Source organism: Myotis myotis, unplaced genomic scaffold (assembly GCF_014108235.1).
Source record: "Myotis myotis isolate mMyoMyo1 unplaced genomic scaffold, mMyoMyo1.p scaffold_m19_p_5, whole genome shotgun sequence".
NCBI lineage: Eukaryota > Metazoa > Chordata > Mammalia > Chiroptera > Vespertilionidae > Myotis > Myotis myotis.
This window is the reverse complement of record NW_023416357.1, coordinates 107,484,557-107,717,261: the sequence shown is the minus strand read 5'-3', so window position 1 is coordinate 107,717,261 and position 232,705 is coordinate 107,484,557. Positions and strand designations below refer to the sequence as shown.

Genomic DNA, 232,705 nt, shown 5'->3' with positions numbered 1-232,705 from the left:
ATATAAATGTCTAATCATGTTGTATACCTGAAAATAGTATTGTATGTCAACTGGAACTTTAAAAAATAAAAACTTACTTAAAAACAGATATTCACTCTGGCTGGGTAGCTCAGTTGGTTAGAGCGGCATCCTGATATGCCAAGGTTGTGGGTTTGATCCTCAGTTATGACACGTAACTTTTTAAAAATGATATTTAAGAAGCAGAAAAAAATATTTACCTAACTCAAAATCAAGAATTTCTCCTAAATTTTCTTCTAGAAGTCTTAAAGTTTTAGCTTTTACATTTAGGTCTGTGGTCTGGATTGAGTTCATTTTTTTTGTGTGTATGGTGTGAGGGAAAGGTCTGAGTTCATTTATGTGTGTGCATGCAGACATACAATTAACCTGGGACCCTTTGTTGAAAACACTTTCCTTTCTCCACTAAAATGCATTTAAGATTTTTATCAAAAATCAAATAACAAATGTTAGGGTTTCTGGACTCATTTCTGTTCTATTATCTGTCCCTATAATACTACTAAGCTATTTTGATTATTGTCATCTATAGTAATTTTTGAAATCCGGTAGTGTAAGTCCTCCCACTTTATTTTTTTTTTTTTTTAATATATTTCTTTATTGCCGAAACCGGTTTGGCTCAGTGGATAGAGCGTCGGCCTGCAGACTGAAAGGTCCCAGGTTCGATTCCGGTCAAGGGCATGTACCTGGGTTGCGGGCATATCCCCAGTGGGAGATGTGCAGGAGGCAGCTGATCGATGTTTCTCTCTCATCGATGTTTCTAACTATCTCTCTCCCTTCCTCTCTGTAAAAAATCAATAAAATATATTTAAATTAAAAAATATATATATTTCTTTATTGATTTCAGAGAGGAAGGAAGAGGGAGAGATAGAAACATCAATGAAGAGAGAGAATCATTGATCGGCTGCCTCCTGCACGCCCCCTACTGGGGATTGAGCCTGCAACCCAGCTATGTGCCCTTGGCCGGAATGGAACCTGGGACCCTTCAGTCTGCAGGCCGATGCTCTATCCACTGAGCCAAACTGGCTAGGGCCTCCCACTTTTTTTAAAAAATTATTTTGCTACTTGAAACCCTTTGAATTTCCACATACATCGTGTGACCAGCTTATCAATTTCTACAAAAACTGCTGCTGGAATAGGGATTATATTGAATCTATATATCGCTTTGCAAATCGTCATCTTGACAATATTGTCTTCCAGTCCGTGATGCCTCTCCACTTATTAAGATCAGGATTTTCAACCTTGGTGCTATTGACATCTGGGGCCAGATAATTCTTTGTTGTGGGGGCTGTCCTATGCATTTTACGATGTTTAGCCACATCCCTGGCCTAACCCTCTCCTAAACTGTGACAATCAAAGATGTCTCCACACATTGCCGAGTGTCCCTAGCGAGCAGTTCCCCAAGGACCTCTAGTTTAGATTTTCTTTCTCTCAGCAATATCTTGTAGTTGCACGTTGTAAATGTCTTGTATCTTTGCTAAATTTCTTCCAGTGTTATATTCATTTTAATGCTCTTAAAATGATTTAACTTTGTTATATAAATACAATTTTATACATTTACACTATACCTTTGGCATTTACTGTGTCTCAGTATTAATTTGCACCTCACCAAACTTTTATAAGGTGAACTTTAAATAACTATGGGCAAGGCAAGTCTGCTCCTCTACTGGAAGCCAGTTGGACAGGCTAAGAGCAAATCGCTAGGTGCCATGTGGTGTTATAGTCACTTTACATATATTAACTCATTTAATTTTCAAAATATAAACAATCCTACTATCCACTTTACAGGGGAGGACTCTGAAAAGGATAAGCTATTTTCCCTATGTCACATGGTCACTTAGAGGCAGTAGTGACGGTAAACAGAATTACAACTAAGGTTTGATTTCATTATTTCAAACTGTTAGGGCTTTCGACCTCCAGCTTTTTTTTTTTTAAATATGGAACACTTCATGAATTTGCATGTCATCCTTGCGCAGGGGCCACGCTAACCTTCTCTGTATCGTTCCAATTTTGGTATATGTGCTGCCGAAGCGGGAACAAGGCCTGTCTTTAAAAGCAGATGCACCGAAGTGTTTCTTCAGCTTTAAAAACTACCTCTGAAAACTACTTTTTAAGTGCAAGTTTTCTTTGAGTGAACATGGTAGACTTGGGATTGCATTGGACGAGGGTACAAAAGGCTGAGTTAACTTCATTCTGGGTGACATTGAGTGTGCCTTGCCCTAGCTGGCTTGGCTCAGAGGATAGATCCGGGTTCGATTCTGGTCAAGGGCACATACCTCAGTTAGAGGCTCCTCCCCGGCCCAGGCTGGTTAGGGCTTCTGCGGAGGCAACCAATCAAAGTGTTTCCTTCACATTGAAGTTTCTGTCTTCCCCTCTCTCCTCACTCTAAAAATCAATGGAAAAATATTCTTGGGTGAGGATTAAAAAATAAATAAAATTTAAAAAAAATAAGTGTGCCTTAACTGTATAATCTTATCTGAGGACACTCCCTGCTTTGTCCTTGTTTGGCTCCAACTCTTTCCAGATGGGAGTGTCAAACCGCACCTTTAAAAACAACAAAAAACCATAGCTAGTATTCCAGGGCACATTGCTACTATTTTCTTAGTTAACCTAGTTGACAGATTTTTATGGTTTGGGGCTGGTGTCTTCTATAGTGGAATGTACTGAAAGAATGTGTAACTCGTAAACACTGTAGTAGTCCAGCACTGTGCATTTTAGAATATCGCTTTCTCCCTTGTATATTCTCGCTCTACATTCTTTTTAATGGTAATACTCATGTTCTTTTGGTTCTTAAGTCTTTTATCCTTTCACCACCTACGATCTCCATAGCCCTGATGCTCAGTGACGCAGGTAAAGCGGCATTTTCCACTCATTGAAGAGATGAGGGGAGGAGCTATCTGCAGGGGCCAGAGAGACAGGAGAAAACATCAAAACCTGACAAACTACCTGTGGCTGTGGGAAGTCTGTTCTGTTTTTGGCAGATGCCAGTGAGCAGGGCACACAGTGGCGGGGGGCACTGAATGCTAGTGTAAGCAACTTGAATTTGATTGCATAGGCTTTTCAGGCATTAAGAACCACTCGGAATTTTCCAGAAAGGGATCAAGTACCCAGATTTGTTAGAAAATTCTGGTGGTAGCAAGTACCATGGCTCAGAGAAGTGAGAGGCAGGCAACTAGTGTGATGCAGGGAGAGCAAGATGTGGTGGTATTTAGAAATAAAGACTCGAGACAAGGGTACCAAGTGGAATGGATGGAGCAGGAATGAAGGGTCCATGAGGCTCAGATAGGTGCTTTCAAATAGAAAATTTAGTCCTGGCCAGTGGGTCTCAGTGGTTAGCGTCAGCCCACTCACCAAGGGTCACAGTTCCATTCCTGGTCAAGGGCTCATACATGGGTTGCAGGTTCATTCCCCAGTCCCATTTGGGGTGCGTGGGAGAGGCAACCAACTGATGTGTCTCTCTCACACTGATGTTTCTCTCGCCCCCGCCCCTTTCACTCTATCTAAAAACAATGGAAAAATATCTTCCAGTAAGGATTTAAAAACAAATAGTAAAAAGAAAATATAGGTGGAAACAGGGAGGAGGTTGGATTCCATTCAAAACATTTGGAGTTTGAGGCAATAGTGGAACCTCCAGGTAGAGAGATCCACTGCTGGCTTGAAACATGGGTCTGATGTCAGCAAGAAGGTGGAAGTTTGAGACAGAGGTCTAGGACCCTCTAGAGGTGAACTGCCCACAGTGCTTAGAAAAGAACTGAGGACTGAACCCTGGGGAAACACCACTTCAGGGACAGAATAGAACAGTCAGAGGTAGGTCAACAACTGGAGTGAGCAGGATCCCGGAGTTCAGGACAGGGAAAGTACTGGCCCCTCCACCAGGGAATATGGGCTTTTCTCCCCCCACTAGAACAGAAGATGCAGAAGGGTAGGGACTCTGATGCTGCCGTATCTGCAGGGCCTACAACAGTGTCTGCCTCATAGTAGCTGGTCAAATACTTGAGTGAATAAGAGGATAAGGATTGAGCTTTAAGTGGTCACTAAACTTGGTTAACTAGAAGGCACTGATAACATAAATCAGGGCCATAGTCAGGACCGCCAACACCCCCCACCCCTTATTCTGTCCACCACCACCTAAGCAGATCACCACTGCAGAAGACAGAGAAGGTCAGACACACAAGTTCAACTCAGAACGATGTAAGTCTCATTCACACATTTTGGTGGCAGTTCTTCCTAGGCTGACATTATCACTATAAACTGTGAAATAGCTAGAGTCTATAAAAGCTATACCGAGCATGTGAGCATGAAGTAACGTTAGATTAAAATGAACCTTATGTGCATTATGCCAAATAAAGAAATCACCCAATCATTTATGTTTTATGAGTTTTCTCATATGTTTAAAAATTAGCATGCCTTGATCTTTTATAGCACTTTTCCCCACCAATCAGTGTTGGCAGATTTCCAACTAGATGTAGACGGTGAAAGATCAGGCTGTGGAGTGCCGCATTTTGTGATAAAAAGCCCCAAACAGAGCCTTGCAGTTTCTGAGGTAGAATCCTGCCCACACCGGTGAGCTGCTGGGACTTCAGTCCTTCTTCAGGCCATCAGCCGGGTCAGCTTTCTTCACCCACCAACCAGACCACGCAGGACTTGTAAATCAAGCACAGAGTGGGTGCTCAGTATTCATTGTACACCTGGATTTTCCTTTGAACTGTGACTGTAACAAAAATCCACATCTCTTTCCAGCACAGTTCAGACCCAGGGGCTTGTGTCTTCACTGAACGACTGAGGTCCTGATCCCTCATGAAGTCTTCCTTCCGTCCTCAATAGAGGCCAGTTCCCTTTGGGCCGATCTTCTCTGAATGCAATGGGCTTTGCACCTCCTACTTACTCAAAACTCCACAAAGTATATTTGCTACACAGGTATTTATTCAATGACTTTCTGTATTTAGTCACCACTTAAATCACTGCTAAGCTCTTTTCATATCTATTTGCTCACAGTTCATCTTGGGTTGTGAAGGCAACAGACGAGGGGAGCCTGCTAGCTACAACTGACAATGACTGGCACTGTGTCACACAGGGTTCTGAGTACACGCCTGTGAAGACAGAGGATGGAGATGAGGGTCCTGAGTAAGGGCCGACAGGCTGCACAACCCATGGAACCTACGGCCGGAATAAGGCCTGGGTTCTGCGTTCCCCTCTGCCGTGAGGCCCAGCTGTGGGTGATTCTAAGGCACAATGGTGAAGAACATGATTGGCCCACCAGTGTGGTCCTCTGGTCAGTGCAGCCTCTTGCCTGGAAAACAATGTGACAAGCATTCCATTTAGAAGATCTTCCGGAACACGTGCCAGCAGCATTCTCTAGTGGAAATGGAGGCAGGTCTCTCTTGAAAGAGTGCCCCAGAAGACACTCTCTGCCCCAAGACCCACTAGGTCCCTTTTAAAGTCCCAGAGAGCAGCAACCTGGGAGCAACAAGACTTTCAAAGGCTGACAAGGCACAGAGTGGATGAGTGAAAAGGTAATTCATGAGAACAATAGCTTTGGCTATAAAACATCCCACCTGAGGCTGGGAGATCAGTGTCCAAACACAGAAACAGATATGCTCGTAGCAGGTGTGAATGTAACAAAAATCCACACATACCCACACACACACACACTACAAAACAAGCCAGAAACTGGCATGTGGAGCCTGCATCAGGGCAGCACTCCTGGCACTCTGCACTCAGTCACTGTGATCAGTCCCATCCAGACAGCACGAGGAACACTGCCTACACTTGAATGGCAGGGTGTGTCTTGAGAAAAGTTAGGCTGCACCCAAGACTGCCAGGTCTGGAAAGTCTTTCACTTCTCCAACTTCGCTGAAAGGCTGTCCGCCCTGGTTGAATGTCAGCTTATACCGTAACCGGATTGGCTCCTGGGCAAAGATAGAAGATAAATGAGTGAGGAGCAGCAGAGAGAACAGCACGAAGTAAAAGCCTTTCCCATGCAGTAGTCACCAAGCAACAGGGCATGCCTGTTAACTCGGCCACGTGAGGCTTCACACCGTGACAGCAACACCCTGGCCTAGACCCCTGGGGACTACAAACGAGGGGAGCCAGGTCCACAGCCTGGGATTCAAGTCCTTCGTCCCACACTTGTGCATTCCTGAGCTGAACCACTGCTGAGAGACCAGCTGAGGACGACAGACAGGTCTCACCCTTTCAGAGGACTCCCTGTAATAGGAGAGTTTGTCACTCCCTCGGTTCCCAGCCATGACAATCTGGTCACGGGGCTTCTTTCAGTAAGCCCCAAAGGAAAACACACTCTAGCAGGGACAGCCCGCCACCACTGCCCACCACCCAGAGGCCTCTCTCCACCCACCACGCTGCCACCCTACTGTTCAGGGCCCACCTCCCTGCTGTTAAGGACACCGGAGCATACTTTGTGTGGATTGTCAAGCAGCAGCATCTGAGAGATCACGGCTGGAGGCATCAGAGGACTGAACGCTGGGAGCTGGGAGCTGGATGCCGGCTGCAGTTTCACTCTCATTGACTATGAGGATGGGGGAGAGCCAACATGCAACTCATTTCTAGTAAATGACAGCTTTAATAAGGCGATCGGGTGAACAGGAGAGCCTGACCTGCACCCCACCAACTAATGACAGGATTCAAAAGACGGTTCCTCCCACACACAGAATGTGTCTGACGTGTGTGTCAGTCCTTGGCTTCTGAGAGGCACATGCAGAGCCAGGGCACATCTGGAGTTGAACTCCAACTCCGGCTCTCACTAGCTCTATCACCTTGGGTAAATATTTAACCTTAGAATGATAATTTATAAAACAGAAGTAACAATAACACGTGCCCCACATGATCACCATGAGGATTAGAAAGTGGATCTTGGGCTCTAGCTGGTTTGACTCAGTGGACAGAGCATCGACCTGTGGACTGAAGGCTCCTGGGTTTGATTCCAGTCAAGGGCATGTACCTTGGTTGCAGGCTCGATCCCCAGCTCTGGTGGGGGCCTCTGCAGGAGGCAACCTATCGATGTGTCTCTCACATCGATGTTTTTCTTTCTCCTTTCCTCCCCCCGCCGCCCCCTCCATTCCATTCTCTGTAAAAATCAATGGAAAAATATCCTCTGGTGAGGACAGACCAAATAAATAAATAAATAAATAAATAAATAAATAAATAAATAAATAAATAAATACATACATAAATAAATGTTCCGATTACAGTTCACATTCAATATTGTTTTGTGTTAGTGTCAGGTGCACAGCATAGGAGAGTGTCTTTCTGAGATACAGGAGATAAGGACCAGGTGATTCTGGAGCTGCTGGCACCATTCTCCTGCTTCATGGGGAGTCTGTCTGAGAACAGGCTCCAAAGAGGAAAGCAGTCAGGACAGGGAAGAGGCAGGTTCTTAAGGAATCCTCTAAGCACCTACCTGCACCCAGACATCAGGAATCACCAGTAGAATGAGCCAATAAAGCCCCCATTTTACCTTCAACTACTTTTTTAAAAAAATATATTTTTATTGATTTCAATGATGAGAGAATCACTGATCAGCTGCCTCCTGCACACCCAACACTGGGGATTGAGCCTGCAACCTGGGCATGTGCCCTGACCAGGAATTGAACCGTGACCTCCTGGTTCCTAGGTCAATGCTCAACCACCGAGCCACGCTGGCCGGGTACCTTCAACTACTCTGAGTGAAGATTCTATCCTTCCACCCAACTGACAGGTAATGGATCTGGTGCTCAGAAATGATAAATTCAAAGGATCTGCCCAGTGAATGGCTCACCTTCGGCACGGCCACCTGAAACATGATGTCCCAGACAGGCTGGGTGGCAGTGCTCATCATGGTCAACAGGAGCACCTGCACCTCAGGGTGGCCAGGGGCCCCCGTCTGGGAAAAGTGGAGCAGAATTCGGAATCCGTTCCGGTCGTACACAATGATCGGAGGCAGGCTGCCTGGTAGAGAAGGGCCCGACCGAGAAATGTTAGTGCTGCTGTAATATCCAGACAGCCAAGCCTGGAGGAGACGTGCACATTCCCACTGAATACTGGTGCTCCTCCAGTGAGAGCAGCTCTGGAATTAGCCTCGGCACTGCCGAAAGCCAAGTCCTATGGCTTCTAGTTGGATGCCTATGACCATCCAACCGACCTAAGCACATTACCAGGTGTTTTTTAAAAATAAGAACTTTTTAAAAGGGAGATATGATTATGATTAAAATAATGTATGAACATGGAAAATACAGGATATCAAAGAGCGTTTTTTTAAAAAACACCCTTAGATGGAAAAAATAAAATAAACATCCCAATTCTACCCAGAAATAAGCACTGCTAACATCAGGACCTGTTTTCTTCTGGTCTCTTATATATGACTACACCCCCGCCCCCCATATTTAACTTGGAAAAATTATACAGATAGCAAATCTCTTCCAATTAACAGGTTTAATGGCATTCCAACAGAAATCCTAAAAGGAATGTTTTAATATCCCTAGGAAATGATTCTACATCTCATTTGGAGGAAAAACAAAAACATGAGACTAACCATAGGAAAACAAAAAGAGAGAGGGAGGTATAGCTACTTGCATTAACAAATACTCAGATAGTACAAACTAGTATTTAATAATGAAACTGCCAAAGATTCAAAAGAATGAGAATACCTATAAGGGATTGTGGTTGATATGGAGTTAAGGCAACCTTTCTAGAAGTGAGCTTTGGCAATGCAGATTAAAAATGTTTAAATATCTACACCCAGGTTTCTACATTTATTTATTCATTCATTCATTTATTTATTTATTTATCAATCCTCACCCAAGGATATTTTTCCATTGATTTTTAGGGAGAGAGGGAGACAGAAAGACAGAGAGAAACATTGATGTGAAAGAGACACATGGATTGGATGCCTCCTACATGAGACCAACCAGGGCCTGGGCTGGGGAGGAGCCTGCAACCAAGGTATGTGCCCTTGACCAGGACCCATTGAGCCAAACCAGCTAGGGCCAGCATTTCTACTTTTAAGAATATATCCAGCATGGAGGGACCTGGAGAATATTATGCTAAGTCAGTCAGAGAAAGACAAGTACCACATGATCTCACTCACATGTGGAATCTAATTAACAAAATAAACTGATGAACAGAGAGGATCCAGAGACATGGAAGCATAGAACAGAGTGTGGAATCTCAGAGGAAAGATGGGAGGGTGGGTGGATGGGAGGTCATCAACCAAAGACCTGGTAGGTATATACAGCCTGGGGCAGGGGAAGAGGGGCAGTGGCGGGCTGTAGGGGGTAATTGGGGGGAAAAGGGGGACATATGCAATACTTTGAAAAATGAAGATTTAAAAAATAATAAATAAAAATAAAAAAATAAATGCAATGAAATTTAAAATAAATAAAAACACACACAAATAAAAAAATTTTTTTTAAAAAAGAATATATCCAATTGAGCCCTAGCCAGTATTCTCAGTTGTTAGAGTATCAGCTCACACACCCAAGGGTGGTGGATTTGAGTACCAGTCAAGAGCATGAACCTAGTTGGGGTGCATATGGGAGGCAACCAATTGATGTTTCTCACATCAATGTTTCTCTCTCTCTCCTTCCCACTCTCAAAAAATAAAAAATAAAAATCAATGGAAAAAACATGCTGAGGTAAGGATTAACAACAAAAAAGAATATATCCAATTGAAATAACCAGGGAAGTTTTTTAAAAAAATAGGTGCCCAGGCTCCTAGGCACTGGCCAGGTAGCTCAGTTGGTTAGAGCATCATCTCAATATGCCAAGGTCAGGGCACATCCAAGAATCAACCAATGAATGCATAAATAAGTGGACAGTAAGTTGATGTCTCTCCCTCTCTCTCAAGTCAATTAATTTTTTAAAAATTTAAAAAATAAAATTATGCCCTGACCGGTTTGGCTCAGTGGATAGAGCGTGAGCCTGCGGACTCAAGGATCCCAGGTTCGATTCCGGTCAAGGGCATGTACCTTGGTTGCAGGCATATCCCCAGTGGGGGTTGTGCAGGAGGCAGCTGATCAATGTTTCTCTCTTATCGATGTTTCTGACTCTCTATCCCTCTCCCTTCCTCTCTGTAAAAAAAATCAATAAAATATATTTAAAAATAAAAATAAATAAAATTGTAACATAGGTGTCCAAAGATGTTCACTCTAGCACTGTTTTAAACTGGAAACACATTATCCTTTAGAAAGGAATAGAATAGGCCCAGCCTATGTGGTTTAGCATCCACCTATGAGTCAGGAGGTTATGGCTCAATCCCCAGTCAGGGCACACACCCGAGTTGCAGGCTTGAGCCCCAGCAGGCAGCGCGCAAGGAGGCAGCCTAGTGATGAATCTCTCTCATCACTGATGCTTGTATCTCCTCTCCCTTTCCCTTCTTCTCTAAAATCAATAAAATATTTTTTTAAAAAGGAATTAAATAAATGAGTTATGGTACATCTGTGTAGTGATATTATGTATGAATTCATTTTTAAAAAGCCAGGTTCTGGAGAACAATTAAGGGCATGAAAAAAAATGCTATTGCTTATAATAATAAATAAAGCAGGATTAAAACACTATATATATTATGGTGCTAATTTAAAAAAAAAAATATATATATATATATATATACACACACACACACACATACATACATACATACATACATACATGGATAAAACAAGAAAATACATTAAGATCTTAACAAAACTTCCATTTCTGGGTGATAATGGTACAAATGATTTTAATTTTCTGATTTATTCTATCTTTTCTAAAACTTCTATATTGAAAATATATGTTTTTGCTTTTAATTTTATTATTTTTTTTGTAATAATTTGAGTTTTTTAATGGAGTTTTTTAGAGAGGGAGGGAGAGGGAGAGAAGGGGAGAAAGAAAGAAACATCGCTTTTTTGTTTCACTTATTTATGCATTCAGTGGTTGATTCTTGTACCTGCCCTGACTGGTGGTTCGAACCCACAACCTTGGCAGATCAGGACTATGTTCTAACCAACTGAGCTACCTGGTCAGGACATAATAATTTCAGATTTATAAAAAGTGGTAAAGCTAACTAAAATTTCCCATATACCTTTCACTCAGCTTGCTCAAATGTTAACGTTTTATAAAACCATAGTACAATTATCAAAACCAGGCAACTAACATTGAAGATAGATTGTTTTTAAATCAAAATTTAACAAAGTAACTGTGCAAAGGGCCCCCACTGCTCACTGACTGTTTAACTCCTCTGCCTGGTTCCAGGGCTCTCTGCAGTCTGACCTCGCCACAGCCACAGCAGGGCCTACGCCAGAGAAGAGGGCCAGGCCTCAGATCTAAAGCTCAGCGGTTTCCTGCTCACATACTAGTGCTGCCCACAGGCAGTCACCTTACTTAGTGGGCCTGCAGTTTCCTTTGTAAGTGGGTAAAGATATTAATCTACTTCCCTGCCTTATAGAGCAGCGGTTGCCAACCTTTCGGACCTCACCGGTTGGCGACCGCTGTTAGAGGATCCCTAGAGGAAGAAAATCACCAACCAATTCCTTCATTTCCTTCTCATTCCAACTCTTCCGAATTATTTCAAGCCACAGTGAACATTCCCTTCTTGATTCCAAATGAATGAACATCAAGTCCCTAAGCAGACTCAATCCCCCTAGTTTTGTTTTTTTTTTTCAATCCCCCTAGTTTTTAAATTCCACCTGCCAATCCACCCCAAGACAGAGAAATCATTAAGGAAAATATTAGCTAAGAGATGTGAAACCACCTCCTTATCCACCTCCTCTGCCCTGAGGCAAAACCTCTACCACTCACTTCTCAGGGAATAAAGCTGGGCATCTAATAGAAGGAAAAAAAGAAGAAAAAAGGTGAAACTGCACTTACTGGGCTTAACAGACTCCAAAGGGACAAACACTTGAGCCAGAGGTGTATTCTGAGAAGAGGAAGACGAAGCCAATGGGCCAGCCTCCCAGGACCAACCTGGAGAGGACTTAGTCCCTGGTGGAACTTCCTTGGGGATATTTTTCTGTGGAATATAATTCCTGCAAAGAAATAAAAAAAAAATATATCAAGGACAAGCAAGAATTCCAGGAATCTGTGGTTAGGCTTTCTGAAGAACAAGATAAGAGAGGGGAAAAAAGAAAAAAAATACATGTATGTATATGTGAGCATGTGTGTGTGTTTTAGAGGTATGTGACTATTTTTTTACACTTTATTGATTTCAGAGAGGAATAAAGAGGGAGAGATAGCAACATCAATGATGAGAGAGAATCATGGATTGGCTGCCTCCTGCATACCCCCTACTGGGGATCGCAACCCCGGACATGTGCCCTGACCAGGAATCCAACAGTGACCTCCTGGTTCATAGGTGGATGCTCAACCTCTGAGCCACACCAGCTGGGGCAGAGGTATGTGACTTTAGATAAGTAAGTTAACCTAGGCCTCAGTTCTCTGAGGGTGGTTAAAATTAAATGAGCAAATGTCTGAAGAGCACTCAGTGGAATGTGTGACATAATGAGGATCCAATAAACTATTAATAAAGTAACCAATGTGGCTCTCAGGCAGCCTGACCACAGGCAGCTCAGCCAGGCTGTTTCCCATATGTGATACCCAGCGGGACGGAAGCCAGGAAGATGGTCACAGATTCAGGCACCACTTCATTCACACTTCTTTAGGATTTTGTCCATTTGCAACACAAACTGAAAACATTTTTGGAAAACTGAAGCCTGTTGGAGACCAGGTATAAGCTGACACGGTCCTTGTACCTGAAGGGGCTAGCAAGGCTGGGACCCTTACCCACAGTTTTCCCAGACTTGTTTGGATGGTGGTTATCAGTAGAATGAGAGCAACCTTTGTAGAATGAGAACAGCCTTTCATGGCTTACCAAGAAGTCTGTCACTATTTACTGAGATTTGCTGTACCGAGAATTTGTCCTTCTGCTCTATCTCTCCCTTAGAAATTAAGAGGAACAAAGAATACATTCCTCTTGACAGACCTCCTATTCAGTGTCTTGTGTATAAAAAGTATTGTGTGGTTAATAAACTTGCTGCATTTCCTTGATTGAGCTGTAGTCCTCCTGATCCCACTCTCCTGTCTTTCTTTCTTTTCTCAATTCCCACCTCCCTACCTCAGCCCGGTTCAACCTGTCAGGCTGACCCTGACAGAAGCCCAGACAGAAGTAACCTATCAAAATAAGAATGACTGGCCCCTGTGGAGTGATGAGAGAACTGGAAAGAAGCCCCGCCACACATCCCTGCCACCAGAGCCCAATGGTCTCTCTCCACCAGGGTCATGGCACTCAGGCTGCTGAGAGAAGGCAAACTGCTAATATTTCCAGAGGCAAAGGGGCAGGATCTCAGGAAATGTGTTCACATTCATAGCTCGGAGCGCCTCTGCTTGAGGAAACATGGACTATAACCACTGCCCCAAGTGCCTCCAAACTGGAAGCAATGGAAAGATCCACAAGAGGGAAATTATTAAATGCACGTATATGAGCATATATGAATCATATAACTATTTATATAAACTGACATGCACTCATATCAAAGATATGTGATATGGCCCTGACCGGTTTGGCTCAGTAGATAGAGCGTCGGCCTGCGGACTGAAAGGTCCCAGGTTCGATTCCGGTCAAGGGCATGTACCTGGGTTGCGGGCACATCCCCAGTAGGGAATGTGCAGGAGGCAGCTGATCGATGTTTCTCTCTCATCGATGTTTCTAACTCTCTATCCCTCTCCCTTCCTCTCTGTAAAAAATCAATAAAATATATTTTAAAAAAAAAAAGATATGTGATATGAAAAAATCCACATTGGAGTACAGTTTATAAATTATGATCCCATTTGTGTAAAAATAAGTGACAAGAACACATTACTGCATGTATAGAAAGAAAGCAAAGAAGGAGCATTCAACATTGTCTTTAGGAGTTGACATTTGGGACTTTCTATATTAACTATTTCTCTAGTGATCAAATTTTACTTAACTTCAAATCTATAATAATAAAAGCATAATATGTAATTAGACTGGACATCCTTCCGGATGACCTTCCAGACAAAGCTGGGGCTGTGAGGGAAGCCTGGGTCCGGGGTACCTGCTGGCAGCCAGAGGGAAGCCCAGGTCGCGGTGCAGAGGGAAGCCAGTGTTGGCAGCCGGGGGAAGGAAGGCCTACTCTTGCACAAATTTCATGCATCAGGCCTCTAGTTGAATAATAATCAGAAAAAAACAACCCTCAACCTACACACAACAAAAACATTGTTAACACTGCTGTTGCTGCTTAAACAAACCCTCTCCAGAGGCCTTGGCCAAGGGTGTCCCCTCCTCACTTGGGATGGAGTAAAAGGAGGAGGAGGGAAGCAAAGAAGCCTCCGCAGAGCGATGTCTCTGCCTGTCTTCAAGGGTCACCCCAGCCCTCATGCAAGGAGCCCTCGTCTCCCTCCCCTGCCCACACGACTCACAGGGCGCCCGAAGGTGGCTGTGGGGAGAGGAGGTCCAGCACACTCCTCTCTGCTGATGGGCTCTGAACACCGCCACCCGGCAGTGTGCCTGCAGGATTCCTCTTTTCCTTACAGCAACTCTGCCCGGCAACCTGCCAAACCAGGAAGAGCTAAGATGAGGCCAGGGTAGGAATGACCACTAGCCACGGTGACACGCGGCACAGCTCTCCTGAACCACCAAAGCTAGTGCGCACCGGGCTGATTATACTGCCTGAGGCAGGAGGGCAAGAGCAGAGCCCAGGCACTACCGAAGAGGATCAGCATGAGGAGACGAGGACGTGTGCCCTGTGGGGCTGCCAAATACAGCAGACCGAGGAAGAGGCTTTGGCCTCCAAGTCTACAGCACCCCAAGCTACAGTAGCCCCTCCCCTAAGCAGCTTTGTCCCTCCACTCCCCTGCGGGCCCTGGGAAGAGCTTCCTTACCTTGCTGGTAACTGGAGCATCACTGATTCCTACAAGAGAGGAACAGAGGGAGATGCACACCATCACTCACCCCGACAGGAGGGAGAGCGGCACCATGTCCACCCTTTCCAGGGCACTTAGCAAGCCCAAAGCAAAGAACCCACAGGCATTCACCGCACCCACGGTGAACCTGAGACTAAGTGCCAAGAGGACCGCTCTGAGCTTCCCAGTATACCCACTTCCCTCTAAAAACAGGCACATTCCCCCCAAGGGGACCCAGCCTACTCACTCCCTAGGGAGCCGGGACCATTCTTGCCTGCTCCCCAAACCACCCCCTCACCTAAGGCTGCCAGGTCCTGATGAAGCAGAGACGGTGCCCCAGGCCCAGCCTGCTCAGACTCACTGTCCAGCTCCAAGTCGATCAGGCAGCTCCTCGGGCAGGCTGCTGGACTCTGCAAGACTAGAGAACGGATTGAGAGGCTCTTCAGTCAGAGCGAGAGCAAGGTCTCCACTTAAAGCCACCAGCTTCCCTCGGGCCTCCTCCCAGTCAAGACATCACAGCATCCCACCCTCAATACCCCCAGCACCTTCCACCTCAAGTGGAGGGCTTGGCAGAGAGCCTGCGTGGGGCCTGGAATGAGGAGCCAGAGGACTGCCTTCCCGCCAGCAGCCAGTCCTCCTCTGGTGGTCCATTCAGCTTGGACACAGCCAGCAGGCTTCGCCAGCTCAGAACCCCTCCGAGGTGCCTGACCACAGCCAACCAGAAACACCTGCAGGGCTTGATAAACATGCACACCCCTCGCCTAGCCCTAAGCAACCCTGACTCAGAAAGCCAAGGCCAGGGACCTAAGAATTTGCATTTTAACCAGAGTCCAGATGACTCTGATGCAGCGAGCTGGCATTGGGAACCACTCAAGATCATTTTTTGGTCTCCAGTTCCCATAAGCAAGCACACATGAGAAAAGGAGTCTACACCTGGGCGCAATCAGCCATCTGCTTCTGTGTCTAGCCAAAGCTGGGGTCCAGCCTGCCAGCCAGTCCATCACGGCACATGCGACAGTTCTCATAGGAAAGGGAGAGGGAGAGTTTTCTCATTTCCACATCATAGCCCAGGATATTCTGAGGATCATCTCTTTCCGGGGATTTGAGGCTGCTCCAAGCAGCAGGTACAGAGAGGCTCTCTGCACATTACCTCTGGAGTCAGGTGTGTCTCCTGCTGTGCTGGTCACTGTGTTCCCAAAGATGACACGGCCCTCCATCACCTGTTTGTACAGCAGAACCCCCTGGGTGAGGAGGTCATTTGCCTGGAGAATCTCCGCTGGAGAATGAGAGAAAAATCAGAGTCTCCAGGTTTGGCTACCAATAACCACAGTCTTTTTTTCCCCAAAATATATTTCTTTATTGATTACAGAGACAAAGAGGAGAGGGAGAGAGAGATAGCCATATCAGTGATGAGCCTAGCCAGTTTGACTCAATGGGTACAGCATTGGCCTATGAACTGAAGGGTTCCAAGTTCAATTCTGGTCAAGGGCACATGCCCAGGTTGCAGGCTCCATCCCCAGGAGGGGGCGTGCAGGAGGCAGCTGATCAATGATTCTCTTTCATCATTGATGTTTCAATCTCTCTTCCTCCCTGAAATCAATCCTATATAATAAAAGGCTACTATGCAAATCAAATGAACGGTGGAATGACCGGCCACTATGACATGCACTGACGGCCAGGGGCAGACACTCAACACAGGAGCTGCCCCCTGGTGGTTAGTGTGCTCCCCTAGGGGAGCGCTGCTCAGCCAGAAGCCCTGAGCCGGGCTCAAGGCTGGCGAGCGTAGCAGTGTGGCGGGAGCCTCTCCTAAGGATGTCTCCGTGGGGAGCAGGCCTAAGCCGGCAGTTGGACATCCCCCAAGGGCTCCCGGACTGCGAGAGGGCACAGGCTGGGCTGAGGGGACCCTGCCCCCGCCAATGCACAAATTTCGTGCACCGGGCCTCTAGTAAAAATATATAGTTTTTTAAAAAAGAAACATCAGTGATGAGAGAGAATCATTGATCAGCTGCCTCCTGCACACCCCACACTGAGGATGTGTAGGATCAAGCCTGCAACCCAGGCATGTGCCCTAACCAGGAATCAAACCGTGATCTCCTGGTTCATAGGTCCACACTCAACCACTGAGCTATGCCGGCCAGGCTGTAGTCCTTTTTAAGACATTCGACAAGGCAGATGTCCCATGGCTCTGCCAGATGGGGTGTTATCCCTGTCTCTCCTGATCATGTGACCAGGCCCCTCTATCAGATCCAGTCACTTAATCCCTGAACCCCTACATTTCCATTCTCATGACAGAGGAGGAACCAAATTTTTTCACTTTTCTATGCCTGTTCTGTCCAACATGATAGCCAACTGCTGAAATATGACTCCATCAACTAAGGAACTAAAACTTTATTTTAATTAATCTAAAATTAAAACAGAAAGCTGTTTTATCAATGTGAATGCGAATACTAAAAGAATTTTTTGGTACTTTATTCAGTTAGCAAAAAGCTTTTAGGTATGTAGGGAACCAACTGTTACATGAATCTCCCCTTTTAAATCTAAATATAGATCAAGCATTCCTGATGAAAACTTAATGTCCAAATTAAAATGTCCTGAAAGTGTAAAATACACCCAGATTTCAAAAACTACATGAGCCTCTCATGGTCTGGTTTACGTGTAAAAAATCGCTCCCAGGAGAGACAGACAGGAGAGCACAGGGCAAGGGGCCATGGAGGCTAAAGTGCCAGAAGGTTACCTCCCAGAAGGGACCCCCCATTGCTTCCTGCCAACAACCAGACACTGCGGGCCTCTTGAACACCACCTATGAAGTATTCTTGCTCCCCCTGGCCCGACCCAATTGAACCTCAATCTGATGAAACCCCCTGATCCCACTGATAAGGCATCTTAGGAATAGAGACTCATGCTAAACACCAGGAGGGATGCCATCAGAAAACTGAGACCAAAAGAAATTCTGCAAATCAAAGGACAAATTTTTCACGCAAAAAAATAAGGACAGCCCTACTGGTTTGGCTCAGTGGATAGAGCACTGGCCTGCAGAAGACTGAAGGGTCCCGGGTTTGATTCCGGTCAAGGCCACATGCCTGGGTTGTGGGCTCGATCGTCAGTAGGGGTCCAATCAATGATTCTCTCTCATCACTGATGTTTCTATCTCTCTCTCCCTCTCCCTTGATCTCTGAAATCAATAAAAAAAAAAAAATATTTTTAAAAAGGACAGAATGGAGGCTATCCATTAAAAGACAAGAAATATCAACTACCCAGCCAGTGGGGCTCAGTAGACTGAGTGTCATTCCATGCACCAAGAGTCGCCGGATCAATTCCAGGTTGCAGGCTTGATCCCCAGTAGGGAATGTGCAGGAGGCAGCCAACCCATGCTTCTCTCTCACCAATGTCTTTATCTCTTTCTCCCTCTCCCTTCCTCTCTCTCTGAAAACAACATATTTAAAATATATATGTATATATATAGCCCTAACCCAGTGGTTCTCAATCTTCTGGCCCTTTAAATACAGTTCCTCGTGTTGTGACCCAACCATAAAATTATTTTTGTTGCTACTTCATAACTGTAATGTTGCTACTGTTATGAATCGTAATGTAAATATCTGATATGCAGGATGGTCTTAGGCAACCCCTGTGAAAGGGTCGTTCGACCGCCAAAGGGGTCGCGACCCACAGATTGAGAACCGCTGCCCTAACCGGTTTGGCTCGGTGGATAGAGCATCGGCCTGCGGACTGAAAGGTCCCAGGTTTGATTCCGGTCAAGGGCATGTACCTTGGTTGTGGGCACATCCCCAGTTGGGAGTGTGCAGAAGGCAGCTGATCGATGTTTCTCTCTAATTGATGTTTCTGTCTATCCCTCTCCCTTCCTCTCTGTAAAAAATCAATAAAATATATTTTTTAAAAGTAATATATATATATATCTCAACCAATTTCAAAGTATGGTTTTTCTTTTGAGTCTGGTTTAGAACAAACTATTCAAGTACTTAAAGAGGGAAACACTAGAGAACTCTGAACACTGACTGGATATTTAATTACTCTGAAATGTTTGGAATTTGCTTCAAAATAGAATGGGGGGTGAAGAGAAAGAGTGCTACAGAAGAAACAAAATGGAAAGACTGGTCACAAGTTGGTCATTGTCAGTAGAAGAGTACATAGGATTTATTCTACTATTCCCCTTTCTGATGTGTTTGGAGAGTTTCAATAAAAAAAAAAAATTTAAATATGGGTTTGTTTTTTTTATTGATTTTAGAGAGGAAGGGAGTCAGGGATAGAAACATTAATGATGAGAGAAAATCATTGACTGGCTGCCTCCTGCATGCCTCCTACTGAGGACTGAGTCCACAACCCAGACATGTGCTCTTGACCGGAATCTAACCCAGGACCTTTCAGTCTGTAGGCCAATGCTCTATCCACTGAGCCAAACCAGCCAGGGCTAAAATGTTTTGGATTTTTTATTGATTTCAGAGAGGAAGGGAGAGGGAGAGAGAGATAGAAACATCAATGATAAGAGAAAATCACTGATCAGCTACCTCCTACGCACACACCCCCTCCCCCCATGGGATCAAGCCTGCAACCTGGACATGTGCCCTGACCAGGAATCGAACCGTGACCTCCTGGTTCATGAATCGACACTCAAACACTGAGCCACACTGGCAGGGCAAACAAAATGTTGTGGGTTTTTTTTTATTTTCCAGAATGGATTGATTTTTTTTCTTTCTTTCTTTATTCATTAAGGTATTATATATGTGTCCTTATCCCCCTATTGCCCCGCCCCCCCAAAATGTTTTAATACCCATGTTCAGGTACTAAAATTCTCCATTCTCCTGCCCTAGCCCATGTGGCTCAGTTGTTCGGAGCACCATCCTGTACATCAAAAGGTTGCACAGTTCAATTCCTGGTCAGAGCACATACCTAGGTTGCAGGTCCGATCCCCAGTCGGGGGGAGTACATGTAGGAAGGCAATGGAGTGATGTTTCTCACTCATATTGATGTTTCTCCCCCCGCCCCAACACACACACACACTTTCCCTCTCTCTAAAATCAATAAGCATGTCCTTGGGTGAGGATTAAAAAAATTGCTCCACTCTCCCTACAACTAACTCCTTAGATTACCTGTCCAGCCCCTGAAGGCACCCAGTTTGGGGGAACCTCCAACATGACCACTGGCAGCCACTGCTGGGCCTCTGTGGGACGTCCAGTCTTTCTTCAGGCCACCAGCACTATCTACTCTTTCTTCTCTCACCCTCACACCCAATCTACATGGTAAATTTCCTCTTTCCATGCTTTCAGACCAGATGCTGATTTCTTGCTCAAGACTAGATTCTTCTAGAAATCAGTTCTAAGTCAAAACAGGTCATGCCCTTCCTGAGCCCATCACCATAAACCCGAAAGTCCGTTCTGCCTGTTCCTGGCACCCCAGAGGCACAACAGGAGGGCGCACGCCTGCCTGCACCTGGGCTGCTGCCTGTGCCGAGAGAAAGAGAGCCGTTACCTAGTGCGTCGTCATCGTCCACAGTGTCACTCGCCAGCCGGAACAGGGTGGGCCGCAGCTTCTCACACCTCTCATACACAACCTGGGGAACAGAGCTCCACTCACCACACACCCAGGACCCACAGGAAGGCCGGGGTGTGCGTAAGCATGTGCAGAGCCGGGCCCCAGGAGCTCTCCTCCATCAGCCCCAAATTCATGACTGCAGGTTTGAAGTGACAGGGCAGTTAGAGTTTCAGAAACAATCTGAACTACAATTGTATAAGAATTTTTTTAAATAATAATTAAAAAGGTGATAAGACCTTAGGTCAACCCTGGCCGGGCAGCTCAGTTGGTTAGTGTCATCCGAATACACCAAGGTTGCAGGTTCACCACCACCGGTCAGGACACATACAAGAATCAACCAGTGAATATGTAAATAAGTGGAATAACAAATCGGTGTTTCTCACTCTCTCCTCCTTCCTCTCTCCCAAATCCATCAATAATGTTTTTTTAAAGACTTTAGCTCAGAAAGAAACTACAATGTCAGTGTACAACATACTCTTCTTTAAGCTCCCTTCCCCTGCTCCCCCAAGAACAGCTTGCAATGAATGACCCTCCATGGAAGCCCGTGGAGACTTCCCATCCAACTGCTGTCGGGGCCAGTATTCTCTTTAGAGCAACATTCCCATGATTCCCACCACAGGTTCTCCAGAACTAAACCTCACCCCCTCACCCTACACCCAACACCATGTGGGAAAGCTCACCTCCGTCATCGCAGGGAGAGTGCTCCAGACCAGCGGTCGCCAACCTTTTGTACCTCATGGACCACCAGTTGGCAACCGCTGCTCCAGACCACTTCACCGTCCACACACTGCTGAGGAGCACACAGCTTCTGCACACCTCAAGCTCCCTCCCTGCACGGGAGCTCCACTAACACTCCAGCCCTCTCTGGGCGCTGAGGAAATAGCCCATCCAACAGGCGAGTCCGGAAGAGGAAGCAGAAGGAGCCCTTCCTTCAGCTGTGCTCTGGAGTGTGACCTGCCTCCATGGAAGCCCACAATTGCATCTGCTCCTACCTGCTCTAAGTGTTACAGAAGGAACCCCCGGTGGGAAGCACAGTGGTGTGCCAGCAACATCTTAGGTGGCAGGTAAACCTGCCTGGTTCTAGGGTTCAGTATCAGCAAGCCACTGGCCAGTACTTACTTGCTACATTTTCCAACATCAGCTTTATCCATTATCAAGATGAACTTTTGTTTCCAGCTGCGTTTCTCCTACCCCGTAGCTGGTTATTATCTTGGCTGGGGGGAAATTGCGCTATTTTTTTAAAGCATTTTTTAAAAGTATGTTTTTATTGATTTGAGAGCAAGAGGGGAAGGAAGAGGGAGAAATAGAGAAACATCAATTTGGCTGATACCTGCACACCCCAACTGGGGATCGAACCCAAAACCCGGGCATGTGCCTGACGGGGAATAAAATCTCTGACCTTTTGGTACATGGGATGATGGACATCCCACCAAGCCACACCAGCCAGGGCAAAACTGTTCTACTTCAAAGCCCAACATGCCAACCCTCCTGGGGGATTCTGGTACAGCTGAGGCAGGTTAGTAAATACTAGGAAAATTCCCTGGCGTGCGATGAGGAAACTGAGACAAATGGCTGAACAAACGGCCAGCGGGACTGCACAATTAACAGCCAGCTGATAAATGACAAAACCCTGTCCTCCCACACAGAGCCCTAAGAGCAGGTGGTTTAAATCACCACAGTCAGGGATCCAGTTAGATCCAGACTAAAGCAAGATGGAGGAAAAATGGACCAGGAAAGTGGCCCCAGACTCCATGATACGCTCATTTTAATACATCAGCATACTAACTGTCACACCTGGAAATCCAATGACCATTCTGTTGGCCCTCTCCTGGGCCCTCCCCTGTAACTCCCACCTGTAGAAAACAGACACAACCTCCAGACAAAGAACACCAGCTTGCGCTCTTGTTTGAGCACCCCCACACCTCCTTCCTCAGGCACCTCTTTCCTTAGGCGTGTGCTTCTGCTTTCTTTATCCTAAGATCTAAGGGTCCCCACAAGACTTGCAACCAGGAAGCAGTGGGCAGCAGCAGCTCATCCCAGGCTAATCCCTGAACCTGTCTCTAAGGGCCCTTCCTTTGCCTCACTGTCCTAATCTTTAATAAACTTTTGCTTCACCTGCACAAGTCAAGAACCTGGAGGTCGCCTGACACGTGAAAGGGACAGGGCCAGCTCCAGTCACACAACCTCACCATGGGAGATCGGCTTTGGAGTGTCTGCCTGGCTCAAGCCCCCAACCCTTCTGAGTCCAGTCCCCTCCCGCCACAGCCTAAGACCAGCACATTTTCCTCTATAACTCTGCCCAATCCCAGTCACAGCTGATTGACCCAGGCAGAAACATGAGCCACACTGGCCAAGTAGATTTTTCTCTCAGGAATTTGGTGTTGGGAAAGACTAGTTTGCTTCTGCTAGCTTTGTGAAATGGAAGGGCGGGTAGACTATGTGAAGGGTCTGCCCTATGCAGAGAAGTATAAAAAGCCAGAATGCAGAAAGTGATGGAGGGAGCCTGTGAGGGAAGCAGAAAGCAGTGCTCCAGAGAGATTGAGAATGGCTGACTCAGACATTCCCACCATCCCCTGCCTGGCTACACCAAGTGGTGGTGTGTCTTAGGTATGACACCAGAGCATCATCAACAAAAGAAAAACAGAGACAAACTGAACTTCCAAATTAAAAGCTTTTGCCCTGGCCAGCGTGGCTCCGTTGGTTGGGTGTTGTCCTGTGCACTGAAAGGTTGCTGACAGTTCGATTCCCGGTCAGGGCACATGTCTGGGTTGTGGGCTCCATCCCTGATAGGAGGCGTGCAGGAGGCAGTCGATCAATGTCTCACTCTCATATTGATCAATGTTTCTCTTTCCCTTCCTCTCTCTAAAAAGCAGTTTTTTTAAATCTTTAAAAAAAAATTAAAAACTTTTTGCTTCAAACGACAGTCAAGACAGTTAAAAGACAACCCGCAGAGTATATCCAGAATCTATAAAGAATTCTTCATTGTGCCCTAGCTGGGTGGCTCAAGTAGTTGGAGTGTTGCCCTATGTATCAAACGGTTGTGGGTTCGATTCCCAGTCAGGGCACAAGCCTAGTTTATGGGTTTGATCCCTGGTAAGGGTGCGTGCAGGAGGCAATCGACTGATGTTTCTCTCTCTCTAAAAAAATCAATAAAAACATATCCTCTGGTGAGAATAAAATAAAAAAGAATTGTTGATCTTAACGATGGCTGCACAGATGGACACATCAACACTCAGCAAATACACTGTAAAGAGGTGCAATTTCTAGTATGTCAGTTACATTTAGCTACTCCTGAACTGTTCCCTTCCTTTATTTCTTTGCGATCAGAGAAGAGTACCTGCAGGGCCTCCTGGTCTGGCGGAGCCTGTCCCGGCCTGCGATACCTGCTCAGCATTTCCTGCAGCACCTTCACGTGGCTCCGCACTTCCTCCACGGCACTGACTCTCTTGGACACCTTCTCTGACTTCTCTTGCTCCTGTGGGAGAGGGGATGGCAGTGAGGAAGCAGAAGGCCTGGATAAAGCCTGAACAGGGGTGGGAAGGGGCAGTGCACGGGGGAGAGCTCAGGCAAGTCCTGAAATGGACAAAGGGAGTGCTTGCTCGGCGGTGAGGAAAGGCCTCCAAGCCCAGGATTCCTGGGGAAGACAATGCAGCGGGGGCCTGGCGAGCCACTACTTTGTACCACCAGCCTTAACTCTCTGAAAAACAGATTCCCAAACTGGATCTTTCCACACAATACCTGCCACTGGGACAAAACTGGTGTCTGTGAAACACTTTGCGCTCCTGGACAGAAGTAATTAGAAAGCATATAGCATGACCCCTGCTTCCAGTCACCACCTGCAACCTCAGGGAGCCCATGGCTGTTCCCCAGCTCAGAGTAGGGTAATCCCTGCCCCAGAGAGCTGCGCACACACACACACTGTGCAGCCCTGTCCAAGGCTGGTTCTGCAGAATGCGGTAGGAAAACGCCTACCTCCTTGACCAAACTCTTGATCAGCCGATTCGCAGCCTGCAGATCCTCAGGGTGGCTGCTCTTCAGAAGCCTTGTCAGAAGCTGCAGGTGAACAAGAAGCGTAGGCTGAACTACTCCCCGTGGTGTCAAATGGCCAGTGTGTGGCATCAGCAATAGAAGAGCTAACACTGATAGGAGCTTTACATTTCACATGCATTATCTGAGCAAATCTGCGCGATCATGCAGCCATGTAAGTACTACCTCTATCTCCACAGACCACTGGTTTCAGGGCGGTAGGGTGGAGGATGCTAGCCCCCAGAAGACACTTGGCAAAGTCGGGAGACACGCTGGTTGTCACAATTGGGGATGCTACTGGATCTAGTGGGGGAGGCCAGGGATGCTGTAAACATCCTACAGTGCACAGGCAGCCCCAACAAGAAAACTAGCTTGCCCAAAGGTCAATAGTGTCGAGTTGTCCTGGACCATGGACTCTACGATGCGGCAGCCCTTGGCGATCTTGTTTGCTTTATTCCCAATGCCCAGCAGAACACCTGGCACACAGGAGTCACTCAATCTTTGGTGGATGGAGGGCAGAAATGATGAGGCTACTGAGCCCAGAGAGTGTAAGCAGCTCTCTCGGGTTTCTTTCTCAGAAGTCCAAGCCCTAACTCCTCCCTTGCTCCTTCCCCGCTCTGCAGTGTTAGACACCAGCAGAGAGGAGCCAGGGAGCACAGAGCAGCCCTGCTCGTCTGCCTCCAGGATGCCATGCCCCTGAGGATCTGGTCCAGGGAAGGAAGGCACAGCTGGAAGGCCATGGGTACCAGAGAGACACACATATGGCCTGGCGCTCTCCTGGTACTGCACTTACGGGCCTGTGAGGGACCAAGACCAGGAACGACCCAAAGCACCAACACCACTGATGCGCTGGGCAGTGGTTCCCAACCTTCTTTTGGCCACACCCCACCTAAGCATCCCTTAAATCCTGATACTCCCCCGTGGTATATAATTCTAAGTGCACTCCTATTCACGTGGAGGAAGCCTAAACGGCCATTATCTTGGTCTAAACAAGCTTCCAAAGAACATGGCACCCAAGAAAGAGAAAAATAAAAGAACGAAAGGACAGTTGAAATACTGAGGAAGAGATCACTAAGAAATTGTTTAAAAAAAAATGAAGTAATATGAAAAAATAGCAAATAAAGTTTCAAAACATGTAATAGAGAACTGATGCATAAATGTCACAATATGTATTTATATACTGCATATGAGGACCCTAGAACCATAAGAAGTGCACAATTTCACTGTTAATAACTCATTCTCGAATTGCCCCCTTAAAAATCAAATTACCCCCCTGTGCGGCATGTGCCACCACTGGGAACCACTGCTCTAGGGTAACCCAGGGTCCTGGCCTGGGTTTTGACCACCTCCTTCCCCTTACTGATGTCTGAAGATTCTTGGAGGCAGTAGAAGGAAAATGGGTAGGTCTTTTGCGTCTTGGCCACCGACATGCCATCCAGACTGAAGAAGACCCGGAAACTTCGGGGCCACATGAGCCACGGCCACGGCCGCATTGGCAAGCACAGGAAGCACAGGGGGGCCGAGGTAATGCTGGCAGCTTGCATCGTCACAGGATCAACTTCGACAAATATCACCCAGGCTACTTTGGGAAAGTGGGTATGAGACATTACAACTTAAAGGGGAACCAGAGCTTCTGCCCAACTGTCAGCCTCGATAAACTGTGGGCCCTGGTCAGTGAGCAGACACAGGGAAATGCTGTCAAGAGCAAGACTGGAGCTGCTCCTTCACTGATGTGGTGCGATCGGCTACTACAAAGTTCTGGGGAAGGGAAAGCTCCAAAGCAGCCTGTCATCGTGAAGGCCCAGTTCTTCAGCAGAAGAGCTGAGGAGAAGATGAAGGGTGTTGGTGGGGCCTGTGTCCTGGTGGCTTGAAGCTACATGGAAGGAAGTTCATTAAAATGTCCACAAGTTTAAAAAAAAGGGGGGGGGGGGCAGGGGAGGAAAATGGCAGGCTTACTGGCACTAAAAAGACCTAAGTCAACATACGACGGGTTATTTCCATATGACTGACCATCTGCACCACAGAAAACACCCAACCCTTATGCTACCTCACTCGTAAAAACCTGCTCCAGAGAGAACTCACATCAGGGCCGACCAAGTCAGAGCAGAACCTTGCCATGTTCTCCCACACTTTGGTTCAGGGCTCAGAAGACATTTCAGGGGACATTTGAAGGGAGCCACTACAAGAAGGGGTCTAATCAGATTCCAGGTAGGCCACCAAGGTCAGAGAAGAGCTCCTTACCTTTGACTTTTCTTCATCAGCATCAAAGATGGAGCTCCTGGGCCAGGGAGAAGGTGGGGGCAAGATTTTATCCACTGGTAGTTTAGGGTCTTGCTTTATGATTCCTGAAACATGCAATTCATGAAGTGAAGATACTGATACGGGTACCCACTGACTTCATCAGGATCCCATATAAACCCCGGTTCCTGATGCCCAGACAGGCAACATCGTCAACGGCCTTCAAAGATACATCCAGGGTATAATCTGCATCCTCCCTCCAGAGAACCGAAGGAACCAGCACCAAGACATCAGGGCCAACCAAGTCAGAGCAGAACCAGAGCCTATGGTTAGCAGCTTACAGAGTCTATGCTATAAAAATACTGATCATTTTATTCAGGTACATACCTCCCAGGGCCCAAAAGCTACAGCAGGATCCCTGACACTCCTAAAGTCATTGAGTGCATGTGACGGGAAAATAGTCCATCCCAAACCCAGGTCCTTCCTCTGCAGAGCCCAGGGTACGGGAGGATGGATTCCCAGTGCCACACAGGACACAGCATACAAACTCACAGAGAATACAGAAGCTCGGGGTAACAGGCTGTCCTCCTCCCCGGGTGTCAGTGTCGGGGTCTCTATCTCCGAGACCAGGGACACAATGCCTGTCTCAGACTGAGGCCTAGTCAGAGCAGAGATGACGACACTAACAAGCAACAATGGTCTACCTCCTGCCAGGAAAGGCAAGGGCGCAAGACCGTCTCTGAGGCACTGAGGACGACCTCAGCTAAGAGCAGCAGACACTGAGAAAAGCTCTAGCAAACCAGCCCATACCCTCACCACAAGCTAACCCTGGAGGAAGCTGAAGTCTGCTACAGTGAGGACAACCCCAGCAACAACAATCTCAAACCAGCTAGCTCCTGCCACCAGCAGGAGAGGTTTGCCCACTGCTAGACAGTGAAAATTACTGGTCTCGGTTTCCACTGTCCAGCTTTCACCCACAAAGCACAAAGCACTCAAAACAGCAAAAAGGAACAAGTGCTGTGAAAAAGGGAACACAGCGCAAATAATGGAAATCAGACCTTGTTTCTTCAGCATCTGATAAGCATCTCGGATCTTAATGTCTTCTGGAAACCAGACTGTCCAGCTGAAGAGGATTTCAATGACTCTTCCTTTAACCTTTTCTGTGGTCCAGGACCCTAGGTACTGAAAGCAATCAGGAAGGAGAATTACAGAGCTGGCGGAGATGCTGCTAATGCCGGAGCAGATAACTGCCCCAGGTTGAGAGCTGAAGCTCAGCCAGAAGTCAAATCACCTGGGACAAGGAGCTAAAATTAAAACCCACCATATATTGGCCTGGGTTAGAGCCACTGGAGACACGCATTGTTTGACTGGGGCAGGTGAGGAATAATAAAGAATATGTTTGGTCTTTGTCTCCAGTTCTGGCACAGAGTTTCAAAAACCCTTGGAAGTTTTTGAGTGATAGGAATCTTTGTTACTCACAACGAGCCCCCTTGGACCAGACCTGAGTTTACGCTAACCTCAGGGTGGGAATTCATTTCAAGGGAGGGGCTGACTATGCCACAAGGCCAACCATGTGACCAGAGGGTTGGAACTTTCAGCCTCATTTGACCCCAAGAGGGGAGAGGGGCTGGAGAGTGAGTCCAATCACCCAGCCAATAATTTAATCCATTGTGCCTTCATACGAGAACTCTGGGTAAAGCTGAAACAAGGCCCACCAAGCTCCCTGACTGAACACATTGATGTGCTGAAGGGTGGTGGGCTGGGCGCCATAAGAAAAGGCACACAAGCTCTTGCTCCTCCCCCCCCCAAGACCCTGGCCATGTATCCCCTCCATTTGTCTCCTTTATAACCACAGTAAGTACAGTGCTTTCCTGTAGTGAATATGGAACCTTGTGGAGGTGGTCTGGGAAGTCCAACTCTGTAGTTGGTCAGGCAGAAGAACAGACTCATGGCTGGTGTCTAAATTAGGCATCATCTAAGTATCATGAAGTCCTGATCACGTAGGTTCTGCACTAACTCTGGGTAGTGTCAGAACTGAACTGAATTAAACTGCAGGACACACAGTTGGTATCAGAGAAGTGTTGCTGGAAAGCAGCAAAGAAAGGCTCCATCTGTGTCAGTTACCTGAGAATGCAGAGCTGAGACAGGTGCCAGGGGGAAAGGTGCAGAGGACAAGGCAAGAAGTGGTATGAAACTTAAAGCCACATCTAGCATCCCTTGCTGTCTACCAGGAAACCTGTGCTCCCCATCTAGGCCACCCATCCACAAGGCCATTGGGCAACACACACACACACACACACACACACACACACACACACTCTCTCTAGAGGCCCAGTGCATGAAATTTATGCACTTGGGGGGGGTACAGTCTGGGAGCCCACGGGGAGCGGGCCTAAGCTGGTAGTCAGACATTGTCAGCGCTGCCGCAGAGGCGCGAGAGGCTCCCACCACCGCAGCTGCGCTCGCCAGCCATGAGCCCAGCTTCTGGCTGAGTGGTGCTCCCCCTGTGGGAGTGAATTGACCACCAGGGAGGCAGTTCCTGCGTTAAGCGTCTGCCCCCTGGTGGTCAGTGTGCATCATAGCGACCGGTCGTTCCGCTGTTCGGCTGATTTGCATATTAGCCTTTTATTACATAGGATTTTTATTGATTTTAGAAAGAGAAGAAGGAAGAGGAAGAGAGAGAAACATTAATTGGTTGCCTTCCCCAATCTAGACCAAACCTGCAACCTATGTGTCCTGACCAAGAATCAGACTGGCAACCTTTCAGTGCACATGATAACACTCAACCAACTGAGCCCCTCAGGCTGGGCCAAAAGGCCATTTTTAAAGGGAGAATAATTTAAAGATGCTAACAATGGAGGGCAGGGATCAGCAAAGTCATCCTAGTCCTTGGAGAAGAGAGCTTTGCCATCTAGGGCCTCCTCTCTCAGCTCCTTCACAAACCTGAGACAGGCCGTACACAGGAGGGGGCAAGAGTTTGAAGGCTGGGCCAGGTGCAGTACAGTAAGCAGGGCCAAGACCATGGCACTCACCTTTGGGGACAGCACTTTGATCAGCTCATTCAGGAAGCGGAACTTGGCCACCTCGTTGTGGAACTTCTCTCCACAGTGGTTCACACACGTCTCCAGCACCTGCACAGACACGGGATTCCCATGAGAATGGGAAAACCTCTGGCTCCAGGCTCGCCTGAAATCTGATGAGCACTTGCTGGAACCAGAGCTAGTTTTAACTCGGGACAATGAGGACACTGAAGTTTGGGGGAAAGGGTAACATTTTCAAATTTTTTTAAAAAAGCACCTATTTGATCTTGCTATATCTAACATGTTTGTGCCCAGAAAACAGCTCAGTGGTGTGTGTACTCTGAAGTCACCCCACCTTTAAGGAGATCCTTTGGGCAGGTGACTCCCTCCAGCTCAGAGGCCACATCCAGTATGTAAGGCCCATGAATTGCTGAGCCACATGTCCCCTGCTGGCATGCAAGTGGGGCCTACACACATTTTCTTTGGTCCACACTACAGTTAAACATGTCAGGTTAGTCACCAACATAAAAAAAATTCAGAGAATTCACGCCTGGCTGGCATAGCTCAGCAGTTGAACATCAAACCAGGAACCAAGAGGCCACCAGTCAGGGCACATGCCCAGGCTCAATCCCCACAGGTGTGCAGGCGGCAGCTGACTGATGATGTTTCTCTCATCAATGATTCTATCTCTATCCCTCTCCCTTCCTCTCTCTCTAAAAAAATCAATGAAATATATATTTTTTAATTCAGAGAATTCATACAAAAATCTGGACTTCCGGTTTCTCTTTAAAGACAAGAAATTCTAACAACAACGGGCCCAAACTCATGGCTGGCAATACCAGCTGGTGCCACACTGCAGCCATCCTTCCCTGGCTGGACAAGCGCTCTCCAGGATTTTGGTCCTCACCCAGTGGCTCACTCACTACGTCACCAGTCTGGCCCTGTGGGCACTTAACTTACCAGCCCTGGTCTATGAAGAGCTAAGGAAATAAAACCTTTCTTTCCTTCTCCCAAAGCAAGCTCGGCGCTGCTCTCTAGAAGCAGACGTAGGACGGGCGACCAGAGCCCAGCCTCCGTGGCCAGCGAAGGTGAACCTCTCAGGCTCCCCACCACTCCAAAATGGGGCTGGGGCCCAGCTCCCTCTGGCTCAGGACAGGAGAACGGAGGCTAAGGGCCAAGCTTACCGTTAAGGCATAAAGAGCTTCTTTCTCTTGTGGAGACTGGATCTTATGAGCCAGCAGCCAGGGCGCATGGGTTGGGCTACGGGAAAACAAAGACACCTGGGCTCTGGGCGGACAGTCTGGCAAGTGCGCTCCATGAAGTCTCCTCCCTCCAGGAGTTTGGTCCCACAACAGAGGTGGAATGTGACTGGCACACGGCCCATGCACAAGCCTCTGAAGGAGGCCAACCCCACCTTCCCTTCCCACAACTACTGCTGTCCAGACACACCACCCTCCCCAACTCATGCACCCCAAAGCTCCGAGCAGAGCAGTCAGGACCAGGCCTACGGGTAGCCAGGTCATGAGCAACATAGACCCTGTTTGTTGTCTGATAAACACTAGAGTAGACATTGCGATCAAACTTTTAGCCCATTTCCAAATTCTGCATAGTCAGCAATATGCAGAATAAACATCTGATTCTTCAGTTCCTGTCCAGATGCTTTGGAAAAAAAATTCAACACAATCTTGCCCTTTTCTTGCCTCTTCTAAAGAAAGGTTACATTTAAATTATGGAGAGCACATGAGCTCTTTCACGCTGCTACCTTCTACCCGTATGTAGCATCCAGTTCTCCTGAGTATGACTACTTCATAATGCTATTTTAAAAATAATTGCCAGTTACAAACTGACTATTCGTTTGTTTGTTTTTAAAAAACCACATGAATTTGCTATCTCTAAAAAAAAATGATGTTCTCAGTAGACTGTGGAGGGGAAAAAGAAAGAAAGGCTATTAAAATAGCCCCAAGACCAACGGCATGCACTTAATCCAAGGACCCCGTGGTCCAGCGTGAAGGTCACCTTACCCATTGGGATCAGTGTTCACCTGGTCACAGAAGTTCTGGATAGCTGACCAATCCTGTTCTGGCATGCTGGGGTCTGTGGCTTTATCTGTCAAGTAAATAAAAGATAAAATTACAGAAAGCATAATAAAAAGAAACGTACACCTCTTCCCCTAAAATAAATATGACAGCCAAGAGCTATGACATCACACCTCTAGGGGATCAGACCTCTAGGCGACAGCCGAGACAGGCCCATCCCTGTGCTGTCCCCACCACAAGCAGTGGCTGGCACATGACACGGCCTCAGTGAACATTTGCTGACTGAATGAACAAGCACATTAGTTGTCAAGCTATAGCCCTGAAAGGGGCTCCATTGCCAGTGCAGGGAGCAGGACTCCCTTGCCATGAGGGTGGCAGGGGCCAGCACCTGGAGGCTATTTGTAAGTTTCTTAGCTTTGTGACAGGAGGACAGAATACACTGAGGCTCTAGGTGGCTCCACTTGGTCATCTCACCATCTCCTCAAAAGCTAAGCCTCGGCTTATTGAAGTCCTCCCTGACCATCCTATGTAAGAAGCTTCTCCGTGTGTTGGCAGCTTGTCAATCTGACCTGAAGATATCTCCTCGCCTTCCCTCCTCATAATGCTGTCCCTTTTCACTATCACACACATTCCCAGGGACCCAGATCCAATCATACCAGGGTTCCCCACCTGAATACTCATACTTGGGTGAAATCTGAGGACACTGAACAGTGAAGGCATCAGGGCAGAGCCAGAGGCAGGAGCTACGTGGAGCGGGGCATTATCAGAAGCCTGACATGAGACCACAGTCCACTGAGGGAGGGGTAATTCCCGACCTCCCTGGAACACCCGTTTGTATGCATCCTTCCTGGTGCTGATGGTAGCAGCTTCTTCCTCTCCTCCCTCGAGAAAACCTGTGCTGCAGCCCAAGGACACCCACCCACGTGTCCCCATCCCCAGACTGAGCCAGGTCACATTCTCTCACAAAAGGAGTCGCTGAGACTAGCTTCCCAACACCCCCCTCTCCCCACTGTCTGGCCCATCAAGGCCAACCAGCCTCTCCAATGCATAGCTTACTGGTCCTGACAGAGAAGCTCTTTCAAACCCTGCAAACAGACTAATTCTCAGGGTCAGATTTCTGATGTATTCGGATGTTCTAAAACCATCTGAATTTCCATCTCCTCCCTGAAACCTCCTCCCCTACTATTCCAGCCCCTACTAATTCTCCTCCCTCCTGATTACTCAAGACTCAGCGGCTGACTAGAGTTTACCTCTGCCTGACTGCAGGCACATTCATGTCATGTGGAAGTCATGTGTCTACCCAGCTCAACGGTGAGACTCAAAGGACAGGTAATCACCTATCTTCCCACCCACGGCTTCCACTCTAAGTGAAAAAGGTGACCAAGGAAAGCGAAGGAATCGATTACCAATATCCATATACTCCTCACCTTTTTCCTCGTCAAAGCTCTGAGGTTCCACCTCTCAAAATCCTATCCACTTTTCTGGTCCCAATTCAAATGCCCCTTCTTCATAAACATGCCCTTGATCTATATGAAAGCCCAGCCGGTGTGGCTGAATGGTTGAGTGTTGACTATGAACCAGGTCACAGTTCAACTCCCGGCAAGGACACATGCCTGGGTTGCGGACTCAATCCCTAGCAGGGGGCATGCAGGAGGCAGCCTATCAATGATTCTCTCTCATCATGGATGTTTCTGTCTCTCTCTTACTCTCCCTTCCTCTCTGAAATCAATAAAAAAAATATTTAAAAATTTTAAAAGATGCCCTTGATCTTTTACTCCCACCACAGAAAACAGAAACTGTCTCTTCCTCTCTGAAGGTCCACATTCCACTGCCCCGTTAACTCCATCCCTTATTACATACATGTCCTTGGGCTCTCTGGGAAGTTAGAAAAATAGTACCTTTCTCACGGGATAGTCATGGAATTTAAAGAAAATAGTATCTAGCCCTAGCTGGTTTGGCTCAGTGGATAGAGTGTTGGCCTGCAGACCAGGTCAAGGGCATGTACCTCAGTTGCAGGCTCGAACACTGGCCCTGGTTTGGGCTCATGTGGGAGGCAACCAATTAATGTCTCTCTCACACATCAATGTTTCTCTCTGTGTGTTTCTCCCTCTCCCTTCCACTCTCTATAAAAATCAATGGAAAAATATTCTCAGGTGAGGATTAATAAAAAATAAAAATAAGATAGTGTCTGAAGTGATCAGTGCAGTAGCAAATATTAAGTAATCAATAAAGAATAGCTAATCTTATCATTATTGTAATACACAGCCTCAGCCTTTCCTCTTAAAAATATGTACAACTGCCTTATTACACCTATAGGGAATAAAATTCTTAAAACCAGAAGCCATATATTCCCCACAGAGCTTAGCACAATGCCTTAGCCATAAGTACAAAATAAATTACTCATGAAACAAATTATTTAAAGCAGTTGAGAGGGTTAAGTTGAAACGCAGGCGGATAGGGCAGGGTCCAGGGGAAAACAAAGGCAGGTGGAACATAGGCAGAGGCAGACATGGCAGTTTGAGCAGGCTAATCATAGGAACCAACCAAGCAGAAATAATAAAATGTTTCTGGACTCAAAGTGGGAGGCATGGGAAACCAAGGGAGGGCCTGCATCAAGGTGTACAAACCGGAGAAAGTACAGCATAGGAACAGAGAAAGAACACACAGACACAGGGAGAGTCCAGCACAGGGACAGAGAGGGAACAGAGACACAGGGACAGTCCAGCACAGGGACAGAGAGGGAACAGAGACACAGGGACAGTCCAGCACAGGGACAGAGAGCACATAGACACAGGGACAGTTCAGGTCTGTTGCTGGGCTAGAAGAATTGAGGAATCAATCAGGTGACAACACAGATAGACTAGAGCAGGCTTTTAACAAATATACTAGTGTACCCCTGGACTACAAGGCTTTAGGGGGGAAGCCCATTATTGAGACCCCTCCCTTTCGAGGAGTCTGAATCTGCTTGTAATAAATTTTCCACACTTTAGCTTAAATCTTCTGGTCCATGGAAGACAACCCCAGGAAAAACACCTCAGCTCACCTTTCCAGTCATCACAGTGATTCTCAGAAAACCTGATTAAGGGGGTGTGAAGCATCTAACAAAACCCTACACCATTTAAGCTTCCTGAGGTTTCGGTTCACTACAAGGTCAAGGCTGACACCTCAAAGGCATTCGGCACTCAACACATGAGAACAGCAGGCAGGCCCCAGCCCCTCACTGGCCTCCCAGAGGAGGTCAAAGGACAAGACAGGCACCAGCTTTTCCAGAGAAAGGAGAAGCTTCTGTGAGGCTAAGTCACGTTCCAAACCCTTTCCCAAGGCCAGGCAGCGGGAAGACCTATGAAGTGTGAGTGTTTCTTATTTTATCATGAGATCTCACTCAAGGTTCGTTATAGCCCCAGTAACTGCAACAACAGTCACAGCTGCCGCTTAAAGAGCTGCCTGTGGCCCGGACACCATGCTGAGTGTTTTCCAATCAGGCCTTCCTGCCCTTGTAGCCTCAGAACAGGTGAAATTGGTCCTATTATCTCGCCATTTTAAAGGGTGTCCCAAAATTCACGCAAGAAGTAATTTTGATAGAAAACACAGGTTTATAATTAAAAATTGTAAATGTTTTATTGATTCATAAAGTATACAGTATAGGGTTATGTACGGAATAGCATATCGGGTAAATGGCCTCCACGGCTTTGCTGGCACATACGCACTCTTTTGTTGAAATTTTCCATGACCGTTTTGCATAAACGTGGCTGAATTTCGATGAGGCTCATTTTCATCTTGATGGCTTGGTTAGTTGACAAAATTGTCGCATTTGGGGTTCAGAAAATCCACAAGTGATTGTTGAGAAACAAATGCATCCACAGCGTGTCACTGTTTGGTGTGGATTTTGGGCTGGAGGCATCATCGGACCATTCTTCTTCGAAAATGCGGCTACTGAGGCAATAACAAGAGTGCGTATGTGCCAGCACAGCCGTGGAGGCCATTTACCCGATATGCTATTCCATACATACTGTATACTTTATGAAATATAAAAAATTTACAATTTTTAATTATAAACCTGTGTTTTCTACCAAAATTACTTCTTGCGTGAATTTTGGGACACCCTTTACTAGTGGAGAGGCCCGCCCGTCCACAAAGCTATGAGAGGAGAGACAATAACTGTCCCAGGTCGGCCTGACTCCTGGCACGTTCTTCACAGTAAAGGCTTCAGTTCCTGGATAAAGGCAGGACATCTCTGAGAACTCGTTTCCTTGCCTTTCTTGCCACTAAGTCACCAGCTCCCTAGGCAAGAAGGTCCACATCATTCACCTTCCAGCACTAAAACAGTCACTGGCACAGGTATTTACTACGCGAATGAATGAGTCATCTTTTGCTATGCAGTTTGGCCAGGTGGCTGGACAGACTGCTGACTCCAGGAGACGGCTATTCCAGTTCTGAAATAACTGCGTCTCCCAACACATAACCCCAGCTATTTCAGAAGCCTAGAGCAGCTCCAAAGAACATGACCCCCACAGCACAGAAACTGGGTCCAACTGGGCCAAAGCAACTGCCCAGACCTGCTGATGCCAATCCCCTAATGAGTGGCTCGCTGACGCCAATCCCCGAGAGGGCATAGCTAGTGAGAAACTCACAGAACCCCTTTCCTGTGTCTCAGGACCATCACTGCCCCATCAGGGCACTGAGAACGGCTACCCCTGGCACCAAGGCGGTTTATTTAACTGGCACTTGGGCGGACAAATAATACTACTGTCACAGATTAGCTTAATAAAAGCAAGGTGTGTAGGCATTTCAAGTAGACTACTTGGTAAGAGATATTAAGAAAACTGTTGAGCCCTAGCCAGTTTTGCTCAGTGGATAGAGCGAAGGCCTACGGACTGAAGGGTCCCAGATTCGATTCCGGTCAAGGGCACATGCCTGGGTTGCACACTCGATCGATCGTTAGGGGCATGCAGGAGGCAGCCAATCAAGGATTCTCTCTCATCATTGATGTTTCTCTCTCTCTCTCCCACTCCCTTGCTCTCTGAAATCAATAAAAATATTTTTTAAAAAAAGAAAGAAAGAAAACTGTTGAGGCCTGGCTTGGTGAGGCTCAGTTGGATGAGCATCATCCTGTGTAGTGGGGGCCTCCAGTTTGGCTCCTGGCCAGGGTGCGTGCAGGGATTGGCTGATTAGTATTTCTCTCTCACATCGATGTTTTTCTCTCTCCCCTCCTCTCCCTTCCTCTCTCTCTAAAATAAAAAAAAATAAAAAAGTTAAAATAAAAGAGGAAAGAAAACTGCTTACACTTCTGATTGTGAGTGAAATGACTCATCCTAGAGTGACTAATCCAGAAGAAATACCACCTCCCACCCCCTGCACCCAAACGCCAGGGACATGTCTCTGGCCCTCTGGCCGGCTGGAGCAGCCTGTGTTATACGATAGGGGAGCCCTAAGGAGCATCGGATTCAACCCATCCACAGCAGACACTGCACTGCAAGGGGAGCCATCTGCAGGAGGTGCACTGGCTGCTCCGGCCCAGCAGCCATTCAACAAGCATATGCTAAAGGGTATCCTGTGCTGGGCTCCTCGATAGAGATTGAACTCAGCCCTGGAGAAGCTCCGAGACATAAATAGATTGTAACCCAGACACTCCTAATCCCAAGGGAGGCATACAAGTAGGGCTGGAAAAGACAGGACACACCCCCTGGGAGGAGGTCCAGCTGGAAGGGGCTCACTGAGCACCCGGCTTTAAGCTACTGCCTGCTGGCGGCACGACCAGCTACACGAATCCCAGAGACCCAGAGGGCCTGGTCTGCTTTCAATAGCAGGAGACTGGCAACCACCTAAGATGTCCGCTACTGGGGACTGGTTAGCCAAGCCACAGTACACCCATACATCGGGGTGTCTGGGGCTTTCATTAACAGGAATCCAGAAGTTACACAGTCATGTGAAACACTGACCAAAATCATCCACGCGGGGAAACTCCTGCATGACACAAGTTGCTGTGTGTATTTTTAAAGTGTGAAACTTCTGGTAACAGCTTCCTGATGACCCTTTGGGGAACTACTCCTTCCCTATTCTAGGTGTAATGGTTTGCCTTTCTCCTGTTTTTGGGAATCCTATATGAGCTAGTTTTCTGTCACTCACAACTAGAAAGACTAATGATAACAGTAGCTAACATTGCTATGTGCCAGGCACTACTCCAAGTGTTCACAGGTATTGATTCCTTTGATGCCTATGACCCTAAAAGGCACCTGTTTTGACTCTAGTCCCCTCTTGGAAACTCAGCTGCCCTGCTTGATGAGGAAGGTCTGTCAATGAGCCGAGCTCAGCAGTCCTCAGCAACCTAAGTGACTTCCTTCTCCGTCCAGCCTGCTGCCCTGGCCTTTGCAACCTCCCCACCCTCATCCTCCCACTGCACCCCCTCAGTGCCCCAGCCCAGCCTCCCACAACTCTGGTTTAACTCTAGTTCACCTTCTCTGCTCCTACTGGGTGGAGGTCGGGAGGCAACAGGTGATCCTGCCTCTCCCCGCCAAGGGACATCGGGCAATGTCTGGAGACATTTTTGATCAACTGGGAAAAGGGTGTGTGCTATTGGTATCTAGTGGGTAGAGGCCAGGGATTCCACTAACCAGCTATATGCACAGGACAGGACCGCACAACACAGAATTATAAGGTCCAAAATGTCAACAGCACTGAAATTGAGAAACCGTGTCCCCAAGTGTCCAGGTGGGCTCCCTTCTGTTTCTCTTACCAGCCATTCCCAGACATCCCCACCTTCCTCACACCCCATCAGCGCCTAACACTTTTTTGGGGGGGTGGGAGTGTGGGTTACGGGGTGTTACTGACAAACTTACTTGCATGTGCAATCATCTTTATCTCCTTCCCAGACATTCAGAAAAACAAAAGGTGCCCGTGCTCTGTGTCCCCCTTTCTGCTCTAGCTCTGACCTTTAGCACCTTTAAGCCCCTCTGCAATGGCTTGAATGTGGGACCTTGAATTCAGGAGGGAGAGTTCCCCCAAAGCAGCATCAAGTAGAGAGGGGCTCAGTGATGCCCACCTCCTTTTCAGACCTCCTTTACATCCGAATTCCCTCTGGCTACTGTCTCTCCTCCATTTCACATTCAAACACCATTTAGCCCGGCTGGGTATGGCTCAGTGGTTGAGCGTCCATCCAGGAACCAAAAGGTCACTGGTTTGATTCCCAGTCAGGGCACATACCCGGGGTTATGGGCTTGATCCCCAGAAGGGGGTGTGCAGGAGGCAGCCTATTAATGATGTTTCTCTCACATGATTGATGTTTCTATCTCTCTGCCTCTCCCTTCCTCTCTCTCTAAAAATCAATAAAAACATTTTTTAAAGGGGGGCGGGGGGTGCTGATAGCCAGAGACTACATCTCCCCACAGATTAATTCTGCCTGGCCTGGACTAGATGAACTTCATTTTCGAAGTAGTTGTCAGCTTTTACTATTTATTTATTTAATGTTTTAGTTATTGACTTGAGAGGAAGGGAGGGAGAGGGAGGGTAGGAAAGTGAGAGAGTGCGCAAGGAAGAAAGGAAGAGAGGGAGCGATGGAGAGAAACACTGACTTGTTCCACTTATTTATTCATTCATTGTTGATTCTTATATGTGCCCTGACCAGGGATAAAACCCACAACTTTGGCACAATCGGACGAGGTTCCAACCAACTTAGCAACCTGGCCAGGGTATAGTTATCGGCTTTTAAAAACTCAAAAGATTTCACGTAAAAATGCAGGTTCCAGCCCTATGTGAAAAACTGAAAGCTCTACAACTCTGGGACTAGTCTGCCTAAAACAGCTGGAGCTGAGGAACCACCTTGGGCACTTTCCCTCTCATCTCTTCCACCTGGTCATCGAGATGGTCAACGGGTCCGGTCAGTGGGCCAGCACTTGCTGTCCTCTCACCCAGCCCACTCGAGCTTTCTGCAACTCCAGCCTAAGTCTACTGTTCACCTTTTACTTCCCAGCTCCCACCTGCCCACCCTATGTCTGCTTCTCCTTCTGTCTTCAGGCAGCTTTTCCTATCTGCTTCTCTTTTTTTTCTTTCTTTCTTTTTAGAATATATTTTTATTGATTTCAGAGAGGAAGGGAGAGATAGAAACATCGATGATTAGAGAGAATCACTGACGGGCTGCCTCCTGCACGCCCCGCACTGGGGATGGAGCCTGCATCCCAAGCATGTGCCCTGACTGGGAATTGAACCATGACCTCCTGGTTCATAGGTCAACGCTCAACCACTGAGCCACACTGGCCGGGTCCTATCTGCTTCTTAAATGTTGAGGTTCCCCATGCTCCCTCTGCAAGTCTCTGCCCTTCTTCATGTTCACAGCCTCCCTGGACAAGCTCATGCCAATGAACTGAAGAGTCCCAAGCTGACCTGCAGCTCTGACCTGACCTGGGGCGGACCAACTAACCTAGAGAGGAACTCTCTCACTGCGCCAACATCACAACCCACTGTCTCCTCCTTCCTACACCAGCTCCTCCCGACAGGTGACGGTCTGGAACCAACCAGCTACGGATCCAGAAACCTGGGACCCAGCCCGGATTCCTCCCCGTCTCTGGCCTCCACTCGAATGCCTCCAGGCTGGTTTGTGCCTGCTAACTGTTTCCACTCGAATGCCTCCAGGCTGGTTTGTGCCTGCTAACTGTTTCTACTCTCCGTCCTAAAGCCTCTGTCCCACCTGAGCCCCAAAACACCACCAAAAGAGCCTTAAACACCTCCCCCCCCCCCCCCCAAGTCTCAGGCCATATGGCGGCAGGTGATACTTTGAAGAGGTGTCCTTGATCTCAAACCCTCTGGCCGAAGTCCAACGTCTGCCCCTCAACCCCACATCTCGGGATACATGATAAACTCCCTTCTGCAGCAACAAGCCCCTGGGACAGCTTGTCCCAACGCCCTGCAGCCTGGGCCTCTGGCCGTGCACCCGGCAGTGCCCAGAATGCTCCGGCCGCCTCCTGCCCCAGCTGTGCACTTGTGGTTCCGTCTGAAATGTCGCCTCCATTACCCACTCAAATGCTATATCCACGGAAACAGTCCCGGGGGGGGGGGGAAACAAAAATTCCTACTACCGCACGTCAAACCAACGCGTCCCTCTGCCCATTATAAACAAGGTGATGTTAGAGGCTTGGATCAACCGAAAACTGTCTTTGTGAGCGAGGACCGGTGCGAGGCATCCGTGCGCCGCCCCTAAGAGCCCGATCCCGGCGCACACTCTCCCGGGGGGACGGTCACCCCGGCCCACCCTGGGGTCAAGCTCACGGGAGGCGACACTACCCGCCCGCCGTCCGGCCCCTGCGAACCCCACGCACAGGAGGAGGACCTGGTGACAGGAGAGACGGCAGCAGGACCCCCCTCCCCCAGCCCCCGAAGCGCAGGGGGCCGCGCAGGGGCACGTCCCCGCCTCCAAACGGGGTGAGCGAGGGAGCCGCCGCTCGGGAACCCCCTGCGGGTTCACCACGGCTGAAACCGGCTTCCGTGTCGGCACGGAAGACAGGCCGGACGTCAGGGGCCCGCGAAGGCCTGCCCGGGGCTGGAGACGGGGCTCCGCCCGCAGCCCCGCGGACCCCGCCCGGCAGGCCCCGGAGGAAAGGCCGGGGAGCGGGAGCCAGGCCTCACGTGCGGCGCTGGGCCGCGTCCAGGGCGCCGGCTACTCACTGAGCCACAGCTCCAGCGCCGCCGCCGGCCCCGGGGGCCCCTCGGCCGCCTGGGCGCCCGCCGTCCCCGCCGTCCCCGCCGCCGCCGCCGCCGCCGCCGCCGCCATGGGCCCCGCACCGCGGCTGCGCCCGCGGCCACCCCGCGTCCGGCCGCCGCCGCCTGGCTGGCTGCTCACCCCGACGGGCAGGCGCGGGCCTTACGTCACGGGGCGGGGCGGGGCCTGGGCGGACACGCCCACCGCGGGCCCCGCCTGGCGCGGCCTCGCCGAGGCCCCCACCGCTGGCCCGGGTGGCCCGTCCAGCCCGCCCTGCCGGCCGGCGCCCTCGCATCCCTCAGAGGCTGTCCGGCCAGGCCAGCCCGGACGCACCCGGCACCTCTGGAGGGCAGATAAGGAGTCACTGGCAGCACTTTTATCCAGGAGGGCTTCCCGGAGCGCCTTCTCCAGAGCGGCATGCCCGTTCCCCTCCTTGTTCTGCTTTATTTCCTCCATAACATCTTACCCTAGCAACGTGCTAGTTGTTTACTTGCTTATTTTGTTAAAGGATAACTACCGCCCCCCCAGAAAAGTCATGGTTCTTATACATTAGGACATGAGCACATGTTAAATATTTTTTTAACTTTAATGAACTGCAGGAACCAAGATGTTATAATCCATTCAAAAGAGAAGTCAGACAAAGGGGCAGATTTTTTAAAAAATATGTTTTATTGATTTTTACAGAGAGGAAGGGAGAGAGATAGAGAGTTAGAAACACCGATCATTTGCCTCCAGCACAACCCCCACTGGGGACTGGTCCCGCAACCAAGGTACATGCCCTTGACCGGAATTGAACCCAGGATCCTTCAGTCCGCAGGCCAACACTCTATCCACTGAGCCACCCGGTTAGGGCCAAAGGGGCAGATTTATACTGAGGAAAGGAATGCTGCACCAGATGCTCAGGTGGGCACAAAACAGCTTTTCTACCAGCTGTGAGAGTTGTTCATCCTGCAGACAGAATTAATTTGTGTGTCTCTAGGCAAGAATTGTTTGCCTGGTTGACAGTTACTACAACTGAGAAGTTGTAGGACATCTCTCTGAGGTGGGGAAAGGTGGGGAGTGGAATGGCATGCTGTCTAGACCAGGGATGGCAAACCTAAGACACGCGTGTCAGAGGTGACACTCGAACTCATTTTGGGTGACACGCATCGACAGAGACAAAAAATTGCGTAATTCAAATATTTGTCTCTCGCAAAGGCCAGAATTGGGCATCACTCAAGTAATATTATTACTCACGTTACTCATGATCAATAATGCAATTCTAAAACCGGATGTAAACATGTACAGCGGTGTTGCGTAGCAAAGATACATAGTGAAAACACCCAAGATACATTGTTCCAATATTGACATTAATATAAAAAAGTTAAGAATTGCACTATAAAGAGATTAATCTTTACTCATGACATTTTATTTTTACTCGAGTGACAAAATGCCCAGTTCTGGAAATGGCCTCGTTATTGTCAACATGTGCCTCAGGTGAGCTTCCCGTGCGTTCGGGTGCACTCGGCAAACGGACGCACTTGATCGCCATGTTCGTTAGGAGACAGGAGTGGGAGGGTTAGAAGAAAAAGATATACAGTGCAACAGGGCTCGACGAGACATTCTGCGTGTGGGATAATTGATTGCAGCACCATATATTTGTTGGTTATACATACTACCTTTGAATTGTTTTGCACCAGGAGTCAGTGCAACAACACTGCAAAAAGTTAATAGGTAAGAAACCTATCAACCTTTTATAAAAAACGCCGTGATTTATATTTATTTATTTTTGCAGGCTTGTGTTGGAGAATCAAAAAAATAAAAAAGCAAGATTGAATGATAAAGGAAGTGGAAGTAGCAGTAGCCGACCCTTTCAAGACATATGGACCGAGATGTACAGGATTGTCGACAAAAACAACAGATCATTGTGCATACTGTGTAATGAAACGGCAGTAAGCAGAACATGGAATGTAAAGACACATTTTGAAACTAATCACTGTCAGCTCTTGAAAAAAAGTATCGATGAAAGGAAGGAATATATTTCCAGGCAGCTACACCTCTATAAAAGTCAATCAAATTACATCATTAAATTTGTAAGATGCTCTACAAATTTAACATCAGCAAGTTACTGTATTGCTCACTCCATAGCTCAGCATGGAAAAGCCCTCAGTGACGGAGAATTTATTAAGGAAACATTTCTAAGATGTGCACCAGCTCTATTTCACAATATGAAAAATAAAGATGATATTATTAAAAGAATTTCTGAGTTACCACTCAGTAGAAATACTATCAAAGACAGAATAATAGATCTTAACAAAAACGTACAACATCAATTTAAAAAAGACTTAAATAGTTGTAAATATTTTTCGATTTCTCTTGATGAAACTACTGATGTCACATCAAATGCTCGGTTGGCCATTATTGCTAGATATTCTGATGGTCTCACAAGGAGAGAAGAGTTGATAAAGTTAGAATCAGTGCCAATAAGTACATCAGAAAACGAAATATGTAAGGTTGTTATAAAAACATTCAGTGACCTAAACATTGATATCTCTAAAATTGTGTCAGTCACGACAGATGGGGCACCAAATATGGTGGGAAAAAATGTGGGATTCCTGAAGTTGTTTATGGAAGCTATTAGACATCCACTTGTACCTTTTCATTGCATTACCCATCAGGAGGTGTTGTGTGCCAAATCGGGATTCTCAGGATTGAATGATTTCATGTCAGTTGTAACAAAAATTGTGAATTTTATAGCTTCTCGACCCCTTCACAAGCGAGAATTTTCTGCACTTTTACAGGAAGTTGATTCAACCTCCAGTGGACTTCTGATGTTCAATAATGTGAGATGGCTGAGTCGAGGTAAAGTACTTGAGTGATTTGCGGAGTGCTTTGAAGAAATTACGGTATTTATTGAGAAGAAGGATCTGGCAAACGTTCCTCAGATCAATGATCATAAGTGGGTCAGCAATTTGATGTTTTTTACAGATCACTCTGTTCATATGAATGAAATGAACTTAAAATTACAAGGTTTTGGCAAAAGTATTGATGTTATATTTGGATACATCAAATCTTTTGAAAGTAAACTTAAAATTTTCAAGCGAGATATTGAAACTAAAACTTATAAGTATTTTCCTCAGATAAAAAAGTATTTTGAGAAGGCCACTACAACAAGTGTAATGGAGTCCGTACTTATGTACCAGAATATAGTAAACTCGTTATTTGAACAGTTCAGCGAAAGATTTGACCAATTTAGAAGCCTAGAACATACCATTAAAATAATTAAGTATCCGGATGTAGTTGTTTACAGTACTTTGGAATTAAAGCATTTCCAATGGATGCAAATTGATGATGTAGATATGCAACTTGCAGATTTTCAAGGTAGCATTTGGACTCATGTGTTTGTCGACTTAAGGTCGAAAAAGGTCGAAACTTGAAAATCTGGAATGAAATCGTTTGAATAATGAAGAAGAGTGCAACTACGAACAAGAAATTTGAGTGCTTGGAACAGAGTACCTGACACTTTTAGCGACATAAAAAATCTAGCGATGGCTTTGCTAACAATTTTTTCATCAACATATTTTTGTGAGACTTTGTTCTCAGCATTAAATAATATTAAAACGAACAAAAGAAACCGGCTAACAGATGAAGTTAGTGGCGCTTGCTTGGCCTTGAAGTGCACCAAGTATAAACCTCCATCGAAGAATTAGCAGACAAACTTCAGCACCAAAAAAGTCACTAATTTCTAGTTTTCATACCATTTGATGATCATTGTTTTTATTATTTTTTTCCTAAATGTACATTGTTTTTCTGTTTTTGTTCATTTTATACATATTTTTTGGTTGATTTTTCTTTGTTAAATGGCATTTAAATATATAAAATAAATATCAAAAATATAAATCTTTTTTTACTATGGTTGCAAATATCAAAAAAAAATTATGAATATTTCTATATGTGACACGGCACCAGAGTTAAGTTAGGGTTTTTCAAAATTTTGACATGCTGAGCTCAAAAGGTTCGCCATCACTGCTCTAGTCACATCTAACTAGATGTGTGTCTGTTCTGCCACCCCGGACTTACTGAGCACCTATTATGTGAACCACCGCCATTCTCAGCACTGGGGACACAGCGGTGACCAAGACAGAGGAGGTCCCTGCTCTTGTGGATTTTACAATCTGATATTAATGAGAAACTGCAGAACTAATTACTAACACAATTATTTACACAATCTATTCCAATTGTGTGCTAGGGAAAAGCGTAGGGGGCTGGTGATTAATGACAGTAAGGAGACCTTCTGGGGAGGTGGCGGTGGAGCTGAGATCTAAAGGCTGAGAAGGAGGTGACCAGGAAGGGGAGAAGAGCAGGTGGACTAGAGTATTCCAGGCAGGATGGCAGCATAAAGGCAGGAGCCTAAGGAAGGCTTATGGGGCTGGAGGCCAGTGTAGCGGGCTTGTGCGCGGCAAGAATGGGTGAGTGCAGCTGGAAGACAGACCCGGTCGGGCTGTGCTGAGGAAACATGGCTTCCCCAGGACGACAGCCCTCCTCCCGGCGCATTTCCAGCCCTCTCCTGCCAGGGCTCCTGCTTCTGGGCTGACCCTGCTGAAATCTTTCTGGCATAGCTGCCAGGATGACCCTGCTTACACTTATGTCTTCAGTGATGGAACCACACTTTGTTCAGGTATCCACAGCTTCCCAAACTGGCTGTGTACCCAGCCTGGGTCTGACTGATCTGCGGGGGGCCCTCCCACCTCCCCATCAGTGATAGGTTCAAGAATGGGGAAGTCAAGTGGCAGAGGGTGTTTGGGAAAACGTCTTGCTTAGGGGGAAAGCTGCAGGAAGGCACTCAGCTCTGACCAGCCACGAAGGAGGTGCAGAGAGGCGCGGAGCACTTCAGCAGCATGTGAGCAGAGCGGACCCTGCAAGGCCCTTGCTGATGCTGGGCCAGGTGAGCAGAGATGGATAGGCCCTGGCTCCACAATGAATGCTCAGATAACCAACCCTAGGGCCTGCCTGAGCTGAACTTCCTGTCATGTGGGTACTAAATCTTGTTTAAGCTGGCTTGAATCTGGGTCTTGTTGTTTGCATCAGCTGGCTCCTTGATACCTTTAAGGACTGCAAAGAAGGACTGTTTGGATTGCTCCTCTGCCTGGTTTCTCAGCCACTTTCTCTACCACTCCTTCAGCTCCTACCATGGCTCCAATCATGTCTGACTTTGTGAAGTTCTCTTTTTAATCTCTTTGCTTGGAATACCCTGCCAACCCCAATAGAATTGGGAAACTCCTACTCATCCCCCAGAACCCATTTCAAGGGTCACTTCATCTGTAAAGCCCTCTGACACCCCTGAACAGATTAAAAGCTTCCCTCTCTGGATGTGGCTATCACCCGGAGGGTCCTCATTTTCTGAGTATTTACAGTCAAACCTCAGTTCGCAAACATATCCATCTTGAACATTTTGGTTCTTGACCAAGTTGTTCACAGGAAAAAATGTCTCTGTTGGGGAACAGAACTTCAGTTCTCAACCCAACAACCCTTTTATGCTGATACCTGTATGACTAGTCACTCATCCCTCAGGCAACAAAGGAGAGAATGCGTGAGTATGAGTCAATTTACACTAAACCTCAAGTTGTTAACATCTCAGGAAATTGTGCTGTGAATATTTTCATGGTTTTTTTTGCTTTTTTTGCTGCTTATTATTATTAAACTAGAGGCCCAGTGCACAGATTCGTGCACTGGTGGGTCCCTCAGCCTGGCCTTCTCCCTCTCGCAATCCCGAACCCCTCAATGGATGTTGGAAAGCTGGTTTTGGCCTGATCCCCGCAGGGCAGGCTGAGGGACCCCACCAGTGCACAAACCCATGCACCGGGCCACTAGCATGCATATAAGATCTTTGGTTAATCTCTTCCTGTCCTCCCCCCACCTCCTTCCCTCTGAGATTCATCAGTCTGTTGCATGTTTCCATGCCTGTGCATTGAGCGCCTGCCCCCTGGTGGTTATTGCGTGTCATAGCTACTGGCTGGTCAGCTGGTTGGCTGGTTGGCTGGTTGGCTGGTTGGCCGGTTGCTTAGGTTTTTATATTGAGAGATATGTATAGTAAGTCACCATGGGTCCTGAGAAGGTTAGTGATAGCAGCAAAGTGGAAAGTTGTGAGAACAATGATTGAGCTTTAAAAAGAAATAATTGAGGCCCTAACCAGTTTGGCTCAGCGGGTAGAGCATCAGCCTACAGACTGAAGGGTCCTGGGTTTGATTCTGATCAAGGTCACATGCCCAGGTTGCAGGCTCGATCCCCAGTGGAGGTTGTGCAGGAGGCAGCCAATCAATGATTCTCTCTCATTATGGATGTTTCTATCTCTGTCTCCCTCTCCCTTCCTCTCTGAAATCAATAAAAATATATTTTTTAAAAAAGAAAGAATTGCAAAGTATGATAGAGGTGTTCTCGTGTCTGATCTGACTACTGAGTATGGCATGACAAAAATCAATGATGAGCACAATTTTAAAACACAAATAGGCCATCAAGAGGGCTGATGTTGCTCGGCCAGCATGGCTCAGTGGTTGAGCGTTGACCTATGAACCAGGAGGTCACAGTTCCATTCCTGGTCAGGGCATATGTCTGGTTGCAGGCTCAGTCCCCAGTAGGGGGCGTGCAGAAGGCAGTCAATCCATGATTCTATCTCATCATTGGTGTTTCTATCTCTCTCTCCCTCTCCCTTCCTCTCTGAAATCAATAAAAATATATTTTTTTAAAAAGTGCTGATGTTGCTAAGGGTGTGAAGTGCTCACAAAACAACCATCATAGGCAACTGAAGAGGTAAGAAAAATTGTTGACTTGGCTAAACAAAAGGCATTCAGCCAGTGATAGCATTTTGGGGGCAATGATATGTGAAAAAGGGAACGTGCTGCACACTGACCTCCGGAGAGACCCTGGCCTGAGGGTGAGAGTGGCGCGTTCAGGCCGAGGGGCCGGTTGGATACATTAGGGAAGTGGCCTCCTGGTGTGGGGGCCATGGGAGGCCGTGGTATCCGCGAAGGAGCTGTGAGGATTCCGTGACCGAATGTCAAGAATATCTCGAGGCCGAGGGTCTGCTCCCCACAGCGTTCGGTTGTGATGAGACAGGCCCCTCCTGGGGGACAGGCCCAAGAGGACCCCCTCCCAGGAGAAGGCCTTGCCCGGCCACAAGGCAGGGAATGTGGGTGGGGACTTTAAATGGAAGCCTCTACTCGGCCACTCTGAAAACCCATGAGTTTAAAAATAATAATAATGTCATGAAAACAAGGGAATGTGACGTGGAGGGCTAACAGCAAAGCTTGGGGAACTGGCAATTTTCAATTGAATGGATTCATGAAGTGTTTGCCCCAAGTGTGAAGAAATACCTCCGGGAAACGCAACTGCCACTCAGGGCACTTCTTGTCCTGGCAAGGCTCCTGCCCGCCCTCCAGGCTTGGAGCGGAGCTGGCGGAGCACGCCACTGCCCGGTCCTCGGCACCCAACAACTCCACCCAGCCATGCGCCGGCAGGTCATTTCTAACTTTAAGGAGCTCTACACCAAGGCCCTGTTTCAGAGGTGCTTTGAGGTGACCTCTGACACAGACTTAACCCTCAGGGGGTTCTGGAGGGAACATTTTAATATCCTCACTCGCTCGAGGCTCACAGACAGCATGGGGGAGTGTGTTCCAGGACCCGCAACCAGCCTGGGAGACACTGTGGCCCGTCTGTTGCTGACAGAGCCTGTGAGGGCTGAGAGGGGAGCCTGTGTCTCTGGGCAAGTCCATGGCTTGGAGGTGGATGGTGATGGGGAGGACTTGGTGAGGACACAGCACCGAGCTGACCTCCCAGGAGCTCCGGGACCTTCAGAGGAGCAGCTGCGGGGTCTCTGCAGAGGAGGAGGGGAGGGAGGGTGTTCGTACTCCACTCATCGGGAAATGCTGGGGAACCGGAGAAGCGCAGTTTTATCACCCCGACAAAGAAGCAGCAAACTGGGCGGTAGATAAACTTGTTCGATGACAATGGAGCGCTTCACTTCAGGCAAGTGTTAAAATGAGCATCACTGGACAGGTTTTCCGTGGGACAGAGGCCCACTGAGCCTGAAGCAAGTTGTCGAGGAGCAAAGAGAGGGAGAGGAGAAAGAACCCCAGGGAAACAGCCACCTGCGGTCTCCATGGAAGGAGACTGCCCTCCCAAACAATGACATCCTCCCTCCTTCCTATCATCAGTCATCAGCATTAAAGGGGAGTGCTACTGTGTACGTAAAATGTCATTTTTTATGCATGTTTCATTTCCTTTTTGTTTAATATTAATTTACATTTCATGTCCTTCTTAAAGTATTTATAGATTAAACAGTAAATTAGACGTGTACTGTATGCAAGAAAGGTTAAAACATGAATTTGGGGGTCTGGAATAGATTAGTTCAATTTACATTCTTTCTAGTGGAAACAAAAGATTCGGATTTTGAACAAATCACTTCTTGAACAGCCTTCCAGAACAAATTAAGTTCGAGAATTGAGATTCCACTGTACTATCATGGTCCCTGGGAAGACAGGAATTTTATCATAGACAATAATATTAGCTATTGAATACTGGTAGACTTCTAATTTTAGTCCCCACTAACCATGCCTCCATATTGAACCATTCCGTTTCTCCCCATCCTTCACTTCAAAGTCGTGGCTTCAATGTCTATGACAGGCAACGGACCAGACTGCTAACTACAATCGCAAACCTTGCAACAGACGCAGTATTTCCCAGTCAGCAAAAGACACTGGGAAGCGGCTGGAATCTGGTAGAGTTGGACCCCTGCTCATCATGAGATTTTTTTTAAAAAATATATTTTATTGATTTTTTACAGAGAGGAAGGGAGAGGGATAGAGAGTTAGAAACATCGATGAGAGAGAAACATCGATCAGCTGCCTCCTGCACACTCCCCACTGGGGATGTGCCTGCAACCAAGGTACATGCCCTTGACCGGAATCGAACCCGGGACCCTTGAGTCCGCAGGCCGATGCTCTATCCCAGCCGTGGGCAAACTACGCCCGCGGGCCGGATCCGGCCCGTTTGAAATGAATAAAACTAAAAAAAAAAAAAAGACCGTACCCTTTTATGTAATGATGTTTACTTTGAATTTATATTAGTTCACACAAACACTCCATCCATGCTTTTGTTCCGGCCCTCCGGTCCAGTTTAAGAACCCATTGTGGCCCTCGAGTCAAAAAGTTTTCCCACCCCTGGTCTATCCACTGAGCCAAACCGGTTATGGCGAGGGTTTTTTTTTGTTTGTTTGTTTTTATCTTCACCTGAGGATATGTGTTTTTGTTGATTTTAGAGAGGAAGGGAGAGGGAGAGGGAGAAAGAGAAACACTGACATGAGAAACATGAATCAGTTGCCTACAGAACCCGTGACCCTTTGTCGTATGCTCCAACAGAGCCACACTGGCCAGGCCGTCATGAGATTTTTGACTCTGCTATGTGTGAAGGTCAAGTGTTAGGTGCCAGGGTGCAAACCAAGACTAGGAAAACTTTCCTGCCAGTCTTAACCTTAGTCTTTAGAGTACGATAGACAAGTGTACAAACACACTATATAATTCATATAGTAATGAGTACCAGGAAGAACACAATAAAGTAGTAAAAGGCACTATGAGTGAGATTCCAAATTTGGATATAGAACAGTGACCATCTTCTGGGAAGGGTACTTTCTGGGAGAGAATACAGGACACCCTTGATTTTGTGGACCTTGATTTAATGTGTTTCACATTTAATGGACAAAAGCTCAGGTCCGTATGTCATATGTGAAAATAAAAACCCTGTTAATTTAAAAACGCTTTTAACCAAGATTTGCTTATAATTAAATTAAAAGGTTATTTTTGTGTTATTACTTCAGTGTTTGGGTTTTTTTGGTTAATCCTCACCTGAGGTTTAATCTTTCCATTGATTTTTAGAGTAGAAGGGAGAGGGAGAAACAGAGAGAGAGAGAGATATCAATATGAGAGAGACATGATTGATTGGTTGCCTCCCACACGCAGGGATGGAGCCTGCAACTGAGGCATGTCCCCTTGAACGGAATCAAACCCAGAACCCTCAGTCTGCGGGCTGACACTAACCACTGAGAAAACCGGCTAGCGTTCACTGTTACTTTTTTTGTTTTGTTTCTCCTTTGGGGCTGGCAGCACATGCCAACCATTACTGTTACTTTTAACAAATTTTATTTTATTTTATTTATTTTTTTAAATATATTTTATTGATTTTTTACAGAGAGGAAGGGAGATAGAGAGTTAGAAACATCACTGAGAGAGAAACATCGATCAGCTGCCTCCTGCACACCGCCTACTGGGGATGAGTCCGCAACCCAGGTACATGCCCTTGACTGGAATTGAACCTGGGACCCTTCAGTCCGCAGGCCGACGCTCTATCCACTGAGCCAAACCGGTTAGGGCTACTTTTAACAAATTTTAGCGAATAGGCCACATGTTGGAAAAAACACTATCGTAATTTCACTGACATAAATATTACATATCTACAACTATGGTCTACATATTTAAACCCAAAAGTCACCTCCTGTAAACAATGTTCAGTGAATGATTAGCATGTGACCACACTGCATCACTAGCCCCATGGAAAAAACCTCCCACCGACAAGCTCCTCCGTCTGAACAGAGAGGTTCGACCTGAGGCCCTAAAGAAGAACTGCACGATCGGAAATTGTAACCCCGTCCTCCTCATGCCTCTCACCTGGTGGACTGACCAATGGGAAGGGGGAAAGACGTGGGGACTAAGACTCTATGTAAGCGGCCGAGACCCTGGCCAGCTCTTCACCATTCAACGCCGAACTCTTCCCCGGTGGTTCAACCCGATTGGCCCCTTGCGTCCCCTAGACAAGCCAGAGAGGCCGAGCCAGCCACAGCACCCAGCCCCAGCTAAACCTCCTGGTTCCCCTGGGTCACAAAGCTCTGGGAGCCCCAGCCCTACTCCACCTGCAGCCATGACCTCGCCAGCCCTTGGGGACCGACAACAGCTTTTGGCTACGGGCGCAGGAAATCCAAACCGGAAGCTGCTGGGAACCTTGGACTTAATGTTTTCTTTCCTAAATCCCACCTCCCCAAACCTGACTGCGGATTGCTGGCTGTGCCTCAACCCTGAACCCCCTTATTATGTTGGGATAGGGGCAGGGGCCCAGCTCGGGAAGGACGCTTCTGCCATCAGGAACCTTTCGGCAGAAAGTCTGCCAGACGGACTGTGTATGTGGGGACACAAACACCAAGGACTTACTCTTGGGGACATCTTAAACCCCGGGACTTGTGTGTACCCTATGAACTACCCCCTTAGCAGTTCCACCTATACAGATCTATGTAATTCATCTATCATACTTCCAAAGAATTACACAGGAGAGACCCCCACCTACTTAGTAGCTCCGAAAGGGACTTGGTGGGCATGTACAACTGGTGTAACCCCTGCATCTTCTCTCCAGTCCTCCAGCATCCGACGGACCCTGGACTATGCATTCTAACTCATATCCTCCCACAGGTATATTACTATTCGGCAGAAGGGGGCCGAGAACATTTAAACCTCGAACCTAGAAGCCCCCATCCTAGTCCCCCTCCTTATGGGAATAGGACCTGCAGGGTCCACGGCCGTCAGAACAGCCGCCCTAGCAACCGGCCACCAGAATTATAAAGAGTTAAGTAGGCAGATATCAAGATTTAAGCTCTCTCGAAAATCTGTTAGCCAACTGGAGGACTCCCTTGGTTCACTCGCAGAGGTAGTATTACAAAACAGACGAGGCCTAGATCTGCTTTTCCTGAAGCAGGGAGGCCTCTGTCTGGCTCTAGGGGAGTCTTGCTGTTTCTACACCAACCACTCGGGGGTGATCAGGGAAAGCCTTAGCCAGCTGCGAAAACGGCTGGCTGACCGAGAAGAGGCTAGAAGGGCTGAAGGCAATTGGTACGAGAATTTATTTTCCTGGTCCCCCTGGCTAACTACCCTGCTCTCCTCCTTGGCAGGACCAGTCGTTCTGCTCCTCCTAGGGCTCATATTTGGCCCCTGCATTGCCAGATGCCTCCTCAATTTCATACAAAATCAAATACAGGCTGTAAAGTTAATGGTTTTATACACCCAATACTCCAGAATCTTAGAGGAGGACGCTGAATCAAAGATTTGATTCCCACTAAGACCAGTAGGGAATGTACTGGGCTGCATATCGGAGCGTACTGTACTGTCTGTTCCTGGAACAGACAGATAGGAAGGTACTGACATCAGGTCAGGCCTTGAGATATGGGTCTCATGGTCCCTCCTCAATATACTGTGCTCTCTGTTCCCGGAAAACTTAGATAGGAAGGTGATAATGCTATACTGTGTCAGGAACAAATTGTGTAAACAAGGCTTTGTAACTTTGTAGTTTTTGCAAATAAATATGCTGTAACTCTTGCAGTCAGGGCTGCAGTTCAGCCTTTGCTTTGGCGGGGTGCTGGGACTGCAGACAGCTGGCCAGCTTAATAAAGGTTCCTAAATTTAAATTCTGAGTCGGTGGTCTATCTCGCTGAGTCAACCGATAACAGTACCATTGTTATTCCCACTTACAGGTGAGGAAACTGAGGCACAGAAGTCACAGTGAATAATTGGTAGGACTGGGCTTTTTTATAAAAACAGATCTTTTTTAAAAAGATGATTCATTTTTAGAGAGGAAGGGAGAGAAACATCAACGTGAGAGTGAAACATCCATCAGCTGCCTCCCGCTTGCCCCCTACAGGGGATCAAACCCACAACCCAGGCATGTGACCTGACTTGGAATCAAACCAGCAACCTTTTGGTGAACAGGATGACACTGGCCTGGCCAGGACTTTGTCCAGGTGTTTGTCTAGGCAGTGGGCCTCCAGGGCCCTCGCTGTTTTACTACACTCTAAAAACACTGAGGTTATTTTAAACATGTGAAGTCCCACTGGTCCTGAGCAAAACCCTTCGTCCAAAAGGCATATGCTGCTTTACACAACTCACGCCAGCTGGGAAACTGGCAGCACTTTACCAGCTCGGCGTTTTCATCATTCCCTGTGTCAGACATTCGCACCCCAGGACCACGAGCCAGGGCATGAGGCAGCTCCTCCTAATTGCCCTTCACGTCCGAGAAGCAGAGACTCTGATGATGCCCAGTAGTTAAGAGCTGAGCTCAGACTCGGGGTTGTCATAAGCTTGAGCTTAAATCCTCACTTTGCCTCAGAAGAGTTAATTACCTTTCCCTGACTTAGTTCCCCTATTACCGAAATAAAAATGCCTCTCGTGGGATTGTGAAGACTGGATGAAATAATGGACTGAAGCATTTCAGCAAATGCTGAAACGCACACACGGTTGCACCTCAGGCAAGTGCACAACAAATCACATTTTGTTACTGTGTCCCTTTTGGAAAAACACTTTCCCTTGGGAACAGCTTTTTACCGCCCACTGGACACATCCCGCAGGGACACCTCTTCCCAGCTAAGGAACAGCAACTCTCTTCCCAGCATCCGAACCTTTCGCTGCCTCATCCAAAACTGAAGGGGAAAATGCAAACAGAGACAAACCACAGAGTTGCAGTCCCCACATCCCCACTGCAGCGAGCCTGGCGTGGCGCCTGCTCCTACACAGCCAGACCCGGTCTCTGGCTTTCCCACAGACTGCGACTCTCCCACAACCGAAACCCCATGCACGCAGTCGCCAATAAAGCTGTTAGGCGGATCTGGTGGCCATTGCTTGCACAGAGCTTCATGATCTACTTTCCAAGAAAAGACTAGGTCTCTGTGAAGCTCAACAAATTCGTTTTTTTTTTTAAAAATATATTAATTTTTTACAGAGAGGGATAGTTAGAAACATCGATGAGAAACATCGATCAGCTGCCTCCTGCACACCCCCTAGTGGGGATGTGCCTGCAACCAAGGTACATGCCCTTGACCGAAATCGAAGCCGGGACCCCTTAGTCCGCAGGCCGACGCTCTATCCACTGAGCCACGCTGGTTAGGGCCCAATTCGTTTTTTAAAAACCTATTTTTATTGATTTCAGAGAGGGAGAGGGAGAGACAGAAACATCAACGATGAGAGAATCGATTGGCTGCCTCCTGCACGACCCCTACCAAGAATGGAGCCCGCAACCCAGGCATGTGCCCTGACTGGGAATGAACCGTGACCTCCTGGTTCTTAGGTCGATGCTTAGCCACTGAGCCACACCAGCCAGGCTCACCAAACTCTTTATCCCCTTTCCCTTTTCCCGTGGACAAGGAGAGGGTAAGAGGTAATACTTGCTGGGCAACAAATTATCCCAAAACCTAGTAGCTTTATTATTGACTTATTTCAGAGGGAGAAGGAGAGGGAGAGAAACATCAATGTGTTACTCCACCCACGCACCCACTGTTGCTCCCTGCATGTGTCCTGACCAGAGACTGAACCTGCAGCCTCGGTGCATCAGGATGGTGCTCCGATCAACCGGGCCACCCGGCAGGGCAAAACCCAGTGGCTGTAGACAATGAACGCCGATTATCTCGTTATTTCTGTGTCTGGAATCTGAGAGCAGCCGTGCTTCGTGGTCGTGGCTAAGGCTCTTTCGTGAAGGTTGCAGTCGAGACGTCAGTCAGAACGTGGTCACCCGAAGGCGTGGCTGGGGCTGGAAGACCGACCTCCGAGATGGGCACGCACCTGGCTGCGGGCGGGCGGCCTCGGTTCCTGCCACATGAGCCTCGCCACAGGGCTGCTGGGAGCCTTCCCGTGGAAGTGGTTTCCCGCAGAGTAAGGGATCCAAGAGAACAAGGAAGCCATGATGCATCTCAACTCAGCCCTATTCGGGGTGAACACCAAGAGGGAGCAATGACTGGGGCCTCTCAGAGGCTGGCTGCCACCAGACACCTAGAAGCCCTGTGGGTCTCTGTTCCCAGCCACTGTCTTCCTTCTATTTAACTATTTCTCTTCACCCCAAGAACATCTCACTTCAGACAGTCATGGATATAAGGAGGCAGATGTGAATGAGATGCGGATAGGCAGGGTGAAGGCCTCAGTTCAAGGTCCAGGTCTGAAGAACTGGGAGAGCAGCAGACAGCCTGTAGGGAAGGGAGGCAGGCTGCCCCAAGTGCAGGACAAAAACAAGTGTAAGACATAAGTGCTCCCTCAGCCCACCCTGACAGATGAGTCTTGTCCCCTGATGAGCCCCAGAGAAAGTGACTTTCAGCTCAGCCCTGCCACTCAGAGTCCAAGCTGGGCAGAGAAGTGAGTCCAGGCTGCTGCCAAGCTGTCATGCACTGAACTGTGTTCCCCTCAAAAGTCGTACGCTGAAGCCCTAACACCGAGACCTCAGCATGTAACTGTATGTGCAGCCTTTAAAGAAGTGATTAAGGTAAAACCGGGCCATCAGGGTGGGTGCTAATCCCGTCTGACTGGTGTCCTAAGAAGATGACATTTGGACACCCAGAGACACCACGGGCACACCCAGGGCGATGACCAGTACGGACAGCAGAAAGCAGGCATCAGCAAGCCAAGGAGCAAAGAAACCTGCCAACACCTGCCTTTTAGACTTCCAGCCTCCTGAACAGGGAGATAGTGACTGTCCTTGTTTAAGCCCCAACTCTGTGGCTTTTTGTCACGCAGCTCGGGCGGCCTCAACACGAGCCCTCTGGACTGTTCTAGGAACCAGCTTGAAACCTCTGCCATGCAGTGTGGTATCGGAGCCAGACATGAGCCTTCCTTTCCAGACTCAGGGAGCTGAGAAGATGCTGGGCTTCCCCGCCAGCGGGCGAGGACGGGGCTGTGTGGAGCCATGTGTACACTGTGTGCACCCAGACTCTGGTTCCTGCTACAAGTTCCCGATGGGTCCCAGGACCCACTCCTCCTCTGAAGGCCGTCTCCACACGCACAGGTTCCTAGCCACCTGCACTGCCAGGCACATCTCCCGTCAGCTGGACAGCACCTTCTGTATGCGTTCCCGCACTTCTTTTGGTCCCAAGGACACCATCATCTCAGCTACAGGCGGTCCTTGCTGAGGACAGAAAGAGAAAACATCGCCTATGAGCCCAGCCTTGGTCTGCAGAGTCATACCCCAGCCAACCCCACACCGCTGCCTGTACCCCAGGGCAGAGACTGCACTTCACTGTCTTTGATTTCTGAGGCCGAGGCTGCATCCCCGGAGCCTCTTCTTCCTGTATTGACATGTCTGTTACCTCCAATCAACTGCCAGCTCTATGAAGGATGACGGGAGGGAGTGTGCGTGTTTGATTCACTACTGTATCCTCTTTACATAGCGGCACTGGCACAGTAGGCACTCAACAGGTGCTGTTGAATGAATGGGTGAGGGGAGTGCTCATGTTTCACTCATCGTTGTATGAAAGATGAGCTCAGTGCTGCTGGTGAATGTTAGCTGAATGCGAGAATAGTCCAGCCCATCTGCCCGCCTCACCGGCTGTCCACTGAGGGCCACTCGGAGGAGTTTCATCACGTTACTGTGCTTGGTGCCGGGCAGACCTTCGGACAGCTTCTTCAGTTCTGCGTTCAGCACGTCCTGAGTTAAGCTGGCGCCAGGTCCTTCTAAAAGCCTAGAAGTGGGCCAGTCTATGAGGGGCCCACAGGGGCCAATGCAAGTGAGCGGGAGGGAGGACTTCGGAAGACTATCAATTAGTGACAATATAAAGGGTACAATATTCAGGCCAGCCTGGGGGGGGGGGGGTTTCAGTGCCCACATGCGACCCACCCAAGCTGGGGAAGAAAAAACCACCAGGGTACCGCATAGCAGAGTCCCAGCATGTGGGCATCACATAGGGAAACAAAGCGGGTACCAAAATAAGAGGATTTACTAACTGCTGTAACTGCTGCCTCTGTGCAGTCATCTCTATGCCTCGTTTTCTCACCTGTGGGTCTGCACCTCACAGAACTATGCTGTGCCTACATTAAAACAAGCAAAGCACTAAGTACATTGCTTGAATGGGAAGTACTCAAAAGTATTAGGTCTCATCCTCCTATCTAATAAAAGAGAAACATGGTAATTGGCGTACGACCGCTACCCTTCCTGTTGGCGAATCAGGGCAATATGCAAATTAACTGTCAGCCAAGATGGCAGCCGGCAGCCAGGCAGCTTGAAACTAACATGAGGTTTGCTTGCTTCAGTGACGGAGGACTCCAACGTTCCCCACCTGCAGCTGCAGGCCTCTGAGCTGCAAGCAACTATGTAACAAACATAGAAGCTAAACAAAACCCCAGAAACCTGCCAGGCTTCAGCCAGCAGGATCGCAACATTGTAAGCAAAGGCCAGAAACCTACTTTCAGCAGCAGAGGCCTAAGAGCTGGAGCCAAGCCTCAAAGCTAAAGCTGGCCCAGAATGAAAAAAGAAAAAGAAAAAAAGGAGCGGTTGGGAGCTTCAGTCACCCCCAGCCTGAAAACAGCCCTCAGCCCCTCACCCAGACTGGCCAGGCACCCCAGTGGGGACCCCCACCCTGAAGGGTGTGTGACCAGCTGCAAACAGCCATCATCCCCTCACCCAGGCTGGCCAGGCACCCCAGTGGGGACCCCCACCCTGATCCAGGACACCCTTCAGGGCAAACCAGCTGGCACCCACCCATGCACCAGGCCTCTACCCTATATAGTAAAAGGGTAATATGCCTCCCAGCACCGGGATCAGCGGAGCCATGAGGCCTCCCAGCACAGGGATCAGCGTGACAGGGGGCAGCGCCCAAACCCCCCGATCGCCCTGCGGCTCTGTGTGTGACAGGGTGCGGCGCCCCAACCTCCCCCCCCCCCCCCACGGGCCCTGCTCTGTGTGTGACGGGGTAGAGCCATAATCTCCCCATCAGCCCTGCCCTGAGTGTGAGAGTGGCGGCACCCCAACCCCCTGATCGGCCCTGCTCTGTGGGTGATAGAGGGCGGCGCCCCAACCCCCTGATTGGCCCTGCTCTGTGAATGACAGGGTACAGAGCCCCAACCCCCCTGATGGGCCCTGCTCTGTGAGTGACAGGGGGCAGTATCCCAACCCCCTGATTGGCCCTGCTCTGAGCCCGACCAGGGGCTGCACCTAGGGATTGGGCCTGCCCTCTGCCACCCGGGAGCAGGCCTAAGCCAGCAGGTCGTTATCTCCCGAGGGGTCCCAGACTGCGAGAGGGCACAGGCCGGGCTGAGGGACCCTCCTCCCGCCCGAGTGCACAAATTTTTGTGCACCGGGCCTCTAGTTCTATCTAATAATAGAGAAACATGGTAATTAACCATAACTTCGCCACCCTTCCCATTGGCTAATCAGCAAGATGGCGGCCGGCAGTCAGGCAGCTGAAGTGAACAGGAGGCTTGCTTGCACCAGTGATGGAGGAAGCCAAGGTTCCCCACCTGCCACTGCTGGGCTCTGAGCTTGCACTCTAAGAAACAATGTTGCAATTATAGAAGCTAAACAAACCCCAGAAACCTGCTTTCAGCCGCCTCGGAGCTGGAGCTGAAACAGTGTTACAATTATAAAACCCAAACAAACCCAGATCAGCAGCCGAGGTCTCAGAGCTGGAGCCGAGCCTCAGAGCTAAAGCCGGCTCTCAGTTCCAGTGACAGCCATAGAAGGTAAATAAATCCCAGAATAAAAAAAAAAAAAAGAAAAAAAGGAGAGGTTGGGAGCTTCAGTCGCCCGCCAGCCTGAAAACAGCCCTCAGCCCCTCACCCAGACTGGCCAGGCACCCCAGTGGGGACCCCCACCCTGAAGGGGGTGTGACCAGCTGCAAACAGCCATCCCATCCCCTCATCCAGGCTGGCCAGGCACTCCAGTGGAGACCCCCACCCTGAAGGGGGTGTGACCAGCTGCAAACAGCCATCATCCCCTCATCCAGGCTGGCCAGGCATCCAAGCGGGACCCCCACCCTGATCCGGGACACGCTTCAGGGCAAACCGGCCAGCCCCCACCCATGCACCAGGCCTCTATCCTATATAGTAAAAGGGTAATATGCCTCCCAGCACTGGGATCAGCAGAGCCGTGAAGCCTCCTGAACCCAGGATCAGCGGAGCTGCGAGGCCTCACGCCCCGAGATCAGTGGAGCCACGAGACCTCCCGGCCTGGGATCAGTGGAGCCTCCCAGCACCGGGATCAGCGGAGTCGCGAGGCCTCCAGGCACTGGGATCAGTGGAGCCGCGAGGCCTCCCAGCACCGGGATCAGCGGAGCAGCGAGGCCTCCCAGCACCGGGATCAGCTGAGCAGTGAGGCCTCACTGCCCCGGTGTCAAGTGGAGCCGCAAGGCCTCCCAACACTGGGATCAGTGGAGTCGTGAGGCCTCCTGGCCCCTGGAGCAGTGTGACAGGGGGCAGCGCCCAAACCCCCTGATCGCCCTGTGGCTGTGTGACAAGGGGCGGGGCCACAACCCCCTGATCCGCCCTACTCTGTGTGTAACAGGGGGCGGTGCCCCAACTCCCCTATCTGCCCTACTCTGTGCGTGACAGGGGGCAGTGCCCCAACCCCCTGATCGGCCCTGCTCTGTGCATGACGGGGTGGCGCCGCAACCTCCCCATCGACCCTGCCTTAAGTGTGACATGAGGCGGTGCCCTAACCCCCCAATCGGCCCTACCCTGAGCGTGACTGGGGGTGGCATCGCAACCTCCTGATCTGCCCTGCTCTGTGCATGACAGGGGGTGGCGCCCCAACTCCCCAATCGGCCCTGCTCTGAGCCCGACCAGGGGCTGCACCTAGGGATTGGGCCTGCCCTCTGCCACCCGGGAGCAGGCCTAAGCCAGCAGGTCGTTATCTCCCGAGGGGTCCCAGACTATGAGAGGGCACAAGTGGGGCTAAGGGACATCTCCCCCCGCCCCACCAGTGCACAAATTTTTGTGCACCGGGCCTCTAGTCTATAATATATAAAAGCGTAAGCAACTGTTTGACCAGTAGCTATGATGCACACTGACCACTAGGGGGCAGATGCTCAACACACAGGCATGGAAACATGGAACAGACTGATGAATCTCAGAGGGAAGGGGGGCGGGGGGAGGGTGGGAAGAGATTAACCAAAGATCTTATATGCATACTAGAGGCCCAGTGCATGGATTTGTGCACCAGTGGGGTCGCTCGGCCTGGCCTGCGGTGATCGGGCAGAAACTGGCAGTCCGACATCCCCAAGGGGTCCCAGATTGTGAGATCCTGGTGGTCAGTGTGTGTCATAGCTACCGGTGAAAAGGTCACTCAGAGCAAGAGAAAAATCCATGCACCAGGCCTCTAGTATTTCAATAAAAAGCTAGTTATTAGCCAGTATTATTACACCCAAGAGCTCTGAGACTTTGCAAAAGTATCTACAAAGAAACTCAGGACTGGGTTAGATGTAGGCTGGAAGTACGGAGCCCTCTAGGAATGATCTGAAACAGCTCCAAGACCGGGCATGGGGAGACTGTTGGATGTAACACAGAAGAGCAGAGAGGAGGCAATCAGGAGACCACAGCCCCAGCGAGGACCCTGCCACCGACTTGTCACCACCATCCTCTGCCCACAGATGGAAGGATGTAAGCACTTAAGCTCTAGGGACCAGCAATCATTGCCCTTTCCTGGCAGTCCGGCCAAGATCTCCCAAAAGTATGTTTGAGCTCAAGAGGAATTCCCTATTGTTAGAGCTGGACTTGCAAAAACTTCCCCCCAGTCCTGCTTTGAAGTTAGAGCAAGAGACAGAGGCAGGGTGGGGAGTCTGTCCCACACTGAACAGGGACTAAGGCAGATGGTCCACGATGCCCACTCCGACACCACCTGCTCACAACGGGGAACGGACAGCTCTACCCCAGAGGTTGCTCAGTGTGCAGTGCTGCTGGTGCAGGGTACGGGTTCATAAGATATCTGAACAAATAGCCTTTCAGCACAGACATCTCCTACTAACTCCAAAACTTGAGCAACTGAGTTCCAACCGGAGACAGAAGTAATCATTCTTATTGCATCATTAACTGGATTACATGATTGCTGTTATTTATGAAATGGAGGAGACAAAATATTGAAAATATAAAATGTGGGGAAAAATAGACAATCTCCTCAATGTCACTGCAGGGAGCAACCTGCCAAGGAGCAGGTGAAAGGAACAGGTCCTGGGCAGCTCAGGACACGTGAGAGCTGGCTTGCAGCTTGGCGTGGGCACAGGACTTTGAGAGATCTGGCAGCTTCCGATCATTTGTGTATCAGCTTTCCTGACTCAAGTGGGAGCACCAGAGTGCCTCTAAAAACAATGCCTGTGTCAGGATGGGAGTTATGACATTACTTCCAGTGAATAACAACCAATGGCCCCTAGAGTGGAATGCCCAAAATTAAGGGAGCATTATTACTAATAATAGCTCTTGGGAACTTATCTTGGCGCTATACTTGCAAACATGTTAATGGTGTCTAGGTAAGGTTACTCATTGTGGCATTGTTTGTAACAGCAAAATCTGGAAGCAATCAAATGTCCATCAGCAGGAGGGTGTTAAATAAATCGTGGCAAAGTGGTATAGTGATGGGGTAGATGTAGCTGTAGGAAAGAATGAGGATGCTCTCTAAGTACTGGATAGGTCAAAATATATATTAAGTAAAAGGAAAAAAAGACACAGAATGGTGTTCTTGTATTGTACCTTTTGTGTAAAAAAAGGGGAAGATAAGGATTATTTAGACATAATTAAGACTAGTCGTAACATACAGAGGGTTTTGGAACTGGGCTAAGAGGGGACAAGAATTAAAAACAGGACTCCCTAAACACATACCTTATCATTTCTAGGTTTTAAATCCAGGCTTAAGAGGTTTGAATGTATTAATAACCAAAATGTTAAATTTCAAAATTAAAAAATGATAGGACTAGAGTTGTATATACATATCCTTGAATATAGACAACTCACAAAGGAAACTGCTAAGTGTGGCTGCCTTTCTGTTGGGGGCTGGAGTAGGAGGGAAGACTTAATTTTTAGTATATGTGCTGCCGAAGCGAGCACTGACTTAGTTTTTGCTATAAACCCTTTTGTACCATTTGTATTTCTTTTTTTAAAATTTTTACAAAATGTATTGATGTGAGAGATTGACTGATTGATTTAGTTGTTCCACTTATTTTTGCATTCATTGGTTGATTCCTATATATACATTGACCAGGGATGGAACCCTCAACCTTGGGGCACTGGGACGATGAACCAACTGAGCTACCCGGCCAGGGATGTACCATTTGTATTTCTTGTCACATGCTTGTATTCCTTTTGTTGTTGTTAATACTCACCTGAGGATATTTTTCCATTATTTTTTAGAGTGGGAAGGGGAAGAGAGAGAGAAACATTGATGTGAGAGGGACTCATCGATTAGCTGTTTCTTGCCCACAAACAATCAGGACCGGAGAACCTGCAACCCAGGTACGTGCCCCTCACTGGGAACTGAGCCCATGGCCCTTGGTGTGCATGCCGACACTCTAACCACTGAGCACACTGGCCGGGCTAGATGGATCATTTTAGACAAGTTACTTTTTCGCTTTTGTATGCAGTAACAAAATTTTTAGCTAGGCACATGGTTGCCAAGTAAATAAAGTACATTTTCCAGGCTTCCTTAGGCCTGGCATGGCCTTAAGATAGAGTTCCAGCTAGCGGGATAGCTTTTAAGTCCCTAAGGGGGAGAAATGTCCTGTCTGCCTCCTCTTTCCTTTTTCCTTCTCTGGCTGAATCCTGGATGGTCCGTGAGCCACCGTGGCCCACAGGGACAGGAACAAACTCTAGGGATGGCAGGACACTGGAACAGGGAGGAAAGCTGTTCGCCCCTGGACTGTTAGGTGAAGAGAAGTACACTCGGTAGCGGGAGAGAAACCCGTCCTCCATCCACCAGAGCAGCTGGCATGGAGGAGTGTGGGCAGAGTAAAAAAGATAGAGAAATTGGGCTTTGGTGATGTATTTTTGGGCCATGCATTAGCCTCAAGTCAGCCCTTGTTCTGACCACACAATTACACAGACCAGTCCTTCTTCTCCACGGCTGTTTTCCGCCCTTGTCATTGGAAGTGTTCTGGTACTGTTACAGTAAGCAATAGTTTCACCTGCACCTTTCAGATGAGGAAACGATGCTCAAACAGGTGCAGTAACTTGGCGGAAGTGAAGCCATCTGGGCAGGTGAACTAACTGGGTGAGTAACAGGTGGAGCCAGAACGGAACCCAGGTGGATCCAACCCATTAACCTGAATGCATCATCTCTTCCGGGGAGAGCCTGGGCTCCTCCAGGCTCCCCACCTACCAAGAGTGTTGGTGAGTGGTTAGCTCCCCCAAACCTCTCACTGGCCAAGGGTTGTGCTGCGAGCCCAACTGCCCAGCCCTGGGGTAAAGGGGGACCCAGGCAGGGGAGGAGGAAAGAGGGTACAGAACCTTGAGCTTGGCCTGTGCAAACTCACCTCAGCACGCGCTTGGCAATCACATCCACCTGCTCTGAGATGGCACCCAGCTGCGTGCGGCCCACAGCAGGACGAGTCCACAGGAAGGAGTGTGCTGGGGAGACCAAATCCTGCAAGCGGCAAATGTGACCCTGGAGAAAGAGGCAGCCATTCAGTGCACTGGGGACAGGGCTGATGCATTGGAAGGGGAGAAATGGGGGGCTCCGCTCCCTCGGTCTCCCGGAGCTCCCAGCCCCACCTGTCTCAGCAAGATGATCCTCTCCACATAGGCTGGGTCCAGGACAGCCCTGTCTGGCAGCTGGCTCCCAAATGCCTCCTCCACGAGCAGCTGCAGCTTTTCCACCAGCTGGCGCCTCTGGGTCTCATTGCTCACCAGCCGACGAAGGTGCAGCCTGGAGGAAAAGCCAAAGGAGTTCTCTACACTTACAGAAGGAAAGAGACCTGGCCAACGTCTGAAACAGGTAGCCTGAGGGCCCCAAGCCACCCAGATACATGCTGCTTTTAAAATAGTAGCTAACATGCCCTAGCCAGTTTGGCCTGTGGACTGAAGGGTCCCGGGTTTGATTCTGGTCAAGGGCACATACCTTGGTTGCAGGCTCGATCCCCAGCCCTGGTCAGGGTGTGTGTGGGAGGCAATCAATGTGTCTTTCTCTATCTCTCCCCGTCCCTCCCACTCTCCACTCAAAAAAAAAAAAATATCGGAACCAAGATGGCGGCATAGGTTAACGCCGGAGTTTGCTGCTTTGAACAACTACTTCAAAAGTGAAACCAAAAAACGGAAGGGACATCACCCAGAACCACAGGAACACTGGCTGAGTGGAAGTCCTACAACTAGGAGGAAAGAGAAACGCATACGGACACCCAGAGGAGGCGCAGTGCTGAAGTCAAAATCTGAGGTGCGGAGTGCGCAGAGCGGGCTGGCGGCGGAGGGCGCGGTTGGCGTTTTCAATCGCGAGGGAGTCGCAGACTCTGAGCTCCAGATCCGGGCGAGTCTTTAGGGACCCAGACTCAAACCGGAGAAGCGGGACTGTCTGGCTTCGGTCAGAGCGAGTGCAGCTTTCTCTCTTGAGCTTTGCAGCGGGTGCTGGGACTCAGAGAGGCAGAGCCCCTGGGGACAGGACTGAGAGCCGCCATAACTGCTCTCTCCGGCCCACCCTGTTGATCCTGTGCGACCCGCCCCGCCCAAGCCCTGCACAGAGGCTTTTGGCGGATAGCCTCAGGCAAAGGCTAGATTAGCACCTCCCTAGAGGACAGAAGTTCTCTCACTGCTGACACAGCTGATTCGCATAGCCACTTGGCCTGGAGGTCAAACCCTCCCTGGAATTAGCTACAACAATCAAGATTTAACTATAAGACTTCGAACAAAGACCACTAGGGGGTGCACCAAGGAAGCATAACAAAATGCGGAGACAAAGAAACAGGACAAAATTGTCAATGGAAGATAGAGAGTTCAGAACCACACTTTTAAGGTCTCTCAAAAACTGTTTAGAAGCCGCCGATAAACTTAATGAGATCTACAAGAAAACTAATGAGACCCTTGATCTTATATTGGGGAACCAACTAGAAATTAAGCATACACGGACTGAAATAACGAATATTATACAGACTCCCGACAGCAGACCAGAGGAGCGCAAGAATCAAGTCAATGATTTGAAATGCGAGGAAGCAAAAAACACCCAACCGGAAAAGCAAAATGAAAAAAGAATCCAAAAATGCGAGGATAGTGTAAGGAGCCTCTGGGACAGCTTCAAGCGTACCAACATCAGAATTATAGGGGTGCCAGAAGATGAGAGAGAGCAAGATATTGAAAACCTATTTGAAGAAATAATGACAGAAAACTTCCCCCACCTGGTGAAAGAAATGGACTTACAGGTCCAAGAAGCGCGGAGAACCCCAAACAAAAGGAATCCAAAGAGGACCACACCAAGACACATCATAATTAAAATGCCAAGAGCAAAAGATAAAGAGAGAATCTTAAAAACAGCAAGAGAAAGAAACTCAGTTACCTACAAGGGAATACCCATACGACTGTCAGCTGATTTCTCAACAGAAACTTTGCAGGCCAGAAGGGAGTGGCAAGAAATATTCAAAGTGATGAATACCAAGAACCTACAACCAAGATTACTTTATCCAGCAAAGCTATCATTCAGAATTGAAGGTCAGATAAAGAGCTTCACAGATAAGGAAAAGCTAAAGGAGTTCATCACCACCAAACCAGGATTATATGAAATGCTGAAAGGTGTCCTTTAAGAAGAGGAAGAGGAAGAAAAAGGTAAAGATACAAATTATGAACAACAAATATGCATCTATCAACAAGTGAATCTAAGAATCAAGTGAATAAATAATCTGATGAACAGAATGAACTGGTGATTGTAATAGAATCAGGGACATAGAAAGGGAATGGACTGACTATTCTTGGGGGGGAAAGGGGTGTGGGAGATGCGGGAAGAGACTGGACAAAAATCATGCACCTATGGATGAGGACAGTGGGTGGGGAGTGAGGGCGGAGGGTGGGGCGGGAACTGGGAGGAGGGGAGTTATGGGGGGAAAAAAAAGAGGAACAAATGTAATAATCTGAACAATAAAGATTTAATTAAAAAATTAAAAAAAAAATATCAAAGGGAAAATATCCTCGGGTGAGGATCAATAGCAATCTATACATATAAGCTTAAGTGACAGAAGGACTGATAGCTATGACATGCACTGACCACCAGACAGCAGATGCTCAATGCAGGAGCTGCCCCCTGGTGGTCAGTGTGCTCCCACAGCCAACCTCCCGCAGTCCCTACACCTGGCTCGTCGGCCCAATGCGCTTGATCAGGACTGGGTGAGATGGGCCGAGATGGGACCTGATCGGCCCAATTGCAAGCCAGGCCAAGATACCCCACCTGTACACGAATTCGTGCACTAGCCTCTAGTAAAAAAATAATAGCTAACATTTTTAAACTAGAAAGAGATCACACAAAAATAAGATATTTCTGGCCTTGGCTGGTTATAGCTTTATCCCAATACACCAGCCAAGGTTTCAGGTTCAATCTCTGGTCAGGGCACATAAAAGAATCAACCAATGAATGCATAAATAAGTGGAAAAACAAATTGATGTTTCTCTCTCTCCCCCTCTAAAAAAAAAAAATCAATCACTCAATAAAAGAAGAAAAGATTTCTGACTTCTCTTGGCTGCAAAGGGCCCTGGTTCCCCATACCTCAGTTGGACTGAGCAGAGTAGACCCAGTTAACAAAGATTTCCGGTTTGCAGTCCTGGGCACTGACGCAAGGAGGGCACCAAGAGAGCCGGTCCCCCAGTGCTTCAGGGAAGGCGCAAGGAGTTGCTGCAACCGTGACTGCAAAGCTGCCTGCTGTGTGCCACCCAGTCCCTTAGACTGGGACATGTCAGCAGTGATGGGAAGGGTAACTGTGTCTGAAGGTTTCTGAGTGAAGGACCCTTGACACATGGAGGTGGTGACAGGAGACAGTGCTCCTCAGTGTTGGCGGGTGACATGAGAGACAGTGCTCCTCCGTGTTGGCGGGTGACATGAGACAGTGCTCCTCCGTGTTGGCGGGTGACATGAGACAGTGCTCCTCCGTGTTGGCGGGTGAGATGAGAGACAGTGCTCCTCCGTGTTAGCGGGTGACATGAGAGACAGTGCTCCTCAGTGTTAGCGGGTGACATGAGAGACAGTGCTCCTCCGTGTTGGCGGGTGACATGAGACAGTGCTCCTCCGTGTTGGCGGGTGACATGAGAGACAGTGCTCCTCTGTGTTGGCGGGTGACATGAGACAGTGCTCCTCCGTGTTGGCAGGTGACATGACAGACAGTGCTCCTCCGTGTTGGCGGGTGACATGAGACAGTGCTCCTCCATGTTGGCGGGTGACATGAGACAGTGCTCCTCCGTGTTGGCGGTGACATGAGACAGTGCTCCTCCGTGTTGGCGGGTGACATGAGACAGTGCTCCTCAGTGTTGGCGGGTGACATGAGACAGTGCTCCTCCGTGTTGGCGGGTGACATGAGACAGTGCTCCTCTGTGTTGGCGGGTGACATGAGAGACAGTGCTCCTCAGTGTTGGCGGGTGACATGAGAGACAGTGCTCCTCTGTGTTGGCGGGTGACATGAGACAGTGCTCCTCAGTGTTGGCGGGTGACATGAGAGACAGTGCTCCTCCGTGTTGGCGGGTGACATGAGAGACAGTGCTCCTCTGTGTTGGCGGGTGACATGAGACAGTGCTCCTCTGTGTTGGAGGGTGACATGAGACAGTGCTCCTCTGTGTTGGCAGGTGACATGAGAGACAGTGCTCCTCTGTGTTGGCGGGTGACATGAGACAGTGCTCCTCAGTGTTGGCGGGTGACATGAGACAGTGCTCCTCCGTGTTGGCGGTGACATGAGACAGTGCTCCTCTGTGTTGGTGGGTGACATGAGAGACAGTGCTCCTCAGTGTTGGCGGGTGACATGAGAGACAGTGCTCCTCCGTGTTGGCGGGTGACATGAGAGACAGTGCTCCTCTGTGTTGGCGGGTGACATGAGACAGTGCTCCTCTGTGTTGGAGGGTGACATGAGACAGTGCTCCTCTGTGTTGGCAGGTGACATGAGAGACAGTGCTCTGCCGTGTTGGCGGGTGACATGAGACAATGCTCCTCCATGTTGGTGGGTGACATGAGAGACAGTGCTCCTCTGTGTTGGTAGGTGACATGACAGTGCTCCTCCATGTTAGCGGGTGACATGAGACAGTGCTCCTCCATGTTGGTGGGTGACATGACAGTGCTCCTCCGTGTTGGCGGGTGACATGAGACAGTGCTTCTCAGTGTTGGCTGGGGGATCGGGGGTTAGGGGGCAGGGAGATGTTCTAAAATGAAGACGCCACCCAGGCTTTAGTAGTCAACAGAACCCATACAAGGGGTATACAGGAATAATGGTAATGATAAAAGGATACCTACCATTGGTTGAGCACTTTCTATGTGCTGGGGGCTGCGCAGATACTTTGATGCAACGTTGAATTTAACTCTTAAAACAATTGCACAGAGTGGGAACTCTTACTAGCTCCGTTTTAGAGAAGAGGAAACAGGTCTGAAGAGGCGAGGTGACTGCCTGTGGTCACACAGCACTGAACACTTGAGCTCAGTCACAATCAGGTATATGCGACTCCGGAGCCCACAGGACCTGTGGGGGCCCATCGTCAGCAAGAAAGCCCTTTCCAGCAGGGCGCTCTAGTCCCCACTCACCTGTTGAATTCTGGGAGCTTCTCCAGGTCTAGCAGGGCCGAGTGGCAGGTGATCCGGGTCAGGTCAAACTGTGCTACCAGCTCTGGCAAGGTCCTGCCCATCTGGTTCTCTGCAAGTGAGGGAAGCCCAGCGCTCAACTCCCTCCGACGTTCAACTCCAAGGGAGGCTGAGTGAACACTGGGCTCCCCATCCCATTTCCACCAAAGGGACTCAACCTCTAGCTGTTTTTACACCAAGGGCCCAAATGAGCTTTCACTTGCAGAAAGGCTTCTGTCATTAAGGAAAAAAAAAAATGATGTGAAAAATGGTTTAACCACTCCGCCCTCAGAGACATGAGCTGCAGGGACGGCACCCACTGTCTGGCCATCCTGAGTCCCTGACCCCACCGGTCCGGTGGGGTCTGGCACCAGTGCTCTAGGAACTTCCCATGAGTCCAAGCACAGCCAGAGTAGAGCGGGCTGTGCGGGGCTGCTTCTCTGAGCAGCAGCTGTCCCACTGGGCATCGTGGGGACTTCAGCCGACAATAACCTGTCACATCCCCTACTAGCTGGGACACTGGCAAATTCCCTAACCTCTCTGAGACTCCCAATCCTCTTACAAACTGTGGAGACTGTACCTCCCAAGGATATGTTAAGGATTAAGTAAGAGCAGAATAAACAATAAGCAGACTATTATTGCCTCATTATCAGAAATCTCCCCACAAAGAGGTCATCCTAGCCTATTTGGTGCTTCTTTAAGATTTGGGCTCTAAGTCTTGGGCCAAGGATAAAGGCTTAACTTGGAATAAACTATGGTCCCAGTAATACTAGTGATACTGTTAGAGTAGTACTATAATTGTAAAAATCACAGCAGCTGTCATTTTTGCACCTCCTGTGGGAGATACTGTGCTGGGGGCCTTACACTCATGAGCTCAGTGAATCTTAACTTATGCCTATGAGGTAGACACTTAGCCCCGTTTTATAGATGAGGCAACCAACACTGAGATCGCAAGCTCCTTGACGGCAGGGATTATGCCTGTCTTTTCACAGTTGGAGCCCCAGTACTGGACAGTGTCTGATCAGTAAACATTTGTGGAATGAAAGCATGAACCCATGCAAGTTGATGCAGCTGGTAGGTGGCACAGCCGGACTGCAGACCAGGTGGGCCTGCACCCAAGTCCTGGCGCCTCACTGCTGTGGTCCCACCGGGAACTCTCAGGTGAGTGGATACCTGGAAACCCTGAGCCACAGTTAGTGATGATGTCGAGCAAGGCATCTGGTAGGAAGCCGGCAGCAGCAAAACTCTCCAGGAAAATGTCCCCTTGCCTCTTGGACAGCTTACTGCCGTCCCTGTTGAGGAGCAGGGGCAGGTGGGCAAAGCGAGGCGGCGGCCAGCCCAGGGCCTGGTAGAGCAGCAGGTGCTTGGCAGTGGAGACCAGCCACTCCGAGCCACGCAGCACGTGGCTGATGCCCATGTGGTGGTCATCCACCACGCAGGCCAGGTGGTAGGTGGGGAAGCCATCGCTCTTCAGGATGACCGGGTCCCCCTCCACGCTGGCCACTTCATGCCGATTCCAGCCGTATACCAAGTCCTGGAAGGCTGGTGCCTCCTCCTCCAGGCGAAAGCGGATAGCAGGCTTGGGGTCCTTGGCCAACTTCTCAGCTACCTGCCTCTGGCTCAGGTTCCGGCACCGATTGTCATACCTGTTGGGAAGCAGAGCGGCATAGTTGCTAACAACACTGATGATGGGCATGAGCCCTATCTGTGTCTCTGAAGACCATATGATCTTGGGCAAAAAAAAGCCATCTTCTGTGGGTGGGTAAGTACAGTGTTTATAACGAAGAGGCAGTGCTGCAGTGGATGTCGTGAACTTATCCAAACATCCGAGCCCTGGTGCAAACGGTTCACTGAAACTGGAGCTTAAGTTATGAGGCCGCCGCTGATGGGAGTGCAGCTAGTGCGGGGCCACCAGGCAGCACGTCCTGGAAGGTCTCTAACAAAACACACGTGTGCGAAAGGATGCCTGTCAACATCCTTTGTCACAGCTCTTTCTTTTAAAAACACACACACATATTTTTATTGATTTCAGAGAGGAAGGGAGAAGGAGAAAGAGAAACATCAATGATGAGAGAGAATCATTGGCCAGCTGCCTCCTGCATGCCCCACACTGGGGATCGAGCCCACAACCCAGGCATGTGCCCTGACCGGGAATCGAGCCGGGACCTCCTGGTTCATAGGTCGATGATCAACCACTGAGCCACACTGCCAGGCACAGCTCTCTTTTGTTTAACCCTCACTCAAGGATATGTTTTTATTGATTTTCAGAGAGAGAGGGAGAGAGGAAGAGAGAGAAAAACATCAATGTAAGAGAGAAACACTGCTGAACCGGTTTGGCTCAGTGGATAGAGTGTCGGCCTACGGACTGAAGGGTCCCGGGTTCGATTCCGGTCAAGGGCATGTACCTTAGTTGCGGGCACATTCCCAGTGGGGGGCGTGCAGGAGGCAGCTGATCAATCTCTCTCGTCGATGTTTCTAGCTCTCCATCCCTCTCCGTTCTTCTCTGTGGAAAATCAATAAAATATATTAAAAAAAAAGAGAGAGAGAGAGAAACATTGATTGACTGACTGCCTCCCACACTGTCCAGATTGGGATTGAACCCACAACCTAGGTATGTGCCCTGACCAGGAATTGAACCCACAACCTTTTGGTGTATGCAACCAACTGGGCTAGGGCACAGCTCTCTTTTTTTATAACAAATACTACAAATGACATACCAGTAAAGGTTCATTATTAAGGGACTGATTAAGTAAATGATGGTATATCCATACAATGGAATACCATGTAAGCATAAAAAAACTGTGGACTGAAAAAACAAACAAAAAAACTCACAAAACAAAAAGACTGTGGACTGATACAGACTGATCCTTGAGACAAGAAGTCGCACAGTGCTCACTGCGCTGCCATTTGAAGGGGGAAGAGAAAGAACAGGCACGTGTCAGTGCGCGTACTGGTGCCTCTGCAGGACACGAGGAGCAAGTTCTAGCGCCAGCTGCGTCTGGAGAGGGCCTGAGCAGGTAGGGTCAGTGTGGGGAGGGAGCTTTGTGCATCTATCTTCCTGAACATGAGAAAACCCTGCTTAATAACAAGCCAACAAATCACAAATCACTAAAGCTACTTGATGTGTTACTGCCTGGACCGAAGGCGGTTGGCAGCTCAGACCTGGCCCCCGTGACCCCCGCCTGCTGGTTTCTGTCCTGGTGCCATCCCCTTCCTGTGAGTACGGGCTGGACCTGGGGACTGCCTCCTAAGGAAAGTGTACAACCAGTGATGAGCTGTCACTTCCTCGAAAGACTCTGGCCTCTGTCTCACTCGCTTGCTTTCTCCCTGGTCTCTCAGAGGAAAGCCCGGGCTATGCTGTGAGCTGCCGTAGGGAGAGGCCCACGTGGCAAGGAGCAGATGTCTCCAGGCAACAGCCAGGACACTCTGAGGCCTGCCGACAGTCTCGAGGGAAACGGAAGCAGACCCTCCGCGAGCTGAGCCTTGGGAGAGCCTTGGGAGCGACCCTGAGCTAAAGGTCCAGGTGAGCATGCCCAGCGTCCTGACCCATAGAAACTGTGAGACCATAAAAGTTTGGGGGTAACTTGTTCTGCAGCAACAGCTAACAAACACACCCGACTCTGAGGAGGCAGCAAGACAGGCTGGGGCTCTCACCGGGGTATCTGGCGGCTCCTCAGGGCCTCCTTCTTCAGCAGCTCCAGCCGCTGTGAAGAGCAGAAGCAGGGGTAAGCAGCCCCGGTCTTCAGCAGAGCTTCTGTGGCCTGGGCGTACAGCTCGAGCCGCTGGGACTGCAGGTAGGGCCCCCTGGGGCCTCCCCGGTGTGGGCTCTCATCAGGGGGGATGCCTGGAGCATGGAGAGAGCAATCACCAAGTAATAAGATGCACGCGACACTGGCTCTCAGGCACTGCTCTAAGGGCTTGGCCAACAGAGTAAAGCTTTTAGTCCTCCCGACAACATGCGAGTCCAGTACTATCATGACTTCCCTTTCGCAGATGAAAATTCAGGCACAGAGGTCCCATGCTCAAGGCCACGCAGCCTGGTGGATGAGGGGTCGGGCGGAGGCGTGCTGGCTCCACGTCCACACTCCCAACTGCACTTCCTCTCCATCCACCTTTTCCCTGGGGAGGGGAAACCCGCCCAGGCCTGGACCAGCCGACTCAGGAGGAAGAGTGTGGTTCAGGGCACAGCCCATCAGGCCTGGCTGGACTCCGGGCTTCGTCTGTGACAGGGACCCAGGTGCCAGACCACCAGAGTGCTAAGCACCTGCCAGCTGCTTTTCTATTTTGTGATCTTCACTAAGCCTCAGAACCACCACCCCAGGAAGATGTCATTATTCTCCCCATTCACTAACGAGGACACGGAGGCACAGAGGGACTTTGTCAGATAACTTGGCCAAGGATAAGGGGCACAACTGGATTCACACCCAGGTGAACTGGCCCAGAGTCCATGCTCTTAACCACTCCCTGTACTGCCTCTTTGCATTCCCTTTTCTGAAAAGTGCAGCCGACAGCTTACTGTGCAGAGTGACTGAGAACTAAAAGCATCAGTGGGGCCTGGGCGGTATGGCTGATGGTTGGGCATTCCATGCACTGAAAGGTTGCTGGTTCGAGTCCCAGTCAGGGCACTCTTGGGCTGTGGGCTTGATGCCTGGTGGGGTGTGCAGGAGGCAGCAGAGTCAATGTTTCTCTCTCTCCCTCTCCCTTCCTCTCTCTAAAAATCAATAGAAATATTGTTTTAAAAAGCATCAGTGCTCACAAAGCACATAGCCCTCTAGCAGCTGCACTATAAGCCCTGGGAGGAAATGTGGTCTATTTTCAGCCAAACCCCCAGCCCACGGTCCAGGTGCCTCAGGTCAGAGGACGTGCTGAACTGTGCACGCTTCCAGGAGGGGGCAGAGGGGACACAGAAGAGTTGAATGATAGCCATTCTGCCCTCAAAAAGCTTTCAAATGAATCAGGAGCAATCCCGCACCCCCGACGTTCACACAAACTTGGAAGGAGACAGGCCGGGTTCAGACACACTGGCCAGCACTGAGACCCTGGGCGAGTCGCCGTTCAGAGCCTCCGTGTTCTCGTTTGTAAAAGCACACAAATGGTGCCTTCTCCTGAGGCTGTCACGCGGCTTCGTGCGCTGCCTGGTATGTGCCAGGCACTCAGCCAGCTTTGGCGGTGTTAGGATTGCGCAGCTCCCTCTCCCACTGGGCCTCCCTTTCTTCATCTGTCAGAAGAGGAGGCTGGGTTAGGTCCACCGGGGCCCCTTCCTGATCTACCTGAATGTGTTCAGCGTGTGGAACGCCCAGGGCTTCAGAGTAACTCCACTAGAGGAATTGAAAACGTATGTTCACATAAAGACTAGGACATAAATGCTCACAGCAGTGACTCATAATAGCCAAAAAGTGGAAAAAAAGCCAAACGCCCCCCTTCAGGTGAATGGATAAGCAAAATGTGGTATTTCTGCACAATGACCGTCCTAAAGAGGAATGAAGTGCTGACATATGCGACCACACAGATGAACTTACACTAAGTAAAAGCCAGTCATCACAGCCACTTACTGTGTAACTCCTCTTATATGAAATGTCCAGAATAGGCAAACCCAGGGACAGGAGCAGATGGAAGGAAGGAATAGGTCCAGGGAGGAATAGGTCCTGGGTTTCGTGTTGGAGTGATGGAAATGTCTTGGAATTAGAGAGTGGCGATGGCTGCACAACACGGTGACTATATTAAATCACTGAATAGTACATTTTGAAATGGTGAATTTCATATTATGTGAATTACATGTCAACGCTCCCCCCCCCCTCCCAAAAAATACCCCCACACAAACCCAAAAGAGTGACTTCCTGAAGCAAGCAGTTCCAGGTCAGCCACCCTGGGGTGCCTGGGCAGCTGCCCTCTGCCTCACCAAAACGCCAGGGTGGGCGTCGTTCATACATGCGTGCTGCACCAGGGGCTCCGCAAGAGCAGGACCTGTTCGTCAGCACCCCCTCGTGCCCAGTGCAGAGCCATAGGCGGTGAGCGTTCTCTCCTGGCCCGCATGGCATTCCATCTCCCGCACTCCTCATTACTCTGCCCGCTCACTGTGCTCGGGCCACGACGGCTCCTCTAACGCCCCGGGCACTTAGCTTCTGTGGGGCCTTCGCATCTGCTATTCACTCTGCTTCGAACACTCTTCCCCTAGGTAACCTCAGGGCTGGCCCGCCCTCTGTGCAAGTCTCTGCTCCAGTGTTCCCTCCACAGCGAAGACCACCACGTCTAAACGAGCACCCCTCCCCACGGGTTCCCTCCCCTGCACCCTTTCTCCATAGCACTCATCACCACTTAATATCACAGGAAAGACTTAATCTGTTTGCCTGTCTCCCCTACTTAGTGAGCACAGAGTCTCTGCTCACTGCTGGGACACTTCCTGGTCACAGTATGTGATCTTGTTGAATGAATACCCTTTTATTCAGCTAATCTCGACCTAGTATCTGCTACAGCCCTCAATGGCAAAAGACAGAAATGAAATTGGCTTCTGCCCTTTAGGAATCCAGAGTCCAGTTAATTTACCTGAGATTAAAATACACATCTCAAAACAGTCTTGGTATTTTCGTTATTTTTTCTTGGGGAGCTAACTGGTCATACCTCTCCCAGCAGGTCGGCAACTGCTGACCCAGGGAACTCCAGCACACGCCCCCTGATCCTCCCTGAGTTTGGCTGTGCTCAGGATTAACGTTCCCACAAGAAAATCGACTTCAGCGGCCAACACATTTTCTTTCACTCATACAATGTGGTTAAAAGCCCTCAAAAGCCTGAGCTCAGATTCAACTGTGGGAAACAGTCACTGAAAAACAACAAAACCCTGGAGTTGTGGCTCCTCTTGGAAGGCAGAAGATTTGACAAGCTGGGCCGCATCCCCACTGGGGAACTTGGGCTGGAACTTTCTCCCACTGAGCACAGGTCCAGCTCCCCAGGCCCATCCCACACTCGGCCTATGCCTGCCTGCTCTTAGGAGGACTTGAGATTCCGGGATAAGAACAGGAATCTCAAAACAGCCTGGAGCTTTTCTTCAGGGAGCTTAAGTCTCTGTTCAGGTGGCCCTTGCCACCCCAGGTAGCACAAACGCCCCCTCTCTCCAGGAATCCCTGTTCTCCCTCCTGGGAGCGGGGGGAAGACTGCAGTCCTTTCCCAGCCAGCCTCACCTGCCCACTCCAGCATGTGCTCAATGTTGTCCGCTGCCCCGGGCACCAGGCGGGTCTGGTCCGTGTCCTCCAGCCGCAGAATGAAGCTCCCTCCGTGCTTCTTGGCAAAGAGGTAGTTGTACAAGGCAGTGCGGAGGCCACCCAGGTGCAAGAAGCCTGGTAGAAGAGAACAGCTCAGAAGACAGGGAATGTGAGCTGACGAGCCTCAGTCGAGGGGCAAGCAAGGTCTGTTTGTAACAGAATGTCTCAAAGAACATCAAAGCCCAAGAAACCACTACCTCCATCCCATCTCTCCAGCTAGCACCTGGACAGTCAGACTGCACAGAGGACGGGGTGATGACTCAGTTAGCCCCTCTTTCTGGAACAGGGAGACCACCCAAGTTTGGTAGGTCATTTTGTAAAAAGGCTCCAACTCCCTCCAAATGCAACCATCACCCTACTCTGAGATTTGCCTCAAGGCCAAGTTTCACCCAAAGAAGAGGCAGAGGCTGAGCCACTGAAGCCGCTGTCACATGTGCATTTAACTTATGCAAATTCAATGATGCGCTTGGAAAAAATTAATTACAAATTTAAAATGATATCTTACATACACCCTCTACGCACTGTCATGACTATCCTCATTATACATTTTGAATTTTGTTTACTTGAGATTTTTACATTAAGTGCTGGCTTTAAACTCGAACCAAAAGTAACCTTTGATTCCACATTTCTCTTCACCTGAATTTAAACTCCTAAGATTTTTTTTTAATTGATTTTTTTACAGAGAGGAAGGGAGAGGGATAGAGAGAAACATCGATCAGCTGCCTCCTGCACACTCCCTACTGGGTATGTGCCCGCAACCAAGGTACATGCCCTTGACCAGAATCGAACCTGGGACCTTTCAGTCCGCAGGCCAACGCTCTATCCACTGAGCCAAACCGGTTAAGGCAACACTCCTAAGATTTTACTTTTCCATCATTCTTGACTGACAGCTTACAAGGAACAATTTCCCCAGGGCTGTCATTTCCCCTTATCCTACCTGCTTAGGTTTAGCCCACGGCCCTGTTTGCACAATGAGCTCACCTGCACCTCCAAGTACAGGAGACAGCACAGCTCCCTTAGGGTCAGGCAGACCCATTTCAACAGATATGTGTGTGACCTCCAGCTAATTACTGCGAGGCCACCACAAAACCATCGGTCCCCAAGACAGAAGACAGGGGTCTAGCAGTTAAAGGCAAGACCTCCTTTTTTTTTTTTTTTTTTTTTTTACAGAGAGGAAGGGAGAGGGAGGGAGAGTTAGAAACATCGATGAGAGAGAAACATCGATGAGCTGCCTCCTGTACACTCCCTACTGGGGATGTGCCCGCAACCAAGGTACATGCCCTTGACCGGAATCAAACCTGGGACCCTTGAGTCCGCAGGCCGACGCTCTATCCACTGAGCCAAACTGGTTAGGGCAAAAGCAAGACCTCTTACAGGTACACAGACCTGGATTCAAATCCTGCATTCACCATTTACTAGCTGGTACCCCTTCGACTTAATTTGGATGAGATCCATTTCCTCATCTATGAGAGGGATTAAAAACAAAAAATAGACACCTTCCGGATAGGGTTGCTGTGAGGCCTAAATGCTGACCAAAGAACACCCCACCCTTTAGTGAAGTTTAGCTATTGTAATGACCTATGTTGCTTGGTAATCCTTTTATCTGCCTGGAGTCCACAGCCTTTGCCATATGGGCTGCTCCTGCAAATCAGCAAGAAAACACTAATAATAACAATCAAAATAGAGGCTACTGTTTACGAAGTGCTTTCTATAAGTTCCAGACCTTGCTAAGTGCCTCGGCTACATTATCTCAAACCCAGGGGCTGGGTACTATCACTAGCCCTGCCTGACAGATAAACTCAGAGCCTCTGGGTAATTTCTCCAAGTCACACAGCTCGGAAGAAGTGGCAAAGCCACAAATCTCAGGCTTTGGCTCCCAAACCAGTGCTGGTCTGTAAACTGTTGCAAGGAAGCACAGAAATTGAGAGCAAAATGCTGAGAGCAGCAGTTTGACAGGACAATTTCCTTTTTAATTAAACATAAAGTAGGCTCATATTTTGTATGCTTTTTAGGTTTTCATTTTTCTAGCAATCCACTTCTACTAATTTTATAAAAGTACCGATCCATAATCCTGTTGCTCTGTGCAGCTGGGATCTTGCCACACAGGCAGCCCTATATACTGACCCTGGGTTTCAGGAGAGGCAGGTTCATTGTGAAGGCAGAGGCAGCCTCGTGAGAAAAGAATTTTGGGAACTGGTGGGTGAAAGGGTTAATCAAGAAACAGGGCTCTAACTCAGCAGGGGCTAACAAAAGAGAGCTCAGTTCTGGGGACCGGTGGGGAAGCCCTGACACGATCTCCACTGGGGTATACAGTGGGCCCCGAACTCCCGTTGGCTTGCTTAGCTCCAACCCTAGCTACTGGGCCTGTGTACCTGCAATTTCCTCTGCTCAGGTTCCTCCTATACACTGCATTCTTGTCATTGGGTTCCCAGCTCAAATGTCACCTCCTCAAGATGTGCTTGAGCGTCCTACCTAAACTAACCCGTCCCCTCGCCCGCTTCATTTCCCATGTGGCACACGTGACTGCCGCGGCCACCAGAGTAGGGGCCCTACTTTCTAGATGGTCATTGTATCGCAGAGGAACAGTACCTCGCAGTGTGTACTTAGCACACATTTACTGAATACGTGAAAAAAAGACCGAAAGAGAGGTGCAACCCAAGAAACAACGAAATTCCTGGCCGCGGGAACAATTTCCGCTCCTGGACCTGTTTCTGCCCCTGCAAAATGGGGTCGCGCTGCCCTCCCAGGCTAATCCACCGGAAGGGGTTCGTTGGAAACATTCTGGGGGCGGGCACCGGACGATGGGCTTCGGCCTGCAGCGTCACGTCGCCTAAGATTACCTGTAGGGCTGGGGGCGAACCGCACTCGCACCGCAGCCCCAGAACCAGTGCCCAGGCTGGCCTCACGCCGTCCCAGGGAGCGCCCCAAGACTCCCGGGGGCCTCCCTGGCTGCAGCAGCGTCCTCAAGAGCACCGCCATGTGGGTTCGACTCATCCACGTGGGCTTCTCCGAGAACCACTTCCGGGACGCCTCCCAGCCAATCCGCTTCCGCCACACTGGGCCCCACCCCGCCCCTTAAAGGCGCAGGCCACTCAGCCGGCGAGCCCACGCCCCCTGCACGGCTGCGGCCCAGCTCGGCCGCTAGAGGGCAGAGCCCATCGAGCGGGCGATTTCCCGGGCCCTGCCCCCTCGGCCGCGGAAAGTTAAAGCGTGGCAGGGGCCGAGCCCGGGAAGCGGAGGAGGCGGGTCTCCATAGAAACCTCCACCTGTTTCCGGTTAGCCTGGGCGAGATTTTAGGGGCTGCTGCGGGGGCCAATCTCCGCCAGCTCGCCTTTTCCCGGCGGCCCCTGCGGGCGCGGTGGGTGTTGTACACAATCATCATGGCGGCGGCCGGGGCCCCGGATGGTGAGTGTGGCGGGGTGGAGGGCGCCGGGCTGGGCGCGGGTGAAGCGGTCGCTCCTCGGGGACGCGGCCCGGCCCGGGGGCTGGTGGGGGGGAGAGCCCGGACTCGGGAGCCAGGGTGCGGCGGCGCACGCGTGGGTCCGGCCGCAGGCCCAGCCCGCGGCGAGCGCCCACCCCCTGCCCCCCTTGCAGGCATGGAGGAGCCTGGCATGGACACGGAGGCCGAGACCGTGGCGGCCGAGGCGCCCGCGCGGTCCCTCAACTGCGTGGAGGCCGAAGCCGCGGCGGGGGCGGCGGCCGAGGACGCCTGTGCCGCGCGAGGCAGCCTGCAGCCGGCCCCGGCCCAGCCCCCCGGAGACCCCGCGGCGCAGGCCTCGGTCAGCAATGGCGAGGACGCGGGCGGCGGCGGCGCGGCGCGGGAGCTGGTGGACCTGAAGATCATCTGGAACAAGACGAAGCACGACGTGAAGTTCCCCCTGGACAGCACGGGCTCCGAGCTGAAACAGAAGATTCACTCGATTACAGGTAACCCCGCGCGCGGCACGGAGCCCCGCCGCCCTCCCCGCCTCGCCCCGGTTCCCGGAGCGCACGCCGCCTGGGCACCGCGCTGACCGCTCGCCCAGCAGCCGTGCTCACAGCGGCCCTGGGAGTGGGTTCCAGGATGCCCATTACCCAGATGGGCAAGACGAGGCCTGGCATTGCAGAGCACTAAGTGGCCGGCTGAGCTGGGATTGCAGCCCCGCCCGGAGTCCCAGGCCCAAGCCTGTAATTAGTGCTGCCCGGACACCTGATAAAAACCACCTGAAGCACTTGCAAGGTTTAGACTCCAGGCTGCTCCGCCTGAGATTTTGAGTCCGTGGGGCTGGAATGTGGCCTCGGATTTGTTTTTCGCGAATATCAGGTGATTCTCATAAGGGAAGTCTAGGAAACGCTGCTGGTGACCGGCCCGCTGGCCCCTTCCCAGGTGCTCCTGCTACTTAATTTCATCTGGTGGACAGCACTTGGCCACCTGAAATGATTCTTTTCCCCTCTAGGCCAGCGGTTCTCAACCTGTGGGTCGAGACCTCGTTGGGGGTCGAACGACCCTTTCATAGGTGTTGCCTAAGACCATCAGAAAACACAGATATAATTACAGATTGTTTTTGTGATTAATCGCTATGCTTTAATTATGTTCACTTTGTAACAACGAAGTTGGGGGTCACCACAACATGAGGAACTGTATTAAAGGGTCGCGGCATTAGGGAGGTTGAGAACCACTGGTCTAGGCTTTCTCCGTGTAGCTTGTAGGCTCCGTAAAAACAAGAACTTGGTCCTTATGGGTTTTTGTATCCCTGAGGCCTGTGGACTCTCACTTAATATTGGAGTGATTGGAAGATTGAGGGACAACTTGGAATGAATGACAGCTAATTTTTATCGGTTACTGAATTTCCAGGAGCTGCACTAAATACTGTTTGTCCTGTCTTGTGGTCTTTAAGACAGTTCCATACAGAAGGAACGACTGTCGTCACTATTACAAAGTTTGGGAACTGAGGCTGAGGCAGGTGGTGAATTGCCCAAGTGTGCAAAAGTAGTAGGCGGTTGAGCAGCACTCACTTTGGGATCTGTTGTCAAGTACTCTGGTCCAAGTAAGTTTTCCGATTTTCCTTTCACTGTCTGCCTCCTTTTCCCAAGGTCTCCCGCCAGCCATGCAGAAAGTCATGTATAAGGGACTTGTCCCCGAGGATAAGACGTTGAGGGAAATAAAGGTGACCAGCGGAGCCAAGATCATGGTGGTTGGTTCCACGATAAATGATGTTTTAGCAGTAAACACGCCCAAAGACTCTGCGCAGCAGGATGCCAAGGCCGAAGAGAACAAGAAGGAGCCGCTGTGCAGGCAGAAAGTGAGTCCGTCGTGTGACTGCTCGTTCTGGGAAGTGTGAGGCTTCTGGAGCCGCGGTTGGTTATATTCTCCCTAGAATAAGCTCCTTTTTGGACAGGGCCCATGATGGAAATTTATGGCAGCAGTTGGGTGCCGCTGGCTGTTGAGTGGAGGTGACAACTACCTGAGATTTGCAACTTTGTCTCATCTGGCGGGTCAGTGTGTCTCAAGTCTATCTCCTTTAGGATAAGGCCTCTGTAGGGGCAGGCTTCAAATCGGACGTGGGTTTCTCCTGTTCAGTGCCAGAGAACAGTGCATTGCTAGAACTGATTCCCCAGTCAGTGCAAGTGCTTACGTTTGCCTTTTGGTGTGTGGCTTCCCACAAGTCAACAAGCCCATTTCTGGAAAGACATGAGCATCAGTAGCTTTCAGAGGTTCCTCTAAAACTGACACCTCGGGAAGCCGAGTGAAGCACTAGGAAGAGAACTATGCTGATTTCCCCTGCTGGTCCCTGAAATAGGGGCCAGGTTTTTCCTCTTCTGTGGCTCATTTTGGAGGTCAGTGTATTGCAGTGTCAAAGGATGCTAGTGGAAGAACCATCACTTGTGATCTTGTCACCCAGCAAGCCCGCTCTTGGTAGTGTTCCAGGAAAATAGGCGTTCTCATCCTAACCTGTGTCCTGGGGGAGCGTCCAGCTGGCGAACGCTGGCTTTAGTGACCAGGCACCAGGGCACAGGACCAACAGTGGGAAGGACAGTTTTCTGTCACAGTCCATATTCCCTTGTGTGTGCGTTTCCAAACCCCCAAAACGTGCTTTTGTAAATGTGGCAGCAAAACCTGACCAGGATTAACGTGAATAGTCATTTTTTTTTAAAAAATATATTTTATTGATTTTTCACAGAGAGGAAGGGAGAGAGATAGAGTTAGAAACATCGATGAGAGAGAAACATCGATCAGCTGCCTCCTGCACATCCCCTACTGGGGATGTGCCCACAACCCAGGTACATGCCCTTGACCGGAATCGAACCCGGGACCTCTCAGTCCGCAGGCTGACGCTCTATCCACTGAGCCAAACCGGTTTTGGCTGAATAGTCATGTTTTACCATAAAAATTTTAGTGTAGCTGGTGGCAGTGTGCGTCCCCCAACCCTGTGGAGGATATATAACGTATTTTAAAAATATTACAGTGTACGGCCATACCATCCTGAACACGCCCGATCTCGTCTGATCTCGGAAGCTAAGCAGGGTCAGGCCTGGTTAGTACTTGGATGGGAGACCACCTGGGAATACTGGGTGCTGTAGGCTTAAAAAAAAAAAACACCACACACACAAATACCCTAAAACCTTTGGCCTTCATAAAAGTTCAAAACATCTGTTTATGGGGTTTAAAATAAGGAGTTATACACCTATGTTACCATCTAAAAGGTGTTTATTTGGACACGTCCACCCCCAATTGTGGGGTCAAAATGTCTTATAACCAGTTGAGCTTATTTCCGTATTCCCGTCTTGCTCTACCACATGTGTGAGACGTCAGATACGAGAATGCAGATGTGAGAGCATTCCCACTGGCCACACCTGGGAGCATACATGTCTCTTGAATACAGGTTTTGAGTTACAAATGATCGCTTAACAGGCTTAGAATTGTTCCACAGTGCAGGGAAAATTCTTCCAAAGATACTTGTGAGAGATGAGTCAAATTCAGACTGTAATCCATGCTGCAGTGTTTAACGCCAGTTATGAGGCATAACACCGCCTAATGACAGGACCCCATCTTTGTGACTTTATCAGTGGCTCAGAAATCTGGGACTGTTGTATAGGGGATCCTTTGTTAGCAGTCTGGCAGCGGTGGGTCTATTCCCATTGGAGGGTTTCTGCCATGCCAGTGAGCCTTATGGCCACCTGGTGCTTAAATTAGGTTAATTTTTCACCCTCTGCCCACTCATTGCTCTGTAGTTCTAGCTTTGCTAAACAGTGTCTGTGTCTATACAGCCACAAATGGGAGGGAAATCGGGTTCAGGCACGTGGGCCGGTCAGGAGCTGTTTCAGGGGAGCCTTGTTAGAACTCATAAGGATCTGCCTCAAACTGGGGTGGGCTGGGTTAGAGACTTGCTAATAGGGTCAGGCTCTTGAGTAATCAGCATTTGTCTTGGGAAATTCGGTTCTTCAGGCTTTGTGTCTAGCTGGGGTTGAGGGTGGGCAGCAGGAAGACTTCTGCAGCAGACAAGTCCCCGTTTATGGTGGCAGTGCCCCTTCAGGCAGTTGAGCTGCATCCCAGCATCAGGCCAGGTGTCTTTGGGAGTGTAAGTTGGCAGAATTGCTGCCAATTTGAACCTGTCAGGAGCTGTTAGCTTGGTATTGAATCCTTTCAGTGAGGACTGTGGGAGGAAATAGGTTTTCTTTGAACTAGTCTGTAAGGTCCTGCTTTCTAGAACTTTGATGTTAAGTGTGGCAGCCAGGTGTGATTGATTAAAATTCAGTAAAATTGGGGGTGCATTTCCTCAGTCCTAGCCCCATATCGAGCGCTTAGTCGCCAAGCTTCCAGCCACAAGTGTTTGCTGCCCGGGCTGCTCTGTCGTGTCGGAGGCCCTGTCTGTAGGCAGTACAAGCTTTTGAACAGAACATTAGGCTTTCTTCGTCCTGCTTTTCAGAGGTGGGAATGTAACGAAATGCAGTCTACTTTCATTTAATGAGCTCTTTTGACTTGCGTTGCAGCAACACAGGAAAGTGTTGGATAAAGGGAAACCTGAAGACGTGATGCCATCTGTGAAGGGGGCCCAGGTAAGCCATGCTCTGTCGTGCACACTCTCAAAACCAGGCCCATTGGGCTGCCTGGGCTGCCGTCTCGTCCCGTCTGTTCTCCTGTATTTGTCCTCCTTTGATGGTGGTCCCTCCCTCTCACCACAGGAGCGCCTGCCCACAGTCCCCTTGTCTGGCATGTACAATAAGTCCGGAGGAAAAGTGAGACTCACCTTTAAGCTAGAACAAGACCAGCTGTGGATCGGCACGAAAGGTACGTGGCCACTCCCGCGCTGGCCGGCTGGCTGCCTCTGGCTTCCGGGCGCACTTCCTCCCAAGTGCCGGTCTGCTCCTCATTCTCAAATCTCTGCACTGTGCTGTGCGTGTTCCTGGCTTTGGTTTTGCTTTAGATGCTTCTCTTTGGACCCTTTGCCCCCTCATTTTTAGTCTGATCTGAAGACCAATCCATCCAACATTGGCTGTCCAGAGGTCCCAGATGTGTGGCCTGAGGGCCAGGTCTGGCCCTTAGATGAGGGTTTTGTTTGTTTACACACAATCTGTAAAAAAATCTGGAGCTTTCGCTTGATCCGATTTTTGGCTTCATTTGAAAAAAATCACCAGGTTTAGCCAGTCTGGACTTGGATTCTCACGGATAGCCAGCAGCTGGACTGAGTAGTAGTTTCACGTGGCCTGCTACCGTTCTCACTGTCCCATCTAACCTGCCTGTGGCCAGCATCCTTCGTTTATGTCGCCCGCCTGGCCCCTGTACATCGGTTTTCTTAGTGCTGGGGACCAGCCCTCCCGCCCTGGCTGCCCTCTGCCTGCCCCACCGACCCCTGTGCACGGTGGGCCAGGCTTGCTGTTTGCTGGGAGGTAACTCTGACTGCTCTCTCTCTCTTCCCCCGAAGGATCAAAATCTTGTCAGCAGCGCTCCAAAGTCATCTCTTTGCCACTCCACTGTGCTGCTTAAGACTCCTAGCATCTCTACACTTGGTCTTTGAAAGGAGTTAACCTGTTTCCTGCCCATCTCTGATTTCTTCTGCCCAGCCCACCTTCTGGACTGTTTTTTTCCCCCCTCACTGGTTTTTGTGCTCATAAACCTTTGGCTCTTTAAAGCCAACTTTAAATGCTTAACCATAGTGTTCAGTGTTCTCAAGAATGGGACCCCTTTAAATTTTTAAAAAATATATTTTATTGATTTTTTACAGAGAGGAAGGGAGAGGGATAGTTAGAAACATTGATGAGAGAGAAACATCAATCAGCTGCCTCCTGCACGCCCCCCACTGGGGATGTGCCCGCAACCAAGGTACATGCCCTTGACCGGAATCGAACCCGGGACCCTTCAGTCCGCAGGCTGCCACTCCATCCACTGAGCCAAACCGGTTAGGGCCCCTTTAAATTTTTGATTTAGTTTCCTGCCCCGCTTACCTTGTCATACCCTATGTGTCCAGCACTGCTTGCTGAATGTTCCCACGCGCTCCGCACAGCTCCGTGCCTTTGTTCATGCTCTGTCCTTCCCTGCAAGCCTTCTTCCCATCCTTGTGAGTAATAAACTCTTCCAAGGCCCTACTTAAATGTCCTCCTATGAAGCCCTCCTGACACCCACCCCCCCAAATAGAGCACTCATTTATGTCCCCAGAGCACTCATTACTCTCCGACTTGTCTGTCCCCTGTTAGATTCCGGAGGGGACCGAGCATGCCTAAGTCACCTGTTTCTGCCAGCACTGTAGATGGTCAGTGTTCGAGGTAAACGCTAAAGAGAAGACCAGGGGGCCCTATCCTCTGAGGCTGATGAGTTTCAGGGACAGGCCATTAGATGATTCTGCTTCAGATGGGACCAAAATTTCATGGAAAATAATCAGGGCTGGGGTAATGGGGAGTGAGATTTTTATCATCCAAAATACGGAAGTAAGTTTCTTGTTTTCACCCCTATCCTGGTTCTTAAAGTGAACAAAGAATGACATGCCAAAAGCGCTTGAGTTTTCTAACAATTGTTTGGTAACCTGCCATGTCCTTTCTTTCACATTTGATTCTAACTGCATGATCAGAGCAAGTTTTGCAAACTGTTGAAGGGCTCCCGCATTCTTCAAGGGCTTTGGGCCCCTTTAATAGGTCACTGTCTTGTGCAGAGCCGGTCCCGTCACCCCTGTTGTTTCTTCAGTTGTGAGCTGCCCGCCTGTCAGCTCCTCACTTCTCCATGCTCGCAGGTGGTTTGGCGTAGCCCTCCATCAGTGCGCGGTGCGCTAAAGCCCTGCCTCTTCCACTTGGGCAGCCTAAGGAGGCAGTGGCTGAGGCCGCCCAGGAAAGACCAGTGGCCCAGCGGGTAGGTGCAGCCAGGCTGGCCCCTGAGGGAGTACTTGTGCGACAGGAAAGTGTGCAGGGGCTGCCGAGGACCCACGGTGCCTGTGCGGGGCTCCCACTTCCGCTTGTGGGAGCGGCCACCCTTGGGCGCGAAGGAGAGCTCCACAGAACCTGTGGGTGGCAGAGCTGTTGAGCCTCCTGGTCGCCAGCCTTGCTAAGGGGCGTGGCCATGAATTCATGTCCTGGGTTCTCATTCCCTCCCAGAGCCCTGCCTCCTGGCACCCGCCCTCTCACGCGCCCATGAGTGCCGTCCCCTGGGTGTCGCCCACACCCTCAGAGGACAGCGCGTTCCGGGAGTGGGCCCCCAGCACTGGCTTCATCTTCCTGTTGGCCTCCTTCTCCAGGGGACGCTCACGGGCTCCTCATTGTGGCGGGAACTCTGGCTGTGGGAGGCAGGACTCAGCCTCTGGCTAGTGCAGCGAGAACAGGCAGGGAATGAGAAAGGGGAGCACAGGTGAGGCCGTGGGGAGCCTGTGCCCTGTTGGTAGGGCATTCGCACCTGGAATCCAGCTGATGGCCACTTGGAAGTGTGGGCCCAGGATTCTTACATCCGAATTTTCAAAAGAAGCCAGAAATCCATATTTTCCTGTGAAAACTGCTGACGTTTCAAGGTGGTTGGTGTTTTAAGAAGATTCTATCTTGCCCTAGCCGGTTTGGCTCAGTAGATAGAATGTTGGCCTGTGGACCCAGAGACCCGGATTCGCTTCTGATCAAGAGCATGTACCTGGGTTGCAGGCTCCTCCCCAGCCTGGGCCCTGGTCAGGGCTCGTGCAGGAGGCAACAATCGATGTGTTTCTCTCACATCAGTACTTCTCTCTGTCTTTCCCTCTCTCTCCCACTTTCTCTAAGAAATCAGTGGAGAAATATCCTTGGGTGAAGATTAAAAAATAAATAAAAATAAAAAAGAAGTTTCTATCTTAAATACACCAGCTGGTCAGGTCCTGGCTGGGGGCACTGCTTTAGAGCCGCTAAAAGTCCTAGCCTGCGTGACCCTCCGGGTCTCTTCTCCCCACCCCCGGTTTTCACAGGCCGAGGCCCACAGGACAGAAATAAAATGTCTCAGTTCATCCCCTCGACTAGAACCCGGCCTCGAAGTTCCTGCTGTCTTGTCAGTTACCTGTTTTCAGATTTCACCTTTTCCAGATTTTTGTCTACCAAGGCTTTAGTGTGGTTTAATCTTGACTTAACTGCTTAGAGCTGCTCCAGTCCCTGCGGTGTTTGCTGCTTCCGGGGTGGTTTCCTGTCGGCAGACGCCCCACCTCTCCTGCCCCGCCCCCTTCTGCGGCGCTTGCCCTTTCCAGCAGCCACCCCCCCCCCCCCACTGCCTCCTTCACACCTGCTGCCCTTAAACTTGCTGCAGACTGTCTTCTGACCCGTGTGCTCTTGATTATTGATCATAGAGGTAATAAATGTTCTAAGAGGACTTCCGTGTGTGTATATGGGGGTGTGCAGGCCAGGGGAGGGGCTGGGGGGGCAAGTGAGCAGGGTCTTGGGTCAGAGCCTGGTCGTTCACAGCCAACAGTCTCCCTTCCTATCTGTGGGAACCCCGGGGCACGCTGGTGCCTCTGTTCTTGGCTCTCGACTGTCTCAGGCACCAAAGCCCTGAGCCAGTGCTGGGCTTGGGCAGTAAGGGTACAGTGGGATTTCTTGGGTGTTATTCATTGTTAAGAGTTTTGAAAAGAACACCAGGAAAGAGATACTCTGCTGTGGCATTGCCACATCCTGGTCCCCATTCGCTCCTAAGAAGTCCCAGCTCCCACGCAGGGCTCTCGGGCCATTGTCAGAAGGGCTGGTTCCTTACCCCTGGAGGGCAGGAGGATGTGCGCCTCCAGGAGGCTCCAGAGCCACCACCCTGATGAGGGACTGCTGCGTCCCAGGAGTAGAACAGGAGGGCCTGTGAATAACGGCTGTCATTCCTCTCAACTCAGAGCGGACCGAGAAGCTACCCATGGGCTCCATTAAAAACGTGGTCAGCGAACCCATCGAGGGGCACGAGGACTACCACATGATGGTAAGTAGCCCGCGCTGCTCCAGCAGGGACTGCGTGACCGAGGAGACACTCCAGGAGACGCCCGTCTAAGGCCCCGGGCTTTCTTCTAGAACTCGCCCTTGACTTAGTCCTAGTTCTCTCGACTCCCGTCCACCCCCACCCCGGTTTTTCCAGCGGTTTAAGGGGGTATGTTGGGTGTCTTTGCCTCCCTTTTACTATAATGCTTTGTCCTTAGACCAGGAAAATAACTGTAATGAGGAGGGCTTGCGGGCTTTCATCTAACTTTTTTCTTGTGCATAGAATTAAACCTCCCCCTAGTCCTGGTGTTTGGACCCCCAGGCCTCCTCCTGGGGCGCTGTCGCCCTTCCTAGGCTGCAACGGTCACATGGCAAGGGGACCCTGTGGGGAGATGGATCTGTGGACACTGTTCTTGGGGAGGTCTGCTCTGACCGGCAGACTGTGCTCTCCCGAGACAGGATGTGCGCAGGCACTGGCCTGTCTGTGCAGATCAGAGAGAGCTCAGGCAGCGGAGCAGCTCAGGCACGTCCTCATGCTTCCCAGCGCTGTCTGCAGGGGCCACTTTAAAAACGCTGGGACAGGGACCTGCCTGAGCAGTGAAAGGGGAGGGCGGCCGCCTGCCTTTGTCAGAAGAGGCAGTTTTCAGTGTCCGACCAGCAGGGATGTAGCTGGGTTGGCCTGTCCCATGGAGAAGGAACAGTAGTGTGCTGACCATGGGTGTGGCACAACGTCCACAGCAGAGGGACGTGTTGGGAGGTCCCAGCAGAAGGGGAGCTAGCATCCTGGCAGTGCTCTGTAGACAGATGGCAGACCCGGGCTCTGGGAGGGTCTGCCAGCCCTGCCCCTCTCCTGTCCTGTCGGTGTCTGTCAGCCTCTGGCTCCGAGCTCCTGGGTGCCCCTCTGAGAGGTGACCACATCATGGGCCTTGTGGCAGCCCGCCACCTGGTCTCTGGAGTCTTTAAAGGTCTGCACGTGGATTGTTTGCTTACTCAGTTATTTTTTTGCTTTAAAAGTTGGGTTTTATTTTATTATCTTTTATTTACTTTTAAATATTTTTATTAATTTCAGAGAGGGAGAGGGAGAGAGAGATAGAAACATCAATGATGAGATTCATTAATCAGCTGCCTCCCGTACACCCTGCACTGAGGATCAAGCGTGCAACCTGGGCATATGCCCTGACTGGGAATCGAACCATGACCTCCTGGTTCATAGGTTGATGCTCAACCACTGAGCCACGCCGGCTGGGCTCAAATTGGATTTTGGTATTTTCATCCGGCTCCTGCACTGCCCTCTGAAGCGTGTGCCTTCCCAGTTTGGCCCTGTAGTGTGTGCAGTCCTGGTGATTGGCAGCCTGGTGAGAGGGTTTTATACAAGTTGAGGGGACAGCTCCTAAGTGATTGGTGTGGCTGGGCAATGCCTTAGATTTCATTTAAATGCTCATTTTTTCCAGTCATTTCTGGCAGCAGTGGCTCTGATCGCCCCTCTTTACGCACCGTTACTCAGCACCTTCCCTCTGTCCCGATGAAAGGATTTGTTTCCCTCTTTGCAGACGCCATATCACTAGCTTAACATGCCAGAGTTCACGTTAGAAGGGGGTGGCTGTGCTTTGTCGTTTTTAGAGAAACCTTAAAAAATACAGGAAAGGACAGACGATTAAGCAAACCCATATACCCATCACCAAGAAGTGACCATTGCAAATATTTTGTAACTTGTTTTGAATCATTTTCAAATAAAAGATAATTTACCAGCAGTGAGTTCGTCCCCATTGTCTCCCCTCCCCACTGCCCTCTTCACGATCTCCCACTTGGCCTGCCCCGCTCTGCTTCCGTTTTCATGTATGTCCATGAACAGGCTTCAACACTGTGTTTGTGTTTTATCGGTTTTCCTAAGTCATATCGTGGTACGTGTCATTCTGCTGCTTGCTCTTCTGGGTTGACATTAGGATCTGTCTGTACTTACCATAGATCCAGTTCATTCCTTTTAAAGTGACCCAATGTTCACATGACCAGGCCACATCACTTTAGCTGTGCATCCCTCACAGTGGACGGCAGGCGGTTTCCAAGTGCTCGTCTTGCTGGCAGTGCTGCTTCGAGCGCTCACCTGTTTGCTGTGCATGTGTGACTGCTTCTAGGGCAGTGGTTCCCAGCAGGGTCTGGATCAGCAGTGCCACTCACCTGGGAGCTCCTAGGAATTGCAGATGCTCAGGCCCCACCAGCCCTCCAAGTCCCAGACTAAGAGGGGAGCCACCAATCTGCTGTGACACGCCCTCTCTCCAGAGGGCTCTGATGTGCACCCGAGTTGGGGAACCACTGCTTTAGGGTTCGCTCTGCTTGCTTCCTCCTGCTGCTGCTCCTCTTTTGGACAAGACAAGAGAATGCTCCCCTCCCCACATGAGGTCTCCCCCTTCCCCGTTGATGAAGCCACCTCTCAGCCCTCCCCTGTGCGTGCTGTGCTGCCGCTCAGCCTCCCGACCTCTGAAGTGTCGCTTGGTTTTCCTTTTCCCTTCCAGGCGTTTCAGTTGGGCCCCACGGAAGCCTCTTACTACTGGGTGTACTGGGTTCCAACTCAATATGTGGATGCAATCAAAGACACTGTGCTGGGGAAGTGGCAGTATTTTTGAAAGCACTTTCACCTCTGGCCCAGGAGACTGACCCACAGTGAAGGACATTGCTGGGAGAGGCCTGCAGCACCCCCGGATTTCAGAGTTCTGGAACTTTGTTCACACACAATCTATACCCAATCTAAGGTGATGTGGTGACCGAAGCCAGAGGTGATGTTCTTTCACCCTTAGCTTAATCCTAACTTAAATCACCGGTTCCCTTTCTTGCAGTCAGCTTCATACCATTTTTAAAGTCAGTACAGTGGAAACCAATAAATCTGAACTCGGAAAGTGTTGTGTGGAATACTCTTAAGTGTATTTGAGAGTAGATCTGCCAAGGTTTTGTTTAGAAAGGAATGGTCAAAAGCTTTCTGCTTTTTTTAAAAAGTGATTTCAACAAATATTTTCATAAACCTTTGGTTGCAAACATTTGGACTGTGTTTTGATGAGTTGGGGTGTTTTATTTCTTTTTCATAAAAATTTTTATGCAAAGTGGGAGGGTTGGTAAGCCATATTTTTCTGTCCATTGACTCAGACTTAATTCTTTCCCTTTGTATTTTCTCACTTCCTAGATAGGAGTTTTTGTTTTGAAAACCCAAAGATGTCAGTTCCTCCTTTTGTACCTCATCACTGCTTCCTGTCCTGGCCTTCCTCCCGCTGTGCTGCTGCTCGCGAATGCACGTGGGAGGGGGCGCAGCAGGTCTCGGTCAGGAGCTCTCCCGCGTGCTGGTGTCTGGTGAGCAGCAGAGTATCTCAGACTCTTGTCTAAACACCTTGGCCTTGGGGCACCGATCTCTGGGGCGGTCATTGCCTCCTTGATGGTTGCCTGCAGCCCTCACTGATTGGTTCTGACGCCCAGCCTGGCGTGAGTGTGCCTAGCTGTGCTGCTCCAAGATCCACAGTTCCCAGTGGGCACAGGCCTCTTCAGGTGGTGCCGTGGGAGACCGTGTGTGCATCTGTGTAGCCACAGGCCCACTTGGAAAGTTTCAAGAAGCAGCCCAGTGGTCATTTCAGTTGTGCTTCTCCATTTGTCCCTTCGCTCATGCATTGTGTTCAAGTTCTGCCTCCCTCGTTCAAAGATGCTGCCTTTCTCAGCAAGAGGACATCTGACCTCGTGGGTTGGCGATGTGTTGCAACAGCAACTATGGGATAAATTGCTTTTGTGATGAGCTCGCCCTTGTCTGGTTTAGCCCCTACGTTCCTTGTCCATGTGAACCCTGGTGTCCCTTGTGGCTTGGTTGACCGAATGAGGAAAGGCTCCTGTGAGGGGCATCCCTGTGCTGTGCTGATCCCTGCCGCCCTGGCAGTCCTCCCCTCGCTGCTGCAGGCTCTCAGCAGGGCTTGGCTGGAGAGTTTCCAAACCTGCAGTCGATTCCAGGCTGTTCTCCTTGTTCTGTGAAATGTGTTAGCTTGTGTGAGCCAGTGAACGGTGATCTTCTACACTCTTCCCTCCAAACTGTAGTTGAGGAATCCAGCCGGCAAAGACAGGCTCGTGCTTCTCACGGTGTAGTCCCTTCCCAGTTCGCATTTGGGGCAGAAGTACATCGGTGAAGGGTAGTGTCCCAGAAGCTGCTGTTCCATCCCTGGAAACAGGAGCAGTGACTGACTGCAGCCTCTGTCCTGCTGCCTGCATTCCTGCAGGGCCCAGCACGTGGCAGGCGGCCTCGGCTCGGCTTGTTGGCCAGTGCCCCTGTCCTGGAGGCTTGTCGCGGCAGGGCCACACGCCTTCTCTCCTCTGGAAGCAGCGTCCTCCTCCCCAGACTGGCCTCACCCTGCTGCTCTCCAGGGCCTTCCCGCCAGGTCTGCATTTACCCTGTTTGTTTGGCTACGTGCCAGCTGCCCTCCCTTCGTCCCAGGGACAACTTGTCCCATCTCTCCCTGCTCCCCACGAGCCAAACCGCTTTGCACTCAGGCTGGCGTCATTTCCAGACAGGACCGCAGCCTGCGTGAGCCTTTTTATGTTAAGTAAAATGGTGCTTTTCCCCTTACTTTGAAATGCTGTATATTCACAATAATGTACTGACGTCTCTCGTCGGTGTGTTTGATGGGCTCACTGACTGCCGGAACAATCATGGAGATCTTGTGGGAAGCCCTCGGAGAGCAGAGGTGACGGGCCAGAACCCCTGGGGAGGTGTTGGATTTAGGTCCGAGTCTGGGTCCCAGCAGTATTGCAGTCTTGTCACTTGGTCCCGGGAGCAGTCTCTGCATTTGTTTTCTTATGGCCCAGCATGTGCCGAGACGGAGTCTGTCCGCAAGCTGCCTGCTCTCCCTCCAGAGGCCTCACAGTGTTAGTGTTTTGTCAGGATGGTTTCTGTGCAGTTCTTCCCTGTCCGATGGACCAGCTCTTTCTCTGGGGTCCTGACTGCCCCTCACAGTGGCGCAAGGCGTGCGGGGGGACCGAGGAAGAGCTGGCTCCGAGAAGGGCTCCCGGTGTGGGAGCAGGCGGGCATGGCCTGTGGTCCATGCGGCGCGTCCCTCAGCCTCCCGGCTGCTCTCTCCTGGAATTCGTGCTGGACCTCCTCTCCTGCAGGTCCTGGCTCACTGGTGCCACGCCTTTCTTTCCCTCCTGGAGGCCACTTGGCAACCAATGACAGTAATGCCTGCTGGGGGCAGGCCGCTCAGTCAGCCTGAGCAGAGAACTAGACTTGTGAATCCTGAACTCTGATGTTAAGTTTTTGTGCTTTTGTGTGTGTGTGTTTTAATTGCTGATGGGCCTTCTGCAAGTAGTAGTAACGCGTCCTTAATGAGGCTGAACTGAGCTAAGGATGTCCTTTCCTATAACTCGTGGATGCAGGAGGCCAGCGAGGCCTCAGGAGTCTCCTTAGTTGCTGCTTTGCCTTCCCAGAGCCAGAGAGAGGAACTGCCGCGTTCCCAGGGCTCTGGAAACTTGTCGTATTTCAGCCAGGAGGGGCTTGCTCTCCCCTTCCCTCAGTGCCCATGTGCCTGGGAGAGCTCCCGGGCTCGCTCTCTGGCTCCCCCAGTCTTCGCCGGAGCAGGAAGGGACGGGATGGACCCTGTGCCACAGTCTCCTTGCCTCTGTTCTGCCTGTTGCCTTGGGAAAGGTTGGCCCTTTGTTTTAAGGCTTTGTGACAATGTCATCTCTACTTAGGATTGGCACCTGCTTCCTTCTTAGTAGGGCCCAGTGGCTTCTCTGAAGTTAACGGTGGTCAGGGCCTCCGGTGCAGAACATCTGGCCCATCTCCCTGCAGGCCGAGTGGCCTGCTGCTTTCCAAATGTCAAGAACCGCTTTCTTTTTTCTTAACGAGTTCTCCAGAATGAATTGACAATATACGTAAGTACCATGTTTCTTGTGTCTGCTCTGGTCTGGTTTGTTTTTAATCCAATGCCTGTTTGGGAGGAGAGGAACGTATCTAGTCTGTTAGATTTGCGCTGCTGGATTTTTTAAAAAGTGTAACCTTGACTAGCTGTCTTATTGTTTATCCTGTAAGATTAGCCTATCAATTAAAGTTTGATAATTAATTGCGTCTCCTTTTTCCTTCCACTTCTTCATGCGCCTAATCCATACTGGGGATTGACCAATATTTGGAACTGGGCCTGGAGCCTTTTTTTTTTTTTTTAACCAGCTATGGTCAACCATTTTCCTGTCTTCTTCATTTGACTTTGAGTATATCCAAATTTGAGTATATCCAGCAAAAAAGAGTTGATAAAGAGATTTGATTTGATGGACTTCTGTATGAGTCAAAGTCACTGCCAGGCCATGCTCCTGGTGGGACAACCCTCCTCCCGCTCCGGCCTCCAGGTGTTGGAGGCGATGCCACCTCCCTGTCTGTACACCTGGCTTTGCCTCTGTGACTTCACCCAGCCAGGTAGCCTCGGAGGACATGGCTGGTGACACACTGAGGTGGAGCTCCAGTTCCCGCCACAGCCACAAAGACCCAGGAACAAACATGACACCAGCACCACTTCCACTGGACACTCTCGCCTTCCCTCTGCTTTGTAAATGTTCCCAGAGACTCTGGTCCCATGGCCCCTCCTGACTCTCTCCGTTATTTCGGTACCTCATACCCCGAAGCGGTGCTGTCGGGCCGTAGGGTCTGGCACTGCCACAGGCTGCTCACGGCAGTGGGCTCCTCCGGGTTTGATCCCAGTTCTGAATGGTTGCTTCAGGCTCCTTCAGATGATAGGGAGGAGGAGGTAACCTGTCGCCTGAATAGCACATCACACCTGCAGCTTCACAGCTGACACCCCTTTCTCATCTGGGATCCACAAGCCAGACGCCATTAGGGCAAGTAGCAGTGACCTCTTCCTCCTGCGCCCAGAGGCTGTCAGGTCGGGACAGCCGGTGCACATGCAAGTGGGGGTGCTTCTCCCCAGGAGCCCTGGCCTGCACCACGAGGCTGCACTCAGCCGGGCTGACCTTCATAGTTATCAAGGCTGTTCTGTTCGAAGCCTTGCTAGCCTGTCTTACCCTCTTGATACAACTCTTCCTGCTGTCCACCCATGTTGTACCTCCTGGTACAACCCTTCCTGCTGCCCACCCCATGTTATATAACTCCTGGTACAACCCTTCCTGCTGCCCACCCCATATTGTAGCTCCTGGTACAACACTTCCTGCTGTCCACTCCATATTGTAGCTCCTGGTACAACCCTTCCTGCTGTCCACCCCATGTTGTAGCTCCTGGTACAACTTTTCCTACTGTCCACCCCATGTTGTAACTCCTGGTACAACTCTTCCTGCTGTCTATCCCATGTCATGTAACTCCTGGTACAACCCTTCCTGCTGCCCGCCCCATGTTGTAGCTCCTGGTACAACTCTTCCTACTGTCCACCCCATGTTGTAACTCCTGGTACAACTCTTCCTGCTGTCTATCCCATGTTATGTAACTCCTGGTACAACCCTTCCTGCTGCCCGCCCCATGTTGTAGCTCCTGGTACAACTCTTCCTACTGTCCACCCCATGTTGTAACTCCTGGTACAACCCTTCCTGCTGTCCACCCCATGTTATATAACTCCTGGGTGTTTTTGTTTTTTTTAAAATATAGTTTTATTGGTTTCAGAGAGGAAGGGAGAGGGGGAGATAGAAACATCAATGATGAGAATCATTGATAGGCTGCCTCCTGCATGGAGATCTAACCCACAATCCTGGCATGTGCCCTGACCAGGAATCGAACCTTGACCTCCTGGTTCATAGATAGATGCTCAACCACTGTGCCATGCCGGCCGGGCACTCCTGGTTTATAAGTTTTATGTTTTTATTGATTTTGAGAGAGAGGAAGTGAGAGGGATGAGAGAAAAATCGATCGGCTGCCTCCTGCATGCCCTCTACTGGGGATTAAGCCCACAACCTGGGCAAGTGCCCTGACCGGAATTAACTAGCAACCTTTCAGTGCATGGGACTACACTCAACTAATTAAGCCACACTGCCCAGGGCAAAATATGACTTTTATGTGTCATTTATTACACAATACATGGTATTTATAATTTACAAAATACTGAACAAAATAAGCTCTGTGCCTACCATGTCATAATCATTAACATTTCGGTGTGCTTTCCAGAAATGGGGTCATGCTGGTTAAAATCTGTCTGCACTTACCAGTCTTTCCACACGATCGCATAACTTCCTATGTAACCAGTCTCATCGCTGGAGTATCCAGTTGTATGGCGTGTGTACTTTCCGTTGCATGTATCCTGTTGCATTGCCTCCCTTATATGGACAACTTTCAAACAAGTTGAAAGAATAGCATAGTGTGCACGCACATACACGCCTACCTTATACATGCTTACAGCCGCCACCCAGTCACTGGTTACCCTTTTGCTATTTTTTCCTGACCCATTTGGAAGCTAACTGCAGCCCTGATGCTACACCTCTGAGTACTCAGTGCGAACCTCATGAGAAGAGGTTAGTCTGACCACAACAGCACTGTGTTCCTAATGGGCTGTCTCATCCCCAGCACCCAGCCCCACACTCCCCTGAAGTTGATGTCTCTGGTCTCCTTTTATAATAGTTATCTATCCTCCCCCATGACATTGATTTTATAATATATTTTTATTGATTTCAGAGAGGAAGAGGGTGAGAGAAACATCAGTGATGAGAGAGAATCATTAATCAGCTACCTCCTGCATGCCCCCTACTGGGGATTGAGCCTGCAGCCTGGGCATGTGCCCTTGACTGGAATTGAACCTGGGACCCTTCAGTCCACAGGCCAACACTCTCTCCACTGAGCCAAACCAGGTAGGGCTATTTTAGAGCCCTACCTTCTGGATGTTTCCACATGATCAGATTCAGGTTCAACAATTCTAGCAGTGTTTCTTCCTGTTCATGGACCGTGCAGTGCTTGCACTGTTGGTGATCTGAATGCGACATGTCACATGGATGCTAACTGTCCCCCTCCCGGATGGTGAGCTCCCAGGAGTGGAGGCACACAGGACTCACCTGTGCGGGCTCAGCCCAGTGGCAGTGCTGCACGTGGCGGGCATGTGATGTTTGAGTGAGTGCCCTTGCACCACGTCGGCCGGAAACGGGCCTCACAGCCGCTCACAGGGCACTAAGGCAGGCGCACAGGCGCTCGGGGCCGTCAGAGCTGTGCCCACCGTCCCGTCTCTGCACGCTCGCTCACACTCTTCTGGTAGGGTATGTCAATTAGACATTGCCTCATGATAGACCACCCAAAACTCTGACTTAACCCAGTGAGCAGCCCTGGCCGGTTCGGCTCAGGCCTGTGGACGGAAGGGTCCTGGATTTTATTCTAGTCAGGGGCAAGTACCTCAGTTGTAGGCTCCTGGCCCTAGTGGGGTGCATGCAGGAGGGAACCAATTGATGTGTCTCTCCCTCTCACTCTAAAAAATCAATGGAAAAAGTCCTATCCTCGGGTGAGGATTGAAAAATAAATTTAAAAATAAAACGTCTTACTTGGGTATGTATGAGTCAGATGGTGGATCTGTTGCTCTAGGCCAGGCTTCTATGAGCTTCCCTATGTTTGTTTCATAAATTCGTGATCAGCTGGCAGGTCTAGGACAGCCTCAGTGCTTCATTCCTATGTCTGGTGATAAAACTTGTGCATTTCCACCACGTGCCATTGTCCACAGGTCATCGCAGGTTCAAAGGACAGGTCACACATTCCACTACTGAGGAGCTGCACATCGGTCTCGGTGGTCTGTCTTCACTCCTCTAGTTGTGGGACTTCCATTCAGCCAGCTTTCAAGCGGTTCTGAATGATGGTTCTGTGTTTTAGTTGTAATTTTGATGTGGTTGTGGAAGGCAGCGCGTGCAAGCCTTTATGCTGCCGTCTTGGTTCTCTGCTCGCACGCTTATTAAAAATTGACTTTAGAGGGAGGGAAAGAGAAACATCGATTGGTTGCCTTCAGTACGGACCCCAATCTGGGATCGGACCTACAATCTGGGTATGCACCCTGTCTGGGAATCAAACCTGCCACCTTTTGCTGTACCGGACAACGTTCCCACCAACTGAGCCACAGGGCCAGGGCCACCCACACTGGAAAGCCCCATGTGGCCAGTGGCTGCCTACTGAGGGTGGCACACAACATTCCAGTACTTAGAGCAAAGGGCCTTTGCTATTATTTGAACACTCAGACCCTAATTGCCAAGGAATTATCTGTGATTCAGTGAATTTTCCTTCTTGTTCTGGCTCCTGTGGGACGTAGAACAGTTACTGAATGATGCGAACTGGCCCCTCTGTGCAGCAGAGCCATGACTGAGGTGGCAATACCACAGGCCTCATCTCTTAGGGAGAAGCAACCACAGACTTTTGTCAAAATGTGCAGCTGCCACGGGGGTTAGAATACTCAGAACAAATTGCCCCAGGTGTTAAAATTAGGACGTCCCAGGTAAGCATGTTTCATTCTAAGTACACTGCTTGAAAAGTCATGCATTTTTGAGCTGCATGAATACAATGTCAGCAGACAGATCTTTAAAACTATTAAGCACAGTCCTGGCCAGTTTGGCTCAGAGGATAGAGTGTTGGCCTGTGGACTGAAGGGTTTGATTCCGGTCAAGGGCACATATCTCGGTTGCAGGCTTGATCCCTGGCCCTGGTTGGGGCACATGCAGGAGGCACCCAATCGATGTCTCTCTCACACTGGTGTTTTTCTGTCTCTCCCTCTCCCACTCTCTCTAAAAATCAATGGGAAAATATCCTTGGGTGAGGATTAACAACAACAAAAACAAAAAAACCCTATTAAGCATAGTCAATACAAAAATGTACTTTATAGACATCACTGAAAAACTAAAGACTGACAAAAATATTGTTTTATAGATTTATTTTCAAAGGGCACAAAAACTTAGACAATTTAAATACAAGTTTAAACAGAATTGCTCTGTTGATGTCAGCAATGATGCCAAAACTGGTTTTCTCGGCCAGACACTCGCCTCTATCTTCTTGGTGAAGAAAGGGGTCTGGAAAAGACACAGTAAGTGCCACAATAAGTGCAGTATTTCTTCTGGTGTATTGTTACCAACTTTACACGAAGATCTTTGAGGTGTTACATCCAGAGTACCTGAAGTTACAGGCACCAATGCTAGGCGTTATTTAACAAGTCTCACCACTTGATTATCCTAGAGCCCAGATAACAGCTACATTTATTTATTGACTGGCTTCTTTACCATCAAGCTTTGTATTAAATGATTTGCATACACCACTGAATTTTACCTTCACAAAAATCCCAGGTAGGTCCTACCTTTATCCCCATTGGACATATGGGAAACTGGAGGCTCACACAGGCTAGATAGCCTGCATACAACCACCAGACTTCAGAGCGTGACAGAACTGACAACAAACAGGGGTGTGACTCCAGAGCCTGTCTTCTTGCCCATGAGGTCTCTTAACAGCCAACAGCTAAGGCCATCCCAACTTCTGGACAGCTAGGCCCGGCCTAGGCTGCCGTGGGAGGTAGCGGTCTCTGCTTCTTGGTTAATTTGTGTAGTATTTTCTACGAGACCGTGCTAGGAGGGCTTACTGCCCTAGGGAGTCTGTCCAGGAATTAAGTGCTCTCAACCCCCCTCGAGGATAAAGATCAGATCACTAAGGCTGGTGCCTTGCAGTGGCAGATAACCACAGGGCCTGCATTTTATAACCAGTAAAACCTGTCCCGCATTTCCATTCTCCTTTTCTTCCTGAGTCTTACTTTATTGAAGAACCCCACAGAGATTAATCCTATTGGAGAACATCATTCTATGTAAAATTATTTACCTGATACTTTATTCATATACATCCTTCTTATCTGCAATGTAATCTACAATTTCTTGTGGACACATCAATTTCTCCGCATCTATATCAGGAATTTCAAACCCTAAAAGTAAAATGTACAACATGCATGAGAGTAGAAAGAGCAAATCCTTTATTTATTTAATATATTTTTATTGATTTCAGAGAGGGAGAGAGAGAAACACCAATGATGAGAATCATTGATTGGCTGCCTCCTCGAATGCCCCCCACTGGGGATCAAGCCTGCAACCCAGGCATGTGCCCCCACAGGGAATTGAACCGTGACTTCCTGGTTCACAGGCTGACATTCAACCACTGAGCCATGGCTGCTGGGCCAAAAGCAAATCCTTTACACATGAAAGCACCAATACCTCCATAACACCCTCAAGTATATCAAGTTGCCAGCAACCCTGAGTCCATTCAAGTTCTGACTCAGTTATATCTAGACAGTGTTTATATTGTATTGGGTAAAATGGTTGGTTCTTTTTAAAAAGATATAATTCACATAATAGAAAAGTCACCCATTGAAAAGTGTAAAATTCAACGGTTTTTAGCATCGTCACAAGGCTGTGTAACCATCACCATTATCCAATTTTAGAATATGTCATTACCCCCTAAGAAATTCCATCCTACTCTCCCTCAACAGACACCATGCCTCTCGTTAGCAGAATCTGTGAGGAGCCCACTGAGCTCTGCTCTGTGGGAGGCACACAAGTCCTGTGGCTTCTATTCAGGCAGTTCATCCCCCAGATTAGTTGTGGAACCTTGAATGGTCTCATTGCACAACTAACTGTCCCAAACAGAATAACCTGGAGCATGCACAGGCGACATCGCAGGAAACCATGGCACATGCGTGCGTGTGAAGGGGGGCCTACTGTTTCTACTTACGTATCGATTCAAATCCCAATTCAGACTCCTCACATTCTTTCACTTTAACCCACCCAAATCAAGAATCACTCTATGGGCTCTGGTCGGGTGCTCAGTGGTTAAGAGTGTCATCCCGAGCCCTGGCCCGTTTGGCTCAGTGGATAGAGTGTTGGCCTGTGGACTCAAGGGTCCCAGGTTCAATTCTGGTCAAGGGTACATGCCCAGGTTGCGGGCTCGATCCCCAGCAGGGGACGTGAAGGAGGCAGCCAATCAATGATTCTCATCACTGTTTCTCTTCCTCTCCCTCTCTAAAAAATCAGTAAAAATCTAAAAAACAAACAAACAAACAAAACTTTTTAAAAAAGTGTCATTCCGCTACATCAAGGTTTAGGGTTACATCCCGTCAGGGCGCATACTAGAATCAAACAATAAATGAATAAATAAGTGGAACATCAAATTGATGTTTCTCTCCCTCTAAAATCATACACACACGTCACAATATGGAGACCCACGATTCAGCCAGTGAGCGTTACCGAATTCGTCCTCCATGGCCATGATAATCTCCACTTGGTCCAAACTGTCTAAGCCCAGGTCTTTCATGAAATGGGAATTTACTGAGAGCTGCAAGAAGGGGACACCAAACACAAAATTCAGTCTGAGAGCTTATGCTTCACTAGATACCTGAGTGGTACAGTGCTAATCATGACACAGGTTATTTTTAACAGGGAGGAACCATAACTAACATACCTCTGTGTGCCGACATACACTTGGTGTGCTTTACATGTCAACTTTCTCAACCTGTTTTAAATTGGTTAACAATATATAAAAAGCTAATGATGAATTTCACTTTACATATTAAGATCTTTGTTCATTGCTCTGCACGACATTCGAGATTTGGTTTTTCTTGCTGCCTGATGAACAACTAAGACACTACACCTTAGAAGTGACCTTCTAAGATGGTGTGTGTCACCACCTGCCCTTATTCAGACCTCCAGATCACCGGGAGGAGTTCTTCAACACCCACATCCAACCGCTGGCCTGGGTCATGTACAGCGTGGTGACCCGAGGGAGGAGTACTGTCCTGCACATTTGAAAGTTAAGAGACTAGGTCTTAAAAGTCCTCGTCACAAGAAAAAACTTTCTGCAACTGCGTGATGATGAACGTTAACTAGACTTATTGTGGTGATTAATTCATAAAATATATATAACAAATAACTGAAACTAATATGTGTCAGCTGTACCTCAAAAAACAAAAAAACCCTCCAAAACCACACTATCCTCACACAACAGATTCAATCATTAAAGAGGAAATTTCGTGTCGCTATGAGAAAAACTCCAAAGGTTCAGAAAGGTGCATAACCGTGTTTACAGTACACTTACCACTGTGTTCTTTTAAAAGGGTGGGAGATACAGACCACGCAGCACATACAACATACATGTGCGTGTGTTACTGCCCTGCACACACGCTCAGTATCTTTGGGAATCACTGCTGCCTCCCAGAGGTGAACGGGACTGAGCAGGGAGACTTTTTACTGCATGTCCGTCTGGATGCCTGCATTTTGTATCACGTGATTAAGTACGCATGTAAAGAAAAGAACATGTAAACCACACCCATTACCTTTTCTGGGTCAATCTTGTCATAGAGTTTCAAGACATAAAGAACGCGGTCCTTGATCCCCTCTAACGTCAGCGGGGGCGCGTCACTATACTGGCGGCACAGCTGTGTGACTCTGCCTGGCACCTAGGGCAAGGGCAGGAAGGAAACATTGAACCTAAAATGCCTCAAGTGCCCCGCTGGCGTGGCTCAATGGTTGAACGGTGACTTAGGAACCAGGAGGTCACGGTTCAATTCCTGATCAGGGCACAGGCCTGGGTTGCAGGCTCAGTCCCCAATGTGGGGCATGCAGGAAGCAGCCGATGAATGATTCTCTCACAATTGATGTTTCTCTCTCTCTCCTCCTCCCTTCCTCCCTGAAATCAATAAAAGTAGATTACAAAATAAAATGCCTCCCAGAAAACGCACTGGCCTGTACTGGGTATCTTCCACAAAGCACTTAGGGCTCTAGAGAACCCACCCTCTGATTCTAAGTGTGGCCCCCAGGCCGCACTGGGTCCCTGCTGGGTACTCTGATGCCCTGGGCCAGTGGTCGGCAAACTGGGGCTTGCGAGCCACATGCGGCTCTTTGGCCCCTTGAGTGTGGCTCTTCCACAAAGTACCGACTTCTGCGCATGGGCCACGAAGTTTCAATCGCACTGTACGTGCGCGCCCGCACATGGTATTTTGTGGAAGAGCCACACTCAAGGGGCCAAAGAGCCACATGTGGCTCGCGAGCCGCAGTTTGCCAACCACTGCCCTAGGCGGTCAGCAGCAGCAGCAGCAGGCCTACCTTCCCCTCAGAGCCAGGACTGGCTTTGGACATTGGTCCTGTTCAGGGAGGCTGAAATGGTCCAAGGTCTGCAGAAGAGCCCAAGTCTTGTGCATCTACAGCAGCCGCTGCCAGGGAGCCCCTGCACCTCTAATGGGCACACCCGTCACAATAGCCCGCAGGGAAAGGAGCTGCCACGCTGACCGGCGGCCTGGCTCCCAAGCTGACGGAGAGGAAGAGCCTGCCCGTCCTCACAGTCCGGTCTGTGCCCCTGCAGCCCCGCCACGAGCCTTTGTGATCGCTGACAGGGTGGAGGACCACCCCCATCTCTCTGCCGGTCACCTGTTCATGGTCACCTGGGTGCTAGGTCCGGACGGGACTCCTGCGTGTGCGAAGAGCGCCAGCTCCCCCGTCGGCGGGTGTGAGGCTGTGGCAGGCACAGTGCAGAGCAAAACAAAACAGGCGGGTAGTTCTGCTGGCTATGGAAGTCCCTAATCTGAACTGGTTTGTTCACCTTCTAAAACTGATCTTCATACTATGGTTTGGAGTTCTTAGGGCGTTTCCCATAGGAAATAGGTTTTGCTTGTTGGGGCTCAGGTGCCTGCGACAAAGGCCCATGAAAAATTGTGATAAAAAACACCACCAAGTGAACCAAACCAGCACACACTCTGTATGAGCACTTATCAGTCAATCAAACAGAAGAACCCAGGCACTAGAATGAGGTCTAATCGGTGAGCCGTTTTATAAGGATCCTAGAGTACTTCCGGGTGCTGTCGGAGCCCTGCTCTTTTTGTCTGAATCCAGCCTCCCTCCCTTTCCAATGACAGCACGGGTTAAGGAGGTGTCTGATGTGGGAATGTCACTAGGCCTTAACGACGAAAAGAGGTTTCCGCAGCAGAAAGGAGTAAAGAAAGAGGGAGGAGGAATGAGCGAACGGAGGTAATGACAGACAAGACCTTGAGGAAGGACTAGTGGAGGCTTTGTCCGTGCAGATCAAGGCGTGGTGGGAGGTGGGATTACTGCTGAGTTAAGGGACAGAGAAAGGGGTGTTTGTACACAGCTCCCCATGTGGCCCACTAGGGGTCAGCACTGTCCTGACAGCAGGGCAAGTGCCTGCAGAGGCCAGCAGGGCACTATGTGATTAAAGGAAGTTAAAGTGGCCTCATGCCAATGTCAAGTGGGCTCAGCAGAGGCAGGTGGGCAAGAGCTCAGGCCCTGGCATGAGACTGCACTAGCTCGCTCTTACTAACCTTTTTTTTAAAAAATGTTTTTATTGATTTTTTTAGAGAGAAAAAGGAGAGAGAGATGAAAACATCGATGAGAGAGAAACAACATCAATTAGCTGCTTCTTGTATGCCTCCTACTGGGGATTCAGCCTGCAACTCCAGGCATGTGCCCTGACCGGGAATCGAACCAGTGACCTCTTGGTTCATGGGTTGATGTTCAACCACTGAGGCACACTGGCCGGGCATTACTAATCTTTCTATGCCTCAGTTTCCTTACCTGTAAGATGGGATAAACAACATGCCAAGCTCACAGGACTGTTGGGAGGCATCAGTGAGATGATGCCGGGCACGCACACAGGGAGTGTGCTCTGCAGGGCGCCCCACAGGACCGGGTGATGCCGCTGCCCTGCCAGTGTGAGGCTCTGGGTAGTAGCCCTACAGCACCGCTCCTGCTTCCTCCCATGCCTCCCCTTAGGTTATTTCTTATCAGGTCGGACTATAGTGCTGCCACAAGCACTGCCCTCCCTCACATCAATTCTTTTAGTTCTCACACACTAGGAGATACACAGTACTATCACCCACCTCCTGGAGGGCTTACTGCTCCTGCTTGCTGGGTCTCCACTGTTTAAAACAGAAGAGACAGGTGTTGTTTCTGATGTTAACTGTTCTTCCTCAAGATGCACTCCTAACAGTTCTATTTAACAGGAACTTTCTCCCACAGCCATCAGAGAAGGCGCTGTTTGCAGGAATGAGGGACTACCCTCTGGAACAGTAGAAATTATCGAGCCTGGTTAGTTCCCATCAGAACCCATCTTCTCTCCACTGGGGCCCAGCTCTGAGGGAAACTCCAAAGGAGCCGAAGGAGGCGGCTTTGAAGGCCATCTGCCACTGCCCGCACAATTCCGGCCGGCAGCACACATCCCAGAGCCCAGTTCGGAAACGAACTCCTCACCCTCTGTCTGCAAAATGCCTGCTCACAGACCAGACCAGTTCCACTCTTCCCACCGAGCACTGTATTTACTCACTTGGTCACCCCACATGGCTGGCTGGGGGGGTCTCACTCATCCCTGCAACAAACCTTGTTTAATGTTCACTCCCTGACCTAGACAGAGAACATCCACACTCCTCAGGGCCCTACGGCGCCTTCACAACATGCCTGCTGTCTTCCACCTCAGCTGAGGCCTCTCCCTGCACAGGCATCCTGGGGCAGCCTTAAGGGTGCAATAGGCTCTTCCTCAGCCCCACATGCCCTGCATCCTGCCTTGGAGACCATGCTGTGGGGTTTAGTCGTCCTGGCGTCTGCACTGTACACACACCCGTCCTCACATGTGGCAATGCTTTCCCTTTATTTACATGACTCAGCCGCCTGCAAGCTACCTTGTGTGCTGTGTGTGCGCTGTGCTATGGGCTGGAATGACCACGATAAAGACATGACCTCGATTTTCAGAGAAGCATCCACACAGATCTCAGCTGTAATAAAAATGAGACGAGCTCTGGCCGGTGTGGCTCAGTTGGCTGAGTGTCATCCTGTGCACCAAAAAGTTGCTGGTTCGATGCCCGGTCAGGGCACATGCTCAGGTGTGGGTTCCACCCCAGGTCGGGGTTCATGTGGGAGGCGCCGAGTGTTTCTCACATCAATGATTCTCTCTCCCTCTCGAAAAATCAATAAAAAACATTAAAAACAAAGAGACAAGAGCCATAGCAAAGGTACTGATAGGCTGCTTCAGTAACCAAAGTTGTCATTCACTGAGAGGAAGGGAAGGGACTTGGAGTTAAAAGGACAGGAGATTATTCAAGGAGGGAAGGGCAGGCCAAGGAAAGGAAAGGAGGCATGAAAGCGTAGTGTGCCTGTGAGAGGAAGTGGTTCAAACTGCTGGCGACCTAGGGGAGGGGGCAGACCAGCGCAGGCTCTGGTGTGAGGCAGGGGCCAGGGCCGCAGAGCCTCGAGTGAGACAGAATAGGTTTGTCTCACTGGGGGATGAAAATGCGGCCAGACCACAGTCCTGAGCCCATCACTGTCACCCATGTCATGTGGCTCTGGTACTAAGAACGGTCAGGCTGTCCCTGCACCAGGCTTTGTCTTCGTGTGGGTACCGCAGCCCACAGAAGTCCCTGGAAATGCTCTGTGCTCTGGCTGCGAGTGTGGATCCAGAGCCTGCCGGGGTCAAATGTCGGACTTGTGGGCTCCATTTTAGACTACCACCCTTGTTCTCCGACCTTCTACTTCTAAGTCTTATCTTTTTACACCCGGGAAAGCGGCTTTAGCGCCTTTTTTTTTTTTTTTTTTTTTAGGGAAAAAGGATATTGTGAGTAGCTGGTTGCTCTGAGATCAGCAGTGGATGAATTTTGAGGAGGGAAAACCAACAGCAGGGCATGGGTGGAAGGAGCAGCCATCCAGATGGGATGAACACAGAATGGAGGTGGGGACTTGGGGTGACTGGTCATAACAGAACCAAGAGACAGTCCAGGGAGAGCGTGCGGTAAGAGCGCTGGAGTTCACCAACATGTAAGGTTTAGGCGAGGCAGAGTGTCCGCTGGGAGAAGAGAACAGCCTGGGGCGATGGGGAGAGGGATGAGCTGGCAGGTTTACATAGGGCTGCCAAGTATCCAGTGAGGACCTGAACGAATGTCTTTCTTAGGAGCCATCTCACATCCCTGACCGGCTGGCACAGGCCTGCAGGCACACAGCTGTCCCTCAGCACCTTTGCATGAACATGAACCCTTACTTACTCTCCACCTCAACCCACAAAGAATAAGGTGCTTGAATGGGAGCACGTAGTCAAAACCACTTGTACATATAAACAAAACAGTTCCTCTGCGTACATGTAAACCAAGCACAGGTAACCCAGCATCTTAAAGGCCCGGCCGCCGTGCTCAGTGGTTAGAGCACCAGCCTGCGCCTCGGAGGGTCAAGGGTTTGATCCCGGTCAAGGGCACATACATGGGTTGCAGGTTTGATCCCTGGTCCTGGTTGGGGTGCATGTGGGAGGCAACCAATCAACGTGTCCCTCTCACACTGATATTTCTCTGTCTCTCCCTCCTTTCTGCTTCTCAGCCCTTTCCCAGAATCCATATGTAGGCGACCTACACGCACCATCACGCGAGTGTCAGCGCTCTAAGGACAGGGGCAATCGCTTTGCTCTGGGCAGACTGAAGTCAGCTCAGGAACACACTCAGCCCCTCCACATTCCGCTCTCACCCCTTAATTTAACTTCCAGTTCAGGCAACGGGACAATGTCCTGTGAATAATCTGCTAGTGTCAGTAAATCTCAACCCTGGCTGCACAGAATAATCCCTTGCCTCAGGCGCCCAAGCCTATGAATTCGGACTGATTTGGCCCCGGGCAGCCTTAGGTGTTATCCTGACATCTTGGTCAAGGTTGGAAGCACCGTTACGGCGAGGTCCGGAAGCTCGACACGGGGCTTCCAGCCTGACCTTGGGAGTCTATCCACCGTCAGACAATGGTTTTGAACCTTGTGCGCTTCAGGCACCGGGGAGCTCGAGCAAAAACCCGTGCTGGGCCGCCTCCCAAAGGGAAGTCAGACCTGGGGGTGGAGGGCGCGAGGGATCTCACCCTAGAGGTTCCATCACATAAACGCTAGATGCTCCCTGCTCCCCACCCTTGTTTCCAGAGGGGCAATCGGGGAGAACGGCCCTGGGCGGCTGTCGGGCATCGTGGCTCCCCTCCGCTCCCGCGCCTTAGACCCCCCCCCTCCCCCGAGAAGCTGCCGCCAGCGCCGCCCCCGCTCCGCCGGCCGGTCCTCCCTACGCTCAGGCCGCTCCACAGGCAGCGGCGGCGAGGACCCCCGTCCCACGTCCTCCTAAGGGCGGCGACATTCGAACCCAGGGCTGCCACGAGGTCGCACGGCCTCCCGCAGGGTCACCCGAGCACCGTCCGCCAGGGGCGCTGGGAGCAGGGAGCTAGCCAGATGCCCGGCCCCGCTAGGCCAGCGCGGCCCCGCCGCCCGGGCCCCAACCCCACCCCCGCCCCAGGCCCGGTCCCTGACCCCTGCCGAGCCCGGCAAAGTCACCGCGAGTCACCTGCGCGAGCGCCGAGCCCGGAGCCCTGGGCCTCGACTGGGTCTCCGCGGGGCGCAGCGTGGTGCTGAGCGGCCGGGCGGCGGCCAGCGTGGGAAGCCGGGGCAGCGACGCCAAGGCCGCGGGCAGGCGGCGGACACAGGAGGAAAGGACACGAGCCGCCATGGCTACGCCGACCCAGCGTGCACTGCGCTGCGCCCGCGGGTCTAGTTCCCCCTCCGGTTGGGCGCGGGCGACGCACAGAGCGGCGCTGCAGAGCCCCACCCGGCGGTGGCGGCCCCTGGCGGCCCCTGGCGGCACTGCACCCTGGGGCGCCGGCCCAGACATTCCAGCCCGAGGCAGGGCCAGGACTACAACCAGGGTCCCTGAGCACAATCATTGACCCAGGAAGGAACTTACTTCCACCTACTCTCTGGAAGTTCCGAAACACATTTATTTAAAAGTTTTGATGCCGCGATTCTTCCATAGAAATTAAAACTATTTAATATCTCAAAACAGTATAAAATAAGAATGTGAAAATGAGTCGATTTAAATATGTAAGACTAATAAGTGTGGGAATTACAATAAAAATCATATACATGTTAAACAATGGATAAATAATATAGTTCATAAAAGTGGGTTCATGGAGGAAGTTTATGCTAATTTGCTCACATTTCTTAGCAGGGATTTCAAAGATACTGAAATCCAAACATAAAACTCCGAACTGTGGATCCTGCCTGGACGAACAATCTAACAATGCTTTCAATTTTACATGTTTCTTTTATTTGTATTAAATTTAAGTAAAATAGCCTTGGCCAGGGTGGCTCAGTTGGATGGAGTGTGGTCCCAGACACCAGAAAATGGTGGGTTGATTCCCATCAGGGCACATACCAGGGTTTGGGGTTGGATCCCTGGTCAGGGCACCTGTGGGAGGCAACTGATTGATGTTTCTCTCTCTCTCTCTCTCTCTCTCTCTCTCTCTCTCTCTCTCTCTTCCTCTCTCTAAGTATGTCCTTGGCTAAGGATTTAAAAATAAAACCGGGAATCCTGGCCAGGTGGCTCCGTTGGTTGGGAACTGTCCCATGGACCAAATTCCTGTCAGGGCACATGCCCAGGTTGAAGACTCAATCCCTGATAGGGGTGTACAGGAGGCAGCTGATCATTTTTTTAAAATATATGTTTACTGATTATATATAGAGAGAGGAAGCAAGAGGAATAGAGAGAGAGAAACATCAATGACAGAGATACATTGGTCAGCTGCCTCCTGCACATCCCCTACTGGGGGTTAAACCTGAAACCTGGGCATGTGCCCTAACCAGCAATTGAACCAGTGAACTTTTGGTTCATAGGTTGACACTCAATTGCTGAGCTACACTGGCCAGGCTGATCAATGATACACTCCCACATCGATGTTTCTCTCTCTCCCTTCCTCTCTTCCTAAAAATCAGTAAAAATATATTAAAGAATGCATAATATGATCCCACTGTTGTAAAACATTTCTACTTATGTGTTCACTAAAAAACTGAGTAGCTGCGATGTGCTAGTTGTGGAGGTTACAGCACTGAGCAAGCCAGACGGGCAGTCTATTCCCATAGAGTTTACATTCCAGTGGGAAGATGGACAATAAACAAATAACAATACCCCCCCCCCCCGCGCGCAAACAAACAACTCCAGGAAGCTGTGATGAACACAAGGAAGAACAGTAAATGGGGAGGGAATAGTGAGGGCGTACAGGAGGTGTGTGACTTTAGGTAGGGTGGTCCCTGAAGGCCTTTCTTAGGAGGTATATTTGATTTAACCAACCAGGAGGAAAACAACCTCAGGAACCATCATGCTGTTGGTGATGCCAATCAGAGTTCTATGGCAGTGCTAGCAATCGATGCCAGGCTTCTCCTGCGCCCTGACTCAATCACCTCCATCCACTGCTTATTATGCAATTGGAAGAGCAACTGTAACACCCCTTTGGAATGGTCAGTGACTAAATGGCAAGCTCCATTTTGAGTGGCAGCCTCCCATTTCTGCAGAAAACTGATTGGCACCAAAAACCAGAATGGAGACCAAGGACCAGGGCCCATAAGGTCTGTGCAAATCACCAGCGACGCACCAGCCTCGGATCATGCCTTCCAGGCCACACTTTGGGCAGACCCATGGGCCAGACCCGTGATGGTGACGTGTAGCATTAACATGAGGAAAACTCAGGGAGAGCCTGATGGCTTACTCAGTTGAGACCCTCTCTTCCCATGACCCATTTATATTTGTGTTCCATCGAGTCCTTCAGTTAAACAATAAATCACCTCTTATTTAAATGATGTATTTTGGGCCGTAACCGGTTTGGCTCAGTGGATAGAGCATCGGCCTGCGGACCGAAAGGTCCCAGGTTGGATTCCGGTCAAGGGCATGTACCTTGGTTGTGGGCACATCCCCAGTGGGAGGTGTGCAGGAGGCGGCTGACCGATGTTTCTAACTCTCTCTCTCTCTCTCTCCCTTCCTCTCTGTAAAAAATCAATAAAATATATATTTAAAAAAAAGAATGATGTATTTTGGGAGAGCTACTCCCCCTTCAGCAAAGAGAAAATGTCAGCCTACATGATCTGTGGGTAAAAGGTTCAATATTAAGATGGAGATCAAGTCCTTACAGTTGGGAAGATTTAAGAGAGGACACTGGTGCTTCTCGCTGGCGCTCCCATCAGAGGATATATAAGCATAAACTGTCAACTTCCTGCACACGTCACCCACCACCCAGCAGTTATGCCTCCCTCCTTCCAGCCCATTTGCATATTGTCTCAGCCCCTTCTGTTCCCTTGGGACCATGTACCTCAGTTATCTCTTCTCCCTGACATCTTCTTTCTCACTTTCGTTCTTCTCTCCTCTGAGCCCATAAACATGCCAGTTTCTCCTGGCCTAAAAACAAGGCCACAGGTACCACACCAAAGGAGAGTACATTTTAAGCCAATTAGCTGCAGGATGCGCACCTAACAGACCTCACTAAAAACAGGGCATTAGGTAGGGAAAGAAACTTAAAGATCAGCACACTGCCAGCCCAGACTGTAGCGAGCTCTCACAGCCAGACGGGGTGGCCAGTGTGCCCCAACCCCAAAGAAGCAAAGTTTCAAAGTAATACAAAATTTTAAAAGTTTTGTACATAAACTATTCAAGATTTCTCCAGCACTAACTGGTACAAAGCACAATGAGATGGCAGCTTCAGACCCAGAGGAGGGTAATGAGATGAGTTTCATTTGGCTAAATCAGTGGCAAAAACATCATTTTATTTCTTTCAAGGAGGCAGGAGAGCAAGTAACTGGTCACTTCAACATAAGTGGCACATGATCCACTTTGTGAACCACTGGGGAAAGGGCAGAGATGGGACAAGAATTTGGTCTCTGACAGAGAGGTCTCACCATTTTAATTTGGTCACTTCTGATGAAAAAAATGACTTGCCTAAAGATGCCTTAAAAGCTGAAACCTAAACATAACTTTTTTGGGGGGTGGTTAACTCCTCCTGGAATCACCTTTTCAATTTGGCTAGTACTCTGCACAAAGCAATGATTCCCCATAGTGGAGTCGTTCTCTGGGCTCTACGTGGATCCCAGTAAGGCAGGCCATAGATTTTTCCCTCCTTTATGGAGAGGGCAATATGGATTAAGCTGAAAAATTACCTCCTACAAGTGAGAAAGGGATTAGACTGCTGCTTGAGGACTGTGGAATTATTTGGAATGTTCTACAAATGGTTGCCACATCAACAACAAAAAAGGTAATTACAAAATGTGTACATCACAACATGCTTCTAAAGACACTGCACTGTGCTCACATTCCCTTAAATGTCCCCAAAGGTGCTCAGCCTCTAGCCCTATCAAAATCTCTGAGGGGAGGCAGAGACAATGTGGCGAAAAAGACACGGGTGGGGGGTGGGAGGCAGTGAAAGGAGAAAGCAGCCTTCCAGTTAAAGGTCAGCTTCCAGCAGGCTGGCCTCAGGCGGAGGGAGGGTCAGGGTCAGAGGGAGGAGCGGCGGCAGGGTAGGACGGGTGGCTGTACCTCTCATTCAGGTCCCGCAGAGTCAGGTCCAGCCTCCTTTGTGTACAGAGGTGTTCCTCTTTGGTGCATTTCAGTTTATCTTCCGAATCATCAGTTGTCTTTTCCAGCGTGGCCACCGATCTCGCAGCAAACTCAGCACGGGTCTCTGCCTCCTTGAGTTTGTCAGTAAGAATCTTTATCTCTTCCTCATATTTGTCTTCTTTCTGAGGATACTTTTCTTCAGCAGCACTCAGACGCTTCAGGTTCTGGCCCATCAGTCTCTTCTGCTCATCCATCTCTCGGCAACGGGACTCTGTGCATTCCCAGTCTCCCTCAGTAATCACCAGCTTACGAGCCACTTCTTCATACTCTCTATCTGCCTCTTCTGCAATGTGCTGAGCTTCTTTGAGTTGGGTTTCCTGGAGTTCCAGCGTTTCTTCATCTTTTGAAGCTCGGTTTTCAATAACCTTCATACCTCTCTCGCTCTCACTGGCAGCTTTCTCAGCTTCCTCCAGCTTTTGCAGGGCAGTGGCCAGGCGCTCCTGAGCCGGTCCAGCCCCTCCTCAACCACTTCAGCCTCAGCCTGTTCCCGAGCCCGCCTTTCTCCCTCCACTTCCCGCTGGAGGCACTCGGCCCTCTCTTCGGCACCATCGGCTGCGGCTGCGGCTGCGGCACCTGGATCTTGCGTTTCACCGTCTCAATGGTGGAGATCCCAGCCATGGTGCCCACCCAGCTCCTGCTCGTGTTTGGTTTCCTGCCTCCTTCCGTGTGTTAAATTTTTTGAATTACAACGCAGAGAGCTGTACAGCAGCCGAAAGGCATTGGACCTCCAGTGCAATAGGCTCTGCCGGGGTAGCCCGGTGGAAGGATGCACAAACCGGACAAGAGTTTTACCAGATCTAGTAATGATGTGGGGCAGAGGTTGTGTTTGTATCTTTCCAGAAGGAGCAGCGCAGCCAATTTGGGTACCAGAGCATTATGTGTGTCACCACAGTGGACCCAGAGAAGGTCCTTGTCCCTTCGTTCAAAAGACTGAGAGTTGCTCCAATGACAGCAAAGCGGAAAAGAGAAGAAAAGGAAGGCTACACAAGGGACTGAAGTGCCAGCATGGGGTCAGCTGAAGAAGTTAACAACCGAGGCCCAGCAGATGGTAGAAAAGCAAGAAGTGGAAGCTACTCCCTCAGTCATGTGTCTGGCTATGCTAGCATTGGTTAGCTGCCAGTCTTCTGCAAAGTCTTGCGCAGCCAAGTCTGAGGACTCTGAGTAAATCAGCAAAAGAAACTTTCATTTAGTAGAAAATGTTACCGTCGTGTGATTTCTCTCTCATTGCTGTGTTGCATTGGCATTGTTTTGTTCTTGATGTTCAAGTTTTAAAATGTTAACAGGTCTGTTGTTTGGGTTTTGCGTTGGCATTGTTTTGTTATTGTTTTAATAGCCAGAGTTTTGTTCTTGATGTTTAAGTTTTACTTTCATTATGGTAGCTTAAAAATAAAAAAAGGGTGAGATGTAAGAAGTGGCTATAGGGTTAAGCCTAGACTGACCTGCGGGCAGAGCCACAAACAAGTCCCAGCTTGGAGGGCACAGCCATCTGAGCATAATTAGGCTTGACCTTATGACACTCCCTAGATCCTATCTGGGTAGCTAATGGGCTGAGGGAGATGCAGCAAATGCTGCCAGAACAAGTGAAACTCACAAGAACATTGCAACTATGGTGACCAGTACCTTGTTTACCTCTGGCTATAAAATAAAGGCTCAGCTTGCAGTCTGGGTCCCTCTCTGTAGCCTTAGCCAGGCACAGGAGATCCACCTAGACCTGCTTATTCTCTGTCTGTCTTTTCTACATCCTTTGCCGCCCACCCTCAGTCTCACCGAACCCTTGGCTGAGCTGGCCCGGCACAAAAAGTCAAGCCCTTGGAGACAGGTTCAGGGATTAGCCTGGGACTAGCTACTGCTGCCCCGGTTCCCCTGGTTGTAAGTTTCATGGGGACCCTTAGAGCTCAGGGAGAAGAAGCCGCCTGAGAAAGACAAGGGCAAGAAAGGTGTGGGCATGCTCCCGGGAGGGAGAGCATACAAAATAAATATTTATTAACACTTGAAGCTTTATGTACACTTTTAAAAGCAAACGCACAAATGGAGGAATTACAAAAATTAACCTGAAGTCCCTTCCCCCAATGTATAAATGAACATTAAAGATCAGTAGGGCCATCACCATCAGAATAAAATGTCTAAAAGAATACAATTACTTTAAATGCCATTCTGATACTTTCCTTATAGCTATAACTCCAAAGAATACAAGGAGGCCAAATATATCCAGAACACCGTGTTTTTACCTTACCCTAACTTATTAAATATACAAATATGTTTCCGTCTTTTTGTCCAGCAAGCAAATGAGAATCTGTACCTGACCATTTAACGAAAGACCAGTTCTGGTCAGAGATGGGTGGAAGAAGAGCAGTGCAATGACCGAGAAGTAAGTCCCAAATGGCAATTGTTCCAGAAGTCAATACCGCTGCTGCGAAATGATCCTTCACATCACCTTCCAGGAACCTAACATGGAGCAGAAAAGAAACGATTCAAACCGTATTATATACTACAGGCCTGTGCACGAAATTAGTGCATACGGAGAGTCTCTAGGCCTGGCTGGCTATCAGGACCCATCTGTGGGATCTGTGGGGCAACCGGTGGGGCGATCGGGGGACCCCTTCTGGCACCCACCTTGGCCGACCTGGTGCCACCTGCTCACTGGCCCTGTCCCCCGCTGCCTCCCTCTGCGGGGTGACCAGTGGGGTGACCAGGGAGCCCCCACTGGCAACTGCCTTGGCTATCCTAGGGCCTGCGGGCTGGGGGCGGCTCCTGCATTGAGTGTCTGCCCCCTGGTGGTAAGTGTGCATCATAGTAACCCACTGTTCTGTTGTTCGGTCGATTGGCTTTTATTATATAGGATATTTACACATATGTATTTTAAGAGGCCAAAACCATCCTCCCCAAAGCAACAAGAACAAAAATACCTGGAAATGGGAATGCTTCTCTTTGCAGTACGGGACATGAACACCTGTGCAGTCCCCGCCTATCTCTTGATGCATCTTGTGCCCCGTGCACCCTAGCTCACTGTGGCCAAACTCAGTCTCCTCAGTGTCTTCGCACGTGCTATTCTCTCCCCTTGGCAGGCTCTAAACCCAGTCCTTAGCATGACTGAGCTTTTGTTATTACTTAGGCTGCTGCTTCTGCAGAAAGGTCATACCTAATCCCTGTCTATCCACCCACACTGTATCACATGACCTGTTTCTGTCTTCACAGCACTTGTCACAATGTGAGTGTGCCGGAGTCTATTTATTGTCTTCACTAGCTGAGTATGGACAGAGACCCCCAAAAGTTAGTAACCTTGAAGCCCTAGCAAAGGTCAGGGCTGTGTACCACCCAGTTAATCTAGATAATGGTAGCTGAAGCAACCTCCCTACCTTTAATCATGTAAATTGCCTAAGGGTCATGCTATGACCTAGTCTGTGTGTCACTGAAACCTCCTTACCCTAGGGCTACCCCAGACAAACCTCCTTACCCTAGGGCTACCCCAGACCAAATAAAAGGTTGGAGCGAATCAGTGGAAGTCCTTCTGGACTTGCCCGCCTGGTCCCCCAATATTTCAAAATTATCTCGTGTCATTTCTCTCTCATTTGTGTGCGGCCCCTCTTTCAGATACTGAACCTTACTCCACACAGAACGTGGAGGGAGTCTTACACGACATGAGAGCATCCTATTTTCACATTTGGTGGGTATCTTTGCCACAAGACTGTAATCATAAGGCAGAAGTCAGGTTGTCTTTTTAAGATGGGGCTCTAGAGTCAGCTACCTGGCTTTGAATTCTAACAAAGCAAGAGCTGTGCGACTCTGGGCAAATTATTTAACTTCAGCAGTAAAATGGGGACATGGTGATTATTGTGAGGTTTCATGAAACAGCTGATAGCACAGTCCTAACCCCCAGGAAGTGCTTAATGAAAATGTGTGTTGTCTCACTGCCATATCACCAGCACCGTGCAGAGTGCCACCCATAAACAGATCTTCTCAGTCAATAGTTCAATATTGGCCCTGGTCAGTGTGGCTCAGCTGGTTGGGTGTTGTCCATTGCACTGAAAGGTTGCTGGTTTAATTCCTGGTTAGGGCACATGCCTGGGCTATGGGCTTGATCCCCAGTGAGGGGTGTACAGGAGGCAACCGGCTAATGTTTCTCTCCCTCTCCCTTCTCCTCTCTCAAAAAACTCTCCACAAAAAACCTTAAAAAAAACTTAGTTAAATATTTACTAATAGACCAATATTAGCTGCCTACATGGTGGAGGCTCAGGTTTTGAAGTAAAGATGTCTTCCTAAAGTACATTTAAAACTTTTCTTAATGGAAATAACATAAATTATAAGTCTCCTGTAGAGAATATTAATTACTCTGTATTTAAAATGTTTTCATTATGGGATAACACAGGGCTTAAATACACAAAAAATACTTATCCAACGCCATGCTGGTGGGACCAGTATACAGGGAACCTGAGGCTTGACTCAGATCTACTAAACATTCTACTTCATTTTTAAAAACAACTGATTTACAGAGAGAGGAAGGGAGGAGGTGGGGGGTGGGGGAGAGAAACACTGATGTGAGAGAGAAACCTCAATCGGTTGCCTTCTGCATGCGCCCTGACCGGGGAATGAATCCAATACTTGAGCATGTGCCCTGACCGGGAATTGAACCCGCCACCTTTTGGAGTACGGGATGACACTCCAACCAACTGAGCCACTCGGCCAAGGCTGAACACTATTCTTCTTAACATTCTTTATCTTGATCTATATATAGTGTTTCATGTTTCCTTTCATCTAAATGACACAAAAACATCTGGTTTCTGTATGTGCACAGGTGCCTTTCAAAGGTCACACTCACTGCCCAGCAGTCGCACACTTGCCTCCCAGCCTGCCCTTGAGGAAGACAGTAGAGCATCACACCCACGCTCAGGGCCGTCTTGGGGTTGATCGCAATGAGCTGGAACACGGGGCTTCCTGACGGCTCCCTCTCTTTGGCACAAGGATGACTCAGAACAACAAAAAGGAGCCCCTGATTTAGAAGAAAAATTAATAACCAAAGAAATCATTAGGACTATGGTGAGAGAAAGGAAGAACTGGCAGAGACAAAACGAAAGGCTCACAGGAAAGATCAACAGACTCATCAGGCTCCCAGCCATTCCCAGTCTCTGCGCGTGAGTCGGGCGAATGCGCCGCCCTCCACCTTAGATGCGGCTCACACCCCAGGTGCCCATTTGAGGAAACGCCGGCCAGAGAAAGAGGGAAATAAGCACATGACGGGAGGCCTCAAACTAGCAATGCTCATCTGTCAGAACACATTTTCCCATAAAAGCAATCCTAAGTGGCGACTAGAGGTAAGGCCAGCCTATAACAGTTTATTCATTTGTATTTATAGAGTGCGAGTGACCAAAAAATACACCATGACCCATGGTCGTTTCTGTGGGAAAATGTGTCACAAACCTCTCCCAGCTTTAAAATTACATGTTTTTCTTTTTCTTTTAATCCTCACCCAAGGATATGTTTTTACTGATTTGAGAGAGAGGGGAAGGGAGGAAGGGAGGAAGGGAGAGAGGGCGGGAGGGAGGAAGAGAAGCATTGACTGGTGCCTCAAATACACACCCTGACCGGGAATTGAAAGCGCAGCATTTTGGTATATGGATGATGCTCCAATAAACTGAGCCACTGGCCAGGGCAAAAATTACATGTTCTATTAACATCATTGAGTGTGAAGATACTTGTCACACACATATGTATACATGTCTGTATGTATGCTACATGTTGAAAATAATTATCTTTGGGGGTAAAATAGGAAAAATTAATTATTGGGCCATTTTACCCATTTCTACCTTACACATTCCCAGAATGACTACATTAAAAAATTTTTAAGTTGATTTTAAATAGAGGAAGGGAGAGAAAGAGAAACATCAATGTGAGAGAGAAACATCGATCAGTTACCTTCTGTACACTCCCCAACTGGAGATCAAACCTGCAACCTGGTTATGTGCCCTGACCGGGAATCGAACCTGTGACCTTTTAGTGTATGGAATGATGCTCCAGCCAACTGAGCCACCTGGCCAGGGCCAGAGTAACTGAATTTTTATAATGAGAATGCATTACCTTTATAATTAGAAAACAACTGAGAGTTAAAAAAAAATGTTAAATGCCATACACTTAACTAGGGTCAGGCAAACTATGGCCCACAGGTAAAATCTGGCTCAAGGCATGTGGGGAAGTTTTATTGTCCAAAATGTTTTATTGGAATGTAGCCACACCCATTTCTTCTGTCATCTCTGGGTGATTTTATGCGATAGTGGCAGAGCAAGTAGCTACAGCAGAGACCATGTGGCCTGCAAAGTTAAAACATTCACTGTCTGTCCCTTTACAGACATGTTTGCCAATTCCTGCACTCAGGTATAAATTATGATTTCTGGAGGTTGGCTTCATGGGGAACTCTTACTATTTTTTCCATTTCTGTTCTCAATGTTTTAAAATGAAATAGGTATTAATGTTGTAATACCAAAGATAAATGCTTAGTAGATAAATTTAATTCCAGAGACAAATTCAACTCTCTTATTTTAGGATGAATAATAATAAGCCTCAAGACCATGTGACAGATTGCCTAAGACCACAAAACTTTTGCATTCATGTCCACAGATGTTGCTGGGCTAGGGAGAGATGCACCCTTTGCGTTCAGAGCCTCCCCGTGCTGAGGCCCGCAGGGTTGCCCCTGGGGCTGGGCAAGTGAGTCTCCATACAGCACCCAGCTGGCTGCTTCTGTCTCTGCTTATGGCTCAACAGCACACACATGCATGAGCAGTGGCTCCTGACCCTGGGACAACTACCTCCAACCTGTTCAGATGCCAAAACCAGACTGTAAGCCAACTGTATTAACATAATGGCTAAGAGGCTGTGGTTCGTTTTTATACGAGAACACTAAAGTCTAAGAGAAAAGCATGTCTATGACCATTTAATCATCCTTCCTCAGGATATACATTCACATCAGAAATCATTTATGGCAGTGGTTCTCAACCTCGGCTGCACATTAGAATCACCTGGGAATCTTTTTAAAATCCTGATTTCTGGGCCTCATCCTCCGGAAATTCTGTTTCTTTGTTATGGGGTGGGGCCACAAGAGTTCCCCATGAAGCCAACCCCATAACAAAGGATTTTAAAAAGATTCCCAGGTGATTCTAATGTGCAGCCAAGGTTGAAAACCACTGATTTATGGCAATGTGGTTGGGAGCCAATTCTGTTAATAGGATAATATTTCTCAGTATAAATTCACAGCCAGAAATTAATGTTTGCCCTTAAGTCATACAGCCAGAAAATTCACCAAGCAATCATACTGTACCAACACTTATTTTCATCCATTTCAAGAAAGAACAAACACTGCTGTCCAATTTTGAAAAAAACAGGCAACAAGGAGGGCCAGTCAATTACTACTCACTAAGTTATTGCAGTCACTCAGTGATACCAAGAGTAGCACTCAGAACAAACATGGAATGGTCCCGGCTGATTGGCACTTACCATTTCAGAAAAGGCTTTGTGACAGACGGAGGCCTGGTAGGAGTCACCAATGTGCATCTTTTTCAGGAGCTGACCAGTTTTTAAATTCCTTAGACACCAAAAATAGGTAAGCTGATAACACTCTTCCAGGAAACTGGTTTTCACATCAAACTCTCTTATTTATCACAGCATCCGTTAGGAGGGGACCAAGAACAAACTAAGGGACACAGGACCTTTATTTTGTTTAATCACAGCCTGAGCTAAAAACAGAACTACAGTTTAATTTGGTCAATGGTTTTTTGTTTTTGTTTTTGTTAATCCACTGCCACGGATATTTTTTCCATTGATTTTTTAGAGTGGAAGGGAGTGAAGGTGGGAGGGGATGAGAGAGAGAAAACATCAATTGGTTGTCTCCCACACATGTCCAGACCCGGGCCAGGGATCGAACGTGCAACCCAGGTACATGTTCTTGACGGGGAATTGAACCTGTGACCTTTTGGTGTGCAGGCTGTTGTTATAACCACTTCGCCACACCTGCCAGGGATGGCCAATGGTTTAATTTGATAGTTTAGCCCTCTGCTATGCCACTAGGGAGAAATCTCTCCAAATTTAAAGGGAAAGGGTTTCAATGATCTCATTTTACTTGGTATTAAAATTAGGCACATGGTATAGCTCTAATCATTATGATTTTGTCATAATTTTTGTTATACCTAAATTTTCCATGGACAATGGTCAGGAAACCAAATCTGGTTAGGCAAGAGATGACACCTGAAAGAGACATATAATTATGTCTCTATAATATCTGCTTATTCCAGAGCCAGCCCCAGATAACGGAGAAAGAAGGAAAGACTGAGCTGGGGTGAAAAATGGAAAAAAGGGTGAAAGGAGAGAAGAGGCTAAATGTAAAAGAGCCCTAACCAGTTTGGCTCAGTGGATAGAGCATCTGCCTGCGGACTGAAGGGTCCCAGGTTCGATTCCGGTCAAGGGCATATACCTTGGTTGTGGGCACATCCCCAGTAGGAGGTGTGCAGGAGCTGATTGATGTTTCTCTCTCATCCATGTTTCTGACTCTCTATCCCTCTCTCTTCCATTCTGTAAATAATCAATAAAATATATTAAAAAAAATAAATAAATGTAAAAGAAAAAAGTTTGCTGGAACCACTCCTCAGCTTGAGGATTTGTGACATTAACAACTGTTCTATCATGTGACTCTGCCTATGAAACCCTTTCAGTTGGCTCCCATTAGCCACGGATAAAGTCCAAGTAATTTTTCATGGTACTTACAGTCCTCACGAAGCCAGCTCTGGAGCACTGTTACTCACACTGCTCCTGTGCCCGACAGCTCAGTATCTGTTCAACATGTATGCATGTTCCCAGCTCTCTGCCTTTGTTCAAGTTATCCTCCCGAATGCCCTCATTACTGGCCAACCTCCTCCCCGTGTTGACCAACACCCATCCATTTCCTATGGCCCAGATTATGTCCCACCTTCTCCCAGCAGCATGAGCTCAGTTTAGACTCTCTCACTCCTCCCTGTCTGCACCAGTCCACAGAAGTCTCCTCACCTCCAATTCCATATAGTACTGTCCTCATGCCTTATTTTTAATGTAATATATACTGTAATAGGGTAGAATGCAATCATTCAACACATACTTCTGAACTTCTAGGGCCCAGGTAGTGTATACAAAACTAAAGACAGGAAGCTAAATTCTCATGAAGGTATGCCAGGTTTTCCTCATACAAGGGACACCAGAGCAGGTGTATCCCTTACAGAGGTTAGTGCATGTTCTGTAGATAGTAACTGCTCTCTCCCAAATCCCAAAGCTCTATTATTGTGACACTAGGAACTGTGAAGCAATCTTATTTACCTACAAGTTTTTAGGGGCCTTGGGCCCAGGATTCATATTTACATCCCTCACAGAGAAGTAGAGACTCAAATATCTATTAAATAAGTGAAAGATGGTACTCAGTTAATGTAGCTTGACCAAGATTTAATATTTAAGGCTCCAGCAGTAGTTTCAAAACAGGCCACTGAGCCCTGGCTGGTGTGGCTCAGTTGGCTGGGAGCCATCCCCTGCACCAAAAGGTTGCTGGTTTGATTCCTGGCCAGGGCACATGCCTACAGTGTGGGGCCTCATCCCCAGTAGGGGTGTGTTCAGCATGTTTCTCTCTCTCCCTTTCTCCCCCTCTCCTTTCTTCTCTCTCTAAAATCAATAAAAACAGGAAAAATTATTAAAAAAATGCCACTTGAACCTGGAGTATAACATGAATTGCTTTAGGCACCCAACAAATAAGGAGTCCCACAGGAAAGGTGAATAATTACTGTATGTACATGTATAGGGTGTCCCCCAAAAGGTATATGCATACTTTGAATAACTATAAAGGCAGTGTTTATTAAAATACATTTCGTTTTAAAAATTGAGCTATCAGCTGTTAAAGTGTATATATTTTTTAAAAAAAAATGTTTATTGATTTCAGAGAGGAAGGGAGAGGGAGAGAGAAATAGAAACACCAATGATGAGAGAGAATCACCGACCAGCTGCCTCCTGCATGCCTCCCACCAGGGACCAAGCCCACAACCCAGACACGTGCCCCTGATCAGAATTGAACCCGGACCCTTCAGTCCACAGGCCGATGCTCTATCCACTGAGCCAAATCAGCCATGGCAAAGTGTATATACTTTTTTGAGGGACATCTTATAGTTATAGAGAGCCCAAAGGTAAAAGATAGCTTCTGATAGACAGCGTGAGCCATACTTCTTTGAGTAGCTACCCTAAGCAAACAGCTAAGACAGGCACTAAGAACTGATATAGGATGTGGCACTACCTTCAAGGACTTCCATAATACAAAGTAGCACACGCTAAATTAAAATCAGGGCCCAGGCATTCAGACAGGGAAATGCCCATGAGGGCTGAGGTGATATGACAGAACTCAAGGCAACTGTGGGGGAAGGTACCCCTTAACTAGGACTCAAACTTACTCTTAGTACAGAGGTCCCTCCCCAATCCCAAATTCTGTTGTGATCCATTACATATGAGATGCTAAAAGACAACTATTAGCAAAAGGGGGGAAACGAGGGATGGGAAGAAAAAAGGGAGCCAAGTGTACGGAGCGCTGAAGGGAATTTTTGTAGCACAGCCTGGGAAATGGAAGCTGAAGGAAAGCAAACATGGGCCCCACACAAGGTCACCTTTCTGGGGCAGAGAGGAGAGGGCTGGGAGTAAGAGTGTTTATAAAATAACAGCATAGAAGATGATCTGGAGGTTGAATATTGGTTCATGGCAATTACTAGATTAAATTAATAGTCTCGGAGCTACATAATGAAGTCTGGACTATAGAAATAGCAGAAAGAATAGAAAAGAGAACTTTGGTAAAGAACACTGTCCTCCAATAAGACCTGAGAACTGAGGGAAGTGCCCAAGTGGGAGGCTGCTGCTCTAGATGCAGCAATGTGAGAACAGGCCCCTGGCAGGCTAGAACACGGTCCCCTTCCAGGGCTCCCGGGGGAGGAGGGCAAGGCTTCTCTCAGGGGCCATGCTTTCCTACGTTACTCCCAGAAGGTTAGCAATGGGCAGTACAGAAGAGGTAGGTAATAGTGACATTCATATCATAACTTCCTCTTTTCAAGACCCATTCTGGCCCCAAGGAAACAGTTAATGGAAAAGCTTCTGAGAAAAAAAAAATCATTATTCTCCTAATACAAATTAACCCTGCAAGACCGATGGCCAGGCATGGTTCTCCCTGTGGTCAGGAAAGAGAGGTGGCTGGGGACTCCTTGAGTTCAGTTTCCCTATCACAAAGTTACTAATTTGGATCCTGAAATGAACCATTTTTTATGTACCTAGTAATTCTGGATTATATTCTAGGCATCACGGATGACACTTCACATAAACTCTGGATTCTCTTAGGTTTCCCTGAAGAGTATTAATTCTGGCCCCCCTCCCGCCCATCCAGTAACCTGTTAACTTGGCTAACCTCAAATTCCAGTTGCCTTAAAACCTAGTTCAGCCGAGGCCGGTTTGGCTCAGTGGATAGAGCGTCGGCCTGTGGACTGAGGGGTCCCGGGTTCGATTCCAGTCAGGGGCATGTGCCTGGGTTGCGGGCACATCCCCGGTGGGGGGTGTGCAGGAGGCAGCTGATCCATGTTTCTCTCTCATCGATGTTTCTAGCTCTCTGTCTCTCTCCCTTTCTCTCTGTGGAAAAATCAATAAAATATATAAAAACAAAACAAAACAAAACAAAACTAAAACCTAGTTCAGTTCTTTATGCCTTATCCAGGCTTCCCTGAGTCTGCCCCACATACGTGTCATTTAAAAGGTCAGCCAGATATTTAGGCAGAGATTATAGCAAGAGTTAGGGCTCTTCTCTGGCGCTCTGCGTTTGGGATTTCTCTGCCTCACTTTCACACTGAACCAGCAGGACAGCAGGTTTTCTTTTTATTAAATGTATTTGGGAGCCCTGGCTGGTTTTCTCCATGGTTAGAGCGTTGGCCCTCAGACCGAAGGGCTGAGGTTTCGATTCCAGGTCAAGGGCATGTACCTGGATTGCAGAATTTATCCCTGGCCCAGTCGGGGCACGTGCAGGAGGCAACCAATCAATGTGACTCTCAGATTGATGTTTCTCTCTCTCTCCCACCTCCCTTCCTTCCACTCTCTCTTAAAAAAGAAAAATGGAAAAAATATTCTTGGTTTAGGATTAACAACAAAAAGAATGCATTGGGGAGACACTGGTTTACAAAATTATACATGTTTCAGGTATACAATTCTACAACACATCAGAAGGTTTCTATCAAGCTTTTGGCGAATCAGTGGTGGAGTGGAGCCTGCCCTCTACTAAAAGCCATAAGAACCGGAAACTTGTCCAGTGACATTTCCTGTCTCTAAGGGTCGAACCCCCTCTAGTATCTTTATTCTTTTTCTCACTCTCCAGTGTCTTCAGTTAGTTGATTTTCATATTTATTCCAGAGTTTATAGTCACTTGAAGTAGGAGAGTTGGTCTGGTAGAAGCCACTCAAGCACTAACCAGAAGCAGAAACAATCATACATTTTTGCCAATAAAATTTCATTCATTGATAGTCTACTCAGACTGATACTTTTCACAATGTCTGAATTAATATGATGTTCTTATTAAGTATCTAGCATCTGACAGTAAACAAACAAAAACTATCATATTTACGGCCTCTTATTTCATCTTAATGACCCTGTGAAATTAGAGGTATATCCTTATATTACAGAAGAGAAAACTGAGGATCTTGAGAGAAAACTTACCAAATAACAATGTTGTTCATTATAGTGGTACCAAGCAGAGCTTCCTGTGTCCCTTGAACCTCAGCAAAAGTTAGTACCGTCTCTTCGGGAGGCATCAAAAACTGTTTTTCTTCACTTCTGCATTTAAAATAGCATTAAAAACCAGCACTTTGTAGCAAAGCACTTTTTTGGGGGGAGGGGGATGCGGTGAAGAAGGAAACTTTATTCAGTGGAAAAGAGCTCAATTGGGATACAGCACAGCTGTGAAAATAGCGCGGTTGTGAGGCAGTCCTAGGACCAGGTGGGCCTGAGGCCAGGCCCCTATCTGCTCTGCTCCGTGCTGGTCTGCTCTGCTCTGTGCTGGTCTGCCCCACTGTGCTTTGGTCTGTTCTGCCTGTGCTGGTCTCCTCAGCTCTGCTCCAGTGAGGCATCTTCAGTGCTTTAGCTCAGCCAGGCAAACCCACTCGTTCATCTTCAGTGGAAAGGGAAAACGTGTAGCAAAGCACTTTCTAAGCAGACCTTCTACAAATTATTGAACTCTGTACAATAAACTTTAACCCAATACCAGAAAAAAGATCCAATCGGAAAACATGCATATGCTAAACTTTCTACAACATGTATTACTTCTAATCGCAGTATATCTACCTGGATATACTGCGAGCACCACAAACTCATCATATCCAACTAAATTCACCAGCTCTCTCTTTAAACTTCGCGTTTCTTTCTGCATTCCTATCTCAACGAATGGTACCATCACCCAGGTGGCCAGCCCAGAAACCTGGACATTTTCCTTGTCTCCCTCCTTTCTATCTCCTCCATCACCAAGTCCTAATGATTTTATCATCTCACCTGTCCCAAATCTGTCTGCTTCTCCCCATCTCCACTAACACTTTCCTAATTTAAGCAAATAATTGTCTCTTGTCTAGATTACTGCAGCAGTTTATAAAAAGATATGCCGTCTATTACTAGAAAAGACAGATTAGTAATCACAATAAAGTATATAAGGGAGTATACAACAGACACAGAGGACGCTAAGAGCTTTGTTTTCAGCGCGTTGAATCCGAGGGAACCCCAGGTGTCTAGTGAAGAGGCATGCAGGTCTAGAGGTCAAGGAAGAGCTCAGAGCTGGAAATGGATGTTCAGAAGTAGTTAGCAGCTGGACAGTAACTGAAGCCATGAAAACCAAGTGCGTGGAGCAAGAGAAGTGTCTAGAACAGGGGTGGGCAAACTTTTTGACTCGAGGGCCACAATGGGTTCTTAAACTGGACTGGAGGGCCGGAACAAAAGCATGGATGGAGTGTTTGTGTGAGCTAATATAAATTCAAAGTAAACATCATTGCATAAAAGGGTACGGTCTTTTTTTTTTTTTAGTTTTATTCATTTCAAACGGGCCGAATCCGGCCCGTGGGCCGTAGTTTGCCCACGGCTGGTCTAGAATCTTGAGGTACCTGGAATATTTAAGGGGCACACAGAGATTTCAAAGACAAAAGGAACAAACAGCATCTGCTGAGCCTCTCCACTGCACTGGCTTCCTCCCTGCACGCCTGCTTCCACCCTTCTAACTGCTCTACGTCCCAGTGCTGAGCAGAACCTGCGACACCATGCCCACAGCACAGAAAGAAAAGATGCTGGGGATCCAACTTTCTCTGAAACCCGGGGATGAAATCATTCTTTATCTAATGGTTAGATCAGCTGGTGCTTTTCTTACCCTCCTTCTGCAAATGTCATGATCTCTACTTGCTGATCACAGAGGGCCCTGCTGCTGCTGACTAGCCTCCTCTTTGTCAGGCCAAGCACAGCGTGTATATTTCCAGTCCTCAGGAGCACCTGCTTTTCACATCCACCATCAGAGGAACAAAGTAATGCCCTAAGTCAAAGATAAAAAAAATGCAGAGAAGTCAGAAGTCTTTCTTTTTTTTAAAAAAAAATATATTTTATTGATTTTTTACAGAGAGGAAGGGAGAGGGATAGAGAGTTAGAAACATTAATGAGAGAGAAACATCGATCAGCCGTCTCCTGCACACCTCCTACTGGGGATGTGCCCGAAACCAAGGTACATGCCCTTGACCGGAATCGAACTTGGGACCCTTGAGTCAGCAGGCCAACGCTCTATCCACGAGCCAAACCAGTTAGGGCCTTTCTTTTTTTTTTTCTTTTCTTAAATAAGATTTAAAAATTGATTTTACAGAGAGAGGGAGAGGGAGAGAGAGAAACATCCACCGGCTGCTTCCCTTCTGTCCTACGGGTTCAGCGTGAAAGTGAGGCAGAGAAATCCCAAATGTAGAGAGACAAAAAAGAGCCCTAAACTCTTGCTATAATCTCTGCCCAATTATCTGGCTGACCTTTTAAATGACATGCATGTGGGGCAGACTCAGGGAAGCCCAGGTTTTGGATCAAGGCTGAAACCTGGGCACTTACCCTGGCCGAGAATCGAACCTACAGCCTTTCAGTGCCTGGGACGCTCAACCAACTGAGTGACACCGGCCAGGGCAGGAATAAGTCTTTAATAGTAAAGGACTAGGTTCAAATTTTAAAAGGAAACTTAAGTGCGGGATCAAGTGAAAGATAAAGGAAAAGAAAACTTCTGGAGAACTACGCACCTGATTTCTCTGATTTCCAAATTCCCCAAGGCCACACACACAAGGTTACACACATCAGGCATGGGAACTATCTGTAACACTGGAACCTAAATAAAATAAGAGCCAAAATGATGTTTGGTTGTTTCATTTTTAATCAATCTAAATTTTCCAAAATTTGTTGCATCTGCTTTCATTCTTACTATACCAGGATAGTTTCCAACATTTGGAAATGTGAGAAGGTTCGGCAAACACCCTTTTTTTATTAGTCGTAAATCCAAATAAGCTACATGCATAACAGTGTTTACTGCAGCATTTATTCATGCAGCTTATGCTCCTACCAACAGGGGAACAGTTAAGTAAATTCTGGCATCTGAGCCAATACAACCATTAAAATAAATTTATTCACTGAACAAATATTTATTTATTGAGCACAAGCACAGAGCAAGAAGCTGTGGATAGACTAGAGAACAAGAATGAAATCTGCTGAGAGAGGAGATTAAATCTTCAAGGTTCTCACAAAAAGAAAAAAAAGGTAATTATGCAAAGTGATGGATGTTCCACCACTTACCTGTGGGATTCCTTTCCCAATGTATGCACATATCAAATGATCGCTAAGTACACTTTAGACATATTACAAGTTTATTTGTCAATTATACCTGTCAATAAATCTGGAAATATAAATAAAATTCTACATAGATAAGTATGAAGGAGAACTGTTTATATGCTAAGTGAGAAAAGGCAGTTTAAAAATTGTAAGCCTCTAGGAGTGCACCAGGTGGACATGTATGAAGGTGGACAGGACCTGGAAGAAAACACACGCAGAAAAGCAGCAGGAACGATGCTTTCATGAAGGGTAAGATTGGTGGGTGTCAGCACGCTTAGAAGTCAGAACAGATGGAAATGCCAAGCTGCTTCATCAGCTCGAGATAAAGACCCACCTCTGGGTGAACGCGCGGTAAAGCTAATGAAGCACAATGTGAACTGCAGACTAGATGGCAGGGACATGGTGCTCACTGCACCATTTTTCTGTTATGTTTGAAATTCTCCTAATAAAGCTTATCTCTCTGTTCTGTTTTGCAGTCACAGACCCCTGCTCCCCCTTTGGTAAGCTGCCGACCCATTATCATGCAAATAACCGCAAAGATCTCTTTTAGACTTGGACTCACCTCTGCAAAGTGCCAGGAATACTTTTTTTCCCACTGCCCAGTATCCAGAGGTTTCCAAAGAGAAACTGCATATTCACAAGCAGTTATGATGCACGGCTCTTTGACACCAGCTACTTCCCACCACATGGCACTCACATCCACGGAACAGGAACCTGAAGGATTCTAACCAGAATGGCAATAATGTTATGCTAAAGGGATACTTGGGGTCTGTTTTATGAAAAAAATATGAAAAGTGATACATGACAAGGATTAATTAAATACCAAGTAAGTGTAATGAAAGTTTTATACAGGTCAAAATAGAGCATGATGGGTCTCACAGGTAACAAAAAAAACTGCCCATAGACCTTCATCTCATGATGTAATTTAAAAGCATAGCTCCGCCCTGGCTGGGTGGCTCACTTGGCTGAAGCATAGTCCCATACACCTGAAGACTGCAGGCTGGATTCCAGGTCAGGGCACAGTCCTAGGTTACAGGTTCAATCTCCGGTCGGGGCGCATACAGGAGGCAACCAATGGATGTTTCTCTCTCTCTTCCTCTCTCAAAAAAACACACATACAAAAAAACCTAAAAAAATAAAATAGACTACTCCAGAATAGAATACATTCAAATTTAACCACAAAAGATAGCCCATAAGAACAAACCCACTTAGAAATTAAACATCCTGATGAACCACTCATGGGTTGAAATAACACACTATTTCTAAATGAACAACAAGGAGAGCAGTAGGCATCCAAACGTACAGTCTGGTGGTGGGGGGGGGGCCGCGGGGGGGCGGGGAACAAACACGCAGCATGTGGCCAAAGCAAGATTTCCCCAAAAAAGTATAATCAATCATAAATGTATTTATTAAAAAGCAGAAAGGCCCTAACTGGTTTGGCTCAGTGGATAGAGGGTCGGCCTGCGGACTCAAGGGTCCCAGGTTCGATTCCAGTCAAGGGCATGTACCTTGGTTGGGGGCACATCCCCAGTAGGGAGTGTGCAGGAGGCAGCTGATTGATGTTTCTCTCTCATCGATGTTTCTAACTCTCTATCCTTCTCCCTTACTCTCTGTAAAAAATCAATAAAATATATTTTTTAAAAAAGCAGAAAGATAAAGTAAGCAAGCAGCTCAAGAAAGTAAAAGAACAATGAAAGGACCACAATGAAAAACAGTAGGAAGGAGTTATTAAGGGTAAAAACAAAAGTAAATGAAATAGGAAATAAAAACTCCAACTGTCAGTACAACCAAAAACTAATTTTCTACGAGACCAACAGAATGGACAAATCTCTTAAATCTGATGTAGGAAAAAAATATTTTTTAGAAATGGGGGCTTTTACTTGAAGACACAATGAAACAGTTGATTCCTGAAGAAACTAAATTATTAAAATTGATTGAAGAATAGCTTTGAAATGACACAGGTATTACTATGTATCTTTTATTGAAAAGGAATCTGGAGCTCAGAGGCTAAATGATTTGCACAAGGTCACAAAGCCAGTAATTGGCAAACAATTTATGTGGATTTTAAACTCTTTCTTCTGTACCAGTTCTCAACTGGGGGCAATTTTGCAACCCTCCTTGGGGTATACTTGACAATGTCTGCAGACATTTTTGGTTGTTGCAACTAGGGAGGGGGTGCTACTGGCTCTATTTGGTAGAGGCCAAGGCTGCTGCTGAACATCCTACAATGCACAGGCCACCCAATCTCTCACAGCAAAGAATTATCCAGCCCTAATGTCAGCAACGCTGACATTGAGAAACTGTACTCTACACCGTGAATACAAAGGTAACTAAGTCACAGGTCCAGTCTAATTCTCAGGATTTACTAAAATGTCATTAACAGAATATTGTTTTTTTAATGCAATGATCGGTTTAAGAAAACATTTATTGAATTGAGAGAGAGAGAGAGAAGGGAGGAGGGAGGAGAGAGAGAGAGAGAGAGAGAGAGTAATCAACTTTGTTGTTCCACTGATTTTATGGATTCACTGATTGCTTCTTGTGCCCTGACAGGGGACGGAACCTGCCAACTTGGCATATCAGGATGACACTCTAACCAACTGGCCAGGGCTCATTAACAGAATATTGTAATTTATATTTCTTAGAGCCACATACATCACACAGCATATAAAGATTAACCATTCACTACATCACAATCAAGAACTGCTACCCATTTTCTGATATATCACCTTAAGTGGTTCTTCTAGAAACATTAGATGATTTGGGGTAGGAGAGTCACAAATGACTCCTCTTCCTTTCTCTCCCTCTGTTAATGCCTGGTTTTTATTTAAATAAGTTGCGTTACTGAGCTTAAGTTTTCTTGGCAATAGCTTGACATACAAACTTCTCCAGATGATCTCAAAATATAAATATAGGTGAATACTGTGAAAAACAAAGAACTTAAATTTGTTTTTCTGAATCCTTTTTACCAAATTTATTTAATAGTATTAAGTTAAGAATGAAAAGCTATTGCCTGGCCGGCGTGGCTCAGTGGTTGAGTGTGTCTACCTGTGAACCAGGAGGTCATGGTTCGATTCCCAGTCAGGGCACATCACATGCCTGGGTTGTGGACTCCGTTCCTGGTGGGGGGCAGTGGAGGCAGCCAATTAATGATTCTCTCTTATCATTGATGTTTCTCTCTCTCTTCCTCTCTGAAATCAATAAAAACGTATTTTAAAAAATGAAAAGCTATCTAATAAAATTCTCTATTTTCCTATTCATCACATTTTTTTTTACGTGTAAGACAAAGACACATTAGAAGGTAACAGTGTTCTGACCTTTAACTTTGAAACCAACTGTAGGTTGCCTGGGTTTAAGCTGTCACAAGTAGGAACGTCTGCTAATTCAGTCTGTAGAAACAAAAGTCACACCATTAATCTACACTTTACGTATGACATCTGCTGCATCATTCACTCATCAAAATGCCCACTTCTTATGGCAAACTGCTTCACGGATGACAAAGCCAATATTAAACACATTTTTAAATTAACTTTAATTTCCCCAGAATGAATTTCAAGTTTACAGTGATGTCCTATCAAGGAAACATATCAAAACATTCTTAAACACCGAGGAGCCAATGTGTACAGAAGTCACTGAGGTGCGTCATTCCTTCCGAGAAAATGTCACAAAGGAAGCAGATTGTACCTGTTCGATGGAATGTTCCCCTGAGTCAAGGCATTTGCTTCCACAGAGTGGACTTTCTTTGGAAGGGAATGACCCAGTGGGGAAAGGCGTTGCTTGGGGACCAGAATCGTAGGCACCGCCAGGCTGTCCCTTCCTTCCTGTCACACGCAGGCTGCCATCTAATTTTGGTTGGCTGGTGCAACTGTGGCATTGCTCACTGTCACTGGCTTTCCCAGGAGAAAGCTGGGGTGAAGAGCAAGTTAGTTCAACAACCTCAGCAGACACTCTGCCGCAGCGTGTCGGGGAGCCAAGAGCTGGAGTAGTGCCTACGACGGGGAAAGCGGGGGAGCGCACATGTGCTGTCGGCCGGCCATCAGCGTCCGGCGTAACGGTGTTTACAGGAGTGAAGAGGAATGCGGGCGAGGAGAGGCCCTTCTGCCCAGGCTGGCTTTTCAGCGCCGGCACTTCAGGAGGCGCTTTTCCTGGCAGAACAGTCAGTTCCTCCTCCAAGCCCTCCATTTCCGTGTGGATTTGCTTGGGAGTCAGTTCCTCCAAAACAAGGTAATTTCCCTCTTTCAGATGCCTCTCTCCATACACGTTTGATCCGAAAGGCTCAATCAGCTTTTCTGAGCAGAACTTCAGTTTTTCAAGCTTAAGAGAGCCAAAGTCTTCATCAGGTAACTGAAAGTCTGTGGCTTTGAGAAAAGGCGACAGGCGCTTTAAACTTAGCCTTTCATTCTTATGAGGCGGAGCACTGGAAGCATTGCCGCCCGAAGCTAAGCAGGCGTTATTAATGGGAGAAAAGGAGTCCCCTTTTTGGCGGTGACCTTCCTTCCCTAAAACAGAAAGGAACAATAATAACAAATACCCAACAAGAGACACTAACCCCCAACAAAGAGTGCACTTCTGAACTCCAACAGGACGTAACAGTTCATCACTTTCCTCCTCCGTGACCCTGAAACCTCAGTGAACAGTTCAAAAATCAGCCACGGGTTCGTGGTTAACTAGCAGCTCTTCTTGTGCAGTCGCCCAAGCAGGTGCTGACAGCGTTAGTTGGGGGAAGACAGGGGTCTAGTCCCAGCTCAGCCACTGACTTGCTGTGCTACTTTGGGCAAGTCAATGCACTTCATCTTCCCTGGCCCCTCAGAGAGGAAATGGACTAAGAATCTCCAAAGTCCTTTCTGCTCTAAAACTATGATTCCAACAAACTACCAGAATACAGTCTACAAAATGCTGGCTTTTCTCACTGAAGAAAACTTAGACCCCCTTTCAAGCAAAGAGTTATTTACTACTAGAGGCCCGGTGCACGGCATTAATGCACTGGGGCGGGCGGGGAGGGCGGGGGGGCGGTGGGCGTTGTGTGTGTCCCTCAGCGCAGCCTGCATCCTCTTGCAGTCCGGGACCCCTTGGGGGGTGTCTGCCTGCCACAGAGGCAGGAGAAGCTCCCACCACCACCTCTGCGCTTGCCAGCCAGAAGCTGGGCTTGCTCCTCAGCATTGCCTCGGAGGCAGGAGAGGCTCCTGCCACAGCTGCTGTGCTCACCAGCTGTGAGCCCGGCTTCTAGCTAAGCAGCGCTCCCTGGTGGTCAGTGCACGTCATAGCAACCGGTCATTCTGCCACTCAGTCGATTTGCATAATAGGGTTTTATTATATAGGATTCTTAGAGACTGGAATTCTTCTATACCATTCAAAATGCATCTGAATCCATCACCTAATACTGAATAAATAAATGCTAGTATATATACATACAATGGATTATTCAGCCATAAAAAAAGAATGAAGTACTGATACATGCTAGAATATGGATGTATCTTGAAAGCAAGGTGAAAGCAGCCGGACATAAAAGATTGCACATTGTATAATACATTGAGATGAAATAAGTAAACCCATATAGAATAGATTGATGGTTGCCAAGGGCTGGATGAGAAGAAATGAAGATTAAATGCTTAGTGGGTACAGAGTTTCCATGTCAGGTGATAAAAATGTTTTGGAACTAGGTAGGGATCACGGTTGCATGTTGTAAATGTACTCAATGTCACTGAATTATTATTCATATGTGAAGGTCTCCTAAAAATTTTTTTAAATGTAGCTGCAGGTTACTAAAATAGCAGATTATGTCAACATATATAAAAGTTTCTAGTTTATTCTTATATTGCCCTACTTTCTATTCCTTTGTATTCTTATTGACTTAGAAGATGATACATCATAATGGCTCTTATTTTTAACTGGAGGCCCGGTGCACGAATTCAATCGGGGCCGCAGGAGGTTGGCTGTGGGAGCACACTGACCACCAGGGGGCAGCTCCTGTGTTTAGCATCTGACCCCTGGTAGTCAGTGAGCATCATGGCAATGGGTGGTTCAGTCGCTTAGGTTTTTGTATATATAGATTAATTATAGCGCACAGACCAGGGCCTGAGTCCAAGGACATAGAGAAAGCAGGTTTTATTTTTGTAAATAAGAGTTATTGGACATAGCAGCACAATTCACCATAGCTAAGATCTGGAAACAGCCTAAGTGCCCATCTGTAGATGAATGGATTAGAAAACTGTGGTACATCTACACGATGGAATACTATGCTGCTGTAAAAAAGAAGGAACTCCTACCATTTGCAACAGCATGGATGGAACTGGAGAGCATTATGCTAAGTGAAATAAGCCAGTCAATGAAGGAAAAATACCACATGATCTCACTCATTTCTGGATAATAAAGACCATTATAAACTTATGAACAAAAATAGATACATAGGCAGAGCTGCCTCGAACAGACTGTCAAACTACAGCAGGAAGGCTGGGGAGGGTGGGAGGGCAGGAGCGGGGTGGGTAAGAGATCAACCAAAGGACTTGTATGCATGCATATAAGCATAACCAATGGACATAAGACACTGGGGTATAGGGGAGGCCAGGGGAATGTCAAGGGCAGGGGAAAAAAAAAGGAGACATATGTAATACTCTTTGTAATACTTTAAGCAATAAAAAAAAATAAAAATAAATAAAAGGTTCAAACAAACAAAAAAAAGAGTTATTGGAATATGGTCACATTTACATGTTGTCTGTGGCTATTTTTGCACTTTATTTTTTACTTGAGTAGCTCTAATAGAGCACAATTTTCTACATGGCCCTGTATAGAAAGTTTGCTGACCTCTAATATAGAAGCAGAGTGAACTATCCAGTTTTCATACTCAGTTTATCAGATATGACTTCCAAGTAAATGAATAAATATTCACTTGCTAGCTTCCAAAATCTTGTATCCCAGAGAGCTCAGAGAGATTATATTGGCTATTTTACTCAAAAAAGTTGCTCAGATTTGATTGTATTTTATTCCACAATCATTCCTGTGAGAGTCTGACACATATTTCATTTTACTTCAGAAATACTTCCTATATTAGTTATATTTCTACCCTTGAATAAAGACTATGTTGTACCTGAATACTAATTTTAGGTAAACTTTCAATATATTTTCCCTGTGTCAACTTTTCCAACCAGAATAGTGAACTCTAGCATCACATGGCCAGGTCTGAACCCCAGTTCTGTCACTTTAATTAATTAAAGCATTTTAATCTCCTTATGCCTTAGTTTCATCTGTAAGGCGAGGATAAAAACAGATTCTACCTCCTGTGATGATTCAATGAGTTAGTGTCTGTATAACATTTAGAAAGCGCCAGGCACATAATAAGCTTTAGAGGCCATCGTCATCACCATCCTCAACCACACCTTGATTTACCTTGAACTCCCCTCTTACCATGAATGACTGCTTTTTCATTCTGATCTTTGTCCTTGGACCTATTAACACCTGATGCGCCAGAAGTGGGCAAAAGTAGTTCATAGTGATGTAATGTAGGCGCGGGGATTGACTTTCTTTTCCCTCTGTGTCTTCTACCAGATGACTGTGTAACCGAAGTCCTAGAAAAATCATCCGTGGTGTGCCCAGTGGGAGAGCTGACTTCAGTTAATGAGAGAAATCTCTGAAAAGGACTTCTTGAACTTGCTTTTTCTGTGCACCTGTCATACACCCTAAGTTCATCTTGGTTAGTTTCTTCATTGGAAAATTTTAAAATTTTAGTAGCTTCCTTTTTATTATTTTTAATGCCTTTCTTTTTGACACCCAAGTGACTTTGAATTACAGCCTCCAGGGCTGCTTTCCTCTGGCAATTTGACATATGTCGCGTTGTTCTTACATAATATTCTGCAGGAAAAAGGCGGCCTTCGAGCACGGTGCAAGAATGTGCTTGATTTTCTGCAGAAACAGGAGAGATTATTTCTGGGCCAAGACTTTTACACTGACTCAGAACCTCACTTTCCTGAAAATGTTCATTTCTAACATCAAGAGCACTACGGGGAGATTCTGAAGACTTCTCTGTGTGATCTTGTTCTTTTAAGCTTTGGTTTTCATTTGCTGATAAGCTATAAGCGAATTCATTTACAGAATATGCATTATCAGCTTCTAAGTCAAGACTTCTAGGCAGCTGGCCACTTGGACTTACAGTTTTATTTACCTCTGGGTTACCTGTAAAGACAGTCATTTTTTTGTCCTGTGCCTCTAAGTTGACAGGTGAGGTAGGGCTAATGTTTTTTAAGCCGTGAGGAATACGTTCACAGTTCCTTTTAGAAGGCCGATGTTGAAGGGGCTGATCACTACTGCTGTCTGATGGAGTATGCAAAGGAGGTGGGGACACCCTGGGGAGATGATTCCCTCCTGAAAGCGCATCCACACTGCTTTGTGGTTTGGCCTTTGGTGGAATTAAAACACTCCCTCCACTAGTTTCTGTAACTGGTGCTTGAGAATCTGGAAGGTCAGACTGAGGACTTGGAAAGTCAGTTCTTATTTTAGCTACAGGTGTCTCAGGATTTTCTCTATTGATTTCTTCTTGTTCCTTTAGTTTTTTTCTAGACAGGATAAGTGGATCAGGGTCAAAGAAAGATTCCCTCTCTTGTGAAATAAATGTTCTCTTCTGTTGCTTCTTTCTTCTCCCTGGAAACGTACTCTGCCTTTTCTCACCATCAGGGCCACTGACACTGTCGGCAAAATCCTCTTGTATATCATCTGTTCTCTGCATGTGTAATCCTTGCACTGGGCCATGTCCAGCATTGGAGGACTCAGGCTCAATGTCTCCAGTTTCTTCATTGAGACAGGTGTTGATTTGTAATGCATCACAAGAAGATACTTTAGTTTTAGGTTCTAAGGAGAAAAATTTATATAATTAATATTTTCCTTTTAAAGTGAAACCAGAAATTCTACATTTATTTTTAAATATTACATATAAATACTGTATTACTTAAAAATATTATAAATATTTACTTAATAGTTAATGTATTTTACTCAAGCAAAACAAAGTTCAAGTTTTCCATAATCTAATCATAATAATTTTAAATAAATGTAAACAAATAGAATTGTGCTAGAATGTGTTAAACTAAAAGATTATCTATTTTTATTGAAGTCATTTTTAAAAAAATATTTTTTATTAATTTTTTACAGAGAGGAAGGGAGAGGGATAGAGAGTTAGAAACATCGATGAGAGAGAAACATTGACCAGCTGCCTCCTGCACACCCCCTACTAGGGATGAGCCCGCAACCAAGGTACATGCCCTTGACCAGAATCGAACCCTTCAGTCAGAAGGCCAACGCTTTAGTCACTGAGCCAAACCAGCTAGGGGATGGCCATTGTTTTTTAGAGTACTTCCAGCCAGACACACTTCTCTGTACATATGTAGAAATTTAATTTTAAAATCTTTCCAGCCCTACTGGCATGGCTCAGTGGTTGAGCATCGACCTATGAACCAAGAAGTCACGATTCGATTCCCAGTCAGGGCACATGTGCAGGTTATGGGCTCAATCCCCAGTGTGGGGCATGCAGGAGGCAGCCTATCAATGATTCTCTCTTGTCATTCATGTTTCTCTCTTTCTCCCTCTCCCTTCCTCTCTGAAATCAATAAAAATATATTTTAAAAAATCTTTCCAATAACTAAGCAATAAGTATAATTACTAAAAGTTGAGAGGGAAAGAGTACTAAATAAACAATCCAACTGAAAGCATAGTTAATCATTCATAGAATGAGAGAAAATATTTACAAATCATGCATCTAATAAGGGTCGAATAGCTACAGTATGAGGACCCTTACAACCCCAGAATTAAAAAACAAATAACCTAACTAAAATATTGGCAAAGGACTTGAATAGACATTTCTCTAAAGAAGATAGACAAATGGCCTCTAAGCACATGGAAAGATGCTCAACATCATTCGTCATCGAGAAATGCAGATTGAAACCATAATTAGATACCACTTCAAATCCACCAGGATGGTTATAATTTTAAAATAGCAAATTAAAAGTACTGGCGAGGATGTGGAGAAATTTGAATCCTTACCCACATTGTAGTGGGATACAAAATGGTGCAGCTGCTATAGGAAAGTTTGGCAATTACTCAAAAAGTTAAGCATAGCCCTGGCTGCTTAGCTTAGTTGGTTAGAGTGTTGTGCTGATAAGCCAAGATTGCAGGTTGAATCCTCAGTCAGGGCACATACAATAAATCAATCAAAGAATACATAAATGGAACAACAAATCCATGTTTTTCTCTCCTCTCTAAAAGTCAATTTTAAAAAAGTTAAATGTGAGAAAAAATAAAAATAAAAAAAGTTAAATGTGGAATTACCATATGACCCAGCGATTCCATGTCTAGGCACATATCGAAAATAATTGGAAACAAATACCTACACAAATGCTTGCACATGAATGTTCACGGTAACTTAATAGCCCAAATTCATACCAGCCACAAAGCAGAAACAACCCAAATGTCCATCAATTGATGAATGGATATACAAATGATGGTTCATCGCCCTGGCTGGTTTGGCTCAATGGCTAGAGCGTTGGCCCATAGACTAAAGGGTCATGGGATCAATTCTAGTCAAGGGCACTTACCTTGGTTGCAAGCTTGATCCCTGGCCCTAGTGGGGGCACATGTCTCTCTCACATCAATGTTTCTCTCTCCCTGCCTCTCCCCCTCCCTTTTACTCTCTCTAAAAATCAATGGGGAAAAAATAACCTCGGGTGAGGATTAACAAATGATGGTACACCTATACAATGAAACATTACTCACCTGCAAAAGGGAATGAGTAATGATGCATGCCTAGATGTATGTACGTCTGGGTGGATGACCACTGAAAACATTATGCTAAGTAAAAGAAGCCAGTCCCAAAGGCCACATATTGTATGATTGCAGTTATATGAATTGTCCAGAAAAGGTTAAGCCACAGAAATAGAAAGTAGATTCGTGCTCGCCAGGGGTTGGGGGGGGGATGGGTAAGAGGTTTCTTTTTGGGAGTGGTGAAAATGTTCTAGAAATAGTGATGATGGTTGCATGCTCCTGTGAATATATAGAAAGAACCACCCAATTGTACACTTTAAAGAGTCCATTGCATCCTCATGAGGAAAAGAACCACAGCCAAATACCCCTGGAAAATGAATAATACAGCAACATAAGTGAGTGGGCTATCTTTACCTGAGTGGTTCAGCTTCGGTGAAACTTCTGGCTGGAGCAAATAATCTTGTTCTTTCACTGTTTTCTTAATAAAATTCTTAACCTTCTCAGCTCTTTGGGCCCGCTAGAGAAAGCAAAAGCAGCTCAAGGAACAAATTTAAGGGAAAATAATTTTTTTTAAACCTTCAGTATTATGAAGAATTGTTTATAGTTTGTACTACAATACCTCAATTTGAGAGAATGAGATTCACTTACCTGAAGACGGGCCAGAGTCTTGCTATATTCTCTTTTCAAGAATGCTAATTTTTCCTTCAACTGAAAGAAAAACACCGGACAACTCTGAGCAGTGGAAAGAGAAGGGGCACAGAGCCTACCGGACATGCGTGCCGGCTCAGCGGTCCCTCAGCCAGAGGCAGAGGAGGGCACAAACCACATCCCTCTCACTTCTCACAAAGCGCCAAGCCCTCTGTCTCAGAACCTTTGCACAGACTGTTCTCACCGGCAGCATTTCCTCCCCAACTCACTTTGCTGATTCCTACTGATTCCGCAAGCCTCAGCTTAGATTTTTATTTCCCTAGAACAGACTTCTAGGCTCTTTTCAATCCAGGTAGACAGTCCACTTCTCCCCTGTGCTTTCTTTATCATGGTATTTATTACTCTGCTTTCTGTTTACTTCTGTTTCCCCCAGCTCCCATTCTCACTGTGAGATCCTCCGAAGTAGCAAGACCTGTCACCCTCGCCCTGTCTGGTTTGGCTCAGTGGATAGAGCGTCGGCCCTCGGATTGAAGGGTCTCAGGCTCAATTCTGATCAAGGGCACGTACCTCTCAGTTGCAGGCCTGATCCCCGGCCCCACCTGGGGTGCGTACAGGAGGCAACCATTTGATATGTCTCTCTCACATCGATGTTTCTCTCTGTCTTTCCCCTTCCTTCCTACTTGCTCTAAAAATCAAAAAAATATGGAAAAAATATCCTCAGGTGAGGATTAACAATAACAAAAAAGAGCTGTCACCCTCAGTGAAAGCGGAATCTCTTATTTGTCAATTATTGGTCCAGGTATCTCTACCACCTGGAGACAATCGCTGTATCAGTTCCTAAGGGTATCAGCTATTGTTCCAGGTGCTAGACATACAGTGTGGTCAAGCTTACATAAGGTGAATGATAACAAAGAAGAAAACAAATAAACATGATTTCACATGGTGATCAAACTCAGGTAAACAGGGAGGCATGAGAGCTCCTGAGTTACGGGAATGGACTACTTACGGTAGAGAGGGTGGCCAGAGATGTTTCTAAGGACCATTTGAACCTGGACCTGAGTAGGAAGGCGCTGGCAAGGGAAGCTCAGAGGGAAAGCTGACTGTCTAAAATCACACAGTTTAAATGGTATGTAATTCAAACCCATGCAGTCCAGCTCTCCAGTTTGTGCTCTTAAATCTGTGCCAGGCTGCTTCTTACATCGTCCTATTAGTCACCAGGCTTATCAATTATCTGGGAATTATCTTGACTTGTAAATGCCCCTCTCACCCCCACTGGAAAGTAGGCTAGGCCCTGGCTGGTGTGGCTCCATTGGTTGGGGCGTCACCATACACCAAACAGTGACGGGTTCAATTCCCTGTCACCGCACATACCCAAGTTGCAGGTTCCATCCCCGGGTGCGTGTGGGAGGCAACTGATCATTGTTTCTCTGTTTCTCTGTTTCTGTCTCTCTCTCTCTCTTCCTCTCTCTGAAATTAAAAAGAAAGTAGGCCGGGATAACAGGACTGTTGAGTTAATGTGAATGGAGAGTGTAGCACAAAGCTTGGAACAGCCAGCACAAGATACATTCTAGCTAAAATCAGCCTAAGTTCAGAGGGCTGGAGCAACACTGTTACTGTTGCAGACGCAAAAGCAGGAACCGCCTGTCTCAGCAGAGTAACAGCTAAAGATGGCACTTCCATTCTGCACATTACTACACAGAACCTAAAAAAATCGGCTCGATAAACACGTACTAACATGGATGTCAAACATGGAGAAGGAAAGCGGGAGCTGCAGAACCATCCCAAATGTACCTGCATGAACACTCTCCTTTCCAAAAAATAACCCCACTCCTTGGTGGGTAGAGACTACAAGCGCGCCCCTCCGCACCCGCCAGCCTAAGGCTGGGTGGGTGGGCGAAGCTAGGGCTGAGTGTGTGGGGGAAGGGAGGGTGTCGATGGGGACTTTAGCTTTAGCTACAGTTTTACATTTTGTATTTATGCATTCGTGCTGCAAAAAATAAAAAGAGTGTCTTTAAATGCCACCAGGCGAGCACAGCGCTCTTCCACACGTTCACTCCCGGGCAGCGCGAGGCCGAAGAGCGCAGGCTACAGGCCAGCGCGCCGCGTCGCCGGGACTCAGCGGCCGGCAATCCCGGGGAAGGGGGCAGAGTTCCGAGTCGCCCTTCCCGCACCCCCGCACCTTTTCCTTCTCCTCAAAACTGAGGGGCTTCCCAGAAGGTTCTTCCATCGGGCCGGCGAACGAACGGGAAGAGCAGCCGTCGCCGGCCCCGGGGCTGCGGACTAGCGGACTCCTGTGGGCCCCGGCCCCGCCAGCACCCCGGGAAGGAAAGGGGCGCCCGGGGCACCCGCAGCGCGCGACTGGCCAGCTCCCGCGCGCCGTCAACCCGGCCAATGGAGTCCCGCGCTGGGTCGCGCACGCGCAGCCGGGACTGCGGAGCGCCGGGCGGGGCCGCCTCGCGGGAGCGGAGCTGGGGACGAGACCCGAGGCAGCCTGGGAGCGGAAGTGCAGCGCTCGCCGGAAGTTCCGGCATCCCCGGCATCCCCGGCATCCCCGGCGGACTGAGCGGCGGACAGGCTTTGGCTGGAGCCCGAGCTGCTTGGAGGACTTGGTGGCCATGGAGTTGGGCGAGCTGCTCTACAACAAGTCCGAGTACATCGAGACGGTGCGCGGTGTCCGCACATCGGCGCGTCCCTCTCCCGGCCGGGGTCCCATTGGGGCCGGTGCCTCCCTCTTGTCCCTCCCTCTTGTCCCTGCCCCACCCCGGTCCCTGTGGCGTTTGTGGGCGTGTATAGGTCTGGCCTTATTTATTCCGTAAATGGCAAGTTTAGGCTTTTTCATTGAATCCCGGTTTCCTCGTAGAGACAAAATGCTTTATAGAAGGCAGGGCAGGTCTCGTCCATCCTAATATTAATTACAGCTCCAGACTTCGGGCTTTTAAAAAGGAACCTGTCGTAATTGATTACTATGTGCTAAAGACTGTTAAGCTCTTTATAGTCAATATATGATGTGTGTAAGTGGCTCAATCAACGTTACTACTCTTATTTTGTTTTTCATTGAATCTCCCAACTCTATGATACTGGTGAAATCATTACCCTGGGGCTAGGGCTTTAAAATTGGGAGATAGAATTGGGGCTTGAATCCACATCTCTGGTGCCCCTAGGCCAGTGGTTCTCAACCTTCCTAATGCCGCGACCCTTTAATACAGCTCCTCATGTTGTGGTGACCCCCAACCATAACATTATTTTCGTTGCTACTTCGTAACTGTAATTTTGCTACTGTTATGAATCGTAATGTAAATATCTGATATGCAGGATGTATTTTCATTGTTACAAGTTGAACATAATTAAAGCATAGTGATTAATCACAAAAGCAATATGTAATTATATATGTGTTTTCTGATGGTCTTAGGCGACCCCTGTGAAAGGGTCTTTCGACCCTCAAGGGGGTCGCGACCCACAGGTTGAGAACCGCTGCACTAAGCTATAGACAGACCTCCCACATCGAAATTCTGCATCTGTTCTTTGAATCCCTCCTTTCCTAGTCCACCCTCGCTTCATTGAAATTCTGGACTCATTCCTTGTAGAATTTCAAGCCTTTCTCTCCAGTACGAACTTCCTTGACGGAAACCTCTAGCTCAAAACCGACGCAGCTTGCCCCCCCTCATTCCCTGCTGTTTCCTTTTAGGCCTCTGGGAACAAAGTTAGTCGCCAGTCGGTGTTGTGCGGAAGTCAGAACATCGTTCTCAATGGCAAGGTAAGGGACAAAGCCACCCCCTGGATGCATACCTTTGCTTTCTTTTCACAAATTATTACATCAGCAGGGCAGATAAAATGTTGCCACATTTCCCATTTATTGCTGTATATTTAAAAATTCTCTCTTTTAATTCTCCAGATTAGATCTATTAAATACAAAAGAGGTTCAATAAAAGGAGGCAACAAAAAGCCTTTTTCCTTTTATGCTAGGAAATGATACAATGGCACCCACAACTAAAATTATTACCCAAGATTGAACTATTGGACACAAAACATAAATATGTAACAAAATGTTTTAGTGCAGAAACTAAAGTAATACTAATATATTTATCTGTTTGATAATAATTATTGATTCAGTCCTAACTGAAACACTTAGAATTAATGTGAGAATTTGGAAAAATAGTACAATTTAAGACCAGTTTGTAAATGGAATATGAAAGGCTCAAAATCTTCAGTCTGAATAAATCAAAATGGCAGAGAGATAAATAGAAACTTGAAGACAGCACTAGCCAATTTGGTTCAGTGGAAGGGTCCTGGGTTTGCTCTGGTCAAGGGCACGTACCTTGGTTACAGGTTCCTCCCTGACCTGGGCCCTGTCTTTCCCTCTGTTTTCTACTCCCTCGAAAAATTAATGAAAAATATCTTCGGGGGAGGATTAAAATTTTTTAAAAATAAACTTGAAGATAATATTAGAACATTTAAGAACCATAGAAAACATCAAGACGTATTTGCGATTAATAAACATTGAAGTCTGTGTCTCCTGCCATCTGGAATACTAAATATTCCTTGAAATGTTACACCTGTAACCTCCAGAGGGAAAATAGTCTATAACTGTAATCAAGAGATCACAGATATTTTTAGTAAAGATAAAATTTGTATGTCCATTAGCGCATCATATCCATTTGAGATTTAATGGAAAGAAAATATAGTTCAGTAAATAGATATAATTAGTAATTATAGACACACTGGTTAGCACAGAAATAGGAAATTCCATTAACTTCATCTGACTCATTTGGAAATCCTTCAGCTAATTATAAAACATTTTCTGTGCTCAGCTCCCGTAGCTCAGTGATTGAACATCGACTTATGAACCAGGAAGTCATGGTTCCATTCCCAGTCAGGGCACGTGCCTGGGTTTCGGGCTCAATCCCCAGTAGCTGTTCTCAGTTTTTTTGGGTATATATCTAGGACTCGGATTGCTGGGTCATGTGGTAATTCTTTTTTTAAAGATAAACTATTTATTTATTTACTTACTTATTTGAGAGGAAGGGAGCAGGATAGAGAGATAGAAACATCGATAAAAGAGGAACATCATTGATTGGCTGCCTTCTGTACACACCTCTACTGGGGATTGAGCCCACAACCTGGGCATGTGCCCTGACCGGGAATCAAACTGGTAACCTCGCCCTAGCTGGTTTGGCTCAGTGGATAGAGAGCATTGGCCTATGGACTGAAGGGTCCTGGGTTCGATTCCAGTCAAGGGCACATGCCCAAGTTGCAGGCTCGATCCCCAGTAGGGACCGTGCAGGAGGCAGCCGATCAATGATTCTCTCATCATTGATGTTTTTATCTCTCCCTCTCCCTTCCTCTCTGAAATCAATAAAAATATATTTAAAACAAAAACTGGTGACCTCTTGGTTCTTGTATGCTCCCCACCGGAGATCGAGCCGTAACTTGGGCATGTACCCTGACGGGGAATTGAACCAGCAACCCCTTAAGGCATAGTTCAGTGCTCAACCACTGAGTCACACCAGCCGGGCTAAATTCTTTATTTAAAAAAAATGTTTTACCACAAACATATGTATCCCTAAGTAATACAGGGTGTCCCAAAAAATGTATACACATTTTGAATAATTATAAAGGCAGTATTTATTAAAATACATTTTATTTTCAATATGCAATAGAATCAGCTGTTAAAATGTGTATACATTTTTTTGGGAAACCTATATAAATTGTTTAGCATTACTTGGTTTTCTGTGACTTTTTTAACATATAATTATGACAGTAGAAAACATTTAATATGACACTGTTATTTCTAAGATTCATGTGGTTTGTGCATTTTCACTGCTGTGTACAATTCCATTTATTCCCCTCACTTGTTGGTGAATAACTAGTTATTTTGTTTCCAATTTTGCTATTATGAACAGTCCATGTATGTTTCTAGTTCTTGTCCCTTTGCGAACTTTGACACTTTCATTTTTCTGAGCCTTTATATCAGGTGTCACAGCGCCTGCAGGAGTAGACAGGGATAAAATGAGTAAAAAGACTGGGTGTGGCCGGCTCAGTGGTTGAGCATTGACCTATGAACCAGGAGGTCATGGTTCAATTCCTGTCAGGGCACAAGCTCAAGTTGCAGGCTCCATCCCTGGTGGGGGGTGTGCAGGAGGCAGCTGATCAATGATTCTCTCTCATCATTGATGATTCTAGCTCTCCCTCTCCCTTCCTCTCTGAAATAAATCAATACACACACACATATAAAGACTGGGTGTAAACAATAGTGTTGTGGGGCCTGGTGTCCCTGACTTGGGACAATACATGTCCTAGTTAAACCCAAGCTGATTGTTTCAAGTGAGAAAATACGCTTATCTTTCTAGAGCTTCTGATTTTTCCAAAAGAAACTAGAAATCTGGATTTTTAAAAATGCAAAATGTTCCACTTTTCAAATAATAGCAGTTAATTTAAATGATAAAAAATGTTGTCTGGGCGACACAAAACAGGTTTCCAGGTGCTATCCTTGGGCCTCCAACTTCCACCTCTGCCTTTTCCCTTGTTGAGTGCAGTGAACTCTGCTTTAGTACCATTTCTTCCCTGTAAGGGTCTCATAGGCACCTCCTTTCATTTTAGCACACTGTTGCCTCTATTTTGAATCACTTCTCTTCTTCAGTTGCACTCTTTTATATATATATTTTATATATATATATATTTGTTTTACATATTTTATTAATTTTTTAGTGAGAGGAAGGGAGAGGGATAGAGAGTTAGAAACATCGATGAGAGAGAAACATCAATCAGCTGCCTCCTGCACACCCCTTACTGGGGATGTGCCCGCAACCCAGGTACATGCCCTTGACCAGAATTGAACCTGGGACCCTTCAGTCCGCAGGCTGACGCTCTATCCACTGAGCCAAACCGGTTAGGGCTATTATGGAACTTTTAAGACAAAAGTAGAGAGACCATACAATAAATTCACCAGCTTCTACAATTAGTGATATTCTGACATTATCATTTCCCAAACATATTTTGACTGGGATGGGGAGCCGACCTGTAGTATTTTAAAGCATCGTAGTATTTCACCCATAAATACTTTGAATATGTATCACTCATATTTAAAGACTTTAAATAGTAGAGTATCCTTCTTATAATTTTTTTCAAAAACACAGTAATTTCCTAATATCTAATCCTCAGTCCACAATCAGTCTTTCTAATATCTCAAGATGTCTTTTTACATTTGGTTTCTTTAAAACAGAATCCAAACAAGGTCAAGTACACACTGTGTTTGGTTACTATGTCTCTTAAGTTTCTAATTTGTCACAGTTCTTTTTCTCTACCCCCTTCCACCCCCTTCTTTTCCCCATGCCATTTCCCCCCCTCACCTGAGGATATTTTAGAGAGCAGAAGGGAGGGAGAGAGAGGGAGAGGGAGAGAGAGAGAGAGAAAGAAAGAAAGAGAGAAAGAGAAAGAGAAATATCGATGTGAGAGAGACACATCAATTGGTTGACTTCCCAGATGCACCCCAACTGGGCTAGGGATGGAACCTGCAACCTAGGTTTGTGCCCTTGACCAAGAATTGAACCTGTGACTCTTCGGTATGGGGGCTGACACTCTAACCAGGGAGCAACACCGGCCAGGGCTCCCCATGCCATCTTATATTGAGGAAATTGGATCACTCTTCTGTAGAATTTTCAATCTTCTGAATTTGACTGATTGTATTTACATTGCCCCCTCCTCCCTGTAAATTGGTATAACTACCAAATATCAACAGTACAACGATTGAAATTTCTTTTGAGAGCCAAATTTTTTAAACTTAAACTATATAGATAGGTACATTCTTATTCACTTAATTAGGGTACTCCTAAGGCTTAGGAAGAGCCACACTCAAGGGGCCAAAGAGCCGAATGTGGCCCGTGAGCCGCAGTTTGCCGACCATGGATCTAGAGGCTTGGTCAGATTTCTGTACTTCTAATTTATTGCTTTTCCTCGGCCCAGCTATTAACTTAGATAAGGCTCATTATCTCTTTTTACCTTCATCCACTGTAGTCATCTAAGGGTTATTTTCCCTACAGTGAGGAGTGCTCCCTCCTCCATTCAGATTCTAGACTTCTTCAAGAGTAATATTTCTAAAATGAACATTCACTTGTTCCAATCGTCGGCTAATATCTTCATTGATTCCTTATATCCTCTAGGGAAAAAGTCCAAGTTTCTATGCTCAGCATATGTAATTCCTCATGATCTGGTGCCTTGTTCACTTTTCCAGCTGCAATCCCAGCCATATACACTTTTTTTTTACCCCATTCATTTATTTATTCAACAGACATTTCAAGAATACCTACTCTTTACCAAGTATGGGGCATTAGTTCCCCCACATTTCTGGGTTGTGTTATTCAACCCCTCTGGGCAATCTCTGGGGAAGCCTGCAGAGTAGCACTTAATCTGAGTCCAGACATTGGGAGAGCTACCAGAACCACACTGAGTCCCCCTCTGGGAGCATGAAGTTGGAAGTAGTTGTGCTACCAGATAAGGCAAAGTCAGGAGCCGCCAGGACTCTTGTTGAGCAAGCAGCCATGGCGTGGCTGTGAGTAAATCCAAGGAGGTGCATAAACTAGGTCTACTCCACGTGTTCCCAATAAATGTTTGTTCATTCAGGGAGGCCTAGTCAAAGGCTGTTCTGGGGAAAGCTGTGATATAAGGGGAACATCTTCAGCTACAAGCAGTTGTGAGGTTTTTTGCACACATTCAGATATTTATAAAACAATAAAAATTGCATTTTTTTAAGTTCTTTTTTTTTTGTTTATTTTATTGCTTAAAGTATTACAAAGGGTATTACCTATGTGTCCTTTTTATTTTCCCCGCCCTTGACAATCCCCTGGACTCCCCTAACCCCCAGTGTCTTATGTCCATTGGTTATGCTTATATGCATGCATACAAGTCCTTCAGTTGATCAAAAATTGCATTTTGTTATGTATTTATTAAAGACAATCACTTACTGCCCAACTGGCGTGGCTCAGTGGTTGAGTGTCAACCTATGAACCAGGAGATCATAGTTTGATTCCCAATCAGAGCACATGCCCAGGTTGTGGGCTTGATCCCCAGTAGGGGGCGTGCAGGAGCAGCTGATCAATGATTCTCTCTCATCATTGATGTTTCTATTTCTCCCTATCCCTTCCTCTCTCAAATCAATAAAAATATTTTTTTAAATAAAAAAGACAATCACTTATAGTTTATAAAAAATATTGGCCTGATCTACACAAAAATTTCCTGATAATGGTAATTAAAAACTGCTACTCTTACCACCCTTGTTTCCACACCAATATTCATTCTAATCTTGAAGTGTAATACAATAAGACTGAAGACCAAACACTTTAGGTCCCGGTCAAGATAATAAAATACTCTTAAGTCTTTTGGGTCCTTGGATTGATTGACATGAATAAGGGAACCAATATTTTAAAATATATTTTAAAATTTATTTCAGAGAAGAAGGGAGAGGGAGAGAGGGATAGAAACATCAATGATGGGAGAGAGTCATTGATTGGTTGCTTTCTGCACGCCCCCCATGGTGGATTGAACCTGCAACCCAGGCAGGTGCCCTGACCAGGAATCAAACCATGGTCTCCTGGTTCATAGGTTGATGCTCAACCACTGAGCCACGCTGGCTAGGCAGCAAAACCAATTTTTGGTGTGAAAGAATTGTGTTCATCTCCAATAATGAATTCAAGCTCCTGCCAGCCCACTCGGTTGCGGGAGGACACAACATCATTCTCTTTGGTAATTTCACTGTCAGCAATTCTCTTCAGTTCCTCCCTCACACTTTATGTACATAAGCCTCTTTTCTGATCATGACATTTTTGTAATTGCTGTCATTGGCATATCTCAATTTCCCATTGAGCTGAACTTACCCTTGTGACGCACGCATGTAATAATGCAGGTAAAAGTCACTGTCCATGGCTCAAAAAAAGGCCACAGAGACGGAACTTTAATAGCAAACCATGCAGTCAGTGTTATAAGGGCAATTCTCTTACAAGTTTTAAAAAAATTAGTAATTCCCTGATATCATCTAATCCTCAATCCACGTTTAGTCTTTCCTGTATTTCAAGATATTTTTTTGTAATTGGTTTGTTCAATCAGGCTCCAAAGAAGGTCTTAATCTTACAAATTATACCTTTAGGTAGAACATTAGACTCAGTAGATCAAGCATGTCAAACTTGTGGCCAAACTCGTTATTTAAACGCACCATGAGTTTGCCATGCTTGCAGTAGATCACAATTCTCAGTCAGGGTCTTGTTACCTGCTCTTTTTGTTACTATGTTTTCATCTATGTTGATAATTTTTAAGTGTGCTTTGTTTTATAGACCATTGTGATGAATGACTGTATTATCCGAGGGGATCTGGCAAATGTAAGAGTTGGACGTCATTGTGTTGTGAAAAGTCGGAGTGTCATAAGGCCACCATTCAAGAAATTCAGCAAAGGGTATGTAACTTAATTATCTTGTTTCAGTCTTGGGCAAGCTGCTGCTAATGGTGGTCTTCTCCATGTGTTGATTGTGGTGCAAGGAATGGGTCTGTGCTGTTGTTGGAGATGCTGAGTAAGAATTCTGGTGGTGGTCGGCCTAGTCTAGTTGATGGTTGGTCGGTTGGTTGTCAGAAACAGAATCCACTTAATCTGGCAAAAGCAAAGGGGGTTCTTATTAAACAGACACAGGCATATTTGATGGAACCTACGGGTAGAAAAAGGGGCCGAGCCTTATGAGGAACTAGAACCCCAAAGTAGTCACCTTGCCAGAATCAAGACAATATTCTGTATATCTAGTATCTCTGTCTCCAGAATGATACTTTGTATTGATCTGTCCTCTCTGCACTTCTGTTTCCCTCCCCTCTTTCTCGGATTGTCTTTCCCCTTTCCTCCTGGAGCTGACTTTGCTACTGCAGCCCCTCATTTATATCATTTCTCCATTTAGACTTCCAGCAGATACCAACTAGAGATCTTAGGTCTTATTTAAAATTCATGGGAGAGGGGATTGATTGGCTCAGTATGAGTTAACTGTTCACCCTTGGTCTCATAGCTGTGACCTGAGGGCAGGTCAAGTCAGGCCCACTGATCTCACAGTAGGAATAAGGAGTGTCCAAGAAGGACATGGACAGGACAGGAAAACTGGCCACTCTACCCACATGGTGGCATTCTCTTTGTTTCCCTTCTCCTTAGCTAATTTATTCTCCTGGTTCCTACATGTGACATCTCCATTTCATCCAGTAGTTCAGCAAGCATTTATTGAATACTTTCCTTATGCCAGTCACTAAGTTATAAGCAGGGCATATAAAGATGGATAAAATAGCATTCCTGCCTCAAGGTTTTGTGTGTGTGTGTGTGTGTGTGTGTGTGTGTGTGTGTATGTGTATGTTTAGAGAGAGAGAGAGAAACATTGATTTGTTGTTCCATGTAGTTATGTATTCATTGGTTGATTATTGTATATGCCCTGACTAGGGATTGAACCCATAACCTTGGTGTATCAGGATGATACTCTAACCAACTGAGCTACCTGGCAAAGGCCTACCTCAAGGTTCTTCCAGCCTAGTGGTAGAAATCTATATATATAAAAGGTTAAGTGCCCATCCGTCTGACCGGTAGCTATGATATGCACTGATCACCAGGGGGCAGACACTCTACGCAAAAGCTGCCATGACACGCACTAGCCATTTAAAAATACACTGCACCACGGACCTGGCGCTGACAAACCAACACTCGGCTTCCCCCAAGTGGGACACAGGCCCTGCCACCACCCAGGAGCGACACCTCACCAAATCGCAGCCAACACTGCCAAGACCCCATGGTGCAAAATGTGGCCCACAGCCCAGCCTGGAAACAGTCGCTGTGGGCACCGGGTAATGACGTCATGTAGCAACGCCCGGCTTCCTCTCCCTAGGGACTAGCCTCCTTGCAGTTTCTTCAGCCCAGGAACACGACTTGCTTTATAGCCAGGTGCAAACATTTTACACTTTAATCAAATGTCTGTGACGCTTTTTCACATGCCTCATCTCATTTGATCCTCACAGAAGTTCTGGAGCAGGTAGCTAAGAGACTCGGTGGAATCCTATTTTCTTTCCATTAGCCAGAAAACGGAGATTTAGAAAGCTTAGAAACTTGACCCGGCTGAAAAGAAGTAAGAAATGGTGGAACTTGAAAATGACTTCAGGTTTTCTCACTGTGCAGAATATAGTCAAACACTGCTGCAGTTAAATATTTTACCATTTGTTCTCCCTGTGTGGTCTACAATAATGATCTGCTTTGTGTTGATATTTACTGCTGTGTTGCTGACAGTTACCTGAAAGAGAAGTTGGGGTGCTTCACTGGGCTGGAAAAAGTTTAGCTACATCAGAAAGCAGGTCTAATTCAGGAAGTTTATTATATATGTGTGTGTATATATATGTATATGTGTGTGTGTGTATATATATATATATATATATATACATACATATGGCTAAGTTTACTCGCACGTGTGTGATACATATAAAGCTCTCACTGGCACCAATTGCACATGTGTGTTTCGATTTGTCATTGTCGATCATGAATTTGGTTGACACTCCTATTATAGAGAAAGGGCGAACAGCAATATTAAAATATTTCTTCTAATTAATTTTCTCTCAATGTGCATGAATCCGTGCACCGGGACACTAGTATTTACATAAACACATAGCTATTGTATAATGTGATCACTACTATGTGATGTGATAGTCCTGTCACATGGGTCTGAACAAAGTAAGGTGGGAACGGGGAAGAGAGCGGCTAACTCAGACTAACTTTAATTCCTAGGAGTGAATCATGCAGGGATAAACCTGCATCTCCCATAATGATGTTGGGCTCCAGGCTTTCCAAGATATATGGGGATTGGAGTAGGGAGTCACTCTAAAACATTCACAAGAAATTATTTGCTCATTATCTCAGAAGGCTATTGGGGGAAACCAGAAAACCTTGTGGTAGGTACCCTTTTGTGATTTTGTGTAGTGGCCGATACTCTGCTAGAGGTGTTGACTCCAGTTTCTGCTAAAAGCATTATTGGGCTAGATATGGTCCAAGAAAAGCACTGAGAACGAACATTGCATTGCTTATCGTTATCATTGTCATCCCAGCTCCTCACACAGAGTGTGGCATATTGTAGGGTTTGTTGGTGAGTGGAGAGATGTGCAAATAAGAATGGTCCACGTGAGAAATACAGAAATATGAAAGTATAAATAGCAACAATACCTGAATAGGAGGTGATAGGGATTTTGTCCCACACATATGCATGTCCCAGAACCTGATAATGGAATACAGTTTGGAATTTTTAACTTAAGATTAAAGAACTAAAGGTACTGCTGTAGACTATGGTGAGATCAAGGACTTTATTGCCACACAAGGTATACAGACTAAAAATGTGAATTCAGGAAAATTTAAAGAGTATTTAAATTTGCCATCGCTTTCTAAATATATATATATATATGGTTGCCATCTCTGACAAAATGCTCGTGACAGAATAGAACCCAGGGCTGGAAAGAGCCAATGAGCATCCACCTACTTTATGTTCATTCCAGTCCAAATATTTTCCATCCTAAGGTACTGAAATTACTTGTAAATATGACCATAAAACCACTGTCCGTGACACTGTAGGAGACCTGGAGAATGAGAGCAATGGTAGAGCCCTCAGAAAGCCTACTGACACCTACTCCCATCCAAGTCCTGGCCTATATGTGTTACTTTCAATTAAACTTTTACCAAAGCTCCATTCCTTGTTATATTCTCACATGTCATGGTAGTTTTCCTCTGTAGCATTTCCTCAGTTGTAACTAATTACTTGCTGTATAATCACTTATTTAATTTTGTTTCTTCTCTTTATTGTATGTGCCTTGTGGGCAGGGTTGCATTTTTTATCTTTGCCATTATATCCCCAATTCCTAGCATAGAGTCTGGCATATAGTAGGCACTCAACAAAATGAAGGAATATATCCATTTTCAGATTGTTGGGTGCTAGCATTTATATCCCACAAACCTGATGTCAGTCCCTGGCATATTATAAAGCAGACTAGAGGCCTGATGCACAAAATTCATGCAAGGGGCTCAGCCCTCGCAGCCCAGGCTTCATCCGGAAGGTCGTTTGGCTATTCAGTCTAATTAGCATATTAGCTCTTTATTATATAGGATTATTAAAAATGTGATCTGTGAACGTTTTCAAAGGAAGCAGGAATGAGCACACAGGCACTCATTTTTATTTGGTGCCAGTGCCTTTAGCTTAGAATATCTTGCCCCTTCTGCCTTGCTGTTTTCTTGCTCTAATATTTCTGATATTGAGCTAGTAGGAAAATTTATATAGAATATAGTGGTATAAAGTTTGAAATTTAAATTTGCCATCTCTGACAAAATACTGGGGAAATTATAGAATTTCTCTAGCCTGAGGATTCCTTCCTTGCTAGGAACAGTTTTAATAAGACAAGATGATGAACTTGAGATTAGGATCTATAGTTTTATAAGCCTTGACCAGAAATACCTCACCTTGACCTTTGTTCGTCTTTTTTCCCTATAGGGTTGCATTCTTCCCTTTACATATTGGGGACCATGTTTTTATTGAGGAAGATTGTGTGGTCAACGCGGCTCAGATTGGCTCTTACGTTCATGTTGGCAAGAACTGTGTGATTGTGAGTATGGTGACTTGGTGACTAAGCAACCTCACTGCCCTCTGGCTCCTGTCCCTCCCATCAGTGGCCTCTCCTTCTGTGACCAGATAAGGCAGAAGTAGCTTCTGGTCCGCTGGCATTATTACTGCATTTGGAGCTTTTTCCTAGGCATTCATGATCATGGCTGATCTTTATTGAACCTCTTCCCTGTGATGTTAAAGACGTTCCTTTAATTTTTTCATTTACTCCTCACAATCATCCAAGGGTGTTGTAGCTGCTGCTGTTATCCCTGTTTGCAGTAAGACTGAAGCTCTTAGATACTATAGGGTTGATGAGGCTATTAAGTAGAGCTGGGATTTGAATCCAGGTGGTATGAATGGCCATGCTGCTATATGTCCTACCTGTTGCCTTACCTCAGGGATCTTACTGTCTGGTGGGGTGAGGGGTGAGTGAAGGGTGAAGGGTGAAGGGTGAGGTAAAACTGGCTCATAGATGAGAGGAGGATGGGCATTTCGGTTAAGAGGCTGGCATGTGTAAGGCTCAGAGTCACCACAGGACATGACTTCAGGGGAACTGCAGGTAGTTGAGGGTACATGGGAGCACCTTGCTCAGCAGAACCGTAGGATCTGGTCCCAGGAGACTTGGCGTCAGTTTGTTTGGTCTCACTCGGGTTTCTTGGCATTTCACAGATGAGGAGCTTGATTTCAGGCAGGATTTATAAGAACGTTAATGATCAGAGCCAAACTGTTTAGGGAAAATGTTTCCTCCACTTTAAATTTGTACTTCAGACCAGATTCTAGGAAAAGCCAATACTTTTTCATATTTTTAAATGGCTGCTCCTAATAATACAGAGCTGGCTCTCCGGTCTGGATGAGACTCTGATCCTGGAGTATCGGAAAACTCGTAGCAGCTGTGCAGTCAACGTTCCAGGAGCCACAGGCACCGTGCAGGGGAGAAGCCCTTGCTGCGAGGAGCATTCCAACCTGACCTGTTACTCAGAATCAGGGAGGTGGTTGTTTTGCCAGGTATGCTCCTCCAGAGTGCTTAGAGTTAGAGACCTGGCCTGCTGTGGAAGGAAGGGGGGATAGTGAAATCCAGCCTGTCCCACGTCCCGTTGGCAGAAGCTGGCTTTCCAAGCCTCAGCTGGGTTTCCTGGTATGTCCTGTGGCCAAGAAGACCTCAGCGTAGCACCTTAGTCCTTCAGCCTGTCCTTTAGCCCTGCAGCAGACATTTGAAAGGTTCATGGCCAGATGCTAGTCCCAGGCCTGGGGAAGTCTAGTCCCGTTGTCAGGTGCACTGCTTCGCGGGTCACTTTTCAGTGTATCAAGTGACTGTCATTTCACAGTCATTGTTCAGTAGTGGTAGCACTGTCCTCGATGGCTGAATCTTTACAGATTCTCAAGTAATGTGAGAATCTTTTAAAAGAGTCTGGCGTGCCTCCTGACACACAGGTCCTTCCTATAGCATCCACGTGAAGTTTTAGGTATTAATCAGAATTGCCCGGATGCCAGCGGGAAAAGTCCAACAGGCAGTATTAACAGGCACTGTTGTGCTGTGAGTTGTGCATTTACCACTCTGATCCTGACAGCATCCCTGCAGGTTGGTTTTATGTCCTATTTCACAGATGACACAAAGGCTCAGAGATGCTGAATAACTTGCATCAGGAGATACAGGTAGCTTAATGCTAGCAACATGCACTTCTTGACCCCTTCAGGAAAATTCTCCAGGAAAGAAAAAGAAGTAGTTTTAGATGTTAGCCTTCTCCACTATTGCCAATTCATTATGCCTAAGAAGTACCTACATTTTTTTTTTTAATTTTGCTGATAGCTAATTGATCTTTTTACCCAGAAAGCTCTGAAATCAAAATGAACATCATTTCTCTGAGTGGGCTGAATGGTCAACCAGTGGACAAAGCAGGCTGGTGGTACACAGAAGATCCGTGTTCCTCTTGTTTTGTTTTGTTACATCTCTCTCTCTTTTATATATATATAGATTGATTGATTTCAGAGAGTAAGAGAGAGGGAGATAGAAACATCAATGATGAGAGAGAATCATCATTCGGCTGCCTCCTGCACGCCCTTTACTGGGGGTCAAGTCCATACCCGCGCATGTGTCCTTGATCAGAATTGAACCTGGGACCCTTTAGTCCACAGGCCGACGCTCTATCCACCGAGCCAAACTGGCCAGGGCCCTTGTTCTTTGTCAGGGCCCACTGTGCACAGATCTCTGTATGTGAATGTATCGTGCCTAACATAGCACGTTCTCTTGCCTGTTATTCAGGGCTCCATGTGCTTAGTCTGAGTTATTAGGAGCTAAGATAGCATCTTGGAGTCATTTGGAAATTATGAGGGAGCTGGTCACCAGTTGGATTTTGAAATTGCCAATATCAGGGAATTCATGGAAGAGAACTTTGCAAGGAGGATGAATAGCTGCAGTAATGACTTGCTTCTGAACTAATGATGTTGCCAAATATTGCCAAAACTATTGTCCACAAAGCTAGAGACAACGTAGTAGACACTTAAGAAATTCGGACCTTAGAAATATAAGTGCGTTAGAGGTAAAAAAAATTCATTTGGCAATCTATCTGTTAATTCTTGAAAAAGCATCCGATTTGGGTATATTTGGGTACTTAATAATGGGGAAAATTTGGTCACAACTAAATGAAAGTATCTTTCAGATTCTTTGGTAAAATTCTTTGGTAATTCACACAGTGAATTACAGGCCCTGGTGATGTAAATATAAGTTGGTACAGAACAAAACTTATAGCAAGTAGCCTGAGGCGCACCTCTAAACTGTTTTCAGAGCCTCTCCTTACCCTTAACCCATGGAACAGATGGCTCTCCCAGACCTCCGCTCTTACCCTCCGAATGCCATGGGTGATGGCAATGGAAAATTGGTGGCCGTGGATAAAGTCAGACATAAGGCTCAGCCTACACCTTCAAACAGATGAATGGACTAATACGATCATTAGTGTAGAAGTGGATTCTAATTTCCTGCATAAGTGGCTCTAGGACTTCGAGTGAAGAAGTGAGAATCAGCCTCCTTCCCTTTTCTGTTTTTCTGTGCGAGCCTTTCGGGCAGGGTCTTTCCTCATGAAAACAAGATAGCGCTCCTATCCTTTGGAAACTTCCTTTGGAAGTTTCTGTCCCATCCTTTGGAAACTTCGTTGAGAAGAGCTTTTTCCCCCAGTGCTCCCAGCAGAATCCTGATGTTGAGATTCATCAGACTGGTTTTTGGCTCAAATGCCAATTCTCTAGACCAGCGGTTGCCAACCGGTGATCCGTGGACCACTGGTGGTCCGTGAGGTCCGACAGGTTGGCGACCGCTGCTCTAGACCAGTCTCTGTGGCCAGCTTGGGGTTTAGAGTGTGGGATGGAAATGGAAGCACATGGGCTGAGCTGGGCATAGGGGTAGTTCCCAACAGAAATACAGGTTCTGTTACCAGAGGAAAGGGGAACAGAGGTTGAGCAAGCAAAACAGATGTCCACTAAATTAAAAAAAGAAAAAAAAATTAAACAGAACTCTTAGAAGACTGAATGTCATATAGTCTGTCATGCTTAAGATAACCTGGACTGTCCCCAGCATATAACCTCCAGCTGAAATGTGCCCCCTCCCCCCCCCCTCCACACACACACACACACACACACTCACACTCACACTTATATTCCTACCTCCTCTTGCTTGTCAGGTACCATCTGAAGCAGGGAACTGTGGCCAAGCCTCTTGTCACTATCCCTGGCTATTGTAAGATATCACAGAGGAAGAAAATATAAAATAGCCATCCATGTTTATTCATATTTCCTGATCTATTTCCTGTTAATAATATTGTAATTTCAGGGGCGCCGGTGTGTGTTGAAAGATTGCTGCAAAATTCTTGACAACACAGTACTACCCCCAGAAACGGTGGTCCCACCATTCACTGTCTTCTCAGGCTGCCCAGGTAACTGTCAGTACTGATTATGAAAACTCGTTGATTTTTCTTCACAAAGTCATGCAGGCAATTTCTGTCTCTGACAGTATGTTAGTCTAGCTGACTTGAAAATTCTTCTACTACGAAGTACGTGAGAATGCTGTTTACAATATTACAGGTATCCTTTTAAATGCATGGTTGGATAAGGACATTCTCATGGGTCAGAAGTAAAGAGGAAACGGAGTGGACACTGGGAGCACGCTTCAGTTGACGCTGTCTTCAGAAAGGAGTGGCTGAGGGTGGATACTGTGTGGGGAAGAGAGAGAGCCTTGCATCCACACATGGCAGAGGGCCTCTTGGAGGGTTTCCCTCAATAAAAGTTGATGTAGAGCAAGTCTGTCACCAGCACAGGAAGAACATGTGGCCTGGGCGGCTACATGGGAAAAGGAAGTCTCTCCAGAGAATTCTAACTACGGCCTTATGCGCACATTGGTTGGTGATTTGAACTTACGCTTCCTGCCCTGCCCAGGAATGTCCAAATTGAAAAGTGAACATACAGCATGGTCTAATACCAGTGACAACTCTAGACAGCTGAGAGAAGTAACTGTATCCCCTCTCAACCTTGGCTGACAATGCTCGTAGGTAAAAACCCTCTTGAGCTAAGAGTTCCTGATTACACAGCATGTGAGGAAACAAGTAATACATGCTTGTTTTAGAAAAGACCTTTAGAAAGCTCGGAAAACACTGAAATCAAAGGAAAATGGAACCTCATATTTCTCTCACCCTAAGCATTATTTCTTTTTTTAATATATATATATATATATATAATTGATTTTAGAGAGGAAGGAAGAGGGAAAGATAGAAACATCAATGATGAGAGAGAATCATTGATCGGCTGCCTCCTGCATGCCCTGCACTGGGGATCAAGCCCGCAATCCAGACATGTGCCCTTGATGGAATCGAACCCGGGACCTTTCAGTCTGCAGGCTGACACTCTGTCCACTGAGCCAAACTGGACAGGGCAACAGTTATGTCTTATGCATGTTTACATAATTGAAATTCTATGACGTATACACAGGCACATCACAAATTCATAGATGGATATCTGCTACTGGGTGGCTTAATTGTTTTTCCAGTTTAAACAGTCTCATTACTCAGATAACTGAATATGAGTTTCAAAGATGGACAACATCGTTCACCCAGATTCTTTGGGGTGGAAATTGGCCATTCTGTTATTTCATGCGTCTCTGCTTTTGCAGAGGAAGAAGAGACATCTTTAGTAATTCTCCCCATATAGGGTTCCACTGAGAAAAAGTCTCATTGATCTCAGCCAGTGCTAGGTCAGATTGTCAGATAAACATCTCATCTGAGGTGAGAAGTGTATTGCGCCCTGGCCGGGTGGCTCAGTTGGTTGGAGTGTTGTTTCATACACCAAAAGGTTGTGGGTTTGATTCCCAGTCAGGACACATACCTAGGTTGTGGATTCAATCTCCATTCTGGGCGTATACAGGAGGCAACTGATAAGTGTTTGTTTCTCACATTGATGTTTTATTTCCTCATCTCTTCTCTTCTCTTCTCTTCTCTTCTCTTCTCTTCTCTTCTCTTCTCTTCTCTTCTCTTCTCTCTCACCCTGTCTCCTTCCATTCCTCTCTCTTAAAAAGAAAAAAAAAGGAAGTACATTGCTAGAGAAATCTCCTAATGTCTTTTAACTTATTGAAGGTCCTTAAACCAACTTAGGGCTGATGGCAGAAGTCAAGGAGGGCTCCACACCATGAATCTGAGTCATGGAACAAATTGAGAGGCAAATCATACAGAAAGAGTCTGGGTCAGGAACCAAAAACTCAGAAGCCCCCAGGCCAGGCAGATTTTGCAAATAATTGAAGCAATAGCCCATCTTATTGCTGCTCAGCCTTTTGGCTAAGGTCAAGTGTAATAGCCCATCGTAGCTGGTTACGAACACAAGGGCCAGTTTTCCTGAAACCATATGCCTCTTATTAAAGATGGAGATTGCCAACAGAGCATTTAGATGGTTAGCATTTGTTGTGAAACTACATAAAACGAACATGGGAAGTATCTTATCACAATGCATAAAGTACTAAACTCTAAATAGGGCTCAAAGTGCACATCAAGGCTTCCTCACTAACCAGCTCTCACACCTTGAACACCCACCCTCTCTAGGCCTCAGCTTCCTCATTTATACATGACCTCTAAGGCCTAGGCAGCTTGGATCCTTCATCAGAAGCTCCAAACACAGTGTTTCTTTGGATTTGAAGTATTTAGCAGTGCTTCCCTGACTTCTGCTGTCAGCCATAGGTTGGTTCTAAGGACCTTTAATAAGTTAAAAGAGATTAAGAGGTTTTTCTAGCAATGCACTTAAAAAGTGTGTGTGTGTATGTATATATATGTATGTGTATATATATATATATATAAAAGTGCATATGTGTGTTTGTATGTATATGAGTGTATAGGTATATGAGTATATAATATGAATATATGAAACTGTTTATGCATATATAAACAGAATCATACTCTATTCTGTGTGGAAAGTTGCTTTCTTAACAGTACATCTTGGGCATTTTTTCTTGTCAGTATGTAGAGATTCACCTCATTCCTTTTTCTTTTTTAATTGACTTTTAGCGGGAGAGGGAGAGAGGGAAACATCGATAGGCTGCCTCCCGCATGTCCCCCACCAGGGATGGAGCCCACAACCCAGGCATGTGCCCTGACTGGAAATTGAACCAGCAACCTTTCAGTGCATAGGACGACTCCCAACCAACTGAGCCACACTTTTTTTTTTTTTTTTTAATATATTTTTATTGATTTCAGAGAGGAAGGGAGAAAGAGAATCATTGATCAGCTGCCTCCCGCACACCCCACACTGGGGATTGAGCCTGCAACCCAGGCATGTGCCCTTGACCAGAATCGAACCTGGAACCCTTCAGTCTGCAGACCGACACTCTTTGCACTGAGCCAAACTGGCCAGGGCTGAGCCACACTTTGAATACATAAATGTACCACAGCATAATTAGTCTGTGCCCTGTATAAGGTGTCATTAGAAGTTGTACAGTACCTGGGTTTTCATGATTAGAAACCGCTGCATTGATGCATTTATATATATATGTTGTGCAATTGGGCAAGATTATCTGTGGAATAAATACTTGAAGTTGGATTGTCAGATCACAGGGTATGAACTTCTAAAAGTTTTGCTAGCTATTCCTAAATTACGCCTCAAAATGGCCATATGAGTTTACACTTCCACCCATAGTGCAGGGGAATGCCTCTTTCCTGGATATTCTTCAGTCTGAGGCCCATCTTTTATCTCCCTACATATAGCACATTTCTGTCCGACTCTGACCCATATTTTGTCTGGTGCATGTTGGAGTCATTCCATTGTATGACTAGCAGGACAGTTTCCTACCTCGAGAACGCTCACCCTGACTTGCCCAGGAGGTGTCACACCAGAATCCAAGGGACGTACCAGTCCTTGTCTGGAACAGCCTCTGATGTAGTCAGAGTTGCCTTAACTTCAGATCATGCAATAATGTGCTAAGCTCTTTTACTTGGAATAGATTTCTCCATTTTGAGAGCAGTATTATTTATTTCCTCACACATAAACATTCTTATCATCTGGAAGGTGGTCAGTGGAAGTATTCTGTTAGCACCAAAGATTTTGACTAAAGAAAAGGCTCCCTAGGGGTTTAAACTGGACTCAGCTGCAGGCCTTCCTGGCTCTCCATGGTGATCAGGTCTTTCTTTCCCCAGGACTCTTCTCGGGGGAGCTTCCAGAATGTACCCAGGAGCTGATGATTGACGTCACCAAGAGCTACTACCAGAAGTTTTTGCCCTTGACTCAGGTCTAATGTGTCTGTCTCGTGTTGAATTCGCTTGAGCTCTAAGATGAACTTGGGGACAAAGTGAACCAGTCAGCATCTACAAAGAGCTCTTATGTCTTTGACACCTCCTACCCATCCTTTTTTGTTGTTGTTGGGTTTTTTGTTTAATTCTTCTGAATTTCTCAGTCATCCTCGGCTCTGAGCTCTTAAGACTTTAATAATAGACCATCTGGAGGAGTTGTCTCCAAAAGTTCTGCTTAAACCGTACCTGTTAACAGTCACTTCATACCATTATCTGTGGGACACAGACTCATCTGTTCGTAGCACTCCCACTCGGTCCTGTGGATGGCTGGGTACTGCTGAGACAGGCTGCAGAGCAGGCACTCTGTCCAGCATGGCAGTCATGAAGCCAGTGTGCTGCTGTGGCCATGAATTCCCCGCTGTGAGACCCACTCACATGGGTCACTCCCAGCTTTCCTATCACTAACACATTTGGCCAGTTGCTGCAATTGCTCATAATCGTGAAGAAAAAGTGTTTGTGGCTTTTCAGGGCTCTGATTCCTCTTGGCTACTGAAACATGAAAGGAGGGGTTGTTAATATTTCTCTGCTTTCCCAAATGACCGGAACTGTCATTTTTGAAGAAAAAAAAAATTTTTTTTTTAATTGATTTCAGTTAGGAAGGGAAAGGGAGAGAGAGATAGAAACATCAATGATGAGAGATAATCATTGATTGGTTGCCTCCTGCACGCCCCCGACTAGGGATCGAGCCTGCAACTGGGCATGTGCCCTTGACTGGAATTGAACCTGGGACCCTTCAGTCCTCAGGCCGATGCTCTGTCCACTGAGCCAAACCGGCTAGGGCCTGAACTGTCATTTTAACCAAGGGTGACTAAGGAAAGACTTTCTAGCATTCTGTTGTAGGGCCATTGGCTTTCACTAGGAGGATCATCAGCACCCAGATTTGATTTTTGCAAAGTCCCAGGTTTGAGTCTCATGTGGATGGACTGGTCAGGCAGCCATCCTTGCCTCAGGGCATTTGGGGGCAGCAGTATATGCCTTATTTCACTGAAGACATGACATTTGTGACAATTGTTCCCTGGCCTGGAACCATTTGACCCACCCTGTATTTGCTGTAAACCTTACAGTTCAGAACAAAATACCTGTATACACAAGGGCCTCTTAAAGTCTCTCTGTGACAGAGTCCCGAGCAGGCAGGGAAGTCGCCAGTGCCATTCTTATTGTCTCCTGGGTAATAGTGCAACCCTCCCTAGATCTGCTCTGACCTCTTGGTTTAGAAGGAGGATGAGAAGTGAAGGCCTGGGAATGTTGGCCTTGCTTAGTGCTCTGATTCTTCTGTGAGGAGGGTGGAACAGTTCAGCCGTGGAGTTAAGGTTTGCAGGCGCTGTAGTGATTCAATATCCAGCTGTGAGTCGGTAGCTTTATGTAATTATCTCTCCTCATTCAATGTAAAACTGCTTTCTGCTTTGTCTTTTTTTTTATGTTTGTACATTAAAAGATTGACAACCAAACAACTCATTTGAAGATGATCACTCTTGCCCTCCAACGATGGCTACCTCTATTCTTCGAGCACTTTGCTCTCTGCTTGCAGCCTTGCTGCTCACACCGACCCTGTAAAGTGGATGTTCCTCTCACTTTACAGATGAGACTATTAGGTAACTGGGTCCAATACAAGGAGTGGCTGGCCCAGGAGCCACAGCACTGTCTGTCTGGCTCTAGAGCCCAGGCTCTTCAGAAGGGACAAGCTTGCCCTTGGAGCACACCTGCTGTGCCTCCTGTCTGTACCAGCTGCCTGTGATAATTGCACGTTTTTCATCATACCCTGGCCTCTCCTCCAGCTCCCTTCTCCTTTTGTGCCACAAAAAAGGTACATCTTAGAGTTGGCAGAATATAACCTGTTGCTCACTAGGGAAATCTTCCAGGGCATGTCCAACAGATTTCCATCCCGCCTGTGTTTGGATTGTTTACCACTTTATGCAACTAACTGTCCATTTTCTTGTGTAATTTTTTCCAGCTTTATTGAAATATAACAGCCATAATTTTTTGACTTCCATTTTGTTGGGGAACAATGCAAACTAAGAGAAAGTGGGAAGGGGGTTGAGTCTTTTAAAACAAAGACAATTTAAAAATCTTTAACTTAAGTATATGATTCCAGAAGTCCAGTCCAGTTAGGAAAGAAGGGCCATGTAATGAAGTAGGTCTTCTCACTCCAGAATCCCAGAGGCCACCACTCTGGGCAGGCTCTGGTCTCTCCTGGCAGAGGCAGCCTGTATCTGCACAAGCAGGTGTGTATGTGTGCACAAACCGGCCCCTCCATGATCATACAAATGCTGTTCTGCACCTCATTGCTTTGAATCAACAACCTACTTTAGAAATTGCTCCATATTGGCATGTACTAGTGATTAAAATAGCAATTGCTAACACAGAGTGTTTACCACATACCAGGTACTCTACGAGTTCTTTACATTTGTTAATTCCTCTCATCTCCACAGCCACCATGAGGTCGGTGCACTTTTTCTCCCCAAGGAACAGAGGTTAAGTCCAGTGCCCAGATTTATGCAGCTCATGCGACAGTGAACCTGGGCATTCTGTCTCTATAGTCCGTACTTCTAGTTACTGTGCTGGAATCCTTCCCAGTTACACCTTTCATTGCCCCAGATGTGCCATCTGGCTGTACAGAAAGCTGAGAAAACCAGTGTTTCGGTTTTTCAGGCAGGCAAGAGAAGGGGGATTGGGAATGGGTTTGGGGTGAACCATCTAACGATGTCTGCCACAGGCAGGAAGCCTAGTGTCTCCTCTGAGAAGATAGTCTCCTTGCATTGTGCCCTGCTGTCTTGTAGTTACACCTGTGGTCTGAGTAGTTAAATGTGAGCAGGTGTCTTATGAGAATTATCTTGCTTTCAGTCATTAATAGTGTCTGAAAATTCTGTACCATACGGTTGGCACTCCCTAGGAATGTACAACTAGTTGAAATAAAAATCCAATTGGAACCACTTTGTTTTAAGTGACAAATCTAGCTTGAGCCAGTTTAAGCAAAAAAGGGATTTTATTGGCTTACACAACAAATCATGGAAAAAACCTGCTTGGGAGGCAGTGAGATATGAGCCTTGGGGGAGTTACTCAGTCTCTGTCCTGAGCTGTACAATGGGAATCCCAGTGGCACCCCACAGGGTTGGTGCAGATGAAATGAGGTATTATATGTCAACAATAAGGAGAGTTCCTGGCACTTAGAAGGCACTCGGAAGTAATAACATCATCATTGAAGGGACAATGGTATTCTGAGATTTAAGCCCCATCAGGACCGTTTGTTTTTATATCTTTTTCATCTTCACATTAATAAAGGCACAGACTGGGCTGCTATAACAGAAATCAAAATACAGTGGCTCAAACAAGCTAAAAGGTCATTTCTCTCTCACCTAAGAGTGCAGGGATAGGCAGGTGATCCAGGGTAGGTAGGTGGCTGGGCTCTACCATGTCACCAGGCCCCCGAGTTCCTACTATCTTGTCACATGGCAACATTTAGCAATAAGGACGATTGTAAATTTAGTCTCTAGCTGGGCGGCAAACACTGAGGACACTGGGAGACAGAAAGCGAGCTCTCCCAGGCTGTGTCTTGGCTTCCTTTTCTCTCACTGCAAGTGGGCTTTCTCCATGCATTGGGGCAGGCGGCAGCTGACATCTCCAGATTGACATCCTCCCAGCTTGATGACCTTGAAATAAAGGTTTCTTCCCTCTGGTTCTAATTTGGAAAATCCAAGAGAAAGATTCTCAGTGGTTTATTGTGAGTCCCATGCACTCTTTGATCACTCACTGTGGCCAAGGGTGTACAGCACTATAATAAATCTGATGTGGGTCATGGCCTTTCCTTCATCCCTTCATGGTGGAGAATAGCATAACCCACTAACAAAACAAGGTGCTGAAAAGACGGAAACACCAACTACAGCAAAACCAGTCTGCATGGACTGATACTGTTTGAAAGTGTATTGATGGCTGTAAGTGTGTGGACTGGGAAAGGCCAGCTGCACTCTGTCTCCGTGGAGGCTCTCCCCCAGGGACAACCTGTCATCAGACAATTACCTTCACCATCCCAGAGAAGGAAGTATCTTTGTCTTCTCAATCTCCCACTAGAGCGGGCAGATGGGAGAGCCCTTGGTTGGGACTCTTTCCAGTTGGCTTAGGGCAGGGGGAATTAATGGCTCATTAGCTTATAAGGTCAGGATTAGATTGGGTGTCAGGCTGGATCCTAGAACTCACAACAGCATCGTCAGGGACCTGTCTCTCTTCAGCTCTCTATGCTGCTTTCCTTTGAATTGACTTCCTCCTCAGGCTTCATGAGTGACCCCATAGCTCATTATTGGTAGAAAGAGCTCCTCTTCCCTGACAAAACCCTTGGACCTGGCTGTCATTGGTCCCAAACAGGGAGGTATCCAGCCTCAAGGAACCATTGTGGCCAGGAAGATAGAATACACTGATCGGGTAGGCCTGGGGCACATACCCATGTGGACTGAGAGTTGGGGGCTGGTAGTGGTATTGGGGGGGGCGGGGTGATATTACCAGAAGAGGGAAGAATGGGTGCCAAACAGGAAAAACCATCAGATGTCCAGGTCAAGCCTTTTCCTTTTCTCTGGATGTCTTCACTTTTTCTTTCTCCCTGCCTACCCTTACCCCTGCCCAATCTCAGCACCCTTTGTCTTGGGGGTTGGAGGTACCTACTGAGTGGTGCCTGGGCCTAGATTAGGGGGCACAGAGAGGATGTAGCTTGTCCAAAGTAGAATATTCAATGAAGAGTCTTTTGGAGGATGCTCCTGTGCTTGGAACTGCTTCTTTATGGACCTGTAGTATCGATGGCGGGGTCCTTGTCAAGGTCTAGGTAGAATTCTAGTTATGTACCTGTGTTATTGTCTGAGTCCACACTAGCCATGAGCTCCTGAGGTGGCAGTATCCAGCACATACTTAATGGGGCAATTACTGGGATGTGAATCCTTCTCGCTAGCTTCCCCCTAAGCCAGATTAAGTCACATTGCAGGACCCCTGGTGCAGAGAACAAGGTTGACTGGTTGACTTGTGAGCCTTCTGTTGACAGATTCTGTTCTACATGACTGCATGGGGCCCTTGTAGTTGGTTGGGATCTGTGGTGGCTTCTGAATTAATCACTTCTGCATGAGCCATTTCACTCAGAGCCTGAGGCCACAGTTCCTTTCTTAGTCACTCCGAACCCATTTCAGTAATGGCAGACTTGAGATAAATCAGACAAACATTGCTCCTATTTAACACATCCTTGGGAGTTTCTTTGCATAAAGGAGAGATCTTGTTGACAAGGGAGGCCTTTCTTTGCATCTTGATCTGGCTGGTGAGAGCCCACAGGCATCCAGAACACGGAGCCCCAGCCGTGTTCTGACTCGCCCTCAGCTAACCTCCAGGACAGATTGGCATCTCACAGACCTGGATGGTTGCCATGGTGGTCAGATCTAGCTGGCTGATCTGGGATAGCTTCTGTGGAGCTGCAAGTCCCCTGAAATGCACTGGCAGTGTTGGGACAATGTGTCCAGATGCCTCGCTATTTCAAAACAGGTGTTAGCAAAATGTGCTGCCAGCTTGGACCAGCTCCCATAAGTCCCTGATGACTGAAGCACTTCTCGAGCCCCCAGGGAGGGGGGTGCTTTTGTAGAACATACACTTGCTGCTCTTTAGGGCAAGGAAGATGGGCCCAGCATCATGCTTCATCACTCATTTATTACTGAGCCACTGCTGACTTCCAGGCACTGCCCTAGGTCCTGGGGATACAGTGGAGAATAAGATGGAGCCAGGCTCTGCCCATAGGGATCTTACAGCTTAGTGTGGGGGTGGAGGCCGGGGGGGAGCCAAGGAAACAAACTAGAGGTCTGTGATGGAGGCCTGAGGGTCCTTTCTTGAGGGTCATTGCTGGGGTCCAACCCCAGCAGGTCCAGGGGTCCCCAAAGGTGTGGACGGAGTCGGCAAAGAAGGAATGACACGGAGACAGCGTTCAGTTGATCAGCAGCCTAGCCAGGATCTCTAGCCAGGATCTCCAGCCAAGTTCTGGTCTGGATCTCCAGCCAAGTTCTGGTGTTTATTGTCTTGTTACATCTGTATTTATACTAGTTGATTTTAATCCTGTCAATTTCTATTGCAAAGGTTAGGGCGTTTCTTATCTCCATTCCAGGGAGTAAAGATTATGTAGCGTAAGCGGGATTGTTTGTAGTTAAAGTGATTAACTACCCGCCTGGCACTTAGTTAAGGGGTTTTATCCCCTCCCTAACTTCAGGGAAAAATCCCTATCTGGGGAAACAACCTTTCTCTGAGAGGTGACCTTGGTTAAAACACATAGCGCTAAGGGGAGCAAACATATTAAGAACAGTATGCTATATACGCCAGGTCCCTTGAAACATATGCTGTGCAGATGTTTCTTTCCTGCAGCGACTGTGTCAAGCAGCAAGGATGGACCAGCTTCCGGCACATGAGTTTATTTTATTTTTAAAAAATATAGTTTTATTGATTTCAGAGAGGAAGGGAGAAGGAGAGAGCTAGAAACATCAATGATGAGAGAGAACCATTGATCGGCTGCCTCCTGCACACCCCACACTGGGGATTGAGCCTGCAACCCTGGCATGTGCCCTGACCGGGAATCGCATGGCGACCTCCTGGTTCCTAGGTCGACGCTCAGTGCCGGCTGGGCAGTCCATCAGTTTAACTAATATATCATTGTTTTTTGGGGGAAGGAATGAGCGAGTGAACAAATGAGTCTGGGGTTTGGGGCTTGCCAGACAAGGCCCAAGGAGGCAGTGTGCAGAGAGCCAGTGGACAGCAGATGTGCTTTGGAGTCAGCAGGGTCGGGTTGGAATTCAGGCTCTGTCACCTGGTGTCTGTGTGATCCTGGGTGAGTAACTTAATCCAGAAGTCCTCCTTTCCTCATCTTCAAATGGGTATAATAATGCTTCTCTCCTGGGGTCTTGGTGAAGGTTGAACAGGGTCACTTCTGTAAAGCTTCTAGCCCCATGAGTGGCATATAGTAGGTGCTCAGTAAGGGCTCACTGTTACAGTATTTTTACTGACACTATGCAGATAGATTGTATTAACAGGGCATCACTGCACCTATATGAAATTGAAACTCCATGTTGACAGGGATTAGAAGGGAAATGAAAACAGCTGTTAAAGATTGAAAAGGAATTAAAGGAAGTTTCTTCAATGCTTCATTTTTTTTTAGTGTTTCTAAATGGAACAAATAAAACAGGCATGCAGTGGGTGTTCAGTGGCCTTTAAATGTATGAATGAAAAACATTCTAACATATTTTTATCGGTTGAGTACATTGCTTAAAGCTCTGACCTGCCCGGGCACTGTGGCTCAGTGGTTGAGCTTCAACCTATGAACCAGGAGGTCAGGGCACATGTGAAGGATCAGGCTTGATCCCCAGTGTGGGGTGTGTAGGAGGCAGCTGATCAATGATTCTCATCATTGATGTTTCTACCTCTCTCTCCTTTCCTCTCTGAATTCAATTAAAAAAAATATTTAAAAAAAACAAAACAAAAACTGACCTTAGGAGAGTGGATAGCTACCCTTGGGGTTTGTTACTGGACAGGGTCTGTGTAACAGAAGGAGTTAATGTTGCAGGCCTCAAATGGAAGCCCTGTAAATGCTGAATTTTCTGCTAGGGGTTTGAATAAATTTGCCATGAGAAAAAAGGGAAAAAATTTTAAAACATGGTTTTGTATTTTTGTTGCTGTTGTATCTTGATATATGACAAAGTTGATTTGAAATGTTATATGCTTATAATTTCATAAATGCTAGAGGAATCATCCCAATCAAAGAAAGTTGCAATTAAATTAAGAAGGTGGTGGTGGTATACAACTTTCTTGCTTTTTGCCAGCAGCAAGTTAGAATTTAAATTCTTTGGGTATTGAAACCAGAACAAATCTCCATAACTGATGATTGTTGCTATGACTTGGTCTGTTGGCGCCTCTGGAAAGCGGGAGACAACAGGAACAGAGAGGCAATCTCTGGGTGGAAATGCACATTTGGAAACTGAAAACGCAGTTAAATTGATAATGAGCCTTTGCTGAAATCAAATGTCTGACCCAGATTGGCTGATGACTGCCCAGTTTGATGTGCATATTTTTGAGTGGGTCAGTTTGGACTCTAAGACGGACAAGATAAAAAGGAAGCGCCCAGCTGGTTTGGCTCAGTGGTTGAGCATGGACCCATGAACCAAGAGGTTACCAGTTCAATTCCCAGTCAGGGCACATGCCTGGTTGTAGGCTCGATCCCCAGTAGGGGGCATGCCGGAGGCAACCAATAGATGTGTTTCTCATCAATCCCTTCTTCTCTAAAATCAATAAAAAGCATATTTTTTTAAAAAAAAGATAAGAAGGAAGCTGTGCTTGTCACTTGGATTTGGACTACCTGGCACTGCAGCATACCTTTGCTGCTGTTGAAGAAAAGCAGCTGGCTCATTCGGAATCCCAAATTCACTGATCCTGATTGCTGGCACCCGACAAGAAGCTGAAAACTCAGACTGGCTGCTTGTGCCTTTCCAGCCTCAGTGGGAGCTGTGCTGGACTGAAAGCAGTCATAGGCCTTGGGACCACTGGAGACTCAGGATCCCCTCTGTGGAGCTCTGAATTATGAAAATGTGTGTCGCAGATGCTGGCTGGGCAATTTGGATCACATACAAATGCCATAGAAAAGGGCCTGATCTCTGATGGGATCATCTAAAATCAAGCTGCTGATCAGCTCTTTATCTCTGACCAGTGGCTAATTGCATCCTAACTTGTGATCCTGGCCGAAAGCTGCCAGTTGGAGGACACATTACAGGGACTGTGACCCCTCTGTCTGCTTTTGACAGATCAGCTTCTGGGCCTCCTTTGGGGTTATTGCACTGTTCAGCTTTCTGGATTGCTGCAACTTGCCACAATGGGTTGATAGCCTGACTCTGCCTTCCCACTGCCCCCGGCACAGACACCTTAGGAAGGCAGGGTGATGATTCATACATAGCTGTGTCAGAAAGGGATTGATCTTTTCTAGGCTACTCTGTGGATAAAGGGTAGGAGGTTATGTAGACCCATTTTGAAATTTTTGAAAATTCAGAGTTTCATCCTCTATTAATCTGCAAGGGCTGCCATTGAATACCACAGAGAGGGTGGCTTAAACAACAGAGATTTACTTCCTCACAGCTCAGGAAGTTAGAAGTCCAAGATCAAGCTGTTGGCAGGGTTGGTTTCTACTGAGGCCTCTCTACTTGGCTTGCAGAGGGCCACCTTCTTGCTGTATCTTCACATGGTCACCACTCTGTCTTGCCTATGTCCTAATCTCCTATCATAAGGACACCTGTCATATTGGATTAGGGCCCACCCGAATGCCCCCATTTTACCTTGATCACCTCTTTAAGGTCATGTTCTGAGGTGGTGGGGGTCCGGGCTCAGCATAGGAATCTGGGGAAGACAGCTCAGCCTTCACATAGCCTGACCAGCTCCTGAACATGTCTTTCTGGCTAAATGCTTTTATGCCTCTTTTGTACAATCCTTCCAGGTGAAAGGACTGGTTGAGAATAAGGTGATTGAACAAATGTAGCTCCTTGGTTGTGGTCAGACCCTGAGCTGAGAACTCTGAATGGTTTCTCAGGTTCTTTCAGGTCAGTGCGAAGGCCTCGTCGCTGCCTGAGGAACACGAGTGAGTGAGAAGGAATTGGCATGGGGGGAAAAGGTCCGTGTGTCTTTGTTCTCAGCACATGGCTGCACTAGCAAAGAAGGAACCTGTCCAGAATTCCCACAGGACAGGAAAAGGAGGGGACATCTCAACAGGAAAAAGCTCTACAGTGAAAGTGAAGGGATGCCTGAGAATCAAGGGGAGCTGGACAACGAAGAGCCCCTCAATGCTGCAAAGCCAGAAGGAGCTCCTACGCGGGAAGACAAGGAAAAGTTAGGAAATGAGGGAAAGAGAAGAACAAGGGACAGACAAGACAGGAGGAAGTACTAGAGGAGAAGTGAGAGCCAGGGGGAGCCAGAGAGCCAGGAGGAGCCAGGAGGAGCCAGGGAGCTAGGGAGAGCCAGGGGGAGTCAGGGAGAGCCAGGGGGAGTCAGGGAGAGCCAGGGGGAGCCAGGGGGAGCCAGGGGGAGTCAGGGAGAGCCAGAGAGCCAGGGAGCTAGGGAGAGCCAGTCATGAAAAACCAAAAGGAGAACCAGCCATTGAACCAAGGGCTGCAGGAAAGCACCCAACTGGGGATGATGCACCCAACTGGGGATGATGTACCCAGAAAAGCCAAAAGGAAAAGGAACAAGAGGCTGGCTCAGTACCTCAGGGAATACAAAGAGGCCCTACATGGACATGCATTTGAGCCCTGAGGAGCTAAGAGAATTTGAGGGTTTGCTTAGGGTAGAGGATGAGGTGAAGAAAGCCAGACAGAAATTGGGGCGGGGGGTGAGGAGGGAGGTTATGTGGATACAAAAAAGTTTACAGGACCCCTTCCACCCAAGGGAACTCAGGGGTGGCTGTAAGGCCCCACAAAGGAGCTTTGAAGACATTCCTCTCGTGTAGTCCCCTGTCAGGCATTTGCTAAGCACAGGGCTTTAACCTTATGCTTAGACTTTGCTCTAGGTGTCATTCTTGCTATCCAACTGCAGCCCTCTATGTGTCAGTAGCACATTTTCATCTGTTGCATGGAGTAATGTCTGTGTGCATTGTAAAATTAAAAAGAAAAGTTTGAAGAAGCATCAAAAAAAGAAAAGAGCCCGGCCAGCCTGGCTCAGTGGTTGAGCATCGACCTATGAATCTATAGGTCACAGTTTGATTCCAGGTCAGGGCGCATGCAGGAGGCAACCGATCAATATTCTCTCTCTCACTCTCCCTTCCTCTCTGAAATAAAAGTATTTTTTAAAGAAAAGGATATATGTAAAGTTAGGATTGCTGATTGGTGTGGCCTGCTGATTTTGTAACAGTGGAGAAAAAGCAGAAACCTAGCACCCGGGAGCCTTGGGGATGGGAAGAGCATTCTGATCTTTGTTTGTCAGAACTATTACTGGAAGCTTTCTGTCTCCCTGGAAGCTTTCCAGTGCTTCCTCCCAGGCACCGAGTGGGCTCTGCGTTCAGACTGCTGGGTCTGTGGCTGCACCTGGCAGCACTGACTGTGACCACAGAGGAGGCCCCTGCGCTCTCCATCAGAACACCTTCAAGTGCTGTCCACACTCCTGAGGTGGATAAACTGGTACCATGGACATGAAACACGGGAACGGACTCCATCCATGCAGCCTTCAGGCAATCCCCGGAAAACCAAGAACTGAACAAAAAATTTTTAATATGTTTTTAATTGATTTTAAGAAGAGAAGAAGGGATAGGAAGAGAGAAACATTGAAGAGAGACAAACACCAATCAGCTGCCTCATGCACTTCCCCTACTGGGGATCAAGCCCACAGTCAGGGCGCATGACCTCGGTTTATGGGTCGATTCTCAACCACTGAGCCACACTGGCTAGGCTGGACGAATTTTTTTTTTTTAATATATTTTATTGATTTTTTACAGAGAAGAAGGGAGAGGGATAGAGAGTTAGAAATATCCATGAGAGAGATCGATCAGCTGCCTCCTGCACGCCCCCCACTGGGGATGTGCCCGCAACCAGGGTACATGCCCTTGACCGGAATCGAACCCGGGACCCTTGAGTCCGCAGGCCGATGCTCTATCCACTGAGCCAAACCAGTTTGGCTGGACGAATTTTTCATACTGGCCTGGGAACTCTAGGTCAGGAGGTCCCATGGTGGGAGCTACCTACATTGGGGGTGCTATTAACTTCTGATTAATGTCTGTCCTTCTTGGTGTACCCTAACATCATAAACTCACTTTCAGGGGGCCACATGGCCCCTCTGGGGTTGTGCTTTGTGCCCATCACCGCAATGGCTCGGCCCTGGAGGCTTCAGGTGAGCTTGAACTTACAGGCCACAACTGTGCTGTACCTGAGTTGATGCCTTGGGCCAGGTAAAAATGTGCCAGACAGGAACTAAGGAGGAGGCCATTTGGCTTTCTAAGATAGACTTTTCTGGTTACTGGGAGTTATTTTATTTTAACGGCTAAATCCAGGACCCCCTAATAGGTATAGCAGAGGTCGGTCCTGCAGATTGGTCTCCCCTGTGTGGGTCCTACAGATAATAACTTTGCTGCAAAGAAGCCTTGCCCCAGGGCCAAGGATCAACTGTGTAGAAATGAGTTAATAAAGCAGCCCGAGACTGCTCGCCTTGCAAAGGCCTGTTGGCAAGGTTGGCCCTTGACTGGCGACTGGGAACTTGGACTTGAGGAGGCTTCTCATCATTCACTAAACGATGAGTGACTCCCTGTGCCCAAACTGTGTGTACAAACGATGTGCTTTTGCGGAATACCTGCTTTCCCTGTGGGAATCTGGAATTCGGTGTCTGCTAGGCGGAGGGTGCCTATGCAGCCCGCCCCAGTGAAAGTCCTGGCACCGAGTCCCTAACCAGCTCCCATTCTGCTGGTGTGGTCACAGTGCATGGCTGGAGGAACGCGGTGTGTCCTGTGCCCCTTCCCTGGGAGAGGACTCGGGGAAGCTTGCGCCTGGTTTCCTTCCCACTTTGCCTGTGCGCCCTTCCCCCAGCTGGTTCTGCTTCACAGCCTTTCTCTGTTACATCATATGTGGCCATAAGTAGGGCTGTCTTCTGAGTGAGTTTCCTAGTGAATCACTGAACTGGGGGGTGGTCTTGGGGACCCCCTACACAAGACACAAGGGGGATATCTGAGGGATCGGTAGCGTTCTCTCAGTCTGGGTGCTGTTTACATGGGGTGTTTAATTTGTGAAAATTCACTGAGCTGTGTAATTATGATATGTATTCTCTTTCTGTATGTAGAGTTAACTTCAATAAAAAGAAAATAGAAGACTATACACCACAGAGATTAAAAAAAGACTTAATTTAAAAAACAAGCCACTCCCTTTCATTAGCAAACATTTGCCCTCCCTTTTACAGGCATTGCACTGGGAGCTCGGGACATGGGGTAGGAAGGACATCATCGTTGCCGCGCAGTTTTTTGGGAGGCAGGTGAAGAGTCCTTACAATGTGGCTGATTTTTGCTGGGCTCTAGCAGAGACACAGAAGGGTGACAGGGCACAGAGAAAGGGCTTCTAACTTGGCTATTTTGCCACTCCAGGGTTGCCATTCAGATATCTACAGTAGCAAGATAGGCAAATGGTCAAAGGTGGCAGGTGGGGAGCTGGGAACTTTGGCAGAATGGGAAATCGTGCAGGCATAGAGTTGCCAGAGCTGCTAGTTTTGTTTTTGTTTTTCAGGAAAAGCCATGGGTCTGAATTTTGTGAGCGCTCTCTTGATTTTTAAGTGCTTTAAATAAATCCAAATGTTAAAATGGGGAGGGGGGGGCTAAAAAAAAATAAAGTGGGGCCAAACAAAACACCTGCGGGCCAGAGTTGGCATTGGCCTGTCAGTTTGCCAGGCAGTCTGCCAACCAGCCATCCCTCCCTCTGACCGAACACTGAAGGTCTACTCTTTTAGGCACTGGGAAGCACAGCAGTGAGCAGGCCACACGTGCTTGTGCACTGGGGGGCTCTGGTATGGAGCTTCTCAAACTTAAGTATGTGTAGGAATCACCTGGCAGTTGTACTCAGGAGGTCTGCAGCGGGCCTGAAAAGTTGTCTAACAAGCTGCCAGGTGATGGTAATGGTGGTCCCTGGACCGTAGGTTGAGTAGCTTGTTCTGTAAGCCAGGGTCACAGAAACAGCTGTTACTTGGAGAGGAGTAGGGACCTTGACATGAAGATGCAAATTTATGGCAAGCATCCTGTTTTGGATTTTAGTTCATTGGGGGTGGCTCGGAAGAAAATTGATGGCATGGGAGGCAGGTTCTAAGGCTCTCCCACGCTCGCTCTCGGGTCTCTATTCGGAGTTTATATTCTAGAAGACGGGTGGGGGTGGAGGAAGGTTTAAGGAAAGCTTCCTGGAGGAGGTACTTCCCGGGCTTCGGAGAGGGAGAAACCCAGAACTCCTGCTCGGTTATGGCCCAGGCATCCCACGTGCCTACCGTCCCGGACTCCCTGTCAATCAACACACCCTTTCTTCCCCTCCCCGCCCCCCAATTCCCCGCCGCTCGGGCTGTGCTGTTTAAAGGCGGCTGCGGGGCCGAGCGCACCCAGAGTGCCGCGCGGCGGGCGGGTTTGGATTTTAAATCCCCGCGGCCAATCAGCGGCGCGTAGACCTTTGTAACGTTCCCGGCGCCGCGTTTGAATTCGAGGAGGAGCCGAGCGGTGTCAGCCTCTGCCCAGACCCTGCTAGATCGGCTCGGGGAGTCCGGGAGCATGAGTGCGGCGGCGGCTGCAGGGAAGCTGGCGCGGGCACCGGCCGACCCAGGGAGAGCCGGCGGCCCCGGCGTTGCAGCTCCGGGGGCTCCAGCGGCCGCCCCGCCGGGGAAAGAGATCCCGGAGGTCCTAGTGGACCCACGCAGCCGGCGGCGCTATCTGCGGGGCCGCTTTCTGGGGAAGGGCGGCTTTGCCAAGTGCTTCGAGATCTCGGACGCGGACACTAAGGAGGTGTTCGCGGGCAAGATCGTGCCCAAGTCGCTGCTGCTCAAGCCGCACCAGAAGGAGAAGATGTCCATGGAGATATCCATTCACCGCAGCCTCGCCCACCAGCATGTCGTCGGCTTCCACGGCTTCTTCGAGGACAACGACTTCGTGTTCGTGGTGTTGGAGCTCTGCCGCCGGAGAGTGAGTGTCCCTGTTGGGAGGCTGGAGCTGCCCGGGGCCGGGGTGGAGCGCCCGCACCCGGAGCTGCAGGAGAGGCGCTGGGGAGGAGGCGCTGGGAACCTCGAGCTGGCGGTGGAAAAGCTCCTGGGCAGAGCTTGGAGCTACTGGAGGAGGGGGTTCGGTTAAATGGAGCCCGAGTCTTGTTGCTGCCAGAGAAGTTGGCTCCTGGACGCGGGGTGTTGCGGGGGTGGGGGTGGGGGGAGCCCTGGTAATGGACGCTAGGGCTTCCGGAGTTGCTAAGGGTGGAGCCCGGGGGAATGGGTGCCATTGCCCTGGAGCTTCCGGATTGGGCTTGTGTCTGGGAGAGGGCGGTAGGAGGAGGTTCGGGAAAGGGACCTGCTGCTGCGGAAAGACCGGGAAGGGGGTGACTGGGGACTCTGAGACTAGAGAGAGGGGTCCCATCAGGGGCTTGGGAGGGAGCTGGTAGGAGAGGGGGTGCTATGAACGGTGCGGCCAGGTTTACGGGAGAGCCCAGATCCTAGCTGTTCTGGAAAAGAAATGGCGGGGGTGGGGGTGTCCGGGGCTGCCTTTACCTAATGATACCGCCTTCACCTGGACCTCAGTACCGACCCCCCATTCCTCCTCCTCCCTTTCCTCACCCCCCCCCCCCCGCCCCCAGTCTCTCCTGGAACTGCACAAACGGAGGAAAGCACTGACGGAGCCCGAGGCTCGCTACTATCTGCGGCAGGTGGTCCTTGGCTGCCAGTACCTGCACCGAAACCGGGTCATTCACCGGGACCTCAAGCTAGGCAACCTCTTCCTGAACGAGGACCTGGAGGTGAAAATAGGTGAGGTGCTGGGCCTGCAGGGGACAGAGAGGCGCCTGGGAGCGGGGAGGGAGGAGGAAGGTGGGAAGGCTGGGCTGTTGATCACCCCTGTAAGTTTCCGTGTACATCATCTGTATAGTGCAGTGTACTCACCACCCAGAGTCCAGTCTCCTTCATATATCTGACCCCCTTACTCTTCATCCTCCCCCCATTCCTCGTCCCCTCTGGTAACCACCACACTGTTGTCTGTGTCTATGAGTTTGTTTTGCTTGTTTGTTGCTTTCTGTTTTGTATCCCACCTGTGAGTGAAATCATGGTTCTTGTCCTTTTCTGTCCGACTTATTTTACTTAACAAGAGACTCTCAGGATTCATCCATATGGTCTCAGATGACAGTATTCCATCCTTTTTTATGCCTGAGTAGTATTCCATTGTATATATGTACCACATCTTCTTTCAGTTATACATCGAAGGACACTTAAGTTGTTTCCATGTCATGGAAAAATAAGTGGTTTTGCCCCGCCTGTGTGGTGCAGTGGTTTGTGTCAACCTATGAACCAGGAGGTCACGGTTGGATTCCTGGTCAGGACACATGCCTGGGTTGCAGGCTCCATCCCAGTAATGGTCATGCAGGAGACAGCAGATCAATGATTCTCTCTCATTGTTGATGTTTATCTCTCCCCCTCCCTTCCTATCTGAAATCAATAAAAAAATATATATATTTTTAAAGTGCTTTCAAAATTTGGGGGTAGATACCCAGAAGAGGATTTCTGGGCCATCTGGTAGCTCTATTCATTTTTTGAGGAACTTCCAAACTGTTTTCCATAGTGGCTGTACCAAGTTATGTTCCCACCAGCAGTGTATGAGGATTCCCTTTTCTCCATTTCTCTCTAACACTTGTTATTTCTGACAATATTTTTTTAAAAAAGAATTTAAATGATTTTTCCATTTTTAAAATTGGTAGGCTGAACATACAAGTTTTGAATTAGCGCTCCTTTTATTTCATTTATTTATTTTAAAGATTTTAAATTGATTTTTAGAGAGTAAGGGAGAGGAGGAGAAAGAGGGAAGCATCAACATCGATTGTGAGACATCGATTGGCTGTGAGACACCGACCAGGACAGCCCGCAGGTGGGGCATGTGCCCTGGCTGGGAATCAAACCAGTAACCTTTTGGTGCTCAGGATGATGCTCAACCAACTGAGCCACACTGGCCAGCACTGCAGCTCTTTTTAAACAATTGAAAACTCCAGCATTACAAGGACAGCATTCCCTCAGGGCAGCTCTTTGCTGGGCTAAAAAGGAACTGTTCCCTTAAAACTCCCTCTGGTTGGCCACAGTCCCAATCCCTCCCTATTCCTCACAAGCTTGCCTAGTAGCAGTCTTGAAGTTTACTTGCTTGATCCCTTAGTTTCTCTACCCCTGTCAGTTCCTTTTTAGAAGCTTAGCCCTCCTTTCTAAGAGGAGGGGTTAGGAGGGTCATTGAGAGGCCCCCTGCTTGGGCCAGCATGGTGGGGCGATTCCTGGGGAGGCCGTGCTGCATACAAGGAGGAGAGCTTGAGGGCTCAGATGACCCTGGTTCTCGGGGGTCCAACAGGATCCATAAAGGCAGTAGTCTGTGTTGACGGATGACAGGCTAGCATCTGAGGACCGCCCCTTCCTCCCTCTGTCCCAGGGGATTTTGGACTGGCAACCAAGGTCGAATATGACGGGGAAAGGAAGAAGACCCTGTGCGGAACTCCTAATTACATAGCTCCTGAGGTGCTGAGCAAGAAAGGGCACAGTTTCGAGGTGGATGTGTGGTCCATTGGGTGCATTATGTAAGTTGGGGGACCCCCTGGCCTCAGCAGGGGCTCTTTTGGAAATCCCACCTGTGAACGGATCTGCCTATGAAAAGGCTGCTCCCAGGGCAGACTACCCCAAAACAGCCTAATTCCGCATCTCCTCTTGACACTGGTATAGGCTGTAGCATTCCTGCAGCCGGGCCCCTTGCTGCTCAAAGTGTGGCCCACAGACCAGCAACACCATCACTTAGAAACCTGTTCAAAATGGAGAACCCGAATCAGAATCCAGATTTTAACCGAGTCCTTGGCTGATCTCATGCACAAAAGTTTTAGAACCACTGATCTAGAAAGCAGCATTGGGTGCGAGGACGTGGGCCAAGGCCATTGGAGCTGAGTGGTAGGAAAGCACCTTTTCAGGTGTGACTTTGTTGGCCTGGGGACCGGAGTCAGAAATGAGTTGTGGCAATGGCCGCCTTCATACTTTTTTTCAGTGGAGCTATTTCAAATGGAAACTTCAGGCTTTAAGTACAGAACTATTAAACACAGAGCTGCCTCTGCAGGCGCGGCAGCCCCCTTCTTGACTTGTTCTGTATCAGCTGGCGGCCTCTGGTACCCTAGAACACTGCGGACTTTTGCTGAAAAATCTCTGGCCCACAAGAATCCTGTTCTCATCACCTCTAATCTACTGCGGGCTCTCTCTGGTTTCTGGGCTGCTCCGTGGGCGTGGAAACTGTCCTCAGGGACAGAGTGAGTGTCCAGAGGATGCCTGGCCTTCGCTCTGGCCCTGAGCTGATTCCTTCTGCATCTGTTTTGGCTGAGAACTGAGCCAAATTCCACCTTGTGCTTACAGGTATACCTTGCTAGTGGGCAAACCACCTTTTGAGACATCTTGCCTAAAAGAGACCTACCTCCGGATCAAGAAGAATGAGTACAGTATTCCCAAGGTGACTAAAAGCACTTGGAGTTGAACTTGATTATGTTTTGTTACCCCCTCGCCCCCAAAGCTATTTACTGAGCCCGGCTAGAAGCTGGGGACACAGAGAGAGGTCCACTCCACACCTCAGCTAGCCTCAGAGCCTTCGAGGGTCCGTGTCTGAAACTGCATCCAGAACGGAACATCTGTGCACAAAAGCATTTTTTCCAGGGGAAGGGAGTTTGTAGATTTCAGAGGAAAAACAAACACCAAAAAGATGGGAAGGCAGTAGGAGGCAGAAGGAGACGTGCTGCATAAGCTTCGGCAGTGGACTTGATGCGGATGGGCCAGTGGCCTGGCCCTTCTGAACTGTGGCCCTGTCTGAGCGGAGCCGCTGCCTCCGCAGCACCTCGCACGGCGCCCCGCATACAGCAGGTGCTCACAGTCGTGGATCACTGAGTCCACCGTGGTGTGAAAATGCACCTGGCCCATGGCCGCTTTCCTGTTTAGTGTTCTTGCCTTGTGTGCAGCCAAGAGCCCTGTCCCCATGAAGACAGAGTGTCCTAAAGGGTCAGTTAACTGTCAGATGGGCGCAGCATGGAAGGGTTCAGAGTGTGGGTCCTCGAGCTGCTAGACTGCCCCTGTGTGGGTGCTGGCTCTGCCACTTACTGTGTTTTCTTAGCACTTAACCTCTGTGCCTCAGTTTCCTCGTCTGCAAGAGCATGGTGGTCACAGGTCTCCCCCCGCACATGTTCTGTGAAGGTTAACTGGGTGGATAGCAGGGTGTGCTGAGGAGTTTCCTGGCACTCAGTGGGTGTGGAGTTCATGCTAGCTGTCACTGTGCATTTGACCCATGCTGGGTTATCGCCCACGGAACCTTCTCACCGGGGCTCCAGGCTTGGCACCGTGCCCCCATGTTATAGATGAAGATACTCGTCACAGCTGGTGTTGTGGGCAGAACTGGGACTTACACCAGGTCTCTGACCCCAAAGCCTGTGTTCTCGAGTGCTCGTCTAGTGGGGAGAGCTGGAATCATGCAAGAGCAAACTCAGGGACAGATCGACCTCGGCTCCATCTTGAGTTTCGAGAGGAAGGGAGACTAACCATTCTCACGGCTTGTCAACTCAGCAAAGCTGACAGGGGGAACTGGCATTGTTTGTAGCGCTGACGGAGCTGCATGGGGAACAGGCTGCAGGTCCTGGCGCGGTGCTGCACCGGGGCTCCTCACGTGGCTTATGGCTCTCCCTGTCTCTGCTCCAGCACATCAACCCCGTGGCCGCCTCCCTCATTCAGAAGATGCTTCAGAGCGACCCCACCGCCCGCCCCACCATCCACGAGCTGCTCAGCGATGAGTTCTTTACCTCTGGCTACATCCCCGCCCGACTGCCCGTCACCTGCCTCACCGTCCCCCCCAGGTTCTCCATTGCTCCCAGCAGCTTGGACCCCAGCGGCCGGAAGCCTCTCTCAGTCCTCAATAAAGGTAAAACAAGGCCTGGGCAGACAACAGGCCCCTCCTCGCAAAGAACCTAGGCTTCCAGTGTGTGGGTGGGTGGCCCAGAGTGTGGGGTGCAGCAGGACAGGCTCTGGACCTTGCACTGCTGATCACACCTGTCAGGCCCAAAGAGAGCAGAGTGGACTTAGCGGCACACCTGAGAAATTCTTATTCGAAAAATTCTAGCCATCACTCCTGTATGGTTCATTGAGAAAAATATGAGAAACCTCAAATGTCCACATGGAACTCAGGGCAGTGGACTCCTGAGCACCCAGCAGGTTCCTGTCACTAAGAGTGAGCCACGTGTGCTGCATCTCCTGTTTTGTTCCTCTGAAGTCAATAGCAGGCACCGTAGCGTTTTATGCCCTATAAACTTCAGTGTGTCTGTCTTCAAAACGATGGACATCTTGTCAAACCACACGCCACTGATTAGGTGGTTATTGTTTCTAGGTCTCCTCAGAGGACAGAATTAGGAAATACTTAATGTGGGGGAGGGGGGCAGGGCTTGAGTTTATGGTGATATTTCCCATTCACATTTTTTCTTTTTTCTTTTTGTTAATCCTTACCTGAGGATATTTTTCCATTGATTGAAAGAGAGAGGGAAACACAGAGAGAAATATCGATGTGAGAGAAACACATTGATTGGTTGCCTCCTTCACACGCCCTGACCAGGGCGTAGGCCAGGGTATGGAATGGGTCCACAGACACTCTATCCTCTGAGCCAAACCGGCTAGGGGCCCAATTCACATTTTTTCAACATTTTATTTGTTATATTTCAAACTTGGGAAAAGGTGTGAGAAGAGACAAAATCTCCTATATCCACTTTACTCAGACCCACAATTCACATATTTTTTTCACATTTGCTTCATCAGTACTCTTTCTTCCTCCCCTCCCTCTCTTTCTTCTGAACTGTTTGTGAGTTATATACTCTAGTCTTTACAACGTAATACTTCAATGTATATATCCCCAAACAAAGATTCTTTTACAAAACCACAGCACATGGCGCAGTTATCAGGTTCAGGAAATTTAATGTTGATATGATCTTGTTTTATAGCAATCTTTTTCTCTACTGTGAAGTTACTGCTTTTCTTTTGGTAATTTATAAGTGATTCTAAATAATGTTTTAGGGTTTTTACTTCTTTGATTTTATGTTTGTATTTCTTTTCAACTGAAAATCTTCTCTCCCTACTTTAATATACATACATTTTTAAACATATATAAACTAGTTCCTTTTGTTAAATGAATGTTTTATTTTCTTGTAGTTCTATTTGTCCTTGGAATATATTTCACTAAAGATAATATAGTGTGGCCCTAACCGGTTTGGCTTAGTGGATAGAGCGTCGGCCTGCGGACTCAAGGGTCCCAGGTTCGATTCCAGTCAAGGGCATGTACCTTGCTGCAGGCACATCCCCACAAGGGGGCGTGCAGGAGGCAGCCGATCGATGTTTCTCGCTCATCGATGTTTCTAACTCTCTATCCTTTTCCCTTCCTCTCTGTAAAAAATCAATATATTTTTTTAAAAAAAGATAATATAGTGTGAAAAAAAAGATCACTTGAAATACTTTTCTTCTCTGTGTGGATATAGCATCAATTTAATATATGCCAATTTAATGTATAAGTTCATTTGTTTCGGTTATAACCTAATACTGTTATTTTAAGGATTATCTATTTTTCTCTTGGGGTTAATTTTTTGACATTTCTTTTACTGGGGATATCAGTCTTTCTTCTTTTTTTAAAATGTTTTTATTGATTTTTTAGAGAGATAGAAACATTGACCATCTGCCTCCTGCATGCCCCCTACTGGGGACCAAGCTGGCCTCCTGGTTCATGGGTCAACACTCAACCACTGAGCCCCGCAGGCCAGGGCAGATGTCGGTCTTGATCACTTGGTCTTGGTGGGTCTGAAGGGCTTCTCTGCATCAGCACCATTTTCTCTGATGATTAAAACGCGCCTGCCAGGGCTTCCCTGAGACTGTTGCTCCTCAGGCTCCGCCCACTGACGCTAGCACTCCTGGGCGCTCTTGCCTGTGGCAGCTGTTGCCATGGTGTTCTGACCGTGATGGTTCTCTTCTGGCTCCGGCCACATTCATTCATGGGAATCTTCTGTAAGGAGGAGCTGGTGCTTCTCTCCCATGTATTTATTTTTTCAGTTATGTCAGTCTGGACTCATGGGCCTTTATTCTTTGGGCTATCATGTAATAGTGTTATTTTAAGGATTGCTTTTTTTTTTTTAAGTGTATTTTATTGCTTTTTTCACAGAGAGGAAGGGAGAGGAATAGAGAGTTAGAAACATCGATCAGCTGCCTCCTGCACACTCCCCACTGGGGATGTGACCACAACCAAGGCACATGCCCCTGACCAGAATCGAACCTGGGACCCCTCAGTCCGCAGGCCGGCGCTCCACTGAGCCAAACCGGTCAAGGCTAGGGATTGCTTTTTTTATCTTTTGCCTTTAATTTTTGAACACAAAACATTTTGTAAAAACTTGTTATGCTGGAAATTTTCAAACTTACCCACAAGTAGAGAGAACTGGCCCTAGCCGGTTTGGATAGAACATCGGCCTGCGAACTGAAAGGTCCCAGGTTCAATACTGGTCAAGGGCACATGCCCAGGTTGTGGGCTCGATCCCCAGTGGGGGGCTTGCAGGAGGCAGCCTATCAATGATTCTCTCTCATCACTGATGTTTCTCTCTCTCTCTCTCCTTCCTTCCTCTCTGAAATCAATAAATATATATTTTTTAAAAAGTAGAGAGAATTGTATGATGAACCCCCATGTATTACATCATCCATTTTCAAAAGTCAGTTACATTTGCCTATATTTATTCCACATCTTCCTCCTTTTTTTGGCTAGAGTTTTTTTAAAAATATATTTTATTGATTTTTTACAGAGAGGAAGGGAGAGAGATAGGGAGTTAGAAACATCGATGAAAGAGAAACATCGATCAGCTGCTTCCTGCACATCTCCCACTGGGGATGTGCCCGCAACCAAGGCACATGCCCTCGACCGGAATCAAACCTGGGACCTTTCAGTCCACAGGCCGACGCTCCATCCACTGAGCCAAACCGGTTTCGGCTTGGCTAGAGTTTTAAAGGCAAATCTGAAATATTTCACACTTAAGTCTTTACCACAGCATCGTTTTTAAAATGGAAAACTCTGATTTGCAAATATTGTAAAGAAGGGTTTCGTATTTCATGAGGGGAATAAGCATATGGTGGTGGGAAAAGGGTTAAACAGAGAAGCTTAAGACAAAACCATGCTTCCACCACTCAGATGTGACCAATGTCCCGTCTCAGTGTGGGTCTTTCCAGGCTGTTGGGCATAGAAGTAAATAAAGCACATTTTAGGGTGGGCAGTCGCTTACATTTTTGTTAAGTGCCTGCTTAATTCATCCTGCTGGTCTGCCATTTACTGACCCTCCCATTTGCCTGGACGCTGAAGGTACTTGTCATTCTGAGTGTCTGACTCTGTGTGGCTGTGGATCCTTCCTCAAGGGCTTGCCTGGTGCTGGAGGTACTAATGAGCACCAGGTGCCTGTGAGAGCCTGAACTCTAAGAGCCTGACACTGACTAGGTTCACCCAGAGCAATCAATAGCAGCTAAAAGGGATTTTCTCTGGGGAGAGAGTACCAGCTTGGGCACAGGGTCCCGTACCCTCCCAGCCTGCTGCTTGGTGCCAGCTAATGACCACGTCTCATCTCCTAGGTACGGAGAACCCCATGCCTGAGCGGCCCCGAGAGAAAGAGGAGCCCGCGGTCCGGGAGACCAATGAGGCGGTCGACTGCCACCTTGGGGATATGCTGCAGCAGCTGCACAGCGTCAACGCCTCCAAGCCCTCGGAGCGGGGGCTGGTCAGGCAAGGTGGGCACTGCAGCCGCCTGGGGCGAGGCTGCTCCAGGCATCGCGAGAGACCAGGGAGTCTCAGCCCGCAAAGTGTGGGCCTTGGCCAGGCCCCTGTCCTCATAATCTGTCCAGTTCCCTCATTTCCTGTAGATTAAAGTCCTAATGAGTTAGCCTGATGCCCAAGGCCCTCCATGGTCTGGCCCTTCCTTTCTGACTCGTGGGTTCTGCCTCCCATCTCCCAGTACCTCACTGCGGCCTGGGCACCTGTCTGCAGTTTCTTCTGTTCAGTGAATTCCTGGTTGGCCTTAGAGACGGTTGAAATAACAGACCAGGACGTGCTCCAGCCTCAGAGCTTTGTGCACACTGTCACTTCCGGAGCATTCTTCCTGCAGCTCTGCATGGCTCACACACTCGTGTTTCTCAGATGTCTGCTCTGGTGGCCCCTCACAAGCATTTCCTGGCACCACTCCTAGCACTGGGCATCCCTTGTGCCTGCTTTATATGATCTATAGCACCTCTCATCCCGCAGACTCTAAAGTTTTCATATTGAATTTCTGTATTAGAGAAGGGTTATTGCGGTGACTGTGTATAACACTTTGATGTATTTGGAATTGTCTTCTCACAATATTTGAATCACTCAAAACTAGAAAGCTAGAGAATCTGCCAGCCACTGACTCACCATGATGGAAGCAACTTAAACATTCTGTTCACACTTATTTTGGTCCGTCTCTGTCCCTGTGGCTAGAGTGCAAGCTCCTGAGGCTGGGTTTTGCTTGCTGCTCACTGAGGGTAAGAGCCTGGTTCTGACCGATCATCTGTCTGTTTCCGTCCAGAGGAGGCCGAGGATCCCGCCTGCATCCCCATCTTCTGGGTCAGCAAGTGGGTGGACTACTCGGACAAGTACGGCCTTGGTAGGTTTCTTCCAGAATGGGTGGTGGCTCCAGACGGCCTGTGACCCTTTCACCTGTTCCGGCCTCTTGCCTTTTTTGGCTGCTAGGTCCTCTCCCAGCTCTCCTAGCTCCATCCCAGACCTCCAGTGCCAGCTCCCCGTGTCCCCCTGCTCCCTGCTCCCCTTTCTGAGGTCTCCCCCCACTACCCCTAGGATACCAACTGTGTGACAACAGCGTGGGGGTGCTCTTCAATGACTCGACTCGCCTCATCCTCTACAACGACGGAGACAGCCTGCAGTACATAGAGCGTGACGGCACAGAGTCCTACCTCACCGTGAATTCCCATCCCAGCTCCTTGGTCAAGAAGGTGGGTGCTGGCCGGCCCGTGTGGCCCGTGCTGCCGGGAGGGAGATGGGCCGAGATGGGGCTCCAACTCTGGACTTCTGACTCCCCTAGATCACCCTCCTTAAGTATTTCCGGAACTACATGAGCGAGCACTTGCTGAAGGCAGGGGCCAATATTACACCACGGGAAGGTGACGAGCTGGCCCGGCTGCCCTACCTGCGCACCTGGTTTCGCACCCGCAGTGCCATCATCCTGCACCTCAGCAATGGCTGTGTGCAGATCAACTTCTTCCAGGTGAGCCGGGCCGCGGGAGTGGGCGTGGGGGTCTGTGCCTGTCCGGGGGCTTGGGTTGGGCGGGGAGTGGGAGGTGTGGGAACTGCCCTTGGCAGCAGGGAGTGGGGTGAGGGCCCCCAACCAGCTGGGCTGTCTTCCTTCTGCTCCCCCCACATACACAGCTGGACCTTCAATTCACTGGTCACCACCTGTCCCTCTCCTTCCTCCTAGGACCACACCAAGCTCATCCTGTGCCCGCTGATGGCCGCCGTGACTTACATCAACGAGAAGCGGGACTTCCGCACGTACCGCCTGAGCCTCCTGGAGGAGTTTGGCTGCTCCAAGGAGCTGGCCAGCCGGCTCCGATACGCCCGCACCATGGTGGACAAGCTGCTGAGCTCGCGCTCAGCCACCAACCGCCTCAAGGCCTCCTCGTAGGCCCGCCCCCTTGGGACTGGTGCCCCCGTGACCCCCACCAGCACCTTGGCCCGTTCTGGTCAGCTCCCCTGGCCCTGGTTTTTATAGTGTGCCCCAGCCCTGGGCGTGGAGAGCCATTACAGATGGGGCTGCTGTGTAAGTTATTTTTGTACATGTTTGCGTGTGGGTTCTATGGCCCCTCCCTTCCCTCTCACCCGCACTGTATGTACAGAATGTTGCTGTTGGATCCAGGACTGTCCTTTCCCCGCCTTTATACACATTAAACACATGAGAACCTTTTTCTTCTTGTATTCCGAGGGGTGTCTGGCACCTGGGCGCGCGGCACATCTTTGCTCCAACATCTATCCCCAGGCTTCCAAGCCTCTGCAGGAATTTTCCCATGTGAGGCCAGCCTCAGCCCAGGCCTGGCTCCTCAGCCGGCCGGCCTCCGCTCCCAGCAGCTGCTGCGCATGGCTCCCTGGTCCCTGGGGCCGGCGGGTAGTAGGGCAAGAAGAGGCTCTCGGAGGCGCAGCTCCTCATGGCCTGGTGCGTGTGGAGCAGCAGCCGCGGGAAGCGGTCTGTGAAGTACTGGACAAAGCTGTCGGGGACCTGGCCCAGCGCCTGCCGGACCTCACCCGGGAGCTCCCTGTAGTGGTGCTTCTGCAGGGTTAGAGCAGGGCCCTGGCTCAGCGGAAGCGGAGACCAAGCCTTCCCAAGAGCCAGGCCCGCCCGAGCCCAGACGCACCTTGTTCCTCATGGCGCGGAGCAGGTCTCGCACCGAGGTCCCCTTATAGGACCGGAACCTTCGCAGATCTGTGGGCGGGGAAGTTGTGGGCTGAGCGGTCCCATTGGGCTCCCCTTCCAGCCCCCTCGTGCCCGGCCTCTACCTGTCTGCAGCGGCACTGTGATGTGCTTGTGCCAGTTGCCCCGGACCACGGCGGAGCCTCCTGCCTCCAGCGCCATCACCAGGGGCCCCTGTTCGGACTCTTTCTCCAGCCAGTCACTGACGTCCTACGGCCCCATAGAGCTCCTGAGCCTGTGACCAGCTTCCGAGGCCTCAAGGCCAGGAGCCCGCCTCCTGTTGTCCCACCAGGTCGTTAGCAGCCCAGGGGTGGGTGCTGTTCTCCATCTCACAGAGCAAGCCGGCTCGGGGGCAGGGTGCTTTGCTCAGGGTCTTGCTGATGGAATGGGCTACCTGGACACAGGTTCACCACGAGTGGCCACTGCGGCTGAAAGGAGCAGGTGTGCTCGCTCTCACAAGGGGCGGCTTGCGGGGTAGGGGGTGGGAGGAGTTGGGGGCGGTGACGAGTGGACTGGAGCGCCAAGATGGCAACGGTTAGGAGTCTGCTCCGTCTTGGTTTAGGCAAGGAGCCGGGCTGCCCAGTACAGGTAGACAAGTCCCTTTTCTCTTAGCCAATCTGGCCTCCCCTTTCTTGTTGCTCAGGACCCACACTTGGGACTTGCTACCCAGTTCCGTTCCCCCTGACCTGGAAGAACTGGAGCTGCTTGGCTCTGCTCCAGAAGAAGGGGTGGGCCAGCACCTGCTGAGCAGAGGGGCGCGCCTGCGGCCGGGGGCTCAGCATGCCCGCCACCAGGCTCCGGGCAGCCACCTTGTCTGCGGGGGAAGGGGTGGCTTTAGGCCCCCAGCCTCATGCCCTGCTTCCTCCCTTCTTTGCTGGGTCAGGTCCCTCTCACCATGGGCCTCTTCCTCCAGGTGAGCCAGACAGGGAGCGCCTGCAAGGATGTTTGCCTGGCGATAAAGACTCTCTCCAAAGGGGTGGCTGCCGTTGGAAAGCACGTAGTAGAACACGCAGCCTGCAGAGAAGATGTCCACCGCGCTGGTCTGGCCGGAGGAAGGGGCGTAAGGAGGAAGTCCGCCCGGAGTCTGCGGGGCTACCTCTCCCAGGGGTGTCTGGCTCAGAGAACTCAGGGATGCCTCTGAGAGGCAGCCCCTTATCCCTAGGTCCCTCCCCTCTGCACCATTGAAGGCCCATGGTCTTCACCCCAATCTTTGCCCCTACTGAGCTTCTAGCTTGGGTTTCTGGACGCCATTCCCGCACATGTAGCAGGGAGCATCAGGAAGGGAAGCCGCCAGGCGTGTGGCAGGAGGCAGCGGTGAGGACAGATGGGGGGGCCTGTCCACAGCCGCCTGGCACTAAGCTCTGCCGGTTGCACCCAGGGCACTCGGGCGGCACAGCTTTCACTTCCCAAGAGGCTCCAGAGCTCCAGAGGTTTATGTGCAACTTCCCGAAAGTGAAAGCGTTGGCCACTAATTAAAAAGCGAAAGGACCTGACAGGCTCCTAGCCGTGCCTTTGTCCTTGGGCTGCAGGTGGCCCCTTCTAGCTTTCTCTAGACGTCAGGCGTGGGAGCAGCTTTGCCCAGCGACTGTCCTTTTGTGCCGCTGTCATCTATGCCCATGACTGTTGCTTCCACACACACAAACCTGGGGCCCCAAACTCACATGTCTGTAGGGTCAGACACTGCTTCGACTATTCGCTCATCTGATGTTCCCAGCCCTCCACCCAGCGCTTCTCTACGCTGCTGCATGTGAAGACCCTGGCCTTGCCCCAGCGGATCAGGCTGGGGTCACTGGATATGGGGCCTGGCAGCTGACTTTTTTAAGTTGCCCGGTGATTCTGCAGCACAGTGGAGAGGTAAAGCCATTTCAGCTCAGGGTTCTTAACCTCGGCACTATTGACACTCTGGGCCTGATAACTTTTATGGGGCGTGGTCAAAGGATATTTAGCAGCATCCTTGGTCTTTACCCACCAGATGCCAGTAACACCCCCCTACCCACCACGTGTGGTCACCAAAAATATCTCCAGACATTACCCAGGGCCCCCTGGGTGGTGGAATAGTCCCTGGTTGAGAATCACTGCTCTAGGTAGGAAAGGATGAATGAGCCCACTTTACAATGAAGGAGCAAGTTCCAGCTCACACAGTGTGATGTGCAGCCTGGGCAGGAGGCCCTGGGCCAGGTGATGGAGGACTCACCGGGCTGTCGGGGGGCGGGAGCTGCAGGAGCTCAGGTGCCATCCAGCCCTCTGTGCCGGGGACACCTGAGCGCAGGCTGAAGCTACGGCGGCCGGCTGCCAGCTTCTTGCACAGGCCGAAGTCGGAGAGGACCACCCTGCCTCGGCCCTGGCCCTCGGGCCCCGTGATGAGCACGTTGGTTGGCTTCAGGTCCCGGTGCACTGTGAGAGCGGGAGGCAGCTGAGCGCAGGTGGGGAAGGCAGGGTGGGAGATGGGGATCGAGGGGTGGGTGGGTACCTATGTGTAGAGAATGCAGGTGGGCCAGGCCAGACATGAGGTGCTGCAGCGCTGTCTCCGGCTCCAGGCCCCAGCAGTCCAGCTCTGGGTTATCCACGTACTAAGGAGCAGCAAGGGCAAGGTCACTGCAGCCCAGGCCCCTCCGGCCCTCACCCACACCGCCCTGCACTCCAGCCTCACCTCCTGCAAGGAGGCAGGGCAGAGCTCCAGGGCGATGTAGTAGAACTGGGGTCCCCGCTCTGTACAGAAGTAGCGCAGCACGTTGGGGTGCCGGTCTGACTCTTGCAGGAGCTGGACCTCCCGCTGCACCAGGCCAAAGCATTCACGAAGGAGTCGCTTGACAGCCACTGCCCGCCCCTCAAACTGTCCCCTGGTAGGTGGGGGAATGGAGGTTCAGAGAGGGCAAAGGGTAGGACAGCTCTCCAAGGGACGATGTGGGAAGGGCTGTGAGAGCCACGTCTCCAGCCTGGCTCCTGGCTGCCACTCACCGGAAAACGAAAGTCCCGCCTGCCCCGCGGCCCAGCACATCCTTGGGGTTAAAGGAGATCTTCCCCACCACAGTGAGCTGCTCAGCTAGGGGAGAGGAGGGCGGGGTCTCAGGGAGCCACCACTGCCCACCCCAGCCCTGCTCTGCCTTCCCCTTTGTTCCCCCTTCCACGCCCAGCCTGGTGCCAGACTGCGCAGGCCCAGTGCCTGGTGCTGCACGCACTGTGAGTGTGCTTGGACAAGTCACCTCACTGTGTGCCCTTGGTTTTCTCATCTGCAAAGCAGTGCAGACCAGCACCTGCTCTGCAATGTGCACGGTCCGCAGCTCTCCCTGTTCCCTTCCATGCGGCGGCTCTGCTCCTTGGCCGGCTGGCCTACACGTGGGCCTGAGTGTGCAGCCCTCCTTCAGCTTCCAGCCTGCGCACCTGCTTCCCTTCCGCTCTGAACCTCTGCTGGTGCTGTGGGTGCCACCTGGACTCTCCGCCCCACCACCCCGGCTCTCTCGGGGAATTCCATCTTATCCTGGGGCCAGAGCTTAACCATCTCTTTGAGGGCACTCACTCTTCCCCACACCTGCGGCGTGCCCCCTCTGTGCTCACCCAGCCCCCCATGTGTCACACTGCCTGGCAGCTGCCGTCGCTCTAGGCTCTGCCTAGCAGTCATGAGAATGCCAAAGTAAAGAGTTTCTAGGCACTTTAAGCAAGAGAAGTGACAGAATCATTGTTTTCTAAACATATATATTAGAGGAGAATCAGTATCACATACAGACTGTTTCCACTGAGTCATAACAGGCTCCCTCTGGGTGTTTATGTTCTTAGATGCTTGTCCTGAATTACTGCGATCACTTGGATTATTTTTATAGTGGGTAAAAAAATTAGGTGTTTTATAGAACAAGGTGTCCTGGCTGAGCCAGGGCTGGGGTTCCGCATCCTCTCCTCTCCGCCTCCGAGGATGCCTGGTAATACTGATGTGTAAGGACTTGAGAGGACGCCTGGGAGGGGTGAACATCCTGTCAGTGACGGGGCCTAGTGGGCGGTGGTGGTGAGAGCAACTGGAGGACAGTACGGAGGGACGACAGGGCCATTTGATGGGAACCACCTGGGGTGTCTGGGGAAAGACTCTGCTCAGGTCCGAAGGGCCGAGGAGATGAGTGTGTCGGGGTGCGGTGAACCTACCCAGAGCCTGTAAGGTGACAGGAGCTGCAGCTCAGGGCTCAGCGGGGGGACCTCCTAAAAGAGGTGGCCCCTGAGGAAGGGTAGCTGTTCCCTCTCCGCAGAGGAAGCTGAACATGTAGGTATAAGTTGGGAGCAGCACCGAGCATTTAGCCGCGTGGTGGGTGGACTTCAGCCTGAGTATAGGCTCCAAGGCTGTGGTTTGATCCGTGACCAGGAGGTGCCAGTAGCAGTTTATGCAAAGGACCGAAGAACAGCCCAGCCCAGAGCCAAAGAAGAAGCAGCCTGAACTAGATCAATGAAAGCATGGGGGAGGCCCAAGGGGCAGCCCGTGTGCCAGAGGAGGCTTGAAGGGATTGTTCATAGGAGTAAATAGAGAAAAAAAGAATGTTTAGAAAATAAAAAGCTCTAAAGAGCAGAAATGGTATCAAATGGTATCTAGGTAATTTACTGTCACTGTTACCAAACATGACATTGTTTTAGCACACATATTAATACCATCACTTCTGTATAATTGAAATGTTTTTTTAGCCCTAGCTGGTTTGGCTCAGTGGATAGAGCATTGGCCTGTGGACTGAAGGGTTCTGGGTTCGATTCCAGTCAAGGGCACATGCCCAGATTGTGGGATCAATCCCTAGCAGGGGGCCAATCAATGATTCTTTCTCATCATTGATGTTTCTATCTTTCCCTCTCCCTTCCTCTATGAAATCAATAAAAATATATTTTAAAAAACAAAATGTTTGCCCTAACTGGTTTGGCTCAGTGGATAGGGTGTCGGCCTGCGGACTGAAGGGTCCCAGGTTTGATTCCTTGAGGTTCGATTCCGGTCAAGGGCATGTACCTTGGTTGCGGTCACATCCCCAGTGGGGGGTGTGCAGGAGGCAGCTGATCAATGTTTCTCTTTCATCGATGTTTCTGACTCTCTATCCCTCTCCCTTCCTCTCTGTAAAAAATCAATTAAAAAATGGTTTTTTTAAAGAATAGTTTTTTTATTGATTTTTAGAGAGAGAGGAAGGGAGGGGGGGGAGAGAGAGAGAGAGAGAGAGAGAAAGAGAAACATCGATTGGCTGCCTCCTGCATGGCCCTTAACCGGAGATTGAGCCACAACCCCGGCATGTGCCCTGACTGGGAATTGAACGGACAATCTTTTGGTGCACAGGACGATGCTCCAACCAACTGAACCACCTGGCCAGGGCTGAGGATATGTTTTTATTGATTTGAAAGAAGGAGAGATACAGGGGAGAGAGAGAGAGAGAGAGAGAGAGAGAGAGAGAGAGAGAGAGAGAGAGAGAGAGATATCAGCTACCTCCTGTACAAACCCCGCTGGGGATTGAAACCAGAATCTAGTATGTCCCCTGACTGGGAATTGGACCCGCAACCTTTCGGTGCAAGGGACAACACTCTAACCAACTGAGCCACCCGGCCAGGGCACCTCTGTGTGATGTAATAATGATGGTGGTGATCTCTTCCAATGAGGTGATGTAACTAGGTGTTATCATTTCCATGTGACAGATGGTGTTGGCTCCACACCCAGTTCTGTCTGACCCAGAATCTTCGACGATAACAAAAAAGAACGGCAGACCTTTGTAGAGTGCTCAACTACGTAGCAGGCACTATTCAACATATCTCCTTAACTCATTCAGGCTCAGCTACTCCACTAGTGGCTTCTAACAAGCCGACTTTCTTTTCTCTGTCCTTGACCTGCCCTTTCCTGTCACTTAAGCTCACCTTCAGGGTCTTCAAGTGGCTGGGTTTGCTCAGAGGGGCTTTGCAGCCTCTTCTGGTCCTGTGGGGTGGTCCCTGGGAGCTGGGGCAGAGCACCCGGTGAGGTGGGAGGGGGGCCCGCAGGTGCCAGGAGGGCCTGCTGCTGCTTCTCCGCCAGCTGCTGCTGCTGAAACACAGGCCTAGGAGGGCTCAGCCCTGGTTAGGCCCTGTCCGTGGGGGGCCCAGTAGCTGTGCCCGAGACGCCCTGCACCGGACCATGAACATAGACAGCACAGGGGCTTGGGTGCCACTGGGAGGAAGGCAGGGAGCAGAATCGGAGCTGCTGAGTGTCTTGGAAAGGAGGGCAGACGGCTCCCTCGGCTACCCTATGGCAGACCTGAGGTTGGGTGACAGGCTTACCTGCTTCATTAAGAAGAGAATCCACCCTCCCAGGAGGACTGCAGTAAGGCTGGCCACCAGCAGGTCTTGGGGTCCCAGTCCTAGATACAAGTCTGGGGTGTTCTCTTCAGGGTGCAGCTCCAGGTCCCAAAGTTCCTCCCTACTCAGACTCAGGAGCTGGGAACACACGGGCTTTCGCTCAGCACCTGCTCTCACGGGGGAACCCTTCACCCTTCGTCACCAGTACAGGGCTGGGTTTACTTTAAGGGTCAGTGGGCGAGTAGCCCGCCTGCTGGGGGACAGAGCGCTCTCCGTGGTGCTGAAGAGGCAGCGATGAGAGCCCGCATGGTGCGGAGAGGGCGCTCTCCGTGGTGCTGAAGCATCAGGGTGCCCCAGGAGGCTGGGCTTCCAAACCCAGCTGGTGACCAGCATCTCCCGGGGTGTCACTAAAAAATACTTTTTGAGGAAACACAAAAAATGTAGGTATCCATCTCCAGAGATTCTTTTTCTCCCCAGAGATTCTTAATTCATGGGGCTGGAGTGGGCATTCAGTGATTCTAATGAGCAACCAGATTTGAGAATTATTGTTCCAGATCATGGCTGTTCCTTCTTTTAAAATTTTTTTAAAAAATTGATTTCATAGCCCGGCTGGCGTGGCTCAGTGGTTGAGCGTCCACCTATGAACCAAGAGTTCGCTGGTTTGATCCCAGTCAGGGCACATGCCCGAGTTGTGGGCTTGATCCCCAGTGGGGGGAGTGCAAGAGGCAGCCGATCAATGATTCTCATCATTGATGTTTCTCTTTCTCTCTCCCTCTCCCTTCCTCTTTGAAACCAATAAAAAATAAAAATAAAGTGATTTCATAGAGGAAGGGAGAGGGAGAGAGAGAGAGAGAGATAGAAACATCAATGATGAGAGAGAATCATTAATTGGCTGCCTCCTGCAGGCCCCACACTGGAAATCAAGTCCCCAACCCAGACATGTGCCCCGACCAGGAATCGAACCTTGATCTTGTTCATAGGTCGCCACTCAACCACTGAGCCACGCTGGCCGGGCATGGCTGTTCCTTCTAACCTTGAACTACTAGTGATTCTTGTCCAATTCTCTCCTAGGAGAGAATGTTTTTATAGTTTTTCTGTTTTAATTTTCTCACTAGATAACCATTTTGTAACTTTTACACTGAAGAAGAGTAAAGAAAACTGTGACCCATGTTTCACAGTTTAGATGACCAATATCTTTTTGACACATATAAGAGCAAAAATAGTTTTCCTTTTGGGAAATTGTGTGAGGTCTTGGGGTCCCAGTCCTAGATACAAGTCTGGGGTGTTCTCTTCAGGGTGCAGCTCCAGGTCCCAAAGTTCCTCCCTACTCAGACTCAGGAGCTGGGAACACACGGGCTTTCGCTCAGCACCTGCTCTCACGGGGGAACCCTTCACCCTTCATCACCAGTACAGGGCTGGGTTTACTTTAAGGGGCAGTGGGTGAGTAGCCCGCCTGCTGGGGGACAGAGCGCTCCAAATGTTAATCATAGAAGGCCGAGAAAAATGTCCTATAGCTGCCCACTCACCTGCCAGTCTCCCTCCATCCCTCTGCCCTTTCATGTATTTATTTTTTTAGGTTAATCCTCACCCGAGGGTATTTTTCCATTTATTTTTAGGAAGAGTGGAAGGGAGGGGGACAGACAGAGAGAGAAAAACATAGATGTGAGAGAGACACCTTGATTGGTTGCCTCCGGCACATGCCCTGACTGGGGTCTGGGATCAAACCTGCAACCGAGTTACGTGCCCTTGACTGGAATTGAACCTGGGACCCTTCAGTCCGTGGGCTAACGCTCTATCCACTGAGTCAAACCAGCCAGGCTGCCCTCTGCCCTTTTAGCACTGACCTCCAATAAGAGGGCTGGGGCCTGCATGCTCCTAGAAGGTCTAGTTTCAGCAGTTCTACTCCCTGGGGTGGGATGGACTCTCAGCATCGTGGTGTGCAGGACTGGGGGTGGCTCGTGGTGTCCTAAAGGGCAGGGGAAAGTCCAGGGGCTGAAGGTGACCTCTGTCTTCCAGATCAGAAGCCAGGATCACATCCTTATTCGTCATCTATTCCAAATTTGAGCTAGGGAATCTCACCAATGAGCAGCCACTGGCTAGGGAGGGCCACACTGCCGGAGGGGTATCTGACAGCCGTACTAGGTGAGCCCTCTCGCTCTCCTGAGACTTGAAGTGTCACCTCATCTGTGGTGGGGCCATCCATGGAGGCCAGGGTCAGTCCACGAGGCTATGGCAGAAGATGGAGAGTCATGAGTGAGGGGGCTCTCCTGCTCCATCCCCTCTTTCCAGCCCCTCGGAGACCCCTTCTCACCACCAAGGCCACCCCTGTGTGAACCAGTGCTTTGGAAACATAGAAGCCAGCGTCATCCTTCCCTATATACAGCGTCATCCTAGTGGGGGAGAGCAGGAGAGGGATGAGTAGTGGTTGTGGCTGTTTCCGTTGCACCATGTTCTTGTATTGTCCCCTCCCACATCAGTTCTGGTCTTAGCCATGTGACTTGCTTTGGACAATGAGACTATCGCAAATGTGGTACAAGTAGAGGCTTCAGAAGTGCTTGTCTAATGGGGCTTGTCCTCTCGTGTTGCTCTTTGGAACCCCAAGACCACCATGGAGGAAGCCCAGGCTAGCCTGATGAGGTCAGAGAGACCTTATCTGACACCCTCTAGGCAATAGTCCATCAACTATGAGAGGGGGTAGTGAGACCATCCCCGGGCATCCACTCAGCCAAGCCACCAGCTGACCGCACACATGAACTAAACCCTCCCAGACTCGAAAACCAGCCAGCTGACTCACAGAATCTTAAAAAATAAATGTTTGTTGTTTCGAAGCCGCCCCCCCGCCTTTTCCTATTTATCCTTTAGGTTCTATTTAGATGCCCTTTCCTCCAGGACGTGTCCCACCACTCCCTCCTGCCCCCGTCTCAATGTAGGTGCTCTTTCCGTGCATGCCCAAGGCAAACGTATTCTCTTATCCCACCCTTTGGCATCCCACAATTGCCTCTTTACACACCTGTCTCCTCTACTAGACTCTAAGATTTCTGTAGGGAGGAACACTGACAGCATTACTACCCTCCCAGAGCCTAACAAGTGACTGGTACACAGTAAGTGCTCAATTAATATCTGCAGAACAAACTGAATGAGAGGATAATCCTTGATTTTCCCAGCCTGTCTCTTGGCTCCCTAAAATGGGGACTCTAAGGCTCTGAGTGCTTTGAGGCAGGGTGACAGTTAGCCTCAAACAGCCAATAAGGTGCAGCACCTGCCAAGCAGAACAGATGCCCGCTGTGGCACTGGAGTGGAGACCTGAGGCCCCTCCTTGGCCAGATGTGACCCTGTCACTTGCTGAACAGTGGGAGCTCTCTTGGGGGGTCCTGGAACACACAAGGGGTGGTGAGGGCACTAGTTATTTATTAATAGCCAAACTGGCTGGTCAATAGCCAGCTTGAAATATTGTGACCCCTAGTTCAACTGTACTGGTGTGTCATGGCCAGACATCACGCCTGCCCATTGGGCCTGGGCTACAGTCCTTCCAGGGGGTCCTCCCCAGGCCCCAGGCAGGAGCACCTACAGCAGCTGGATGCCCAAGACCGAGAAGGGGGTGGCTATGTTCTGGGGGCGGGAGGCAGGCAGGCGGATGTGGCCCCAGCGGAGGGCTAGGAAGTGCAGGGTGTCCCGCGCCAGGGTGAGATGGGGTAGCTGGTGCAGGCTGTCCTGGTGCCAGGTGTAGATGCCCATCACAGGCACGCCCAAGTCTTGTGTCCACAGCACTGCCCCGCTTCCTGGGTCCACAGTTAGCAGCAGGCCCATCCCACAGGATGCCAGGTGGCTCATGTCTGCCAAGAAAGATGGAGGTGTGACCAGGGAGCTCTGACAGGAGGTACCTCAGAGCATCCTGGGGTGGGGAGCTGCTCTGGGGCTGGGCCATCAGGAGGGTCACTCAGGTGTGGAGCTCAGATGAGATCACCTGGAGGGCTGCAGGACATGGAAGGTCAGTCAGTTCACTGGGGGCACTTTGATCCTTGGGGTCAACTGGGAGCTGTGTAGGATGTAGGGGTCAGTCAAGGTCTTCTGAAGGTGACTCATGTTGCTTGGCAGGGATCACTTAGGATGTGGAGCATCAGTCACTCATGCTCTATGTGATGACCACCTGGGATGAGTATCAGGGTGACCTGGGTATCACTTAGAGTGTGAAGGAGGTCAGCCAGGGCCCTGGGGGTGCCACTTGCGATGTGTCATTGTTATCATCTCTCATGTGAAGTGATGGAGTCAGGGAACCAGGGGATGCCAAGGGGCACCGGTGAGGTAAATCAGGAAGTCTGGTAGGACAGTCATAATATCAAGGAGGTGGTCAGGGTTATCGGGGAAAGGTCACTCAGGGTCGCCTTTCAGGGGTCACTCAACACTGGGGGTCACTCAGGGCGCTTGGGGACTGCTCAGGATGTGTGGGTTGCTTGGAGTCACCCAGGATGTAGGGAGACCTGGTGTGGCTCACGGGGAGCATGGAGGAGTGACGATGTCAGGGCTGCTCAGGTACAGGAGGGTCCTGCTGCATGTTGAGGGGGTCATTCTGTATGTGGGGTCCCTGAAGTTGTCAAATGGGTAAAAATGTGGTGAGCTTGGTCACGGATGCCACTCAGGGATCCCTGAGTTGGGGACACTGCTCCAGAGAAAGGCGGCACTCACATTTCCCAGGGGAGCCGTCCAGGGGGGGCGCTGAGTAGCGGCGGTAGGTGGTGTTCCAGCGCTGGCCGGGGGCCTGGGGGTCCTGCATGGTGACCGTGTACTCTGAGGATGCCCCGAAGCAAGGTTACCAGGCATGCCCACCTGATGCTCCTCCCATGCCCACCTCGGCAGGTCTCATCTTGTGGGGGTGGGGCTTCTGAGCACCCAGCCTGGGGTGGAGGCGGGGGCGTGGGAGGAACATCCTGGTCTATCGTGGTTACTGCTCTATCTCCAGTTCTTTGTTCAATGAAATATTTGTTGACTGACAAATTGACAGACTGGCCCAACTCAACTTGCATAGCAATTGCCAGGCCTGGACAGAGCAAAGGAGGGGGCTGCCCGGGGCTGGGGGAGCAGCTGGGGCCTGACTCACGCGTGCGGCCGATGTAGAGGCGGGGCGTAGAGGTGCCTTCTGTGGTCAGTGTCATCTGTGTCTCCCCTGACTCCGGGTCCACCACAAACCAGGCATCCTGCTTTCGGCCTGTGGAGGTGGAAAGCGTGCCAGCCCTCAAGATGGCCCGGGAGAGGGTGTGCAGCCTGTTCCTCCTGGGCCCAGCTGGCCCGTCAGGACCTAGGTCCCGTCCCTGCGCTGGGCCTGGCCCCACAGGCTGGGGCTGGAGAGGCGCTTACCCGTGTAGAAGACGCCATCGGAGCTGCGGCATGGGGAAGCGTGGACCAGCTCGGGGATGGTGAACGGCAGTTTCTGAGGAGAGGGAAACATTCCAGGGAGGAGTAAGAGCAGAAAAACTCACCCAACCTATCCATGAGGTAGTTGTTATTGTCTCCATTTTCCGGAGAGGCTAAGTAGCTGGGCTATGCCTTTGAGAAGCCGGGGAACGGTTGTAGATTTCAGGACACCGAGAGACGCGACAACCACATGGGCCGGGGACCCTGGGCCAGGAAACAGCGAGGGACACCACTGAGACACTTCACAGAGTCAACATGCGCTGCGAATAGGCAATGCTATGCGCCATGGCTAACCTTCCTGGCTTCAGTCATCTACACGCAGGCTGCGTGGGAAAGAGGCCTTGTTCTCAGAAATACACAACGACGCTTTAGAAGTAAAGGGCATAGTGCCTGCAACTCGCTCTTGAAAGGTTCGGAAAAAGACATTTTATATGAAAAAAAAAGTAATATTCTCAGCATTTTATCTATTAATCTATCATCTACCGAGAGAGAACAATAAAGCAAATGTGATGTTAAAAATCAATGAATCTGGGTGAAGGGAATAAAGAATTTCTTTGTACTATTCTTGCATTTTTCCTATATTTGAAATTATATCAAAATGAAAAGCTACACACACAGAAAGAGCTCAAAACTGCATGTACAGAGCTGTTGCCAGACGTATCCCAGGGACACAGTCCTGAGGGAAGAGAATTGGGGCTCCTGGGGATAGAGGGCCACCGACAAGAGGCCCTCACCACCTGGACGGGTAAGGCCCATGTTCCTGAAAGGAACTGAGGGCACCTATTGTGGATGCGGGAAGTTCATTCATTCATTCACTCATTCATTCATTCACTCACTCACTCATTCATTCATTCATTCATTCAAGCCACATGATGTCAGGCTACGGTAGCCCCTCAAGCCACTTGAGTCTCCAGGATGGTACAATGTGCAGACACCAACTCCCCTAGTAAGCGAGAAAGACAAGAGAGAGGGCACTGTGAGATGAGGCTGGAGAAGTGAGAAGTGAACGTGTGGTGGATGAATTTGGAGAAGTGAGAGGTGAGCGTGTGGTGGATGAATTTGGAGAAGTGAGCCTGTGGTGGATGAGGCTGGAGGAGTGAGAGGCAGGCGTGTGGTGGATGAGGCTGGAGGAGTGAGAGGCGGGCGTGTGCGGGCCAAGGCTGAAGGAGTGAGAGGTGAGCGTGTGGTGGATGAGGCTGGAGGAGTGAGAGGCGGGCGTGTGCGGGCCAAGGCTGAAGGAGTGAGAGGTGAGCGTGTGGTGGATGAGGCTGGAGGAGTGAGAGGCGGGCGTGTGGTGGATGAGGCTGGAGGAGTGAGAGGCGGGCGTGTGTGGGACAAGGCTGGAGGAGTGAGAGGCGGGCGTGTGCGGGATGATGCTGGAGGAGTGAGAGGTGAGCGTGTGCGGGATGAGGCTGGAGGAGTGAGAGGTGAGCGTGTGCGCGATGAGGCTGAGAAGTGAGAGGTGAGCGTGTGCGCGATGAGGCTGGAGGAGTGAGAGGTGAGCGTGTGCGCGATGAGGCTGGAGGAGTGAGAGGTGAGCGTGTGCGGGATGAGGCTGAGGAGTGAGAGGTGAGCGTGTGCGGGATGAGGCTGGAGGAGTGAGAGGTGAGCGTGTGAGGGATGAGGCTGAGAAGTGAGAGGTGAGCGTGTGCGGGATGAGGCTGGAGGAGTGAGAGGTGAGCGTGTGAGGGATGAGGCTGAGAAGTGAGAGGTGAGCGTGTGCGCGATGAGGCTGGAGGAGTGAGAGGTGAGCGTGTGCGGGATGAGGCTGGAGGAGTGAGAGGTGAGCGTGTGAGGGATGAGGCTGAGAAGTGAGAGGTGAGCGTGTGCGGGATGAGGCTGGAGGAGTGAGAGGTGAGCGTGTGAGGGATGAGGCTGAGAAGTGAGAGGTGAGCGTGTGCGCGATGAGGCTGGAGGAGTGAGAGGTGAGCGTGTGCGGGATGAGGCTGGAGGAGTGAGAGGTGAGCGTGTGAGGGATGAGGCTGAGAAGTGAGAGGTGAGCGTGTGCGGGATGAGGCTGGAGGAGTGAGAGGTGAGCGTGTGCGGGATGAGGCTGGAGGAGTGAGAGGTGAGCGTGTGAGGGATGAGGCTGAGAAGTGAGAGGTGAGCGTGTGCGGGATGAGGCTGGAGGAGTGAGAGGTGAGCGTGTGCGGGATGAGGCTGAGAAGTGAGAGGTGAGCGTGTGAGGGATGAGGCTGAGAAGTGAGAGGTGAGCGTGTGCGCGATGAGGCTGGAGGAGTGAGAGGTGAGCGTGTGCGGGATGAGGCTGGAGGAGTGAGAGGTGAGCGTGTGCGGGCCGAGGCTGGAGGAGTGAGAGGTGAGCGTGTGCGGGATGAGGCTGGAGGAGTGAGAGGTGAGCGTGTGCGGGATGAGGCTGAGAAGTGAGAGGTGAGCGTGTGCGCGATGAGGCTGGAGGAGTGAGAGGTGAGCGTGTGCGGGATGAGGCTGGAGGAGTGAGAGGTGAGCGTGTGCGGGATGAGGCTGGAGGAGTGAGAGGTGAGCGTGTGCGCGATGAGGCTGGAGGAGTGAGAGGTGAGCGTGTGCGGGATGAGGCTGAGAAGTGAGAGGTGAGCGTGTGCGGGATGAGGCTGGAGGAGTGAGAGGTGGTGTGTGCACGATGAGGCTGAGAAGTGAGAGGTGAGCGTGTGCGGGATGAGGCTGTACAGCCTCCCCATTACGTGCCGAGCCCTGGCATCCTCTGCAGAACACTCAGATTCTGGCCAGACTGTTCCCCTGCCCCCTCAGTGCTCTGCCTAACAGAAGGCCGGGGCCTCCCACCTCCAAGCACGGAAGGACACACACCATCAATCCCTGTTGTTTCTGGGTCCCCAAGGTGTACAGGCTGCCATCAGAGGGGTCCGAGAGAAAGGCCGTTCTGTGAGCAGAGAGGAATGGGGTGGGGGGGTTGGAGGCACGTGTCCTGGTTTCACAAAGGCGCCCTTTCCCTCCAACTTCGTAGCGAGTAGGAGCCACCCTTGCAGGATGCACCACAGAGCGCTGGGCCCAGTGCTCCCTTATGTCTATCATGCACCCCCACCCCATCCACACCCCCTCCAGACACCAGGGCTCCCCCATATCCCAGGTGCCCCTCCTTAAAAGGCCGCAGGTTCACTTACTCTGTGACGTACGTTGGTCCTTGGATGATGGGATCTGAGGGGAGGCACGGGGAGCGTGAGTTGCCCCCTCGGACTCCCACCAACAATCACAGCTCCTACTCGCTGGGCGCTTACCGAGTGCCAGGCCCCAACCCAAGCACGTGCCCTACGGCTACTGTAATCTCCCCGGGAGCTCTGCGAGGGAGGGCCATTACCCTTGGCTTCATTCTACAGTGAGGACCTTGATGTTCAGAGAGGCAGAGTGACTGCCCCAAGGCCACACAGCTGCTAAGTGGCGAAGCTGCCGGCAGACACTGGCTCGTGGGGTTCTAGACCCCATGTTCTCACCCTCTGTGCCACAGTGACACCACTCTAACCCGGGGTCCAAGGAGGAAGGAGTGACCGCCCCTTGCTCACCATCCCTCAGTGTCCACTTCAAGTCCCCAGTCTGCTTGCTTAGTGCGTGGAGACTTCCATCCAGGGTGGACACGAGCAGGAGGCTCTCCGGCCTGAGGGTCTGGACCTGCAGTGGGAAACAAAGCCACCTCCTCTGAGAGGCCTGGGACCATCCCATGCTCTTGCCCCAGGCAAGGCTGGCTGTGACTCCCTGGTCCCCTGAAGACAGAGAGAGAAGGAAGGACGACTGGGGAAGCTGTTGGCTCCACCCATTGATCTCCTTGACCCTAGAGAGGGACTCATTACAGTGAAGCTGGAGCCGGAGCCACAGCCCAGACCTCCCAGCTCCCACTGTGTCCAAAGTGCCTCCCCTCTGCCCACCCAGTTCCTTCTGGTTTCCCAAAGAAGACTGAAGGCCTTTACATCAAAAGGCACTGCCGCTGGTCTGTAGGCCCTGGGAGACCAGGTTGCTATTCTCACCTTCGTGCAGATGAGGGAGAGGCTCAGGAAGGCAAGGCAATGAGCCACGCAGGCAGCTAATGGCAGGACTGGCACTTGAACCACCATCTCGGAGATCCCAGCACTGATCTCTTTCTCGGCCACACTGCCTCTCTGAGGACGGCCCCTTCCTTCTGCCTCCCCAGGCAGCTCAGGCTTTGGGTGCCAGGCTGCACACCCCCCCACCCAAATGGAGACTAGGGTGCTGGAGGAGGGGGGGGGGCTGGAGCTGCCCTTCCACCTGGCCCCTGCTGGGCCAGCTCACTGCTCTCGCCCCTCCTTGAACAAACAGGGTGAGGCCGAGCTCCGGCAGCAACCCTAACATCCGGGTGGCGGTGGCCGGGCCACCCCTGCAGAGCCACGTCCGCTCCAGGCCCCTGGGTTTGGTGGGGAATCAGGAAGCTGCCAGCCCTCTGGTCTGCCCACCGACGTGGAGACTGCAGGCCCCTGGCTCACAGAGGACTTCTGTTTGATCGTAATCGCATTTGAAATTAGTTTTTAAATTAACTGCCAATGAATATATTGGAAAGATTTTACTTAAAATCCGGATCTCTGGTTTTTCTTATTTTTCTGGAAACATCAGATCTCAGCGCACTGGGCTCGCATTCCCACTTGGCAACCATGGGGTGGACTCAGCCAGCGCTGCGCACGGGGTGCCCTCTGACTGGGATCCGTGACCTGTCGAGGGGGCTCCAGGCCGGACAGCTCAGCCCTGGCGACGCCCGCCCCCCTCTCCGCCACGGGATCTGGGCTGGGCCTTCTGCCTTCGAGGCATTTCTGTGAGCCCCCCCACCCCAGGCCACACCTGGCTCCCCGGTTCTCAGCCCGGCCTTCGGGGCCAGGGAGGCACTTTGTGACCCCGTATTTGGCTGCAACACCGGGCACGTGGGCGCGTTTCTTAGGAGACCTGACGCTGACCATTTCCCCAGGCACCGGGGGCCCCAGGGGTTGGGGGAGGCCCTGCAGTCCGCACCGGAGCTGCGGGAGGCGGGGTGTTGGGTCCCCCCGCGCCCTTCCACCCGGCAACGCCCCCGAACGGAGAGGATTTCACTCTCAGGGACCCACTGGGGTCACCGGGCCGAGAAGGGCGAGGCGCCCTGCTGCCCCGCCGCACCGGCCCCCGCGCCCCCCGCGCCCACGGACCTGACCCGGAGGCGGCGTCGGCCCCTTCTCACCTGCAGCGCCGGCGTCCCCAGCAGCGCCGCCAGCGGGAGCCAGAGCCGGAGCCCGAGCCCGAGCCCCAGCCGCCCGCCCGCCCCGCGGGCCGCGCTCGCCATAGCCGCGCAGCAGCGCCGCCGGCCTCTTGGCGCCTCCGGGCGACAGCGCGGCCGCTCAGCCCCGAGACTCCGCCCCGGGCCGGGCCAGCTGGTGCGCGGAGGCTGGGCGCAGCCCCTTCCACCGCCCTTGGCGCACACCCGCCGGCATCCCGGCCGCTCCGAGGGCCAGCGCGGGCTCCCGGGGAGAGGCAGCCCCTGGCGGGCACGGCCGAGCGCTGCACACGCGGCACCAGCTCATCCGACCCCCGCGGGGCCACCGAGCAAACGCCGGGGCTCAGAGCTGGAGGTCGGGGCCGCGGGCGGCCCTCGGGGCTGTGCCCTCGAGGGCGTGGCTTCTGCAGAGGGGATGCCGGGTCGGCTGGGACGGACGCCGGCCCTCATTCAGCCAGTGTCTGTCCCGCCAGCCGGGACCGGGCGCCACGGAGCTGCCTCGGCAGAACGGCGGGTCCTCCGCCGCGGGTGCTGCACAGACGGCCTCGCACGCCGGCCCCGCAGCGCCGCCTCGCGGCCGCACACCTGCCGGCGGGTCCAGGCGGTCCCAGGGCCCATTCAGCTCTCAGTTTGCCTGCCGCAGGTCTCCTTCATCTCGTATAGAATCCTTGCCGAGCCCTGACCGGTTTGGCTCAGTGGATAGAGCGTCGGCCTGCGGACTGAAGGGTCCCGGGTTCGATTCCGGTCAAGGGCATGTACCTTGGTTGCGGGCACATCCCCAGTAGGAGGTGTGCAGGAGGCAGCTGATCCATGTTTCTAACTCTCTATCCCTCTCCCTCTCCCTCTCTGTAAAAAAAATCAATAAAATTTAAAAAAATCCTTGCCGATTTGAGGACCAGAAGCCTGGCTCTGCCACCTTCTTCTCGCCCCCCCCCCCTTCTTCTCGCACCGCCCTCCTCCTTGGTCCGTCGCTCCTTGGTCCGTCGTCAGTGGCTTCTCAGGACGGGCAGTGGACTCCCCAGGACAGCCGGCCCCTTTTGGGGGACAGTGCCTCTCTAGTGACCTAACCCCCCACCCAGACCTCCTCACGGCTCCGAATGGCTTTGCCTCAGTAGCCTTCCCACCCACGCAGCTGCCACCCCTTCGTCCTCCCTAGACCCGGCCCCTGACCTAAACGACAGGACTTCAGCCCCCGTCTCTCGCGCAGCCTTCCAGCCCCTCCTGGTCCTTGTCCAGCCCAGACCTCCCAAGTGACCACCTGGCCAGCAGCATCGTCTCAAGCTGGGTTTCCTAGAAGCAGAGCCAGGGGACTTGGAGGGAAGTGGGAGAGGAGAAGAAGCGGGAGGCTGGGGCTGGGCCGGAGGCTACCTTTAGCCTGCTCCCACGGGGCGTCCCGCAGGCAGCCTTGGGTTCCGGGGTCGCCAGCCGGGGCTGCTGGCCTCTCCCAGGTCTGGGCATGATCGCCCAGGCGAGGCAGCGTCCACCGGCTGAGCCCTTAGTAACCACGCTCCGCAGTTGGGGGCGGGGCCGGGGTCTCTACAGGGGACGAGGCAGTCAGCATGTGTCTGCTATGATGGGTGATCTCAGTTTCCTTGCTCAGCCTCCAGCCCAACTAAATCCTGTTCCGGGAAAGATGCTACCGACCATCTTTTTTGTTCCTATTCCGGAGCCTGCCGACCGGGGCACCCACTGATCCTTCACCTGTCCTCTGCTCAGCACCCCCTCTTCATGTTCATGTTGCTGCTTCCAAACTCATGACAACACTCACATGCTCTCCTACATTATTTACCTGTTATTATCTTAAAATATATATTTTTATTGATTTCAGTGAGAAAGGGAGGAGGAGAGAGAGATAGAAACATCAATGATGCGAAAGAATCATTTTTGGTTGCCTCCTACATCGCCCTTCTCCCCCCCCCCCCCCCCATTGAGTCTGAAACCTGAGCATGTGCCCTGACTGGGAATCGACCCCTGACCTCCTGGTTCATAGGACAACGCTCAATCACTGAGCCACATCCTCTGGGCTGTCTTTTAGTTTTGTGGGTAGTTTTTTTTTTTTTTTTTTTTTTTTAAAAATTTTTTTTATTTATTTTAGAGAGAGGAAGGGAGAAGAGAGAGAGAAATATTGATGAGAGAGAAATATCGATCCACTGCCTCCTACACCCCCACTAATGGAGATTGAGCCACTACCCAGGCATGTGCCCTGACGGGGAATCGAACCAGCGACCTCTTGGTGCATGGGATGAGGTTCAACCAACTGAGCCTCACTGGCCGGGCTTGTGGGTATTTTCTTACACAACACAAAAGATGCTAAGTGTCTGGTTGGCCATTCAACCAATCAAAGCATAATATGTTAATGATATGCTAAGGTCACTCAACTGCTCGCTATGATGTGCACTGACCACCAGGAGGCAGACACTCTGACTGGTAGGTTAGCTTGCTGCTGGGGTCTGGCCAATCGGGACTGAGCGAGATGGGCTGGACACGCCCTGGAGCCTTCCCACAGTCCCTCCCCAGCTGGCCAAACTCCCGTGTCTCTCTCCACCCTGATCCTGAATCTGTGGGGTCCCTCAGCCTGGCCTGAGCCCTCTTGCAATCCAGGGTGAGGGATCCCCCCCCCCCCAAGTGCACAAATTTTGTGCGCCGGGCTCTAGTAAAAGCATAATATACTAAGTGTCTCACAGATTGGTCTACCATCCGGTCAATTGCTGGACCAGTTGCTATAATGCGCACTGACCACCAGGTGGCAGATGTTCTGACCAGTAGGTTAGCTTGCTGCTAGGGTCAGGCTGATGGGGACTGGATGAAAGGGCCAGATATGCCCTGGAGCCCTTCTGTGGTCCCTCCCAGGCTGGCTGGCCCCCATTGCCCTGATCAGGACTGTGCGAGATGGCCCCGATTGGCCCCAATTGCAGGCCAGGCTGAGGGATCCTACTCTGCACGAATCCATGCACCGGGCCTCTAGTATAGAAAATAAAAAACATTAGAAGGGCTAAAGATACCATAAATAAACAGAAGATAAAGATTAACACATACACACTGCTTGTATAAATTGACAAGAAAAAGACAACCTCCAAATATGCAAAGGCTATGAGTAGGCAGTTACATTAGAACCACTTTAACCATTCAAAAATGCGTTCAAAATCACTAGCAGTCAGAGAAATGGTTAAACAAAAATTTTGAAAAGTAACAAGTATTTAAAAAGTAACATATCACATTATGCCCATAAATTTGAAAACATTAAAAAGAAGGCTGCAGTGATGGCAGGGTGCTGATAATTGTTGAAGCTGACTTGTGAGGATTTGGGGGCTCATCGTACTATTTTTTTTTAAAGAAGAGATATTTTTTATTTTTTTAAAATATATTTTATTGAGCCCTGGTCGTTGTAGCTCTGTGGTTGAGCGTCAACCCATGAACCAGGAGGTCATGGTTTGATTCCTGGTCAGGGCACATGCCCCAGTTGCAGGCGTGTCGATTGAAGATTCTCTCTCATCATTGATGTTTCTATCTCTCTCTCCCTCTCCTTTCCTCTCTCTGAAATAAAAAACATACTTAAAATATATATATATTTTTTTATTGATTTTTTACAGAGAGGAATTGAACCTGGGACCCTTGAGTCTGCAGGCTGACTCTCTATCCACTGAGCCAAACTGGTTAGGGCTCATCATACTATTTTATCTACTTGCAAATGCGTAGGAATGTCCACAATAAACAGGAAAAGACCCTCAAGCCACGCCTACTGCCGCCAGGGCTTGGTGAGGAGCACACTGTCATGTGGGGCTGGCGGAAATGTAAATTTTCACAGGCTTTTTAGAATGCAATCTGGAAACAATTGTTTAAAATAAAAAATGCAAGACCCATTTGACCTGGAAAACTCACTTTTAGGGACCTCTCCCATAAAATATATTTTTACATAAAAATATATCTTAAAATATATGATATATTTTTTAAAATGCTTATAATGGTCCTAGCTGGTTTGGTTCAGTGGATAGAGCATTGGCCTGCTGACTGAAGGGTCCCGGGTTTGATTCTGGTCAAGGGCACATGCCCAGGTTTCGGGCTCGAGCCCCAGTGTGTGGGGGTGTGCAAGATGATTCTCTCTCATCATTGATGTTTCTGTCTCTCTCTCCCTCTCAGCAGTCAGAGACTGCTGACTCGTTACAGAGCTCTGCCCTTGAGGCAGCCACTATAAACAGTAGTCTATTCATTAGCTGGAAAGATGCTTCCAGGACTTATAATTGAGTAAGAATTGCAAGATGCAGACATTACAGGAATCTACTATTTTGGACAATGAACTTACTTTATTCCAAAGGAAAAGGGCCTGAACTTGTCACCATGAAGAATCAAAGTAGTGCCTGTCGGAAATCTGCTTCAATTATGTACAGGCCACCGTTATGTTAGGAACCATTTCTGTAAAGCCATGTAGATGCAGATCATTATATATGAGCATGGATAAAAACACAGAATCAATGTCGATTTGTTAGCAAAGGTTTTGTGGTGGACTGGAGGGGGTATGGTATACTAACGAAGGAGTAAAACCAGCAAAAAAAACAACACAGGAAAACACAAAAACACACTTCATGGCTCTGTCCCACTTATGGAAAAGGCGCTGTGTGCAGTGCGGTGAGCATCCTTAGCCCAGTGCAGCAGCTTGGAATGCCCTGCACAGCAACTGCATCCCCGCGTCCCACACCCCGCGGCCTGCGCTTTCAGCCCGCCAGAAAGCCTTCGCAGTTTCATCCTCTGAGCATCAAACCGCGCTGCTGAAAAATGTAAGGCCCTCTCCTTGCGGCACGTACATTACCTTCCTCGATGCGCTGACTTGCTCCCGTTCTACAGATGACCAAAGTAAGTTTCATAGAGGCTAATTCACCCAAGGTAACAGAGTTTACAAGTTTTTACAAATAAAGTCAGTGAAGTGGCAGAGATTCAAACCTACTCTGCTTGGCCCCCGAGTCTGTGAGCTTAACCTCCGTTCCTGCCGCGATGTGCTGGTCCGTGGCGCACCTCGTCCAGGGAGGGGAGCTGCTGCGGCCGTGAGGACGGGACCTGGGCAGAAGCGGCCTGCACCGCAAGGAGACAGCCAGCTCCCCGCACAGCAGGCCACGGCCTGAGGCCAAAGCCCCAGCGGGGGTCCTCTGCCAAACTGGGCCCTGCACCTCCCGCTCCCCCCACCTGGGCGCCAGTAACCCACAGGCTCGGTGGGAGGAGGTGGGGGGAGTGTCTGTGGGTCTGCCTCCGGGGGTAACACCTGGGAGGCAGGCCGGGGGGCCCGTGGGTGCCCCACGGAGCAGGCACACTCAGCCACGGCTTTGAATCAGGGATTGGTTATCACGGAGGCGCCGGGAAGGAGGGCCGGAGGCACCAGGAGGCTCGCGTCTCTCTTGACCTGGTGCTGGCTGCATGGCACGCTTTGCCCATATTTCATTGGTGTGCTGGGGTAGCTTCGCCCGCGCCCATCGTTACATTTTCCGGAATTTTGTGAGCTGTCAGTTCATTACGGCCGCCATTAAAAATTAAATTACATAAATTTACAATTAACTGTGTTACATTTAAAACAAAACAATAAATACTCCTGTTTATTTTTCTGTTCTCTCTGCCCTTGAGGTTTGTACATCTGTGGTATCTGTACGTGGAATACTATAGAGGGGTGCTACTGTGCACCACCCCCCAATCCCATGCTCAGTGACAGCACATTAGCCGCTGACGGCAGCCATGGTGGGAATATTTATTTACACCACGGAAATCAGCAGACACTGCAGATGGGGCTGCAGTTATTATTTTGTTGATTGCCTAGATTTAAAGCGACGAAGAAAATATTAATAATGCAGATTAAACTTAAAAGTGTGTTGTATCTGTGAATGGCAGAACCAAGGAAACAGTCTTCCAATATTCAAAACCTGTTATCTGATTCAGCCAAGAAGTTGCTCGCATCACTGAAGAATGAGTGAAGCTCTGAAACACAGTTCTGCGTTCCTCTTCCTTGTTGTTAATGTAAACAAAAATACCAACCACCGAGCACGTCAGATCTGCGTTTGGAGAGCAGGATGTTAAGAATGTACCCACACGTGCAGCCCGTGTGGCTCAATGGTTGAGCACTGACCTACGAACCAGGAGGTCACGGTTTGGTTCCCAGTCAGGGCACATACCTGGGTTGTGGGCTCAGTCCCCAGTGGGGGGCGTGCAGGAGGCAGCCGATCAGTGATTCTCTCTCACCATTGATGTTTCTGTCTCTCCCTCTCCCTTCCTCTCTGAAATCAACACAAAAATATTTTTAAAAAAATATACCCACACACCACTGGGTATACTTCAATAAAAAGTTAAAAACAAATAGAGAAGCAGGCCCATGGGCATATGGTCAAAGTAGGATGGGCTCCTACACAGCAGTTTTGTTTAATTTTTTAAAATATATTTTTGTTGTTGGTAGTATTGCAGATACCTCCCATTGCCCTCGCCCCCCCTCCCAGCCCTTACACCCCCCCCCCGGTAGTTTTGTTTAATTTTTGTAATAAAATATATTGTCCTAGAAACCTCATTCCCCAAGCACAGTCCTTGTGGCGTCAGCTTCAGGCTTACTGAGCAACTCTGCTGTCGCTGTGTGGCAGGCAGTGTTCCAGCTGCAGTGAGCGTGTGTGTGTGTGTGTGTGCGTGTGAGGGGTGTGTATGTGTGCGTGTGGGGGGTGTGTATGTGTGTGTGTGGGGGGTGTGTATTTGTGTGTATATCTATAAGGTGCGCGTGCATTGTGTATATGTTATGTATGCATGGTTATGTGTATGTGTGGGCATATGTGTGAGTGTGTATGTGTATGCATGGTTATATATGTGTGCATGCATGTGTGTGTTTTATGTAGAATAATTTGGTCCTAGCTGATCTTTGATAAAAAAATCTTTGCCTCTGAATTCATCTTTCCTCATTAAAATCCTAAGCAAGTCTAGGTCAAGGGTTGGCCACAAAACCTGCTGACAGCAGGGGGCAGCAGAGTGCAGCCATTAAGCGCGTGGGCTTTGCCATTAGCTGGCTCTGCCACAGGCTTCAACCAGGTAGCTCCGTGCATTTGTGATTCCACACCTCTTCCAATGAGAAAGGTGCATCGATAACTTATATACGTGATTTATGTCCTAATATTAGAGATGTACATATTATAAAATGTAACAAAATTGAAGTAAAAAATAGAGAAATAGAGAAAAATGGTGAAATTAAAAACTATTGAGGTGTAATTGACAAAATGCACATATTAAAAGTGCACAATTTGATGCTTTAAAAAATATATACATTTTTATTTGTTTTCGAGAGGAAGGGAATGGGAGAGAGAGAAACATCAATGATGAGAAAGAATCATTGATAGGCTGCCTCCTGCACGCCCCACACTGGGAATCCAGCCCACAACCCGAGCATGTGCCTTTGACCGGGAATCAAACCAAGATCTCCCGGTTCATAGGTTGACACTCAACCACTGAGCCACACTGGCCAGGCACAACTTAATGTTTTGATATATGTATACACCCATGAGACCACCACACAATCAAGGTTGTGAACATAACCATCATGCCCAGAAGTTTCCCAGTGTGCCTTTGTGATTTCTCCTTCCCACCATCCCTGCTCCTCCGTCCGCCAGCAGCCATGGAGCGGCTTTCTGTCACTACGGATTGATTTATATTTTGTGGAGTTTTATATAAATGGCATCATACAGTTTACACTCTTTTTTGAGGGGGTCTGGCTTTCACTCAGCATCATTGTTTTGAGTGTCAAGATAATTATGGGTTAGAGCGTTGCAGATGGAACACAGTCATGCACTGCATGATGATGTTTTGGTCGGTGATGATCATTTGTGATGGTGGTCTCATAAGATTATAATGGGGCTGAAGATTTCCTATTGCCTGGTGTCATCATAGCTGCCCTAGGGCCGACGCATTACTGTTTGGGCGGGTCTCAGTCTACTGGCAGGAATGCCCTCGGGCGGGAATGCCTGTTTCCCACATCTTCCCTTTCCAAACCAACATTGCAACTGGATTGACCCTTGTGCTTCTTATCACAATTGCAAAACGCCCTTCAGCAATAACCCTTAGGAAACTCCAGCAGAAAGACTTTATTGCTTACAGGCCCTGGAGCATACATGTTCCCATGAGGTGCCAGGTAGAGAGAGCATGCTCAGGCCTGGGGTTCTGTTTTTATTGGGGTCGAGGGTGGAAGCCTAGGGTTTCACCGGCTCACTCTTTACTGGTGCATGTGAGACATAAGAGAGCATTTAAAGCAGGCAAGAGAAAAAACAAGTAGTCCGGCTGGTCAGTTATCAAAATCAACCAAGATGTAAAACTAAGGAGCTTCAGTGTGTGGAGACGGCCTGGCTTCTTGTCTGGTCCTGTGGCAGCCACTGTGTTTATCTGAGACAGCCTTCAACTATCTGAAAGTCCCCTCCAGTGCAATTGCCCATCCCGCGTCATGCCCTCCCTCCCACCTTCCAGGTAACCTCTTTGACCAGTTTCTTAGGTGTCTTCCAGATTTTCTAATGCAAATATATATACTAGAGGCCTGGTGCATGAATTCGTGTATGGGTGGGGTCCCTCAGGGTGGCCTGTGGGGCTCAGGCTCCAGCTCACACCCCCAGCCCCGCAGCCCCGCCTTGGCCTGGTGCCGCCTGCTCACCTGCTCCACCATCCCGCCATGGGCCCGCTCTCATTGGGGCCCATCAGGGCCGGCAGCGCCTCCACTGCTGCCGCTGCCAGCACTATATCGCTGACGCTGGCCATGTTCTGTGCCGCCCCCTGGTGGTCAGTGCACATCTAGCAAGCGGTCGAATGACCGCCCAAGGGGACATTTGCATATTAGGCTTTTATTATATAGGATGATTTTCCCAACCTTTTACAGAAAAGATAGCATATTTATTCACACTGTTCTGCAATTTACTCTTTTCATTTTAATCATCTTGGAGATCTCTCTTTATCAGTTTGTAGGAAGTGTTCTTTTCCTTTTTTTTATAGCTTCTTTTTAGTTATCTAGTCATCAGATCTACCTTCTATATGCCTAGGAATTGCAAGGTCAGCCCGGTCAGTCCTGCTGTCATGCTCTCCAGAACTGCCCTACTTCATGCCCTTTCCCAAAACCGATTCTCCAGCCTTCTCCCCGCCTTCCCTCTAAAATAGTTTGGCTTTAGTTCTGAGATTCCTTCCCCAGGTGGGAGAAATTGTCCCAAGGGTCTATCAAAATGATGGCTTGGTACTATTGGGTTAAAGCCAGGTGTTTCCATGGCCATCCACTAGTCTCTGAGGCACTCAAGATGACAAGTCCACTGGGTTCCGTTTAAGCCAGTCTTCATGCAAATTCTCATTTCCCTGGGGAACTCGAAAGAGAAAGTATATTAGTCTTACTGAGCACAGAACTATAGAGAACAGAAGTCATAATCTAGAGCAGATTTGCAAACAATGGCCTGTGGGCCAGACCAACCACCTGCCTGTTTTTATCTGGCCCACAAGCTAAGAATAGTGTTTACATTTTTAGATAGTTGAAAAACCCACAATATTTTGTGACACATGGAAATGGTATAAATTTCAAAATTTAGTGTCTATCAGTAAAGTTTTGCTGGAGCACAGCAACGTCCATTTGTGAAGAATTACCTGTGGCTGCTTTTTGCATAACAGCAAATTGTGTAGCTGTGACAGAGACTGTGGGATGTACCCAGCCTCAAATAGTCAGGCCTTCGCAGAAGGTTGCCAACCCTTGCTAGAGCTCATCCTCACCACGGCCCTGTCACTCCAGCTTGGCATTTGAGCTGTGAACTTCCATGCATAAATATATTGATTCTTTTTTTAACTTATATTTTTATTGATTATATAGAGAGGAAGGGGGAGAGAGATAGAAATATCAGTGATGAGAGAGAATCATTTGATCGGCTGCCCTCTGCACTGGGGATTGAGCCTGCAACCCAGGCATGTGCCGTGACCGGGAATTGAACCGTGACCTCCTGGTTCATAGGTCGATGCTCAACCACGAAGCCATGCCTGCCGGGCTGAATATATTGATTCTTACTGCCAGACTTACTTTCTTCACTTAGCTGGACAGCCCCACTCTGGATTTTCCTTCTCCTTCACTGGCCACTCCTTCTAACCTCCTTTGTCAATTCTTTCTCCTCTTCACAAATTCTAAATGTTAAAGGGTTCCCAGTGCTTAGTCCTGGGCCTTCTCTTCTCCCTTCATTCACATCATAGATGATCTTATCAGATTTCATAGTTTTAATACCATCTACACACTGCTAACTCCCAAATGTATAGTCCTGTTAATTCCCCGAGGAGATATAACAATTATACACATATACGCAACAAACAATAGAGCCCCCAAACTATATAAAGCAAACATTGACAGAATTGAAGGGACAAATAGACAGTTCTACAATAATAGTTTGATAATTCAATACTCTTACTATTTGATAGAACATCTGGACAGAAGATCAATAAGGAAATAGAAGACTTCAAACAACATTATAAACAACTAGACTGAACAGACATATACAGAAGACTCTACCCAACGAATGGCAGAAGATACATTCTTCTCAGTGCCCATGAACAGTCACCAGGATAAGTCCAATCTATTCCACAAAACAAGTGTCAATGCGTTTGAAAGTACTGAACGCTTACAAAGCATTCTTTCTGGTTATAATGGAAAGAAACTAGAAATCAATAAGAGAAGGAAAACTTAAAAATTAACAAACATGAGGAAATTAAATACACATCTCTCAAACAAGCAACGGGTCCAAGAAATCACAGAGAAAATTAGAAAATGCTTTGAGATGGATGGAAGTAAAAATACAGCATAGAAAACATATAACCCTTGTCCGAACTTCTCTCCTGACATCCGCACTCCCACGTCTGATTGACCATGTGATCTTTGTATTAGGATGCATAATGAACGGTACAAGGGCTTTACATTTTTCTCCCTTTGAAAGGTCCTCCTTTCTTGTTTCACTATCTCAGCTAATGGCACCTTCCGGTTGCTTAGTCCTAAAACCTTGGAGTTATCTTTGATGCCTCTCTCTTCCTCTCACTTCTTCCATCCAATACATCAGCAAATCTTGTGGACTCTCCTTTCAAAATGGGACCCAAGTTTGACCCCTTCTCACCACCTTCACTGCCACACCCTGACCACCCTCACCTCTCGCCTGAGCTGTTGTGGCCCCTTGGCTGCCATCTTGCCTAGTTAAATCTACACACAGAGGCCAGAATGATTCTTGTGATGCTGTCAAAACAGAAATTGCTTTATCTCATTGCCAGCTTAAAACCCTACATCTGTGTCTTAAAATAAATAAAATAAAACCTGCAGCCCAAAAGACTCTGCAAGACCCTGTGAGGCCTTCTCCAGTTCAAGATGAGAACAAAATCTATCTAAGAGTTATTCTACTACTGGATGGTTTTGTTTAGCATTTAAACCTGTATTCTATCTGGAATTAATTTTGATATAAGAAAGTGGGGTGCAGCTTTATTTCCCCCCCAAAAGGCAGATGTCCCAAGTGTTTTTTATTGAGTAATCCACATTTCCCTACTGATTTGAAATGTGATTTTTATCACACGCCAAATTCTCATATGTATTGGGTCTACTAGTATTTCTGACTTTCTTGTGTTTCTTATCTGTCTTTATACACTGAGTGGCCAGATTATTATGACCACCCCATCAGTACTTCGTTGGGCCACCTTTTGCCTTCAATACTGTGGTGTTTCTTCTTGGCATTGACTCCACGAGATGTTGAAAGGTGATGCGAGGAATCTGACACCATGCCTGATGAATAGCACTGTACAGTTCTGTGAGAGTTGATGGTTGTGGAACCAGCTGCCTGATGGCTCTTTTAACTTCATCCCACAAATGCTCCATTGGATTGAGATCTGGTGATTGTGGGGGCCACCTAAGCAAGGTAAAGTCTCCCTCGTGTTCTTGAAACCACTCCTGCACAATACCAGCACCGTGGCATGGCACATTGTCTTGTTGGAAGAAGCCATCTCCACTGGGATACGTCATCAACATGATAGGATGAACCTGATCAGCAACGATACTTAGGTATGTTGTGCTATTTAGACGTTGTTCCACACGAATTAAAGGGCCCAAATCATGCCAGGAAAACATGACCCAAACCATAACACTGCCCTCACCAGCTTGAAGGGTGGTACTCATGCATGTGGGGTGCATGCTTTCATGATTTTCCGCCAAATTCTCACTCTGCCATCTGCATGATGCAACTGGAAACGTGATTCATTGGACCACATGACTTTCTTCCAATGCTCGACTGTCCAATCCTTGTGTTCCTATGCGAATTGGAGACTTTTTATCTTGGTAACTGCAGACAGCAAAGGTGTTCGAACAGGCCTTCGGAATCCATATCCCATATGATGCAGTGGACAGCTAATTTGCCTACAAACATCAGGTGGTCATAATAATCTGGCCACTCAGTGTATATTCCTGCACTATTTCCACATTTCTTATTGGACCTTTATAATGTATTTAAAAATCCGTTAGAGCTAGTTCAACCTCCAGAGCTTTCCTGGCTATTCTTGTCTTTTTAAAAAAAAAAAAAAAAAAAAACCTTTATTGAGACATAATTCACAGAGTATAATTCACCCTTTAAAGCGCATAAATCAATAGATTTAGTGTGTAGACAGAAACATGCAACCATCACCGCAGTCCATTTTTAAAAAATATATATTTTATTGATTTTTTACAGAAAGGAAGGAAGAGGGATAGAGAGTTAGAAACATGGATGAGAGAGAAACACTGATCAGCTGCCTCCTGCACACCTCCTACTGGGGATGTGCCCGCAACCAAGGTACATGCCCTTGACTGGAATCGAACCTGGGACCTTTCAGTCTGCAGGCTGATGCTCTATCCACTGAGCCAAACTGGTCAGGGCCACTGCGGTCCATTTTAGAACATTTCACCACCTCAGAAACAAACGCCATGCCCTTGAGCTATAACCCCCTTTCCCTCTGACTCCCCTAGTCCCAAGCAACCACGAGTCTACTCTCTGTCTCTATAGATTGCTTATTCTTGCCATTTTATAATAAAAGTAAGCATAAAACATGTGATCTTTTGGGGCTGGATTATTTTCCTTAGTATAGTGGTTTCCTGGTTCATCCATGTGTCAGTACTTCATCCCTTTTTATGGCTGAAAAAATGTTCTATTATATAAACCTATTACATTCATTTACCCACTCATCAGTGGGCATTTGGGTTGTTTCCACCTGGTAGTTCTTGCAAGTAATGCTGCTATGAATATTCATGTCCAGGTTTCTGCCTGAGCCCCTGTTTTAATGCTTTTGGGCATACACTTAGGAGTAGAATTGCTCACATGGGAGTTCTGTCTACCTCACCGGGAACTCTCCAGACTGTTCTCCACAGCAACCGCACCATTTTACATTTCTACCGGCAATGCGCGAGGACTCCACGTCCTGGCCAAGACTGGTTATTTTCGGTTGTTTTTGTTTTGTTTTGTTTTGTTTTGTTTTAATTTCCAGCCAGTCTAGTGGGTGTGAAGTGATATCTCAGTGTGGTTTTATTTGGGTTTCCCTGCTGACTAATGATGTTGCGCGCACGTTGTGTGTGTGTGTGTGTGCTTATCGGCCATTTGTATGTCTTCTTTGGAGAAATATCTATGCAAGTTTTTGTGCTCCTTTACAAAGTGGGCTCCTTCCACCTGGACTGGGGGCTTTCACTGCCATGACATCCATGGGGATGAGGGCATTTTCTCCTCCCTGCTGTCCCCTCGTTTCTGGAGCCCCAGCACGGGACCCGGATCTAGGAATTAAAGAGAAATTTGCTGTGTGGCTGGATTTTCTTACTGCTTGCTTTTCTTTAATTATTTCTGTGACTACTTCATGGCTAACGCATGTAAATCTTCCCAAGTTTATCTGAAAGGAGAAAAGAAGAATGAGAAGAGGGGAAAGCTTGTGGGAAATAAAACAAGAGGCCCAGGGTGAAAAGGCCAGCAGATACCCCGAGAATGTTCTGAAACCTCACCAGGGAAGGAGAGAGCAAAACCGGAAAAGCTCAGTCAGATGACCTGAGCCCCGAAGTCAGGCAATGGACAAGGACCCGAGGGGGACGAGGTCAGGCAATGGTCACAGACCTGAGGGGGATGAGGCTGGGGCACACACACTTGATGGAGAAGCAGCAGAGATGGAACTCCTCCGCCTTCTACCCATTTCCCCACCTGCTGGACAGACCGGGCAGGAGGGGCCTGATTCACCCAAGAACCTCCGGAAACAGCTGACGAAGTGGTCACTGTTGCTCTCCAATGCCCGGGGAATGTCCTGAGGGAAGGTTTCTAAGCCTTGCCGTGCGCAGGTCCTATTTGACTGGGTGATGGAAACTGGGTAACACAGCCCTGGACAGCCTTTCTGCTTCCTTTCCCAGGAGGCATGTGGAAGTGGAGGGAGGCTGGTCCTGGCAGGACGAGGAGCGACGGTGGATACTGTACCAATGTGGGCGAGCCAGAGCAGAGCAACTAGTTAAGAAACGAGAACTACCCATTCTACATAATATCAGTTATGCCACGACCTTACAGGATAATAAAGGATTCACTGTAAAGTCACACTAGACCTTGATTGAGCAGTAAACACTTTAATATTCATAGTCAAGGGAATATAATAAAGGCTAATATGCAAATCAACCAAATTGCGGAATGACTGGTTGCTATGATGCGCACTGACCACCAGGGGGCAGATGCTCTATGCAGGAGCTGCCCCTGGTGGCCAGTACACTCCTACAGGGGGAGCTCCGCTCAGCAAGAAGCCAGGCTCAAAGCTGGCGAGCACAGCAGTGGTGGTGGGAACCTCTCCTGCCTCCCCAGCAGCCCTAAGGATGTCTGACTGTGGGCTTAGGCCCACTTCCTAAGCCATCAGTTGGATCCCCTGAGGGCTCTCAGACTCAGGCCAGGCTGAGGGGACCCCTCCCCCGAGTGGACGAACTTTGTACATCGGGCCTCTATTATGGACATAATGGTTAGGAAAGGCGTGCTCTCTGCATATACTAATATTTGGAATGTGCCACTTTATAACATACCAGATGAGAACTGGGTAAAAGTATTTATCTACCCGAAGGCACTCAATAATTTACATTTTTCCTAACTGACATTATTTATGTTGGAAGACAAGGTCACATGGCTTTGGTTTCTGCCTCTTTAATCCACTTTACCACACTATGATAATTTCAAAATTCAGTCAAACTCTTCAAAGTCTTGTAAAGAAGAATGTTTATTCTGCTGTATTTCTAGAAGTTGAACTTTTATCGCTTCTCGGCCTTTTGGCTAAAATCAAGTGTAGAAGTTGAACTTTAAAGAACTTTCAAAGCTCTTTAAGCTTTAAAGTTCTTTTTGATAGATTTGCATTGTTTGCTTAACTATCTATAATGTTTGAGATTTATATAAGTTCCAGGTGGACCAATATTTAAAAAACAAAGCAATGAAAACATTTTTTATAATTGGGATACTTGTCTTTTTTGTTGTTGAGTTGTAAGAGTTCTATATTTTCCTGACTATTCTTGCATCTGCATTTCCCCCCATTCGAATCTTAGCATTCCTTCATTGAGAACAGCTAGCACATTTTATACAGTTTAAAAGCAAAAAAACAGCCAAAACCGGTTTGGCTCAGTGGATAGAGCGTCGGCCTGCGGACTGAAAGGTCCCAGGTTCGATTCTGGTCAAGGGCAGGTACCTGGGTTTCGGGCACATCCCCAGTAGGAGATGTGCAGGAGGCAGCTGATCGATGTTTCTCGCTCATCGATGTTTCTAACCCTCTATCTCTCTCCCTTCCTCTTTGTAAAAAATCAATAAAATATATTTTAAAAAAAGCAAAAAAACAAACCTCAGCCTGAATCCAGTCCATTTGGTTCTGTGGATGAATCCTCCCCAAACATCTCCCCTTTCAATGCCACGAAAAGATATGGCTACGAATATCGTGCAGCTGATGTAAATCCTCCTGGGGTGTGTGAAGAGGAGTGGGTCCCAGCAAGTCTTCTGTGGGCGTGGGGATGGGAGCGGTTAATTACTCTCTGGCCTGGTTTCCTTAACGTGGCGCTGACTCAGAGATTATAGCTGTAGGGGCTCTTTCCAAGATCAGCATCCCTGCTGGCTGGCCTGAGGTGATTATTGCAACGTCCCAGGGACCCATACCCCCTCCTGGTTCAGAACCTAACCTGACTGCACTTCCAGCGTGTGTGTGTGTGTGTGTGTGTGTGTGTGTGTGTGTGAGAGAGAGAGAGAGAGAGAGAGAGAGAGAGAGAGAGAGAGAACCAAGCATTCCTTCTGCCAGTTGCTTAATCCTTGGGGTACCAGCAAGAGAAGCAAGCACTTCTTAGATCAATATTTTCAAGGCTTCTCTGATGCAAGTCTCTGCCTGGGGCTGGAGCTTCAATTGTTTCTCCAGCTTCTCTCCCTCCAGGGAGGGTGTGAACTTGAACCCCGGTAATGAGCGGCCCCTGGGAATGTGTATATGTGTGACTGTGATGGGGGGAGGGCGGGGAAGGATAAAGTCCCACTGGACACCTGGGGTGCTTGTTCTTTACAGCCAAGTTTCTCAACCTTTCTTTTTTCATTATTGCCCCCATGTAAGGAACAGTTTCCCCCCTTAATTACCCGTCTCCTTAGAGGCTGTAACGTGACTGACATACTATCCATCTAGTCATGGACTGTATGTATACCTGTGCTCCATACATAAGAATAAAAAATGTTGGCCCCCGTGGGGGCCATGTGGTTCCCCACCGATGCTTTACAATAGTTCACATCTGGCTCTTTGGGCAGCCTCCGCCACAGGACAGCAGGACAACAGCCCTCGCTGGTTTGCCTCAGTGGATTGAGCTTGGGCCTGTGGACTGAAGGGTCCCGGTTCCATTCGGGTCAAGGGCACATGCCCAGGTTTCCGGCTCCATCCCCAGTAGGGGGCGTGCAGGAAGCAGCCCATCAATGATTCTCTTTCATCATTGATGTTTCTCTCTCTCTCTCTTCCTCTCTGAAATCAATAAAGATATATATTTTCAAAAAGCAGGGAAACAAGTTCAGCAGGTGCTGTGGCGTGTGTGAGCTAATGCAGTCGAGCGCTGAGCAGAGTGCCTGGCACAAGCAGCGCGCTGGAAACCCGAGAGCCGTGCTGTCGCTGTCACGCGTTCTTTCACACATCACAGTGAGTGTGTGGATTCCCATCATCTCTGAGGCTGGCCAGAGGTCTGAGTCAGTCCCATCTGGGGCATCTAGAGCCCCCTGGAGCTCAGAGGGCGTGGCCTGGGCTGGGTGGGGACTGCAGCACCAGGACAGCGCTCCCAGCTGCACCCAGGGGCGCCAGGCAGCAGCGAGGGCCTGAGGTGTCAGGCTTCTGGTCTCTCAGGAGAAGCTGGGATCTGGTTTGGTTCAGCCTCCTGATTGGAAAGCATTGACTCAATGAAACAACAGCAACGTATGTGGACCGAACAAAAGAGATGCACCAAGTCGCACAGCTGCGTTTCAGTCCAAGTGCCCAAATGCAGCGCTTTCCACTGAACCCAGCGCCCACCTGCGCCTCGGGACACTCCCCCCTTTCTGGGCGCCCTCCACACCCTCCCTCCGGCCCTGCTGCCTGGGAGCCGCTCCCCCTTCCAGAGGGACCTGTGTTCTGTGCGCAGAAGAAGGTCGGGGCCCCCAGCCTTTCTCGCGGGCACCCGGGAGCCGGGGCGGGCAGGGCTGGGCCCGCGGGAGGCGGCCGGACGGCGGGGCGGAGCGTGGGAACGCGGATCGGGGCGGGCGGGCCCAGGCGGCAGGACCCGGAGGGGCGGGCGGGCCCAGGAGGCAGGACCCGGAGGGGCGGGCGGGCCCGGAGGCAGGACCCGGAGGGGCGGGCGGGCCCGGGAGGGGCGGGCGGGACCCGGAGAGGCGGGCGGGCCTGGGAGGGGCTGGCGGACCCAGGCGGCAGGACCCGGAGAGGCGGGCGGACCCAGGCGGCAGGATCCGGAGGGGCGGGCGGACCCAGGCGGCAGGACCCGGAGGGGCGGGCGGGACCCGGAGAGGCGGGCGGGCCTGGGAGGGGCTGGCGGACCCAGGCGGCAGGACCCGGAGGGGCGGGCGGGACCCGGAGGGGCGGGCGGGCCCGGGAGGGGCGGGCGGACCCAGGCGGCAGGACCCGGAGGGGCGGGCGGGACCCGGAGGGGCGGGCGGGCCCGGGAGGGGCGGGCGGGACCCGGCCTCGCCCGCGCCGACCTCGCACCTGGGAATGAAGCCGCCGCGGCTCAGGGCGGTGCCTTCCCTTCGCCGGGTCGCGGTGGGAGGCGGGACGCGGGGTTCGGAGCTTGGATCCCCGCCAGGCCTGTGGCCTTCGCCCGGCACCGGCGGCCGCGGGGCGGGGGACAGAGCGTCGCGTCCGGGCAGGCGGCATGGGCTCCGGCGGCTCGCGCGCGGCGCAGATCCCCGACGCGGACCGCATTCGGCGGGAGACGGGCTGTGAGCGGGGCGCGGGCTGCGGGGCGCGGGCGGGGGCCGGTCGCGGAGCCGGGTTCCGAGCCCGGGTGCGAGGGTGGCGTGGCCCCGGGGGTCCCTAGGGGCGCGCGGGGCGCGGAGAACCCCCGGCCTCACCCGCCGCCCTCCCGCCCTCAGTCTCGCAGGCCACCCTGCTCCGCCTCTACCACCGGTTCCGGGCCCTGGACAGTAACAAGAAGGGCTACCTGAGGTGAGGGGGGGGGGGGGGGCGGGCTGTGACCTCCCGTGCCCCTTGGGCCCCCCAATCTTCCGTCTCCTCCCTCCCTCCCTGCCCACCTGGAACTTCCTTTCCAGCCGAGTGGACCTGCAGCAGATCGGGGCGCTGGCCGTGAACCCCCTGGGGGATCGCATTATAGACAGCTTCTTCCCTGATGGGTGAGGGGGATGGAGGGAAAGCTTGTGTGGCCTTGGGGGCGGGGCTGGGGGGGGGATAGTGAGGGGAGATTGGGGTGAGTGGGTGGGGGAGATTGGGGGGTGAGTAGGTGGGGGAGATTGGGTGGGGGAGATTGGGGGTGAGTAGGTGGGGGAGATTGGGTGGGGGAGATTGGGGGGTGAGTAGGTGGGGGAGATGGGGGGGAGATTGGGGGTGAGTAGTGGGGGAGGTTGGGTGGGGAGATTGGGGGTGAAGTAGTGGGGAATGGGGGTGAGTAGGTGGGGGAAGATTGGTGGGGAGACTGGGGGGAGTAGGTGGGGAGATTGGTGGGGAGATGGTTGGTAGTGGGGGAGATTGGGGTGAGTGGGTGGGTGAGATTGGGTGGGGAGAGTGGGGGTGAGTAGGTGGGGGAGATTGGGGGTGAGTAAGGTGGGAGATGGGTGGGGAGATTGGGGTGAGTAGGTGGGGGAGAATGGGTGGGGGAGATTGGGGGTGAGTGGGTGGGGGAGATTGGGTGGGGGAGAATGGTGGGGAGATTGGGTGGGGAGATTGGTTGGGGAGAAAGGGGTGGGGGAGATTGGGGGTGAGTGGGTGGGAGATTGGGTGGGAGAAGGTGGGGGAGATTGGGGGTGAGTGGGTGGGGGAGATTGGGGGGTGAGTAGGTGGGGGAGAATGGGTGGGGGAGAACAGTTTGGGAGATTAGGGATGGGGGCGGAAGGAGGGTCAAGGCAACCACTGCCCCTCCCCCACCCTCCCAGGAGCCTGCGAGTGGAGTTTGTGGACTTTGCCAGAGTCCTGGCTCATTTCCGACCTATAGATGATGACACAGGAACCCGGGACCCCAAGGAACCCGAACCCCCCAACAGCAGAATGAACAAACTTCGCTGTGAGTTGGTAGGGTCCCCCCAAGTGAGACCCCAGATGTACCACACCAGCGAGGGCCCCAGGCACCCCCACTCCCTTTGTGAGCCCCTTATGACCTCCCCGCCCCTCCGTGATCTTCTGGACGAGAACCAAGGGAACCCACCTTCCTTCCCCTCCACTTCCTTCCCAGTTGCATTTCAGCTCTACGACCTGGATCGAGATGGCAAGATCTCCAGGCACGAGATGCTACAGGTCGGGAGGACACAGGAGCAGAGATGTGGCGTGTGCAGGGGGGATGGTTGAATGGAATGGCTGTGGGGAGCAGGGAGGGTGGTTTGGGGATGCCGATGATTGCAGTGTGGCCTGGGCCATGGGACTGTGGGGTTGGAGTGTGGGTTAGTTGAGAGATGGGGAAGCAGTTGGGTATGAGGTTGGGAATAGATCAGTGGTTCAGCTGGGGGTGATATTTGCCCCCTGAATGACATCATCGCCAATAGCTAGAGACATTTTGGTTATCACAACTGGGGAGGGGGTGGTGGGACTGGCGTCTGTGGGTGGAAGTCCGGAGTGCTGCCAAACATTACACCAAAGGATAGGGCCCCCCCCCCCCCCCCCCCCAGCAAGGAGTTATCTGGCCCCAAAGGTCAATGGTGCTGAGATTGAAAAACTGGGGATTGGGAATGGTTGGAGGATGGGATGGAGGCTGGGTTCTGAGACTGCAGTTGAGTAATGGGCCTGGGCATACTGTTGGGTGAATGAGGGATAGTGAGGGTTTACATTGAGAAGCAGTAGGGGACACTATTGGTGGATGTGTGGGCAGTGATTGGAATGGGGTGAACAAAGGATGAGGGGTGGATTATGAAATTGTTAATGACTTTTGGGGTGATATGGACAAGGTTGGGGGGGTGCTAGTAGTCCCTGTGCCTCCTCTTTATGGCCGTCTCGTCCTCCACCTCCCAGGTACTCCGGCTAATGGTTGGGGTACAGGTGACAGAAGAGCAGTTGGAAAGCATCACTGACCGCACGGTGCAGGAGGCCGATGAAGACGGGGATGGAGCTGTGTCCTTCATGGAGTTCAGCAAGGTCAGAATGCCCTTGGGGCCTGAGGAGTTCCTAGGACAGATGGACATGGGAAATGAAGCCTGAAGGAGGAGGGCAGAAAGAGAGGGGTTCCCAGGGGGCCTTGGGGATGGGAGAGGAAGTTGGAAGAACAGAGGGCTGGAGTTCAACTACCACCCATCTCCACCAGTCCCTGGAGAAGATGGACATTGAGCAGAAGATGAGCATCCGGATCCTGAAGTGACCTTCTTTGTGCGTCTGGCCAGCTTGAAAAGACCAGTTCTGCTTGGCGTTCATTCTCAGCCCCCAGAGGGATGGGCTCCAATAAACGATTCTTCTACACTGAACTCTATTTAGGCTCCAGGCAACAAAGCTGGCTGGGTGTGTACTAAAGTCCAACTCATTTGCTCTCAGATCTATAAATCAGCCAACAGTGTTTTGGACGCAAGTGACTGGAATCCCAAATCAAAGGGACTTCAGCTAAAAAGGGGTTTGATGGGCTCATGTAAAAGTCAGGAGGTGCCCTCAGGCAGAGCTGGAGCTGAGAGCTCAGATGGTGCTCTGACCCAGTTATTCTCCGTTTCTCACTCATGTGTGTGAGTGTTGGCTTCATTCTAGAAGGTAAGGTGTTTAACGATGGACACATCACAAAGGGAGTGGGAAAGTCACATAAAATGGTAAGATCCTAGGTCTGTAACAAGCACTTCGGCTGTAGCCATGGGAGGTGCTGGGTGCCCTGCCCATGCCCTTGCCCAGATCTGTGCTAGAGTTGTCTTGTATCAACACGTGAGAGCCAGCTGTGCCATCTCTCCCTAACTGCCTCGAGCAATGTCGCGCCGCACCTTGGAATTGGCTGTGGCTGTGGTAGGATGCACACACTGCAGACCTTGGCAAAGGCAACAGGCAGGGCTTTGCGGCTAGCAGAGCCTGCGGCTGCACACAGCCAGGCCTCACCTGCCGCGCGTGCCCATGCTCCGACCCAGCTTCAGTGAGCTATCATCGGCCTGCAACACCACATAACGCACACAATTTGATGAGTTTGGACATAATCTAGGTAATAAACCGTCATCTCCACAAATGTATCCCTTTGCTTTTTAGTGGTCTTTTCTTGTATTTATGCGGTAAGAACACTTAGCATGAGACCTACCTGCTTAACAAACGTTTGGTGCACAGCACCGTATTGTTAACACAGGCGCCACGTGGTACAGCGGAGCTCGGGAACGTGCCTGTGTCGCTGTCACTTTACAGCCACTGAACAGCAGCTTCCTGTGTCCCCCGGCCCCTCCCCTGGTAACCACCGTTCTGTGGTCTGCTTCTATACCTTTGACTGTTTTAGGGGCCTCATATAACAGAAGCCGTCCGAAAGAACGCTGCGGCTGTCTTATGTCACTTAGCATAATGCTGCCAGGCCCCCCATATTGTCACAAAGGGTAGGATTTCCTTATTTTTGTGGTTAATCCTCACCGGAGGATACTTTTCCATTGATTTTTGGAGAAAGTGGGAGGGAGAGGGAGAGACAGAGAGAAACATCAATGCGAGAGAGACACGTCGATTGGTTGCCTCCCACATGTGCCCTGACCAGGTGGGGATTGAGCCTGCAACTGAGGTACATGCCCTTGATGGGAATTGAACCTGGGGCCCTTCAGTCCTCGGGCTGTTGCTCTATCCACTGAGCCAAACAGGCTAGCGCAGGATTTCCTTCTCATTAAAGACAATACTATTCCAGTGTATGTATGCGCCATGTGCATCTGTTGGTGGACATTTGTGTTGTTGCCATGTCCTAGCTGTTGTGAATAAGGCTGCAGTGAACATGGGGGTGCAGTGTCTTTGAGACCCTGATTTCCTTTCCTTTGGGTAGTTATCCAGGAGCAGGACTGCTGGATCATATGGTAGTTCTATTTTATTTTATGTTTATCCTCACCCGAGGATATCTTTCCATTGAGGTTTAGAGAAAGTGAAAGGGAGGAGGACAGAGAGAGAGAGAGAGAGAGAGAGAGAGAGAGAGAGAAGAGAAACATCGATGTGAGAGACATCCATTGCTTGCCTCCGGCATGGGCCCCCAACCAGAGCCAGGGGTTGAGCCTGCAACTGAGTTACATGCCCTTGACTGGAATTGAATCCGGGCCCTTTAGTCCGCAGTCCAACGCTCTATCCACTGAGCCAAACCAGCCAGGGCTGCTTTAATTTTTTGAGGAACCTCAATGGCTTCTTCCCACAAGCATGGGGGTCGCTGCCCAGGGGCTTTGCTGGCTATGCATGCACGCAGCCTGTGTGAAGAGCAGGTTGAAGCGCCAGGGAGCTACTGACCCTTGGGGCAGGCCTCAGCCAATGGCAGAGAGAAATTGGGGTTAACACTGTTTCTTACCCTCAGAAGGGACACCTTACAGGCACGCTCTCCTCAGCCTCAGAAACCTCCAGCAGGCAGGGCCTCCTTTGCCCCAGCGCTGCCCTGCGTGTGCGAGCCTGGGCTGGCCCCACTGACCTTGTCTCCCTCCCGCCCGTGCTTCCTGGGTCACGTCACCAGTAATCGGCTCTCAGCACCTTGTCTCCGGCGCTCCTGGACAAAGTCCATCTTAGGTGCAGCGCAGCTTCCAGAACGCGGGCACACACTGCCCTGCTGTGCGGAGGGCTGTGTGGGGGAGTGTCTGACTCCTGGCATTTTCTGACTTTGGGAGTCTGAGGTCCTAGGTTAGGACTGTGCCCCGTTGGGCCTCTGGTACTGTCTGGGGTGGTGTACTAGCCCGTTTCAATGTTAGTGTTCCAATCGCAGTGTAATTCTGACAGATGAGTCATAGTTGAGGGGAGGAAGCAAAGAGGGTATTTGATTTCTGAGGGAATTTTGTGGTTTTGGTCAGGATTGTCACCTGAACACTTTGTGATTGAGGGTGTTTGTTTAGTCTCTGGGCCTATTAGAAGTGTGTGTGTGTGTGTGTGTGTGTGTATGTGTAGGGAGGGTGGTGGTGGTGGGGGGGGGGGGGGGGAGTGGGAGGGTATAAAACTCAGAGTGGCTCTTTTTTCCAGGCAATGTAGGGAAGATTTTTATATAAAGAGAAATAGAGGAGAGAGGCAATAGATAGTGGCTAACTTTTTTTATAACTGGTCTATTTTTCCCATTATACTGTTTCTCAAATTTTGTTGATGGTAAATATCTTGAATTAAAATGTTCACACCCTTGGCCCCTTTTGAGAGCTCCTCGAGTCTCCAGAAAAATCTATACATTTATTTACTCATTTATGTTTGTAAGAGAACAGCTATTTGGAAAATCACAAAGGTGGAAGAAGTAATTCCTAGATGAAATGGGCTTAGGAAACAATTTAGAGAAGTAAAGGAAGGGCGTTGAGTTTGGGAGTGAGGAAGGTAGTGCGGAAGGTAATGTAAGGTGCCCGGGGCAGGAGGGGGGTGGGGAAAGGGAAAGCAAATGGGAAAGGCACAGGTGTGCTCCCAGGAGGGAGAGCACACAGGTCTTCCGTCCTAAGGGTTTTAAAGGTGGAGATTTTAGGGGAGGTCCCAGGGGAAGATCTTTCTAAAATATGCAGCAGCTTTCCAGGCGTGTCCTTTAAGGGTTGTGGTCTCCACTGATTGACTGGCCGGCACCAGGGCAGGGGGTCATTATTCAACACGGCTGGTCCTGGAGCTGAAATAACAACTGAGGCCTAGATGTTATCTCTAGGGAGGGGGGTCCAAGCCACATGACCATTGATAGGCCAGGGGAGGTAGAGTCACTCTGAGGGCAAGGTCCAAACCCTACAATCGATTGTCCATTGTCCGTTGCTAGGCACCTGGGGCTTTCCACCCTGGTGACCTCTAGTACCTGGCCCGTATTCCTTACTGTGCTCATGTCTGTCTGACTGCCTACAATATCTCCCCTCAAGGACCTTGCCTCTGAATTCTTTCTGAAAAAGGGGGCACAGGGTCTCTTCTGTAGCTGCTTCCTGCTGAAAGGGGGTGACGTTTTACCTCAGAGCCAAGAGATCCTTGCTCTCTGTCAGTGGGGCGATGAGGCCTGGGCGGGGAAGGAGGTGTCTAGAGATGGTATTTCCTGAGTATGAGTAGGGCTTGTAACCTGGTGGAGACAATCCCTGTTATAAATCATATTGGGGCAGCCCTAGCTGGTTTGGCTCAGTGGATAGAGCATGGGCCTATGGACAGAAGGTTCCCGGGTTTGGTTCTGATCAAGGGCACATGTCTTGGTTATGGCCTCTTCCCCAGCCTGGGCAATATTTCTCTCTGTCTTTCCCTCTCTCTAAAAATTAATAAAAAATATTATTAAAAAATTTTATTGGGCAAAAGCTAGAAAGACAAGAATTATGAAAAATGGCCCTAACCGGTTTGGCTCAGTGGGTAGAGCATTGGCCTGCGGACTCAAGGGTCCCAGGTTTGATTCTAGTCAAGGGCATGTACCTTGGTTGCGGGCACATCCCCAGTAAGGGGTGTGCAGGAGGCAGCTGATCGATGTTTCTCTCTCATTGATGTTTCTAACTCTCTATCCCTCTCCCTTTCTCTCTGTAAAAAATCAGTAAAATATATTTTAAAAAAAAGAATTATGAAAAATGGTCTAGTGGGAGGAAAAAAACATTCAGTTCTCACTAATTCCAAATCAAAGGATTGGAGAAAAATGAAACATTGGTTTGGAGGGTTGTAGTCAAATATTTAAGAACACTAGAAAAATTCAGGATCCAGTTCAACTCATAGGTGAAAAATAAAACTTTGAAGACAATTAATTGAAGTAGAGGCTAATATTGATAACTGTATTTAGAGTCTATTGAAACACATTTCCCCCTAAAATCACCGTCATTTTTATTAAAGAGTCAAATTAAGAGCAATGTACAGTATTTACTGTATTAAATTCAGTTTCAATTTGGCCCGTCATTTCTATAACTTCCTTTTAACATTTCTCTTTACAAACCTTCTGTAACATTCACAAACCTCTCTACAACTTTCCCAACTCCTTTTATTCATTCAGCAACAACCAGCTTTAGAACAGTTCACTTTCTTTTCCCTTCAAAATATATTTCCATACCTTATACATGCTATTACCAAAACCATGCAATTTCTTTCAACTTAATTTGAACTTTGAACTCAGAAACCTCAATTTCCAATAATGAACAAAAAAGCAAACAGCCAGCATTGCTTAGATGGACTTTTATGAAGACATTTTAGATACACTTT

The 232,705-nt window shown here is 48.9% G+C and overlaps 9 protein-coding genes, 2 non-coding genes and 5 pseudogenes across 28 annotated transcripts; 8 read left to right on the top strand and 8 right to left on the bottom strand.

Moving 5' to 3' along the window:
• Nucleotides 1-1,943: 1,943 nt before the first annotated feature.
• Nucleotides 1,944-2,050, bottom strand: LOC118657133. Its single transcript, XR_004967872.1, has one exon. It is a non-coding gene; the product is annotated as a U6 spliceosomal RNA (small nuclear RNA).
• A 2,329-nt stretch (nt 2,051-4,379) lies between these two features.
• On the bottom strand, nt 4,380-41,568 carry GGA2 (golgi associated, gamma adaptin ear containing, ARF binding protein 2). 6 transcript variants are annotated; one of them, XM_036309500.1, is made up of 18 exons: nt 41,426-41,568; nt 31,757-31,841; nt 30,920-30,995; nt 29,748-29,846; nt 27,774-27,897; nt 26,719-26,822; nt 24,424-24,504; nt 23,789-23,926; nt 20,389-20,470; nt 16,055-16,180; nt 15,203-15,322; nt 14,884-14,912; nt 14,422-14,552; nt 11,854-12,011; nt 7,787-7,956; nt 6,428-6,538; nt 5,780-5,921; nt 4,380-5,302 (listed from the first exon to the last, which is right to left on the bottom strand). In XM_036309500.1, exons 1-17 carry the CDS (start codon nt 41,529-41,531, stop codon nt 5,811-5,813), a joined length of 1,851 nt encoding a protein of 616 aa, XP_036165393.1. In that variant the 5' UTR covers nt 41,532-41,568; the 3' UTR covers nt 4,380-5,302; nt 5,780-5,810. The 6 variants fall into 6 exon arrangements, 5 of the variants coding, with proteins under 5 accessions (XP_036165393.1, XP_036165392.1, XP_036165394.1 ...); XM_036309499.1 differs by having other exon boundaries at nt 4,380-5,921; XR_004967570.1 differs by lacking the exons at nt 6,428-6,538; nt 7,787-7,956.
• LOC118656316 lies at nt 25,906-26,348 on the top strand (annotated as a pseudogene).
• Nucleotides 41,569-55,698: 14,130 nt separating the features above from the next.
• EARS2 (glutamyl-tRNA synthetase 2, mitochondrial) lies at nt 55,699-80,364 on the bottom strand. 6 transcript variants are annotated; one of them, XR_004967602.1, is made up of 10 exons: nt 80,074-80,364; nt 77,153-77,308; nt 73,632-73,821; nt 71,151-71,623; nt 69,942-70,050; nt 64,967-65,120; nt 64,729-64,859; nt 57,825-57,960; nt 57,520-57,700; nt 55,699-57,407 (listed from the first exon to the last, which is right to left on the bottom strand). XR_004967602.1 is itself a non-coding variant. In XM_036309710.1 (9 exons), the coding sequence occupies exons 1-9, from the start codon at nt 80,225-80,227 to the stop codon at nt 57,324-57,326; spliced, it is 1,587 nt and encodes a 528-aa protein (XP_036165603.1). In that variant the 5' UTR covers nt 80,228-80,364; the 3' UTR covers nt 55,699-57,323. The 6 variants fall into 6 exon arrangements, 3 of the variants coding, with proteins under 3 accessions (XP_036165603.1, XP_036165605.1, XP_036165606.1); XR_004967601.1 differs by having other exon boundaries at nt 57,589-57,700; XM_036309710.1 differs by lacking the exon at nt 57,520-57,700.
• Nucleotides 80,365-80,442: 78 nt separating this feature from the next.
• UBFD1 (ubiquitin family domain containing 1) lies at nt 80,443-95,676 on the top strand. Of its 3 annotated transcripts, XR_004967604.1 has the most exons (8): nt 80,460-80,638; nt 80,828-81,160; nt 82,307-82,515; nt 85,205-85,270; nt 85,397-85,502; nt 86,906-86,974; nt 89,518-89,600; nt 91,048-91,106. XR_004967604.1 is itself a non-coding variant. In XM_036309714.1 (7 exons), exons 1-7 carry the CDS (start codon nt 80,614-80,616, stop codon nt 92,215-92,217), a joined length of 933 nt encoding a protein of 310 aa, XP_036165607.1. In that variant the 5' UTR covers nt 80,443-80,613; the 3' UTR covers nt 92,218-95,676. The 3 variants fall into 3 exon arrangements, 2 of the variants coding, with proteins under 2 accessions (XP_036165607.1, XP_036165608.1); XM_036309714.1 differs by lacking the exons at nt 86,906-86,974; nt 91,048-91,106 and adding an exon at nt 92,107-95,676 and having other exon boundaries at nt 80,443-80,638; XM_036309715.1 differs by lacking the exon at nt 86,906-86,974 and having other exon boundaries at nt 91,048-91,347.
• Nucleotides 83,679-83,797, top strand: LOC118657109. The gene has a single exon (XR_004967849.1). It is a non-coding gene; the product is annotated as a 5S ribosomal RNA (ribosomal RNA).
• Nucleotides 95,677-100,417: 4,741 nt separating the features above from the next.
• On the bottom strand, nt 100,418-110,079 carry NDUFAB1 (NADH:ubiquinone oxidoreductase subunit AB1). Of its 2 annotated transcripts, none has more exons than XM_036309717.1 (5): nt 109,879-110,079; nt 103,864-103,986; nt 102,779-102,866; nt 101,364-101,463; nt 100,418-100,671 (listed from the first exon to the last, which is right to left on the bottom strand). In XM_036309717.1, exons 1-4 carry the CDS (start codon nt 110,038-110,040, stop codon nt 101,372-101,374), a joined length of 465 nt encoding a protein of 154 aa, XP_036165610.1. In that variant the 5' UTR covers nt 110,041-110,079; the 3' UTR covers nt 100,418-100,671; nt 101,364-101,371. The 2 variants fall into 2 exon arrangements, with proteins under 2 accessions (XP_036165610.1, XP_036165609.1); XM_036309716.1 differs by having other exon boundaries at nt 100,418-100,570; nt 109,879-110,078.
• A 3,743-nt stretch (nt 110,080-113,822) lies between these two features.
• LOC118656589 lies at nt 113,823-114,717 on the bottom strand (annotated as a pseudogene).
• A 1,182-nt stretch (nt 114,718-115,899) lies between these two features.
• Nucleotides 115,900-143,621, bottom strand: PALB2 (partner and localizer of BRCA2). Of its 5 annotated transcripts, XM_036309705.1 has the most exons (13): nt 143,420-143,621; nt 141,241-141,300; nt 141,007-141,109; nt 137,254-138,690; nt 133,537-134,351; nt 133,170-133,241; nt 130,418-130,579; nt 129,273-129,358; nt 128,381-128,539; nt 126,694-126,810; nt 121,450-121,537; nt 118,806-118,954; nt 115,900-116,412 (listed from the first exon to the last, which is right to left on the bottom strand). In XM_036309705.1, exons 1-13 carry the CDS (start codon nt 143,465-143,467, stop codon nt 116,202-116,204), a joined length of 3,507 nt encoding a protein of 1,168 aa, XP_036165598.1. In that variant the 5' UTR covers nt 143,468-143,621; the 3' UTR covers nt 115,900-116,201. The 5 variants fall into 5 exon arrangements, with proteins under 5 accessions (XP_036165598.1, XP_036165599.1, XP_036165602.1 ...); XM_036309707.1 differs by lacking the exon at nt 118,806-118,954 and having other exon boundaries at nt 116,275-116,412; nt 143,420-143,620; XM_036309706.1 differs by lacking the exons at nt 118,806-118,954; nt 121,450-121,537.
• Nucleotides 143,622-143,743: 122 nt separating this feature from the next.
• DCTN5 (dynactin subunit 5) lies at nt 143,744-164,232 on the top strand. The gene is made up of 6 exons (XM_036309718.1): nt 143,744-143,903; nt 144,926-144,994; nt 151,560-151,678; nt 155,760-155,871; nt 159,688-159,790; nt 163,523-164,232. The coding sequence occupies exons 1-6, from the start codon at nt 143,856-143,858 to the stop codon at nt 163,618-163,620; spliced, it is 549 nt and encodes a 182-aa protein (XP_036165611.1). The 5' UTR covers nt 143,744-143,855; the 3' UTR covers nt 163,621-164,232.
• On the bottom strand, nt 147,215-151,048 carry LOC118655918 (annotated as a pseudogene).
• A 7,483-nt stretch (nt 164,233-171,715) lies between the features above and the next one.
• LOC118656588 lies at nt 171,716-175,166 on the top strand (annotated as a pseudogene).
• A 32-nt stretch (nt 175,167-175,198) lies between these two features.
• PLK1 (polo like kinase 1) lies at nt 175,199-189,390 on the top strand. Its single transcript, XM_036309572.1, has 10 exons — nt 175,199-178,334; nt 178,993-179,161; nt 180,813-180,957; nt 181,772-181,865; nt 183,095-183,314; nt 187,028-187,183; nt 187,999-188,076; nt 188,268-188,422; nt 188,512-188,694; nt 188,905-189,390. Exons 1-10 carry the CDS (start codon nt 177,927-177,929, stop codon nt 189,109-189,111), a joined length of 1,815 nt encoding a protein of 604 aa, XP_036165465.1. The 5' UTR covers nt 175,199-177,926; the 3' UTR covers nt 189,112-189,390.
• A 30-nt stretch (nt 189,391-189,420) lies between these two features.
• Nucleotides 189,421-207,169, bottom strand: ERN2 (endoplasmic reticulum to nucleus signaling 2). The gene is made up of 22 exons (XM_036307718.1): nt 206,735-207,169; nt 205,083-205,188; nt 204,687-204,720; nt 204,373-204,445; nt 201,514-201,586; nt 201,257-201,364; nt 200,845-200,946; nt 199,730-199,994; nt 198,473-198,551; nt 198,241-198,388; nt 198,006-198,127; nt 196,144-196,299; nt 195,748-195,910; nt 192,850-192,934; nt 192,542-192,731; nt 192,362-192,461; nt 192,086-192,285; nt 190,786-190,933; nt 190,578-190,705; nt 189,978-190,101; nt 189,836-189,903; nt 189,421-189,750 (listed from the first exon to the last, which is right to left on the bottom strand). Exons 1-22 carry the CDS (start codon nt 206,834-206,836, stop codon nt 189,505-189,507), a joined length of 2,820 nt encoding a protein of 939 aa, XP_036163611.1. The 5' UTR covers nt 206,837-207,169; the 3' UTR covers nt 189,421-189,504.
• A 13,291-nt stretch (nt 207,170-220,460) lies between these two features.
• On the top strand, nt 220,461-221,251 carry LOC118656587 (annotated as a pseudogene).
• A 3,688-nt stretch (nt 221,252-224,939) lies between these two features.
• CHP2 (calcineurin like EF-hand protein 2) lies at nt 224,940-227,888 on the top strand. Its single transcript, XM_036310519.1, has 7 exons — nt 224,940-225,204; nt 225,358-225,430; nt 225,535-225,615; nt 226,372-226,499; nt 226,668-226,729; nt 227,438-227,560; nt 227,727-227,888. Exons 1-7 carry the CDS (start codon nt 225,138-225,140, stop codon nt 227,778-227,780), a joined length of 588 nt encoding a protein of 195 aa, XP_036166412.1. The 5' UTR covers nt 224,940-225,137; the 3' UTR covers nt 227,781-227,888.
• The last annotated feature ends 4,817 nt before the right edge of the window (nt 227,889-232,705 follow it).

What these genes read in the sequence shown, in the direction of transcription:
- GGA2 (XM_036309499.1), bottom strand. Translation starts at nt 41,531, where the DNA reads ATGGCGGCGGCGGCGGCGGCGGCGGCGGCGGGGACGGCGGGGACGGCG. An exon ending in TCAGATGCTGAAGAAACAAG is followed by an intron (nt 26,823 to 27,773) that starts GTCTGATTTCCA and finishes TGCATGTTTCAG; the next exon opens with GAATCATAAAGCAAGACCCT. An exon ending in TTTGGAGTCTGTTAAGCCCA is followed by an intron (nt 7,957 to 11,853) that starts GTAAGTGCAGTT and finishes CTTCTCTACCAG; the next exon opens with GCAGCCTGCCTCCGATCATT.
- EARS2 (XM_036309710.1), bottom strand. Translation starts at nt 80,227, where the DNA reads ATGAGTCGAACCCACATGGCGGTGCTCTTGAGGACGCTGCTGCAGCCA. An exon ending in GGATCATCTTGCTGAGACAG is followed by an intron (nt 64,860 to 64,966) that starts GTGGGGCTGGGA and finishes CTCTTTCTCCAG; the next exon opens with GGTCACATTTGCCGCTTGCA. An exon ending in ATTGCCAAGCGCGTGCTGAG is followed by an intron (nt 57,961 to 64,728) that starts GTGAGTTTGCAC and finishes GCCCACTTCTAG; the next exon opens with GCTTTTAGAAGGACCTGGCG.
- UBFD1 (XM_036309714.1), top strand. Translation starts at nt 80,614, where the DNA reads ATGGCGGCGGCCGGGGCCCCGGATG. An exon ending in GAAGATTCACTCGATTACAG is followed by an intron (nt 81,161 to 82,306) that starts GTAACCCCGCGC and finishes CCTTTTCCCAAG; the next exon opens with GTCTCCCGCCAGCCATGCAG. An exon ending in AGCCGCTGTGCAGGCAGAAA is followed by an intron (nt 82,516 to 85,204) that starts GTGAGTCCGTCG and finishes CTTGCGTTGCAG; the next exon opens with CAACACAGGAAAGTGTTGGA.
- NDUFAB1 (XM_036309717.1), bottom strand. Translation starts at nt 110,040, where the DNA reads ATGGCGGCTCGTGTCCTTTCCTCCTGTGTCCGCCGCCTGCCCGCGGCC. An exon ending in CGGGCTCGGCGCTCGCGCAG is followed by an intron (nt 103,987 to 109,878) that starts GTGACTCGCGGT and finishes CCCTTGCCCTAG; the next exon opens with GTGCCAGGCAGAGTCACACA. An exon ending in GGCCATGGAGGACGAATTCG is followed by an intron (nt 101,464 to 102,778) that starts GTAACGCTCACT and finishes TTTTACTTTTAG; the next exon opens with GGTTTGAAATTCCTGATATA.
- PALB2 (XM_036309705.1), bottom strand. Translation starts at nt 143,467, where the DNA reads ATGGAAGAACCTTCTGGGAAGCCCCTCAGTTTTGAGGAGAAGGAAAAG. An exon ending in TTGGAAATCAGAGAAATCAG is followed by an intron (nt 128,540 to 129,272) that starts GTGCGTAGTTCT and finishes TCTTTGACTTAG; the next exon opens with GGCATTACTTTGTTCCTCTG. An exon ending in ACAAAGCCTTTTCTGAAATG is followed by an intron (nt 118,955 to 121,449) that starts GTAAGTGCCAAT and finishes CTTCTAAATCAG; the next exon opens with GGGCTCCTTTTTGTTGTTCT.
- DCTN5 (XM_036309718.1), top strand. Translation starts at nt 143,856, where the DNA reads ATGGAGTTGGGCGAGCTGCTCTACAACAAGTCCGAGTACATCGAGACG. An exon ending in TTGGCAAGAACTGTGTGATT is followed by an intron (nt 155,872 to 159,687) that starts GTGAGTATGGTG and finishes TTGTAATTTCAG; the next exon opens with GGGCGCCGGTGTGTGTTGAA. An exon ending in TGTCTTCTCAGGCTGCCCAG is followed by an intron (nt 159,791 to 163,522) that starts GTAACTGTCAGT and finishes TTCTTTCCCCAG; the next exon opens with GACTCTTCTCGGGGGAGCTT.
- PLK1 (XM_036309572.1), top strand. Translation starts at nt 177,927, where the DNA reads ATGAGTGCGGCGGCGGCTGCAGGGAAGCTGGCGCGGGCACCGGCCGAC. An exon ending in TGGAGCTCTGCCGCCGGAGA is followed by an intron (nt 178,335 to 178,992) that starts GTGAGTGTCCCT and finishes CCCCGCCCCCAG; the next exon opens with TCTCTCCTGGAACTGCACAA. An exon ending in CTCGGACAAGTACGGCCTTG is followed by an intron (nt 188,077 to 188,267) that starts GTAGGTTTCTTC and finishes CACTACCCCTAG; the next exon opens with GATACCAACTGTGTGACAAC.
- ERN2 (XM_036307718.1), bottom strand. Translation starts at nt 206,836, where the DNA reads ATGGCGAGCGCGGCCCGCGGGGCGGGCGGGCGGCTGGGGCTCGGGCTC. An exon ending in GGCGGGACTTTCGTTTTCCG is followed by an intron (nt 192,732 to 192,849) that starts GTGAGTGGCAGC and finishes CCCACCTACCAG; the next exon opens with GGGACAGTTTGAGGGGCGGG. An exon ending in AGCAGCTCCAGTTCTTCCAG is followed by an intron (nt 190,102 to 190,577) that starts GTCAGGGGGAAC and finishes ATGGGGCCGTAG; the next exon opens with GACGTCAGTGACTGGCTGGA.
- CHP2 (XM_036310519.1), top strand. Translation starts at nt 225,138, where the DNA reads ATGGGCTCCGGCGGCTCGCGCGCGGCGCAGATCCCCGACGCGGACCGC. An exon ending in AACAAGAAGGGCTACCTGAG is followed by an intron (nt 225,431 to 225,534) that starts GTGAGGGGGGGG and finishes CTTCCTTTCCAG; the next exon opens with CCGAGTGGACCTGCAGCAGA. An exon ending in CCTTCATGGAGTTCAGCAAG is followed by an intron (nt 227,561 to 227,726) that starts GTCAGAATGCCC and finishes CATCTCCACCAG; the next exon opens with TCCCTGGAGAAGATGGACAT.